General features: G+C 45.2%; 1 protein-coding gene, 1 long non-coding RNA gene and 1 other non-coding gene across 5 annotated transcripts; all 3 read left to right on the top strand.

Moving 5' to 3' along the window:
- The first annotated feature begins 62,224 nt into the window (after positions 1–62,224).
- Positions 62,225–95,924, top strand: HAS2 (hyaluronan synthase 2). Of its 2 annotated transcripts, none has more exons than XM_029062010.1 (4): positions 62,225–62,859; positions 77,728–78,155; positions 91,218–91,319; positions 94,369–95,924. In XM_029062010.1, exons 2-4 carry the CDS (start codon positions 77,739–77,741, stop codon positions 95,296–95,298), a joined length of 1,449 nt encoding a protein of 482 aa, XP_028917843.1. In that variant the 5' UTR covers positions 62,225–62,859; positions 77,728–77,738; the 3' UTR covers positions 95,299–95,924. The 2 variants fall into 2 exon arrangements, with proteins under 2 accessions (XP_028917843.1, XP_028917840.1); XM_029062007.1 differs by having other exon boundaries at positions 77,529–78,155.
- Positions 95,925–110,035: 14,111 nt separating this feature from the next.
- LOC103170244 lies at positions 110,036–271,975 on the top strand. 2 transcript variants are annotated; one of them, XR_486050.3, is made up of 4 exons: positions 110,036–110,425; positions 266,719–266,872; positions 271,549–271,764; positions 271,853–271,975. It is a non-coding gene; the product is annotated as an uncharacterized LOC103170244 (long non-coding RNA). The 2 variants fall into 2 exon arrangements; XR_003758901.2 differs by having other exon boundaries at positions 110,038–110,425; positions 266,719–266,805.
- LOC114811476 lies at positions 267,354–267,481 on the top strand. The gene has a single exon (XR_003759179.1). It is a non-coding gene; the product is annotated as a U6atac minor spliceosomal RNA (small nuclear RNA).
- Positions 271,976–288,358: the final 16,383 nt, after the last annotated feature.

Genomic DNA, 288,358 nt, shown 5'->3' with positions numbered 1-288,358 from the left:
TGCTGTGTGACCTGGGACAAGGCACTTCACTTCCCTGGGCCTCAGTTCCTCATCTGCAAAATGGGGATCCAGTACCTCTTCTCCCTCCTACTTAGACTGTGGGCCCTGATTATCTTGAATCTACCTCAGCGCTTAGAAGAGTCCTTGGAACATAGTAAGCTATGTTATCATGCATTATCATTTTTATTAACTGTGCTATGGAAAAATTAAAGTACTATACAAAGGCCAGAAGTCACGAGTTATAGACACCCTCCCACCTCTCCCCTACTCTTTTTAGTGACGGGGAACGTTTCCACTAATTCTGTTCTATCATACTCTCGCAAACACTACAGCATTCTGAACATAGTGCTCAGTAAATACCACTGATTGAGTGATTGATTATTAATGTCTATCTCCCCCTCTAGACTGTAAGCTCATTATGGGCAGGGAATATGTCTAATTCCATTGTATGGTACTCCCCGAGCACTAAGTACAATGCTTTGTACACGGTAAGCACTCAGTAAGTACCATTGATTGACAGAGGCTTGGATCATCCTCTGGCCTTTGGCTCCCACCTGTTTGACCTTAAAGAGAGTCTATCAACCCAACTTCATTAGCAGGGAAAGTTTGGTTTAAGACTAACAGAAACACTAATCTCCTGTCCAATCTGAGCTGTCAGAGTGTATAGGACCTTGAAAGCATGGTGGACTAGTTTTACTTCAGACTCAGAGTCCTGGTCAGGTTTAATCTTTAGAAGTTTGCAGTGAGAGGTGGGGGGTGAAATAGATTTAATCGAGGTATAGTGAGTAGATTGGTGTTATGGGATCAAAGTGCTCAGGCTGGGTTGTAGTAGGAGAGCAGAGAAATGGACTTGCTTGGGGTAGGAGATTATCCTCAGTTCACGGTGACCAAGGCAAGAACAGATAGTGACCAAGGCAAGAACAGATAGGGCAGCTACAGACACCCAGAAACCATATCTATTCCCTTTCAGCTCAGCTGCACTGAATCTTAACAGAGGCCAAAGTCAGGTGAGTGAGGTCTACACCTGATGAGTCAGTCTCCAGCTGAGCAGGAATCTTGTAGCAAGCCAATTATGCAAGCCACTTAGCCACTTCATTGCTCCATTTTTTGCTTTTATTTTAAAGCTTTTACCCTTGCCCCGCTGCCAAGCTCACATCTTCCCTGATGTCAGTTTGCACGATGGCCTTTGATGAGATGCTGCTGGGAGGTTGGTGAGCAGTCTTTTTGTTTTGTTTTTAATGGCATTTGTTAATTCATTCATTCATTCAATAGTATTTATTGAGCACTTACTATGTGCAGAGCACTGTACTAAGCGCTTGGGATGAACAAGTCGGCAACAGATAGAGACAGTCCCTGCCGTTTGACGGGCTTACAGTCTAATCGGCACTTACTACGTGCCAGCCACTGTACTGAGCACTGGGGTAGATACAAGATAATTGTATCTTGTAAAGAAGCAGCATGGCTCAGTGGAAAGAGCACATGCTTGGGAGTCAGAGGTCATGGTTTAAACCCGGCTCTGCCACTTGCCAGCTTTGTGACTGTGGGCAAGTCACTTAACTTCTCTGAGCCTCAGTTACCTCATCTGTAAAATGGGGATTAACTGTGAGCCTCACGTGGGACAACCTGATTACCCTGTATATCCCAGCGCTTAGAACAGTGCTCTGCACATAGTAAGCGCTTAATAAATACCAACATTATTAACATTATTATTACAATTGGGTTGGACACAGTCCCTCTTCCACATAGGGATCACTGTCTTAATCCCCATTTTACAAATGAAGTGAAGTGACTTCCCCAAGGTCACACAATAGATAAGTGTCAGAGCTGGGTTTAAAAATCAGGTTCTACTGACTCCCAGGTTTTGCCTCTATCCACTAGGCTATGCTGCTTCTCTATTATTCTTTCAAAATGCCATCTGTTGGGATAGAATGCTATCTGTCTGAGAAAATAGAATGCCAACTGCCAGAGAAGGAGTTTTGCCTGGCATGGGCCTGGGAATCAATCAATTAATGAAATTTATTGAGCACTTAATGTGTGGAAGACAATGTCCTGAGCACTTGGGAGAGTACACTACAACAGAGTCGGTGGACATTTTCCTTGCATACAGTGGGTTTACAGTCAATCAAACAATGGTATATATTGACTATTTACCATGTATACAGCACTGTACTGAGTGCTTAGAAGACTACAATAAGATAGAATTGGTAGACACATTCCCTGCTCACAGTGGGCTTACAGCTTAAGAGAGACACTATATAGTCAATCAATCAGTGGTATTTATTCAGTGCTTCCTGTGTGCAGAGCACTGTACTGAACATTTGGGAGAGTAAAATATGACAGAGTTGGTAGATACATTCCCTGCCTAGAGTGGGCTTACAGTCTAGACATAGAACAGGGCCTGTTGATTGGGATATGAGATTTCTATCATATGAGGTAGGTGATGTGACATCAGGCAATCAGAGGGAGTTACCTCAGTGGGTCAGAGACACCCCCAAAGTATCCTAGTCTTCAGTCCCAAGTCTTGCTGCTGGTCTATGCAGGATTAAAGGTTTGCAGGCTCAAGGAAATGCTATCTGAGTAAGCTGAGTGCTGACCACTGGATCAGAGATGCCCCATAAAGTAGAGCCATCAAATCTAACTCACAGGGAGATGCTCTTTTACCACAGTTGCTTTGCCATAAGCATTCTCTTAAATATCACCAAAATCTTAAGAGAAGCAGCATGGCATAGTGGATAGAGCATATGGGTTCTAAATCCTGATCCTCCACTTGCCTGCTGTGTGACCTTGGGCAATTCACTCCACTTCTCTGGGCCTCAGTTATTCATCTGTAAAATGGGGATTGAGATTGTGAGCTCCATGTGGGACATGGACTGTGTCGATTTTGATTAGCTTATATCTACCCCAGCGCTTAGCACGGGGTCTGGCACATAATAAGAATTTAACATACATTTTTTTTTTAAGAAAAAGAAATGCTAAGCCTGATTTACTAAAGGAAAAAAAGTCTCCAAAATGAGTTTGTTCTCTCTGTGATTCTCATGCTGTCTACCACCACTAAGAGGTGCTGTTGATGCAGCTCTGGCCTGTCTTCTGCATACCTAAGAGGAAAAAAATTAGTTCTCTCCTTTGACCCTGACCAGGTAATAATAATATTAATGGTATTTCTTTAATTCAACCATATTGTTAAGTGCTTACAATGTGCCAAGCACTGTACTAATCGCTGTGGTAGATAAAAGAGAATCAGTTTCCACATAGGGCTTAGAGTCTAAGAGGGTGAGGGAGAAGGTGTATTGAATCCCCATTTTGCCAATGAGGGAATTGAGGCACAGAGAAGTGAAGTGACTTGCCCAAGGTCACCCAGCTGGCAAGTGGAGAAAGATTCACCTCCCTGCCTGGGATGACTTGTCTTAGGCCTGAGAGAGGTGAAAAATTAACCAAGAGAAATTTCCACAACCAGTTTCTCCCACCTCCCATTTCAGGGCCTCTTTCTGACCTCTACGCACTTGCTGAACCCTGAGCACTAGAATGACTTTCGTCTTCACAGTTTATGGCACCCAGAGAAATGGACCGTCGTCACTCTAGTAATAATGGAGGTATTTTATGGACCGTCGTCACTCTAGTAATAATGGAGGTATTTGTTAACCACTTGCTAGTATTTTATGGTATTAGTCAAATGCTTGCTATTGGCCGAGAACTGTACTAAATTGTGGGTATATACAAGATAATCAGGTTGGACACAGTTCATGTCCTACAAGGGACTCATTCTATGAATTCCTGTTTTGCAGATGAGGTGACTGAGGCACAGAGAAGTGAAGTGATTTGTCCAAGGTTATAAAGCATGAGAAGCAGCATGGACTAGTGGATGGAGCGGAGCATGGGCCTGGGAGTCAGAAGGCACCTCAGGAGAGTCACTTCACGTCCCTAGGCCTCTGCTCTGCACATAATAAGTGCTCAATAAATCCAGCTGATTGATTCAAGTACAGAACCAGAATTAGAATGCAGGTCCTCTGACTCTAAGGCCCGTTACTCTTTCCAGTAGGCCACACCACTCCTGGTTTGTGCTGGACCCCAGTCTGCCTTCTCACACTGTCATCTGTGCTGGTCTTCAGTCAAGAGGTCTTTGGACCATGTTCTGCCCATCCTTCTTTCTGGGAGGCCCCATAAAGCCACTTCACCAAAGAGCAACATTAGCTCGTTGAGGTCGGGCTGCCTAATTTGTTTTCATTGTTCTTCGTCCTTTGTAAACCAACCTTTCCTGGGAATGCTACGATGACATCAGTGGGTTGGTTTTCCAAATCTCCTTTGGGGTTGATAACCGTTTGTTGTTGTTTTTATTTATCAGTTATTATTTAACTTCTCTCCCTTTGTCAGCCTGGTCGTGCACGCAGTGACTGGCCCACGTTGAACTCCTTGTTGATATAAGTACAGGGCGGCACCCGAATCTCATCTCTGAGACCCTGAAAGTCTCCAGACCCCTTAGCTCTGGTATCCAGAAGCAATGTGGCCTAGTGGAGAGAGCCCAGGTTAAGGAGTCAGAAGGTCATGGATTCTATTCTCTGCTCCTCCTCTTGTCTGCTGTGTAACCTTGGGTGAGTCATTTCACTTCTCTGGGCCTCATTTACCTCATCTGGAAAATGGGGATTGAGATTGTGAGCTCCAAATGGGACAGGGACTGTGTCTAACTCTATTCACTTGTATCCACCCCAGTGCTTAGTATAGTGCCTGGCACATAGTAAGTATTTAACAAATACCATAATTATTACCTCCTCTCCCGTCCAAAATACTGGCAGGTGTCCAGTGTGGTGTTGAATTGAGTCAGGGTTTTTATTTTGCATTTATGGAGATTATTCAAGCCAGTGAAAGTTGGGTTTTCCCTCCAGTCTGACAGTTGGTTCATGCAAAATTATCTGGATCATTTCTTCATCTTACAGTGCTCTGCACATAAAAAAAACCTTAACAGATTCCACTGTTTGATTCAGAGGTCCTCCTGGCCTCTGACTACTTCATCTGTGCCTTGTGACTCTTGTGCCTTGATTGACTGACTGAATAAACATCACTGATTGATTTATCAGTTTACTATAAGCTTTTTGAGGGCAATAATAATAATAGTAATAATAATAGTTTTTTAAGTGCATGCTATGTACCAAGCACTGTAGTAAGCACTTGGGTAGATACAAGATAATCAGGTCCCATATGGGGCTCACAATCTAAGTAGGAGGGAGAACAATTATAGAAGCCCCATTTTACAGATGAAGTAACTGAGGCACAGAGAAGTGAAGTGACTTGCCCAAGGTCACACAGCAGACAGGTGGGGAAGCAGAGATTAGAACCCATGACCTTTTGACTTCCAGGTCCATGGTCTATCCACTACACCATGATCTTCTGGGACTCAGTAAGACACTTTTGACCATCCCCTTCTCCTCCACACCTTATTTCACCTTGACTTCACGTACTCCATCCTTTCCTGGTTCTCATCTTTCTGGCCGTTCATTCTCGGTCTCCATCCTCTAACTGCAGGGGTTCCTCAAGGGTCAGTTCTTGGCCCTCTTCTGTTCTCCATCTACACTCACTCCCTTGGTGAACTCATTGGCTCCCACGGCTTCAACTATTATCTCTACACCAATGACACCCAAATCTACATCTCCTCCCTGTTCTCTCCCCCTCCCTTCAGGTTTGTATCTCCTCCTGCCTCCAGGATGTCTCCATCTGGTTATCTGCCCACCACCTAAAACTCAACATGTCCAAAACTGAGCTCCTTATCTTCCCTCCCAAGCCCTGTCTTCTACCTGACTTCCCTGTAACTGTGGATGGTACGACTATCCTTCCCGTCTCTCAAGCCCACAACCTTGGTGTCATCCTTGACTCAGCTCTCTTATTCACCCCACACATCCAATCCATCACCAATGCCTGCCGGTCTCACCATTACAATATCGCCAAGATCCGCCCTTTCCTCTCCATCCAAATGGCTATCGTACTGGTACAAGCTCACATAATATCCCAGCTGGATTATTGTCAGCCTTCTCTCTAACCTCCCTTCCTCCTGTCTCTCCCCACTCCAGTCTATTCTTCATTCTGCTGCCCGGATCATCTTCCTGCAGAAACGCTCTGGGCATGTCACTCCCCTCCTTAAAAATCTTCAGTGGTTGCCCATAAACCTCCACACGAAACATAAACTTCTCACTCTGGGCTTCAAGGCTCTCCATCACCTCAACCCCTCCTACCTTATCTCCCTTCTCTCTTTCTACTGCCCACTCTGCTTGCTCCACTCCTCTGCTGCTCACCTCCTCACCGTCCCCCATTCATGCCTATCCCACCGTCGACCTCTGGCCCACATCCTCCCGCTGTCCTGGAATTCCCTCCCTCCTCACCTCTGCCAAACTAACTCTCTTCCCCACTTAGAAGCCCTACTGAGGGCTCACCTACTCCAAGAGGCCTTCCCAGACTGAGCTTCCCCTTTTCCTCTGCTCCCTCTCTGCACCCCCTCACCCTCTGCTCCCTCCTCCTTTCCCCCTTCACCTCCCCTCAGCTAAGCCCCGTTTCCCTCTGCACCTCCCCCTCTCACTTCCCCTCCCCTCAGCACTGTGCTCATTTGTTTATATTTTTATTACCCTATTCATTTTATTAATGAGGTGTACATCCCCTTGATTCTTTTTATCGTGTTTCTGTTGTCTTGTTTTTGTCCGTCTGTCTCCTCCGATTAGACTGTAAGCCCGTCATTGGGCAGGGATTGTCTCTATCTGTTGTCGAATTGTATATTCCAAGGGCTTAGTACAGTGCTCTGCATATAGTAAGCCCTCAATAAATACTATTGAATGAATGAATGAATGAACTTGAAATTCCCACTCATTAGTATCCCAAGAAAGGGTGGTATTGCCCCATGATATTAATCACATGACACCTCCCCTCTGTATGTGGGATTTGTAAGGAAAACAGATATCCTTAGAATGTTCAAACAGCTGCTCTCTGATTAATGGAATGGGAAAGTGTTACTGTGGATAGAAATAATCAATCAGTGGTATTTATTGAGTGCATACTGCATGCACAGCACTATACTAAACACTTGGGAAAGGACAGTCAATGCAATGGAGTAGATCAAGAGGCCTTCCTTTCCTCAAGAGACCTTCATTGGCTAGGACCTAATTTCCTATTCTCCAACTGCCTTTCATGACATCCTTACACTTGGATTTGCAGGCTTTATTTACCCCTCCTTCAGCCTTATAGCACTTACTAACATAACTGTAATGTATTGATTTAGATTAATGTCTGTCTCCCTCTCTCTACACTGTAAGCCCTTCTGGGCAGGGAACATGTCTACGAACTTTGTTATACTGTTCTCTCCCAAGAGCTCAGTATAATGCTCTGCACACAGTAAGCACTCGATAAAAATTATGGATTGAAGAGCTCAGTACAGTGAATGATTGAATAAACCTAATTCCTGCCTTAAAGGAGCTTCATGGCTCAGTGGAAAGAGCTCAGGCTTGGGAGTCAGAGGTCATGGGTTCAAATCTTGTAAGCTGTGTGACTGTGGGCAAGTCACTTCACTTCTCTGTGCATCAGTTACCTCATCTGTAAAATGGGGATTAACTGTGAGCCTCACGTGGGACAACCTGATTATCCTGTATCTACCCCAGCGCTTAGAACAGTGCTCTGCACATAGTAAGCGCTTAACAAATACCAGCATTCTTATTATTACAATTGATTGAGAGGAAAAGAAAGAAAAAATTAATCACATCAAAAGCAAAACATCCAAATGAGATGTGGAAATATTTTAAAAATGGTATTTAATGAGCTCTCACTAGGTCCAATGATGAGTTGTGGAATTTTTTTTAGTGTTATTTACTGAGCTCCCACTGGATCCATTGCACAGAATTAGGACTTGGGGAATTCCAAAAGAAGTACAAGACACATTCCCTGGTCAGTTAGTTTATACTCTACAGCTACTGACAGACTTCAGAGTATTTACAAATAGAGAAATAAGTACTTGATAGTGACCCAGCTTCAGCCTCCCAGCCCTTATCTGCATATCCATAATTTATTTTAATGCCTGGCTCTGCTTCTATATTCTAAGCTCCTTTTTTATGGTATTTGTTAAGCACTTACTATGTATCAAACACTGTTCTGAGTGTGGAGTAGATGCACATGAACTAGGTTGGACATGGTTCCTGTCCCTCATGGAGCTCACATTCTAAGTAGGAAGGAGAAATCCGCACACAGTAAGTGCTCAATAAATACGACTGACTGAATGAATGAAAGAATAGGGGAACTGAGACACAGAAAAGTGAAGTGACGACCAACATCACACAGCAAGCATTTGGCAGATCCAGAATCAGAACCCAGGTCTTCTGACAACCTAGGCCCATACTCTTTCCACTAGGCCATATTGCTCCTCGACACTCTGTTGTATTGAACTCTCCCAAGAGCTTTGAGAAGCAGCTTGGCTCAGTGGAAAGAGCACGGACTTGGGAGTCAGAGGTCATGAGTTCGAATCCCGGCTCTGCCACTTGTCAGCTGTGTGACTGCTGACTTACCTCTTGCCTCTTACCTCTCTGGCCGGTCATTCTCAGTCTTCTTCGCTGGAGCCTCCTCCCCCTCCCATCCTTTAACTGTTGGAGTTCCTCAAGGGTCAGTTCTTGGCCCTCTTCTGTTCTCCATTTACACTCACTCCCTCGGTGAACTCATTCGCTCTCACGGCTTTGACTACCATCTCTACGCAGATGAAACGCAGATCTACATCTCCGCCCCTGTCCTCTCCCCCTCCCTTCAGGCTCGCATCTCCTCCTGCCTCCAGGACGTCTCCACCTGGATGTTGGCCCGCCACCTAAAACTCAACATGAGCAAGACTGAGCTCCTCATCTTCCTCATCTTGGAGAAGCAGCATGGCTCAATGGAAAGAGCACGGGCTTTGGAGTCAGGGCTCATGAGTTCGAATCCCAGCTCTGCCACTTGTCAGCTGTGTGACTGTGGGCAAGTCACTTCACTTCTCTGGGCCTCAGTTCCCTCAACTGTAAAATGGGGATGAAGACTGTGAGCCCCACGTGGGACATCCTGATTCCCCTGTGTCTACCCCAGCGCTTAGAACAGTGCTCGGCACATAGTAAACGCTTAACAAATACCAACATTATTATTATTATTATCTTCCCTCCCAAACCCGGTCCTCTCCCAGACTTCTCTATCACCGTGGATGGCACGACCATCCTTCCCGTCTCTAAGGCCCGCAATCTCGGTGTCATCCTTGACTCGTCTCTCTCGTTCACCCCACACATCCTATCCGTTACCAAGACCTGCCGGTTTCACCTCTACAATATCGCCAAGATCCGCCCTTTCCTCTCCACCCAAACAGCTACCTTACTATTGCGGGCTCTCGTTATATCCCAGCTAGACTACTGTGTCAGCCTTCTCTCTGACCTCCCTTCCTCCTCTCTCACCCCGCTCCAGTCTATTCTTCACTCCGCTGCCTGGCTCATCTTCCTGCAGAAACGATCTGGGCATGTCACTCCCCTTCTTAAACAACTCCAGTGGTTGCCTATCATCCTCTGCTCCAAACAAAAACTCCTCACTCTAGCCTTCAAGGCTCTCCATCACCTTGCCCCTTCCTACCTCTCCTCCCTTCTCTCTTTCTACCACCCACCCCGCACGCTCCGCTCCTCTGCCGCCCACCTCCTCACTGTCCCTCGGTCTCGCCTATCCCGCCGTCGACCCCTGGGTCATGTCCTCCCGCGGTCCCAGAACGTCCTCCCTCCTCACCTCCGCCAAACTGATTCTCTTTCCCTCTTCAAAACCCTACTTAAAACTCACCTCCTCCAAGAGGCCTTCCCAGACTGAGCTCCTCTTCTCCCTCTACTCCCTCTGCCATCCCCCCTTTACCTCTCCGCAGCTTAACCCTCTTTTTCCCCTTTTCCCTCTGCTCCTCCACCTCTCCCTTCCCATCCCCACAGCACTGTACTCGTCCGCTCAACTGTATATATTTCCATTACCCTATTTATTTTGTTAATGAATTGTACATCGCCTCGATTCTATTTAGTTGCCATTGTTTTTACGAGATGTTCTTCCCCTTGACTCTACTTATTGCCATTGTTCTTGTCTGTCCATCTCCCCCGATTAGACTGTAAGCCCGTCAAACGGCAGGGACTGTCTCTATCTGTTGCCGACTTGTTCATCCCAAGCGCTTAGTACAGTGCTCTGCACATAGTAAGTGCTCAATAAATACTATTGAATGAAAGTCATTTAACTTCTCTGTGCCTCAGTTACCTCATCTGTAAAATGGGGATTAACTGTGAGCCTCACGTGGGACAACCTGATGACCCTGTATCTACCTCAGCGCTTAGAACAGTGCTCTACACATAGTAAGTGCTTAACAAATACCAACATTATTATTACAGTGTACTGCATTCAGCAAGCACTCAATAAATTCCATTGATTGATAGGGAGTGCTTAATAACTACCTCAAATAAGAGCAGTGGTAATGGGGGAACCACCACAGGAGGCAAACAATTATCAGTATTGGGGTGGCTGCATCATGACCCAGATTTCCAGGGGTCCAGGACCTAGAGTGGTAATAGTGCCACAAGGGAAAATCCTTATGGGCACATAGTGAAGAGAAGAATTGTCAGTCACACACCAGGCAGCCTCCCTCCCACGGATAAAATCTCACCATTAGGGACACCATTTAAAACTCGAAAGACAGCTAGGAACATAGTATGTGAGTTTAAAGTAATGATGATGATGGTAATGATCATAATTCATTCAATAGTATTTATTGAACGCTTACTATGTGCAGAGCACCGTACTAAGCGCTTGGAATATACAATTGGGCAACAGATAGAGACAATCCCTGCCCATTGATCATTGATCATAATGATGATAATCATAACAGTAATAAGTAGTATTTAAGTGCTCACTCTGAGCAAAGCAGTGTACTAAGAGCTGGAGTAGATACCAGATAATCAGGTCCTACATGGGGTTCATAGTCTAGGAGGGAGAACAGGTGTTGAATCCCCATTTTGCAGATGAGGGAACTGAGGGAAAGAGAAATAAAGTGACTTGCCCAAGGTCACATAGTAGATAAGTGGAGGAGCTGGGATTAGAAACCAGGTCCTCTGACTCCCAGGCCCATGCTCTTTACACTAGACCACACTTCTTCTCAAGCATTTGTTAAGGGCTTACTACGTGCCAGGTGCTATCTTTTCAGTGCTGGCATACATACAAGATAAGTAGTTTGGACACAGTCCTTGTCCCACATAGGGCTTACATTCTTAATCCCCATTTTACAGATGAGATAACTGAGGCAGAGAAAAGTCAAGTGACTTGCCCACACTTACCCAGAAGACAAATGGCTGAACCAGGATTAGAACCCAGCTCCTCTGACTTCCCCATTGGATGGTAAGCTCCTTGAAAGCAGGGATGGTATCTTCTAATTGTCTTGGATGCTCCCAAGCACTTAGTATGGTATTCTGCACAAAATGGCACTCATAAAATATCACTGATTGATTACTGTGTCAGCTTGCTCCAAACAAGAAACATGAGAAGCAGCATGTCCTAAAGATTAGACAACAGGCCTGGGAGTCAGAAGACGAGGGTTCTAATCCCTGCTCTGTCACTTGCCTTCTCTGTGACCTTGAGCAAATCATGTAACTTCTCTGTGCCTCAGTTTCCTCAAGTGTAAAATAATGATTCAATGCCTGTGCTCCTTCCTACTTAGCCTGTGAGTCCCATCTAGGACATGGACTGTGTCCAACCTTTCATTCATTCAATAGTATTTATTGAGCGCTTACTATGTGCAGAGCACTGTACTAAGCGCTTGGGATGAACAAGTCGGCAACAGATAGAGACAGTCCCTGCCGTTTGACGGGCTTACAGTCTAATCGGGGGAGACGGACAGACAAGAACAATGGCACTAAACAGCGTCAAGGGGAAGAACATCTCGTAAAAACAATGGCAACTAAATAGAATCAAGGCGATGTACAATTCATTAACAAAATAAATAGGGTAACGAAAATATATACAGTTGAGCGGACGAGTACAGTGCTGTGGGGATGGGAAGGGAGAGGTGGAGGAGCAGAGGGAAAAGGGGAAAATGAGGCTTTAGCTGCGGAGAGGTAAAGGGGGGATGGCAGAGGGAGTAGAGGGGGAAGAGGAGCTCAGTCTGGGAAGGCCTCTTGGAGGAGGTGATTTTTAAGTAAGGTTTTGAAGAGGGAAAGAGAATCAGTTTGGCGGAGGTGAGGAGGGAGGGCGTTCCAGGACCGCGGGAGGACGTGACCCAGGGGTCGACGGCGGGATAGGCGAGACCGAGGGACGGCGAGGAGGTGGGCGGCAGAGGAGCGGAGCGTGCGGGGTGGGCGGTAGAAAGAGAGAAGGGAGGAGAGGTAGGAAGGGGCAAGGTGATGGAGAGCCTTGAAGCCTAGAGTGAGGAGTTTTTGTTTGGAGCGGAGGTCGATAGGCAACCACTGGAGTTGTTTAAGAAGGGGAGTGACATGCCCAGATCGTTTCTGCAGGAAGATGAGCCGGGCAGCGGAGTGAAGAATAGACCGGAGCGGGGCGAGAGAGGAGGAAGGGAGGTCAGAGAGAAGGCTGACACAGTAGTCTAGCTGGGATATAACGAGAGCCCGTAATAGTAAGGTAGCCGTTTGGGTGGAGAGGAAAGGGCGGATCTTGGCGATATTGTAGAGGTGAAACCGGCAGGTCTTGGTAACGGATAGGATGTGTGGGGTGAACGAGAGGGACGAGTCAAGGATGACACCGAGATTGCGGGCCTGCGGGACGGGAAGGATGGTCGTGCCATCCACGGTGATGGAGAAGTCTGGGAGCGGACCGGGCTTGGGAGGGAAGATGAGGAGCTCAGTCTTGCTCATGTTGAGTTTTAGGTGGCGGGCCGACATCCAGGTGGAGACGTCCCGGAGGCAGGAGGAGATGCGAGCCTGAAGGGAGGGGGAGAGGACAGGGGCGGAGATGTAGATCTGCGTGTCATCTGTGTAGAGATGGTAGTCAAAGCCGTGAGAGCGGATGAGTTCACCGAGGGAGTGAGTGTAAATGGAGAACAGAATCCAACCTGATTATCTTGTATCTACCCCAGCACTTAATAAGGTGCTTGGCACACAGTAAGCGCTTAACAAATAGTATTCTTAAAAAATGGAATGGGCAGGAATGTCTTTTGAAAGGAGGAAAGGAAGGTAATAAAACTGACTATGCGACACATACATTTTAAAATAGCCAGATGTGAACGTTATCTTTTTTTAATGTGTTGAAGGAGGGAGATAATGAGCCTTCATTCATTCATTCAATAGTATTTATTGAGCACATACTATGTGCAGAACACTGTACTAAGTGCTTGGAATGTACAATTCGGCAACAGATAGAGACAATCGCTCCCCATTGATGGGCTTACAGTCTAATCAGGGGAGACAGGCGGACATAAGACAACTTAATCACAATAAATAGAGTCAAGGAGATGTACACCTCATTAACAAAATGAATAGGGTAATAAAAATATATACAAATGAGCACAGTGCTGAGGGGAGGGGAAGGGAGAGGGGGAGGAGCAGAGGGAAAGGGAGAAAGGGGTTTAGCTGAGGGGAGGTGAAGGGGGGCAGAGAGGGAGCAGAGGGAAAAGGGGAAGCTAAGTCTGGGAAGGCCTCTTGGAGGAGGTGAGCTCTAAATAGGGCTTTGAAGAGGGGAAGAGAGTTGGTTTGGCAGAGGTGAGGAGGGAGGGCATTCCAGGACAGTGGGAGGACGTGGGCCAAGGGTCGATGGCGGAATAGGCGAGAACGGGGTACGGTGAGGAGGTTAGCGGCAGAGGAGCGGAACGTGCGGAGTGGGCAGTAGAAAGAGAGAAGGGAGGAGAGGTAGGAGGGGGCAAGGTGATAGAGAGCCTTGAAGCCTAGAGTGAGAAGTTTTTGTTTCATGTGGAGGTTGATAGGCAAACACTGGAGTATTTTAAGAAGGGGAGTGACATGCCCAGAGCGTTTCTGCAGGAAGATGATCGGGGCAGCGGAATGAAGAATAGACTGGAGCGGGGAGAGACAGGAGGAAGGGAGATCAGAGAGAAGGCTGACACAATAATCCAGCCTGGATATTATGAGAGCTTGTACCAGTAAGATAGCCGTTTGGATGGAGAGGAAAGGGCAGATCTTGGCGATATTGTAAAGGTGAGACCGGCAGGCCTTGGTAACGTATTGGATGTGTGGGGTGAATGAGAGAGTGTAGTCAAGGATAATAATAATGTTGGTATTTGTTAAGTGCTTACTATGTGCAGAGCACTGTTCTAAGCACTGGGGTAGACACAGTGTAATCAGGTTGTCCCACGTGAGACTCACAGTTAATCCCCATTTTACAGATGAGGGAACTGAGGCACAGAGAAGTTAAGTGACTTGCCCACAGTCACACGCTGACAAGTGGCAGAGTTGGGATTCGAACCCATGAACTCTGACTCCCAAGCCCGGACACCAAGGTTGCAGGCTTGAGAGATGGGAAGGATGGTCATACCATCCACAGTGACAGGGAAGTCAGGAAGAGGATAGGACTTGGGAGGGAAGATAAGGAGCTCAATTTTGGACATGTTGAGTTTTAGTTGGCGGGCAGACAACCAGGTGGAGACATCCTGGAGGCAGGAGGAGATACGAGCCTGAAGGGAAGGGGAGAGAACAGGGGAGGAGATGTAGATTTGGGTGTCATCAGTGTAGAGATAGTTGAAGCCGTGGGAGCGAATGAGTTCACCAAGGGAGTGAGTGTAGATGGAGAACAGAAGAGGGCCAAGAACTGACCCTTGAGGAACCCCTACAGTTAGAGGATGGGAGGGAGAGGAGGAGCCCATGAAGTTGACCAAGAATGAAGGGCCAGAAAGATAAGAGGAGAACCAGGAGAGGACGGAGTCCGTGAAGCCAAGGTGAGATGAAGTGTGGAGGAGAAGAGGATGGTCGACAGTGTCAAAGGCAGCTGAGAGGTCGAGGAGGATTAGGATAGAGTAGGAGCCATTGGATTTGGCAAGGAGGAGGTCATGGGTGACTTTTGAGAGGGCAGTCTCAGTAGAGTGGAGGGGACGGAAGCCAGATTGGAGGGGGTCCAGGAGAGAGTTGGAGTTAAGGAATTATAGGCAGCGATTGTAGACGACTCGTTCTAGGAGTTTGGAAAGGAAGGGTAGTAGGGAGATAGGGTGATAACTGGAAGGGGAAGTGGGGTCGAGAGAGGGTTTTTTTTAACATGGGGGAGACATGGGCATGTTTGAAGGCAGAGGGGAAGAAGCCATTGGAGAGTGAGTGGTTAAAGATAGAAGTTAAGGAGGGGAGGAGGGAAGGGGCAATGTTTTTTATAAGGTGAGCAGGAATGGGGTCCCAAGCACAGGTGGAGGGGGTGGCACTTGCAAGGAGGGAGGAAATCTCCTCTGAGGATACTGCAGGGAAGGTTGGGAAAGTAGGGGAGAGGGTTGGGGTTGGGGGAGGCAGAAGGGAGAGGGGTGACTTTGGGGAGCTCAGACCTGATTGTGTTAATTTTCATGATGGAGTAGGTGGCCAGATCGTTGGGAGTGAGGGATGGGGGAGGGGGAGGAACAGGGGGCCTGAGGAGAGAATTAAAAGTACGGAACAATTGGCGGCGGTGACGGGCATGGGCGTCAATGAGGGAAGAGAAGTAGTTTTGTCTGGCGGAGGAGAGGGCAGAGTTAAGGCAGGAAAGGATACATTTGAAATGGATAAGGTTGGCTTGGTGCTTGGACCTTCGCCAGTACAGTTCAGCAGCTCGAGCATAAGAGCGAAGGAGGCGGACAGGGGCAGAGACAGAGATGAAGTCATGATTCAATTTCCTTTACTCTTTTTTTATGGTATTTGTTAAGCGCTTACTATGTGCTGGGCATTGTATTAAGTGCTGGAGTAGATGCAAACTAATCAGGTTGGACACGGTCCGTGTCCCACCTGAGGCTTGCAGTCTTCATTCCCATTCTACAGATGAGGGAACTGAGGCACAGAGAAAGCTGATGTTACACAGCAGACAAGTGGTGGAGTCCAGATTAGAACATAGGTCCTTCTGACTCCCAGACCCATGCTCTTTCCACTAAGTCACATTACTCTTCATGTCTTCACTCATGCCCAGACCCTGGGATTAATTTAGACCTTTCCTCTCTTCTCCCTTACCCAGCTCCCAACCACATGAGTCCATGATCTCCCAAGCCCTCTCAAACTTAGCCTGGGGGGAACTAATCAGAAAAAGAATTAGAATCCTGGTTTGGGGGGATGGGGGAAGGAGGCGGGGCCAGGCGGGCGGACGCTCCCTCTTCCTTTCTCCTTCCTACCGTTTCTTTACTCTGACCCCACTGTCTTTCTCTTTACATTCAATCAAATTTATCAGGTGCTTACTGTGTGAAGAGCACTGTACTAACTGCTTGGGAGAATGCAACATAACAATAAACAGACACTTTCACTCTCCACAATGAGCTTACAGTCCAGAGGGGAGACAAACATTAATATAAATACATTGCAGATATGTACCTAAATGCTGTGGGGCTGGAAGGGGTGGGGGAATGAAGAAAGGGAGCAAGTCAGGGCAGCGCAGAAGGGCGTGGGAGAAGAGGAAGGGGAGGCTGAGTCTGGAAAGGCCTCTTGGAGGGATGTGCCTTCAATAAGGCTTTGAAGGGCAGGGAGAGTGGTTGTCTGTTGGATATGAAGGAGGACATTCCAGGCCAGAGGTAGGACGTGGGTCAGAGGTGGTACAGTGAGAAGGGTAGCGTTAGAGGAGCAAAATGTGTCCAGGTGTGTCCTGCCTGCAGTCTCTCCCCAGCCAATGATAACTGTGGCATTTGTTAAGCCCCTACTATGTGCCAGGCAGTGTACTAAGCGCTGGGGTAGGTACAAGCTAATCGGGTTGGACCCGGTCCCTGTCCCACATGGGACTCACGGTTTTAATCCCCATTTTACAGATGAAGTAACTGAGACCCGGAAAAGTGAAGTGATTTGCCCTATATCACCCATCAGACAGACAGGTGGAGGAGGCAGGATTAGAACCCAGGTCCTTCTGACTCCCAGGCCCAGGCTCTAGCCACTAGGCCATGTTGCTTCTCCATACTTTGGGCCACTAGTTAAGGCTCAGTTTGCAGGTGAAATAGCAAATCATGCTCTCCCCCCACCCCCTACCCCTGGCCCTGTAGAGTTAGACAACTGGCCCTGTATGTGAAGGTGATTAACAGGCCCCTTGCTGGCTGGTTTTGAAAGGAGGAGATTAACAGAGCAAGAATAACAACATCCTTAATGACTGAGGGGCCAGACCCCCGGGGGTTTCTACCACGGGTAGCCAAAGGGAGGATTTAGGGATGGGGAATGATAATAATAATCCTTCTTTCATTCACGCATTCAGTTGTATTTATTGACCACTTGTGTGTGCAAAGTACTGTACTAAGTGCTTGGGAGAGTAATCCTTCATTCATTCAATTGTATTTATTGAGCACTTGTATGTGCAAAGTACTGTACCAAGTGCTTGGGAGAGTAATCCTTCATTCATTCAATTGTATTTATTGAGCACTTGTATGTGCAAAGTACTGTACCAAGTGCTTGGGAGAGTAATCCTTCATTCATTCAATTGTATTTATTGAGCACTTGTATGTGCAAAGTACTGCACTAAGTGCTTGGGAGAGTATAATATAACAGTAAACAGATATATTCCCTGCCTACAGTGAGCTTGCAGTCTTGAGAGACAAGCATTAATATTCATAAATAATACTAATGATTGTGGAATTTAAGCGCTTATTATGTGCCAGACATTGTACTAAGCGCTGGGGTAGATTCAAGGTAATGGTAACAGTCCTGTCCCACATGAGACCTACAGTCTAAATCCCCATTTTACAGATGCGGGAATTGAGGCACAGAGAAGTTAAGTGACTTGCCTGAGGTCACCCAGCAGATGTGGAGGAGCCAGGAGGAGGACCCAAGTCCTTCTGACTTCCAGGCCCACATTCTGATTACTAGGCCATGCTGCTTCCTGACAAAGGAAGGGGAAATGTAGACAATCTTTCCCTCAGTTGATCAATCAATCATATTTATCGAATGCTTCCTGTGTGCAGAGCACTGTATTAAGCACTTGGGAGAGTACAATACAACAGAAGTAGCAGACATGTCCCCTGCCCATACGAGTTTACAGTCTAGCAGAGGAGATGGACATTAAATAAATTACAGGTATGTACGTAAATACTATGGGTTTGAGGGAGGGGTGAATAAAAGGTGCAAATCCAAGTGCAAGGCAGAAGGGAATGGGAGAAGAGGAAGTAATAATAACAATGATTGTAGTATTTGTTAAGCACTTACTACGTGCCAGCCAATGTACTCAGCACTGGGGTAGATTCAAGGTTATTGGGTTGGACACAGTCCCTGTCTCAGGTCCACAGTCCTCATCCCATTTAACAGATGAGGTAACTGAGGCATAAAGCAGTTAAGTGATTTGCCCGAGGTCACATGGCTGACAAGTAGAGGATCCAGGATTAGAACCCAGGCCTTTCTGACTCCCAACCCCCTACTCTATCCATTAGGCAATGCTGCTTCTGTGGGGGCTTAGTCAGGGAAGGTATCTTGGAGGAGATGTGCCTTGAATAAGGCTTTGTAGGTGGGGAGAGTGATCTGTCAGATATGAAGAGGAAGGGCATTTCAGGCCAGAAGCAGGATGTGAGTGAGGGGTCAGAGGTGAGATAGATAAGATCAGGGTACTGTGAATAGGTTGGCACACTTCTTTGAGAAGTTTCTCCAAAACCAGAATGAAACTCCGTATCAGTTCTCTGTATCCCTCTTCATTTGCTCTGCTGTAGGAGGAAACAAATATCTGAGTGCTCTAATGTGGCAGCTATATCCTCAAAATGCTTGGGCGTTTCCTAAACACAGGACCACCACAAAGATATGTTGAGGTCTTACTAAAGGCAGATACAGAAAGGGAATTCATTACAGAGCTTGTGCTGCAATAATAATAATGGTATTTGTTAAGCATTTCCTCTGTGCCAGGGACTGTACTAATCTCGGGGGTGGTTATAAGCAAATCGGGTTGGACACTGTCCCAGTCCCTCAAGGGGCTCACAGTCTCATTCCCCATTTTACAGATGGATGAGGAAACTGAGGCCCGGAGAGGTGACATGACTTTCCCAAGGTCAAATGGCAGACAAGAGGCAGTGCCAGGATCAGAACCCACTACCTGTATTCCTTCCACTTCAGGACACTGTATTGCACTCAGTTTTGCATTGATCCATAGTCATGTTGGGGAACAACTCTTTCCAGCAAATAGAATTACCTGGGCAAAAGTTTTATAAAATGGCAGGCCACTGTCCTAGTCAATCTCTGAACTATTTGGGAAACATTTCTCAACAGACTCTACTTCCCTACCTCGCGCAATCCTATCAACCCCCCTTAGCCTGCTTGGGCATGCTTGTTTATTGACTCCACTGATTTTTTCTTTTACTTGTTTTCATTTTCCACCACTTTTGTTATTCCTAGCTGGATTTGTTTTTCCTTTTCTTCCCACTGTAGATATGCTGTCTCTATGCCAACTCTTTTTCAGAATTCCCACTGGGCCCTTGTACCATGTGACATGTCTTAGATGGTTCTGCCAAGGTCTAGCCTGGGAATCACAGGACCTGGGTTTTAATCCTGCCTCCACCACTTGTCTGCCATGGGACCTTGGGCAAATCACTTCACTTCTCCATGCCTCAGTTCCCTCATCTGTAAAAGTGGGAATTCAGTATCCATTCTCCCTTCCACTTTGATTGTGAATCCCCTGTGGGACAGTTGATAGGTTGTTCAATCAGTGATATTTATTGAACAGTTACTGCATGCAGAGCATTGTACTCTGCACACAGAGCCTGTAGACATGTTCCTAGCCCTCAGTGAGCTTACAGTCTAGAGCAGTTGTGTCAGCCCTGCTTGTCTTATATCTCCTGCAGAGTGTAGTACATGGTTTGGGGCATTGTCTTGTCTTATCCTGCTGAGTCATTTCCTAACCATAGCTACTCCAAGGACACATCTCTCCCAGAATGCCCCAGAATACCTCCATCTGCAATTGTTCTGGCAGTGTATCCAAAGAGTTTTCTTGGCTAAGAATCCGGAAGTGGTTCACCATTGCTTTCTTCAGTGCAATAAACTTAGGTCTCCACCTTTGACTCTTTCCCATACCTCTGTTGCCCAGCATAGGTGAGTTTTGACTTGTAGCAGATTGCCTTCCACTTATTAGCCACTGGCCAAGCTAGGCATGGAATGGATATGCCTCTGCTTGACTTTGCCTCCCCTAGTCGAGAGTGGTAGAGTACTGGAAACTCTCCAGATCCAATCCTAAGAGCGCTTAGGAGAGGTTTGGTGTATAGTACAGGATTTACAAATACCACAGTTACTATTCAATCAATCAGTACTATTTATTGAGTGCTTCCTGTGTGCAGAGCACTGTACTTGGGAGAGTACAATAGAACACAGTTGGTAGACATGTTCCCTGCCCGAAACAAATTTAGAGTGTAGAGGGGGAAGACAGACATTAGTATAAGTAAATTAAAGATATGGACATGAGTGGTGTGGGGCTAAGGCAATTCAGAAAGGAGTGGAAGAAGAGGAAATGAATCAGAGAAGGCCTCTTGGAAGAGATGTGCCTTCAATAAGTCCTTGAAGGTGTGGAGGGTAATTGTCACATATGAAGAGGGTGGGTGTTACAGGCCAGAGACAGGACTTGGGTGAGATAGACGAGACTGAGGTACACTGAGTAGGTTGGAATTAGAGGATTAAGACTGTGAGCTCTAAATGTGACAGGGACTGTGTTCAATCTGATAAACTTCTGTCAACTCCAGTGCTTAATACAGTGCCTGGCACAAAGAAAACATTTAACAAATACCATACAAAAATCAAAATTGAGAGTATGCTTCAATCTTCCAACCTACTCAGTCTTTGCCCTCCATGACCCAAGGAGAACGTGACTGGCAGGAATGAGGTAGACTCAGAGCTTGGCATAAACTCCTGGCACCACCACCAATCCCACCATGGGCATGATTGCCTGGTAGGATTTACAGATTTAAAACAGTGTGGTCTAGTGTGGTCTAGAGAAGCAGCGTGACTCAGTGGAAAGAGCACGGGCTTTGGAGTCAGAGGTCATGGGTTCGAATCCCGGCTCGGCCACTTGTCAGCTGTGTGACTTTGGGCAAGTCACTTAACTTCTCGGTGCCTCAGTTGCCTCATCTGTAAAATGGGGATTAAGACTGTGAGCCCCACGTGGGACAACCTGAATGCCCTGTGTCTACCCCAGCGCTTAGAACAGTGCTCGGCACATAGTAAGCGCTTAACAAATACCAACATTTTTAGTGGAAAGAGCTCAGGCCTGGGAGACAGAGAACTCAGGTTCTAGTCCTGGATCCTCCACTTGTCTACTATGTGCCCTTGGTCAAATCAGTTGGCTTCTCTGGGCCCCAGTTCCCTCATGTGTAAAGTGGGGATCTAATCCCTGTTCTTCTTCCTAGTTAGACTGTGAGCCCCATGTGGGACCTGATGATCTTGTATCTACCCCAGCATTTAGTACAATGCTTGACACATAGTCAGCGCTTAGCAAATACCCCAGTGACTTAAAGGCAGCTAGTTTCTGTAGACCAGTTGGAAGTGGTGACTCTTAATAGGAACCTGGAGTCATTGGTGGGGGAGGGGGAAACAAGGGATCTGGGGCAGCTGGGGGCGGGGTTCAAACAGACTTCTGTGTCACATCTTCATTATAATAATTTTGGTATTTGTTAAGCTTTTACTATGTGACAGGCACTGTACTAAGTGCTTAGGGTAGGTACAAGCTAATCGGGTTGGACACAGTCCCTGTACCATGGAGGGCTCACAGTCTTCATCCCCAATTTACAGATGAAGGTAACTGAGGCCCAGAGAAGTAAGATGACTTGCCCAAGGTCACAAAGCAGACAAGTGGCAGAGCTGGGATTAGAACCCAGTTTTTTCATTCATTCATTCAATAGTATTTATTGAGCGCTTACTGTGTGCAGAGCACTGTACTAAGTGCTTGGAATGTACAAATCGGCAACAGATAGGGACAGTCCCTGCCCATTGACGGGCTTACCGTCTAATCGGGGGAGACAGACGGACAAAAACAATAGCAATAAATAGAATCAAGGGGATGTACATCTCATTAACAAAATAAATAGGGTAATAAAAAATATATACAATTGAGCAGGCGAGCACAGTGCTGAGGAGGGGGAAGGGAGGGGGGAGGAGCAGAAGGAAAGGGCGGGGAAAGGGGGCTTAGTTGAGGGGAGGTGAAGTGTGGGGGGGAGAGGGACAGCAGAGGGAGCAGAGGGAAAAGGGGAAGCTGAGTCTGGGAAGGCCTCTTGGAGGAGGTGAGTTCTCAGTAGGGCTTTGAAGAAGGGAAGAGAAAGAGTTTGACGGAGGTGAGGAGGGAGGGCATCCAGGACAGCAGGAGGACGTGGCCCAAGGGTGGATGGCGGGATAGGCGAGAACGGGGGATGGTGAGGAGGTGGACGGCAGAGGAGCAGAGCATGCGGGGTGGGCAGTGGAAAGAGAGAAGGGAGGAGAGATAGGAGGGGACAAGGTGATGGAGAGCCTTGAAGCCTAGCGTGAGAAGTTTTTGTTTTGTGAGGAGGTTGATAGGCAACCACTGGAGGTTTTTAAGAAGGGGAGTGACATGCCCAGAGCATTTCTGCAGGAAGATGATTCAGGCAGCGGAATGAAGAATAGACTGGAGTGGGGAGAGACAGGAGGAAGGGAGATCAGAGAGAAGGCTGACACAATAATCTGACTTCCAGGGCTGTGCTCTATCTAGTAGGCAACACTTCTTCTTGATTCTCCATCACATCACACTGCTTGCTCAAAGTCATGCCCACAGCCCAAGGTAATGGCATCATGTGGAACAGGAGGGTGGGGCTGATGTTGAAGGCTGACTCTGGCAAGGGCGGGTATTTTAGGCATGAGCAATAGGTTATGGGAAGTGTTACGAGCAGCGGATTGGAGCTGCAACTGACAAGAATTTGGGATGGCTGAGAGATTTGGAGAAGGAACAGAAAAAGGGCTAGGTCAATCTGATGAAGATCAATCAGTCAGTGATCTTTATTGAGCACTTACTATGTGCAGGGCACTGTACTGTGCATTGAGAGAGTATAATACAATGGAGATGGTAGGCACTTTGCCTGCCCACAGTCAGTTTATGGTCTAGAGTGATAGTCTACAATCAGCCAGCCAATCGAGGCAATTTGTTGAGTATCAACTGTGTGCAGAGCACTGTACTGTTTGGCAGAAGGTGGACTACAAGCTTATTGTGGGTTGGGAATGTATCTACCAACTCTGTTATAGTGTACACTTAGTATAGTGCTCTGCACATAGTAAGAGCTTAATAAATACCATTGATTGATTAGACAGTTGATTGGTCTGAGTTAATCCCAGGGGTCAAGCACAAGTAAAGGCGTGTGAAGCAGAATTACCTAGAGGATAGAGCATGGGCCTGGGAGTCAGAGGACATGGGTTCCAATTCTGGTCAACCAGTTTCATGCTGTGTGACCTCAGACAAGTCCCTTAACTTCCCTGTGCCTCCATTTCCTCATTTGTACAACAGGGCTTCACTACCTGTTTTCTCTCCTACTTAGACTGTGAACCCCATGTCAGGCAGGAACTGTATCCTAACCTGATTATCTTGTGTCTACCCCAGTGCTTAGATCATACTAAGTACTTAACAAGTACCATTAAAAAAGACAGAGGCAACAGGGAGCTATTGGAGGGATGGGTTTGAGGAGAGTCATCAATCGTATTTATTGAGTGCCTTCAGTGTGCAGAGCACTATACTAAGCGCTTGGGAGAGTACAATGCAACAATATAACGACAAAGACCCTACCCGCAAGGAGCTTACAGTCTAGAGGGACAGTCTACAGTCAATCAAGCAATCAGTGGTATTTATTGAGCACTGACTGTGTGCAAAACTCTGTACCAAACTCTTGGGAGAGTACAATAATGCAGAATTAGCAGAGGTGTTCCCTGCCCATAACAAGCTTTTAGTTTAAATTAACAGACCGAATATATGAACCAAGCACAAAGCCGTTTCTCTAGCAAATCCATGATTTAGCTGCATCCATCTTGATCCATCTCCCATCGAGAGGATTGGAACAGGAGGTAAACAGAGATTTTCCATCCAGTTTCTGCTCAACTCCTTCTCATACTCAGACCCCTCTGGGAGACCAGAACTCCACCTTTTCCATCTGGCCCGCCATGGGTGTCTCCCCGAATTTAGTTCTGAAAGATTTCATGGTAGGCGTCACACACTTTGTGGATGTGGGGGAAAGAGCTTTGCTCCTCAGCCCACGTTCACAGCCTCGCTTTCATCCTTCTCCATTTATCTGCTTCCAACTCCCTCAGAAATCTGTCAGTAGCATTTAATTCTGGACAATTGCACAATTGTAGATTCTGGAATGAAGACCATATGTATCACTAGTTTTATGCAAAGCATATAGGGTGAAGTAAAATTAATATCCTGTTGTTGTATTTAGTCTATATTTCACTGGCTGAGTGCCTAGAATGACTAAAGGCAGTGACGACAGAATCACACACACACACACACACACACACACACACAGACTCTGGAACTCTTAGTTCAGCGGGGAATGGGGAAGAAAAAATTGGTGTGTTCTTCAGTGCTGCCTGAAACGAATTGTGTCCTTATTAGCCCAGAATAAAGATTGTAACTTCAGACTTCAGATAGAGCTTTCTAGAACAGGCCCAATCTGATGACACCTCATGGGCTTGCAAACTGAGAAAAGAGAACTGAATTTTGGGGAGTATAGAAAATTCTTTGGGAGCCTGGGAAATCTTCTCCTTAAATCCCAGTACTTCTCCTTAAATCCCAGTACGAAATTCAGTATATAAAGTTTTCTGGGGGGTAGGTCTTTCCTTCTCACTTCTTAATGAGTAGGTCATACTTGTTCATTACTACTGTTGTCATTCACTCTTGTGATCTGCTGAGACCTCAGACCTGGGATGAAACTGGGATCGGGGATTTCATTCTTACACAGACACACTCAGGAAAACAAATAGACATGTTGCTGTGGTTTTTTGTTGTTGTAGTTATTTTTTTTTAATGGTAGTCATCAAGCACTTAATATGTCAAACATTGTGTTTTTTTAATGGTAATTGTTAAGTACTTAATATGTGTCAAACATTGTTCTAAGTGGTTAAAACTACATAGTTTTCCATTTGCTGTTTTACACAATTAGAGAAAATAATGCTTTCATCCTTCTAGTTCTGGGCAGAGCCTCCTACACTTTTTCTCTCTCTCTGGAGCATTGTTTGCATAATTTGGCTTGTGCTACTTCTTTGATGTCTGAGAAAAGACCGCACATGCTCAATAACCATAGTTCCTGTGAGTTTTGACTGCAGAATTGTGATGCTCTTCAATCCCACATCAGTCCAGATGGGATCCTATCTCTCCTGCCTGTCAAATGCCTTTAGGAGCTGAGCCCAGCTGAGCTAGCTGGATCAGGAGAGGAACGTCGATTAGACTGTAAGCCTGTCATTGGGCAGGGATTGTCTCTATCTTTTGCCAAATTGTACATTCCAAGTGCTTAGTACAGTGCTCTGCACATATTAAGTGTTCAGTAAATACTATTGATGAATGAACAGTGCTCCCCATGCACATTCCACAGTAGGTCAGTTAAATCAATCAATTACTGTGTGCAGAGCACTGTACTAAGCACGTGGGAGAGTATAACAATATGTCTGTTATACAAGGTCTTTACAAGGTTATAGTCTAGGGCCTCTCGTCTGTGGATACCTCCCTTGAGATGAAGGTGGTACCCACAACAAGATGAAAATAGTAATTATTAAGCGCTTATTATATGCCAAGCACTGATTAAACAGCTGTGGTAGATACAAGGTAATCAGGGTGGACACAGTTCCTGCCCCTCACACTTGCCATGGGCAGAGTGCTGTGCTGAGCATTTGGGAGAGAGTCCACTGTAGCAGAGTTGGTAGACACATTTGCTGCCTACACTGAGTTTACAGTCTAGAGGCCTTCCGTGATTAACTCCTCTTTTCCCCGATTCCCTTTCCCTTCTGTATCACTCTTGCATTTGGATCTATAAGCTTGGGACTGTAAGCTCATTATGGTCATCTGTGGGGATGGGTTCAAGAATCGGCTAAGCAAAAGGGAGACCAGAGTCAGAAAGATTGAGTCACGCAGGATATATTCTGTGTGGAGAATTGAACGTCCTTTCTGGGAGGAATCCACTTATTTTTAGTTATTCAAATGCAGTGAATTGAACTTCCCAGTGGGGAGGAATAAACTTATACATTAGTCATATATGGCGAAGCACCTAGCTTCCAACCATGAATCCTTCCTGCTAAGGAGGAATCCATTAATGCGTTCTGCATGGTGAAGTGCCCTAGCTTCCAGCCCCACGAGCATTGAGCAGGATAGTCAATTGTCCCACAGCTCCTCACTTGATGCAGACAGAGCAGGCAACCCACTCTCTGGGCAGAGGTGACCCACAGCTGGCTGCTGCAAGTCTCAATCCGCTGCCCAGAATGTTGCAGGTGACAGGTATTTATTACTTGTCCTTCTGAGCTGTTGCGGCTTCCACTGTCTGCTTATCCAATCTCCCTTTTCCCGACCCCCCTCCATACTTTACTTGGTTAGCATGGGGGGAGGGACACCTTCTTATTCATGGCCTGGGATGTCTATCTAATGGTTTCCATTGCCCCCTCTTCTGAGATCCGCTTTACTGGCTCGCGTAGTCACAAGATAGCATTTGACCTTGAGATGGTGGGCGCTCTGGTTCACCTTAGAACAGCAGGGGACACGTCTGCTGACTCTGTTGTATTGTACTTTCCCAAATGCTTTGTACAGTGCTGGGAATGTAGTAGCACTCAATAAATACAATTGATTGACTGATCTGTCCCCTTTGAATACTTGGTATGCACCCCATACTCAGCCCCACAGCACTTATGTCCATATCCATAACTTATTTATTTACATTAATATGTCTGCCCCTCTACATGGTAAGTGCTCGATCAATCAATCATATTTATTGTGGGCTTACTATGTGCATAACACTGTACTAAGCGCTTGGGAGAGTAAAATCCAATGGAATTAGCAGACACATTCACTGCCCATAAAGAGTTTACAGTCTAGAAGGGGAGACAGACATTAATTGATAGTATATAATTTAAAGATATGTATATAAATGCTGTGAGGTGGGGAGAATATCAAGTGTCCAAAAAGGCAACAGATTGAGGTGCATAGGTGACAAAGAAGAGAGAGAGAGCTGGGGAAGAGAGGGCTTAAACAGGGAAGGCCCCTTGGAGGAAGTGTGACCTTAGTAATGCTCTGAAGGTGGAGAGAGTGGTGGCCTGGCGTATATGGAGGAGGATAGGGGGAGGATATGGGAAAGGGATTGGCAGCAAGATAGATCAGATCGGAACACAGTAAGCTCGTGCTAGAGGAATAGAATGAGCGGTCTGTGCTGTAGTAGGACATCAGAAAGGTAAAATAGGAGGGGAGGAGCTGTTTGAGTGGTTCCAAGACAATGGTAAGGGGTTTCTGTTTGAAGCAGAGGTGAATGGGCAGCCATTGGATGTTCTTGAGGAGTGGAGAGATATGAACTGAATGTTTTTGTGGATAAATGATTCGAGCAGCACAGTGAAGTATGGTTTGGACTGGGGAGAGACAGGAGGCTGGGACATGAGAGGAGACAAATGCAGAAGTCAAGGTGGGATAGGATACATGTTTATATCAGCTTATGGGCAGGAAAATTGTCTACCAACTCTGTTGTATTGCCCTCTTCCAAATGATTGATAGGGCTTACAGTCTATGAGGAAAGGGGAACAAGCTCTGATTCGTCATTTTGCAGTGAAGAAACTGAGTCAAAGAGAATTTAGGTGGCTTGTCCAAGGCCATGCAGCAGACAGGTGGCAGAGCCGGGATATGATCCTACAACCTCTGAGTCCCAGGCCAGGCTCTTTCCATTAGATCACACTGCTTCTCTGTAGAGTTATAGGTATAGAGTTGTCCATCATGTCAAAGATGTCACTGCTAATGGCAAGTGTCAGGTGAAGGAAAAAATATTTTTCTTTTTTGCCAACTGTGTGCACAAAAACACAGTAGGGCCCCTCTAAACTGTAAGCTCACTGTGGGTAGGGAATGTATCTGTTATACTCTTCTTCTGTACTCTCCCAAGTGTTTAGTATAGTGCTCTCCCCACAGTAATCACTCAGTCAATACATTTGACTGACTGACAGACTTTTCTGGCCCCTTCCTAACCAGGCTGAGCAGTTTTCAGACACTAATAGTAGGGGAAAGGTATGCCTGGCCTAGTGGCTAGAGCCTGGCTTGGGAGTCAGAAGGACTTGGATTCTAGTCCTGGCTCCACCACTTGTCTGCTGTGTGACCTCGGGCAAGTCACTTCACTTCTCTGGGCCTCAGTTACCTCATCTGTAAAATGGACATTAAGATTCTGAGCCTCATGTGGGACATGAACTATGTCCAACCTGATTAGGTTGTATCCACCCAGTGCTCAGTACAGTGTCTGGCATATAGTAAGTGCTCAACAACTATCATTTAAAAAGTACTGTGGGGCTGGGGAAGGAGTGAACAATCAATTAATCATATTTATTGAGCATTTATTGCGAAAATCATTGTGCTTAAGGGGTACAGGCCCACAAACATAGGTGATGCAGAGGCGAGGGTGAATAGGTGGGGAAATGGATTATTCAGGACAAAGCACTTGGAGGAGATATGATTTGAGTAGGGCTTTGGAGGTGGGAAGAGTGGTGGTCTCTCAGATATAAAGGGGGAGTGGGTTCTTACAGACCAGAGGAAAGATGTGGGCAAGGAACTGGAAGTAAAAGAGATGAGATCAAGGTGCAGCAAGTAGGTTAGCATTAGAGGAGTGAGGTGTGCAGGCTGGATTGTAATAGGAGATTGGTGAAATAATATAGGAGGGGGAGAGTAGATTTGAAGGCCTTAAAGTGAATGGTAAGGTGTTTCTTCTTGATGCAAAGGTGGACAAGCGACCACACCTGAGCTTCTAGAGGAGTGGGGAGACTTGAGAAATTAATGTATTTTTAGAAAAATAATCCCAGCAGAAAAATGGACTGGAGTAGGGAGAAACAGGAGGCAGGGAGGTCAGTGAGGAAGCTGATGCAGTAATCAAGAAGCAGTAGCATTCATGCTTGGATTAGTGTGCTAGCAGTTTGGATGCAGAGGAAAGGGGCAGATTGTAGAGCTGTTGTGAAGGGAGAGCAGACAGGATTTGATGACTGATTATGGGGGTTGAATGAAACAGGTGAATCTATGATAAATCCAAGGTTAAGAGCTTATGAGAGGGAGAATGATGGTGCAGTCTACAGTGATGGGAAAGTCTGGGGGAAGACAGGGTTTGGGTGAGGAGATGAGGAGTTCTGTTTTGGACATGTTAAGTTTGAGGTGTTGGCTGGATGTCCAAGTAGAGATAGTGCTTCCTCCCATAAACCTTTCAAATAAATTCCCAGAACCCCAAGTCATCTCTAGCATTTATATATTTGAGAAACAGTGTGGCCTAGTGGAAAGAGCGTGGGCCTGGGAGTCAGAGGATCTGAGTTCTAATCCTGTATCCACCATTTGTCTGCTGTGTGACCCTGGGCAAATCACTTTACTTGTCTGTGTCTCATTTACCTCACTGGTAAAATGAGGATTAAGACTGTGAACCCCAGGTGGGACATGGACTATGTATAAACTGATTAGCTTGTATCTACCCCAATCTTCCCCTCTGAGGGTCACACCTGGAGAGTTTCCATATTCTACCAATCTCAACTATGGGATGGAGAGTCAAGCAGAGGCATACACATTCCATTCCTAGCTTGGCTCAGGCTAGCGAGTGGAAGGCAATCTGCTACAGGTCAAAACTCACCTATGCTGGGCAGCAGCGGCATGGGAGTCAAGTGTGGAGACTTGAGTTTACTGCGCAGAAGGAGGCAGTGGTAAACCACTTCTTTGTTTTCACCAAGAAACCTCTATTGGTAAACTACCATAGCGATTACAGATGGAGAGCAGGGCATTATGGGAGAGATGCATCCATGATGTCGATATGAGTCGGAAACGACTCAGCAGCATAAAACAAGACAAGATAGATCCCAGTTCTTAGTATAGTGCCTAGCAAATAGTAAGCACTCAACAAATCACATCCAAAAAAAATCACCGACTAAAGCTCTAGGGTGAGTACAAGTTAAGTAGGTTGGACACAGTCCCTGTTCCGCATTGGGCTCACAGTCAAAGTAGAAGGGGAAACAGGTATTTAATCCTCATTTTACTATTGAGGAAACTGAGGCACAGAGATGCTAAGCAATTTGCCTAAGGTCACACGGCAAGCCATTGGTAAAACTGGAAATAGAACCCAGGTCCGCTGTCTCTCAGGCTCCTTCTCTTTCCACTAGGCCATGGTGCTTCTCATTTAGCATCAGTCCTTGAAATCAGATATCTGTATTGTTCACAGTAAGAGACTGAACTCTTAAGACTAAATACTCTCCCTCAGACCAATTTAAAGGAAAATTGCACTTATTTGCTGTCTCCATTGTTGTGGGAGGTGAAGGAGGTAGATAATGAAAGAGTTTGTATTGGTCTCACAGTCAGGCGGCAATTACAGCCAGTTTTAAATCCACAGGTACTCTGTTAACTATTCAACCCAAGAGGAGAGTTTAAAAGTTAACATGTTTGCTGATTTGGACTGATAGAACACACAGAAGGATTGGTTTACATTCTATGACCGGATGCAGTGGGTTTACATCAAAGAGGTCAGATAGAGAAGGTGCTTAGAGTTCACAATGCCCTGCCCTGACCCCATGTCCTGGACAGGGTTGGAGCTGAGGCTCCTCACAGGTCTCTTTAACCTCCAGAAATGGCCTCAGAGGGAATGAGAAATGGCTTTCTCACAGTTTCTCCCTCACTTTGTCAAAGAGGCCATGATTTGGTACATATCTGTAATTTATTTATTTCTTTACATACATGTCTGTCTCCCCTTCTAGACTATGAGCTTGTTGTGGGCTGGGAATGTGTCTGTTTACTGTTATATTGTACTCTCCCAAGCACTTAGTACAGTGCTTTGCACACAGTAAGTGTGCAATAAATATGACTGAATGAGTCATGACCCATGCTGTCTACCAACAATACTGCGTTGTACTTTTCCATGTGTTTAGTCTGGTGCTCTGCACACAGTAAACCCTCAATAAATGCAATTGCTTGTATCCACCCCAGTTCTTAGTACAGTGCCTGGCACATAGTAAGTGCTTAATAAATACCATTATCATCATCATCATTACCACTACTACTACCACGACTATTACTTTTCTTCTGTCAAGTCGTGTCTGACATATAGTGATGCCAAGGACACATCTCTCCCAAAATGCCCCACCTCCATCTGCAATTATTCTGGTAGCGGATCCTTTTATTGAAAAAAACAATCCATAGAGTTTTCTGGGTAAAAATATGGAAGTGGTTTACCGTTGCCTCCTTCTGCGCAGTAATCTTTAGTCTCTGGCTTCGAATCTCTCCCATGCCGCTGCTGCCCAGCACAGGTGAGTTTTGAGTTGTAGCAGATTGCCTTCCACTCGCTAGCCACTGCCCAAGCTAGGAATGGAATGGGTAGGCCTCTGCTTGACTGAGACTGATAGAGTACTAGAAACTCTCCACTTGTGACCCTGAGAGGGGGCATGATTTGGCACATATCTCTTTAATTTATCTATTTCTTTACAGTCATGTCTGTCTCCTTCTCTAGACTGTGAGCTTGTTGTGGGCAGGGAATGTGTCTGTTTATTGTTATATTGTACTCTCCCAAGCACTCAGTACAGTACTTTGCACACACAGTAAGTGCTCAGTAAATATGATTGAATAAGTCACGACCTATCATATCCACTAAACTCTACTAAATTGTACTCTTCCAAACATTTAGTCTGGTGCTCCCCACAGAGTAAGCCATCACTAAATACCATCGCTTGTATCCACCCCAGCTCTTAATTTAAAAAAAATGTTGGTATTTGTTAAGCGCTTACTATGTGCAGAGCACTGTTCTAAGCGCTGGGGTAGATACAGGGTAATCGGGTTGTCCCATATGAGGCTCACAGTTAATCCCCATTTTACAGATGAGATAACTGAGGCACAGAGAAGTTAAGTGACTTGCCCAAGGTCACACAGCTGACACAGTGCCTGGCACAGAGTAAGTGCTTAATGAATACCGTCATCATCATTCCATTACCACTACTCTAGCTGCTATTATTATTACTACCACCACTACTACTATTCATTCATTCAATCGTATTTATTGAGTGCTTACTGTGTGCAGAGCTCTGTACTAACTAAGCATTTGGAAAGTACACTTCAGCAACAAATAGAGACAATCCCTGCCCACAACGGGCTCCTAGTCTAGAAGGGGGAAGTCAGACAACAAAACAGTAAGCAGGCATCAGTAGCATCAATATTCATTCATTCAACAGTATTTAGTAACTCACAGCCCTGGATCACCTCCTCCGTCCGCCTCCTACGCTCCTATGCTCGAGCTGCTGAGCGCTGCTGGCGAAAGTCCAAGCACCAAGCCGACCTCACACACTTCAAATTTATCCTTTCCTGCCTTAACTCTGCCCTCTCCTCCGCCAGGCAAAGCTTCTTCTCCTCCCTCATCGACACCCATGACTGTCACCCTCGCCGATTGTTCCGGACCTTTAACTCTCTCCTTAGGCCCCCTGTTCCTCCCCCTCCCCCATCTCTCACCCCCAATGATCTGGCCACCTATTTCCTCACGAAAATCAACACGATCAGGTCTGAGCTCCCCAAAGTCACCCCTCCGCCTCTCCCCTCCCCCCCAACAACCCCCTCCCCTACTTTCCCATCCTTCCCTGCAGTATCCTCAGAGGAGATCTCCTCCCTCCTCGCAAGTGCCACCCCCTCCACCTGCGCCTCGGACCCCATTCCCTCTCACCTTCTTAAAACCATCGCCCCTGCCCTCCTCCCTTCCTTAACTTCTATTTTAACCACTCAATCTCCAAGGGCTCCTTCCCCTCTGCCTTCAAACATGCCCATGTCTCCCCCATCCTAAAAAAACCCGCTCTTGACCCCACTTCCCCCTCCAGTTATCGTCCTATCTCCCTACTACCCTTCCTTTCCAAAATCCTAGAACGAGTCATCTACAATCGATGCCTAGAATTCCTTAACTCCCATTCTCTCCTAGACCCCCTCCAATCTGGCTTCCGTCCCCTCCACTCTACCGAGACTGCTCTCTCTAAGGTCACCCATGACCTCCTTCTTGCCAAATCCAATGGCTCCTACTCCATTCTGATCCTCCTTGACCTCTCTGCTGCCTTTGACACTGTCGACCATCCCCTCCTCCTCCATACCTTATCTCACCTTGGCTTCACGGACTCTGTCCTCTCCTGGTTCTCCTCTTACCTCTCTGGCCGATCATTCTCGGTCTCCTACGCTGGAGCCTCCTCCCCCTCCCATCCTTTAACTGTTGGAGTTCCTCAAGGGTCAGTTCTTGGCCCTCTTCTGTTCTCCATTTACACTCACTCCCTCGGTGAACTCATCCGCTCTCACGGCTTTGACTACCATCTCTACGCAGATGACACGCAGATCTACATCTCCGCCCCTGTCCTCTCCCCCTCCCTTCAGGCTCGCATCTCCTCCTGCCTCCGGGACGTCTCCACCTGGATGTCGGCCCGCCACCTAAAACTCAACATGAGCAAGACTGAGTTCCTCATCTTCCCTCCCAAGCCCGGTCCGCTCCCAGACTTCTCCATCACCGTGGATGGCACGACCATCCTTCCCGTCCCGCAGGCCCGCAATCTCGGTGTCATCCTTGACTCGTCCCTCTCGTTCACCCCACACATCCTATCCGTTACCAAGACCTGCCGGTTTCACCTCTACAATATCGCCAAGATCCGCCCTTTCCTCTCCACCCAAACGGCTACCTTACTATTACGGGCTCTCGTTATATCCCGGCTAGACTACTGTGTCAGCCTTCTCTCTGACCTCCCTTCCTCCTCTCTCGCCCCGCTCCGGTCTATTCTTCACTCCGCTGCCCGGCTCATCTTCCTGCAGAAACGATCTGGGCATGTCACTCCCCTTCTTAAACAACTCCAGTGGTTGCCTATCGACCTCCGCTCCAAACAAAAACTCCTCACTCTAGGCTTCAAGGCTCTCCATCACCTTGCCCCTTCCTACCTCTCCTCCCTTCTCTCTTTCTACCGCCCACCCCGCACGCTCTGCTCCTCTGCCGCCCACCTCCTCGCCGTCCCTCGGTCTCGCCTATCCCGCCGTCGACCCCTGGGTCACGTCCTCCCGCGGTCCTGGAACGCCCTCCCTCCTCACCTCCGCCAAACTGATTCTCTTTCCCTCTTCAAAACCTTACTTAAAAATCACCTCCTCCAAGAGGCATTCCCAGACTGAGCTTCTCTTCCCCCTCTACTCCCTCTGCCATCCCCCCTTTACCTCTCCGCAGCTAAAGCCTCATTTTCCCCTTTTCCCTCTGCTCCTCCACCTCTCCCTTCCCATCCCCACAGCACTGTACTCGTCCGCTCAACTGTATATATTTTCGTTACCCTATTTATTTTGTTAATGAATTGTACATCGCCTTGATTCTATTTAGTTGCCATTGTTTTTACGAGATGTTCTTCCTCTTGACGCTGTTTAGTGCCATTGTTCTCGTCTGTCCGTCTCCCCCGATTAGACTGTAAGCCTGTCAAACGGCAGGGACTGTCTCTATCTGTTGCCAACTTGTTCATCCCAAGCGCTTAGTACAGTGCTCTGCACATAGTAAGCGCTCAATAAATACCATTGAATGAATGAATGAATAGTAAGCACTTACTATATGCAGAGCACTGTATTAAGTGCTTGAAATGTATAATTCGGCAACAGATAGAGACCAATCCCTGCCCAATGACAATAAAAATAAAATGAATTACTATTACTACTACTTCTACTCTCCCCCCTTCTAAATGCACTAACTGTGCACCAGGCACTGTTCTGAGTGCTGAGGTAGATAGCAAATAACCAGGTTGGCCACAGTCCCTGTCCCATATGGGGCTCATGGTCTTCATATCTATTTTATAGATGAGGGAAATGAGGCCCAGAGAAGTAAAGTCACTTCCCAGAGGTCACCCAGTAGACAAGTGGCAGAGGTGGGATTAGAACCCAGGCACTTCTGGCTCCAGGTCTGTGCTCTATCCATTAGGCCAGGCTATAGGCTGTAAACTCTTTGAGGGCAGGGAATTTGTGTACCTACTCGATAGTACTGTACTTTTCCAAGTGCTTAGTCCTGTGCTCTGCATACAGTAAGCCCTCAGTATATATGATTGATGGGCTGACTAATTAATTGATTCTACAGAGCACTGATGTCTTTTAGGTTTGTTTGGGTTAAATGACCTTGGGCAAGTCACCTAACCTTTCTGTGCCTCAGTTTCCTCATCTATAAAATGGAAAAAATGGTAAATGCCTCCTGCCTCCTTGCCTACCCGTGAGAAGGAGTGTTGGCCAGTGCTTGGGACTTGGGAGTCAAAGGACCTGGGTTCTAATTTCCATTCCACCACCTGCCTGCTCTGTCACCTGGGACAAGTCACTTCAGTTCACTCTGCGTCAGGTCCTTCATCTGCAAAACAGAGATTAAGACTGTGAGCCCTCTGTGGGACAGGGACATTGTCCAATATGATTCACTTGTATGCACCCTAGCACTTAGTACAGTGCCTGGCACCTAGAAATGCTTAAAACAACCCACAATTATTATTACTGTTATTACTATGTGGGACATGGACTGTGTCCAACCTGATTACCTTGTATCTACCCCAGCATTTAGTAAAGTGGCTGGCACATAATAAGTGCATAATGAATACCACTATAAAAAACCCTGATGAAATAAGGAATGTGAAAGTACTTAGGGAAAATGAAGATCCAAGGAGGCAACATTATAATAACTAAGTTAGAGCATATGGCTGTCTCCATCTGATGAGGCCCCTTCTTCTGACCAAATAAATGTCTGACCATTCACTTAGGGTCGTTACCTTGGATCCCTTAACTTTTTTTTTTACTAAATCAACTGAAGGATGCCCCGTCCAGTATTCCCAAACTAAAGCCCACAGTGTTCTCACACAGCTTCATATTTCCTATTTGTTGCTCTGGGTGGTTGTGGTGTGTTTCCATGGTTTCTTCAGCATGATTTCATACACAACCTGGATAATTAAGTTACAGAGTACAGGAATGAGACCCAAAGGGTCAAGAAGAATGGGTCAAGAAGAAACGCCTAGCCTCGGGAAAATCCTAATAATAAATTGCAAGCTCCTGAAGGGCAGGGAATTCCTGGCACCTGCTGGTGAAGTGATTCTCCCTGAGTTTACTCTGTCTGACCCTTCCAAATGCTTATTACAGTACCCTACACAGAGTAAGTGCTCAAAAAATACCATCAATTGATTGACTGTAAACTGTCCCTCTAAACTGTAAGCTCCTGGTGGGCAGGGACCATATCTGCCAACTCTGTTGCACTGTACTCTCCCAAGCACTTAGTACAGTGCTCTGCACACAGTAAGCGCTCAATAAATACCGTTGGTTGATTGACGGTAGATTGTGCCTCTAGACTGTAAGCTTGCTGTGGGCAGGGAATATGTCTACCAACTCTATAGAATTATATTCTCTCTAGTGCTTAGTACAGTGCTCTGCACAGAGTAAGCACACAAAAAATACCACTGGTCAATTGATTCCCTTCTCTCCTGAACAGCGAATAAGGAAAAATATAGATATAGATAATATAATAACATAGATAACATAAGAAATCTCCATCCCACCTAAAGCTTGATTATTGGTGGTAAAATGGAAAAGGACTTCTAGGGTCTTGTTCACTACCACTGCCCTGGAATGCTCTCCCTCCTCACATCTGCCAAACTAACCTTCTTCCCCTCTTCAAAGCTGTACTGAGAGCTCACCTCCTCGAGGAGGCCTTCCTAGACTGAGCCCTCTTTTTCCCTCTGCCCCTCCTCCCCTCCCCATTCCCCCTTCTCTAGCCTTCTGCTCTTTCCCCTTCCCCTCCCCACAGCACTTGTGCATATTTGTATATATTATTTATTACTCTCTTTTATTATTGATGTGTATATATCTATAATTTTATTTATCTTGATGTTATTGATGCCTGACTACTTGTTTTGTTGTCTGTCTCCCCCTTTTAGACTGTGAGCCTGTTGTTGGGCAGGGATTTTCTCTGTTGCTGTAAATTACAAGCGCTTAGGACAGTGCTGTGCACACAGTAAGTGCTCAATAAATATGATTGAATGAATGAATGAATAGGAACAAATGGCACCTGCCTGATCCTCAAGCCCTAACTCATTCCAATCAGTCAAAGGTATTTATTGAGTGCTTACTGTGTGCAGAGTACTGTACTGAGCGCTTGGGAGAATACAATACAGCAGAATTAGCTGACCCATTCCCTGCCCATAATGAGTTTACTATCTAGGAAGCAACGTGGCCTGGTGGGAATATCATGGGGCTGAGAGTCAGAGGACCTGGTTTCTAATTCTGACTTCACCAGTTGTCTCCTATATGACTTTAAGCAACTCAATTCACTTCTCTGGGCCCCAGTTAACTCATCTGTAAAAGGGGATTAAGACTGTGAGTCCCACATGGGTGAGGGACTGTGTGTGGGTGTGGGTAGTATGTATCTACCCTAGTGCTTAGAAAAGTGCTCGGCACATAGTAAGCGATTGACAAATACCACAGTTATTATTCTAGAGGGGGAATTCAGGCAATAATCAATCAATCAATGGTATTCATTGAACGCTCACTATGTGCAAAGCACTGTACACAGTGCTTGGGAGACTACAATACAACAGAATTAGCAGGCACGTTCCTTTCTCCTCTCTAGGTGGCCAGCACTGTTCCAACTCGCTTTGCTCCCTTTCCCGGTTTCCCAGTGGCCAGTTCCTCTAGAGTGAGGTGTATGTGTTGTGGGGAGGGGGGGCGCGGAGGGAGAACAAAAGGGGAAAACCCTCCTTTGGATGGTGTGATGGGAAAGGGTTCAATTCGGAGAATGCAAATGAAAGCCAACATAGACCAGAGGCCTCCTCTTCTTTGTGTTTCTGTCCTTTTCTCGGTGGAGATTGCAGCCTGTAGAATGTAAAACAAGCGTTTGTCTAATCTGCAAGCCAGACAGGCTGAAACAATAGGTGTGAATTTCCCAGCCTCCTGAGAAGGCCATTAATTCTGGCAGTTAACCCATGGACTGCTGGACTCAGAAGTAAAAAAAAACAAACCCACCCAAAACAACCATCTATTCGTTCTTCAGGGGAGGAGAGAGTCCTGGGTGGATTATATGCACAGTATCTTGTCATTTCAATCCTTTAATAAAAGGTCACTGCAACAGTACCCTCTTCCTCTAGACAGTAAACTTGTGTGCAGAAAACGTTTCTGCTAATTCTGTTCTATTATACTCTCCCAAGCGCTTAGTACAGTGTTCTGTAAATAATAAGCACTCAGTTAATACTACTGATTGATTGAATGGGAAGCAGCACGTCCTAGTGGAAAGAACACGAGTCTGAGAGTTCTAATCCCGTTTTCACCAATTGGCTGCTGTGTGACCTTGGACAAGCCAGAAGCAACTTGTAGCAGATAAAGCACTGGCCTGTGAGTCAGAAGGTCATGGGTTCTAATCCTGACTCCACCACTTGCCTGCTGTGTGACCTTGGTCAAATCACTTCACTTCTCTGGGCCTCAGTTACCTCATCTGTAAAATGGGGATTGAGACTACGAGCCCCATGTGGGACAGGGACTGTATCAAGCAGATTTGCTTGTATCCACCCCAGCACTTGGTACAGTGTCTGGCACACAGTAAGTGCTTAACAAATAGCACAATTAATATTATTAACCTCTCTTGGCCTCAGTTGCCTCAACTGTAAAATGGCAATTCTAAACCTGTTCTCACTCCTACTTAGACTGGTATCTCCATGTGGGACCTGATTATCCTGTATCTAAAGATGCCACAAGATAAAAGATACCACAATTATTGTAGGAATAAGACCATGAATGGGCTTAATACAATGCTTGGCATATAGTAAAAGCTTGAGAAATGCCACAAACATTATGGGAATAAGGCCATGGGTGTTTGACATAGGTTAAAGTACCAAAAGGTGTAAGAAATTGGGGATGTTTTTCTAAGGCACTTTTTAAAAGCACAGTTCTGAGAAACTTGCTTGTTCCTTCCACAGATGGCATGATAATAATAATAACAACTGTGGTATTTGTTAAGCACTTATTATGTGCCAGGTACTGTACATACAAGCAAATAAGGTTGGACACAGTCCCTGTCCTGAACAGAGCACACAGTCTTCATTTCCATTTTAGAGATGAGAAAACTGATGCACAGAGAAGTGAAGCAAACTGCCCAAGGTCATGCAACATTCATTCATTCAATCATATTTATTGAGCACTTACTGTGTGCAGAGCACTGTACTAAGCGCTTGGAAAGTACAATTCAGCAACAAATAGAGAAAACCCTGCCAACACCTGACTTACAGTCTAGAAGGGTGGAGACAGACATCAAAACAAGTAAACAGGCATTAATAGCATCATTATAAATAAATAGAATCATAGATATACATTCACATTAATAAAATAAATAGAATAATAAATATATACATATAAGCTTGAGTGCTGTGGGGCAGGGCGGGGGTAGAGCAGAGGGAGCTAGGGTGATGGGGAGGGGAGGAGGAGCAGAGGAAAAGGGGGGCAGACAAGTGGCGAAGCTGGGATGGGAACCCTTGTCCTTCTGACTCCCACATCCATGCTCTATCCACTAGGCAGTGCTTGATTCCAACTACTTAATGATTTCTATGTTCTTTTAAATGAAGCTGGAGATAAACCCCCAGACTATATACTTGTTGTGGGCAGGGAACCTGACTGCCAACTTTGTTGTATGGCAGTCTCCCAAGCATGCAATAAAATGCTCTGCACATAGTAAGGGGTCGCAAAGTATTATTGTCTCTCTAGACTGTAAGCTTGTTGTGAGCAGGGAATGAATCTGCCAGCTTTGTTGCATTGTACTCTCCCAACCATCTGGTACAATGTTCTGCACACAGTAATTGCTCAATAAATACCAGTGATTGATTAATTGATTGCTAAATCTGATGCCAAAGTGGCAGCTTGACTGTCAGTCTCCACACAGTATTATTAATAGCATTTATTGAGTGCCCATTAGGTGCAGTAAACTGGGCTAAGTCAACCATAATCAACCATATATATCGAGTGCTTACTGAATGACGCAAAGCACTGGACTAAGCACCTGGGAGAGTCCAATAAACAGAGTAGGCAGATGTTCTCCATGCCCACAAGGAGCTTTCATTCCACATTCCAGGTGAGCTAGAGGTGAGGTATCAGATGGAGATGAGAGATTCAGGAGATCAGTCAGTGAGTTACTGGGTGCTTACAATAATAATAATAATTAAGGTATTTGTAAAATGCTTATTATGTGCCAGGCACTGTTCTAAGTGCTGGGGTAGATACCAGTTAATCAGGTTGGACACAGTCCCTGTCCCACACTGGAGCTCACACTCCTAATCCCCACTTTACAGATGAGGGAATTTAGGCACAGAGAAGTTAAGTGACTTGCCCAAGGTCACACAGCAGATAATTGCAGAGCATTATACTGAGCACTTGGGAGAGTACAGTATAACAACATAAAAGACACCTTCCCTGCCCATATGGATGGACTGACACTAGCTGTCTCCTCCACTGCCTCCATCTGCTGCAGATGATTGAATGAATGAATGAATGGATGAATGAATGAATGAATGAGTGCTTTAAATTCATTCATTCATTCAATAGTATTTATTGAGTGCTTACTATGTGCAGAGCACTGTACTAAGCGCTTGGAATGAACAAGTCGGCAACAGATAGAGACAGTCCCTGCCGTTTGATAGGCTTACGGTCTAATCGGGGGAGATAGACAGACAAGAACAATGGCAATAAATAGAGTCAAGGGGAAGAACATCTCGTAAAAACAATGGCAACTAAATAGAATCGAGGAGATGTACATTTCATTAACAAAATAAATAGGGTAATGAAAATATATACAGTTGAGCAGACGAGTACAGTGCTGAGGGGATGGGAAGGGAGAGGGGGAGGAGCAGAGGGAAATGGGGGGAAAAGAGGGTTAAGCTGCAGAGAGGTGAAGGGGGGGTGGTAGAGGGAGTATAGGGAGAAGGGGAGCTCAGTCTGGGAAGGCCTCTTGGAGGAGGTGAGTTTTAAGTAGGGTTTTGAAGAGGGGAAGAGAATCAGTTTGGCGGAGGTGAGGAGGGAGGGCGTTCCAGGACCGCGGGAGGACGTGGCCCAGGGGTCGACGGCGGGATAGGTGAGACCGAAGGACGGTGAGGAGGTGGGCGGCAGAGGAGCGGAGCGTGCGGGCTGGGCGGTAGAAAGAGAGAAGGGAGAAGAGGTAGGAAGGGGCAAGGTGACGTAGAGCCTTGAAACCTAGAGTGAGGAGTTTTTGTTTGGAGTGGAGGTTGATAGGCAACCACTGGAGGTGTTTTAAAAGGGGAGTGACATGCCCAGATCGTTTCTGCAGGAAGATGAGCCGGGCAGCGGAGTGAAGAATAGAATGGAGCGGGGCGAGAGAGGAGGAAGGGAGATCAAAGAGAAGGCTGACATAGTAATCTAGCCGGGATATAACGAGAGCCCGAAGCAGTAAGGTAGCCGTTTGGGTGGAGAGGAAAGGGCGGATCTTGGCGATATTGTAAAGGTGAAACCGGCAGGTCTTGGTAACGGATAGGATGTTTGGGGTGAACGAGAGAGACGAGTCAAGGATGACACTGAGATTGCGGGCCCGAGAGATGGGAAGGATGGTCGTGCCATCCACGGTGATAGAGAAGTCTGGGAGAGGACCGGGTTTGGGAGGGAAGATGAGGAGCTCAGTCTTGCGCATGTTGAGTTTTAGGTGGCGGGCCACATCCAGGGGGAGACATCCTGGAGGCAGGAGGAGATGCGAGCCTGAAGGGAGGGGGAGAGGACAGGGGCGGAGATGTAGATCTGCATGTCATCTGCATAGAGATGGTAGTCAAAGCCGTGAGAGCGAATGAGTTCACCAAGGGAGTGAGTGTAAATGGAGAACGGAAGAGTACCAAGAACTGACCCTTGAGGAACTCCAACAGTTAAAGGATGGGAGGGGGAGGAGGTGCCAGCGAAGGAGACCGAGAATGACCGGCCAGAGAGATAAGAGGAGAACCAGGAGAGGACGGAGTCCGTGAAGCCAAGGTGAGATAAGGTGTGGAGGAAGAGGGGATGGGTGAAGCCAAGGTGAGATAAGGTGTGGAGGAAGAGGGGATGGGTGAAGCCAAGGTGAGATAAGGTGTGGAGGAAGAGGGGATGGTCGACAGTGTCAAAGGCAGCTGAGAGGTCAAGGAGGATTAGAATGGAGCAGGTGCCATTGGATTTGGCAAGAAGGAGGTCATGGGTGACCTTAGAGAGAGCAGTCTCGGTAGAGTGGAGGGGACGGAAGCCAGATTGGAGGGGGTCCAGGAGAGAATGGGAGTTAAGGAATTCTAAGCAGCGATTGTAGACGACTCGTTCTAGGATTTTGGAAAGGAAGGGTAGTAGGGAGATAGGGTGATAACTGGAGGGGGAAGTGGGGTCAAGACCGGGTTTTTTAGGATGGGGGAGACGTGGGCATGTTTGAAGGCAGAGGGGAAGGAGCCATTGGAGATTGAGTGGTTAAAAATAGAAGTTAAGGAAGGGAGGAGGGCAGGGGCGATGGTTTTAATAAGGTGAGAGGGAATGGGGTCCGAGGCGCAGGTGGAGGGGGTGGCACTTGCGAGGAGGGAGGAGATCTCCTCTGAGGATACTGCAGGGAAGGATGGGAAAGTAGGGGAGAGGGTTGGTGGGGGGGAGGGGAGAGGCGGAGGGGTGACTTTGGGGAGCTCAGACCTGATTGTGTTGATTTTTGTGATGAAATAGGTGGCCAGATCATTGGGGGTGAGAGGTGGGGGAGGGGGAGGAACAGGGGGCCTAAGGAGAGAGTTAAAGGTCCAGAACAATCGGCGGGGGTGACGGGCATGGGTGTCAATGAGGGAGGAGAAGAAGCTTTGCCTGGCGGAGGAGAGGGCAGAGTTAAGGCAGGAAAGGATAAATTTGAAGTGTGTGAGGTTGGCTTGGTGCTTGGACGTTCGCCAGCAGCGCTCAGCAGCTTGAGCATAGGAGGGGAGGAGGCGGACAGAGGAGGTGATCCAGGGCTGTGGGTTAGTGGAGCGAGAGCGGCGAAGGGAAAGGGGGGCGAGAGAGTTGAGATGAGTACAGAGGGTGGAGTTGAGAGCGGAGACCTGATCATCGAGAGTGGGAAGTGAGGACAGGGCGGCAAGGTGAGGAGAGATGCTTTTGGAAAGATGGATGGGATCGAGACAGCGGAGGTCTCTGTGGGGCAGAAGCGAAGATTTGCAGGGGGAGGGAGTGTGAGAGATGAGGCAGGTGAGAAGGTTATGGTCAGAGAGAGGGATTTCAGAGTCGGTGAGGGAGGAGATAGTGCAGCGGTAGGAGATGATGAGATCGAGGGTGTGACCGAGTCGGTGAGTGGGCGCGGTATGGTGGAGGAGGAGGTCGGCAGAGTCGAGGAGGGATAGCAGGCGGGCGGCAGAGGAGTCATCGGGTACATCCATATGGATGTTGAAGTCTCCGAGGATCAGAGTGGGCAGAGAGAAGGAGAGAAGGAAGGTGAGAAAGGGGTCTAGGTGGTTGAAGAAGTCGTAGGTTGGACCAGGAGGGCGGTAGATGACAGTGACAAGTATCTGGAGGGGGTGGTAGAGGCGAATGATATGGGCTTTGAAGGAGGGGAAGGAGAGGGACGGGGGAGGAGGGATAGTGCGGAAGCAGCAATGGGGTGAGAGGAGGAAGCTGACGCCTCCTCCCTTACCGGTGAGTCTGGGGGAGTGGGAAAAGGAGAGGCCTCCGCTGGAGAGAGCAGCGGCGGAGACCGTGTCTTCGGGAGTGAGCCACCTTTCTGAAAGGGCGAGGAGGAGGAGAGAGCGGGAAAGGAAAAGGTCATGGACGAAAGACCATGTAATAGAGCGGGGGTTCCAGAGGCCACACTTGAAAGTAGCTGTGGGTGCAAGGCGGGGAGAGGGGAAAGGGCGGGGGGAGGGGAGGGTTTGGATGGGAAGGAGGTGGCGGGGCCCTGGATGGGGAGAGGGGGATGAGGGGTAGCGGTGGGACAGGAGGACTGGGATGGGGCGTGGGTAGGGAAGAGAGAAGGGGGGAGGGGGTGAGGAGGGGGTTTGGTGGGGGGGAGAGTAGGGGGAGGGGGAAGAGGGGTAGCGCTGGTAGAATGGGGTTCTAGGGCGGGGGAGTGGAGGTGGGGAGGAGGCAGAGGAGAGTGCGGGAAAGAACTGAGAGAGAGGGGAAGGGGAAGGGGAGGATAGGAAGGGGCGGGAGGGAGGACGGGGGGAGGAGCGACATGGTGAGGCCAGAGAGGTGGGTGGCAGCACTGACAACAATAAACAGTAACAAACGAAATCGGTAATATAGCAACATGATACAGTATGATACAATACAGTAGTGTTAATAAGCGGGCGATGACCAGGGTCGGGGGTAGGCTCAATTAAAGGCCGACCTGATCAAACTCAAAGTCAGGCAGCTGGTGAGGCCAGAGAGGTGGGTGGCAGCACTGATGACAATAAACAGTAACAAGTGAAATCACTAATATAGCAACATGGTACAGTTAGATACAATACAATAGTGTTAATAAGCAGGCGATGACCAGGGTCGGGGGACGACCCGACCCTACCCGATCAGACTCAAAGTCAGATCAGACTCAAAGTCAAGCGGCTAGCGGCCAAGAGAGTCCCAGAGCTCATGACCAAATGTCCCTGAGGCGGGGGGGGGGGGGGGGGGGGGGGGCCTGATAAGTTTCTCTTTGATGCAGAAGTGGATGGGCAGCCCCTGGAGGTTTTTCAGGAGAGGGGAATCATGTCCTGAACATTTTTGTAGAAAAATGATTCAAGTAGCAGAGTGAAGTATGGACTGGAGTCGGGAGAGACAGGAGGCTGATAAAGTAATCAAAATGGGTTAAGAGAGGAAAGGGTGGATTTTAGTGATGTTGTGCAGGTGGGACCGACAAGATTTAATGATCTTGTCACCAAGGCTACAATCTTGTTAGAGAGGATGGTGCTGCCTTCTACAGTAATAGGAAAGTCAGGGGAAGGACAGGGTTTGGGTGGGAAGATAAGGAGTTCTGTTTCCGACATGTTAAGCTTGAGGTGCTGGTGGACAACTAAGTAGAGATGTCTTGAGGGCATGAGCAAATGCAAGACTACAGAGAGGGAGAGAGATTAGGTCTGGAGATGTAGATTTGGATATCTACATAGAGATACCCATCTACATACATGGGTATCCGCATAGAGGTGGTGGTTGAAACCATAGGAGTGAATGAATTCTCCTAGGGAGTGGGTGTAGATAGAGAATAGAAGGAGACCCAGAACTGAACCTTGAGAGACCCCAACAGTTAGGGGCTTGGAGGCAAAGGAGGAGACCACAAAGAAGATCGAGAATGAATGGCCAGAGAGAATAGAGGAGAACCAGGAAAGTGCAGTGTCAATGAAGCCAAAGTTGGATAATTTTTCCAGGAAAAGAGGCTGGTAGACAGTGTCAAAGACAGCTGGGTGGCCGAGGAGGATTAGGATGGAGTAGAAGCCATTGTATTTGGCAAGAAGGAGACCATTGGTGACCTTTAAGAGGGAAGTCTCTGTGGAATGAAGGGAGTGAAAACCAGATGGGAGAAGGTCCGGGAGAGAATTGGAGTAGAGGAATTTGAGACAGCGGGTGTAGACAACTCGCTTAAGGAGTTTGGAGAGGAATGGAAGGACAGAGTTGGAGCAATGACTGGAGGGAGATGTGAGGTCAAGAGAGGGTTTTTTAGGATAGGGAAGACATTGGCATGTTTGAAAGCAGTGGGGAAGAAGCCATGGGACAGTGAACAGTTGAAGATGGCTGTTATGGAGGGAGAAGAGGAGAGGACAAGAGTTTTGATAAAGTATGAAGGAATGGGGTCAGTTGTGCAGGTGAAGGAAGTGGATTTGAGAGGAGTCAGGAGATTTCCCTTAGAGATATTGCTGAGGAGAGAAAGGTTGAAAAGAGGGTCGGAAGAGGGAGGGACTGAGGAGGGGCAGGGACGATTTTAGGGAGCTCTTGCCTAATAGTGTCAGTTTTCTTAATAAAGTAGATGGCCAGGTCATTGGGGGCAAAGAATGGGGAAAGTCCATTGGGCAGGGGGCCTGAGGAGGGATTTAAATGTATGGAACAACTGGCAAGGGCAATGGGCATGCGTGGCAATAAGAGAAGAGAAATAATTTTGTCGGGCAGAGGAGAGGAGTTAAAGCATGTAAGGATAAACTTGATGTGGATGAAGTCGACGTGATATTTAGATTTCTGTCAGCAGTGCTCTGTGGTTTGAGCACAAGAGCAAAGGAGGTAGGCTTTGCAGGTGATCCAGGGCCATGGGTTAACAATAATAGATAAAGGGATAGGGGAGTAAATAGGTTGAGTTCAGTGGAGAGAGTGGTGTTGAGAGTGTCAATGAATACAGGTGACTGACTGACTTCTACTACTACTAATTATTATGGTATTTGTTAATAATAATTATTGTATTTGTTAAGCTAGTGCTGTTGCAGATATACGGAAATCAAGTTGAACACAGTTACTGTCCCAAGTGGGTCTCACAGTCTCAATCCCCATTTCACTGATGAGGTTACTGAGGCCCAGAGAAGTGAAGTGACTTGCTCAAGGTCACACAGCAGACAAATAGCAGAGCAAGCCTTCTATCTCCCAGGCCCATGCTCTATCCACTATACATATGCAGAACACTATTTTATATACTTAGGAGAGTACAATATCAGAGAAATTAGCTGACATGTTCCCTGCCCATAATGAGTTTACAGTCTAAAGGGATGGGAATAAGATATCCGTTCTCCCTCCCTCTTAGTTGGTGAGCCACACATGGGAGGGACTGTCTCTGATATGATTGTGTTGTATCTACCCCAGTACTTACTATAGCACAGTACTGAAACAGAGCGGCTTAGAGGAAAGAGCACTGGCTGGAGAATCAGAGGACTTGGGTTCTAATCCCAGCTCCACCACTTGTCAGCTGTGTGACCATGGACAATCCACTTAACTTATCTTTGCCTCAGTTATCTCATCTGTAAAATGGGGATTGCGCCTGTGAGCCCTACGTGGGACAACCTGATTACCTTGTAACTACCCCAGGGCATAGAACAGTGCTTGGTGCATAGTAAGTACTTAACAAATACCATAATAATTATTATTTTTATTACAGTGCCTGGCAGTTAACTTAAGCACTTAACAAGTAAAATTATTATCCTCATCCTTGAGGGGATTAAGTTAAATTCCCCATTTTTTCTCCTTAGGAATGGGAACCTCGAAATCAATGTGGATATGCACGGTCAACTGCATCAGAGAAATAAAAAAATCAGTACTCAGAATTCACCTGGGCTGTTAACCACCCTGACATTAATCAAACTCCCATAGCTGCTGCTACTTCTCATGCTTCTTGAGCCAAATATGAATGAGCTGCATTCGTTCATTCATTCAACTGTATTTATTGAGAACTTACTGTGCACAGAGCACTGTACTAAACTATTGGGAGAATCCACTATAAGGATAAACAGACATATTCTCTCCCCTCAGTGAGCTTTCTATCTAGAGGGAGAGACAGACATTAATATATAAATAAATTACAGATATGTTCATAAATGCTGTGGGGCTGGAAGGGGGGATGAATAAAGAGAGCAAGTCAGGGCGAGGCAGAAGGTAGTGGGAGACGAGGTAAGTGGGGCCTAGTCAGGGAAGGCCTCTTGGAGGAAATGTGCCTTCAATAAGGCTTTGAAGGGAGGAAGAGAAATCATCTGTTGGATTGGAGGAGGGAGGGCATTCCAGGCCAGAGGGAGGACATGGGTGAGGGGTCGGCAGATGCCTTTCATGCATTTCATGATGCCTTTCATAGACATTCAATTAATCCATCAGTGGTATTTATTGAGTGTTTACTATGTACAAAGCACTATTCTAAGCATTTAGGAGAGTCTTGTCCTGTATTATGCTCTCGAGTTGTCTCTGATCTATAACATTGTCATGGACACATCTCTCCCAGAACACCCCACCTCCATCTGCAATCTTTCTGGTAGTGGATCCATAGAGTTTTCTTTCTAATAATAAGGAAGTGATTTACTGTTGCCTCCTTCAGCACAGTAGCCTTGTGTCCCCACCCTTGGCTCTCTCCCATGATGCTGCTGCCCAGCAGAGGTGAGTTTTGACTTGTAGCAGACTGTTGTCCACTCACTAGCCACTTCCCAAGCTAGGAACGGAATGGGTATGCCTCTGCTTGACTCTCCCTCCTGTAATTGAGACTGGTAGAATACTGGAAACACTCCAGGCAAGACCCTAAGAGGAGTGGGAGAGTACAGTACAAGATAAATTAGCAGACACCTTCCCTGCCCATGAAATGTGGCTCAATGTTTTTTCCCTCGAATGATCCAGGCAGGAGAGTGAAGAGCCAAGGTAGAAACCTTACAGTCAGGTCACTCACAGCCTGTCCCTTGCACTTTCCCTTTATTGAATCTAAGAAAATCATCACCAAGGGCCTTATCTCTTTATGAGGCAACTGATTGCTCAGAGCCTGATGTGAGGATTGGGACGGGGATTGTTACATTCCAAAAGGGATTTTAGCCCCTCCTGACTTTCTGCATAAGTCCAAATAGATGAGTCTCACCTCTTCTGCCTAACTGAAAACAGAAGTCAAAGAAAAAAGACTGGCCCCTGTCTTTTCTCCTGGCTGGACTGAGAAAGTCCTTTTTTCAATGCAGCGTCCATGCTGAGAAGAGCCCGGGCCTGGGAGTAGGAGGAACTGGGTTCTAATCCTGGCTTGGCCACTTGTCTGTGGCGTCACCTTGGGCTTCACTTCACTTCTCGGTACCTCAAATACATGATCTGTAAAAGGAGGATTAAGATAGTGAGCCCCACATGGGACAAGGATTATATCCAACACATTATCTTGTATCTACCCCAGTGCTTAGTACAGTGCCTGACACCTAGTAAGCACTTAACAAATATGATTAACTCGCACCCCCCTTGCCCCCCAACTTGGAGAAGGAAGAAACAAACTTTAATGTTCTGTAAGCTTCTTGTGGGCAGGGAATGTCTATCTACAGTATTATATTGTCCTCTCCCAAGTGCTTGGTACAGTCCTCTGCAGATAATTAAGTGCTCAACAGTTACAATTGATTAATCACTTAGTTACTTTAGCCTGAGTAGTGGTGCAGGTGATGTGGCTGGTAGTGGGGGAGGTAGAGTATCCCAGTAGTAGGTAATGTTAAAATGCTGAGGTGGCAATAGTTTAGGAAACAGAGGGAAGAGAGATGAAAGATTAATCAGGGAAAGCTTCCTGGAGGAGATCAATCAATCAAAGGTATTTATTGAGTGCTTCCTATAAGCAGAACATTCGACTATGTGCATAGGAGAGTACAATACACTTGACTCCTCTAATGCCAACGTACTCACTGCACTTCGATCTCATTTATCTCACTGTACTTCGATCTCATTTATCTCACTGTTGATGTCTCATTCACATCTTGCCTCTGGCCTGGAACCTCCTCCCTCCTCATATCTGATAGGCAATGACTATCCTCACCTTCAAAGCCTTATTGAAGGCACATCTCTTCCAAGAAGCTTTCCCTGATTAAGTCCTCTTTTCTCTTTTCTCCACTCCCTTCTGCATCACTCTGACTTGTTCCTTTTATTCACTATCCCCATTCCTGCCCCACTGAACTTATGTCCATGTCCATAATTTATGTATTTATATTAATATCTGTCTCCCCCTCTAGACTGTAAGCTCGATGTTGTCAGGAAATGTTTCTTATATTGTTATTTTGGACTTTCTCAAGTGCTTAGTCCAGTGTTCTGCATACAATAAGGACTTAATAAATATGATTGAGTTAGCAGACCCGTTCCCTGCACACAGTGAATTTGTAGTCTAGAGGAGACAAACATGGAATGAAGGCTCACTGAGGGCAGGGAATGTGTCCACCAACTCAGTTTTATTCTTATATTGTACTCGCCCAAGCACTTAGTAGAGTGCTCTGCAAAGTAAGTGATTGATAAGTACTTTATAACATGTGGTTTTAAAAGGGTTTTGAAAATGAGAAAAGCAGTGGTGAGTACACAGGAAGGGGGATGGCTATCAGGCAAGAGGGAACATGTGAGCGAGAGATGGGCAGTAATAGAGACAAGAAGAAGGAAGCCCAGTGTACTGTACTTTCCCAAGTGCTTAGTACAGTGCTCTGCATACAGAAATTATTTATTCAGTCATTCTTATTGAGTGCTTACTGTTTGCAGGGCAATGTACTAAGCATTTGGGAGAGTACCAAGTAACAGTAGACACATTCCCTGCTCACAATAAGCTTACAGTCTAGAGGGGAAGAACCCAGGGAAGCAGCATGGCCTAGTGGATAGAGCACTGGGCCTGGTTGTCCGAAGGACCTGGATTCTAATCGCGGTTCTAACATTTGTCTGTTATGTGACCTTGGGCAAATCATTTAGCTTCTCTGTGTTACAGTTACCTCATCTGGAAAATGGGGAGTAAGCCTGTGAGACCCATGTGGGACATAGTGTCCAACCTGATTAGGTTTTTTAACCCCAGCACTTAGTACAGTGTCTGGCACAGAGTGAGTACTTAAGAAATAACAGAAAAAAGGGAATTTTCTAGCTGCACATCTACTTTATTTCTCTAATTATATTGACAGAGATTCCTTTTCAAATCGATTGAGACTGTAAGCCCCATGTGGGACAGGGACTGTGTCCAAATTCATTATCTTGTGTCTACCCCAGTGCTTAGCACAGGGCCTGGCACATAGTAAGTGCTTAACAGATACGACTGTGGGACTTCCGAGTGCCTTTGCCAATAGCCAGGGCTGAGGGCTGGGCCCAGCTGGGGAAACCCTGCATTCTGACTGGCTAAACAGTCCCATTTGACCAGCATTCAGTCACCTGCCCTCTCCCCCCCCACAACCCTGCTCAGCTGGAAACATGGCATGACCCTGTTTTTTTTATTAGTGGTTTCTGCTTTTAATAATAATAATAATAATAATAATAATAATGGTACTTGTTAAGCACTTACTACGTGCCAAGCCCAAGCACTGTCTGGGGTAGATATAGGTTAATCAGTCTGGACATATTCCCTGTCCTACATGGGACTCACATTCATCCCCATTTTCCAGAAAAGGTAACTGAGGCATAGAGAAGTTTAGTGACTTGCCCAGGGTCACAATGCAGACAAATGGTGGAGCCAGAATTAGAACCCAGATCTTTCTGATTCCCAGGCCTATGCTCTTTCCACTAAGCCATGCTGCTTCTGCTTTTATTTCACCTTTCCTTATGCATCTGTTTCCAACCCCCTCCCCAACTACTCTTAGACTGTGAATGCTTGGAGGCCCAGGAATTTTATCTATAGCTGGAAACATGAAGAGTGCAGGAAGGCGTTGAGAACCAGATGCTCCTTCTAAACAGAGGTTTCCTGGGTAAATAAATCGTGGAAGGAGAAGGAAAACCCCAAGTTTAAGCCACTCTTTCAAAGGAATCTTTCAGCTTTGACTTTTTGGGGGTGGGGGGGGTCACAAAAGAAGATGGGGTTTTCTCTATGAAGGTAGATTGGACAGCAAGTTCCCTTGGAATGACACACCTACATCCTGTTCTGTATCCAATTAGGACATTAAAGGAGTTTTCTCGAGGAATCAGAAACAAAATCTGCAGCCTGTGTCCGCCACCACAGTCCTAACTGTGCCAATGTATAGAAAGAGGCCCCCCCGCCATCTCCCCTAGGAATACAATGTGTGCACCAGCAGGATTGAAGGGGCAGAGTGAGGAGGCAGAGGCGGCAATGGGCTTTAATCCGTTTTGTGAGGTATCCTGGTGGAGATTACACAAAACCCTCTCTAGCAATGGGGGGAAATAAAGTTCGTGAAAACAGTAAAGAGCACTGTGATGGCCTTCTCTCTTTTTGGAAATTCATAGTTTTGTTTGTGGTTTGCGTTTTTCAGTAACTGGAATGACTACTCCTGTGACTCTTGGCAGCTCCATAAATCAAATACCTGCCAGGAAATGATTAGAAAGGGTCTCTACCTTAGGGATCTAGTAAAAATCTGGGGAGACTGGGTTGAGCCTAAAGACATTTGGAAAATCTCCAAATTGCAAAATTAGAAACATGATGAATTGGGATGGAAAAGAAAGTTACTTTTTGGTGCTGCTGTGAAGAGTTTAAAGGAGAGACATATCACCACCATCGTTATCAATCAATCGTATTATATTGAGTGCTTACTGTGTGCAGGGCTGTACTAAGTGCCTGCATGAGAACACAACAGTATAATACATTCTCTGCCCACAATGGGCTTTTAGTCTAGAAGAGGTACTTTTGTTGTGGTGGTCGTCTTTATTGTATCTGTGGAGGGCTTACTTTGTGCCTAGTGGTTTTCATTCAAAAGTGTTTATTAAACACCTACTGTGGACAAAGAACTGCTCTAAGTGCTGGGGGGAAAAAATCACAGATGAGAATTAGATGTAATTTCTGGCCCTACAAAGGTACACAATACAAGAGTATGTTGGTAATGGGCACATTAAGGAAAGGTAAAATAATACAAGCAGAAACGACTAATAAAAAGACAGGGACAGTGAGAGAAGGCAGGGACAGAGTGAAGCAGTGTGGACTAGTGGAAAGACCACTGGCCTGGGAGTCAGAGGTTCCGAGTTCCAATTCCAGCTCCACCACTGTTCTGCCCTGTGACTTTGGGTAGGTCACTTCACTTCTCTGTGCTTCAGTTTCCTGATCTGTAAAATGGGAATTAAGACTGTGATCCCCAAGTGGGACAGGGACTGTGTCCAACCTAATTAGCTTGCAATCAACTAATTGTAATTAACTTGTAATTAACTCCAGTGCTTGGTGGAGTAAGCTGCATATAGTAAGCACTTAACTGTTACCACTTTAAAAAAAAAAACATAGACACAGTAAGCACTGTACGAAATGCTGGAGTAGACACAAGGATCCCAGGAGGTTCTCAACACAAAGGACACAAAAAGCAGACTAGAAAATTCAACATAAAATACCTTTTTTTTCAATAGTATTTATTGAGAGCTTACTAGTTACCTGTGGGGTAACATCCTGAAGTACATAAACTTCAGGGGGTACTCAATTTTAAACAGAGTGTTCCTAGCTTTGTAAGGCTGAGATAAAATTCCCATTCAGAATCTGGTCTTTAGAGATTAATCAAACAATCACACCTTGGGTTGATGGGGCTTGTCTGGCCACCTGCTTCTTTAAAATTTATAGCCCCTCGGTGGCATACAATAGCCATTCAGAGAGATCTAGGAGGTGGCTGCTGCATCCAGTCACACTTATTGATGTTTTTTTCTGCTCCTTCTATGAAGCCGGACTAAGATGGCATTGCAATGGTAATTTTGCTAATTGTATCCCCCTCCCTGACTGCAGAGAGGAAGCCTCTCACTGCATTGTTTCTGTTTGGCTCCTGAATACAGGGACCTACCAGTCTTTCTCCTCGGGACAGAATAAGGATCTTTGTAAAAAATAATAATCAAAATAATCAGCATTTCAAAATCTGAGCAAACAGCCAAATCCACAGACACCACCTATCTCCAACCCCTCTAACCTGCCACCTCCCCCCCACCTTAAAATCTTAGAATTTCCAGTTCTTTGAAGAGATTGCATCTATATGAAACTGTGTTTCTTTTTGGTGTTGGCAGGGAGAAAGGGTAGAATTCAGCAGAAGAAACAATTAATGGGATTTCTTCATTACTTGGATACAGATTTCCCTAGTTTGGGGGCGAACAGTGTAATTTTCCATAGACAGAGGAGGCAGGGTCTTGTTTCCCGAGTGGGAGAAAATATTTTAAAATTAGTGAACACAACACAAACAGATGGAAGGGGGCATAGTCGTTCTGGGCATGTCACTCCCCTTCTTAAAAACCTCCAGGGGTTGCCTATCAACCTCCACTCCAAACAAAAACTCCTCACTCTAGGCTTCAAGGCTCTCCATCACCTTGCCCCTTCCTACCTCTCCTCCCTTCTCTCTTTCTACCGCCCACCCCGCACGCTCCGCTCCTCTGCCGCCCACCTCCTCGCCGTCCCTCGGTCTCGCCTATCCCGCCGTCGACCCCTGGGTCACGTCCTCCCGCGGTCCTGGAATGCCCTCCCTTCTCACCTCCGACAATCTAATTCTCTTCCCCTCTTCAAATCCCTACTTAAAGCTCACCTCCTCCAAGAGGCCTTCCCAGACTGTGCCCCCCCTTTTTCCCTCTGCTCCCTCTACACACCCCCCCCCGACCTCTCCGCAGCTAAACCCTCTTCTCCCCCCCTTTCCCTCTCCTCCTCCCCCTCTCCTGTCCCACCCCCTCAGCACTGTACTCATCCGCTCAACTGTATATATCTTCATCACCCTATTTATTTTGTTTAATGAGATGTACATCACCCTGATTCTATTTATTTGCCATTGTTTTATGAGATGTCCTTCCCCTTCACTCTATTTATTGCCATTGTTATTGTCTGCCTGTCTCCCCAGATTAGATTGTAAGCCCGTCAGAGGGCAGGTACTGTCTCTATCTGTTGCCAATTTGTACATTCCAAGCGCTTAGTACAGTGCTCTGCACATAGTAAGTGCTCAATAAATACTATTGAATGAATGAATGAATATTTTCTTACATTAACCTGCTGCCTAATTCTTCTTCTCAGTCAAAACCCCTTGGAATCCTTAATCTTAGAGCAACTTATTAGTTATGTTCACTTAGGCACTGTCCTGTAGAAAATCACAGTATGAAAGGACAATTAAAAGACTCCATTCACCTCCATGAAAACTCATTCATTGATTGTCATCTTTTATTTTTGTTTTTATGACTAACTTGAAAACCAAGAAAGAGCACTCTCAACCAAATCTTAATGCTATAATTTCTTTTTATCATCTTGATCACAGAAGACAAAAATGGTTTCTATTTATCATTAATTAAGATAGCTGTACCATTTACTGAACAATTACTGGAGACTATAGGCTCGGTGTGGGCAGGGACCTTGCCTATCAACACTGTGATAATAATAATAATAATGTTGGTATTTGTTAAGTGCTTACTATGTGCTGAGCACTGTTCTAAGCGCTGGGGTAAACACAGGGGAATCAGGTTGGCCCACGTGGGGCTCACAGTCTTAATCCCCATTTTACAGATGAGGGAACTGAGGCACAGAGAAGTTAAGTGACTTGTCCACAGTCACACAGCTGACAAGTGGCAGAGCTGGGATTCGAACTCATGAGCCCTGACTCCAAAGCCCGTGCTCGTTCCACTGCGCCACGCTGCTTCTCACTCTCCCAAGTGCTTAGTACAGTGCTCTGCACATAATCAAGGATTGATTGAACACTGTGTGCAGAGTACTGTACCAAGTGGCTGAGGAATACAATAAAATTAATAGACAGAATTCCTGCAATCAGGGTTCTTACATAGTAAGTATATAACTAATACCATTAAAAAAAACACCCTTGGAAATTCACAACCCTGCCTTCCAGGATTTATGTACACCTTTCTAAAATGATATTTGTTAAATGCTTACTATGTGCCAGGCACTGTTCTAAGCCTGGGGGAGTTATAAGCTAATCTAGTTGGACACAGTCCCTATCCCACATTGGACTCACAGTCTTAATCCCCATTTTACAGATGAGGTCACTGAGGCACAGAGAAGGGAAGTGACTTGTCCAAGATCACATAACAGACAAGTGGCAGGGCCGGGATTAGAACCCAGGTCCTTCTGAGTCCCAAGTTCTATCCCCTAGGCCACACTGCTTTTCACCTCCTTCACACAGCTTTTTATAAATTCCTTCAAAGTTCTGTCTTCCTTTGATCTAGTGGACAGGCCTGGGTTCTAGTCTCAGCTCTGCAATGACCTGTTATGAGCACTAGGCATCACTTACCCTCCCTGCATCTCATAGTTCTCATCTAAATTGCACACATTAATGTAAAATGTCAAAAGATCTGTAAGCTAGTTGTGGGGGCAGGGAATGTGTCTGCTAATTCTCTTGTATCATGCTCTCTCTCCCAAGAGTTTAGTATAGCGCTATGCACATAGTTAGTGCTCAATAAATACCATTGTTTGATAAAAGAACCATGCAAATCCAGGGCGTTATCATAAGTGGCAAGCTTGTGACAGGATCATACACACTGGTGTAGAAAAGAAGTGGAATTCGAGGAAGAAGAGCGGCTGGAAGAAAGGAACTGGAAAGGAGAAAGAGGAGGTGAAACAGTTCGTGATGCGGGGAGGGGGAGAGAGGAGGAAGAGGAAAAGATGCAATTGAGTGAGTGAACCCCCAAACAACATTCAGAGGGTTGAATCTAAAATTCAAAGTAAAATAAACCAAAGTTTGTAGACTTCAATCTCACGCTTTGTTTTCTTTTCCCACTCCAGTAATTCATAGTCTGATTATCCAGGTTGTGGATTTTCTGTTCTAGCCTGTAAACTCTTTGTGTTGGGGAACGTATAGATTGTTATGTTGTGCTCTCCCAAGCACTTTGTACACTTTGCCCTGCAAACAGTAAGTGCTCAATAAATAATATTGATTGATTAATTGACTGCCCCTCTAGACTGCAAGCTCCTCACAGGGAGAGAACATGGCTGCCAACTCTCTTGTAGTGTACTCTCCCAAGGCACTTAGTCAGAGGTCATGGGTTTGAATCCTGGCTCTGCCGCTTGTCAGCTGTGTGACTATGGGCAAGTCACTTAACTTCTCTGTGCCTCAGTTACCTCACCTGTAAAATGGGGATTAACTGTGAGCCTCACGTGGGACAACCTGATTACCCTGTATCTCCCCCAGCGCTTAGAACAGTGCTCTGCACATAGTAAGCGCTTAACAAATACCAACATTATTATTACAGGGCCCTCCAGACAGTAAGCGTGCAATGTGGCCTAGTGGACACAGCAAAGACGTGGGAGCCAGAAGGACCTGTGTTCTAATCCCCGATCTGCCACTTTCATTCATTCAATAGTATTTACTGAGCACTTACTATGTGCAGAGCACTGTACTAAGCGCTTGGAATGTAAAAATTGGTAACAGATAGAGACACTCCCTGCCCTTTGACGGACTTACAGTCTAATCGGAGTTATGCTTGTCTCCTCTGTGACCTTGGTCATGTCACTTAACTTCTCTGTGCCTCAGTTCCTTCATCTGTAAAATGGGGATTAAGACTGTGCACCCCATATTGGTCAGGAACTGTGTCCAATCTGTTGAGCTTGTATCTACCTTGGTGTTTAGCACAGTGCTTGACACACAGTAAGCACTTAAGAAATACCATTATTATGTGGTATTTCATAATAGATATTTCATACTAGTAATAATAAAAATGATTGATTGATAACCCTTTTGTCTTCTCTCTTCTCCTGCTCTCATCTTCTACTCCTGAGCCCTTCCGTCTGAGGGGGAGTTGGGCAGAAGCATTAGGGACCAGGTAGGTCCTAGAGGGGGCTACCAGGGCCAGGAGGGGCTACCAGCCCCTTGCCTCCCCCCACTCCCGGGCCAGGAAGTACAAATTTTAAAGCGTTCTGGCAGTTCCACTTGGCTATTTTTAACCAAGAAAACTCAATGGATACACTACAAGAACAATTGCAGATGGAAATGGGGCATTTTGGAAGAGATGTGTCCATGGCGTTTCTATGGGTGGGAGGGGACTCGACAGCATAAGACAACAACCACCACCACCCTCCTTGAAGTAATGGGGAGGCTCTTGTTTACTCTTCAATTGTAAATGTAGCCTGTTATCTGGTAATTCTTGTTAGGTTTTCTGGGTCTTTCCTTCCCCATTTACACTGAAGACCCCAAGGGGACTAGACTTCTTGATGATAAACATAAAGTCTCTCCAGTTTATTCTAAGAGCTGAGATGGATTGGTTGACTGATCAGAGGGTGGTCTGGGACAACGATGGGGGAGGGAGAAGCAGTGTCAGCGTGGCTCAGTGGAAAGAGCACGGGCTTTGGAGTCAGAGGTCACGGGTTCAAATCCCCGCTCAGCCATTTGTCAGCTGTGTGACTATGGGCAAGTCACTTAACTTCTCGGTGCCTCAGTTACCTCATCTGTAAAATGGGGATTAAGACTGTGAGCCCCACGTGGGACAACCTGATTGCCCTGTGTCTACCCCAGCGCTTAGAACAGTGCTCGGCACATAGTAAGTGCTTAACAAATACCAACATTATTATTATTAGTGGATAGAGCCCGGGCTTGTGTTCTAATCCCAGCTCTGCCATTTGTTTGCTGTGTGACCTTGGGTAAGTCACTTCACTTCTCTGGGCCTCAGTGACCTCATCTGTAAAGTGGTGATGAAGACTGTGAGCCCGATGTGGGACAGGGACTATGTCCAACCTGATTACTTTGTATCTACCCTAGGGCTTAGAAGAGTGCCTGCAACATAGTAAATGCTTAAGACACACTGAAAAAAAAAAGTGAAACCAGGGAAATACCCATTTTGCACCTTCTTGGAGCCTGTAGTGAGAACTTCACTGGATTGGTGGGGGTCTCCTTGGTAGAAATAAGGTTTCTGTGTTACATATGGTGTTTATAGTGTTTGTGTTTGTTTCACAATTTCCAATCCACAGATAATTGAGTTGGCTTCTACAATCAATCATATTTGTTGAATGCTTACTAAGTGCAAAGCACTAAGCATTTGGGTGGGTTCAGCAGAATTAGTAGACATGTCCCCTGCCCATACTGAGCTTACAGTTTGGAAGGGGAGACAGACATTAATATGAATAAATAATTTACAATATGTAATTTGAAGATATGTATGTAAGTGCTGTGTTGTAGTAGGAGATGGGTGAGGTATGAGGGGGCGAACTGACTGAGTGCTTTAAAGCCATTGGTAAGGCTTTAAATGCATCTCACCTGATCAAACAATGGTATTTATTAAGTATTTTCTGTGTGCAGAGCACTGTATTTACTGCTTTGGAAAGTACAATATAGCAGTTGGTGAACACATTCCCTGTCCATGAGAAGCTTTCTGTCTGGTAGGGTCTCCCAACCCCACATTTCTGCCTCTTGGTTTCTGTATTACTGGGTATCGGACTCTGCACCAGAAAGGAGAGAGCAGTGTGATTTAGCAGAAAGAGCATGGACCTGGGTGTTAGAGAACCTAGTTTCCAATCAGTTTCCCTAGCTGTCAAAGGGGGCTTCGATATACTCCCCGCTCTGCCACTTGTCAGCTGTGTGACTGTGGGCAAGTCACTTAACTTCTCTGTGCCTCAGTTACCTCATCTGTAAAATGGGGATTAACTGTGAGCCTCAAGTGGGACGTGATTACCCTGTATCTACTCCAGTGCTTAGAACAGTGCTCTGCACATAGCGCTTAACAAATACCAACATTATTATTATTATATCTGTTCTCCCTCCTCCCGTAGACTGTGAACCCCATGTGGGACAAGGACTGTGTCCAACTTGATTATCTTGGGCTTGGCACATTGTAAGAATGTTTAACAAACACTGGTATTATTAAGTTAAACATGTTTGGCCATTAGAGGTCCAGGTGGCCTTAATAGGGGCTATTACCTATTTCATTAGTAAAAAAAAATAAAATTCATTATTCCGAGTTCCCATTCCAATGCATTTTAAATTCTTGAGGCATAATGTGTGTGGGATGTGGGGGAGGGTGGAAGGGTGGAAGGGTGGGCGCTGAGAGTAGCCCAGAATGATTCAAGAAGAAGCCTGGCCTAGTGGAAAGAGAATGGGCCTGGGAGTCAGAGGATTTGAGTTGTAATCCCTGCTCTGTTACTTGTCTGCCATGTGAACTTGGACAAGACACTTCGCTTCTCTGTGGTTCAGTTCCTTCATTTGAAAAATGGGGATTCACTACCTGTTGTCTGGTCTATTTAGCGAGCCCCTTGTGGGATTTATCATTTATGTACCCAGTGCTTAGTACAGTGCTTTGGTCAGAGTAAGTGCTGAAATTCCACAATTAATTATTATTATTAATGATTTCAAGACAGGGGTCTTGGGGGCCCCTATTGGATGATCATTTCCTTCCAGGCATCTCCCTTTGGTTATCCTGCCGACCTCTCAAATTGAATAGGTCAGAGTCGGAGAGTCTCATCTGTTCAGCAAACTTTCTCGGCAGATTAGATAACACCACCATCCTTCCTGTGCCCATATCCATCACCTTTACGTCATCCTCAAAATGACAGGAAGGGGGGAGGAGGACGAAGGAGGGCCCGGAGGGCCAAGGTGAGGAAGGGGTATCCAGATTTATTTTTCCACCGGGCGCCGGATCTCCCTGGTCCACAGAGGTCCCCGCTCGACCATGCCCGAGTCATATGCCCGTGGTTTGAGAGGGGCAGGGCGGCGGAGATGGGTAACCTCCCTGCCCCTACATTTATCAAAGCATAGAAGCAGCGTGGCTTAGTGGAAAGAGCCCAGGTTTGGGAGTCAGGGGTCGTGGCTTCTAATCCGGGCTCCGCCACTTCTCAGCTGAGTGAATTAGGGGATGTCATGTCATTTCACTTCTCTGTGCTTCCGTGACCTCATCTGTAAAATGGAGATTAAGCCCGTGAGCCCCACGTGGGACAACCTCATGATGTCGTATCTACCCCAGCGCTTATAACAGTGTTCGGCACATAATAAGCATGTAACCAATACCATTATTAAGGGAAGCAGTGTGGCTCAGTGGAAAAGAGCCCGGGTTTGGGAGACAGAGGTCATGGATTCGAATTCCGCTTCTGCCACTTGTCAGCTGTGGCTGACTGTGGGCAAGTCACTTCACTTCTCTGGGCCTCAGTTACTTCATTTGAAAATGGGGACTAAGACTGTGAGCCTCACTTGGGACAAGTTGATTACCCTGTATTCTTTCATTCAATAGTATTTATTGAGCGCTTACTATGTGCAGAGCACTGTACTAAGCGCTTGGAATGTACAAATTGGCAACAGATAGAGGCAGTCCCTGCCCTCTGACGGGCTTATTTAATCGGGGGAGACAGACATGAACAATAGCAATAAATAGAATCAAGGGGATGAACCCAGCGCTTAGAACAGTGATCTGCACATAGTAAGTGCTTAACGAATACCAACATTATTATTGTTATTATTCGAATCCCGGCTCTGCCACCTGTCAGCTGTGTGACCGTGGGCAAGTCACTTCACTGGGCCTCAGTGACCTCATCTGTAAAATGGGGATTAAGACTGTGAGCCTCAAGTGGGACAACCTGATTACCCTGTATCCACCCCAGCGCTTAGAACAGTGCTCTGCCCATAGTAAGCGCTTAACCAATACCAACATTATTATTATTATTATCATCGGAAGACGCGTGTCGGGGAACCGAATGGGTCAAACGCGCTGCCATCGCCTCCTCCACAGCGCCACCTTCTGGCCGTTCGCCGTCATCCCGGGAACGGCGCTCGGGGCTGAGCCGGGGAAGGGCTGGGGGGAGGTCGCCCCTCCCCCTCCATCCTTCTTGCGTTTGGGGGTCGCCACGTCGGGGCTGGGGGGTCTTCGGCCCTCGTGGTGCTTTGAGATCACCCCCTCTCGGAGGGTGCCGGTCCTGGGTGGGTCCTGGGTCTTTGGGAGCTAATGCGGGGGGTTTCTCATCACCACATCCGCACTGGGGCGGCCTGTCCTTGGAGAAATTTGGGGAATTTCACCATGACACGTCCCAGCCCCCCCTCCCTCCCCAAGAGGGGCTTACCTGGGTGGAGGGTGGGAGGGGGTGAGAGTTACTAAAATGGGGAACAACTTCCCCTCCCCCTCCCGACCCTGCTCCAGGGCCCCTCCCCCCACCCCGACCCCTTAGTGGCCCCCGGAGGCCCAGTTAACCGAACCGCGCGCCGGGCCGCCTTTTCCGTGCTAGTGATAATGATAATTAAAAAATAACGGGATCCCAGCGACCGCTAGCACGGAAGAGCCCGTCGGGTCGGGGGGCAAGGGGGTGGATGGGTGGGAAGCGATTTGGAAAGCGGGATCTTTCTTTTCCTAAACTCGTCGGCGGCGATGGGGAGGAAATCAGGTGGGAAAAACACGTGTGCGACTCCTTGCTCCGCAAATGTTTGCAATTAAAGTCTCCTCAAGCCATCGGGCTTTAGACCGGTCTTCGCGCTGAGAAAGTTACTTTTGAATGGGCAGCCCTCTCTCTCTCTGAGTTCCCTCCTCCTCTCCCCTCCCTCTTCCCCCTTCCACTCCCCCCACCCTCATCCTCTACCCTATTAAAACAACCACCAAGTCTCACTTGTTAAAAGACCCCCTTAAGTTAGAGGAGGCAGAGAGGCAACGGCAGGAAAGAAAAAAAAAATTCAAGACGTCTGGAAAAAATTATCCGGTTCCTGAGAAGCCTCATTGAACCAGCATCCGCCAGAGACGTTATCCCGATGCCGTCCATCTATGGGACGCTTTTCTACCGACTACTTTCGGACTAGTTTTGGAGGACTGAAACCAAAAAAGAAGGAAAAGAAACCAAAAAAGGGGGTGCTTTCTGGTCCGAGAAGAGGGGGTCTTGCAGAGAGAGTTGGGTGGGGGTGGAGCGGTTCTTTTATTGGAAGAGCGCACGCAATCCACCCCGAGAGTTTTGGAGAGCGAAGCTGAATTTTCCAGTAGCACTCACCCCAATCAATACAGCTCCAAGTCTCCAAAATACGCGTGGGGGGAGACCACGTTGTAGCAACCCACCCTCCCCGCCTGCTCCCCACTTTTTCATGTTGTTTTTATTCTTTTTTACCTTTTTGGCTGGCCGCCTCAAATTCATCTAATCTCCCGTGACTTCACTTTTGGAAACTGTTCCTCCGCCAGTCCTGGGAGACCACACAGAGGGCTGAAGATCTTTATGACCGAAAGCTGAACAAGGTACGTTATTTATGGCCGCGTTTTCCCTGGGCGAGGAGGGTGGAGGCAGAAAAGGAGACAGGGAGAAGGAATGATTTCTTTTAAAAAAAAAAATTGCATCCCAATTCTGGACGGGTTGGGCTGGGAGGGTGAGTTTTCCGGGGAGAGGCCAGTGGAGCCACCAAGATGTTGGGGGCAGACAGCCCTCCAAATCCTTCACCAGGCCTAGGTCGCCCCGAACGTGGTCTTGGTGGAGGCCTAGGTAGAGCTGGGAGAGATCCTGGTGGGAAGGCATTCCCTAGAAAATCCCCAAGAGGTGACCAGTGAAGGAACTAAGACGTTCAGTAAATTACTGTCCAAGTAGGCGGATTGGACGTTCCCCGCCCCCCCCCCCCCACCGCTCCAAAACCCACCTTGTGTCCCCTTTATCTATCCTCCCCAGCATTAATGTCCATCTTTCCCCCGGCAGACCGTCAGCTCTTTATGGACAGGGAACGGGTCCGCTAATGCTGCTGAAGGGTACTTCCACAAGTGCTTAACACAGTGTTCTGCACCGAGTAAGCGCTCAGTAAATACCACTGATTCTCCTTTCTTCCGAGCATATGTACAGCTCACGTACAGGCAGCCCCAGCACGCCTTGGAATCTCTGGGGAAATTAAATCGATGATTTATCAATCATATGTATTGAACGGTTTCTGTGTGCAGAGCCCTGGATTAAGCGTTTGGGAGAGTACAGTACGAAAATGGGACCTTGGGCAAGTCATTTAACTTCTCTGTGCTTCTTTAACGGAAAAGTGGGGATTAAGACTGAGCCCCACGAGGGTCGTGGACTGTCTACAAACTGCTTACCTTGTATGTGCCCCAGCGCTTAGAACAATGCCTGGCACATGGTGAGCGCTTAAATACCCCCGCGATTGTAGTACAATATAATAGAGTTGGGAGGCGAGTTTATCGTCTAAAGGGGGAGACAGACATTTTTATAAAGTAATTGGGAATACATAATTTCAAGATGCCTACCCAAGTGATATGGGGTTAGGGCGAATGTCAAATAGCCCAAAGCCACAGACCTAAGTGCCTTAAACGACGCAGAAGGGAGAGGGAGCGGGGGGGGGGGGGGGGGGGGGAGAAAGAGGCTCAACACATACTCAGTCGTATTTATTGAGCGCTTATTGGGTTCCGAGCGCTGTACTAAGCGTTAGCATAAGCACAATGCCACAAATAGACAATCCCTACCCACAAGGAGCTCACAGTCAAGGGTGGGGGGAGTGGCAGAAAGGCATCCCGCCTACATGTGCAGAAGAATGCACACAAACACATGCCTGCATGCACACGGTTCAGCACCCCATGCACACCCCCAGAGGACCCCCCCACACACACACCCAAGGACACAGTTATCAGTTACTCGTTTCTCTCCCCCCGCCTTAATTCGATTCCTAGCTGCGGGGGGCAGTAGGGTTAAGCGGCCTTGGGGCCGGGCGGGGATCCCGCGGCTGGCTTGGGATGCCCCCCACCCCCACAATTGGAGGGGAGGACTGGCGTGGGGGTGAGCCTGGAAGCAAATCCTTGGGGTGGTGGAGGGGAAAGGGGAAGCCAGGACTGTCACGCCTGTCCTCGGGGGAGGGAGGGCTGAGGGTCTCAGGGATGTCCGGGGTAGGTGGGAGGACACTTTAAACTCCCTCCCCCAAGGCTGAGCTCCTCCCACCTAGAACGCCCGGCCCGGGACTCCCGCGAAACCCACGTGGCAAGGAGCAGGGAATGCCTTGACGTCACAGTTGAGGGGGAGGAATGACGTAATAAAGGACAGCGCCCTGACTGTGCCGAAGGCGAGGGCGGGGGTTTCCCTGGAACTCCCAACTATTCTGTTGGCTTTGGGTCACCCGGGATCTGGAAAACCGGCTTTGGAGGGAGTGAGGTTTTTCTAGGGTTGGGGTTAAGGGATGAAGCTGGTCCATCTTGGCAAAATTGTTGTCCGTGGTCATTTTCAAAGCGTCCATCAGTTTTCAGGTGCCTGTAGAAGCAGATCTTGAAGGGATTGCTTTTTCCTGCACACGGAGTTGGGATTACTCAATGCAAAGGACTCTGGCAACTCTTGAACCTCAGTAGGTCATTCCCGAAGGTGGGAATTTATGGTGTTGATAGGACACGTGTGGAAAGCGACAGAATTCTTGCAAGTCACCAATTTGATATTTATACGTTAGAGGATCATACAGGTTTCGAGTTAAAAAAAAAAGTGGCCCAGTGAAGTCCGTGAAGGACATAGAAAAGCAAGCAATTGTGAATAGTCTCTTGTCTACCAATGCCATTAGCCGAAAAGGGATGAATTGTACAGTGGATAATGCTAAGTGGATGCATCTATGCAGAATAATTCAGGCCTCAGTGTAAATTTGAAAAACGCATGGTACTTTTGAAATGCTTATTATAACAATAGATTTTAATAAAGAATTTGGTTTCGATGACTAGACTTCTAAGTCTGTCCATTATCCTTTGACGATAAGAGCCCAGTTTAACTCACATTCCTTTTTTGAATGCCTCTGTGGACTGCGGTCTTTAACTGCATATTTTGCTGTACAAAACTGCTAATATAAGGGGACGCAACTCTAGGTACCATGGTCATTACAGAGGTAAATGCTCATTAAAGCCACTGAGATTTCCAAGACTTTTCTCCTAAACTTTAAAATTTCAAATCACTGTTAAATATTTCCTGGTGATCGATTGTGTTCTACATGTTGGGAAGATATTCCACAGGATATTGAAACAGGATGTCTGTCTTTTCAGAAGATTTTCACCAGTAAGTCCCAGGATATCTAGTGTATTGGTTCTTCAACTACTTACTATTGCTTTGACAAACTGAAGACAGTTAAGCAGGGTTACTAATTCAAATTACAATGCCATTCTTATGAAGATGCTAGTTACCTGGTGTTGAAAATGTACCAGTTTAAGCAAGAAAGCACTCGTGTGTAAACAGAAAAATAGTACCTTATGTAACAGAGATGTGGATAAAATTAAAGTTGGGTCCCCACATCTGAGAAGGTAACATCTACTGAATTTTGCAGAAAAGTGATTTATAAATCTAATAGCCAAGCAAACATCGCTATGTCTCAAAAAAATAGATTTTCCTGAAGATGCCTGTTTTTCTTAGGCCAAATGACCATGTTGGTAGAAGGGGTCTGGGGATTTTAATGTCACCAATCCACCTGTGATATTTACGGAGCACTTGCAGTGAGGAGAGCAGTGTATTCAATACATGGGAAATGTATTGAATACATGGGAAAATACAATGCACTGATAATTACAGCCCTACCTCCAAGGAGTTTATCAACCTCTTTCTACATTTTTTTTCTTTTTTTAGCCTCAAAGGCATCATAGTAGGCTAGCCCTTAAACTTTATTACTCCAAATTCTCTGAGCATTATGACCATGACCCTGGCACTGTTTGTTGTCCAGATATCACCTTGGAGAAATTGTTACATCACGACTGTGCTCTTGGGACATTCTCGCCGCTACTTCCACAGAGTGTGGATCCAGCCAATTCTCTCCTTTCCACAAGACGGTAGTCCTAACAGGAGGAGGAATGACAATGCCCAGTTCTGCTGCCTTTTGTGCCATACATATATGCAGACCTCTAGGGGGTAGAATGTGGGCGAGGGGTGGCAGGGGAATCTGCATAAGTGGGCACTGCAAATATGGGTGCAAATGAGCACCTGGAGGATCTACATCATTCTGATTGTTTGGGGGCCTGAGAGAGAGACAGAGTGTGAGAGCATGAGACAGCAGAGTGAGCAAGTGAGACAGTGGAGTGAGCTCAAGAGGCTGAGAGAGCAAAAGATGGTGGAAAAATTAATAATAATAATAGTCATAATTATACTATTTGTTAAGCATTTACTATGTGCCAAGCACTGATAAATCATGTTGGAAATAGTCCCTGTCCCATGTGGGCTCACAGTCTTAATCCCCATTTTACAGATGAGGTAACTGAGGCATAGAGAAGTGAAGTGACTTGCCCAAGGTCACACATCAGACAAGTGGTAGAGGCAGTATTAGGACCCATAACCTTCTGACTCCCAGGCCTGTATTTTATTCGCTACTCCAAGCTGCTTAGTGAGAGAGCAAGAGTGAGAGACAGTGGAGGGAGAGCACACAGTAAGCACTCAATAAATACAGTTGATTGACTGATAATTAATGTCTGTATTTCCCTCTCAGCTGTAAGCTTTTTATGGGCTGGGAACTTGTCTATCAACTCTGTTATATTGTCCTCTCCCAAGCACTTAGTACAGTAAGTTGGCACACAGTAAGTACTCCATAAATACAATTGATTGCTCAAGAGGGCTATCTGAGCCTCAAGTTCCTTATCTGTAAAATAGGAATAATAACTTCTGCCCTACCTCCCACAAAGTAATGGAAGAGTAAAATGAGAAATGATCCTCTAGACTGTAAGCTCGTGGTGGGCTGGGAATGTGTCTACCAGTTTTGTTGTATTGGACTTTCCCAAGTGTCTAGTGCACTGGTTTGCACACAGTAAGCACTCTCAATACTATTGATTGATTGACCTTTCTTGTTCTTCTTGTAGAGTGGGTTGTGCAGATTTCTGCTAAGGCTAAACCTCTATGGAGACAGCAGGGAGAGTTGCTAGTATAGACATTAGAGTGACATTAAGCTGGGATGGGAAGGCAGTGGTGATGGACAGGCTGCCGTGGAGATGGATACATTTTGAGTTATCACTGCTACCCAAAATCTCTCTCCACTGCAATCACTATTCCGCACTTCAAGCAGCTCTGGGTGTGTTGGGGAAGTGAGAGCACCATCCATCAGTAACATTTATTGAGCATTTTCTGTGCACAACACTGTACTAAGTGCTTCAGAGAGTACAGTATAAGTGTAATAGACAAATTCCCTTCCCACAAGGACCTTACAGTCTAGAGGGGGAAACAGACATTAATAAAAGTAAATTATGGATATGTACATAAGTACTCTGGGACTCAGGGAGGGATGAATAAAAAGAGCAAATCCAAGTACAAGGGGGATCCAGAAGGGAGTCGGGGAAGAGGAAATGAGGGCTGAATTGGGGAATGACTCTCAGGGGAGATGTCTTCAGTAAGGCTTTGAAGGTGAGGAGGGTACACTAATGCCAACCTTTGATTTTGAGGATGAGGCAGAATAGGGTTAGGGGCTTTGCGATGAGAATAAAGAAGATTGGGCTTCTTGTTACATGTTCTCAAGTGTGCTCAGTACATTGCAGAGAAGCAGCATGGCTCAGTGGAAAGATCCTGGGCTTGAGAGTCAGAGGTCATGGGTTCTAATTCCAGCTCTGTTGCTTGCCAGCTGTGTGACTTGGGGCAAGTCACTTAACTTCTCTGTGCCTCAGTTACCTCATCTGTAAAATGGGAATTAAAACTGAGTCCCACGTGGGACAACCTGATCACCTTGTATCCCCCCCAGGCGCTTAGAACAGTGCTGTGCACATAGTAAGTGCTTAACAAATACCACCATTATTGTTATTGCTCTGCACATGCCACTTGTGTCTGTTTAATGTTATGTTGTACTCACCCAAGTACATAGTACAGTGCTTTGCACACAGTAAGCACTCAATAAATACAATTGAATGTAGAATGAACTTTTTCAGTGGCTCAATAGGGGCCACATCCGACTCCTCGAGGGTTTCCGGTTTCTGGTTTCCGACGGCCACCCAGACAACAAAATCCGGAAACCAAATCAATCCCCTGGACTAAAGCTGTGCTGAGTGGGGCATGTGAGGAGACTGAATGGCAGGAAGAGAGATCCAAACAGCTGTTGTACAGTGGGCTGAGATTGTGAAATGGAAAGCAATGAGGACAGGGGAAAATGTGTCAAGGATGAGGAAACCGAAACCTCAAAAATTCTGCCGCTCAGCTGAAAGTTGGAAGGAATAGCTATAGACAGACCCGTGTAGCCCACTGCAATCCAGAAAGGAGCAGCTCTTTTTTAAAAAAATGATATTTGTAAGCATTTACTATCATGAGCTTACTCTTAACTGCTTGTTCATCATGCCTCATTTAGCCTCCGTACTTAAACCACCTTCCCTTATGACCAAATTGAAACTCTCAACAGCACCCTCCCTGCTGGACTCAAGTCACTCGCTCCTCTATCCCTCCGTCGTTCTCGTACAACTAACCCACAGCCCTAGATCACCTCCGCAGTCCGCCTCCTTCGCTCTTGTGCATGAGCGGCAGAGGTCTGCTGGTGGAAATCTAGACATCAGGCTGACCACCCATTTCAAGTTTATCCGTACAAGCTTTAACTCTGCCCGCTCCTCTGCCTGGCAAAATTATTTCTCCATCCTTACACCCATGCCCATCATCCTCGCCAGTTGTTCCAGACTTTTATCTCCCTCCTCAGGTCCCCTGTTCCCTTCCCTTACTCCTAATGACCAGGCCACCTACTTTATTGAGAAAATTGACAGTATAAGGTGTGATCTCCCCTCCTGACCCTTTTCAACTCTCCCATCTTTCCCAATAGTATCTCTAGAGAAGTTCTCCTCCCCTCTCTCAAAATCCACCTCTTCCACCTGTGCAACCCATCCTTCCTTCACACCTTATCAAAACACCCCCTCCTTTATTCCCTCCCTAACTAGTCATCTTCAACTGTATGCTCTCCAGTGTCTTCTCCCCCACTGCTTTCAAAAAAAGGGTCCACATCTCCCCTAACCTAAAAAACCCTCTTACCTTGACCCCATAGCTCCCTCCAGTTATTGCCCCATCTCCTTCATACCATTCCTCTCCTAACTCCTTAAGTGAGTCTTCTGCATTTGCTGTCTTAAGTTCCTCTCCTCCAAGTCTCTCCTTGACCCTCTCCAATCTGGTTTCAGTCCCTTTCACATCATAAAACCTCCCTATCAAAGGCCACAAATAATCTCCTTCTTGCCAAATCTAGTGGCCTCTATTCCATCTTAATCTTTCTCAACCTCTCAGCTGCCTTCGATACTGTCATCTTTCTCCTGGACACATTACCCAACCTCAACTTCACTGACCCTGTCTTCTCCTGGTTCTCCTCTTATCTCTCTGGCTGCTGATTCTTAGTCTCCTCTGGGAACTCCTCCTCTGCCTCCCACCCCTTAACTGTAGGGGTCTCTCAAGGTTCAGTTCTGGGTCCCCTTGTATTCTCCATCTACGCCCACTGCCTTGGAGAACTCATTCCCTCACATGGCTTTAACTATGACCTCTTTGCGGATGATACCACGTCTACTTCTCCAGCCTTGATCTCTCTCCAACTGTACAGTCTCACAATTCCTCCTGCCACCAAGATATCTCTACTTGTTTGTCCTCGAATCACCTCAAACTCAAAATGCCTAAAACAGAACTCCTCTTCCCACCCAAACCCTGACTTCTCCCTGGCTCTCCCATCCCTACAGATGACACCACCACCCTTCCTGTCTCACAAGCCCATAACCTTGACTCCTCTCTCTCGCTCAATCCACATATTCAATCCACCACCAGATCCTGTCTGATCGACCTTCATAACATCACTAAAATCTGCCTATAATTTACCCTTCCCTCTCCATCCAAACTACCTCGTTAATCCAATCATTTATCCTATCCAGCCATGATTAGTACATCAGCCTCCTTGCTGACCTCCCTGCCTCCTGACTCTCCCCAATCCAGTTCATACTTCATTTTGCTACCTGGGTCATTTGTCTACAAAAACATTCAGGCCATGTTTCCCCACTCCTCAAGAAACTCTGGTGGATGCCCAACCACTTTTGCAACAAACAGAAACTCCGCGTCATTGGCTTTAAAGCACTCAATCACCCTTCCCCCTCCTAACTCACCTTGCTACTCTTCTACTTTGATCCAATATGCCCACTTCACTCTTTTAATGCTAACCTTCTCATTGTATCTCGATCTTGTCTATTTTGCTGCTGACCTCTCATCCATGTCCTGCCTCTGGCCTGGATCGCCCTCCCTCCTCATGTTTGACAGATAATGACTTGTCCCCGCTTTAAAGTCTAATTGAAAGCACACCTCCTCTAAGAGGCCTTCCCTGACTAAGCCCTCCTTTCTTCTTCTCATTTCTTCTTGCTCTCCCTTCTGCCTCACCCTGACTTACTCACTTTATTCTTTCCCCCCCCCAGCCCCACAGCACTTATGTATTTCCCTGTAATTTATTTATTTATGTTAATATCTGTCTCCCCCTCTACACTGTGATCTTACTGTGTGCAGGGATTGTATCTGTTGTTGTATTGAACTCTCCCAAGAGCTTAGTGCAGTGCTCTGCACACAGTAAGTGCTCAGTAAATATGATTGAATGAATGAATGAACAGGGACTGGGTCCAACTCTATTTGCTTGTATCCACCCCAGCGCTTAATTCAGAGCCTGGCAGATAGGAAGTGCTTAATATATACCACAGTTTTAATTATATTTATTATTATTCTACAGCCCAGTCTACATACTCTGCACCTCTAGCACCAGTGTGAAATAAATAGAATTAGAGATATGTGCATATGTACACAAGTGCTGTGGGGTGGAGGGGAGGGATAGAGCAAAGGGAGCGAGTCAGGGCAACAGGGAGCAGAGGGGAAGCTGAGGAAAAGGGGGGCTGTTTCCCACCCATAATGAGCTGACAGATTAGATTCATTCAATTGTCCTTTTTTTTTTTATACGTACTGTGCTCTGATCTCTTCTATCTCGCTGCCAACCCTTTCCCACGTCCTTCCCTCCATATACACCAGACCACCAAGCTTGTTAGGGGCAGGGAATGTGTCTGCTAATATTATTGCATTGTACTCTCCCAAGTGCTTAGTCCAGTGTTCTGCACATAGTAAGTGCTCAATAAATCCCACTGATTGACTACAGCCAGACTCCCTAGACTGTAAGCTTATTTTGTGCAGGGTATGTGTCTACCAACTATGTTGTATTGTACTCTCCCAAGTAATTAGCACATTGCTCTGCACATAGTAAGCACTCAGTAAATACCACTGATTGATTCTCTCAGTGGAATTTTCTGGGAGTCTGACAGCCCAGGGACCCTCTGGCTGGGGGTGAGGGGAGGTGGCTCAGAGACACTCATTGGATTTTTCCACTGGGAGAGCTGACCCTTTCCCTGTTGGAGAGCTTCACTTTCCACTTCTTCCCTGGCTGTAACTGGGTCCTGCGAATATCTCAGTGATGCTTGCCACGGCATCTGCTGGCCCAGCCCAAACCAAAAACCACCCTCTTACATCACTCCTGACTGCAAATGATCCTGATTTTTCTTTTTCTTAAAAAATGCTATTACTTTAGCACTTATTATATGCCAGGCACTGTACAATGCACTGGAATAATAATAATAATATTTGCAGTATTTGATAATTTTGGTAATAATAATTATGGTATTTTTAAGTGCTTATTTTGTGCCAACCTCTGTTCAAAATGCTGGGGTAGATACAAGGTAATCAGGTTGTCCCACTTGGGGCTCATAGTCTTAATCCCCATTCGAAACCCCATTTTACAGATGAGGTAAACTGAGGCACAGAGAAGTTAAGTGGCTTGCCCAAGGTCACACAGCAGATACATGGAGGAACTAGGATTAGAATCCACATCCTTTGTCTCCTAAACCCATGCTCTTTCCACTAAGCTACACTGCTTCTGGACACAATTCCTGTCCCATTTGGGGCTCACAGTTTCTATCCCCATTTTCCACATGAGGTAACTGAGGCTCAGAGAAGTGAAATGACTGGCCCAAGGCTGCACAGCAGACAACTGGAGAAGCCACTGTTAGAACCTATGACCTTCTGACTCTGACACTGTGCTCCATCCACTAAACCATACTGCTCCTCATAGACAGAGGGGCTCCCAGTCTCACTCTTCATTTTACAGATGAGGTAACAGACCCAGAGACGAGAAGTGATTTGCCCAAGGTCACACAGTAGACAAGTGGCAGAACTGGGATGAAAACCCAGGTCCTTCTGACTCCCAGGCCTGTGCTCTTTCCACTAGGCCATGCTTCTTCTATTCTTTCATTCATTCAATTGTATTTATTGAGAGCTTACTGTGTGCACTTAGTACAGAACACTGTACTGACCACTTGGGAGAGTATAATACAACAATAAACGTACACATTCCCTGCCCACAATGAGCTTACGGTCTAGAAATGGAGAGACAGACATCAGTACAAATAAATACATGAGAGATGTTTACGTAAGTGCTGTGGGGCTGGTATGGGGGAAGAACAAAGGGAGCAAATCAAGGTGACACAGAAGGGAGTGGTGGAAGAAGAAAGGGGGGGAGGCTTAGTCTGGGAAGACTTCCTGGAGGAGGTGTGCCTTCAATAATGTTTTGAAGGTGTAGAGACTGTCTGTCTGATATGAGGAGGAAGGGCATTCTAGGCCAGAGGCAGGATGTGGACTAGGGGTTGACTGGGAGATAGGCAAGATAGGGGCACAGTGAGAAGGTTGAACAGGGGGCTACCAAGGGTAGGGGCCTAGCTGGAAGGGGTGGAAGAGCTGGGGGGAGAGAGCAGGTGGAATCAACTCCCAGAACAGCCATCGTTTTAAGAGAGCATGCCACGGAGTGGGTTTTGTTTCAGGTTCTTTAGGGCAGTGGGCCTCTGAAAGGAAGGAGGATTGGGAAATATGGATTGCACAGAGACCTTTGGACAGAATGAAGTTGCCATCCAGTGTTCACCCAGGGCCTGATGCTGACCAGCTGCCCGACAGCACCAGGGTCTGCCTGCGTCTGCAGGGTGGCAGGGCTGGATGTGGGCAGAGCTTCCTGTTGATGCTGAGGGCAGGGGATGTCTATTTATTGTTATAACGTACTCTTCCAAGTGTTTAACACAGTGCTCTGCACACAGTAAGTGCTTAATGTACCTGATTGAATGAATGACCTCCACTAGGCCTGCATTCCAGTCTGTTATGATTAGGTGGAACTGTCTCCTAAGGACTCAAATTTGCAAAAGGCTTGATGCTAATGATCAAGCAGTCCACCAGTGGTGTTTATTAAGCACTTATTATGTGCAGGGCACTGTACTAAGCACTTGGGAGAGTACAGTACAACAGAGTTGGTAGACATGTTCCCTGCCAACAATGAGCTTTCAGTCTATAAGGACAGTCTACAGTCAATCACTGAGTGGTATTTGAGTGCTTTCTGTTTGCAGATCACTGGGCTAAACACTTGGGAGAGTGCACTATAGCTGAGTTGGTTATTTTCTGCACAATCAATCAATGGTATTTACTAAGCACTTATATATAGAGCACAGTACTAGGCACTGGGGAGAGTGCAATAGAGCAGAATTAGCAGACACATTCCCAGCCCATCCAGGACCCAAATAGGATGTCACTGTTCATGTCACTGTTCCTTCTCAAGCCTTGGCTCAGGAGCAGGGCAAAGGGTTTGGAGACTGTGTTTTCTGGTTTATTTATTCATTTATTTTTAAGGTATTTGTAAAGAGTTTACTATCAGGCACTGTACTGAGCACTGGGAAGATAGAAGCTAATCAAGTTGGACAGTTCATGTCCAACATGAGGCTCACAATCTTAATCCCCATTTGACAGATGAGGAAACAGGCCCAGAGAAGTGAGGTGCTTGCCCAAGGTCACACAGACATGTAGCAGAGCAGGGATTAGAATCCAGGTCCTCTTACTCCCAGGCGTGGGCTCTATCCACTAAGCCACAGTGCTTCTCTAACATCACTTAGCCTGTATGAGCCCCAGTTTCCTCCTATGTAAAATGCAGGGGGGAATTTTTGCCTCCCCTGAGCTCACTGGGACTTTTGGGAGGAAAAATGAGATCATTAATGTGGAAGTTCTTCAGCCACTTGCCTGCTATGTGACCTTGGACAAGTCACTCAACTTCTCTGGGCCTCAGTTCCCTCATCTGCAAATTGGGAATTCAATCTCTCTTCTCTGTCATGCTTAAGCTGTGAGTCCCATGTGGGACACGGTGATCCAGGATCTATCCCAGCACTCAGTACAGTACTTGGAAGCAGCATGACCTAGTGGATAGAACCCAGTCCTGGGAGTTAGTAGGACCTGAGTTCCAATCCTAGTTCAGCCACATGCTTGCTGTGTGACCTTGGGCAAGTCACTTTATAACTCTGGGCCTCAGTTCCCTCATCTGTCAAATGCGGATGAAGACTGTGATCCCTTTGTGGAACATGGACTGCATCCAACATAATTAGTTTGGATCTTCCTGGCACATAGTAAGGACTTAACAAATACCACAATTATAAGAGTAACAATAACAATAAAATATAATAAATAATACAATACAATAATAATACCATAATAATTTTGGTATTTGTTAAGCACTTACTACGTGCCAAGCACTGTTCAAATTGCTTTTCTAAAAGCTGGTTTTACCAGGCTTGGTCTCCTTCCTGTTGGTCTGCCCATTCAGTGTCAATCACCTTGGTGCACGATATCTACATTTCTAAAATAAGGTGTCGTGATCCAGGACATGGCCCTGGGAATCAGAGTCAGTCAGGTAGTTGTATTTATTGAGGGCTTACTGTGTGCCGAGCACTGTACTAAGCACTTGGGAGAGGACAGTACAACATTGTAACAGACATATTCCCTTAGAAATCCAATTAATTGGCATAGGTCTTCAGTATTCTTGGGGCACAAGAATTCTGGTTGGTCAATACAAATTAACACCCCAAATAGCTGCAACCATTTCCCTGCCCTCCCCCATCATCAGATCCTTTTCCAGAGCCTCTGCAATGCAGTGGTTTGAGAGGAGGAAGAGGAGGAGAAGAAGGAGGAGGAAGAGGAGTAGGTGCTTCTGCCTCCCCAGATGATGGGCCATTGTGACATGCCTGATTTGCACATTAACTCCCAGAGTGGATGCTCAGCTCCAGGCCTGGCCTGCCCCACCAGGCGGCTCCACCTGCCAGGGCCACCGGGAGGACCCCTGGGGTGTGGACAGGACCCCTGGAGGGTGGATGTCCTGGGGCTCAACTGAAAATGGGGAGGAGGAGGGGTTGGGGGGCGAAGGAAGTGGCAGAGAGAGAAGGAGAAGGAAGAGGAGAATGCCTCCTGGCTTCCCCTGAGGAAGAAGGCCTACATCCAGCGTCTTCTGTCAGGGAACAATTCCCGTCGCCAATGGCCACTAGAGGGTTCAGGTGGTTTAGGGCAGTGGTTGGGGCGCCTTACTTCAAGCCAGGCGCTGAACTTCTCTGTGCCTGTTTCCTGATCCCTGTTCTCTGTTCCTGATCTGTAAAATGGAGATTCAATATTTATTCTCCCTCCTACATGAGAAGAGAAGCCGGGTGGCTTATTGGAAAGAGCATGGATGTGGGAGTCAGAGGTCATGGGTTCTAATCCTGGCTCCGCTACTTATCAGCTGTGTGACTTTGGGCAAGTCACTTAACTTCTCCATGCCTCAGTTCCCTTTTCTGTAAAATGGGGATTAAGAGACTGTGAGGCCCACATGGGACAACCTGATTACCTTCTATCTTCCCCAGCATTTAGAACAGTGCTTGGCACATAGGAATCGCTTAACAAATACCATTATTATTATTATGATGATGATGATTGAGACTGTGAGCCCCATATGGGACAGGGACTGTGCCCAACTCAATTTGCTTGTATCCACCCAGTGTTTAATACAGTGCCTGGCACATATAAGCACTTAACAGATGCCATTGTTATCATTATTATTATTATGTGGGACAGGGACCCATTCATTCATTCAATTGTATTTATTGAGCGCTTACTATGTGCAGAGCACTGTACTAATCGCTTGGAATGTACAATTTGGCAACAGATAGAGACAATCCCTGCCCAACAACGGACTCAATGAATCCATCGATAGTCTTTACTTAGTACATACCGTGTGTGCAGAGTACTGACCTACATGCTTGGGAGAGGATAATAAAACAGAGTTAGTAGACCTGATCCCTGCCCACCATTTCTTTTCTGATTATAATCTATCTCCCTTTGCATTTAGTATGGTGCTTGGCTTTTAGTAAGCACTTAACAAATACCATATTATTATTTTCAAAAATGCCTCTTCAGAAGGCATCCCCCTCCACCGAGAGGGTCAATCAATCAATCAAAAACATTTACTGAGCATTTACTATGTGCACAGCACTGTAATAAATGCTGTACAGGGCAACATGGCCTAGTGGATAGAGAACCGGCCTAGGAGTCAGAAGAACTTGGGTTCTAATCTGGCTCTGCCTCTTGTCTGCTGTGTGACTTTGGGCGAGTCGCTTAATTCTCTGGGCCTCAGTGAGAGAAGCAGCGTGGCTCAGTGGAAAGAGCATGGGTTTAGGAGTCAGAAGTCATAGGTTCTAATCCCAGTTTCGCCATTGTCAGCTGTGTGACTTTTAGCAAGTAACTACTCAGTGCCTCTGTGACCTCATCTGTAAAATGGGGATTACGATTGTGAGCCTCACATGGGACAACCCGATTACCCTGTATCTACCTCAGCGCTTAGAACAGTGCTCGGCACATAATAAGCACTTAACAAATACCAAAATTATTATTATCTCATCGAGACAATGGGGATTAAGACCGTGAACCCTATGTGGGACAGGGACTGTGTCCAACCTGATCAGTTTGTATCTACCCCAGAATTTAGACCAGGGCTTGACACATAGTAAGGGTATTAACAAGTGCCATCGTCATTGTAATTATTCTAGTCAAAAGACACATTCCTTGCTTGTAATGAGCTTCCATTCTAGCCGATTTCAATGAGGGAGTGGCTCCACTTAATCCTGACTCTGTTTCTTTGCAGATGCATTGTGAAAGGTTTCTATGCATCCTGAGAATCATCGGAACCACGCTTTTTGGGGTGTCCCTCCTGCTCGGAATCACAGCCGCATATATTGTCGGCTACCAGTTCATCCAGACCGATAATTACTACTTCTCTTTCGGCCTATACGGGGCCTTCTTAGCCTCCCACCTCATCATCCAAAGTCTGTTTGCCTTTTTAGAACACAGAAAGATGAAAAGATCGCTAGAGACACCCATTAAGTTGAACAAAACGGTTGCTCTCTGCATCGCCGCCTACCAGGAGGACCCCGACTATCTGAGGAAATGTTTGCTCTCCGTGAAAAGGCTAACGTACCCCGGGATTAAGGTGATCATGGTCATCGACGGGAACTCGGAAGATGACCTCTACATGCTGGACATCTTCAGCGAAGTCATGGGCAGGGACAAATCGGCCAATTACATCTGGAGGAACAACTTCCATGAGAAAGGTCCCGGAGAGACAGAGGAGTCACACAAAGAGTCCTCGCAACACGTCACTCAGCTGGTCCTGTCCAACAAAAGCGTGTGCATAATGCAGAAGTGGGGGGGAAAGAGAGAAGTCATGTACACAGCATTCAAAGCACTGGGGAGAAGCGTGGACTATGTTCAGGTAGGTTTCCAGACGGGCGCCAACCCAAACATTTCTTAAATAAGACGACTTTTGTATAGCTCGGTCAGTCTGTTACAGCCCGTCTTGATCCCTCCTGAACACAGCGGCGCTTTCAGCCGGTTGGAAAACAGCGTGACCGTTGGAAAACACCCCTCTCTTTTCAGTTTCGTCAAAACGGTTGAGGCTGTCTGTGAAAATGCTTAACCGGGATGATGTTGTCAGTTAGAAATCAGATTTGTTTCAAATATGAGACCCTTCCCTGCTCTCCCCTCCTTCCCTCCTCGCCTTCTTCCCCCTCCTTTAATCCAAAGTCATTTTCCACACTCTCTAAACCTCAACATCCCCCCCCCCCCCCCCGCATGCCACACACACACACACACACAGAGTCTCAGATGTTGGTTGCCTCTATGAGGGTCTTAAAAGGTTGCTGGAACACATTAGCCGAAGGGGAGAGGGAGACGTGTTTGGGCTTTAGAAGGTTATTCACAAAGACAGGGTGGAGTGGAAAGGCCGGAGAGGATTGGAGATTTTTTTTTTAATGCAGATGAGGAAAAAAAGTCTTGGGCAAAAGAAATACAAGTAGCATTGACTTCATCTTTTCATAAGAGCATTACCTCACTCTCAGCGTGACCTTCGACAGCGTTTATGATGTACTGTGTACTCAGACATAAATGAGGCCAGGCTTGTCAGTTTCCCAAGCATACACCCTCTAGGATGGGCTTTCTTTTTCTCTCCCCCTTTTCTCCTCTATCTCTCTTTCTTCCTCCCTCCCTCCTTTTATCCCTACATCTCTCTCTCTCTCTCTCTCTCTCTCTCTCTCTCTCTCCTTCTCTCCCTTCTTTCCTTCCTCTTTTTATCCCTACCTCTCTTTCTCTCTCCCTCTCTTTTCTCCTCCATTATCTCTCTTCCTCCCTTGCTCCCTCCTTTAATTGCTATTTCTCTTTTCTTTCCTCTCTCCCTTTCTCCTTCCCTCCCTCACTCCTTACAGTCCCCTGACACCATACTGTGGTTTTCTATGCTTTGACACTATGGTTTTCTTCTTCATTTTTTAGCAGTCTTTTTAAAGTGCTTACTATGTGTCAACAAATTACAAATACCATTAAAATACCACTAACAATACCATTAAAAGAACCATTAAGATACCTCTAAAATTACATAAAGTTTCAAAAATTCAGTTCATTGGCTCGAGCTTTGTACCAACTTCCCCTTTCCCTCAGGGATTGAAAAGAATAATAATTATGATGTTAAGTGGTTACAATGTGACAAGCACCAAACTAAACGCTGGGGTAGATTCAAGATAACAGGTTGGACACAGGCCCGGTTTCACACAGGGCTCACAGTCTAAGAGAAAACAGGTATTTAATCCTTATTCTACAGATGAGGAAATTAAGGCGCAGAGCAGTTATGGGACTGGTCCAAGGTCACACAGAAGGTCATTGACAGAGTCAGGATTGGAAACCAGGACTTCTGACTCCTAGGCCCATGTTGCTTCTCATGAAATCATTCATCTTGGAGACCTCTGCCTTGAAAGGCTGCTTCTTGGAGTCTCAGGAAACCCTGCCCTGAGAATTTCTTACACTGAATGATTGATTGATTGATTCCAGCAGTCAGAATTCTCTCACTACTGGTAGAAGCTGCCACTGGGCTTCTAAAAACACGTCTACCTCGGAACTTTGAGATAATCTACATGAAGGAGGAGACCTCCGTTTTTCAGGCACCTTACCGACTGAAGGCAGGGGATTGGACTACATGGCCTCAATTCTCTCATTCCATGTTTCTAGATTCCCACCTACAGATTGGTGGGAGTGGCTTAAATTCAAGTCATATGTATTTTATTGAATGAATATACAGTTTCCTTCCTAGCTATGATAAGCATGGTATTTATTGAGCACTTGCTCTGAGCCAGTACTATGCTAAGGCCTCAGGTAGATGCAGGATAATTGAAATAGTCAAGACAGTGTCTTTTATTGTCTTTGTTTCTGAGCCCAAATTGTCTCTGATCACATCAAATATGTGGGACAAGGACCATGTCCAATATGATTGGTTTGTATCTATCCCAACGCTTAATATAGTGGCCGGTACATAGTAAACACTAAAGTCAATCAATCGTATGTATTGAGCGCTTACTGTATGCATAGCACTGTACTAAACACTTGGGAGAGTTATTATTATTATCAAATGGTGTCAAGTCTTTTCCGATTCATAGTGACTATGGATATAGTTTCTCGAGCTTCCTATCTTATTCCATAATCCATAACCTTGCTAATGGTTCTTCCATTATTGTTGTTACAGTGGGGTCCGATATAACAGTATAACACACATTTCATGCCCAGATTGAGCTTACAGTCAAGTGGGGGAGATAGATATTGATATACATAAATTAAATTACAGATATGGACACAAATGGTATGGTACTGTACTGTATATATAGATAGATTTAAATATAAGTAGAGATATAAACTATATATAGAGATATATAGTAGAGTGTATATAGTATAGTATATACACATCAGTTAATACAATGTCTGGCACATAGTAAGCACTTAAGTCAGTCAATCAGTTGTATTTCATTCACTCAATCGTATTTATTCAGTCGTATTTATTGAGTGCTTACTGTGTGCAGAGCACTGTACTAAGCTCTTGGAAAGTACAATTCAGCAACAGATAGAGACAATCCCTACCCAACAAGGGGCTCACAGTCTAGAAGGGAGAGACAGACAACAAAAGAAATCAAGTAGACAGGCAATTATTAAGTGCTTACTGTGTACACTTAGGAGAGACCTAAGAAAGTTGTTAGACACATTCCCTGTCCACAATGACCTTACATTCTAGAGGGATAGTCTATAGTCAGTAGGGATAGTCTATAGTCAATCCATCAATCAATAGTATTTATCAGGACGTACTGTGTGCAGAGCATTGTACTAAGCACTTGGGGAAGTACAATATATTGGAATCAGCAGACATGTTCCCTGTTCATAATGAGCTCATAATGTCATTGCGTCATTATAACCTAGAAAATGCATGTACTGTCACTTAAAGTCTGTGTTTCCAGGTGGTGTCTAAATTATCTTGTGCCATCAGGGGTCACCCTGGCTGTAGGGCTCCGTCAGCTGATCCTCTGGGCCTAAAAAACGGAGCAGTGTGACCTAATGGTTAGAGCATGGGCCTAAGAGTTAGACGATGTGGGTTCTTATCCCAACTCTGCCACCTGTTTGCTGTGTGACCTTGGGCAAATCACTTCACTTCAGTTTCCTCTTCTGGAAAGTAGGGATGAAGACTGTGAGTCCAATGTGGAACAGGGACTGTGTCCAATCCAATTATCTTGTATCTACCTCAGTGCTTAGTACAGTGCAGGTATATAAGTGCTTAACAAACACCACAGTTATTATTATTATTACCAGATTCCTCCGCCCCTTGTAGTCCATGGCACTTTGCTCATTCTCTCTTTTCATGAGTCTTGAAGTAAGGCTCATTGTCTTTAGCTCCGTAGGATCCCCTCTTCCATCCAATTCTCACCAGCCTGACTCTTGTAAAGAAGCGAGTGTAGGGTCTCCCTCCAGGAAGCTGGTATTTGAGTACAGTAGTCTGCACAGAGTAAGCACTCAATAGATACCACTGATTGATGGATTGATTGATTGATTGAGGCACCTAGCCTGGAGATTTTTGCACTTAGGCTGGCCCTTCTCTCTCAGTGCCCTGGCTGCCAGCTACTGAGACCCAACTGTCACAGGCATGATATATAATAATGTTGGTATTTGTTAAGCGCTTACTATGTGCAGAGCACTATTCTAAGTGCTGGGGTAGATACAGGGTTATCAGGTTGTCCCACATGAGGCTCACAGTTAATCCCCATTTTACAGATGAGGTCACTGAGGCACAGAGAAGTTAAGTGACTTGCCCACAGTCACACAGCTGACAAGTGGCAGAGCTGGGATTCGAACCCATGACCTCTTACTCCCAAGCCCGGGCTCTTTCCACTGAGCCACACTGCTTCTCTGTTAAGTGTGTACTATGTGCAAGACACTATACTATGTGCAAGGGTGGATCCAAGCTAATAGGGTTGGACACAATCCTTGTCCCATATGGGGCTCACAGTCTTCACCCCAATTTTAAGGATAAGGGAACAGGGCCAGACAAGTGAAATGATTTGCCCAAGGTCACAGAGCAGGCAAGTGGCGGAGCTGGGATTAGAACCTAGACTTCCCATTGGGGCAGTAGTGGGCTGGGGGCTTTCTTGGTCTTCAGAAGAAAGTTCTGCAAGGAGTTCTGCAAGTTGGGCTTCTCGCACTCAGAAGGCAGCTGAAAGCAGATAAAAGTCCATGTTTGGGAGTCAGATGACCAGTATTCTAATCCAGGCTCTGCCACTTGTCAGATGTGTCATCTTGGGCAAGTTACTTCACTTAACTCCCTTTAGACTGTAAACTTATCTGTTGGATTGTACTCTCCTAAGCACTTAGTACAGTGCTCTGCACACAGTAAGTGCTCAGTAAATATGACTGATTAAAATTTCTCTGGATAAGTTTACTGGATTCAAACGATTAGCCCATGACCTTCCAAGGTCCTTGGAAGGAGGGCTTTTCATGGTTCAGATTTCTTTGGAAAAGGTTATTGGATTCCCACCCTTAGCTCATGACCTTCCTCTGCAAAGGGTTCCTTTACATAGCCCAGGATGGGTTGTAAATGTCTCGTCTAAGAGGGATGGGCCTGAGAATGAAAAATTCAACCTATGCTGAATGGACCATTTCAGGAAAAGCATCATTCCCACCCTTTCCTCAGAAAACTCCCCCACCCCCAGGTTGATTCCCTCATTTGAGTCAGTCTGACATTGGGTCAGGTCACTCTTGTCTGATTCTCATCCATATCTCAAGCCAGATATGAGCACCGCATGCTCCCTTGGAAATGTTAGTGTACACACATACGAGGAGCAGCATGGCCTAGAGGAAAGAGCCTGGGCCCGGGAGTCGGAGGACATGGGTTCTAATCTCAGCTCTGCCATATGTCTACTGTGTGACGTTGGGGAGATCACTTAATTCTTCTGTGACTCAGTTACCTCATCTAATAATAATAATAATGTTGGTATTTGTTAAGCGTTTACTATGTGCAGAGCACTGTTCTAAGTGCTGGGGTAGACACAGGGGAATCAGGTTGTCCCACGTGAGGCTCACAGTCTTCATCCCCATTTTACAGATGAGGGAACTGAGGCACAGAGAAGTTAAGTGACTTGCCCACAGTCACACAGCTGACAGGTGGCAGAGCTGGGATTCGAACTCATGAGCTCTGACTCCAAAGCCCAGGCTCTTTCCACTGCGCCACGCTGCTTCCCCTGGAAAATGGGGATGGACTGGGAGCCCCATGTGGGACAGAGACCATGCCCAACCTGATTACCTTGACTCTATCTCAGTGCTTAGAGCGGTGCTAGGCACGTAGTAAGCGCTTTACACATACCACTATTATTATGATTACATTTCTATGAACAGGATCACAACACATGAAATTTCATCAGAGGGTGCCTTCCTCAAGCCGAAGGCATGTACATACACTTCTTTCTGCTCTCTCTGCCACTTTTTCTCCTTCCAGGCTAGAGAAAGTTCTACTGAGTCCAGCAGACAGGTCAATGGGAGAAGTGACTTAAGAGAAATTCCTCCCTGAGAATTGGGACCCTCAGATCAGGGTTAAGTCTATTTGGTCACACCTACAACACATGAGGGCCACTGGCACCCCAGCAAAGACTAGGGTTATGAAACACGGTGCCCTAGTAGGAAGAACCTGGACCTGAGAGTTAAGAGGGTCTGGGTTCTAATCCTGCCTCTGCCACTTGCCTGCTATGTGATCTTGGGTAAGTCACTTCTCTGAGCCTCAGTTCCCTCATCTACAAAATGGGGATTCAATACCTGTATTCCTTCCTATTTACATGTAAGACCTTATCATCTTGTATCTATCTCAGTTCTTAGTACAGTGCATGGCACATAGTAACTACATAACAAATACCACAAATCATTATTGTTATTATTGTTATTATTAGTTGCAGGAGTAGCCACAGAGAAGTTATTTATTGATTCTATCCATTTTCCTCCCTGAAGGCTGTTGGGTTCATCAACTGGGATTTCCTTTTGGAGGGCTTTGATTGATTCATTGATTCATTCAATCATATTTATTGAGCAATTACTATGTGCAAAGCACTGTACTCAGTTTTTGAGAGGGTACAATATAACAACAAATATATTGTTGTTACAACAATACAACAAATATATTGTTGTTACAACAATACAACAAATATTCCTTCCCACAATGAACTCAGAGTCTATATGGGGAGACAGACATTAATATAAATAAATAAACAGATAAATAAATAGCAGATGTACAGATATCTCCACATGTGCTGTGGGGATGGGAAGGAGGATGAATGAAGAAGCAAATAAGAGTGGCACAGAAGGGAGTGGGAGAGAGGAGAGGAGGGCTTAGGTAAGGTTTTCGTATTATAACAGAGGAGGACCCTTGCTATGCCAATGGAAAAAAACCTCAGGATGGTTTGAGTAGTTGGGTATTAGCTCAGACAGCAGTAAGTTTGGCATGAGCAATAGTGAAAGGCCATTTCACTTTGACGAGCTTTTAAATGCTTTATCACTGAATTTCATGTGTGTAGGTTGGAAGTAGACAAGTTGATTTTTTGTTATTTTTTATGGTGTTTGTTAAGCAATAACTAAGTGCCAGGCACTGTTTCAGGTTGGAAACAGTACCTGTCCCATATGGAGCTCACAGTCCTCATCCCCATTTGACAGTTGAGGTAACTGGGGCATAGTAAAGTGAAGTGACTGGCCCAAGATCACACAGCAAATAAGTGGTGAAGACAGAATTAAAACCCAGGTCCTTCTGACTCTTAGGCCCATGCTCTATCCAGAAAGCCACTGTTTCTCAGTGTGATTAACAATGGGAAAGATTGTTCATTGATTCCTTTGGTCATATTGGTGTAGGTTTTCTCAAAAGCCTGAATTTTGCCCTTTAACATTACCAAGGCCATGCTAAATAATGTATTTAGTGGCTGGGTGATAAAGTCTTTAGATTGAAGAATAAGGACTTCCCCAAACTTTAAGTTCATTAGGTAGGTTTAATAGTACCTCCGAGTCAGAGTGTCCAAAGGTCTTAATGATTCGAAGGTTTGGAGACAGAAGGTAAGGAAGAAGAATAATTTTGAGGATTGTAATTTGGGGCTTAGATCAGGCAGGCTCTCATAGGATCATAAATTAACTTTTGGGTGGGTCTGGGCTATGGGGAAAAGACTTAAGAGATGTGTCATCAACTGGAATGATGAGGAGGACATAGAGAAGCAGCGTGGCTCAGTGGAAAGAGCCTGGGCTTTGGAGTCAGAGGTCATGAGTTTGAATCCTGACTCTGCCACTTGTCAGCTGTGTGACTGGGCAAGTCACTTAACTTCTCTGTGCCTCAGTTCCCTCATCTGTAAATGGGGATGAAGACTGTGAGCCCCACGTGGGACAACCTGATTCCCCTGTGTCTACCCCACCGCTTAGAACAGTGCTCTGCACATAATTAGCGCTTAACAAATACCAACATTATTATTGTTATTAGAAGGGAATAACCAAGTTAGTCCAGTGCCAAGATGAAGAGGGGGAATAGCCGATCATTTCTTTGTTCTTTTTTTTAATGATATTTGCTAAGCGTTTACTTTGTGTCAAACACTGTGTGAAGTGTGAATCCCCATTTTACAGGTGAGGAAACTGAGGCATTGAGAAATGAAGTGACTTGCCTAAGGTCACATAACAGACAAGTGGCAGAGCCGGGTTTGGAACTCAGATCCTGTGGCTATCAAGGTCTATGCTCTTTCCGCTAGGCAATAAACTCCTTGTTGTGGCTTGACTTAGGATTTTCCTCAGCCATCGGTGGGTGACAACTGGGTGGCTAGTCTTTCGTTTCATAAATTTGAGGAGAAAACTGATGTGATCACCAAACTTTCAGGGCAACTAATGTAGATCCCTAAAAACAATATTGGGTCTGGGCCTGGGAGTTAGAAGACCTGGGTTCTAATCCTGGCTTGGCCACTTATCAACTGGTGGATAGTGGTACCCTGGACATGTCACTTCACTGGGCCTCAATTTCCTCATCTGTAATTGGGGTTCATTTCAGGCTGTGGGACAGGGAATCTATCCACCACGATCATGTGGATCTACCTTAGCTTTTGGTACATGCCTGGCACATAGTAAATAATAAATACCATAAAAAATTCAAATTCATGTTTCTATGATTTGTGTCAAATTTGCAAAGAAGCAGCCAGTCTTCATACCTGTTAGCAAATACAAGTCTCTTTTCCTCTACCTACTCCATAAATAGCTACACACAATTTAGACCATCAGCTCACTGTGGGCAGGGAACGTATCACCAAACTTGTTCCATTCTCTTCTCCCAAGCACTCAGTACAGTGTTCCGCACCCAGTAAGCGTTCAATAAATCTGATTGATTGACTGTTGGGATTTTGCATTTCTTTGCTCAGAATCATCCAGACCTTCAGCCGTTTTTCTTTAGCTTAACACAAGTTGAGTCCCTCCAGCAAGGGTTTGGCCTCCAGGGGTGGATGGGGGTTGGGGTGGGGAGTGGGGGGACTTGTCATGCTTTTGCTTTCAGTCTCAGCTAAGAAGCATGAGAACAGTCTTTCTCACAGTATTTTTTGGCACTCTGCTCTTGGAAACGGGGAGGAGGGGCAGGGAAATAGTCAAATATTTTAGAACCTTAGAGGTTTGGCTCTGTTTTGAGAGGCAGGCTTATTTGAATCCTACCGGTTTACCATGCTCAAGGCTGTGCACCGTCATTTAGATATTAATTTTGGATCTCCCTTCTTGTTGCTGTTTTCACTTATTTTGGATACATTTCACCACCCCCGGCATGTCAATAGCAATGGGCGTGCCCCCAGTGCCTCCAGATGCTAATGGTAGATTGGAGATGTTTGCCTTGACCCTTTCCTACCCTTTCTCAGTGCCCTTGTCCAGCTGGAGCAGATGTGGAGACTGCATGGCCTACTGGATAGAGCACGGGCCTGGGAGTTGGAAGGAACTGGGTTCTAATTCTGGCTCCTCCACTTGTCTGCTGTGTGACCTTGGGCAAGTCACTTTACTTCTCTGGGCCTCAGTTCCCTCATCTGTAAAATGGGGATTCATAATAATAATAATGTTGGTATTTGTTAAGCACATACTATGTGCAGAGCACTGTTCTAAGCGTTGGGGTAGATACAGGGTAATCAGGTTGTCCCACGTGAGGCTCACAGTTAAGCCTCATTTTACAGATGAGGTAACTGAGGCACAGAGAAGTAGTGACTTGCCCACAGTCACACAGCTGACAAGTGGCAAAGCTGGGATGTGAGCCCCTTGTGGGACAGGGGCTGTGTTAACCCAATTTTCTTAGACCCACCCCAGGGCTTAGTACAGTGTCTGGCACATAGTGAGCACTTAACAAATACCACAATTATTATTATTATTAGGCCTAAACTTCTGCAGGTCCGTCTTTCTTGCCCGTTTCATGAATCTCTTCAGCTTTTGTGTTCTGAAGGGACAATTCCTTGGCTATTTTTTGGCTCTAATCTGTTCTCTAAGTGGTGTAGTGGATAGAGCATGAGCCTGGGAGTCAGAAGGTCCTGGATTCTAATGCTGGCTCCACCACTTGTCTGCTGTGTGCCATAGGGCAAGGAACTTCACTTCTCTGGGCTTCAGTTACTTCACTGTAAAATGGGGACTGAGATTGTGAGCCCTATATGGGACAGGGACTGTGTTCAACCTGATTTTCTTGTATCCACCCCAATGTTTAGTACACTGCCTGGCACTTAGTAGGCACTTTACAAATGCCATGCTTAAGAAGATAATTCAGTGATGTGCAGAACTGTAGAGTTTCCCAAAAGCCCACTGAATGAACCTATTGCTCATGAAAATGTGGTTCAAGGTGCCAGGCAGGCTAGGAATTTGATTGCCCAGTGGCAGCTACGATGGGTGTGGCCAAAGACAAATTGAAGCCATTATATCCTCTGAGGATGGCCTCAATCACTGAGTAGGTCACATGGCTAAAATTCCATCTTTATTTTCTTTCCCAGTGTTTAGTGCAGTGTTGTTTGGTGCTGTGTAGACAGGCATGATAAAGAATGTACCTCAATCAGTTCTAATGCTCAATGTGGGCGGGGCAAGTGTCTCCCAACTCAGTTGGGTTATACTCTCCCAAGTGCTTAGTACAATGGTAAGCACTCAGTAAATACAATGGATTGATTGATTACTATAACAACTTACTAGTACTGCATATCAGCTTTTTTTTATAATGGTATTTGTTAAGGACTTTCTATGTGCCAAACACTGTTCTAAGTGCTTGGGTAAATATAAGGTAGTAAGGTTAGACACAGTTTTTGTCTCATGTCAGAATCACATTCTTAATCCCCATTTTTCAGATGAGGTAATTGAGGCACAGTGAAGTGACTTTCCCAAGGTCACACAGGAGATTTGTGGCGGAGCAGGGATTAGAATCCAGGTCCTTCTGATTCCCAGATCCTGGTTTCTTATGGATAGACCGGTTGAGGGTGTTTGGGTTTCAGCCCCATGTGAAAGGGAGGGCCTCACATCAGGACCTGATGGAGTTCAATAACCCATTGCAGCTTCATCCCAAAAGGGGATCAAGTGCTGATTTAGTATTGATAATATTTATTAAGTGTTTACTGTGCACAGAGCACTGGACTAAGCCACAGGAAAGAGTAATAATTGTGGTATTTAAGTGATAACTATGAGCCAGGTACTGTTCTAAGAGCTGGGGTGAGTACAGCAAATTGAGTTGGACATAATCCCTGTCCCATAGGTGGCTCACAGTCTTAATCCCCATTTTACAGATGAGGTAACTGAGGCCCAGAGAAGAGAAGTAACTTGCCCTAGGTCACCCAGAAGACAGACAAGAGGTGGAGCCCTCCCCGACCCACAGCACTTGTGTATATATGTACATATTATTCTATTTATTTTATTAATCATGTCTATATATCTATAATTCTATTTATATTAATGCTATTGATGCCTGTTTACTTGTTTTGATGTCTGTCTCCCCCCCTTATAGACGGTGAGCCCGTTGTTGGGCAGGAATCATCTCTAGTTGTTGCTGAATTGTACTTTCCAACTGCTTAGTACAGTGCTCTGCACACAGTAAGCACTCAATAAATAATAATAATGTTGGTATTTGTTAAGCGCTTACTATGTGCAGAGCACTGCTTTAAGCACTGGAGTAGATTCAGGGCAATCAGGTTGTCCAACGTGAGGCTCACAGTTAATCCCCATTTTACAGATGAGGTAACTGAGTCACAGAGAAGTTAAGTGACTTGCCCACAGTCACACAGCTGACAAGTGACAGAGCCAGGATTCAAACTCATGACCTCTGACTCCCAAGCCCAGGCTCTTTCCACTGAGCCATGCTGCTTCCCAAAATACAATTGAATGAATACATTTATTCATATATAAATACAATTGAATAAATGAATGGAGCTGGGATTGGAACCCAGGTCCTTCTGACTCCCAGGCCCAGTCTCTATCTACTAGGCAATACTGCTCCTTGGCCTACAAAAGAGTACAGAGTGGGGATTAGACATGCACCTTGTTGGGTCAACTAGTCATCTCAAGGGTGTCCAGGATGTCGGACTCTCCCAAGGGCTTAGTTCATGGCTTTGCACATAGTAAGAGCTCAATAGATACCATTGATTGATTGACTGATGAATTTGATTCCTTCCCCACTGTGAGGAGATAATACAGAACTGAAAAGGAACTCCACTCTATCAGATCCCACCTCCTAAAGCAAATATGTCTGGCGATCCCACTTGGAATTTTATGGACAGTCAGTCAATCAGTGTTATTTATTGAGTGCTTATTGCATTTAGAGCACTGTACTAAGCACTTGAGAGTAAAGTGCAACAGAATTGGCAAACACATTTCCTTCACATTAACAAGCTAACAGTCTAAAGGGGGAGACAGACATTAATATGAATAAAGGAGTATTTTACAGTATATAATTTAAAGATATGTACATAAGTGCTGTGGGGTTGGACATGGAGTGAATGTCAGATGTCCGTATGTTGCAGATCAAAATGCACAGGTGAAGCAGAAGGGAGAGTGAGTTAAAAAATAAGAGGGCTTAATTGGGGAAGGCCTCTTGGAAGAAAAGTGGACAAGCAGCATATTGTTCCTAAAAGTCATTCTTCACAGCACTGATAAAAGCCTTTCTTGGGGAAGTATAATAATAATAATAATAGTGGTATTCGTTTAGTACTTACTGTGGGCCAAGTGCTGTACTAAGTGCTGGGGTAGATACAAGATTATCCAGCCCCACAAGGGACTTACAGTCTAAGTAGGAGAGGGAGCCGGTATTGAATCCCCATTTTTCAGATGAGGAAATTGAGGCATAGAGGAGTGAAATGACTCAACAAAGGTCACGCAGAAAAGTTGCAGAACCAGGAATAGAACCCAGATCCTCCGATGCCCAGGCCCTTTCAACTAGGCCATGGCAGTGTTTCAGGGATTCAGCTGGCTCCTGGAGGAATGACAAGCCTGAAAACAGAGACAACTTTGGTGACTGACAACAGGCAGACCAAATGACTAAATTATTTATTTTTTACGTGCTTACCATGTGCCAGACACCATACTAACTACTGGGGTAAATATAAGCAAATCAGATTGGACACAGTCCCACATGGGGCTTACTGTCTTAATCTCCATTTTACAGATGAGGTAAAAGGCCCAGAGGCATGATGCGATTTGCCCAAGGTCACATAAGTGGCGGGGCTTGGATTAGAACCCAGATCCTTCTGACAGACATTATTCAGTTGGGGTGACAGGGAGGGGAAAAGGCAACAGGCGGAGGACCCCCAAGTGCGCTTCAGAAACATTTTTATCTTCTTGGAGAAAAGATTAGAGGCAGGAAATGATCATCTCTTTAAAACAGATGAACCAAACGGAGTCCATGAAACAGGGAAGAAAGACAGATTGACAGAACTTTTGGCCTCCTAATTGTTCATCCTCGTTCACCCTCTTTCTATCCTGTCGTTCATAGGTCTGCGACTCAGACACGATGCTTGACCCAGCCTCATCGGTAGAGATGGTCAAGGTCTTAGAGGAAGATCCGATGGTCGGAGGAGTTGGTGGAGATGTGCAGGTGAATGGACCCGTGGTTCTGACCAAGGCCAACCCCCAAAAGTTTGTTCCTCATGCTGGGTCTCCCCAGCACCATGATTGTCTGCTGGCACTCCTCGCTAGATCGCCGACGCTAGCAGAACCATTGCCGTTATTAAATACTTGCTTCTTATTTAATCATAATATTGTGTGTCTCCCCCTCTACACTGTAAGCTTGTTATGGGCAGGGAATGTGTCTGCTAATTTGTTGTATTGGACTCTACCAAGTGCTTAGTACAGTGCTTTGCACAGAGTATGTGCTCAATAAATAGCATCAATTAATCGAATGACTGTAGACTGTCCCTCTAGATGGTAACTGCTTTGGGCAGAGAATGTGCCTGTGAATTTTCTCCAAGCGCTTAGTACAGCCCTCTGCACAGAGTAAGCTCTCAATAAATAGCATTGATTGATCATTTGACTATAGACTGTCCCTCTAGATGGTAAACTTGTTGTGGGCAAGAAACATACCAGTGAATTCTCTCCAAGCACTTAGTACAGTGATTTTCACAGAGTAAGCGCTCAGTAAATACCATTGATTTGATTGACTGGGGTCCTGGGTGAGCCCCCCAACCCCTCACCTTTAAAAAGGCTTATCAGCGAATGCTGATGAATAAAGGAATGATGACAGTGTGCAGGGAGGATTCTGGGAAAGTAATTTTCATGAAACAATAGAGGGAGGGCTGTGGAATTAGCAGCAGGGTGGCCTAGTGGAAAGAGCACAGCCTAGAGGGTTGGGGCACCTGTGTTCTAATCCCAGCTCTGCCGCTTGTCTGCTATGTGATCTTGCTCAAGACACTTTGCTGCTCTGTGTCTGGTTCCTCATCTGAAAAATGGGGATTCAATGAAAAGCAGTATGGCCTAGTGGAGAGAGCATGGGCCTAGGAGTCAAAGGACCTGAGTTCTAATTCGGACTCCCCAAATAAACTATGGTTTAGGTCAGCTGGCCAGAATCTAGATTCTGCCTCTTCAGTTTTACACTGACCCACTACAATTCAACCCTCACTCTCTTTCACTGAGCAGCCCTTCTACTTCTCTGTCACAGACCCCCTCACCCATAGCATCCTACCAACTATTCCAAACCCTTGATTCTCCTAGTCTGTTGACTAGTGGGTAGTGCACAGGCCTGGGAGTCAGAAGAACCTGGGTCCTAATCCCAGCTCCGCCACCCATCTACTGTGTGATCTTAATTCAGTTCACGTCTCTTGTCTGTAAAATAAAGATTAAGACTATGAGCCACAGTTCTCTTGTCTTTAAAATAGGGATTAAGACTATGAGCCTCACATAGAGCATAGACTGTGTCCAACCTGATTGGTTTTTAAGTACTCCAGTGCTTGGTACAGTGCCTGGCACATATTATGCACTTTACAAATGCCGTTAAAAAAAATACCTGTTCTCCCTCCTGCTTAGACTGTGAGCCCTATGTGGGAGAGAGACTGTGGGACCTGAGTATCTTTTATCTACCCCAGTCCTGAGCACATAATTAACACATCAAAATCCCCCTATTATTATAAAGGATAAGGGACCGACTATTGAGAAGTAGGACAGGAGAGGGGTGAGAAAAGAAGAGACTGTTAGAATCTAGGAGAAAGATGATGAAGTTCTGGATTTTGGTTTTCATAACTGAGAAAAAGGAATGGATAGTTTGTGGACATGGAGTTAATTAATTAGTTTGCTGTCCTGATAATAATAATAACTGTGGTATTTGTTAAGTGCCTACTATGTGTCAAGTACTGTACTAAGCACTTGGGTAAATAAAAAAATCATCAGATTCCCCCATGGGGCATATAGTCTAAGTATAGATGAGGGAAGCGAAGCCCAGAGAAGTGAAGTGACTTGCCTAAGATCACAAAGTAGATAAGTGGAAAAACTGATATTAGAACTCGGGCCCATGGTTTTTCCACTGGGTTACACTGCTTCTTTTTCTTATAATCATTATTGGATCCTTCTCGCCTTGGACGATTTAAGCATGGTCCATCCTGAAGGCCTTGGGTTGGATGAGATGGGTCTGGGGTGTAAGAGCACTGTACTAGGTGCCTAGGGGGTGCACAGCATTGATCTGCACCCCTTCTGTTAAAAGAGCACCCAACAGAATGAAGCCCTTGGGAATATAAAAGAACAGACAAGGAGTTGGGAATATAAAGAATGGAACTGAGGCACTTGGGAATATTGTGGGCAGGGAACGTGTCTATCAATTCGCTTATTTTGCACAGTCCTAAGCATTTAATACAGTGCTCTGCACACAGTAAGCGTTCAATGAAAATGATTTATTGATAATAATTGGGGTGTTGGTTAAGTGCTTACTATGTGCCAAGCATTGTATTAAACGCTGAGGAAGGTACAAAATAATCAGGTCAAACACAGTCCCTATCCCACATGGGGCTCCCACTCTGAGTGGGAGAACAAGTATTGAACCCCTAATTTACAGATAAAGGAATAGGCCCAAAGGAGTTGATTGACTTGAACAAACTCTCATGGCGGACAAGAGGCGGGATCAGTATTAGAACCCAGGTCTTCTGACTCCTAGGCCATTGCTCTTTCCCCTAGGCCACGCTGCTTCCCTTTAGTTCAGAAATGAAAGGCATGGTCCTATCTCTCTAAGAGCTTGTAGTCAATCAGTGGTATTTATTAAACGATTTCTATGCTGGGAAATGTATTAAGTGCTCAGGAAAGTCCAATACAAGAGAATTAGTGGACTTGTTCCTTGCCCCTGACAAGCTTCCAGCCTAGAGGGGGAGCTTAGAGTCTAACAATCAATCAATCATTGGTATTTATTGAGACCTTACTATGGGCAGAGCATTGTACCGAGCGCCTAGGAGAGGATGATAAAACAGAATCAGCAGACTTGTTCCCCATCCACGATGAGCTTACAGTCTAGCAATCAATAAATGGTATTTATTGAGCAGTTACTACCAGAGCACTAGACTGAGCTCCCAGGAGAGTCCAATCCAGCAGAATCGGCAGGCCCGTCCCCCATCCATGACAAGCTTCTAGTCACGACTCACCATGCTTCTCCCCCCCTCCCGCCTCCGCAGATCTTAAACAAGTACGATTCCTGGATCTCTTTCCTGAGCAGCGTGCGATACTGGATGGCTTTCAACATCGAGCGAGCTTGCCAGTCCTACTTCGGCTGTGTACAGTGTATCAGTGGACCGCTGGGTATGTACAGGAACTCCCTGCTCCACGAATTCGTGGAAGACTGGTACAATCAGGAATTCATGGGCAACCAGTGCAGCTTCGGGGACGACAGACACCTAACCAACCGCGTGCTCAGCCTGGGCTACGCCACCAAGTACACAGCCCGGTCCAAGTGTCTCACGGAAACCCCCATCGAGTATCTGAGGTGGCTGAACCAACAGACCCGCTGGAGCAAGTCCTACTTCCGGGAGTGGCTGTACAATGCCATGTGGTTCCACAAGCATCATCTGTGGATGACATACGAGGCCGTGATTACCGGATTCTTCCCTTTTTTCCTGATCGCCACGGTGATCCAGCTCTTCTACCGGGGCAAGATCTGGAACATTCTGCTCTTCCTGTTGACGGTGCAGCTGGTGGGCCTCATCAAGTCTTCCTTCGCCAGCTGCCTCAGGGGGAACATCGTAATGGTTTTCATGTCGCTCTACTCAGTGTTGTACATGTCAAGCCTGCTCCCGGCCAAGATGTTCGCCATCGCCACCATCAACAAGGCCGGGTGGGGCACTTCCGGGAGGAAGACCATTGTGGTCAATTTCATAGGACTCATCCCGGTGTCCGTTTGGTTCACGATACTCCTGGGCGGTGTCATTTTCACCATTTACAAGGAGTCCAAAAAGCCATTTTCAGAGTCGAAGCAGACCGTTCTTATCATTGGTACGATACTGTATGCGTGTTATTGGATCATGCTTTTGACTTTGTATGTGGTTCTTATCACCAAGTGTGGCAGGCGGAAGAAAGAGCAACAGTATGACATGGTGCTCGATGTATGATCTTAACTTTTGAAGTGGGAAAACACACACACACACACACACACACACACCCCACCCCTTAAACATTTTCTCGAGGGACTGTAGAATATTTGTGGCATTGGGGAATGTCACCAAGGGAATCACATCACTGCTGCTGGAACTTGAATATTACCATTTCTATGGGTTTCTTTTGAATCTCTGCCAAAGTCAAATGATACACCATTTAAGAACAAACTCAGAGTTAACCTGTTATTTCTATGAAAATAAGATGAATTCTTTGTTTATGCACTTTTTTCTTAGTGTGCATATGCCTGACAGTGTTTTGCCCTATATACCTCACTGATCATGCTTATGTGGGTTATCAAGGAAGAAAAGGATTTTTTGAAAACTCAAGGAAAAGTTATTTTAACCCTCACAATCTAATTTATGGACTGTTTTGATAGCTATTTTTTTTAAAAGTGAGGGTCTTTTGTTTTGGTCTACCAAATGTCATGCCAAAGGAGAATTTTTGCAAATCCATTGGCGATGCTGTATTTTTATATTATTGTATTGTGTTATGTATTTTGTATGCCTACTTTTACGACAAAATTTTTGCATATTCTCTATTTTACTTCTCTGACAAAATACACTTGTTCATCCTTTTTAAATAGGTTTTGAAAGACTTCCTACTTTTTTTAAAAAAACTACCCAAAATGTGAAGCTTTGTTGATTGACGCTTGTTCATGATAGAAAGAATAAACTATTTCTCTATACCTTTTAAAAACTGAATAGTTATTTCTGTGGAAAGTGCTTAAATTTCAGTCTTTACCTTTTAACTTTCATTAGAAAAAACCCATGGTACTGCCAAACTATTTTTAAACAACAATAACATACTTTTGTGTGCACAAAAAATGAGCGTGATTTTGAATGGAGGCCAAAGGGGTAGAAATGTGCAATTTTTGGGGTTTTTCACAAAAGGAAACTCTGATGCTCTGTGGAAGACTCTCTAGGCGTCTAGCACTGGACAGTCTGTCTTCTCACATTAGAAATACCCAGCAGACGAAAAGCAAACACACTTCATACCTTGTAGCTGTGTCCCGTTTTGTCAACTGGCATAGAGAATTGAAGTTTGTATTCAAACAAGACCCTTTTCTTGAGGATGGAAAAGGATTTGGGAGCCTCACCTGTATCACCCTGATTTGCCTGTTTACACTTATGTTCGATCGAGTCGATTTTTCCAACCTCTTTATTTATAAGGACATAGCGTAAGGTACCACTTTGAAGGCATAGCTGGGAGAGTTGGGAAGCGGTTCAGTGGATTAGGTTTAATCATCTGGCTAAATACTGGCTCAGCGGTCCTCATGTGGGTTGCTCTTATCTGGATAATTACCTCAGCTTCCCTAGTCTTGACCCAAGTTGGCTGATTGTAAAAACCAGGTCTGCACAGCATAAAGGAAGTAGAAGGTGGCAAAGATCTAGTGAATTGGGACCTTGCTGATGTCAACCTGGCAGAGAGAGCCTTGTTCCCTCCACCCCTATTCACTGCCTCTCATCCCTTCTTTCTGTGAAGATTAGATGCAAAGCACATCATCAATTATAAGTAAGTACCCCTTTGGATCGAGGCGAACTGGAACTGTGCAAAGCCATTGCGATGGCTTAATGAGGTCAAATGATCCACTGCCTCTTTTTTAGACCGACATCTTTTAGGACGTTCACCTGCTATTGAATGAGCTTTAACTGTCCCTCCCCAACCCTCCTGCCCTAGCTGAGTTCATCAAGCTACTAGAAACCCTCTGCAAACCCACCCCCTGTTTATGATGGGGGAGTTTTCTAGAACACAAACCACCAGTGGAACCCACCAAGACTAAAACTTGAGTTCGTCTTTTAGTTATTTATGTTCTAAGTTAAACTTCGAGAAAATTCAAATGTCAAAATTCTCTCATTCTATAAAAGGTTGAATTAATTGCCTATATTTATTTTAGCAATTATTCAATGTATTTCCATTATAGGGTGTATAGTATCATTGATTCTTTTGTAAATAAAATATTTTTGATAAGAGCATGGCTATTTTTCTTTTAAGGAATTGACTTACAGAAAAAATTCCATACAGGACATTAGAACAACATTCCAAGGGAATTGGCAATATCATTCTTTCTCAGCGCTTTCCTCCCAGCTATATGGAGTACCCCAATCCTGCCTGCCTTTTATCTCAAAAGATGCGCAAATGAGTGAGACAGTATGGACTGACCTTTGGAAAGTGAGAAGCAGAATGGCCTAGTAGGAAGAGCATGGGCCTGGGAGTCAGAGGACCTGGGTTCTAATCCCTGCTCAGCTACTCATTTGCTGTGTGGCCTTGTGTAATTCATTTAACTTCTCTGTGCCTCATTTATCTTACCTGCCAAGCGGGATTAAGACCGTAAGCCCCAAATGGGACAAGGACTGTGTCCAACCTGATTAACATGTATCCACCCCAGTGCTCAGTATGGTGCCTGGCACATAGTAAGCGCTTAACAAATACTGTTTAAAAATTGTTCAGAAGTGCAGAAAGAACCAAGGGGTTGTGTGGAAAAGAGGAAGACGCCTCCAAACTTGGCGTCATTTGCTGTCATTTAAGTAGGCACCTGGACTGCATAAACACATTCCTTTCCAATGCTTCTAAGCTAGCTTGAATATTCATGGAAAAAATGGATGTAATGTATATGCTGCCAAAAATATCTCCTCATTCCCGATTTCAACAACCTATATGGGTTATTCCTAACTTCACTATTCAGGGCAAAGGCAAATGTTTGCCAGATATCCTTGCAGAATTTACTATGTGTGAGTCTAACTTGTTACATTCACTTATTGCTTGTAATAACTTTGATAAAAATGTTTTGCATAAGCAATAGAGTTGAAAAGGGTGGGCAGAGAATGGAAGGAGCTACGGAGAAATGCAATTAAAATGATCCGGGGAAGAAGCCGTTTCAATATGATGTTGGAATAGATTAAGACTCTAGCCTGGAAAGAGGAAGTCTAAAGAATGCCATTGAAGTTTTCAAAGTCAAGAAGGGTGCGGGGAGGGCAGAGCCCAAAATTCTTGTTCATCAAATTTCACACCAAGTTGTGGAAGCACCCACTGAAGCTTGAAGGCTTGAAATGAAAGGAAATATTACATAGGGTGAAAATATTCCAATTATGTCACTTTCCAACAATAACCTAACCTGGCAATCAATCAACCTATAGCATTTATTGAGCACTTACTGCATACATAGCACTGTACTATGCGTTTGGGAGAGTATATTACAAGAGAAATGGTAGAATCATCTCTCTCATTCAATCCACATGTTCACTGCCACTAAATCCTGTCAATTCTACCTTCACAACATTGCTAAAAATCTGCCCTTCCTCTCCATCCAAACAGCCAACACACTAATTCAAGCATCTATCAACCTCCTCACTTACCTCCCTGCCTTTTGTCTCTCCACAATCCAGTCCATATTTCATTCTCCTTCATAGGTCATTTTTCTACAAATTGTTCAGTTCATGTCTCACCACTTCTCAAAAACCTCCAATGGTTGCCCATCCACCTCTTCATCGAACAGAAACTCCTTACCATCGGCTTTAATTGTTGGTATTTATGAAGCACTTATTGTGTACAAAGCACTGTACTAAGTGATTGGAAGAGTGCAATATCACAGCATTGGTAGATATGTTCCTCTTTAGGGCAGTCAATCAGCTCTCTCCCTCCTACCTCACCTTGCTGATTTCCCACTACAACCCACGCCACACATTTCACTCCTCTAATGGCAACCTATTCACTGTACCTCCGTCTCATCTATCTCACTAACAATTCTTTGCCCACATCCTCTCTTTGACCTGGTTAGACCAAAAGCCTCCCCACCTTTTCCTCAGTCTCAATTTCTCCTCTGCCCCACAGAGACCCATTGATCTCCTTCACCAGTTGTAATTGATCATGATCTTCATGAGCTCCTTAACCATCCTCTTCTCCCTCAACACCTCCCTCTCTCTCTCTTGCCCTTCTATCATTCTCTCACCACCTACTCCCAAGTCTGGATCACTCCCAGAATCCTCTGCTCCCACTTCCATGCAGCTGAGCTGTTGGCTGAAATCCGAAAACCAGGCCAGCTTCTGCATCTTGGAATTCACACTGACACACTAAAACTCTGTCTTCTCCCGCTCTACAAGGCTTGTAATCCTCCCACATCCACTCCCACATTATTCCTGGCCTTGAACTCTTTCCTGAAGTCCTTAGTGTGGCACCTCCCTGTCTAGTCTCTGCTGATGTGGCTAATTAATTTGTAGAAACATCCTCTGAACTTGCAATCACCTCCTCATGCTCTCCTGCTCCTATTTCCATAGTCTTTTTTCTTTTTCTTTAAAGCCTTTGTTTGTTCAAAACTCCTCTGTGCTGGACAGTAATGGTATGGGAAAGAGTCGAGGCGGGGAGACTCAAGTTTACTGCGCTGAAGGAGGCAATGGCAAACCACTTCCATATTTTTACCAAGAAAACTCTATGGATACACTACCAGAACGATTGTAATTGGAGGTGGTGCATTCTGGCAGAGATGTATCCATGGCATCACTATGAGCCAAAGATGACTTGACTGCTTAAGATAAAATGTGCCAAGCACTGTTCTAAGGACTGGGGTAGATAGATAATAATCAGGTTGGTCACAGGTTGGACAAAGACCATGTTCCATATAGGGCTCAAGGTATTAGCAGAACATTTTATCTTCTCATTCAAACCCTGTCCTCCCCTTGACTTTCCCATAACTGTAGACAGTACCACCATCCTTCCTGTCTCACCAGACCGAATCCTTGGCGTTATGCTTGACTCCTCTCTCTCTCTCGTTCAACCCACATATTCAATCCATTGCTAAATCTTGTCAGTTCGACTTTCACATCACTAAAATCTGCCCTTTCCTCTCCATCCAAACTGCTACCTCATTAATTCAATCACTTATCCTAACCCACCTTGATTACTGTATCATACTTCTTGCTGACCTCCCAGCCTCCTGTCTCTCCCCACTCCAGTCAATACTTCACTCTGCTGCCAAGATCATTTTCCTATAAAAACATTCAGAACCTGTTTCCCCACTCCTCAAAAACCTCCAGTGATTGCCCATCCACCTCTGCATCAAACAAAAACTCTTCACCATTGGCTTTAAAGCACTCTATCACCCTGGTCCATCCTACCTCCCCTCACTACTCTCCTACTATAACCCAGCCTGCACACTTCACTCCTCTAATGCTAACGTCATCATTGCCTCCTCTATTTCGCCACCCACCTCTTACCCACATCCTGCCTCTGGCCTGGATTGCCTTCCCTCTTCATATCTATTAGACAATGACTCTCACCTCCCTTCAAAGCCTTACTTAAGGCACATCTCCTCCAAGAGGCCTTCCCTGACTAAGCCCTCCTTTCCTCTTCTCCCACTTCCTTCTGCATCGCCCTGACGTAGGCCCATTATTCAACCCCTCTTGCAGCCTGACTCCTAGGCCTGTGCACTATTCGCTAGGCCGCTCTAATTCTCATTATAAACTTTACTAAAATCACACCTCCTCCAATAGGTCATTCCCCCAACTAACCCAACCCTTCCCCAACTTTTTGCCTTGCTTCTGGGTTGTCTATGCCCTTAGGTCTGTAACCCTTAAGATTTTAATTCTGTCCCACTCCAGTCCCACATGACCTTTAAGCCCTTTGATACTCCCAACCCAACCTCACAGCACTTATGTACATATCCTTTATTTATTTTAATATCCGTTTCCCCAGCTTAGTCTGAAAGCTCCTTGAGGGCAGGGAAGGTATCTACTAAGTCGATTTAATTTTATTTTCCCAAGTGCTTAGTATAGTGCTCTGCACACAGTAGATGCTCAAGAAATACCAGCGATTGATTATTGCTGCCGCCTCTTCATCTAGACTGTGAGCTCGTTGTGGGCAAGGAATGTTTCTACCCACTCTGTTACGATTTTCTTTCCCAAGTGCTTAGTATAGTGCTCTGCGCACATTAGGTGCTCAGTCAGTTCCACTGACTGGTTGACTGGTTCTTGAACCCACTGGACTCTCACTGGCCCCACCTCCCTTCTCCATTCCTCTCTAAAGGCTTTGCATCCACCCACTGCCTCCACTTCCTTTTCCCCACAATATTCTATCCTATTGCAGTCTGGTTTTCACCTCCGCCCTTTTGAGTTTGCACTCTTCAGGATCACCACTAAACCATTTTTTTTTTGGTCTGGTCTAAAAGACCTTATTCTGTTGCAATCAGCCAATCATATTTATTGAGCATGTACTGTGTGCAGAGAGCTGTACTCAGCACTTGGATGAGTACAGTGCAGTAGAGTTGGTAGTGATGTTTCCTGTTCTCAAGGAGATTATGACCTCCTGAGGTTTTGAAAAGAAGATTGGGGGTCCTGGGCTGCTCCCAGCCCACCTGAGGGCTGAAATGTTCTCTTCCCACCAATCCCCTCCCTGATGGAATTCCCTCTAATAATAGTTAGAATACTGGGAAGTGCAGGACTGGGAGTCAGAGGACCTGGATTCTAATCCTGCTTTCACCACTTGATTGTCATATGACATGGGGCAAGATACTTCACTTATCTGGGCCTCAGTTACCTCATCTGTAAAATGAGCCCCATGAGGAACAGAGACTGTGTCCAACCTGATCAGGTTGCATCTACCCCAGCAGTTAGTACAGTGCCTGCTGAATGCTTGCTATGTGACTTTAGACAAGTCACTAAACTTTTCTATGCCTCAGTTTCCTCTACTATTAAATGAGGATTAAATTCCACTACCTCTTACATAAAACTGCGAGCCCCAGGAGGAGCAGGGCCTGTGTCTAAACTTATTATCTTGCATCTGTCCCAGATCTTAGAACAGTGCTTAATGCATGGTAAGCACATACTAATGTAATAATAATAATAATTGTAGTAATGCTGAAAAATTATCCCAACCAGGAGGATGAAGGAGAGAAAGGGCTCTTCACCATGTTCCTTTGAGAATTTTTTGGTGTCACTAGCGGAGAGAGTGCATTCTTTGTCTGATCCAATATGACCACAATACTCTGTCATTATTCATCTAAATCTGTTGATGAATTGATAGTCGAGTGACAAAAACTAGTGTGGTTTGTCGCTGTCACTCAGTTTGTGAATATGGATCAGAGAAGCACTCTATTATAAATTTGGAACATTTAAAAGGAAATGAAACCCATTTATGCTCAGCAATGTCTAAAGCAGCATTTTGGCAGCAAATATTTGTATCCCATTACCTCTTGGATTGAAGTGAAGGACTGTGAGACTTGGAAGTGAGATATCCTAGGAAAAAGGGAAGCAAAGAGGCCTCTTGGAAAGAGCATAGGACTTGGAGTCAAGTGAGCTGGATTCTAATTCCAACTTTGCCACTTGCTACTCTACCATTTTGTGTCCTTGGACAAGTCATTTAACTTCTTTGAGTCTCAGTTTCCTTATCTGTAAAATGGAGGGTTAAATACCTGCTCTCCCTTCTACTTGGACTGTGCGCCCTATGTTGGTATTTGTTAAGCGCTTACTATGTGCCGAGCACTGTTCTAAGCGCTGGGGTAGACACAGGGGAATCAGGTTGTCCCACCTGGGGCTCACAGTCTTAATCCCCATTTTACAGATGAGGTAACTGAGGCACCAAGAAGTTCAGTGACTTGCCCAAAGTCACACAGCTGACAAGTGGCAGAGCCAGGAGTCGAACCCATGACCTCTGACTCCAAAGCTCGTGCTCTTTCCAGTGAGCCACGCGGGACAAGGACTATGTCTAACCCAATTGGGTTGTATCTACCACAGCGTGGCTCAGTGGAAAGAGCCCGGGCTTTGGAGTCAGAGGTCATGGGTTCAAATCCTGGCTCCGCCACTTGTCAGCTGTGTGACTTTGGGCAAGTCACTGAACTTCTTGGTGCCTCAGTTACCTCATCTGTAAAATGGGGATTAAGACTGTGAGCCCCACGTGGGACAACCTGAGTCCCCTGTGTCTACCCCAGTGCTTAGAACAGTGCTCGGCACATAGTAAGCGCTTAACAAATACCAACATTATTATTATTATTATTAGTACATTGCCTGGCAATGGGGCTTCCCCTGAACTCACAACTTGAGAAAGTACAATGGAGTGGGTAAAAACGATCTCTGCCCTCAAGGAGTTTACAGTCTAGCTTCCAGTTGCTGTCTGTAAATCTGGAGTTGGCAGTGCCTTTCAAAACCAGCTTCCATGGGCAGAGTTGCATGAATTTATGCACTGTAGCTAACCCTGCTTCCAACTCCCAAGCAGATTTTGGCAGCGGAACAGAGGGATAAGAACCCAGAATCCTCTCAATTCTAGTCTTAGAACAATTGAAAAAGGTTCTAGGCTCAGTGGATCAGTGCTCCAAATGGTCCTAGCTCTCTGAATGATCTACACACTAAGGGAGAAGATAAAGAGGTCAGAGGGAAGATTCACCATTGGAATTCTGTATTCAAGCTCCTATGTCTTTGTAGGAGTATTTTTTTTTCTTATTCCCCAGACATCCCTGAAACCAAGACCCAGCTCCACCCACCCGAGAAGTTTGGTCTCTGACACTGGGCATTCTCTCTATGTTAATGATCACATCTCCCCAAGAGGTCGACCCAGATTAAGCCCTCTTTTCCCTGGCTTTCTCACCCTTCCTGATCATCTCTGCACTTGGATCTGTGACCCTTAGGCATTTGGTATTTGCCCCACTCTAAACCTCACAACATTTGTGTACATACCTTTAGATTATATTTCATAATTTACTTATATATTCACATTAATGTCTGTCTCCCTGTTATATTGTTAAGGGCAGGCAGCATGTCTGCTAATATTGTACTCTCCCAATCACTTAGTACAGTGCTCTGCACATAGGACGCACTCAATAAATACCATTGATTGATGAATGATTGATTGATTAATGCTCCCTCAGTGGCATTGTGCCAATGGGCTAGAGGATACTCTATCTAGTCAGGTGCGGTTAAAACACTGTCAGATGAGATCCTCAGAAACTGCCCCCTCCAGTCAATCAATCAGTCAATCAGTGGTATTTGTTGAGTGCTTCTCTTGTACATAGCCTATAATAAGCACTTGGGAGAGTCCAATACCACAGGATTAGCAGGCACTTTCCCTGCCCATAACAATCTTACAGTCCAACGTAACATGGCTTAGTGGATAAAGCATGAGCTTGGGAGCCAAAAGGACCTGGGTTCTAATCCTAGCTCTGCCACTTGTCAGTGTGTGACTTTGGGCAAGTGATTTCACTTTTCTGTAAAATGGGGATTAAGACTATGAGACCCATGTGGTACAGAGACTGTCCAACCTGATTAGCTTGTATCTACTCCAACACTTAAAACAGTGCCTGCCACATAGGAAACACTTAACAAATACCATCATCATCATCACAGGCCACACCTAATGCAGGGAGAGGGGGATAAGAAGCGGAGCAGTGAAAGGGTAACCGGGATGGGGCATGGGAGAGTGATGGAGATAGTGCAAGGGGTGGGGAGGGAATGGATGGGAGTTGAGTTGACGGGACTGATGTGTGGGAAGAAGCAGAGTGGTTTAGTGGAAGGATCATGGGTTTGGGAGTCAGAGGACATGGTTTATAATCCCGGCTCTGCCACTTCTCTGCTGCGTGACCTTGGGCAAGGCACTTAACTTCTCTGTGCCTCAGTTACCTCATCTATAAAATGGGGATTAAGACTGTGAGCCCCATGTGGGACAACCTGATTACCTTGTATCTAACCCAGTGCTTAGAACAGTGCTGGGCACATAGTAAGCGCTTAACAAATATCATCATCATTTTTATTATAAGGGGTGCTGGGTGTGGTGGGCACCAGAAGGAGGAAACTAGGGGTACATAAACGAGTTGGGGCTTGGGCATAAAAGCAAGAAAGTCCGAGCAAAGGGAGAGATTCTTTCTTGCCAAGAGTCTGGTTCCATGAGGTCACAGGTATTTTCCACTTTCCATTTCCAAGATGGAGTCACTTTCTTCTTCAGCCCAGGGATGGGACAGTCTCTCTCCAGGCACAGCTGGGTGGAACTTGGCATCCAACTTTGGAATGCTCCTCCAACACTGATCCAAACCAGTTGAATTTCCCACATCTGCCAAGGGAGGCTCTGACAAATAAGTTCCAGGACTTTAATGGTAATAAAGATCCCAGATCTGCCCCACATCATGTAGATTTCCCAATCTTTTCCCCTGAAACCCTTGAAGAGGGATTAGATCTCTTCTCAACTTGTTACAGTGCTTACAACGTTCACTTGGTATTTCTATAGGGAACAATTCAGTCTTCTATTTTCTTATTTGATTCTTGGCTAGTTTGTTTCAAGCAAGCAGCCTCCCCCATTAAACTATGAATGTCTTGATGTCAAGGATAATATCTTTTACTGTTAGGTATGTTGCCCTATTGCCCGGTACATTGATCCATGCACAGTTGGCTCTCAGCTCAATGCTCTGTGCCCAGAAGGCACTTTTTTTAATGCTATTTGTTAAGTGCTTACTCTGAGCCAGGCACCACACTAAGCTCTGGGGTGAATACAAGATAATCAGGTTGGACACAGTCTTTGCCCCACACAGGGTTCACAGTCTTGATTACCATTTCCCTATGAGGTGACTGAGGTGCAGAGAAGTTAAGCAACTTGTCCATGGTCACACAGCAGGCAAATGATGGATCTGGGATTAGAACCCAGTTCCTCTGACTCCCAGGCCTGTGCTCTATCCACTAAGCTATGCTGCTTCTCTAGCCATACTGTGTGCTCTACACATACTCAGCATTCAGTACAGTGCTCTGCACTCAGTCAGCTCCCAGAACTGCACAGAGCAGGCTCTCAGTACAGTACCTTGCACAAAGTAGGTGCCCAGTATAGTGCTCTGTCCATAGCACTATAGATGCCTTACTGCAGATTACGATGATTAATAGATCAATCAAACAATCAATCATAATTATTGCGCACTTACATTGTGCAGAACACAGTACTAAGCTCTGGGGATAGTCCAATACAACAGAGTTTGTAGATACGTTCCTTGTCCATCATGAGCTTACAGTCTAGGAGGGGAGACATGTTAATACAAATCACATATTATAGATATGGATATAAGTGCTGTGGGGCTGACAAGACAATCCAGGTGCAAGGGCAAAGCAGAAGGGAGGGGGAGTAGGGGAAGTGAGCGTTTAGTTGGGGAAGGCTTCTTGGAGGAGATGTGTTTTCAATACATCTTCGAAGTTGGGCAGAATGATGGTGTGTTGAATAAGAAGAAGGCAGGTGTTCCAGGCCAGAGGCAGAACATGGGCAAGAAGTTGACAGTGAGATAGACGAAATTGAGGTACAGTCGGTAGGATGGCATTAGAGTAGCAAGGTGTGTGAGTTGGGCTGTAGTAGGAGAGCAGTGAGATGAGGTAGGAGGGGACAAGGGGATTGAGTGCTTTAAAGTTGATGAGGAGGAGTTTCTGTTTGATGCAGAGGTGGATGGGCAACCACTGGAGGTTCTTGAGGAGTGGGGAGACATGGACCAAATGTTTTTACAGAAAAATGATCCAGGCAGCAAAGGGAAGTATAAACTCGAGTGAGGAGAAGCAGGAGGCTGAGAGGTCAGTTAGGAGCTGTTACAGTAATCAAGGCTGGGTAAAGATAAGTAGATCTGAGTCTTTCACACTAGGACAGTTCCAGTCTTCCCACAGGCCTGATATGGGTTAACAAGCAGGGTCCGCCTTCTTTAGGAGAGAACCCCCTAGTGAGGGAACTGGGATACCAGATATCATGGAAGTCTGAGAGCTCCTCCTTCCCTTAGCAAAATCCTTGGTCACCCAGGATCCGCTCCCAGGACACAAGTGCAGAACCAACAAGGACTTGGAAGCTGGCTGTGTAAGGAATTTTTCTATCTTGTTGCCTGATTAATTGTTTTGAAAATGGCCTCCCCTCAACCCTTCCCTTGGTGATCTGGTTGAGAAAGCTGGAGAAGCAGCTTGGCCTAGTGTATAGAGCCTGGGAGTCACAAGGACCTGGTTCTAATCCTGGCTCTGCCACTTGTCTGCTGTGTGACCTTGGGAAAGTCACTTCACTTCTCTGGGCTTCAGTTCTCTCATCTGTAAAATGAGAATTAATGCTGTGAGCCCTATGTGGGACAGGGACTGTGTCCAACTTGATTAGCTCGGATCTACACCAGTGCTTAGTACAATGCCTGGCACATAGTAAGTGCTTCACAAATACCATAAAAAAAAGTATCTAGCCACAGCCAGAAAAGGTGTGTCACTGGGGCCTCCTGGAGACAGACTTTTCCGGTCTCATCTGACCCACAATACTCCAGAAAGCTTCCCAGGGATAATGATGTCCAGTCCCAGTTCTAGGAAGAAGGAGAAATTTGAAACCCGGATTGAAGTCATGGGAAAGCCGGCCCTGAAGACTGAGCCTCGGGAAATTGTTGAGCAGGGCCGGGAACATTATTACTATTTCGGGAAACACCAGCTCATTTCCCCACCCACCTGAAAATCCCCCTAAATCCCGCTCATGGGCCCCCAGTCAGCTTTTGCTTCGGGCTGGTGATGGAAGAGGAAGTGATACCAGAGGGTCTTCTGGGTCAACCCATCCATTGCCACTCGAAACACTTCCAGGGCGCTGATCCTTCTGTCCACCTGGGGGACGGGTCCTAGGGAAGGACTTGAGGCAGTGTGATCGAGTGGGAAGACGATCCACTTGGGAGTCGGGTGACCTGGCTTCTAATCCCAACTCTAATCCTGACTTACTGGGTATGTCCCACTCTGCTCAACACTTCTCAATACTGTTCAACTCTACCCACTTCTTGTTAAAGCCCCACAGACCCATTATATCACTTCCAGACAATACTCTTATCTCCTTCTTCTCCACCTCCCATTTTTAAAAATGGCATTTGTTAAGCACTAATTATGTGCCAGGCACTGTACTAAGCGCTGTGGTAAAGTTACTCAAGTTGGACTTAGTTCATGTCCCACCTGGGGCTCACAGTCTTAATTCCCATTTTATAGAGGAGGTAATGAGGCACAAAGAAATGAAGTGACTTGCCGAAGGTCACACAGCAGTCAAACGGAAGATCTGGAATTAGAACCCAGGTCCTTCTGACTCCAAGGTCTATGCTCTTTCCACAAGACCACACTGCTTCTCAGCAGCAAGAGGGTGGAAAGAGGTCTCCCACCTCCGCTCGGAGCTAACTTCTAAATGCCCTGCACATCCAACCAACACAATTAGAGCTCCCTCCAGCTATCACTCCACCGCACTGTGTTTTTTTTTTCCTGTCCAAACTCCTTGAATGGGATCTTTACACCGATTTTATCCCCATCTGTTCCACCAACTTTTTTCTCGAACCTCTGTAATCAGTTTTTCTCCCTTTTCACTCCACTGAGACAGATTTTTCAAGGTCTCCAATGCTCTCCTTTTTTGACTTCTTGATCATCTCTGACACCGTTTGCCACTCCTTTATCTTCAAAGGACCATTGGATCCAGATTTTTACTTAATACTCTCTTACCTCACTGGCTAGCCACTCTTAGTTCCATTCTTTATTTCCTCTTCCACCTCTGATCTATCTCTCACAATTCAGGGAAACCAGGAAAGTTTTGGTCCTCTACTCTTCTCACCCTCTTTCTTGGGGTTCCCATCCTGTTTTTGTTTTTTTGTTTTAATGGAATTTGTTCATCACTTATTTTGTGCCTGGTACTTTATTAGGCACTGGAGTAGATTGGAGATAATCAGGTTCAACACAGTCCCTATCCCACACAGGGCTCACAGTATTAATTCCCATTTTATGGATGAAGGGACTGAGGTTCAGAGTAGTGAAGTGACATGGGCAAGGTTACACAGCAGACAAGTGGCAGAGCCAGGATTAGATCCCAGTTTCTTCTGACTGACAGGCTCATGCTCTATCCACTAGACCACAATGCTTCTTAGTTGTTGCCTTGGTCTTTTATGTTCTTTTTGTGTTCTTACTCTTGCATATGTCCTATGTGTCCTTCGTCACCCTCCCCTACTTATTCTGTTGTACTGGGCTCTCCCAATCACTTAGTACAGTGCTATGCACATTATAAGCGCTCTAGACTCTCAAGTTGTTGTGGACAGGGAATATGTCTACCAACGCTGTTGAATTGGACTCTCCCAAGTGCTTAGTACAGTGCTCTGCACATAGTAAGTGCTCACGAAATATTGTTGATTGATCGATTGATTGACTCTGAGATTTTGAGCCAAGGACAGTGTCTAATTCTCATCTGTGAATTTTCTTCTCCACATCTAATACAGCTAGCTGTCAATAAACATTATTTATGACTATTTCAGGAGTTTAAAGTGGAGAAATAAGCTATCTTACAACTGCATTAGCCTTCATTTCAAGAAGAAGCCGCGTCACCTAGAGGATAGAACTGAAGCCTGGGAATCAGAAGGCTCTGGATTCTAATTCCGACTCTGCTATGTAGTTCTGCCACTTGGAACAGGGACTGTGTACAACCTGATTATCTTGAACCTACCTCAGTGCTTCATACAGTTCCTGGCACATAGTAGGCATTTAATGAATTCTGTTTTTTAATAAAATGTATTAGCTGGACCCCTCGGACTCTCCAAGACTCCATAGTAGACCTTCCTGGGACTCTGGTAGACTCATCTTTCTCCTGGCTAACTAAGGACCAGAATCTCTCTCATTTACCAAAGGGTCTTCACATGGTCTCAAGCTAATTAACCCAGCTGGTTGCCAAAGAGGTAGGGTTTTTTTTCCGAGCCCCAAGATGAGAGCAGTCTGAGACTGCAGGGACATTCTTTAAATATTCCAATAAAAAAGAACAAAGGGACCTTAAAGAGCCAAAGACTAATAGCCTTTTCCTCTAAGGACCCTTGCCACACCTGGGAAGAAGTTCCACCTGCCTGTGTGAACAGATAAGGCTGTTGGAAAACCAGCCAATCTGAACTCCCTTGGTCAGACATGAGCAGCTTGGGATGGTGGGAAGGGTTTCTCAGAGAGGGCTTTGCTGTCTGCTTCCTCAAGTACCAACTCAGAACCTAGAGGGGAGAGTGAGGAGTGAATGCAATGATGACCAGTATCCTTACTTAGAGGAAGAAATCTTGGCCAAAAACTTGTTTTTAGGTCATCTCTAAGTCTACCTACTCTGGCCAAGCTCTCCGTATAGGTGGCCAAGATCTCCGTATAGGTAAGTGCTTCCTGAAAGCTGTGGAACAAGTAAGCTGCTTGCTTCTCTTTACTTCTAGAGGGAAAGATATTTTAAATATATGTCAGCCACAGGTCTGAGAATGTTGGTTGCGCCATATTCAGATGCAGGGGAAGAATGTGTTCAAGAGACATCTGCTAGAAATGTTAATCCCTGGAGTTTGGAAGTTGCAAGATGGACCATGCCCTTTGGGTCTGGAAAAGAGAAGCTGTTGGTAATTGATATTATTGTTGCATTTTATTCACATTAACATTTGTTTCCCCCTCCAGATTGTAAGCTTGTTACAGGCAGGGAGTGTGTCTGCTAATTTTGTTGTATTATACTCTCACAAGTGCTTAGTACAGTGTTCCACTCATGGAAGCACTCAATAAATACCATTGAGAGTATATTTTAAATTATAATATCTATTTAATATTTATGGGAAGCTGCATAGTCCAGTGGATGGACCCTGAGCCTCATGGAAGCACTCAATAAATACCATTGAGAGTATATTTTAAATTATAATATCTATTTAATATTTATGGGAAGCTGCATAGTCCACTGGATGGACCCTGAGCCTGGGAGCTCCAGGACCTGGAATCTGATCTCAGCTCTGCTACTTGCCTGTTGTGTGACTTTGTGTGAAGTGACTGTGTCACTTCACTTCTCTGGGCCTCCATTTCCTCAACTGCAGAATGGATATTCATTACCTGTTCTCTCTCCTACTTATACTGCAAACCCACTTTGGGACAGGGGTTGTTTCCAGTGTGAATAACTTGTATCTACCCCAGCACTTAGAACAGTTCCTGGTACATAGTAAGTATGTAACAAATGCCATAAATATAATTTAAATATTAAACAATAATGATAATTTCATAATATTGTAATTGATATTTATTAAATGTTTACTATGTGTCAACCCTGTGCTAAGTTGAGAAGCAGCGTGGCCTAGGGCTAGAGCCCGTGACTGGGAGTCAGAGGACCTAGGTTCTAATATTGGCTCTGTCTCTTGTTTGCTGTGTGACCTTGGGCAAGTCACTTTAATACTTTGGGCCTCCTTTCCCTCATTTGTAAAATGGAGATTAAGGATGTGAGCCTTATATGGAACAGGGACTGTGTCCAATCTGAATAGCTATAATCTATCTCAGTGCTTAGCACAGTGCCTGGCCCCTAGTAAGCACTAGAAACCATTAAAAAAAAAATCCAGCCAAGTTGGTGTGATTGAGTAATGCTGTTTTGTCTTAAGCAGTTGTCTTCTGGTTTTCAACTGAACAGCACATTGAAAGTTTTCTCTGTCCCCCTTGTTTTTGGTTGCTCTATTTCAGTTTTCCACACAGCAGCTGTCGGAGTTCCCTGCTGTGATTTTATTCACTTTACACTTCCCATCCACTGTACACAGCTTCAGTTACAGCAGATTAATCTTCTTTAAGGACTCAGTTGTTTGTGATCCCATCTTGCCCCTTGATTTTGAAGTTAGCCACTAATGACACATGAAATCACTCAAGGAACTAGATGTGCTTAGTGCAAAGGATCAATGTAGTGCTATGCACACAGGAAGTGCTCAGTAAGTGCTGATGGGATGATTGTGGTGCCTGTATGTCACCGAAGCATAGAGAAAATTGAAATATTTTGTAAACATTAGGATGAGAGGAATTCAGTTTCTGACAACAGAGACCGTGTTACATCAATGGTATTTATTGAGCACTTGCTGTGTGTTACCGTACTAAGGGCTTGGGAGAGTACAATGTAAATATAAATTCCCACCTTGGTATTTTTTCCCAAAGCTTAGTACGGTGCTTTGCTCATAGAAAGTGCTTTAATACAGTTACTACTGTGCTAAGTGTGTTCTAAATGCTAAGTACATGTTTAGTACATTCCTTGGCAGAAAGTAAATGTTCAATAAATATCACTGATGACTTAAACAATCGGGTCCAGAGCTTCATTCAGTCGTATTTATTGAGCGCTTACTGTGTGCAGAAACTTGGGAAAGTACAATACAACAGGAAGCAGTGCCCACAGTGTGCTCACAGTCTAGAGTGGGGACACAGACATCAATACAAATAAAATTAACGATTTTATACATAAATGCTGTGGGGCTGGAGGGGGCAGAGTAGAGCAAAGGGACCTAGTTAGGGTGACACAGAAGAGAGTGGGAGATGAGGAAAAGTGGAGCTTAGACTGGGAAGGCCTCTTGGAGGAGATGTGATTTAAGTAAGGCTTTGAAGGTGGAGAGAGTAGTTATCTTGAGGATTTGAGGAGGGACGGCGTTCCAGGCCAGAGGCAAGAAGTGCGCTCAAGTTCGTCAGCAAGACAGGCAAGATCGGGGCATATTGAGAAGGTTAGCACTAGAGGAGTGAAGTATGCAGGCTGGTTTGTAGAAGGAGAGAAGGGAGGTGAGGTAGGACAGGGCAAGGGGATGGAGTGCTTTAAAGCCAAAAACTTTAAAATTTTTGTTTGATATGGAGGTGGATGAGCAACTACTGGAGATTTTTGAGGAGGGGGCCGACATGTCCTGAACCTTTCTGTAGAAAGATAATTCAGGCAGCAGAGGTAAGTATGAGCTGGAGTGAAGAGAGACAGAAGATAGGGAGGTCGGTTGGCAGGTCAACAAGGAGGTTGATGCAGTAATCTAGGCTGGATAGGAAGAGTGATTGAATTAATGTGGTAGCAGTTTGGATGAAGAGGAAAAGGCTTATTTTAGCAGTGTTAACATGGTGTTAACATCATACTAATGATGTTAACAACAAGGTGAGTCTGACAGGATTTAGTGATGGATTGAATATGTGGGTTGAAGGAGAGAGAGGAGTCAAAGAAAATACTAAGGTTACAGACTTGTGAGAGGGGAAGGATGATGGTGCAGTCTACAGTGATGGGAAACTCAGGGGATGGGTTTGGGTGGGAAGATAAGGAGCTCTTTTTCGGACATGTTAAGTTTGAGGTGATGGGAGCACATCCAAGTAGAGATGTCTTGAAGGTAGGAGGAGATGCGTGCCTGGAGAGAGACTGGGGGCGAAGATGTAGATTTGGTACAGTCCAGTACTCTTCTTGCTAACAGTAGTCTACTGACTTGATTTGTCTCAATCTTTATGTTTGTCTTAGTGCTTATGAGAAGCAGTGTGGCTTAATGAAAAGAGCACGGGCTTGGGAATCAGTCACACAGCTCCATCACTTGTTAGTTGTGTGACTTTGGTCAAGTGGCTTAACTTCTAGGTGCCTCAGCTACCTTATCTGTAAAATGGGGATTAATGCTGTGAGCTCCATGTGGGACAACCCGATATCTTGTATCTACCCACAGAGCTTAGATCAGTGCTTGGCACACAGTAAGCACTTAAATACCATTATCATTATTATTATTTCACATCTCCCAATATCCTGTCAACACTTCCCTCTCACTTACATTTTTACATTGTGAGCCCCCTAAGGGCCAGAGATTAGGTCTAATTTCCATTTATATATTCTTTTTCAGCCCGTAGTACAATACTTTGCCGGCAGTAACTGTTTAATACTATTTTCATTGTTGCAGTGCTCTGCACATGGTAAGCACTTTTTAAACACATTATTAAAGTGCATTCTATGTATTCCTGTATTGAACTTTTCAAGCACTTAGTACAGTGCTCTGCATACAGTAAGTGCTTAATAAATATGACTGAATGAACTATGTGTTGAACACTGTTCTAGACACTGGTAGAGATACAAGTTAATAAGGTCAGATATAATCCCTTTTCCGCTTTGGGATCACAGTATAAGTAGAATGGAGAACAGAAATTGAATCTCCATGCTTTACACATGAGGAAACAGGCAGAAAGGGAATGACTTGCCCAAGGTCAGACAGTAGGCAACAGTCAGGGTCTTCTGACTCCCAGGCCCATGTTCTTTCCACGAGGCCATGCTGCTCCTATTTCTAGTATCATTGCTGTAATAGCATAATTTTTTTGATATTTGCTGAACAGGTTGCCTAGGAAATATGTTTTAAACTCAAGTCTTCAGTCTTTTTTTTTCCTCGTTTTCTCATACTTCAATGTGTTCTGTACTTAAAACTAACAGGATCTATTTTAATCTGTATTTTCATAGCTCAGAGGAGACAGGACTAGGCCTCAGGCTTCAGATAATGTTATTTGGTCTTGATATTCACCACTCCTTCAGCCTCACGGCACTTATGTCAATATCCATCATTTTATTTGTTTTTATTAATGCTGGTCTCTTCTTGTAGACTGCAAGTTCATTTTAGGCATGGAGTGTCAACCCCCTTTGTTGTAGCAAACTCTCCCAAATGCTTGGTATAGTGTTCTGCATGCAGTAAGTGCTCAATAAATACCACTGATTTTTGGATTAACTATAGACTGTCCTTTTAGACTGCAGCCCCATATGGGCAGTCTTGTCTTAAGCTGTCGAGTCATTTCCAACCCATAGCAACACCACAGACACATCTCACCCAGAACGCCTCTCTCCATCTGCAATCATTCTGGTAGTGTATCCTTAGATTTTTCTTGGTAAAAATACGCAAGTGGTTTACCATTGCCTCCTTCCGGGCAGTAAACTTGAGTCTCCATCCTTGACTCTCTCCTGTGGTGGTGGTGGTGCTGCTGCCTAGCACAGGTGAGTTTTGATTTGTAGCAGATTGCTTTCCACTCACTAGCCACTACCCAAGCTAGGAATAGAATGGGTAGGTCTTTGCTTGACTCTCCCTCTCATAGCCAATATGGGTAGAGTAGTGGAAACTCACCAGGTGTGGCCCTGAGGGGTGTGGGTAGTCAGTCAATCTTATTTACTGAGCACTTAATATGTGAGAGTACAATATAATAATAGACACGTGCCTTGCCCTCGACATGCTTACAGTCTAGAGGGAGAGGGAATAATAATGTTGGTATTTGTTAAGCGCTTACTATGTGCAGAGCACTGTTCTAGCGCTGGGGTAGATACAGGGTAATCAGGTTATCCCATGTGAGGCTCACAGTCTTAATCCCCATTTTACAGATGAGGGAACTGAGGCACAGAGAAGTGACTTGCCCACAGTCACGCAGCTGACAAGTGGCAGACCTGGGATTTGAACCCATGACCTCTAACTCTCAAGCCCAGACTCTTTCCACTGATCCACGCTTCTTCTCCAGCAATATGCTTCTCCAGGGAATGTGTGTACCAACTCTGTTAAACTGGACTCTCTCCAGCACTTAATACAGCACTCTGCACACAGTAAGCACTCAAATACAACTGAGTGATTGACGGATTTGTTCCCTCATTTCTCTCAAGAGGAATAATAGGAAAACCAGTTGTTTCTTTTCACCCTTCTTAGCCTTAAAAGAGCACACCAAAAGCACAAATGACTGTTTAATCATCTTGCCGGGATCTACAATTCTGACATTGGCCTCCCTCAGTTAGAAAAATATTTGGTGTATCCTGGATCAACCTGCTGTACTCATATTTACTCTCAGAAAACACAGGCCTCTTTCTTAAAATGCCCTCGGAATGAGTAATGCAAAAGACTCAGGAATACCCAGGGGGTGAGGTGCGGATACAACTGAACGTTTGTGTCCTCTCCTCCAGCCGAGCTGGGCTGCTCATGGCTCTTTTAACAACCATCCGTCAGTGGCTTTGAAACGGCTACCCTGGAGTAGCGTGTCCCTGCTAGATTTCAGGATTTTCCAGGCAGGTGATGGGGAAATCTGGTGGGAATATGAAATCACAGACCCATTTTTAAATGCATCTGATAAGTGACTAGGCGGTCCCAAGATTATTTACTATCTCTGAGTTATAAAATTGGCAGATCCATCCACTCCTGAATTCAATCATATTTTAGTGCTTACTGTGTGCAGAGCACTGTACTAAGCACTTGGAAAGTACAATTCGGCAACAAATAGAGACAACCCCTACCCAACAGTGTGCTCACAGGCTAGAAGGGGGGAGTCATTTCCCAAATTCTGTACTCAGCTTCCTACAGGAACTGACATGCTCCCCAAAGCCTCATCTGATTCTGAAAAGTTGACAAGTCATTTCCTACTGTCTTAACCTCAAGTGACCCTTAATGCAGTTGTGAGGAAACTATTCCTTCCTAATAATAATAATAAAATAATGATAATCTGAATAATCTTGGTATTTAAGCCTACTATACTCAGAGATGGGGGTAAATGCAAGATGGCCAGTTACCAAATGGGGCTCACAATCTAAGTAGGAGGGAGGATAGGTATTGAATCCTCATTTTGCAGTTGAGGGAACTGAGGAAAATAGTCAAGTGATTTCCCCAAGGTCACATAGCAAATAAGTGGAGTAGCTGGATTTCGAAGCCTTATCTCTGCCCACCAGATCAATTCAATCAACTGAATGTAGCTGTGTTGACGGCGTGAAGAGCACCTTCACAACATTAATAAAATCTGCCCTTTCCTCTAATAATAATATTGGTATTTGTTAAGCGCTTACTACGTGCTGAGCACTGTTCTAAGCGCTGGGGTGGATACAGGGTAATCAGGTTGTCCCATGTGAGGCTCACAGTTAATCCCCATTTTACAGATGAGGTAACTGAGACACAGAGAAGTGAAGGGGCCCGGCCTGTGCCGCGGTCCCTTGTCGGCGCTCGGGGGCCGGCCCCCAACGCGTCTCTGGTTCTTCCCCAGGCTCAGGGGTCACGGCCGCATCCCAGGCGCCGGGGCGGCATTCTGCAGACCCGGCCTCCACCTGTCGTGTGTGCTCGCTGCTGAGGCGGGTGGCTATTTTTTTCACACCAAGGGTCAGAAATGTGTGTGGAGATTTTCAGCGATGCGTTTTTTGGTGGAACTTAGTCTCTGGCGCGACATCTCTGAGAGTGTCTTTCGTGAGCCGGGAGCAGCGAGGAGCGGGTCCTACCCCCGACTGGGAGCCCGTGAAGCCCAGAGCTATACCCTCCTCTGCCTGGACGCTGTCAGCCGACCCGCTTCCTCATGGCCTAGGGTGTCGGAGGTTGTGGCCGGGGGTGTGCAAGTGTGTGTGTGGGCCTGTGACCCGTTCGTCCCAGCGCGAGCCGGCTTCCCCACCACCACCACCCCTGCCCCCGCCGCCCCACCTCTCTCCCCCGTGGGACCTAGTCGCTTGGTGGCCTTGCCCGCTCGAAGGACCCGCTGGGGCGTTTGGACCGGTGCGCGCGGGCCGCCCCCCGACGCGTCTCCGGTCCCTCCCTCGGCTGAGGGGTCCAGGTCGGGTCCCAGGCGCCGGGGTGGCGTTCCGCGGACCCGGCCTCCACCTGTCGTGTGTCCCCGCTGCCGAGGCGGGTGGCAGTTTTTTCACACCAAGGGTCAGAAATGTGTGCGGAGATTTTCGGCGACGCGTTTTTTGGTGGCACTTAGTCTCTGGCGCGACCTCTCTGAGGGTGTCCTCCGTGAGCAGCGAGGAGCGGGTCCTACCCCCGCCTGGCAGCCCGGGCTGCCCAGAGCTCTAGACCCTCCTCTGCCTGGACGCTGTCGGCCGACCCGCTTCCTGATGGCCTAGGGTGTCGGAGGTCCCCGCCGGGGCGGAGAGTGGCCGGGGGGCTGTGTGCGGGGTAGGTGGCTGTGTGTGTGTGTGTGTGTGTGTGGGCCTGTGACCCGTTCGTCCCAGCGCGAGCCGGCTTCCCCACCACCACCACCACCACCCCTGCCCCCGCCGCCCCACCTCTCTCCACCGCGGGACCTAGTCTCCTTGTGGTCGTGGTCTTGCCTGATCGAAGGTCCCACCGAGGCGTTGGGCTGGTGCACGAGGGCCGCCCCCCGACGTGTCTTCGGTCCCTCCCTCGGCCCAGGGGTCAAGGTCGGGTCCCTGCTACCACGCCAATCCAGTCATTGATTCTCTCCCTCCTTGATTACTGTATCAGCTTCCTCTCTTTGGCTTAATATATCCTCCAAATAAAATAGCCTGAGATATAGGGGCTCAGGTCCTGCTTTTTGGTTAGTGAGGAAATGTTTGTTCTATTATTTGTGTTCTCCCAAGCACTTAGTACAGTGCTCTGTACACAGTAAGTGCTCAATAAATATAATTGACTGAGGCTGGCCCCAGTTCCAACGTAGTGATGGTGGGTGGGTGGCCAAGGAAGCTGGGGTTTTGACCCTCGAACAATAAAAGCTCACCTCCTCCAGGAGGTCTTCCCAGACTAAGCCCCCTTTTCAGCTGCCCTTTTTCCCCTTCCCATCTCCCTGACTCACTCCCTCTGTTCTACCCCCTTCCCTGCCTCATAGCACTTATGTGTATATGCACATATTTATTATTCTATTTTATTGATGATTTGTATATATCTAAAATTCTATTTATATTAAGGCTATTGATGCCTGTTGACTTATTTTGATGTCTGTCTCCCCCCTTCTAGACTGTGAGCCTGTTGTTGGTAGGGATTGTTTCTATTTGTTGCTAAATAGTTCTTTCTATGTGCTTAGTACAGTGGTCTGCATACAGTCAGCGCTTAATAATTACAAATGAATGAATGAAGAATGTTGGGCCCTTGGTGCTCCAGACAGGAGCTGTGAGGTGGGAGAGTCAGGGTTAGTTATGATGTCTCCATATACCCTAGTCATTTTTCAGGGAATTTTTAAAAGTTTTTCATGGTATTAAGCACCTAATATGAGCAGGGCCATGTACTAATCGCTGAGGCAGATATAAGTTGATCAGGTTGGACACAGTCTCTGTCCCTCATGGCGCTCACAGTCTTCATCCCCATTCTGTAGATGAGGAGACTGAGGCACAGATTTGCCCAAGGTCACCCAGCAGGCCTTCCCTAATCTTCCCACTAGACTGTTTGCTCCTTGTGGCAGGGACCACTTTTAATTCAAATATTCCTAAACAGGCAGGTCAGTGTTTACTAAACACAAATTAAGGACTTAAAAAATAGTAATAATATTAACTTCTTTTTCTTGGGCTAAGTTAAATGCTTACTGTGTCTGGAGTAGCAATTATTGAATAAGAATGTCATGTTGTGCCTTCATGCACATGGTTACTGTTGCCATTCTTTACTTGGGGTTGCAACTGGACTCTATGTAAGGCCAAGGGTTCAACCAATCAGTTAGCTAATCAGTCGTATTTACTTCTTGGTCATATCTGTTCTGCTTGGGATCTTTCTGGACATGTTCCCTGACTAACCCTTGATTTCTCTACCCTACTGTTCTCCCTTCTCCCTTGCCTACAGCACTTGGGTCTGAACCCCTTAAACACTTATTCACCTCACCTCTATTCTCACAGTACTTAGATCCATGTCATTCCTTCATTTAATTCAATTCTTTTTGAGCATTTAATTTGTGCGGGGCACTGTATTAAGCGCTTGAGAAAGTACCAAGTGAATGTTGACATTCCCTGCCCACAATTAGCTTACAATCTAGAGTAGGGGAGACAGACATCTATACAAATAAAGTTACAGATATGTACATAACAGCTGTGGGTCTGGGAGGGGGGGAAAAGGCAAGAGAGGAAGTCAGGGTGACACAGAAGGGAGTGGGAGATGGGGAAATGTGGGGCTTAGTTTGGGAAAGCCTCTTGGAGGAGATGTGCCTTTGACTTATGTCCTTATACTCTGCTTCCCTTAACTGTAATTTATAGTGATGTCTGTCTCCCCCTCTAGACTGTCAACTTCTGTGTAGTTGATACTTGCTAGGCACTTATGTGCCAGACACAGCACTAGGCTCTGGGTTTGATAGAAGATAAATAGGTCAGATACATTTCCAGTTCCATATGGGGTTCACAGTCTTAATTGTAGGGAGAAGGATTTAATAATCACGACAGTTACATTTAAGTACTTACTGTGTGCCAGCCACTGTACTAAGTGTTGGGGTAGTTATAAGTGAATCAGATTGGACACAGTCCCTGTGCTGCAAGGGGATCATGGTTTTAATCCCCATTTTAGATGAGAGAACTGAGGCACAGAGAATTGAAGGGATCTGCCCAAGGTCACCCAGCAGACAAGTGGCAAAGCTGGAAATGGAACCCAAGTTGTCTGAGATGAGCAGTTTTGTACTCTTTCCACTAGACTACCCTGTTTTCCATCTGGAGCTGGGGTTAGATCTACCAAATCTACTGATTTGGAACTTTCCCAAGTTTTAGTACAGTTCTCTGCAGAAAGTAAGTGCTCAATAAATATCATTGATTAATGGATTCAAAATAATATAGAATGTTGCTCCTGCAGGGGGTAAAAGTTATGCTACCAACAGGCAGTCTGTGGCACACGGAACTGGCAGTGATAATGATGCATGGAGGGTCCAATCATTCAGTCAGTCAATGCATATTCACTTGTTCATTCATTCAATCATATTAAGCTCTTCTTGTGCAGAGCACTGTACTAAGCTCCTGGGAGAGTACAATGCAACAATAAACTGACACATTCCCTGCCCACAGTAAGCTTGCAGTCTAAGGTAGGGAGACAGACATTGAGATAAATACATTATAGATATGTACATAAGTGCTATGGGGCTAGGAGGGAGATGAACAAAGGGAGCAAGTCAGGATGGCGCAGGGAGTGGGAGAAGAGGAAAGAGGGGATTAATCAGGGAAAGGCTTTGGGAGCAGATGTGCCCTCAATAAGGCTTTGAAGCAGGGGAGAGTAATTGTGGGATTTGAAGAGGAAGGGTGTTCCAGGCCAGAGGCGGGACGCAAGGGGTCAGTGGCAAGAGAGGAGAGATAGAGGTATAGTGAGGTTAGCACTAGAGGTGTCAAGTGTGCAGGCTGAGTTATAGTAGGAGAGTTGTGAGGTAGGAGGGGGCCAGGTGATTGAGTGCTTGAAAACCAATGGAGAGGAGTTTCTGTTTGATGCAGAGGTGGATGGGCAGTCACTGGAGTTTTTTGAAGAGTGGGGAAACATATCCTGAATATTTCTGTAGAAAAATGAGCCAGACAGCTGAGTGAAGTATGGACAGGAGGCTGGGTGGTCAGCAAGATGTCTGATGCAGTAATCCAGGTGGGATACAATTGCATTAATGGGCAGTTTGGACAGAGAGGAAAGGGCAGATTTGACCTATGTTGTGAAAGTGGGACTGACAGGATTTAATGATGGATGGAATATGTGGGTTGAATGAGAGAAAGGAGTCAAGGATGATAATAATAATTTTGGTATTTAAGTGCTTACTATATGTCAAACACTGTTTTAAGCACTGGGTAGATACAAGGTAATTAGGTTGTCCCATGTGGGGCTCACAGTCTTAATCCCCATTTTCCAGATGAGGTAACTGAGGCACAGAGAAGTTAAGTGATTTGCCCAAAGTCACACAGCTAAGTGGCAGAGCTGGGACTAGAAGCCATGACCTCTGACTCCCAAGCCCGTGCTCTTTCCTCTGAGCCACGCTGCTTCTCAGTGAGGTTAAGGCCAATATTATGGGCTTGTGAGATAGGAAGGATGGTGGTGCCATCTACAGCAATGGGAAAGTCAGGGGAAGGACAGGGTTTGAGTGGAAAGATGAGGATTTCTCTTTTGGACATATTAAGCTTCAGGTGACAGGAGAATATCCAGAATATTTCCCACATAGGATTCATGGTCTAAGTAGTTGGGAGAACTGATACTGAGTTCACATTTTAAAGTTGTCATTTGAGGCAAAAAGACATGAAGTGACTTGCCTAAGGTCATGAAGTAGCCAAGTGGCAGAGCCAGGATGCTAATTCTGGTGATGATGATGATTCTATTATTGTATTATGTATTATTGTATTATGATTGTGTCTACGGTGTGCTAAGCACTGTTCTAAGAACTGGGGTATGTAGCTACAAGTTAATCAGGCTGAGCACAGCCCCTCTCCCACTTGTGGTTTACAGTCTAAATAGGAGAGAGTACAGCCTCTGAACCATCATTTTACTGATGCGGTAACTGAGGCACAGAAAAGTGAAATGACTTGCCCACAAGCAGATGTGTGGCAGAGGTGGGATTAGAACCCAGATCTCTGATTCCCAGGCCCTGGCTCTTTTCACTAGGCATGCTGCTCCATTACGCCTAAGTGTCTACACAGGCCAAATGATGGAATTGACTGGGCTCACTGTGGTATCTTTTCAGACTTTCTGGGAATTGTGACCCTGGGAAACCTCTAAGAGGAATGAAATCCCCATCTGGTTTCCAGAGATGCAGTGATTCCACCAAGACATTAAGAAATCCCCTGGAACCCTGCCACTGTAGAAATACCCAAGCAGCGAGAAGTTACTAAGTCTCTGGACTGTGCAGGTCTGCAGATTTACTAATATGAAAGGAAATAATATAATTAAGAGCACAGAAGGAGAGAAAGTAGACCTGAATTTACATAGTAATTTTTTAAAAGCCATTTAAGTACTTATGTGCCAGGCACTGTACTAAACTTTGGGATAGATACAAGATAATCAGGTTGGACATTACCCGAATCCCACAGGAGACTCACAGTTTTTATTCCCCACTTTACAGATGAGGTAACTGGAGCACTGAAGAGCTAAGTGACTTGCCCGAGGTCACAGAACAGACAAGTGGCAGAGCTGGGATTAGAACACAGGTCCTCTGACTCCCAGGCCCCATGCTCTTTCTACTCACTAGGTTGCACTGCTTCTCTAATTGGAAACAAATTAAACATGAAATTATGGGGGGAAAGAAACTGGAACAATCAATGGTACTCACTGAATGCCTATTATGTGCAGAGCACTTGACACTGTTTATTGCCATTGTTCTTGTCTGTCCGTCTCCCCCGATTAGACTGTAAGCCCATCAAACGGCAGGGACTGTCTCTATCTGTTGCCGACTTGTTCATCCCAAGCGCTTAGTACAGTGCTCTGCACATAGTAAGCGCTCAATAAATACTATTGAATGAATATAGTACAATAGAATCAGCAGGCATATTCCCTATCCACAACCATCTTAGAGTCTAGAGGGACAGTCTACAGTCCTTCAGTGGTATTGATTAAGTGCTTACTTTGTGCTGAGGACTGTACTACGTACTTGGAGGAATACAATATAAGAATATAGCATGTGGTGGGAATCTGGCAGAGGCTCAGCAGAAAAACGGAGAGCTAAAGAAATGAGCTTGTTCCTTCTTCACCAGGCTGTTGATGTGGTTAGCAAGAATCCTAGTAGGGTGGATGAGACAACATTCTTCTTGATGGCACCTTGTTCCTTTAAAGGGAAGTGATTCATTTGAAAACATCTGGTTGGTTAGCAAAAGTGACTTTGGAAATCAGAATCCATCAGTCACTATATTGAGTGCTTGCTATGGGCAGAGCATTGTTCTAAGAGCTTGGTAGAGGGCAATCCAGCAGGTTTAGCAGGCACATTCCCTGCCTATAACGAGCTTATAGTTGAGAGAGGGAGACAGACACTGAATTTCATTTATAATACATAATTTAAACTGTTAAATTTCCACCGGAATAATTAATGGACCCCACATCTTTGGTAATTAGAGCTACTGATAGCCTCCCATTAATACCATGAATTACAGTGTTTTTAGATGTAGAGCTAAATTGAAAGTACATAAAAGTGGGATCCATTCTTCTTTCACATGTTTTGAATATGCTAATTTTACACTGGGGTCTCAGAGCCTCAGTAATCTCTTCCATGTTCCAGTATCTCGGTTAGAACAGAGGGAGAAAAACTGTTGACCCTCTCTCTCTCGCTCCCATTTCCCCCATCAGTTCCAGAGAATGTGCTGGATTGGAATTCTGACTTCCTTTGAAATATCTGCAGTTGCTTATTTGGCCCTCGTGTGAGTGCAGTGACTTTGTGTGCCTTTGCGGGGGTAGTGCAAAAGTCACTGTCTGTACATGTTTGGGGGTCTGTGCATGTGGAATGGTCTGCGCTGGGACCACGAGCTGGGCACAGGCAGTGGTTTGGACACATGCAGTTGTCTGTGCAAATGCAGTACAATGGTCTAATAATAATGAATGTGGTATTTGAGTACCTATTATGTGCCAAGTCCTGTTCTCAGGTCTGGGGAAAATGCAAGGTCATCAGGTTAGATCCAGTCTCTGGCTTAATGGAGAGAGCACCGGCCTAGTAGTCGGAAGGTCGCGGGCTCTACTCCCTACTGGATCACTTGTCTGCTACGTGACCTTGGGTAAGTCATTTCCCTTCTCTGGGCCTCTGTGGCCTCATATGTAAAATGGGGATTGAGACTGTGAGCCCCATGTGGGACAGGGACTGTGTCCAACCTGGTAATCGTGTGTCTACCCCAGCACTTAATACATTATCTGGCACACACAATAAGCACCTATGAATATCACTATTATTATTATTATTATTATCATCCCACAGGAGGTTCACTGTCTAAGAGGGAAGAAGGACAGGTATTTTATCCCCATTTCACTCATAAGGAAACTGAGGCTTAAATCAAGTGATTTGCCCAAGGTCACACAGCAGACAAGTGGCTCATCTGGGATTAGTACCCAGGTCTCTGACTCTCAAGCCTGGACTACTGTATTCATGGCAGTGGTGTATTCATGTGCAGTGATGTGTGTATATATCCATGGACAATGGTCTGTGCTTGGGTTGCAGTCTGTAACAATAATAATAGTAAAAGTAATTTTAGTACTTAAGTGCTTCCTATGTGCCAGGTACTGTGCTAAGCTCTAGGGTAGATATAAGCAAATCAGGTTGGACACAGTCTCTGTTCCATGTGGGGCACACATTTTCAATCTCCATTTTCCACATGAGGGAACTGAGGCAGAAGGAAGGGAAGTGACTTCCTTAAGATCACACAGCAGACAAATGGCAGAACTGGCATTAGAACCCAAGATCTCTAACTCCCAGGTCTGTGCTCTATCACTAAGCTATGCTGCTTGCCCATGATGTAAACAGGCAAGTGGTCTGTACTCATGCAGTGGTCTATGGAATGGTCTCTACGCTGGCAGTGGTCTGTCCATGCGCACTTGGCTGTGCACAGGCAGTGGTCTCTTGTAAACATAGGGGTCTGTACTTGTGTAGTAGTTTCTGCGTGGACAGCGAGTCAGTTGTACACAGGCAGTGGTGTGTGCTAGGACAGAGAGCTCTGTACCCACCCCACAATCTAGGTGACAAGACCTCTCTTACCTCATGATAACCACAAAACTCTTTAAAAGCTAGTGTTGTCCATGCCATTGATCAGTCAAAGGTAATTACTGAGGGCTTCCTATGTATGGAGCACTGTTTTAAGCCCATGGAGAGGACAATACAACAGAATTAGCAGACACATATCTGGCCCTAGTGAGCTTAAAGTTTAGAGGAGGAGACTGACATTAATATGAATAAAAAAGTAATTTATAATACTTAAATATATCAATCTATATTGAATGCTTACCATGTGCAGAGCACTGTAATAATTGCTTGGAAGAGTACATTACAACAGAATTGACAGGCATGTTCCTTGTCCAGAATGAGCAATGAGTCTAGCACTATGTCCACAAGTGCTGTCGGGGCTAGGGGTGGGGTGAATATCCAATGTACAAAGGTCAAGGATCCGAGTGTGTAGAAGACACAAAAGGACACGATCTAGCCAATAGAGTGTAAATTTAATGTGCAAGTGAGGGTACAAATCATAATTCTAAATGGTCTGGCTTAAAGGAAATACCCTAAGAGCCCCACTGTTAAACTTTTTCTTTCTCTTCAAGACTTGTAAAATTTTAATATGTCATTTTGATGAATACTTTAAGTAATAATTGTGGTATTTAAGAGCTATGTGCCAGGCACTGGACTAAGGGCTGGGGTAAACACAAGCAAATAAGGTTGGACATAGTCCCTATCTTACTTGGGCCTCTCAGTCTCAATCCCTATTTTGCAGAGGAGATAAATGAGGTACAGAGAAGTGAAGTGACTTGCCCCAGGTCACAGCAGACAAATGGCGGAACTGGGATTAGAACCCATGACCTTCTGACTCTCATATCCATGTTCTATCTAATATGGCATCACTGCATGCATATGAAAGAATGAGTGAATGAATTATTCATTATTCAGGCTGTGAGGGTGTATGTGTGTGAGTTAAGGTGGTCATTTCATAATAGACATTCTGGGTTTCAGCAGGCCTTTGCCCTGTCAGGAGTAGGCTCAGAACCAAGCACTGGAGAGAGAGCAGTCAGCCAATCAATCAATCACATATATTTAGTGCTTACTGAGCGCTTGGGAGAGGACAGTAAAACAGAACTGGTAGATATGTTCCCTGCCCACAACGAGCTTAGAGTTGTGGCCTGTCAGATATGGAAGGGGAATGGATTCTAGGGAGGATATGAGCGAGGATTTACCAATGAGAGCTGAGACCGGGGTACAGTGAAGGAGCTAAGAGTGTCTCTGGGCATGCCACCCCCCTTCCTCAAAAGTATAAAGTGGTTGCTTATCAACCTCCATATCAGACAAACTCCTCACTATTGGCTTCAAAGCTCTCCATTACCTAGCCCCTTCCTACCTTACCTCCCTGTTCTCTTTGTCCATCCCAGCCCGCACACTCCACCCTTCTGGTACTAACCTTCTCACTGTGCCGCCATCTCGCCTGTCTTGCCCTTGACCCCTGGCCCACATCCTGCCTCTGTCCTGAAACTCCCTCCCTCCTCAAATCCACTAAACAATCACTCTCCCTGCCCCTGCATTAAAGCCCTTCTGAATGCTCACCTCCAAGAGGCCTTCCCAGACTACGCCACCCTTTTCCTCAGTTCCCCCTCCCTTCTGCGTCACTTCGACTTGCTCCCTTTTCTCTTCCCCTCCTCTCCCTTCCCCATAGCACTTGTGTGTGTGTAGTGTGTGTATATACACACACACACACACACAAACATATATACCACACACACACACACATATATATATATATATATATATATATATAAATTCAGTTTATATTGATGCCTGTTTATTTTGATGTCTGTCTCCCCCCTTCTAAACTGTAAGCCTGGTATGGACAGTAATGTCTCTATTGCTGAATTGTAATTTCCAAGTGCTTAGTAGAGTTCTCTGCAAACAGTAAGACCTCAAATACGATTGAATGAACGCCTATCCTCTCTTCCCACTCCTGATGATCAGATTACTGCTCTCAACTCCATCTGCTCGACTCAACTTGCTCGCTCCCCTTTCCCTCCGCTGCTCTCGCTCCACTAATCTGCTGCCCTGGACCTCTCCCTCTGTCCACCTCCTTTGTGCTTATGCTTGAGCTGCTGAGCGCTACTGGTGAAGGTTCAAGCACCAAGACAATCTTATTCACTTCAAATTTATCCTTTTGTGCCTAAACTCTGCCCTCTCCTCTTCCAGGCAAAACTAATTTTCTTCCCTCATTGACACCCATGCCCATCATCCCCATGAATTGTTCCGGACTTTTAACTCTCTCCTCACGCCCCCGTTCTTCCCTTTCCCCCATCCCTCACCCCCAAAGATCTGGCCACCTACTTCATTACGAAAATTAACACTATCAGGTCTGAGCTCCCCAAAGTCACCCCTCCCCCTTCTCTATCCCCCCCCACTCCCGACCCTTTCCCCTATTTTCCCATCCTTTCCTGCAGTATCCTCAGAGGAGATCTCCTCCCTCCTTGCAAGTGCCACCCCCTCCACCCATGCTTCCGACTCCATTCCCGCTTACCTTATAAAAACTATCACCCCTTCCCTCCTCTCCTCCTTAACTTCTATCTTTAACCACTCACTCTCCAATGGCTTCTTCTGCTTTCAGACGTGCCCATGTCACCCCCATCCTAAAAAAGCCCCTCTCTCAACCCTCTTCCCCTTCCAGTTATTGTCCTATCTCCTTCCTACCCTTCCTTTCCAAACTCCTAGAATGAGTAGTCTACACTCGCTACCTTGAATTCCTCAACTCCAACTCTCTCCTGGACCCCCTGCAATCTGGCTTCCATTCCCTCCACTCCACCAAAACTGCCCTCTCACCCATGGCCTCCTTCTTGGCAAATAAATGGCTCCTACTCTATCCTAATCCTCCTTGACCTCTCAGCTGTCTTTGACACCTTCGACCATTCCCTTCTCCTCCACACTTCATCTCACCTTGGCTTCACCAACTCCATTCTCTCCTGGTTCTCCTCTTTCTGGCTGTTCATTCTAGGTCCCCTTTGTGGGCTCCCCCTCCCCCTCCCATCCACTAACTGTAGGGGTTCCTCAAGGGTCAGTTCTTGGCCCTCTTCTGTTCTCAATCTATACTTGCTCCCTTGGTGAACTTATTTGCTCCCATGGCTTCAACTATCATCTCTACGTCGATGACACCCAAATCTACATCTCCTCCTCGGTTCTCTCCCCCTCTCTCCAGGCTCGAATCACCTCCTGCTTCCAGGACGTCTCCACCTGGATGTCTGCCCATCTAAAACTGAGCTCCTTATCTTCCCTCCCAAGCGCTGTCCTCTCCCTGACTTCCCTGTCACTGTGGAGGGCACGACCATCCTTCCCATCTCACAGGCCAGCAACCTTGGTGTCATCCTTGACTCTGCTCTCTCATTCACCTCACTCATCCAATCCATCACCAACACCTGCAAGTCTCACCGTCATAATATCGCCAAGACTCGCCCTTTCCTCTCCATCCAAACTGCTACAGTGCCAGTACAAGCTCTTAAAATATCCCGACTGGATTATTGTGTTAGCCTCCTCTCTGATCTCCTCCTTTCCTCCTGTCTCTTCCCACTCCAGTCTATTCTTCATTCCACTGCCCGGATCATGTTTCTACAAAAATGCTTCAGGCATATCACTCCCCTCCTCAAAAACCTCCAGTGATTGTCTATCAACCTTCACATGAAACAAAAACTCCTCACTTGACTTCAAAGCTCTCCATCACCTTGCCCCCTCCTACCTTACCTCCCTTCTCTCTTTCTACTGCCCACCCCATACACTCTGCTCCTCTTCAGCTCACCTCCTCATGGTTCCTCATTTGTGCCTGTCCCGCAGTCGACCCCTAGCCCACGTCCTGGAATGCCCTACCTCCTCACATCCGCCAAACTAACACTCTTCCCCTCTTCAAAGCCCTACAGAGAGCTCACCTCCTCTAGGAGGCCTTCCCAGACTAAGCCCCCTTTTCCCTCTGTTCCTCCTCCCCTCCCCTCCCCCCTCTCCTGCCCTCTGCTCTTACTCCTTCCCCTCCCCTCAGCACTGTGCTTATTTGTATATATTGTTTATTACCCTATTTATTTTGTTAATGAGGTGTATATCTCCTTAATTCTATTTATCTTGATGATGTTGGCTTGTTTTGTTCTGCTTTGCTTTAATATCTGTCTCCCCCGTTTAGACTGTGAGCCCGTTCCTGGGCAGAGATTGCCTCTATCTGTTGCCGAATTGTACAATCCAAGTGCTTAGGACGGGGCTCTGCATATAGTAAGTGCTCAATAAATACTATTGAATGAATGAATGAGTGTGGGCTACGCTGCTGTGGGAGAGGAGCTAGGTGAGGTAGGAAGGGGAGAATTGATTGAGTGGCTTCAAGTCTGTGGAGAGGAATTTCTGTTTATTTCGGATGTGGATGGAGTTGATTGAGAAGTGGAGAGAAAAAAACTATCTGAGCAGCAGAGGGAGAAGCGGTGTTTCCTAGTGGATAGAACCTGGACGTTGGAGGCAGAAGGGCCTGGATCTGCATTCCGGATCTGCAGCTTTTGTGCTGTGTTATCTTGGTCAAGTCACTTCACTTGGTTGTGCTTCAGTGACCTCAGCTGTAAAATGGGGATTAAGACTGTAAGCCCCATGTAGGACGGGAACTGTGTCCAACCTGATGAGTTTGTATCTACTCCAGTGCTTACTACAATGCCTGGCACATAGAGCTTCTCAAATGATTATTATTTTTTTTAAGTATGGGCCATGGTGGGGAGAAACTGGAGTCAGGGATTTCAACACTGAGGCAGATTTAGTAGTCAAGGAGGGAAAGCAAAAGTGTTTTGACCAGCTTGAATGGAGAAGGGGCAGATTCTAGAGATGTTGTGAAAGAACCTACTGAATATGTGGGTTGAGCGAAGGACATGAGTCGAGTAGTCCCTCTAGACTGTGACCTCGTGGGCAGGGATTGTCACTGTTTATTGTTGTACTTTCCCAAGCTCGGTGTACAGTGCTCTGCATATAGTAAGTGCTTAATAGATATGATTAGATGAACAGATGATAACGCCCATGTTACAGGCTTGGGAGACAGGCGGTTTGTGGTATTGACTCCAGGGGATGGAAAATTTGATGGGGTGACAGGGTTTGGGCAGGAAACTGAGTTCTATTTTGGACATGTTAAGTTTGAGGCATTGGCAGGGCATCCCAGTAGAGATGTTGTGAAAGCGGGAGAAACTGTGAGACCTCAGAGAAGGAGAGAGGTGGTCGGGGAAGAAGGTGGTTGTTGAAGCTATGGGAGCAAGTGAGTTTTTCCATTCGGGCTGAAGCAGTATTTGACCTTTGGCTCTAGCTCCCATGAAAGTATAGCTCTGTCTAGATTGTAAGCTTGTTATGGGCAGGGAACATGTCTGCACTCTCCCAAGCGCCTAGCATAGTGCTCTGCACATAGTAAATGCTCAATAAATAAATCAAATTGACAATATTGCAAGATACTAGTTCTGATGTCTTCTGACTGTGAATGCAAGGATAGGATCTGAGAAATTATCTTTTAACTAGCATGAGGGTAGGGGATTTGCCTTCTGGTTTTCCTCCATTTGGTCTCGGTCAACTTGGGGGAAAGCTGGGATGAGCAAAACTGATTCTCTTCATCAAACCCTTACTGTAATTTCCAAACAAATGGTTTGGAAATAATAAAACCTGCATCCAACAGAATAGAAGTTGCATGCCCCACTTACAAAATTATTGTCATGCTCACTGACATGGAGTGCAGATGTGGTTTCTAAATTAAGTATGCTGCTTGGACTTTTAGCAAACCCTTTCCCCTTATTTCCAAGGCACTGGCATTTTCTTACACATGGAAAACACAGAACGACGTATAAGTGGATGAGCTTTAACCAATTGGTAGCTTGATGCCTTAAAACCGGAATCAATCAGTACTGGGCCACTGATAACTTGATCACATGGGCCCATATTAAATTATAGTCCCTGTTTTGTCTTGTCTAATTCTGTTGAATCATTGTACCTCTGAATTGGAGTCCTTCCATCCTTACCCTGTCCCTCCATTTATTATTATGGTACTTGCTAAGCTATTAGTATGCACCAAGTGCAGTCCTAAACATTGGGTTAGATAGAAGCTAATCGGGTTGGACAGATTCCCTGTCCCACATGGGGCTTACAGTCTTAATCCCTGTTTTACTGATGATGTAACTAAGGTTCAGAAAAATTTAAGTGACTTGCCCAAGATCACATGGACATGGGATGGAGATGGCATTAGAACCCAGGTCCTTCTGACTCCCAGGCCTGTGCTCTCTCCAAGAAGCCATGCTGGTATTTGTAGGTTAAACTCTGAAATGTGCCACCTTAGCTCACCTCATGCCCTCCACCAACTCTCTTCTTGACCTCTTGCAGTCTATTTCTGAGGTCAAATCATGCACTGTCCTCCATATATATATATATATATATATATTTAATGATGTGTGTTAAGTGCTTACTATGTGCCAGGTCCTGTTCTAAGTGCTGGGGGTAGATACAAGGTGGTAATCTCCATTTTACAAATAAGGGAACTGAGACATGGAGAAGTGAAGCGACTTGCCCGAGGTAACACAACAAGCAAGTGGTGGAGCTGGGATTAGAACGAAGTTCCTTCTGATGCTCAGGGCTGTACTCTATCCATTAGACTATTCAGCCTCTCCCTTTCCTCAATTTTCTGGGCTCTACTGTCCTCTGCATAGTTGATCACACTTTTCTCCCAACTCATTCTAACCTCAGCTTCAAAGACACCATTCTTTTACAGTGCTCTTCACTCTCTTTGGCTTCTCTTTTTGAAATCTCATTGGCTGGCTTCTTATTCTCCAATTGAACTTTTCAGCTCAGACCAGGCCCATTTATTACTATTAATAATAGTAATTGTGGTATTTGCTAAGGACTTAATTTGTTCCAGGCATAATTAATTCCATGGTGTTTCCAGTGACACTGTAAGTATCTGAAAGCTGGAAACTGAATTAAGAGGATAGAAACAGCACTGATTCTTCTGAACTGTGGTGTTGGAGAAGGCTTTTGTGAATACCCTGGACTGCCTGAAAAACAAATGAATGGATTTTGGAGCAGATTAAGCCAGAAATTTTCATTCAGTAGTATTTATTGAGTGCTTACTATGCGTAGAGCAGTATACTAAGAGCTTGGAATGTACAATTCAGCAACAGATAGAGACAGTCCATGCCCACTGATGGGCTTACAGTCTAACTGGAGGAGACAGATGGACAAAAACAAGACAACTTAATAGCAATAAATAGAAGCAAGGGGTTGTACACCTCATTAACAAAATAAATAGGGTAATAAAAATATATACAAATGAGCACAGTGCTGAGGGGAGGGGAAGGGAGAGGGGGAGGAGCAGAGGGAAAGGGGGGAAAAGGGGTTTAGCTGAGGGGAGGTGAAGGGGAGCAGAGAGGCAGCAGAGGGAGCAGAGGGAAAAAGGGAAGCTCAGTCTGGGAAGGCCTCTTGGAGGAGGTGAGCTCTCAGTAGGGCTTTGAAGAAGGGAAGAGAGTTGGTTTGACGGAGGTGAGGAGGGAGGGCATTCCAGGACAGCAGGAGGACGTGGGCCAGGGTCGACGGCGGGATGGGCGAGAACAGGGGACGGTGAGGAGGTAAGCGACAGAGGAGCGGAGCATGCGGGGTGGGCAGTAGAAAGAGAGAAGAGAGGTGAAGTAGGAGAAGGCAAGGTGATGGAGAGCCTTGAAGCCTAGAATGAGAAGTTTTTGTTTTGTGTGGAGGTTGAGAGGCAACCACTGGAGCTTTTAAGGAGAGGAGTGACACACCCAGAGCGTTTCTGTAGAAAGATGATCCGGGCAGCAGAATGAAGAAAAGACTGGAATGGGGAGAGACAGGAGGAAGGGAGATCAGAGAGGAGGCTGACACAATAATCCAGCCAGGATATTATGAGAGCTTGTACCAACATGATAGCCGTTTGGATGGAGAGGAAAGGGCAGATCTCGGCGATATTGTAAAGGTGAGACCGGTAGGCCTTGGTGATGGATGTGTGGGGTGAATGAGAGAGCTGAGTCAAGGATGACACCAAAGTTGTGGGCATGAGAGACAGGAAGGATGGTGGTACTATCCACAGTGACAGGGAAGTCAGGAAGAGGACAGGGTTTGGGAGGGAAGATAAGGAACTCATTTTTTGGACATGTTGAGTTTTAGGTGGCGGGCAGACATCCAGGTAGAGACGTCCTGGAGGCAGGAGGAGATATGAGCCTGAAAGGAGGGGGAGAGGACAGGAGCAGAGATGTAGATATGTGTGTCATCCGCATAGAGATGATAGTTGAAGCCGTGGGAGTGAATGAGTTCACCAAGGGAGTGAGTGTAGATGGAGAACAGAAGAGGGCCAAGAACTGAACCTTGAGGAACCCCTACAGTTAGTGGATTGGAGGGGGAGGAGGAGCCTGTGAAGGAGACTGAGAATAAACGGCCAGAATGATAAGAGGAGAAAGTACTATACAGCAATAAAGAGTGACAACCCTGCCCACGATAAGCTCACAGTCGAGAGGGGGGAGGCAGACATCACTATAAATAAAAGGACATCAATAAAAATAAAAGTACAGATATGTACATAAGTGCGCTCTTATTGTTTGAGTGCTTACTGAGTGCAGAGCACTGTGCTAAGTGCTTGGAAAGTACAGCAATAAAGAGTGACATCCCTGCCCACGATGAGCTCAGAGTCTAGAGGGGTGCAGGCAGATATCACTACAAATAAACAGACATCTTTGGAAGGCCAAATGACTCGATTTAGAATAGCATATTTTGGACACATAATCAGGAGGACTAATTCTCTGGAGAAGACCAATGCCGAGAAAAAGACCAGGGAAAACATGGAAGAGGCAGATCAGCAGCTAGATGGTTAGAAACCATAACAATGTTAATGGAAGAGCCATTACCAAGGTTACAGATTATGGCAAGAGACAGGATGTTCTGGAGAAAAATTATCCATAGAGTCATTAAGAATCAGAAATGACTCGATGGCACGTGATAATTATTATTATGAGCTCCCAGGTCCTTCTGACTCCCAGTCCTGAGCTTTATTCACTAGGCCACCCATTTGTTCTTCCTTTACACTCATTCATTCAATTGTATTTTTTAAGTGCTAACTGTGTGCAAAGCACTCTTCTAAGCACTTAGGAAATGACAATGCAACAATAAACTGTGACATTCCCTGCCCACAACGAGCTCATAGTCTTTCAGAGTCTATTTCAAGGCCCCTACAGGTGTCTGTCAGCCCCCTGGCATATCCCAAACTACCAGACAAGAGGCCTGTAGCCACAGTTTTGGTGGGCCCAGGAATTTGTATTTTGAATAGAAATGGGATGAGACCTCAAATAGTACCATTAGATTTCCCACTGGACAGATTCTCTGGATTGCTTAGCATTTGCTGTATATTGAGCCAGTTTTCCTAAGCCTGTTTTCCAATATAATGGCTATTCTCTAAAGCTACTTGTCCTCTAAGAAACTTTCCCTGATTAAACCCTCCTCTCCTTTTCTCCCACTCCCTTCTGCGCTGCTCTTACTTCTTTATTCTTCCTCCCACCCATCTCCACAACACACATGGATATATCTTTTATTTATTTATATTAACATCTGTCTCCTCTAGAATATGAGCTCATTTTGAGGAGGAATGTGTCTGTTGTTATTCACTGTACTCTCCCAAGCACTTAGTCTAGTGCTTTGCACACAGTAAGTGCTTAATAAATACAATTGAATGGATGAATGAGCTATTACTCACCATGGCCGCTGAGGTTGGAGGAAATAATAGAAATTCTCATTATGTTCTCTATGAACTACAAGTGAAAGGAAACTCATGTTATAATATGCTGTCCTTGACCATCTCTCCACACCGAGAGATTATTACCAGGGGTGTTGTACCAGAGATAATTGCAATTATTACCCATGGTCTAGAGAGCTGTGAAAAATTATCCCACGAGATACCGTCTGCTCACCCACCCACCCACCCACACACACACCCTTCCTCTAAGAATCTGAAAGACTGAGAAAGTTACCTCCATCTCCTGAGCCACTCACCGCCAGTCAAGAACTGGGGAGTCATCTGCCAGGGTCATGAGGAAGTGGAGATGCCCTCTGGAAAACCACTCAGATGGAGGTTGATTTTACTGGTGCTAAATATTTTTTGTTGATGGTATTTGTTGAGTGCTTATGTGCTAGGTGCTGTACTAAGCCCTGGGACTGATAGAAACTAATCAGCCCATGTCCCACATGGGGCTCACAATTTTAATCCACATTTTCCAATGAGATGACTGAAGCCTAGATAAGTGCAGTGACTTGCCCCAGGTCACATGGCAGAGAAAACTGGTGAAATCTCTGATGGCGATTGCTGGTAGCTGAAGGGACCTGCTGTCTTCCCAGCAGCCTCTCAGGACCTTTCGCCCAATGGGGTTCACCTGTCACGTAGCTCACAGCCCTTGAAACTGTCCGCTCCTTGAGGGCAGGGATCGTGCATACCAATTCTGTTGGAATGCACTCTCCTAAGTGCTTAGTACAGTGCTCTGCACACAGTAAGCACTCAAGCAATACCGTTGATTGTCTGTAGACTGTCCTTCTAGACTTAGCTCACTGTGGGCAGAGATCATGTTTGTTTAACTCTATTGCATTGTTCTCTCCCAAGTGCTTAATACAGTGCTCCGCACTCAGTAAGCACTCAAAATTTACAGTCAACTGATTGACGATAGACTGTCCCTCTAGGCTGTAAATTCACTGAGGCCAGGGATCTTGTTTACCAACTCAGTTGTTTTGGACTCTCTCAAGTGTTTAGTACAGTGCTCTGCAAACAGTAAGTGCTCAATAAATACCACTGACTGAGGTTAGGTCTGTGAACACTTGACACCTCAGCCAAAAGACTATGGGAATAGGCTTTAAGCTCACTGTTTTTCATTTTGTTTTTATATTTGTTAAGCACTTACTATGTGCCAAGCACTGTACTAAGCACTGGAGTAGATTAAAAGCTAATCAGGCACAGTCCATGTCCCACATAGGGCTCACATTCTTACTGCCCATTTTACAGATGAGGAGACCTAAGCACAGAGTAGTGAAGCAATTTGCCCAAGCTCACCCAGAAGATAGATGGTGGAGCCAGGATTAGAACCCAGGTCGTTTTGACTCCCAGGCCCTCGTTGCATCCACTTGGCCATGGGTTTTCCATATCAAACAACATGTCTGCACCAGGGAATGGTACAATTCTCTCCCAGCAAAATTTTTCGCTTTTTTCCCAGGCAGGAGAAACTGAGCTAAAGGTCAAAGCATAGTGCCAAGGGGACTTCACTCTTTCTCAGACATGATCTTACTTCCCTTCCCCCTACCAAGAAATCATCATTTTCATCCAACCCAATTCTCTAGGCTCACTCACTGACTCCCTTCCCAAAGCATCTTGATCATCCATCACAGAATCCCCAAAGAACCTCAGGATTTCAGCTGGAACTCTGTACCACCTTTTAAGTGGCTGGAAAACATCGCCTTTGAGAAAAGAACATTTCGGGGAAGGAGTGTACAGTTGCAGGAATCAGCTAGCAGGGAAATTAGTAGGTAAAAGACTTGGATCGTGGGACTATGTTAGCCAAATCCCAGAGGGCCAAGAGATGGAAAATGGATTCATTTTTCTCTAAGCGACATTTGGTAAAGTGCTACTCCATGTACTTTCTAAAGAAACAGCTCAGTGTCTCAAAGGTGATATATAAATATGCAGGCCCTGAATTGCAAACACATATGTTAGGAGACCTTGATCTTGTTCTTCATGGTTTTTAGAGACCCTGCCAACCACCACTGATGACAGTGAGAAAGAAATGAGTTGCCCTAAACACTTATTGAAATCCCCTGAAATCTATCAAGCTTGCCAGTTTTCTTTCAACATGGGCAAAAATGTTTTCCAATATTTTAAAACTTTTGATTCTTACACTTCCTCAAGGCTCTTTTATTCCCAAAATGGTTGGAGGGAAGGAATTGCTCTTTCCCTATTGGTTGGTGGGACCATATTAACCATGTGCATAGGGAAACAGAGAGCTTCCAAGATGACTTTTTGCTGCCAACACATGATCATGCCTGCGGTTTTGTACAATGTGGAGAATATATATTTTTCACACCTGGGTTTTTCTTTATTAGGAAGGATACAGAGAATACTCCACTTTCCTCTTACACAATGTGAAGTGAATACAGGTTTTCAACACAGGATATATGTCACTGAATCCCCGTTAAAGAAATATACGCCATTGGGCCAGAGTGCCTGGATTACATTTCTTCCTGGATGTGAGTTGGGCATCTTTAGAAATTCCATTTTCTCTTCTGGGCCATCTAGACCCCATTCAGAAAGTTATTGTTTTCCGGTATTGCATATTAAGTACTCAAACTGCCCCTTAGCCTACGGAGAAGCTGTATCTGTCAACGATGCCATCTTGGAATCGGAAGGGCCATTTCCTTGTGGAGCACGTACTTCATGTCTGGGGCCTCCGAGGGTGGGCCTAGCTCACCACCAAGGAGCAGCTCAGGCCCTGGGAAAGGGGGACTCAGTCAAAGATGACGAAGTGTTTCACCTCAGCCTGCAGAAGATGCCCTGGACCAAAGCCAGCTCAAAGATGTCAGTTCTGAGCCTTGCTCTGGTCCATCAGCTTTAAGCTCCTTTCTGCAATTTCATAGGCCCAGAGAGGTCAAAGGGGCCTGTAGAGACTATCTGGGCTCCACCCCCTTTCTGGAAAACAAATTCCTTCAGAAAGTGAATAGCTAAAGCTGTCTGGTAGTGAAATATTATTTGTGGGTGGAAGGGAATACTTTTTTTTGAAAATGAATGATCAGATTATTTCATCTAACCTCCAGTGTTATTCTCTATTAGTTACGCCCTAGGCATCCAACAGGGACCACCAAGTACTAACTTGGTGTGTGAGCTCCATGTGGTACAGCAACCATGTTCGATTTGATTAGCCTGTATCTATCCCAGCGCTTATAACGATTCTTGACACATAGGAACTTAAACTTCAGGAATATGATGAAAGTTGGTCAGACAATTCTATTTGAGTGATTTCTGTATACAAAGCACAGCACTATGTGCTTGACAGAGTACAATATAGCAGCACTGCACACGCGTTCCCTGCCCCCAATTAATTTAAAGTCCAGTGACTGAAGACGAGGTGGTTTACTTCTACGCCACTTGGTGAATGGAAGCCCTATCCATTTTTGTTTTTTAACTGGCAGTGGTTAAGTGCTCACTCTGTTCTGGGCACTCTACTAAGTGCTGGAGTAGACATAAGCTTATCAAGATGGACATAGTCCACGTCCCATATGGGGCTCACAGAGTTCATCCCCATTTTATAAATGAGGAAACTGAGACTCAGAAAAGTGAAGTGTCTAGCCCAAGATCACACAGCAGACAAGTAGTGGAGCTAGGACTAGAATCCAGGTATTTCTGACTTCCAGGCCTGTGCTCTAGGCGGTAGGCCACACTGCTTCTCTGCAGGTGTCCTGGAGCCCCCATGAGTCAGAGAACTGGGGGGAAAGGGGTGTCACTCTATGCCCAGGGCAGCACCCCCTCCTCCATGGAATGTGAGGAAGGAACCCGCAGTTTAGAACCAAGCACTGTTTGGAGCAGAGAAAATGACTTCACTGCCTTCAGGCACTATGTCAGTTGCTTCTGTGGATAGTTTATATGCTTTAATCTTTAATTTGCTCTTATTGTTGGTTGTAATGCATTGTTTGGAACTGATTATTCATAATTCATTCTTATTGTTTTCAGTCTTATTGCTCTCCAAGTTTAGGAGTGTGCTTGGCACAGAGAAAGCTCTCAGTAAATATCGCAACTAACTAGCTAAATTCCCTGCTTAGCATTCATTCTATGTTGACTGAGAGCAGCTTTGTTATCAATCAAGCATCCAATATTTGTAATCCAAGCAATTGTTAAAAGCATCCCATGAGCTCTCGTAGAATGGAACACTTTATTTCTTAGAGACATCATACATATCTCTTTTTACAGTACCAAGGGTCAGCCTATTTTTTTAAGGTCCTTAAGCTCTTACTATGTATCAAGCACTATTCTAAGCACTGGCGTAGGTAAATGCTTATCAGGCCAAATTCAATCCCTGTCCCACATGAAACTCACCTTCTAAGAATAGGGAGGTTGGGTAGTGAATGCCCATTTTGCAGTTGAGGAAAATGAGGCATAGAAAAGTTAGGTGACTTGTCCAAGGTCACACAGCAGCTAAGAAGGGAGCTGAGACTAGAACCCAGCTCTTCTGGGTCCAACACCAAGATCCAACACCAGACCACCCTGATTACCTTTTCATTATTCCAAAGCACTCGCACCTCAATTTGCCTCATTTATCCTCACAGCATTGCTGTTAGGAAAGACTCATCATCCCCATTTTGCAGATGAGGAGACTAAGGCCCAGAAAGGCCAGCTGGCTCTCCTGAAGTCACCCAATGAGCCAGGGGCAGCACTGGAGCTAGAACCCAGGTCCCCTGATTCTCAGGTCTGTGCTCTTTCCTCTAGGCAACATTTTTGTCACCTGAAATATTCCACTGGGAAAGTTCCATTAGGAAAGACAGGTGTGCCTGGTGCAGATTAAAATCAATAAAACCTAAGAGTCACGAATCTCAATCAGTGATTTTTATTGAGCATTGACTGTGTGCAAAGAGCACTGTACCAAGTGTTTGGGAGAGCACAGTAGAATTAGTAATCAATCGGTGGTATTCGGCGCTACTGTATGCAGAGAACTGTACTAAGCACTTGGGAGAGGACAACATAAAAGAGTTGGGAGACAGTGTTAGACGAATCCCGACTCTGCCACTTGTCAGCTGTGAGACTGTGGACAAGTCACTTAACTTCTCTGTGCCTCAGTTACCTCATCTGTAAAATGGGGATTAACTGTGAGCCTCAAGTGGGGCAACCTGATTACCCTCTACCTCCCCCAGTGCTTAGAACAGTGCTCTGCACAATGTAAGCACTTAATAAATACCAACATCATCATTATTATTATTATTATTATGACCTCTGCCCTCAGAGAGCTTACAATTTAGGGGGGAGATGAAAATTTAAATTTCAAAGAGGGGAAGAGGAGTAAATGGATTCGTATGTAAGCACTGTGGGGCTGAGGACGGAGTGAGTACCAAAGTGCTTAGGGGTACTGACTCAATTACAGGGTGATGCAGAAGGTGGATACAACAGGGAGGGGAGATGAGAGGGTAGTCAAGGAAGGCTTCCAGGAGGAGATGCAATTTTGGTGCATCAATCAATTTATTGATCAATGGTATTTACCTAGTACTGTACTAAGTGCCTGGGAGAGTACAGTGCAACAGAGTTGGTAGATATCTTCCCTGCCTGCAAGGAGCTTAAGGTCTAGAGGAGGAAACAGAATGAAAATTAGTTACAAGAGAGTACAAAAGTGTTGTGTGTCTGAATATAGGGTGATATCAAGTGCTTAAGGGGTACAGATTGCAAAGCCTATGCAAAATGGAGAGGGAACAGGGAAAAAGCGGGGTAAATCAAGGAATATCTCTTGAAAGAGTTGGGATGTTAACAAGGTTTTAAATTGGGGAGAGAGGTGACCTCTCATATATGCAGGAGGGAGTTCCAAATAGGAGTATAAAGTCCTCCTTCACATTCTCCTCTAGGTTTCTGAATACAGCAGAGTAGAAGTAGGGAAGCAGCATGGCCTAGTGGAAAGAGTACAAGCCTGGCAGTCAGAAGACCTGAGTTCTAATCCTGACTCTGTCACTTGTCTGCTGTGTGACCTCGAGCAAGTCACTTGACTTCTCTGCGCCTCAGTTCCCTCTTCTGTACAATGGGGATTAAATCTTATTTCTTCCTGTGTAGCCTGTGGACCCTCTTGGGTGATGGAGTCTGTGTTCAGTCTATCTTGTCTCTAACCCAGCACTGCACTAAGGTACATTGCTTGGCACATAGTAAGCACTTAAGTAGCAAAATAATATTGAAGTTTTGAACAAGACACTTGATTTGTCAGGAGGAAAAAAAAGCAAACTGAATGAGAAGACATAAGTCTTTGGCAGAGTCTGTGGGAGTCTGCAAGGCAGTTTAAAAGCTAGGGTTCCTCGGAGACTGCAGAAATCAAGGCACAGATCCAAAGAAAGGGATGTAGAGGGGAAAGATATCATCAGCCAGGCGTGTGTCAAGAAGGAGGTAAGTACTTGCCTCTCTGGATAACATCATCCTCGTTTTGACCACATTTCCTCTGGGGGAGAATTTCCATGTCTGTGTGCAACCCCAGGGGCTTATGGTAACTGTTGAGTCAACCCATTTTATTTTGCTAAGACACATCGCTCTCTGGTTGGTTGAAAAGAACGAAGGTGAGGCCTGAGGTCAGAACTCGGTGTCGGGCCCCTCCCTCCTAGCTGGCTGTCTGCCGTGATGATCAGCAAGCTTTGTGTGAGGAACTTCTCCATCTACTTTTCTATATTTGGGGCGTGACACCCATCCCCATCACAGCCTCTCTCCCCAGGCACTTTGCCCCATGTGTCTTTTAGGAGAATGTTATCCATATGTTTTTTATTAATACTAAAGCAAAGGATTGTTTCCGCAAAAACTCTTTGGGACCAAACAGGCACTAGGGCCTTTCTGGTTTCTCTTTTTGGTCTCTTTCCCTTGAGAACAATTAATAATTGTGCTGTTTATTAAAAAGAAACTGTGCCTGCCCAGGGCAGAGGAAGCCAAGTCCCTCTAACAAGCAGGGAATACTGCCCAACCCCTTTGGATAGCTTCAAAATTTGGCAAGACAGTTCCCATTGGATAGTGCCGACACCCATGAGAGAAACCTCATGAAAGCATCATGGGACCCAAAGTCTCTTACAATCATAATAATAACCACAATAATAAATGTTTATATAATGCTATTTTCTTTTATGATATTGACGAATGTGTCAGGCATTCTAAATGCTGGGACACATACAAGCTAATCAGGTTGGACACAGTCCATATCCCACATGGGGCTCATACTCTTCATCACTATTTTACAGATGAGGTCACTGAGGTATAGGGAAGTTAAGTGACTTGCCCAAGGAGCAGATAAGTGGCAGAGATGGGATTAGAACCCAACTCCTTCTAATTTCCAGTCCCAGGCTTTATCCACTAGGCAGTGCTGCTTGGTATATTGTATAATCATTAATAATGGGCCCGTTAATTATTATCAATGGATATTATTATTATTATTATGGCACTTATTGCTTACTAAATGTCAAAGATTGTACTAGGATCTGGGTAGAAACAACTTAGTCAATCAGTTATATTTATTGATTGCTCACTGGGTACAGAGCACCTTACTAAGTGATTGGCAACAATTTGAAGTTTGAGATGGTCCTAGTCCCATATAGGGCTCATAAACTAAGAAGGAGGGAGAGCAGGAATTGAATCCCCATTTTGAAGATGAGGAAACTGAGGCACAGGGAAGTTAAAAAATGACTTGTTCAAGGTCACACAGCAGGCAAGTGTTAGATCTGGGATTAGAATCCAGGTCTTCTGACTCCCAGAACCCCTTCTCTTTCTGCTAGGATGTGCTGCTTCAATCACAGAAAAAAGTCTGACATTTTGAAATCAATCAGTTATATTTGAGGGCTTACTGTGGGTGGAGCACTGTACTAATCGTTTGGGAGAGTATATGAAACAGAGTTGATAGATGCAGTCCCTTCGCCCAGTGATCTTATAGTCAAATGGAAAATAGCCCACCAATCACTTTTGTTTATTGAGCATTTATTGTGAACAGAGAAGTGTATTAAGCACTTGGGTTGTAGTAGGAGAGTAGAGTGTAAACAGAGATGGTACCCTCTACTCTCTAACCCTAATTAGTTCCCTGGCTACAATGAGTTTGCAGTCTAGCAGGGGAGACGGGTGTTAATATAAATGAATAAACTGTTATTATCCTTGACTTCTCTCTCTTTTGAACCAAATATTCAGTCCATCACTAAATCATTCATTCATTCATTCAATAGTATTTATTGAGCGCTTACTATGTGCAGAGCACTGTACTAAGCGCTTGGGATGAACAAGTCGGCAACAGATAGAGACAGTCCCTGCCGTTTGACGGGCTTACAGTCTAATCGGGGGAGACGGACAGACGAGAACAATGGCAATAAACAGAGTCAAGGGGAAGAACATCTCGTAAAAACATTGGCAACTAAATAGAATCAAGGCGATGTACAATTCATTAACAAAATAAATAGGGTAACGAAAATATATACAGTTGAGCGGAGGAGTACAGTGCTGTGGGGATGGGAAGGGAGAGGTGGAGGAGCAGAGGGAAAAGGGGAAAATGAGGGTTTAGCTGCGGAGAGGTAAAGGGGGGATGGCAGAGGGAGTAGAGGGAGAAGAGGAGCTCAGTCTGGGAACGCCTCTTGGAGGAGGTGAGTTTTAAGTAGGGTTTTGAAGAGGGAAAGAGAATCAGTTTGGCGGAGGTGAGGAGGGAGGGCGTTCCAGGACCGCGGGAGGACGTGACCCAGGGGTCGATGGCGGGATAGGCGAGACCGAGGGACGGTGAGGAGGTGGGCGGCAGAGGAGCGGAGCGTGCGGGGTGGGCGGTAGAAAGAGAGAAGGGAGGAGAGGTAGGAAGGGGCAAGGTGATGGAGAGCCTTGAAGCCTAGAGTGACAACATTGTTAAAATCTGCTCTCTCCTCTCTCCAAACTGCTACCATGCATCTTCTTGATTATCTTTTTGATAATCTCCTTGATTATCCAAGCACTTATTCTATCCTTCCTTGATGACCATATCAGCCTCCTCAGTAACTTCCCAGCCTCCTATCTCTCCCCAGTCCAGTCCATACTTAACTCTGCTTCCCAGTACTTTTTTTCTATAAAAATGTTCAATCCATCTTTCTTTCCTCCCTCAAGAACTTCCAATGGTTACCCATCCACCGCTGCATCCAACTTCTCACCATCTGCTTTAAAGCCCTCAATCACCTTGCCCCTTCCTACCTCTCCTCGCTATTCTCATACTACAATGCAGCCCACACATTTTGCTCCTCTAATGCCAAACTTACTCACTGAACTTCAATCTCATCTATCTCGGTGCTAACCACTCGTCCACATCTTGCCTCTGGCCTGGAACACCCTCCCTCTTCGTATCTGACAATCACTCTCTCCTCCTTCAAAGTCTTATAGAAGACACATCTCCAAGAGGCCTTCCCTGACTAAGCCCTCTGTTCCTTTCTTCCACTCTCTTTTGTGTTGCCTTGACTTGTTCCTTATATTCATCCCCCTCCCAGACCCACAACATTTAGGTACATATCTGTAATTTTATCTATACTATTGTCTGTCCCCCCTCTAGACTGTGAGCTAGGGAAGGGAATGTGTTGGTTATATTGTACTCTCCTGAGCACTTAATACAATGTTCTGCACACAGTAAGCACTAAATACCATTGACTGACAAGTACTGTAGAGCTGAAGTAGTAGTATAAAATAATAATGGAAGTGGGGCATGCTTAGACCACACCTCAGCAGAGGAGCTTCGTAGATGTGTTGGAGAGTGGAAAAGGGGTGAGATAGAAATTATGAACGGTGAGTTTGTCTGCTGTGAATATGCCATGGCAGTGTCTGCTGACAGAGGATTGCCTTATTCTGTCTCTGGAGGGCTCTGGATCCAGGATGGGCAGAGCAACTCAAGGCCCAGAACGGCTACCCTCTAATCTGAAAGAACCCCTTTGCTAGAAGCTGCGCTGAGCAGGCAAGCAACATGTTGTGGTGGAAAGCCCATGGTCCTGGGCATCAGAGGACTTGAATTCTAATCCCAGCTCTGCTTCTTCTCTGCTGTGAGACCTGTGTGCGGAGGACTGTTCTAAGTGTTTCGTAGAGTACAGTATAACAGACACAATTCCCTGCCTCCAATGAACTTAGAATCTAGAGGGGGAGATGACAATAGAAATACATTTATGGTTACGGACTTTAGCGCTGTGGGGCTGAGATGGGTATATAAAGGGAGCATTTCAGAGTGGCACAGAAGGGACTGGGTGAAGATGAAATGAGGTCTTAATCCTTTAATAAGGCTTCAGTTGGTAGAGTGATTTGTTGGGAATGAAGAGGGAGGGCGTTCTGTGCTAACCTTCCATATTACATGCTAACAAAACATTTGACAAGTTTTATTTAGTCATTTAAAAAAAAACCAAAAACCACCATCCAGCTAGGAAACATCTCCAACCTTGGGCGAAAGGCACATGTATTACCACAAGCCTCCATAAGGAAGACGATTCAAGAGCCCCATGGCAGAATGAAAAGTGTGAGATTGATTTACACAATTCCATCCACAGACCAGAAAATAGAGGTCACCAGCTCATAAATCTACCGTCTAAGGGAATTTGGAAAGGGATCAATTAACCCCTCACACATTTCAATCAGTTTGCATGAGGAAAATTCCTACAAGTTCATTTCCGGGAACTACAAAGCCCCTGAGAATATGCCCCCTGCTTTACAAGGGAAATGAGACCCAATAAATTATAGCCACCCCAATACTATACCTAGTCACCTACCCTTGCAATGGATAAGGATAGTGCCATTAGGGAATGATCTGGCTGCTGTATTAATGGCTCCTCCTGGAATTTTTTTCCCTCCTCCAGCAGCCTTGGGGGTTAAGCCAGCACTAGACGTGTCTCATGGCAGGGATACTCCCCGTCTCTAAATTGTCAGCTCCTTAATAACAACAATTGTGGTATTTGCTAAGTGCTTACTATGTGCCAAACACTATTCTAAGTGCTGGGGTATATACAAGTAATCAGGTTGTCTCATGTGGGGCTCACACTCTTAATCCCCATTTTATGGATGAGGTAACTGACACACAGAGAAGTGAAGTGCCTTACCCAAAATCACACAGCAGCCAAGTGGTGGAGCTAGAAATAGAACCCACGTCCTCTGACTCCCTGTTGCTTCTATCTGCTGCTTCTACCAACTCTGTACTGTACTCTCCCAAGTGCTTAACACAGTGCTCTTCATATAATAAACATAACACCACTGGTTGACTATAGACACCATGGTAGAATCTCTCCTTAGACCATAAGCTTATTGTGGAAAGGGAATGTACCTACCAACTCTGTTCTGTTGTAATAATGTGGTGTCTAGTAAGTGCTTACTATTATACTCTCCCAAGTGCTTAGTACAATGTTGAGGATACAGTCAGTGCTCGATAAATACCACTGATTGACTATAGACTGTAAGCTTACCATGTGCAGTGAATATGTCTACTAACTCTGTTGTATTGTCTTCTACCTAGCACTTAGTAGAGTGCCCGGCACACAATAAAGACTCAGTCAAGACCACTGATTGCCTTTAGACTGTAAACCTTTTGAGGTGCGGGATCATGCTTACCAACTCTGTTGGATTATACTCTCCTAAGTGCTTAGTTCAGTGTTTGGCAAACAAGTGCTCAATCAATACCATTGATTGATTGACTATACACTGTCCTTCTCAACTGTAAGCTCATTCATTCAATCTTATTTATCGAGCACTTAATGTGTGCAGAGTACTATACTAAGCACTTGGGAAAGTATATTATGACTATAAATTGTGGGTAGGAAACATGTCTACAACTCCGTTGTATTGTACTCTCCCAAGCATTTAGTATAGTGCTCTGCACATAGGAAGCACTCAATAAATATAATTGAATAGTTCATTCATTAATCGTATTTATTGAGCACTTACTGTGTGCAGAGCACTGTACTAAGCACTTGGAAAGTGCAATTTGGCAACAGAGACAATCTCTACCCAACAACAGGCCTACAGTCTAGAAGGGGGAACCATAGATAAATGTGCATCATTAATAAAATAAATACAGCAACAAATATGCACAAATATTCACAAGTGCAGTGGGGAGGGGAAGGGGGTAGAGCAGAGGGATGGAGTAGGGGCAATGGGAAAAAGAGGAGGAGCAGAGGGAGAAGGAGGTTTCAGTCTGGGAAGACCTCCTGGAGAAGGTGAGTTCTCAATAGGGCTTTGAAGAGGGGAAGAGAGTTTGGCAGTTGTGAGGAGGGAGGGCATTTCAGGTCAGAGGTAGGACATGGGTCAGGTGTTGAGGTAGAGACAGGTGGGAACGAGGCACAATGAGCAGGTTAGCGGCAGAGGGTGGGCTGTAGAAGGAGAGAAGGGAGGTGAGGTAGGAAGGGGCAACATGATGGAGAGCTTTGAAGCCAAGAGTGAGGAGTTATTGCTTCATAAGTTGATAGGCAACCACTGGAGATTTTTGAGGAGGGGAGTTACATTCCCAGATTGTTTTTGCGTGAAGATAATCCCTGCAGTGGAGTGAAGTATAGACTGAAGTGGGGAGAGACAGGAGGATGGGAGATCAGAAAGGAGGCTGATGCAGTAGTCCGGTCGGGTTATTTTGAGAGATTGTTCCAGCAAGGTAGCAGTTTGAATGGAAAGGAAAGGGAGGATCCTGGCAATGTTGTGAAGGTGTGACCAGCAGGTTTTGGTGACAGATTGGATGTGTGGGGTGAATGAGAGAGCAGAGTCAAGGACGACACTGAGGTTGCAGGCTTGTGAGATGGGAAGGATGGTAGGGGCTGTCCACAGGGATGGGAAAGTCAGGGAGAGCACAGACTTTGGAAGGGAATAATAATAATAATAATAATGTTGGTGTTTATTAAGCACTTACTAGGTGTAGAGCACTGTTCTGAGCTCTGGGGTAGATACGGAATAATCAGGTTGTCCCATGGGAGACTCACAGTTAATCCCCATTTTACAGATGAGATAACTGAGGCACAGAGAAGTTAAGTGACTTGCCCACAGGCACCCAGCTGACAAGTAAGATAAGGATCTCAGTCTTGGACATGTTGAGTTTTAGGTGGTGAGCAGACATCCAGCTGGAGTTGTCCTGAAGGCAGGAGGAGATACGAGCCTGGAGGAAGGGAGAGAGAATAAGGGAGGAGATGTAGATTTGGGTGCCATCTGTGTAGAGATGATAGTTGAAGCCATGGGAGCTAATGAGTTCACCAAGGGAGTGAGTATAGATGGAGAACAGAAGGGTACCAAGAAATGAACCTTGAGGAACCCCTACAGTTAGGGGGTGAGAGGGGTAGGAGGAGCCTACCAAGGAGACTGAGAATGAATGGCCAGAAAGATAAGAGGAGAACCAGGAGAGGAAAGAATCTGTGAAGCCAAGATTGGATAATGTGCTGAGGAAGGGATGGTTGACATATCAAAGGCAGCTGAGTGTTCAAGGAGGGTTAGGATAGAGTAGGAGCCATTGGATTTGGCAAGAAGGAGATTATTGGTGATCTTTGAAAGGGCAGATTTGGTGGAGTGGAGGTGATGTAAGCCTAGTTGGAGGAGATCCAGGAGAGAGTTGGAGTTGAGGAATTTGAGGCAGCCAGTGTAGAATTTGGAAAGGAAGGGTAGGAGGGAGATCGGGCAATAACTGGAAGGGGCAGTGGGGTAAACAGGTTTTTTTTAGGATGGAGGAGATGTGGGCATATTTTAAGGCAGAGGGGAAGAAACACTGGAGCGTGAGTGGTTGAAGATGGTAGTTGAGAAGGGAAGGGGTGAGTTTTTATAAGATGAGCCAGAATGGGGTCCGAAGCACAGGTGGAGGGTGTGGCACTTGTGAGGAGCGAGGCGATCTCCTCTGAAGATACTGCTGGGAAGGAGGGGAAAGTAGAAGAGGAGGGGATGATGGTGGAGGGGGAAGGGTGACTTTGGGGAGCTCAGACCTGATTGATTAACAATCAATTGATTGTCAATCAACTGATTGACACTGGTTGAGTGTTCGTCTGCTCCCACTGGGATTTTGACAGTAGTGGGTATGGTGTATCATAGGGGCAGACTCTCCTTTCAAATCCATTGCCTGATACCAATATTGGAACTCCTAACTAGTTCTCCTAAATTGGGTGATGATGGCAGATTGCCAACATTTGAGGTATGGTTTGGGGAGGCATGGGGTGGGGAAGAGGGAGGTAGGGTGTGGGGAGGTGTGGAGTGGGGGGGTGGGGAAGAGAGAGAGGAAACAACTCTGAGGATTTGCCTCAAGCCTTGCACTCTCAAGGCCATAGCATAGTGAGCACTTACTATGTGCAGTACACTGAACTAAGCATTTGGGAGAGTCCAATAGAATAGAGTTGGTAGGCATGTTCTCTTCCCACATCGAGCTCACAATCTATAAGGAAAGTGTGTAGTCAATCTGTCCATCAGTGGTGTGTCTGTTATATTGTTGTACTCCCTCAAGCACACAGTCCAGTGCTCTGCACATGTCTGTGTGACTTTGGACAAGTTGTAAGTGCTTAGAACAGTGCTTGGCACATAGTAAGTGCTTAACAAATACCATTATTATTATTATTCTCTAGGCCTCAGTTACCTCATCTGTAAAATGGGAATTATGAGTGTGAGCCTGAAGTAGGACATGAACTGTGTCCAACCTAATTGACTTGTATTTACCCCAGTACTTAGAATGGTGCTTGGCACATAGTAAGTGCCTAACAAGTACCAGAATCATTATCATTATTACATAGCTCTGTACTCTATTACTTCCCCTGCCTGTTATTCTCTTTAGTGTCAGAGTCCCCAGCTAGGCTGTAAGTTCCTAGAGAAAAGGGGTCAGGGTTGTCTACTGGATAGAGCCAAGATCTGGAAGCCACAGAACCTGGGTTCTAATTCCAACTCTACCACTGGCCGGCTATGTGACCTTGAGCAAGTCCTTTAACATCTTTGGGCCTCAGTTTGCTCATCTGTAAAATGGGGATTCAATACCTGTCCTTGCTCCTCCTTAGACAGGGGACCCTATGTAATAATAAATTATTATTATTAGAATAATTGTGGTATTTGTTAAGCAGTTACTATGTGCCAGCCACTGTACTAAGCATTAGGTGGATACAAGCAAATTAGGTTGGACACAGTCCCTGTCCCGCATGGGCTCACATTTTAGAGATGGGGTAACTGAGGCACAGAAAAGTTAAGTGACTTGCTCAAGGTCATACAGCAGAGAAGTGGCAGAAATGGAATTAGAACCCAGGTCCTTCTGACTCCCAAGCCTGTCCTCTATTATGCCAAATTGCTTCACCAATTGTAGAAAGCAACTGTCTGTCCTGATTATTTTGTATCTTCCACAGTGCTTGGCACACTGTAAGTGACAATATCCCAATTATTCATCCTAAGGCTCATTTTCTTCCCTCCTCTTCTCTCCCGACACACAAAAGTCATTCCAGAGGTATATCTTCTACCTCATCAATCCTGATGCAAATCACTCCTCTGAATAGCAGTTAGAGCACCTTGCAAGTCAGTCCTATAGTTTTGTCCAGTGCATTGCCCCTAATGGGTGTTACTGAATACCGTTATTACTATTATTATGTGCATATAAAGTTCATGGAAATTCACTTATAAAGAATTTTCCCAGAATCTGCCAGATCCTGTTGATTTCACTGAACAAAGACTTCCATCTGTGTGCTGGGGCGACTTTCTTATCTGCTTCCCATCAGTAAAAATGTCACATTTATCACTACAGTTGCTGTGACACTGTTAAACTTCTTTAACCACAATCCTTTTTTTAAACTTAGAAAAAAAAATACAGGAAAAAAGTGAATTATTTCTTTACGTCTTCAAATACAAAGTGAACAAATCTGACTTGTAAAGTCATCTTCAATTTCCCACAGTGAAACAGTGGGAAAGTTATATTTCCTTTCTACTTTTGGAATAAAACTTGGCTCAGATGAATCATCTTCTAACTAAGGGCTTGGACCATTTTTGGATGGAGATTGGGGAAATTCTGATAGGACATGATCACTTTACTGGCTAGCAGCATTATTTTACTTTGCTGGCAAAGAGAGCCTCATTTATATTCAGCCCTGCCAAAAACTACTAGTTTATGAGTCTTTTGATAGTTACATCGACAGATCGATTGCTCTATAACACCCTCACAGCTATCTGGGGGCAGTTTTGATTTCAGCAAAGTTCTAACCAGAGACAGAGACAGATCCACTAGGAAAGTAGATCTCTGGGTTTTCTGTGGGACTGTTGGGAATCAGTGTGGCCTAGCGGATAGCTCACGGGCCTTGGCATCAGAAGGATCTGGGATCTAAATCCGGATCTACCACTTGTCTGCTGTGTAACATTGCCCGTCACTTAACTTCTCTGGGAATCAGTTATCTCATCTGTAAAATGGGTATTGAGACTGTGAGCCTCACGTGGGATGGGGACTCTGTCCAACTTTGTATCTACCACAGTGCTTAGTACATCTCCTGGCAGATAATAAGCGTTTAGCAAATACCCCTTTTTTTTTTTTTAAAAAAAAAAAAGTACCACCACAATTTTTGGAGTCTTTTCAGGTCAACTGTAAGTAGCCAAAAGCAGATTCATCCACTGATGAAAAGTCAACACATCCTGAACCAGTTGATTTTGGTCTGAATTAATCTGAAGGAAGATAATCATGGGCTTTCCCACATTTTCCTAACTTCATTCTGCTGTCCCCTGGATCCCCAAAACAGAAACATATGTAGGTTGGGTTGACCTTAGATTGTGGGCCCATTCAGCAAGCCCATGTGGGAAAGTGAATATGTCTGACCTGTCTGCATTTTATCTACCCAGATCTTAGTATGTTGCTTGGTACATAGTGCTCGTTTTTCTCCTTCTATAACCCAGCTCTCATACTTCACTCCTCTGGTGATAACCTTCTCACTGGGCTTTGATCTCACCTGTCTCTATGCCAACCTGTGGTCCACATCCTGCCTCTGGCCTAGAATGTCCTCCCTCCTTAAATCTGCCAGACAATTATTCTCCTTCACTTCAAAGCCTTACTGAAGGCACATCTCCTCCAAGAGGCCCTTACAGACTAAGCCCTACTTTTCCTTGTCTCCCACTACCTTCTGCCTTGCCCTGACTTGTACTCTTTGCTCTTCCCTTCTCTCCCAGCCTCACAGCACTTATGTATATATCTGTCAATTTATTTATACTGATGTCTGTTTAGTTGTATTGATGTCTGTCTCCCTGCCTCTAGACTGTGACGTTGTTGTGGGCAGGGATTGTCACTCTTTACTGTTGTATTGTACTTTCCCAAGTGCTTAGTATAATGCTCTGCATAAGTAAACACTTAAATATGATTGAATGAATTATTATTTTTATTATTATTGGTATTATTATTGGTATTTCAAAGAAGCAGCATGGATTAGTGGATAGAGCATGAGCCTGGGAGTCAGAAGGACCAGGGTCTAATCCCTTCTCCCTCACATGTCTGTTATGTTACCTTAGGCAAATAACTTAACTTCTCTCGGCCTCAGTTATATCATCTGTAAGGTGGGGACTAAAAAGAGTACTTGGCTCATAGAAAGTACTTAAGAAGTACCATTATTATTATTACAGTCTGTAAGCTCACTGTGGGCTGGGAAGATGTCTGATAAACTGTACTCTCTCAAGTGTTTAGTATAGCCCTCTAAGCGCTCAAATACCATCAATTGATATTATCTTTATGGTGAAACCACTGTCACATCTTCAAAGTTAGTAATTCTTCACTTTCTGCTGTTCTTCCTCGCCAAGTACAAAGAGACCTAGGCCCCTTAGAACAAGGAAGAGCAAAAAGTGGCCAACACCACCCGCTAATGCAAGTCGAAGGAAATGTTTGGTTGTGTCACGATGTCCCTCAGAGCACGATCCAGAGGTCCCTATCCCAGTTTCCTCCCTTGGCCAGGTCCATGGCAAAGCCACATCATTTGCTTTCCATTCACCAATCAGGCTTGAAGTTTCCTCCCTGGCTCCTGTGTTTAAATAGTAAACATATGTACATTGATTATGTAGTGAGCTGACAGAGAGCCTGTTGTCATTAATCATGCCGTTACTCAGAGAGGGTTTGGCCAAGATAACTACTGAGATCATTCAACTTGCCTCTGCAGTGTAAAGGACTCCTCCCATTACAGACTTGCTTCACTGTATCCATCTCCCAGGAGCTTGGAGGTCTTGATATCTAATGTTTTAATCACCCCACCGATGTACCCCTAGTACTAATTAGTGATCGTATTTATTAAGGGCTTACTGTGTGTGGAACACTGTACTGATGAGAAAGTATACAAAGGTGGGAATTAATCGTGGTTCCTGGTCTTCGAGGGGCTCGCAATCTAAGAATGTCAGTTTCTGAAATTTCACTCTCCAACCACGACTTCCTCACCTGCATTATCACCCAACTAAAGGGTCTACCCTCACAGAGACCTCTGATATCTCAATCCCCTCCAATTTTCTAAAGTCATCATGCCCTGTTTGGTCTCATTCAATTAGAGAAGCAGCGTGGCTCAGTGGAAAGAGCACGGGCTTTGGAGTCAGGGCTCATGAGTTCGAATCCCTGCTCTGCCACTTGTCGGCTGTGTGACTGTGGGCAAGTCACTTCACTTCTCTGCGCCTCAATTCCCTCATCTGTAAAATGGGGATTAAGACTGTGAGCCCCACATGGGACAACCTGATTCCCCTATGTCTACCCCAGCGCTTAGAACAGTGCTCGGCACATAGTAAGCGCTTAACAAATACCAACATTATTATTATTATTATTAATTGTATTTATTAACACTTACTGCATGCAGAGCACCGTACTAAGCACTTGGAAAGTACAGTTTGGCAACAGATAGAGACAGTCCCTACCCAACAATGGGCTCTTACAGTCTGTGACCATACTCAACTTACCTTCTCTTGTTGCACAAATCCATACCCTCAAATCCACCCTCTACACTGAGTTCAACTCCCTCACTCTCCTGACCCTCTGGTGATCTCATAGCACTAAGCTGCAGTCCCGAATCACCTCCATAATATGCTTCCTATGCTCCTTGTGCATGAGCTGCAGAATGTTGCTGGAAGAAATCCAGACAGCAGGCTGACCTACTTTAACTCTGCTCTCTCTTCCATCAATCAATCAATCATATTTATTGAGTGCTAGCAGTGCGCAGAGCATTGTACTAAGCACTTGGGAGAGTACAGTATAACAATAAGCAGACAAGTTCCCTTCCCATAATGAGTTTATAGTATAGACATTTATATAAGTAATTTACAGATATGTACATAAGTGCTGTGGGGCTGGGAGGGGGGATAAATAAAAGGAAGGACACAGAAGGGAATGGGAGAAGACAAAAGGAGGGCTTAGTCAGGGAAGGCCTCTTGGAAGAGAGGTGCCTTCAGTAAGACTTTGAAGGGGAACAGTGGGGAGAGTCACTGTCTGTCAGATATGAGAGAAGGCATCCTAGGGCAGAAGCAGGATGTGGGCCAAGCATCAGCAGCAAGATTGATGAGCTCGAGGAACAGTGAGATGACTAGCATTTAGCGGAGTGCAGTGTAAGGGCTGGGTTGTAGTAGGGGAGTAGGGAGGTGAGGTAGGAAGGGCCAAGATGATTGAGTGGTTTGAAGCCAGTGGTGAGGAGTTGTTGTTTTTTGATGCCGAGGTGGTTGGGAAACCAGTGTAGTTTGTTGTGGAGTGGGGAAACAAATCCTGAACATTTTTGTAGAGAAATGATCCGGCCCCAGAGCCAAGTGTGGACTGGAGTGAAGAGACAGGAGACTGGGAGGTCAGCAAGAAGGCTGATATAGAATTCAAGGAAGGTTAAGATAAGTGATGGGATTAACGTGGTAGCAGTTTGGATGGAGAGGAAAGGGTGGATTTTAGTGATGTCATAAAGGTGGAACTGACAGGATTTAGTGATGGATTAAATATGTGGGTTAAATGAGAGCGCAGATTCAAGGATAAGGCCAAGATTACAGACCTGTGAGACAGGAAGGATAGTGGTGACTTCTACAGTGATGGGAATGTCACAGGGAGGACAGGCTTTGGGTGGGAAGAAAAGGATCTCTGTTTTGGACTTGTTAAATTTGAGGTGATGGGAGGACATCCAAGTAGAGATGTCTTGAAGGCAAGAGGAAAAGCAAGGCTGCAGAGATGGGGAGAGATCCAGGCTTGACATGTAGATTTGGGAATCATCCGCATAGAAGTGGTAGTTGAAGCCATGGGAGCAAATGAGTTTTCCAAGGGAGTGGATGTAAATGGAGAATAGAAGGGGACCCAGAATTTGAACCTTGTGGGATGCCCACAGTTAGGGGGTGGGAGGCAGAGGAGGAGGCCATGAAGGAGAATGAGAATAAATGTGATTAGACTGTAAGCCCATCGATTAGACTATAAGCCCATCAAAGGGCAGGGACTGTCTCTATCTGTTGCCGATTTGTACATTCCAAGCGCTTAATACAGTGCTCTGCACATAGTAAGTGCTCAATAAATACTATTGAATGGATGACCAGAGAGATAAGAGGAGAACCAGGAAGGACAGCATCAGAGAAGCCAAGATTGGATAACATTTCCAGGAGAAGTGGGTGGTCGATGGTATTTAAGGCAGTTGAAAGGTTGAGGAGGGTTAGGATGGAGTAGAGGCCATTGGATTTGGCAAGAAGGAGATCACTGGTGACCTTTGAGAGAGTGGTTTCTGTGGAGTAAAGTGGATGGAAACCAGATTGGAGGGGGTCAAGGCAAGAATTGGACCTCTCTGACTAAGCCCTCACTGTCCCTAACACCCAGTCTTCTGTATCACTTATGCCCTTGGATCTGTAATCAATTCATTCATTCATTCAATAGTATTTATTGAGCGCTTACTATGTGCAGAGCACTGTACTAAGCGCTTGGGATGAACAAGTCGGCAACAGATAGAGACGGTCCCTGCCGTTTGACGGGCTTACAGTCTAATCGGGGGAGACGGACAGACAAGAACAATGGCACTAAACAGCGTCAAGGGGAAGAACATCTAGTAAAAACAATGGCAACTAAATAGAATCAAGGCGATGTACAATTCATTAACAAAATAAATAGGGTAACGAAAATATATACAGTTGAGCGGACAAGTACAGTGCTGTGGGGAAGGAAAGGGAGAGGTGGAGGAGCAGAGGGAAAAGGGGAAAATGAGGCTTTAGCTGCGGAGAGGTAAAGGGGGGATGGCAGAGGGAGTAGAGAGGGACGAGGAGCTCAGTCTGGGAACGCCTCTTGGAGGAGGAGATTTTTAAGTAGGGTTTTGAAGAGGGAAAGAGAATCAGTTTGGCGGAGGTGAGGAGGGAGGGCGTTCCAGGACCACGGGAGGACCTGACCCAGGGGTCGACGGCGGGATAGGCGAGACCGAGGGACGGTGAGGAGGTGGGCGGCAGAGGAGCGGAGCGTGCGGGGTGGGCGGTAGAAAGAGAGAAGGGAGGAGAGGTAGGAAGGGGCAAGGTGATGGAGAGCCTTGAAGCCTAGAGTGAGGAGTTTTTGTTTGGAGCGGAGGTCGATAGGCAACCACTGGAGTTGTTTAAGAAGGGGAGTGACATGCCCAGATCGTTTCTGCAGGAAGATGAGCCGGGCAGCGGAGTGAAGAATAGACCGGAGCGGGGCGAGAGAGGAGGAAGGGAGGTCAGAGAGAAGGCTGACACAGTAGTCTAGCCGGGATATAACGAGAGCCCGTAATAGTAAGGTAGCCGTTTGGGTGGAGAGGAAAGGGCGGATCTTGGCGATATTGTAGAGGTGAAACCGGCAGGTCTTGGTAACGGATAGGATGTGTGGGGTGAACGAGAGGGACGAGTCAAGGATGACACCGAGATTGAATCAATCAACCAATGATATTTACTGAGTGCTTACTGTGTGGAGATCTTTGTACTAAATATTTGGAAAGTACAATTCGGCAACAGATAGAGACAAACCCTACCCAACAGTGGACTCTTACAGTCTGTGTATTTGTTAAGCTCTTAGTATATGCTAGGCACTCTAAGTGCTGTGCTGGCATAGATATAAGATAATCAGGTTGAACACAGACTGTGTCCCACATGGGGATCGCAATCTTAATCCCCATTTTACAGATGAGGCTACCGAGGCACAGAGAAGTTGAGTGACTTTTCCTTTGGCAAAGTATAGTGCAGTAGAGTTGGTAGATATGATCCCTGTCCACAGGGAGCTTTCAGTCTATGGGGGAGAAAGACATTAAAATAAATTTCAGAGAAGCGGCATAACCTAGTGAATAGAGCTCCAGTCCTGCAAGGCAGGAGGAGCTGGTTTCTAGTCCTGACTCTGCCATCTGTCTCCTGGGTGACTTGGGGCAAGTTGCTTCATTTCTCTGTGCCTCAGTTCTCTCTCTTAACTTCTGTGTGCCTCAATTATCATCTGAAAATGGGGACGAAGACTGTCAGCCACATGTGGGACATAGACTGTGTCCAACCTGATTAGCTTAGCACTTACTACAATGCCTGGCACATAGCAAGCGCTTAACAAATACCTTAAAAAAAAGCGCAAATACTGAATCCTTTCAATTGTCACCTTCACCCCAAGCCTCACAGTGCTTATGTATATATGCTTATACTCAGCCATTTCCTGTATCTAAAGTAGAGTAGCTCTGGCAAACTGAGGTCCCTCTAGAAAACCATCCAGACTTCCCACACCTTCTTTCATGGGCCATGGGTTCGAATTCAGGCTCTGCCACTTGTCAGATGTGTGACTGTGGGCAAGTCACTTAAGTCACTTAACTTCTCTGTGCCTCAGTTACCTCATCTGTAAAATGGGGATTAACTGTGAGCCTCATGTGGGGCAACCTGATTACCCTGTATCTACCCCAGAGCTTAGAACAGTGCTCTGCACATAGTAAGCGCTTAACAAATACCAACATTATTATTATTATTATTTAATGAAAGAGACAGAAAATTCATAATAGCTGCTCAATAAATGTCAACCTTCTACTGTAGGAGAGCATATACTTAGGCTGGGAAGAGATCAGTGGAGAAAGACAATTTTCTGAAGAGTCACCCATCTTTGTCACCATTCCCTGTTGAGAACCTTGTCTCAATTCATCAATCCATTATATTCATTAAGCACTCACCGTACACAGAGCACTGTACTAAGCATCCCTATACTTCTGGTTTTGAGATAGGAATTATGGAGGCTTCCCGACCAGGCTTAAATCTGGAAGTCACTATCATCATAGTGGTCAATCAATAGTATTTTTTGACTGATTACTCAGTGCAGAGCACTGTAGTAAGCATTTAGAACTGTACTGAGTGCTTCCTTATCATCATCTTATTACCTATGACCATCCTCATCATGATTATCATCAACAGTATTTGAGCACCAGCTTGGTATAGAGGATTGCTCTAAGTTGGAAGTTAGAGTACAGAACTCTGTACTGGGAATCTACTGTGTGCAGAGCACTGTGCTGGGCAATTATTGTGCAGCTACTCTGTATAGAATGCAATTCCAAAGTGATTGAGAATGTATTATAAACAAAAACAACACAGGCTTTGCCCATTCATTCAGTTGTATTTACTGAGAGCTTACTCTGTGAAAAGCACCATACTAAATCCTTGGAAGAATACAATCTAACAAGAAATAGAAGTTATGGGACTTTTCATTGAGGAAAAACCATCATTCCTTTATCTAAAATTAAAATTTATGTTTAGTTTGGTCCTCATTCTGCCTTGGCAGTCCATGATTTAGGGGTAAATTTCATCTGAATCAGAGGGACTACATTCCAGTTGTTTTTCTAGGTTAAATTTCTTTCTTTTTTTCTCTTAAGGGTGGGAAATAGGGTGCCTCAGTCAGATGGTTGACCTTACAGCCCTCCGATGATCAAAGTGCCATCTTGAGGTTATTCTGTTTGGGGAAAGGTAAGAAAACCCCCCACCCCCCGCAAAGACTTTCCCACTGGAAGTCCCTTGAAGTTCCCATTAAGTTCCTGTTGTCACGGTGAAATATTGAAACACAGCATTGGTTAATCATGCTGTCCTCCACCATTTCAAGCAAAACTTGATAGTTTATGGTCAGTTTTCAATTCATTAATTTTTATGGGAAAGGAAATGGAAAGATATTTGATCCTCTTCAGAGAGGAAAGAGAAAGATGGGTTCAGATGGAGAAGATTAAACCCCTAAAAAAACCCAATGGAATCTACCTCTTACTGGGATTTTAGCTCCACCTATTCATCAAGATGTACAGTTTCAACAGGAGGGGGGAGTTTTTTTGTCAAATGCTCAATGCAAAAAGAAGAATAGTTATTTTCTGACAATGCTGAGCTCCTCTGCTTAACCCTCCATACTATACTCAATCAATCACTATTTATTGAGTACTTACTGTGTGTAAGCAGTTTTTCAATCATATTTATTGAGTGCTTACTGTGTGCAATCAATCCCTGTCATACTCACTGAGAAACTACTATATACAGACCACCATACTAAGCACTTGGGAAAGTACAACTGAGATGGTAGACATGTTCCCTGCCCACAAGGAATTTACAATCAAGAGGGGAAGGTTAACATCAATATAAATGAATTATGGTTAAGCATAGAAGTGTGGTGGTGGTGAAGGTGGTGTGAATACTAAGTGCCCAAAGAGCACCGATCCAAGTACAACTTGGATCTTTGTAATCAACCAATCAGTCAATCAGCTGTATTCATTGAGCGCTTACTGTGCAAAGCAATGTACTAAGCACGTGGAAGAGTCCAGTAGAAAATATAGCAGACACATTCCCTTCCCACAGCAAGCTTGTAGTCTAGAGGGGGAGACAGACATTAACAAAAATAGGTTTGTACTTAAGTACTGTGGGGCTATGGATTAGGGGATGAATATAGGGAGCAGCAAATCAGGATGATGCAGAAGGGAATGGGAAAAGAGGAAATAAGGGCTTAGGCAGGGAAGGCCTCTTGGAGGAGATCTGCCTTCAGTAAGGCTCTGAAGGTAGGGAGTGTAATAGTCTGCTGGATGTGAAAAGGGAGGATGTTTCAGACCAGAGGTGGGACCTGGTTTGAAAGATCGGTTGTGAGATAGATGAGATTGAGGTACAGTGAGTAGGTTGACATTAGAGGAGCAAAGTTTGGGGGCTGGGTTGGAGTAGGAGAGTAGTGAGGTGAGGTAGAGGTGGGCAAGGTGATTGAATGCTTTAAAGCTAATTGTGAAGAGTTTCTGTTTGTGGTGGTGGTTCATCAATTACTGGAAGTTCTCGAGGAGTGGGGAAACAACTGATTCAGGCAGGGAGAGACAGGGAGTTCAACGAGGAGGCCGATATAGTAATCAAGGCAGGACAGGATAAGTGTTTTGATTAATGTGGCAGCAGTTTGAATGGATAGGAAAGTGATTTTTGTGATTAAACTGTAAGCCCGTCAAAGGGCAGAGACTGTCTTTATCTGTTGCCGATTTGTACATTCCAAACACTTAGTACAGTGCTCTGCACATAGTAAGCGCTCAATAAATACTATTGAATGATTTTAGTGATGTTGTGAAGGTTGAACTGAGCATTTAGAGATAGAGTAGGTTGAAAAGGAGAAAGGAATCAGGAATACCACCAAGATTACAGCTTGTGAGATAGGTAGGATGGTGGGAAAATCACTGGGAGGACAGGGATTGGGGAGGAAGATGAGTTCTGTTTTGGACATGTTAAGTTTGAAATGATAGCAGGATATCTGAATAGAGTTGTCTTTAAAACAGAAAGAAATGAAAGACTACAGAGAGGGACAGAGATCAGGACTGGCAATTTAGATTTGGAAATCATCCTCATAGATGTGGTAGGTGAAGCAGTGGGGACAAATGAGTTCGCCAAGGAAGAAGGTGTAGTTGGAGAATGTAAGAGCATCCAGAACCATATCTAGAGGGACCCCCAGACTTAGGGGGTGAGAGGCAGAGAAGGAACCTATGAAATAGACTGAGAATGAGCAGCCAGAGAGATAAGAGAAGAACCAGGAGAGGACAGTGCAAGTGAAGCCGGAGATGAATAATATTTTCAGGATAAGTGGTTGGTCGACAGTGTCAAAAGCAGCCGAGAGGTTGAGGAGGATTAGGAACGAGTAGAAGCTGTTGGATTTGGCAAAAAGGAGATCTTTGGTGACCCTTGAGAGGGCGGTTTCTGTGGAGTGAAGCAGGTGGAAGCCAAACTGTGGGGGGCAAAGAAGAAGTTGGAGGGGGGAAATTGAAACGGCAGGTGCGGACAACTTGCTCAAGAAGCTTGGAGGGGAATGGTAGGAAGATGGGGTGATAACTGGTTAACTTTGTACTCCTACACAGAAGAGCCCCAATGCCACCATGAGATCTGCACTCAAACAGGTGCCCATCTAGTTTTTTAAATTGTATTTGTTAAGCAGTTACCGTGTGTTAAACACTGCTCTCAGTGTTGGGGTAGGTACAAGTCAACTTAGCTCTCAGGGTGTGGACTCGCTCAGCGTCTGTGGGAAGGGAGATGGGAGGAAAGTCTGTGGGAAGGGAGCCAGGTGCTTGTAGGCCCTTTGAGGTTCTCTGGAGCTAAAGATATTACAGTCTTTTTTACCCTAAGCCATCCTCAGACTTTGCTCCCCCATCACTTGTGTGGCTAAAGCAGAGGAGAAAAGTGGAAGGGTCTTCCTGCTACTTCTTCAAAAGCTGGTAGTTTGTTCAATTTCCCCTCTCACTTGAGCTTCCACAAGCACCCAGAAATGAAGCCAACCACCCTTGGCTCTTGGATGAAAGCCATCAGGTGACCGGATTTTGGAGGGCTCGATCAAAGGTCCCTCCCCAGAGAAGTATGGCCAGCTGAAAATAGCCAAGGATTTTATCAGTCAGTAAGATTTATTGAGCACCTACTGTGGGCAGAACACTGCTCTAAGTGCTAAATGACAATTGTGGAATGTGTTAAGCTCTTAGTATGTGCCAAGCAATGTTCAAAGTGCTGAGGTAGATTCAGAGAAGCAGTTTGTGTTAGCAGAAGCATGGTCCTGGGAGTCAGAAAGATATGGGTTCTGATCCCAGTTCTGCCGCATGTGTGCTGTGTAACCTTGGGCAAGTCACTTCACTTCCTTGACCTTCAGTTACCTCACTTGTAAAATGGGGATTAAGGCTGTGAGCCCCATTTGGAATATGGACTGTGTCCAATCTGATTAAATTTTATCTACCCCAAGGCTTAGTACAGTGCCTTGCATATAGCAAGCTCTTAACAAATGCCATAAAAAAGCACTCTGAGAGGTCTCATAGATTGATTTCTGTTCCTCACTACAGATTGCCCTAATTTGAAGTCTGCCAGCCATTCTCTAAAGTCAAGCCAGGTAGACCAGATCAGAGAGTGTGGATGGTTTAGAACAATCCCTCACTACTACTGCCCCCCAAAATTGCAGCACAAGCTCTTCTAGCATAAGATGCCCCTTTCCCTTAACCTTTACACAAAACTTTTCCCTTTTCCCTAAACCCAGTCTCCAGTCTAGTGTCCCTTGATAAGTTTAGTACAGTGCACTTTAATACAGAAAAATGCAAAAACCAATCAATCATTCAATGTTGCATTTATTGTGTGCTTACTGTATAATAATAATAATGTTGGTATTTGTTAAGCACTTACTGTGTGCAGAGCACTGTTTTAAGCTTTGTGGTAGATACAGGGTAATCAGGTTGTCCCACGTGAGGCTCACAGTCTTAATCCCCACTTTGCAGATGAGGTAACTGAGACACCAAGAAGTTGAGTGACTTGCCCAAAGTCACACAGCTGACAGGAGGTGAAGTGGGGATTAGAACCCATGACCTCTGACTCCTAAACCCGTGCTTATTCCACTGAGCCATGCTGCTTCTCTGGATGTATGTACTGTATGTAGAGCACCGTACTAAGCACTTGGGAGAATACAATATAATAGAGTTTCTAGACAAGTTTCCTGCCAAAGAGAGCTTACAGTCTAGTCCTAGTGTACAAAGTACTTGGGGAAAGTCCAATATAACAGAGTTGGTAGATGCATTTCCTGCCCACAGTGAACAACCAAGTGAAAGAACGTAGTTACATGTCTGCAAATAATCAGCACTAAAAGTAGAATTCAAATTCTTAGGTTCAGAAATACCTAGCATTTAAGATGACACCTTTAATGCATTTGAATTACAAGAAAGAGAGTGTTTAAATTTTTCTTAGGAATATTCTTGATGAAAAGCAAGCTTCTTAACCATTTCAACAACAAAGACTCAGAGATGCATTCAATGGATCTCTTGTACCAGTTCTCAGGGTTACAGACCAGCAATTTATCCAAAAATAATAGTCAACTCTGCTGAGAAATTAATGATTAACATGGTGTCAAATTGAATCTCTTACAGTGATTGCTTACATACAAGAGGCTCTGTATTGCCTCTTCGAAATTTTGCACTTGATAGGTTTTTCTAGATTGGGAAGCTCATTTTGGGCAGGGAACTTATCTAAGCAACTCTGTTATAGGGTACTCTTCCAAGTGCTTAGTGCGGTGCTCTGTTCATAGTAAGCACTCAGTAAATACCATTGATTGACTGATTTTCATAATAATAATATTTGTGAAGCACATACTATGTTGCAGGCACTGTACTAAGCCCTAGGGTAGATACAAGTTAATCAGGTTGGACATAGTCCCTGTCCCATGAGGGGCCTGACAGTTTTCATTCCCATTTTACAGATGAGAAAATTGAGGCACAGAGATGTTAAGTGACTTGCCCAAGGTCACACAACAGACGAGGGACATAAGTGTCTGACCATTTGGGGGATTGATATTAGTTGTAAAAGCAAATGATTTTGGCACTGGGAAGCAGAAAAATGATTCAGAAAAGCCTTAGAAGAGATTAGAAACCTTCACCCATTTCCCTTTTTAGGGGTGTTTAATAACCTTAGTCTCCAGAAGCCACTGATCAGGCATCAGGGAAGCTTGTGGTAAATCACTAGCTGGTGTGTACAGGTAAGTTGTGGAGTTTACTATGGAATTGTAGCTTGTGGTAAATTTATGTCAAATTTCTGAACCGAACAACTGGAGACCTGCCAAAAGCAGCAAACCTTGGCAGAGGCTAAACTGCAGCTGTGGCTCTTACCTCAGCATCCCACGACTTTATTTTAAATGATAATCCACTCTTCACTGACCTATATTTATGTGGACATACACATATCTGCTAGGATCTATCTATGTCTGACCTTCACATTCTGAGTAGATGCTACTGACCATGAGATCCTATTTATTCATGAGAGGCAGAGGGAAATTGATTTTTAACTTGGGTCTGATAACATAGCCTTATTTATGACAAATTGTGGCCCTCACCATTTTTTTCTAATTGGCCTCTTGGTAACCTCAGGTTTACTTTTTTGGGGTTTTGTTATGGTACTTGTTAAGCCCTTACTCTGTGACAGGCACTGTACTAAGCACAGGGGTAGATAGAAGATAATCAGGTTGTATACAGTCCATGTCTCGCGACAGTCTTAATCCCCATTATACAGATGTTCCCATGTTCATGTTCCTAAAGCCTTTGTTTAAGGAGAGCAGCCCTAATCAGTCAATCAATTACTGGTATATGAGTGCTTACTCTGTGCACAGCACTGTACTAAGCACTTGGGAGAGTCCAATATAGCAGAGTTGGTAGACATGTTCCCTGCCCACAATGAGCTTACAGTCCAGAGGGACAGTCTATAGTGAATCAATCCACCAATCTATAGTATTTACTGAATGCTTAGTGCATGGAGAGCTCTGTACTAAGTATTTGGGGGAGCACAGTACAACAGAGTTGGTAGACACGTTCCCTGCCCACAGTGAGCTTAATGATTGTATTCCACCAACCTAGTCTGCCATCCATTGTCTCACTTTTTTTTAGTGATATTTGTTAAGTGCTTCCTATGTGCCAAACACTGTACTAAAAATAGAAAAGACAGAGACGGCAATAAACACGAACGAAGCAGCAGGATTTCAGTCACAGAAGAGGTAGCTTCAGTTACAGCCAGTAACTTTCTCAATGTTTTCAGAGTTGAGCAGCTCATGAGTTGCTGGTAATCGAGTCCTTCTGGGCCTGGAGCAGGGGTTGACCAGACCCCAAGTAGCAAAGGCATGGAACAACCTCTCTCTCCTCTAGAGCCTCCTTGCTGAACCTTCCTGCCTCCTGTCATCCTTCTCCAATCCATATTTCATGTTTCTGTTGCAATCATTTTTCTAAAAAGGATCAGTCCTTGTTTCTCCACACCTCCAGACCCTCCAGTGGTTGCCCATCCAACTCCACATCAAAAAGAAACTCCTCACCATCTGCTTTAGTAATAATTAATAATTATGGTATTTGTTATGTGCTTATTATATGCTAAGCACGGCTTAAAGCACTGTCTTCTTCATTCATTCATTCAGTAGTATTTATTGAGCACTTACTATGTGCAGACCACTGTACTAAGCGCTTGGAATGTACAATTCGGCAACAGAGACAATCCCTGCCCATTAACAGGCTTACAGTCTAATCGGGGGAGACAGACAAAAACAATATTAATAAATAGAATCAAGGAGATGTACATCTCATTAACAAAATAAATAGGGTAATTAAAATGTATACAAATGAGCAGATGAGCACAGTGCTGAGGGGAGGGGAAGGGAGAGGAGGAGGAACAGAGGGAAAGGGGGGGAAAAGGGTCTTAGCTGAGGGGAGGTGAAGGGGCGGGCAGAGAGTCAGCAGAGGGAAAAGTGGAAGCTCAGTCTGGGAAGGCCTCTTGGAGGAGGTGAGCTCTCAATAGGGCTTTGAAGTGGGGAAGAGAGTTAGTTTGACGGAGGTGAGGAGGGAGGGCATTCCAGGGCAGCAGGAGGACGTGGGCTGGGGTCGACGGCGGGATAGGCGAGAAGGGAGGACGGTAAGGAGGTGGGTGGCAGAGGAGCGGAGCCCACAGCGTGGGCAGTAGAAAGAGAGAAGGGAGCAGAGGTAGAAGGGGCAAGGTGATGGAGAGCCTTGAAGTCTAGAGAGAGAAGTTTTTGTTTCATGTGGAGGTTGATAGGCAAACACTGGAGGTTTTTAAGAAGGCGAGTGACATGCCCAGCGCATTTCTGCAGGAAGATGAGCCGGGGAGTGGAATGAAGAATAGACTGGAGCGGGGAGAGACAGGAGGAAGGGAGATCAGAGAGAAGGCTGACACAATAATCCAGCCGGGATATTATGAGAGCTTGTACCAGTAAGATAGCCATTTGGATGGAGGGAAAGAGTGGATCTTGGTGATATTCTAAAGGTGAGACCGGCAGGTGTTGGTAACGGATTGGATGTGTGGGGTGAATGAGAGAGCTGAGTCAAGGATGACACCAAGGTTGCGGGCTTGAGAGAAGGGAAGGATGGTCGTACCATCCACAGTGATAGGGAAGTCAGGAAGAGGACAGGGCTTGGGAGGGAAGAAAAGGAGCTCAGTTTTGGACATGCTGAGTTTTAGGTGGCGGGCAGACATCCAGGTAGAGATGTCCTGCCTACCTCAACTTGCTACATTCCTACTGCATCCCAGCCCACACATTTTGCTTCTCCAACTCTATTTGTATCTTAAATTGATGTATTATATATCATTTATTTATATTAATGTCTCCTCCTTTAGAATGTGAGCTCGTTGTAGATAGGGAACAATTCTGCTGACTCTATGGAATTCTCCTAAGTACTTAGTACAGTGCCCTGCACTTAATAAGCATTCAATACTGATGATGATGATGGTGATAATGATAACTCCAAACTTTTCCCTGTACCTCCATTTCATTTATCTTACTGCCCACGTTCTCCATTTGACCCGGAATTCCCTCCTTCTTTATATACGAAAGATGTCTACTCTCCGAAACTTCAAACCCACCCTAAAATCACAACTCTTCCAAGAGGCCTTCCCCGATTAAATCCTCATTTTCCCTCCCTGCCTTTCTCTCTGCGTCACATAAACACTCAAATCTGTTTCCCTTAAGCACTTGATATTCATCCCACCCCCAGCCCCACAGAACCTATGTTCATAGCCTTATACTCTTCATTTCCCCTATTTGTAATTTGTCTTAATGCCTGTCTTTCCTTTAAGACTATAAACTCCTTGTGTACAGGGATTGTGTCTACCAACTCTACTGAGTTCTATTTTCCCAAGTGTTTAGTAGAGTGCTCTGCACACAATTTGTGCTGAATAAATACAACTGATGGACTGAGTGATTGGAAGGGGTAAGGGGAGCAATGGATGCATCATATACCACTATTTGAGTCTTTTGAGAGGCAGTGATGCTTAGTGGAAAGAGCACAGGCCTGGAATTCAGAAGACCTGGGCTCTAATCCTGACTCAGCCATTTGCCTGTTGTGTGACCTTGAGCAAGTCACTTTATTTTTCTGTGCCTCCATTTCCTCATTTATAAAATGGGGGTTAAATCCCTATTTTGCCTCCCACTTAGACTGTTAGCACTAGGTTGGACAGGGACCGTGTCTGACCTGATTTTAAGTAGTTATTAAGTACTTAGATTAAGTGTTAAACAAAGACCATAATTATTGTTATTGTTACTTGGCTAAGATCTGACCATGAATATTAAATCTTCAAAAATGAAGGATGGTTCTTTTTCTTTTTCTCTCTGTCTCTCTCCCCATCCCCTCAACTGGCTCCCTTTCACCAACTCAGGGTTAGGACTTGGGATGGCTGGAAAGGAAGCATGTAATAGTGTTGGTTCATTTAAGTGGGTTTGAAGTTATGGAAAGTTGAATAGTAGAATAACTACAGCAATTTATGATACTGTGACAACTAAGCCAAAGAGACAAAGGGAGAGAGGGTAAATATTAATTTATTTCAGTCTCATGAGGGTTTCTATATTTCCAAAGCTCCAAACCACAATTTTCTTACTCCCTGAAGTTCTTTGTTTCAGCCAGTCAATCAATCAATCCATTATATTTATTGAGCGCTTATGGTGTGCAGAGCACTGTACTAAGAGCGTGGGAGAGCACAACACAGCAAATATATTCCATTATGTATTTTCTTCGGGTGGCCCTTCAATACAGATCATTCTGTACAAGTAAGAACCTTTAACTGCCATCGAGTGACCTTCAATATTGTTAAAGTCAACCAACTAAATTCTTCCCAGAGACATAGGGCTTCAATTATGAATTTGAAGGTGAACTAAAGGGTAAAATCACTGTGAAACCAAAGTACTTTTAGCATAAACTCACAGCAATTAGCCTGAAAGGCATCAAGAAGACACAAGGCTCATGAAAAGACAGATGGAATTTCACTCTTCATCTTGTATATTTTACCTGTGAATGGGTGACTGAATATGTCAGGTTTTATAAGCTGCTACATCTTGCACACAATTAAATGAGGAAATGGACTTCTGAGGTATGGAGCTATTTAAAGCCATTTCACCCAAATGGTTTCCGAACTCTTTGCAGTGTTTACCCTTGAGAAGGGTGAATGGATGTGTATTTGCTATTGCTACTTAGATTTAGAGATAAAACCCTGATATGGTTTCTGCAACACTTCCGTCCATTTTCCTGAGAAAATCTGAATGGAGGGGCTAGCAGGTGACTTGCACCTAGGTTGTCTCTCAAGGGAAAAAGAATGATTCATCTTGAGACCCCTCACTGGGTTTGAACCCATTTTTATTCCTTTACTCCAATTCCAAACCTTTTGTCTTTATTCAGTAGTCTCCCTGAAGTGGCAGGTTTCAATCAATCAGTCATATTTATTGAGTGTTTACTGTACGCAGAGCACTGGCCTAAGTGCTTAGGAGAATATATTAAAACAGAATTGGTAGACACATTACCGGGTCACCATGAGTTTACAAGCTAGAAGGAGAGATAGACATTAATATGAATAAATTATGGATATGTATATAAGTGCTGTTGGACTGAGGGAGGGGTGAATAAAGGGCGGAAATCTAAGTGCAAAGGTACATCAGAAAGGAGTGGGACAAGAAGAAATGAGGGCTAAGTCAGAGAAAGCCTCTTGTAGGAGATGTGCTTTTAATAAGGTTTTGAAGATGGGGCAAGTGATCATTATAATAATAATATTGGTATTTGTTAAGCGCTTACTATGTGCAGAGCACTGTTCTAAGCGCAGGGGGAGATACTCGGTAATCAGGTCATCCCACGTGAGGCTCACAGTTAATCCCCATTTTACAGATGAGATAACTGAGGCACAGAGAAGGTAAGTGACTTGGCCACAGTCACACAGCTGACAAGTGGCAGAGCCACGAGTTGAACCTATGACCTCTGACTCCAAAGCCCAGGCTCTTTCCACTGTAGGACATGAAGAGGGAGGGCATTCCAGGCCAGAGGCAGGACGTGGGTGAGGGTTCAGCATTGAGATAGAAAAGATTAAGGTATAGTGAACAGGTTGGCATTAGAGGAGTGAAGTCTACAGGTTTGGTGGTAGTAGGGTGGTAAGGTTGGAGGGAATAAGGTGACTGAGTGCTTCAAAGCTGATGGTAAAGAGTTTCTGTTCAATGCAGCGGTGGATGGGCAACCACTGGAGGTTCCTGAGGAGTGAGGAAACATGACCTGAACATTTTTGTAGAAAAATGATCAGGGTAGTAGAGTGAAGTATGGACTGGAGAGGGGAAGAGACAGGAGTTATGAAGGTCAGCAAGGAGGTTGGTGCAGTAATTAAGATGGGATAAGATAAACACCTGGATTACATGGTTTCTAAAGGTTTCTGAGGTCCTAATATGTACCAGGATGACATTGTTTCGACAAGAGAGGAGGACTATTTACAGTTACTGAAGGCGGTGGTGCTTCCTGCAGGGGTTGAAACTTTGGGGTGTGAATAAGAATAATAACTGTAGAATCCTTTCAGCACTTACTTTGTTCCAGGCACTCACAACCTGGAGTACATACAAAATAATCAGTTCTGACTCAAGTCCCTGTCCCCCATGTAGCTCACAAAGTGGGAAGGAGAAATAGTGTTGAATCTCCCATAGACACTCATTGACTAAGGAAGGAAAACAAGTGTTGAATCTTCATCTGTCACTCATAAACAAAGTGAGACGAGCAAGTATTGAATTTTCATTTGACAGATGAGGAAACTGAGGCACAGAGAAGTGAAGCGACTTGGTTCAGGTCACACACAGGCCAAGTGGCAGAGCCTGGATTAGAACCCAGGTCCTCTGGTTCCCAGGGCCCCTGGCCACTCTGCTTCTCCACTGAAAGAATGCATCAGGCTCTGTATTGTCTTCAGGTGGTGTCACCCTGTTCCCATCTGGGGGAGTAGGGAGGAATTAAAGACACTTCCATAGCTGGCATCTAGTGGATAGACCCTGGACCTGGGAGTCAGAGGACCTGGATTCTAATCCTGGGTCTGCCACTTGTCTGTTGTGTGACCTTGGGAAAATCAGCACAGTCTCAGGGATATAGCTCGGGCCTGGGCGTCAGAGGACCTGGGTTCTAATCCCAGCTCTGCCGCTGTCCAGCACTTAGAACAATGCTTGGCATATAGTAAGTGCTTAACAAATACCATCATTATTATTGTCTGCCCTCAGACCTTGGGCATGTCACTTCATTTCAAGAAACAGCATGGTGTAGTGGATAGAGCACAGGCCTCGGAGTCAGAAGGTCATGGGTTCTAATCCCAGCGCTACCACACTGCTGTGTGACCTTGGGATAAGTCACTTCACTTCTCTAGACCTCAATTCCCTTATCTGTAAAATGGGGATGAAAACTCTGAGCCTCACATGGGACAGAGACTGTGTCCAACTCAATTTGCTTGTATCTGCCCCAGTGCTTAGTACAGCACTCAGCACATAGTAAGCACTTAAATATTATCAGCGCTTAGAACAGTGCTTGGCACATAGTAAGTGCTTAACAAACACCATCATCATTATTATTATTCTTTGTGCCTCAGTTACCTCATTTGTAGATTGGGGATTATGACTGGGATATGGACTGTGTCTTTCTTGATGAGCTTTTATTTACCCCAGTGCTTAATGCAATGCCTGGCATTTAGTAAGCACTTAGCAAATACCAAAAAAGGAAAGAAAAATAGCAAAGAAAACACCTCCAGATTCTCATCTCCTTCTTGTTTGCTTTCATCTTAAGCCAAGGTAACATTTTAGCCATCCAAAATACTCCACTGATCCACCTCCATACCACTGCTTACACTAGTCAGCTTACCTGAAATTCCCTCATTTTTGTTCTAATTCCTCCTCCTCCTTCTTATTCCTTATTCTTCTTCTCCTTTCTTCTTTCTTCTTCTCATTTTCCTTCTCCTCCTCCTCCTGCATCATTTCTGGATTGCAAGTGTACTTATATCTTCACCCTCTTCAGAAAGAAAGATGTCAAAACTGACTATGGAAACTCCTTGAGGTTTCTCAGTCAATCAATTGGTATAGTTATTGAATTTTGTAAGCTTATTATGGGAAGGGAGAGCATCTGCCAATTCTGTTGCATTGTACTCTCCCAATCACTTAGTACAGTGTTCTGAATATGGTAAGCACTCAAAAATATCATTGATTCATTGACTAAAGACTGTCCCTCTAGACTATAAGCTCACTATGAGCAAGGAAAGTATCTGCCAGTTCTGCTGTATTGCACTCTCCCAAATGCTTAATACAGGATTCTGCAAATAGTAAGTGCTCAGTAAATACCATTGATGGATTAATTACTGCACTCACAGTACTGTACTAAGTGCCTTGGAAAGGATAATAGAGTTCACAATTCCTGCCCTTAAGGAGGTTACATTCTAGTGGAAGTTCACAATCTCACAGCTCTCTATTGCCAGCAAAATCCTAGACAGACAGGCTCCTGTACCATCATGTGACCTCAGACCAGAAAGCAACCAGCTGACATCATCTAGCTGGCATTGTCCAATACAGGAAAAAGGGCTGGGAGTCACACCAAGATCTTCATACTGAGTTTCTGGACCTTACAAAACCTCATGACATTCTCAACATACCTGGGCTCTGGAAACAGTCAAACAAATTTGCCTGCTCAGAGAAATCAATCAATCAATGGTATTTAATGAGTGCTTATTACTTGCAGAGCACTGGACTAAGCGCTTGGGAGAGTAAACAATAACAGAGTTGGTAGACATATTCCTTGCCAAGAAATTTAGTCTATGCCACCCTGGTGTGATCAGTTGAGACAGAGTTAAGGGCATCTGTGTAAACCTCTTCTTATTGGCACTGGACTGATTAGGATTTTGCTATTGTATGTATTAAGGTAGAAGTAGTAGCGGTAGTAGTATTTACTCATCTCTCAGTGGTACAGGGCACTATACTGAGAGCTCAGGAAGTATGAAACAAAGGAGAGGCATGTTCCCTGACATGGGACAAGGAGCTTACCCTTTAATAAGGCAGATAGACATAAAAATACTTACTAATGGAGTAGTTCCCCTCTCATAGTTGCACCTGGAGAGTTTGCAGTACTCTTCCAGTCTTGGCTATGGGAGGGAGAGTCAAGCACAGGATACCCACTCCATTTCTAGCTTGGCAAGTGAATAGTGAGTGGAAGGCAATCAGCTACAAATCAAAACTCACCCATGCTGGGCAACAGCAGCGTGGGTGAGAGTTGAGGGCAGAGGCTCAAGTTTTCTATGTGGAAGGAAGCAGTGGTAAACCACTTGCATATTTTTACCAAGAAAATTCTATGGATACACTACCAAAATGATCGCAGATGGAGAGCAGGGCATTCTGGGAGAGATGTAGTCGTGGGGTCACTCTGGGTTGGAAATAACTCGATGGCATAAGACAAGAATGGAGTAGTCTAAATGAAGAGCTTAGAAAGTGAAAAGCAAAGAAGAGATTGTAATCATATTGTGGGTAGGGAACATGCCTACCAACTCTTACACTGTACTCTTCCAAGTGCTTGGTATAGTGTTTTGCACACAGTAAGCACTCAGTAAATACCACTGAATGATTGAAATCACATGTCCACAAGGCACTTATCCTCTAGTGGGGAAGCCAGACATAAAAATATTTACAAATGGAGTAGTCTAAATGAAGAACTTGGGAAGTACCAAACAAAGGAGAGGTATTTTTCCTGCCCACAAGGAGCTTATCATCTAATGGAGAAGACAGTCATAAAAATACCTACAAATGGTGTAGTGTAAATTAATACAAAGTATAATGAAATGAGCATATATAAAGGACATGCCATTAAATCTCCATGCATGCAAGGCGGTGGAGGTTATGCTAAAGTATGTTTCTGATCCACCTGGAATCTCTTCCCACCCCACAGGCTTCAAGCCTCATTGGAAGTCTGAGTCAGTGCTTCAGGAACTACTATGTGCCAGTGATGACTCTGGAGGCATATAAGCGAGATGATGTGCAGTTTAATGTGAATCATTTCACAGAGTCACACAACAGTCTGGTTTGACAATGAACCAGAAGAAAACCAAGGCAACTGCCACCCTGGGGAAATCCTATACCCCACCATGGATTTTCATCAGCACCAAAAATATTCTCATGTTCTCAATCAATCAGTCAATCAGATTTATTGAATGCTTACTGTGTACAGAGCACTATACTAAGCTACTGGGAGTGTACACTGTAACAATATAATTCACACATTCCCTCCCCACAATTATCTCGTAGTCTAAAAGGGGAGGCAGACATTAATGTAAATTAATAAATTGCAGATATGAAGCTAAGTGCTGTAAGGCTGGGAGGGGGGAATGAATGAAGGGAGCAAGTCAGGGTGATGCAGAAGAGAGTGAAAGAAAAGGAAAAGAGAGCTTAGGTAAGCCCTCTTGGAGAAGATTTATCTTCAATAAGGCTTTGCTGGAGGTGGGGCAGGGAATGGTGCAGGAAAGGAATTGTCGGTGTGATTTGAAGAGGGAGGATATTTCAGGTCAGAGTCAGGGGGTAGGTGAGAAATCGGTGGCGAGATAGATGAGATCGAGGTACAGTGAATAGGTGGGTGTTAGAGAAGCTAAGTGTGCAGGCCGGGTTATAGTATGACAGCAGGAGGGGCAAAGAGATTAAGTGTTTTAAAGCTAATGGTAAGGAGTCACTGTCACTGACTTTTATGTTATTTTTGACTGCGTACCACACATTGTACTAAGTGCTGGGGTATATAGAAGCTAAACAGATTGGACACAGTCTCCATGCCTCATGGGGCTCACAGTCTTCATACCCATTATACAGATGAGGGAACTCAGGCGAAGCAAAGTGATTTGCTCAAGGTCACCCAGCAGACAAGTGGCAGAGCCTGGATTAGAACCCAGTTCCTTTTGACTCCCAGGCCCATGCTTTACCCACTAGACCACCCTGCTTCTTCTCCATAGGCAGTCTATGCCATTCCACAGTGCATGGACAGAAAAAAAAAGGGAAAAAAAAATCAGAAAAGCCAACATGATATCAACGAGATGGAGAGATGGAATTTGTTGACAATAGGGTATTAAGCTTCCTACAAACTGAAATTCAAACAAGTAGTGGGATGTCCAACATTCTACAGGGCTGTGAAATCTGACGAGACCTTAGTTGGAATATCTGGAGTCCTGTCTGAGTACTTTTATCCATGGAAAATCAAAGCTATTCCCAAGATCAATTGGCAAGGCAGGATTACCCACAAAAAGGTCCTGGAACAGTCATTTCACCACAATCCAGCATCAGCCATGACATCCACGGTACTTATTGAGTACTCATTGTAGATAGAGTACTGAATGAGGTACCTGGGATGCCTAGAAAGATGTAAATTTAGAAAGACACTGCTTAGACTGTGAAACCCATGTCAGACATGGTCTGTGTCCAACCAGATTAGCTTGGATCTACCCCAGTGCTTGGCACATAGTATGTGATTAACAGAGACGGTAGTAAATAAGCTTTCTAGACTGTAAGCCCCTTGAGGGCAGGGATCATGTCTACCTACTTTGTTTTGTACTCTCCCATGCGCTTAGTACAGTACTCTGCACACAAAAGTGTTCAGTAAATACCACTGATTGATGTGTAAATAGCCCATGAGAAACCTGAAGGCCATGCTCATTGTAACATAGCTTCTGGAGACTGTAAACTCATTTTGGACAGACAGTATGTCTGTTTCTTGTTGTATTGTACTCTCCCAATGCTTAGTACAGTGCTCTATACTAAGTGCTCAATAAATACAACGGACTGACTGGGAAGAACATCAGGAGATTGGAATACTAAAAAAAAATATTTGTTAAGCACTTACTATGTGCCAAGCACTGTTCTAAGCGCTGGGGTTGATACAAGGAAATCAGGTTGTCCCACGTAAGCCTCAGAGTCTTAATCTCCATTTTACAGATGAGGTAACTGAGGCACGAAGAATTTAAGTGACTTGCCCACAGTCACACAGCTGGTAAGTGGCGGAACTGGGATTGGAACACACAACCTCTCACTCCCAAGCCCATGCTCCTTCCACTAAGCCACGCTGTTGTTTTGCAGTGAAGTGATTTGAAGAATGAGAAGCCTAGTGGATGGAACTGGGCCTGGGAGTCAGAAGGACCTGAGTTCTAATCCCAGCTCTGCCACTTGTCTGCTGTTGGGCAAATCATTTCACTCTCTGTGCCTCATCAATTACTTCATCTGTAAAGTGGGGATTAAGACTGTGTGAAAGTGACTATGTCCATCTTGATTAGCTTGTATCTACCCCAGGTCTTTTTACAGTCCCTGGCACAGAAGAAGCGCTTAACAAATAGTATTATAAAAAGAGGATTAGGCAGGCAGGAAGGTCAGATGTAGTGAATCACAATTCCAAAGAAGCAAGGTCTAGTGGAAATCTCACAGGCTTGGGAGTCAGAAGGACCTGAGTTCTAATCCCAGCTCAACCGACTGTCTTTTGAGTGATTCTAGGCAAGTCACTTGAACTTCTTTGTGCGTCACTTAGCTCATCTGCAAAATGGGGATGAAGACTTTGAACCCAATATGTGCTGTGTCTAACCCTATTAGCTTATCTACTCCAGCACTCAGTATAGTGCTTGGCACTTAGTAAGTGTTTAACAGATACCACTAAAAAAATTAAGGGCAAACTGAGGAAGCATATAGCAATGGGCAGAGCAACCTGAAGTGGTGTGATCAGAGGTTTTCCTTGAACAGGTTTTAATAATAATAATAATAATAATAATAATAATGTTTGTATTTGTTAAGCGCTTACTATGTGCCAAGCACTGTTCTAATCTCTGGGGGAGATACAAGCTAATCAGGTTGTCCCACTTAGGGCTCACAGTCTTCATCTCCATTTTACAGATGAGGGAACTGAGACACAGAGAAGTTAAGTGACTTGCCCAAGGTCACACAGCTGACAAGTGGCAGAGCAGGGATTAGAACCCATGACCTCTGAGTCCCAAGCCCGGGCTCCTTCCACTAAGCCACGCTGCTTTAGAAGCTCAGTATGTTAAGAGGCAGTTTCCTATACAATAGCATGTGCTGTATATGACAAATACAGCAGGATTTACCTTTGGAAGCTCCAAGTAAGGACTGTTCTGTCTGACATAGGCTTTTACCCACATGGACATGCACTGTTAAGCTTCCAATTTAAGGACATGTTCTCTGCAGACAGCTCTCTTACACGTATAGTGTGGCTAGAATCCTCACAGCTCCCTCCAGTGATTGCCCTAACTCCCTCCTACCATTCCTCTCCAAACTCCTTGAGCAAGTCATCTACACCTGCTCTCTCAAATTCCTCTCCTCCAATTCTTTCCTGGACCCTTCCAATCTGGCTTCCATCTTCTTCATTCCACAGAAACTGGCCTTTACAGGTCACCAGTGATCTTCTTGCCAAGTCCAGTGGCTTCTCTTACATCCTAATCCTCCTCAACCTCTCAGTTGCCTTTGACACCGTGGACCACCCCCTTCTCCTGGAAACATTATCCAACCTTGGATTCACTGCCTCTGTCCTCTCCTGGTTCTCCTCTTACGTCTCTAGCCATTCATTCTCAGTCTCCTTTGTGGGCTCCTCCTCTGCCTCCCACCCCCTAACTGGGGGAATTCCCTCAAGGTTCAGTTCTGGATCACTTTCTATTCTCTTTCTATACTCCTTCCCTTGGAGAACTCATTCTTTCCCATGGCTTCAACTCCCATCTCTGTGCAGATGATAAACAAGTCTACATCTCCCCTGACCTCTCCTCTCCAGGTTCGCATTTCCTCCTGCCTTCAACACATCTCTACTTGGATGTTCTCCCATTACACCAAACTTAAGTCCAAAACAGAGCTTATTATCTTCCCTCCCAAGTCCTGCCCTCCATGACTTTCCCATCACTGTAGATAGCACCACCATCCTGCCTCATAAGCCTGTAACTTTGACACTGTCCGTGACTCCTCTTTCTCATTCAACCCACATATTCAATCCATTACCAAATCCTGTTGGTTCCACCTTCACAACATCGCTAAAATCCACCCTATCCTCTCCATCCAAACTGCTACCATGTTAATACAATCACTCATCCTACCCCGCCTAGCTTATTGCTGACCTCCCAACCTCCTTTCTCTCTCCACTCCAGTCCATATTTCACTACGCTGCCCAGATCATCTCTACAAAAATGTTCAGGACATGTCACCCCCCTCAAAAATCTCCAGTGGTTGCCTATCCATCTCCATAACAAACAAAAACTCCTCACCATTGGCTTTAAAGCACTCCATCACCTTGTCCACTTCTATCTCACCTTGCTTCTCTCCTTCTACAGCCCAGCCTACATAGTTCTCTCCTCTGGTGCTAACCTTCTCACTGTGCCTCCAACTCACTTGTCTCGCCGCAAACCCCTGGCCCACATGTTTCTGGCCTGGAATGCCCTCCCTCCTCAAATCCGACAGATAATTACTCTCTCCCCTTGCAGAACCAGACTGAAGGCACCCTCCTCAAATCCGACAGATAATTACTCTCTCCCCTTGCAGAACCAGACTGAAGGCACATCTCCTCCAAGAAGTCTTCCCAGACTAAGCCCCTCATCTCCCACTCCCAATTGTTATGCTCTGACTTGCTCCCTTGGCTCTCCCCGTTCTTCCCCCAACCGACCAGTTCCACAACATTTATGCATATATCCCTAATTTTATTAATTTGTACTGATTTCTCTTCCCCCATGCCCCTCCCCACCAGACTGTGAGGTTCTTGTGGGCAGGGATTGTCACTGTTTATTATGGTATTGTTCTTTCCCAAGGGCTTAGTCCAGTGCTCTGCACAGTAAGTGCTTAATAAATATGATTGAAAGAATGAATAGAACCCAGGCCTGGGAGTCAGAGGTCAATAGTTCTAAACCAGGAACTGGTGCTCACCTGCTGTGTGATCTTGGCCAAGTCACTTCACTTCTCTCTGACTCTTCTGTAAAATGGGGATTCAATCCCTGTTTTCCCTCCCACTTAGACTCTGAGCCCCATGTGGAATGGGGACAGTGTCTGACCTGATTGTTTACTGACTCTCCCAGCACATAGTATTAAAGCAGTGAGTCCAATGTGGGACAGGGACTGTGTCCAACCATATTTGCTCGCATTCCTCAGCAGCACTCAGTAAATTGCCTGGAACGTATTAAGCGCTTAACAAATAGCACAATTACTATTATTAATGTGCTTGGCACATAATAAGAACTTAACATGCTATCATTATCACTATGACTTTTATCTCACAAAAGACAACAAAGCAGATTGGCCTACTGGAAAGAGCATGGGCTTGTGAATGAAAGTGCTGGGGTAGATTCTAATCCCGGCTCTGCCAACTGCTTGCAGTGTGACGTTGGGGAAGTCCCTTCATTTCTCAATGCCTTTAGTTTCCTCACCTGTGAAATGGGGATTCAGTGCCTGTTCACCCTCCTACTTGGACTGTGAACTGTAGGACAAGAACTGCACCCGACCTGGCTATTTTGTATCTACCCCAAAGTTAGAACTTTTGGAACAATGTTGGGCTTAATGAATACCACAATTATTGATGAGTTGATCTCCAAGTCATAAAAATGGATCCGCTGGGGCAGAGTTGGTACCTTGTAAATTTCCAGGATGAAATCAATCAAGAGTATTTATTGATTGCTTACTAGATGCAGAGTACTGTATTCATTCAATCATACTTATTGAGCACTTACTATGTGCAGAGCACTGTACTAATGCTTGTGAGAGTACAATATAACAATAAACAGACACATAGCCTGCCCACCATGAACTTACAGTCTAGAGGAAAACTGTCTGAAAAAATAAGGGAAGCAGCATGGCTTAGTGGATGGAGCCTGAGCCTGGAAGCCAGAAGGATCTGGGTTTTAATCCCGACTCCACCACATTTATGCTGTGTGACTTTGGGCAAGTCACTTGACTTGTTTCGGCATCAGTTACCTCATCTGCAAAATGGGGATTAAGAGTGTGAGCCTCATATGGGTCTGGGACTGTGCCCAACCTGATTGTCTTGTAACTACCCCCTCACTTAATAAAGTGCCTGGCACTAAATAAGAGCTTAAATACCATTTAAAAGAAAATAAAAAAGAAAAAACTTCACTCATCACCTGCCTGAAGTCCCCAGAATCAATCGATGGTATATAATCATTCAATGTCATTTATTGCACACTTATTTTGTGCAGAGCACTAGACTAAACATTTAGGAAAGTCCAATATAACAGAGTTGGTAAATACATTGCCTGACCACAACAAGCTTAAAGTCGTTTGTTCATTCAATTGTATTTCAGTGCTTACTGTGTGCAAAGCACTGTAGTATTTGGGAGAATACGATACAACATTAAACAGACACATTACCTGCCCACAATGAGCTTACGGTCTACAGGGGAGAGAGAGACATAAATGACAGATATGTACCTAAGAGCTGTGGGGCTGCAAAGGGAGATGAACAAAGGGAGAAAGTCAGGGAGATGCAGAAGGGAATGGGCAAAGAGGAAAGGGGGACTTAATCAGGGAAGGTCATTTGGAGGGTGTGCCTTCAATAAGGCTTTGAAGAAGGGGAGAGTAATTGTCTGTCGGTCTTGAGGAGAGAGGGCATCCAGCTCAGAGACAGGACATGGGGAAGGGGTTGACAGAGATAGAGAAGATTGAGCCACAGTGAAAAGGTTAGCACTGTGAAAGAGCATGGGCTTGGTAGTCAGAGGTCATGGGTTCTAATTCCAGCTCTGCCACTTGTCAGCTATGTGATTTTGGGCAAGTCACTTAACTTCTTTGTGTCTGAGTTACCTCATCTGTAAAATGGGGATTAAGACTGTGAGCCCCTTGTGGGACAGTCTGATTACCTTATATCAACTCCAGCACTTAGAACAGTGCTTGGCACGTGGTAAGCGCTTAACAAACACCTTCATTAATATAAAGTGTGAGGCTTGGGTTGCATTAGCAGGTTGTCGGGCAAGGATTGTCTCTGTTGCCTAACTGTACTTTCCAAGCACTTAATACAGTGTTCTGCACACAGTAAATGATCAATAAACACTACTGAATGGATTAATGAATGAATTAGGAGAGTACCGGGGTGAGGCAGGAGGAAGCAAGGTGATGGAGTGCTTTAAATCCAATGGTGAGGAGTTTTTGTTTGATCCAGAGGTGGATGGGCAACCAGTGGAGATTTTTGAGGAGCAGCGTAACATGTCCTGAATGTTTTTGAAGAAAATACGGGCAGCAGAGTGAAGTATAGATTGGAGTGGGGAGAGACTAGAGGCTGTCAAGGGGCAGTCTACAATCCATCCATCAATGGCATTCACTGAGAGCTTACTATGTGCAGAGCACTGTACTAAGCATTTGGGAGAGGATAAAGTCCATTTAATACAAGTGTACAAATGCTGCTGCATGAGAATCCAGAGAAACTGTAGCTTCAGGCCAGCTGGCAGGACACTCCCACCGAGCTCCCAGGAGGGTTTCCTTTCCAGATTTTAATTTGTTAACGTCATGTGTGTGGCAGCTTGAATGCATTACCCAGGACCCCCGGCTGGAGAGGGGTCCCACAGACACCTCTCAGCTTTAGGTACTGGGGACACCTGAGTTGGGAGGTCAGCTGGACTGTTCTGGAATGTTCTGGGAAGTCAGCCACCTGCAAACTCTGGTTTTCCAGGGACTCTCAGCTTTCGGCTTCCCACGTCCTGGAGGTGTCATCTGGGTTTGGGAGCACATGATTCCGCATTTTTCATCCCTAGCCTTTGTCAGTTTTTTAAATGGTATTTGTTATGCATTTACTATGTACTAGGTATAACAATAAGCACTGGGGTAGATATGAGACAGGTTAATTTGGACTCTGTCCCTGTGGGACTCACAGTCTAAATCTCCATTTTCCAGAGGAGGTAACTGAGGTACAGAGAAATGAAATGATTTGCCTGAGGTCACACAGCAGACAAGTCGTGGAGCTGGGATTAGAACCCAGGCCTTTCTGACTCCTGGGCCGATGCTCTATCCACTGGACCTTGTTCCTTCTGCTGAGTTTGATGCTTCTCTTCAGTGATTTAATGATGCAGCATGGCATAGTGGACAGAGCATGGGCTTCGGCAGTCAGAAGGTCCTGGGTTCTAAGCCCAGCTCCACGACTAGTCAGCTGTGTGACCTTGAGGAAGTCACTTCACTTCTCTGTGCTTGTTACCTCATTTGTAAAATGGAGAGTAAGACTGTGAGCCCCATGAAGGACAGGGACTGAGTCCAACCTGATTTGCTTTTATCTACCTCAGTGCTTAGTACAGAGCCTGGCATATAATAAGCACTTAAAATTATTACAGTTATTATTATTATTATTATGTGCCTGTGAATCAGGAGGTGGGCTGGAACAAGCAAATTATCTGGGAGCTATTGCACCCCACATCTCTGGCTCAACAAAGGTGATCAGGCCTCAATTACCCAGATATTTTTAGGCTTCAGAACCCTCTGGGGTCCTGAGTCATCTGACTGCTGAATGGCTATAGACTAATGACATGGGTTTGCTGGTAGTGGATTGAGAAGCACTGTGGCCTAGTGGATACAGCATGGGCCTGGGAGTCAGAAGGACCTGGTTTTTAATCCAGCTCCTCTACTTGTCTGCTTTGTGACTTTAGGTGACTCACTTCATTTCTTTGTGCCTGAGTTTCCTCATCTGTAAAATAGGGATGAAGAGTGTGAGCCCCATGGGGGTCAGAGAAGCAGCATGGCTCAGTAGAAAGAGCACGGGCTTTGGAGTCAGAGGTCATGGGTTCGAATCCCTGCTCTGCCACTTGTCAGCTGTGTGACTCTGGGCAAGTCACTTCACTTCTCTGTGCCTCAGTTACCTCATCTGTAAAATGGGGATGATGACTGTGAGCCCCACGTGGGACAACCTGATTCTCCTGTGTCTAACCCAGCGCTTAGAACAGTGCTCTGCACATAGTAAGCACTTAACAAATACCAACATTATTATTAGGGACTATTTCCAACCTAGTTTCCTTGCATTTATTCCAGAACTTGGTACAGTGACTGGCATATAGTTCTTAAACAGTTTGAGAGTTTGAGAGGCAACATGGTCTAGTAGTTAGAACATGGGCCTGGGATTCAGAAGGACCTAGGTTCTAATCTCAGCTCTACCCCTTATCTGCAGGGAAACCTTGAGCAAGTCTCTTCACTTCTCCATTTTTCAGTATCCTGTTCTCCCCCCTACATAAATTGTGAATTCCATGCAGGGCAGGAGCTGCGTCTGATGTGATTCATTTGTACCTACCCTAGGGCTTAGAATCGTGTTTGATACATTGTACCATACCAAGTAGAAATACAATTAAAAAAATGGTCACTGGGTATAGCGACCCTGGCCTAATGGGTAATCCCCCACCCCTGTGGTCAGACCAGCAAGGTGGACCAAGCAATACTATTATTATTATTATTGTACTTAATTTATTGATTTAATTTGTATTTATTGAGCACTCACTGTGTGCAGAGCATTGTACTAATCACTTGGGAAAGTACAATTCAGCAATAGAGACATTCTCTGCCCACAGTGCGCTCACAGTCTAGATGGGGGAGACAGATATCAGTACAAATTAGCAGGCATCAATGTAAATAAATAAAAGTGAATGTATATACCTAAGTGTGAGACGGTGGTGGGGCAGAGGGAAGAGCAAAGGGAGCGAGTCAGGGTGATATGGAAAGCAATGGGAGATGAGGAAAAGGGGCCTTAGTCTGGGAAGGCTTCTTGGAGGAGATATGCTTTCCCTAAGGCTTTGAAGAGGAGTAGAGTAATTGTCTGGTGGATATGAGGAGAGAGGACATTCCAGGATAGAGGTAGGACATGGTCCAGCGGTCAGTGGTGAGACAGACAAGAATGAGGCACAGTGAGAAAGTTAGCACCAGAGGAGTAAAGTGTGCAGGAGGTGAAGTAGGAGGAGGCAAGGTGATGGGGGGCATTAAAGTCAAAGGTGAGGAGTTTTAAGAGGTGGGTAGGCAACCACTGGAGATTTTTGATTTTGAGGATGGGGGTGACATGCCCTGAACGTTTCTGTAGGAAGAAAACTTGGGCAGTGGAATAAAGTATGGAATGGAGTGGGGAGAGGCAGGAGGTTGGGAGGTCAGAAAGGAGGCTGATGCAGTAATCTAGGTAGGATAAGATAAGCGATTGTATTAAATTGGTAGCAGTTTGGATAAAGAGGAAAGGGTGGATTTTAGTGATGTTGTTAAAGAGGGATAGACTGATAGTCTGATAGTTTGGATGGAGAGAAAAGGGTGGATGCTAAGCAGTTACAATTTGAACTGGAATAGATACAAGTTAATCAGGTCATATAAGTCCATGTCCCATATTGGGCTCACAGTCTTAGTCCCCATTTTACAAATGAGGTGACTGAGTCCCAGAGAGGAAAAATGACTTGCCCGAGGTCACACAGTAGACATATGAGAGAACCAGGATTAGAGCCTATATCCTTCTGACTCCGAGGCCCCTGCTCTATCCACTAAGCCTCACTGCTTCCAGAGCTAGAGTCAGAGCCTGAGGCAGGGGAGGAATCAATCATCATCATTCATTTAATCATATTTATTGAGCGCTTACTGTGTGTGAGCACTGTACTAAGTGCTCGGGAGAGTACAATTTAACAATAAACAGACACATTCCCTGCCCACACCAAACTTACAGTCTACGGTATTTGTTAAGCACTTAAAATGGGCCATATGTCATACTAAGCACTGGATAAATATGAAGTCATCTGGTCAGACACAGTCCCTGTCTTCCATGGTTCTCCCGGTCTAAGGGGGAGGTAAAACTGGATTCATTGTCATCTGTGACTGAGGAATTGATCACTGGTATTTGAGTACTTACTGTGTGCAGAACACTATACTAAGTACTTGGGGGAGTCCAGTATAACAGAGTTTGTAGACATGTTCACTGCCCACTATGAGCTTACAGTCTAGAAGGACAGTTTGTAATGAATCTATCCATCAATCTATGGTATTTATTGAGTGCTTATTGTGTGCAGAGCACTGTACTAAGCACTTGGGAGAGTACAGTACAGCAGAGTTGGTAGGTAGGTTCCCCGACCACGGTGAGCTTAAAGTCTAAAGGGACAGTCTAGAGTTAATACATCAATCAACAGTATTTATTGAGAGCCTACTGTGTGCAGAGCGCTGTACTAAACACTTGGGAGAGTACAAGATGACAATGTAACAGATGCATTTCCTGTCCACAGTGAGCTTAGAGGGAAGTGGAAGGAGGGGTTCTGCAATGGAGTACTCCTTGGGGTCCCCTGACCTTAGACACCTGGGGAGACTCAGGCTAACTTAATATGGGGAAGAAAAGGATGAGGGATGGTATAGCATTCTAAAGAGGATGTGTCTGTCATCTCGAGAAGCAGCCTGGCCTAGTGGATTGAGCACAGGCCTGGGATTTAGAAGAGCCAGTGCTCTAATCCCAGCTCCACCATTTGTCTGCTGTGAGACCTTGGAGAAGTCATTTACCTTCTCTGTACTTCAGTTACTTCATCTGTAAAAGGGGAATTAAGACTGTGAGCCCCAAGTGGGACAGAGACTTCGCTCACCTAAATTTGCTTGTTACCATCCCAGCACTTATTACACAGTAAGTAGGTGCTTAACAAATACCACAGTTATTATTAGTCCTTAATACATTGCCCTGCCCACAGGATGCACTCAATAAATACCTCTCCTAAGCGTTTAGTCTAGTGCTTTGCACACAATAAGTGCTTAATAAACATGACTGAATGAATAAAGGAATACCTCTGAGGATCAATCAGTAGTATTTATTGAGTGCTTCCTATGTGAGGAGCTAAGTTCTTGGGTGAGTACAATAATACAGGGTTATTAGACACATTCCCTGCCCATAACGAGCTGATTGTCCAGAGGGGGAGGGGGCTGAGGGAGGGGTTAAGAAAAGGAGCAGATTCATTCAATAATATTTATTGCACCCTGACTATGTGCAGAGCACTCTACTAAGTGTTTGGAATGTACAGTTCGGCAAGAGATAGAGACAATCCCTGCCCAGTAACGGGCTCACAGTCTAAACCCAAGTGCGAAATGATTTGCTGGCAAAATAGGAATCTCAGTGGGTTTGCTCACCATTGCACTTGTCTGCCATGTGACCTTGGGTAAGTTACTTAACTTCTCTGGGCCTCAGTGACCTCATCTGTAAAATGATGATTAAGAATGTGAGCCCCACTTGGGACAGGGACTGTATCCTGCTTGGTTAATCTGAATCTATACCAGAGTTTGGAAAAGGTCTTGTCATAGTAAGCACTTAACAAGTACCATAATGATTTATTATTATTAAATAAAAACAGGACTAGATCACTTATCAATAGTGTCACCGAACTCTCTATTACAATGTATGTGGTGTCTCTGTTTCCCCTTCCCTGAAGATGCGTCCTGTCTTGTAGGACTTGGCTACTCAAGGAACTGCCCATCTGGGTCCAGTGACCAAAGGTAGGACACAATCCCTGCCCCACATGGGACTCACAATCTTTATCTCCATTTTACAGATGAGGGAACTGAGGTGCAGATAAATATAATGACTTGGGCAAGGTCACACAGCACACAAGTGGCAGTGCCAGAATTAGAACCCAGGTCCTCCAACACCCCATAGACCACACTGCTTCCCCAGTGGTTCTGATGACTCCCCTGGCATGGAGAGATTCCAGGAAGGAATGCCAGAAGCAAGAAACATGTTGTCTGCCCCCAAGGAGCTCAGTCTAAAGCCAACATTTTATTGTCACTGGGGGCAATTATCACACGACCCCGCTGAAATGTTTCTAGCTACTATCTTTTCCAGGGTGTCTGGACATAAGCGATTTCAGGGATTTTCCTGCAAGGAAAAACAATTAGGTTGAACTGTTGGAAGCTCACACAAGTCCATTGTGAGTAAAGGGTCTCCTGGGAGTTGGGGGGAGAGGATGGAAGTGGTGAAGGAGATGGGATGTTTTAAGACAGATTTCATGACTGGTCATAGACTCCCCTCATTCCCCCCTTACTACTCTACAGCTGGGATTTGACTCCTGTCAGCTGGTATAAGTCCCCCTCCCCGGGGCAGTTAGAAGAAGGGGCTTTACAGGGCTGTATTTCTGGCCAGGGAAGTGCTGACCCAAGAAAGAGTAATTTGCCATCCAGATGTCCAAGGGTAAAACCAAGCCATATCCTTTCAACTTGTCTGTGGCCTCCTGGAGTGTATTAGAAGGGCTTTTGCAGGATCTGTCTCACAGAGGTCTAGGAGTGAAAGTGAAGAGCACATATCCCCCTCGCCAATCATGCTATTTTGTGTGGGAATTGCAACTCTAGGTCCTGAGGGGCAGCAGGATCAGAGAGTAGCAACTGGCTGGGGAACTCTACTAACACCCCAGAAGAAAGCCCATCCTGCCACTAAGAAGCAGTGTGGCCTAGAGGATAGAAGCCAGGCCTGGACGTTAGAGGACCTGAGTTCATTCATTCATTAATTCATTCCGAGGTATTTATTAAGCACTTACCGTGTGCAAAGCACTGTAGTAAACACTTGGAAAAGTACAGTATAACAATAAACAGGTACGTTCCCTGCCAACAGTGAGATTATGGTCTAGAGGGGAAAACAGACATAAATATGTCAATTAATTACAGATATGAACATGAGTGCTGTAGGGCAGGGAGGAGGAATGAATAGAGGGCGTAAGTCAGGGTGATGCAGAGGGAGTGGGAGAAGAGAAAAGGAGGGCTTAGTCAGTGAAGGCCTTTTAGAGGAGATATACCTTCAGTAAGACTTTGTGGGGTGGGGAGAGTCATTGTCTGTCAGATATGAGGAGGGAGGGCATCCCGGGCCAGGAAGCAGGACTTGGACAAGAGGTTGCTGGCGAGACAGATAACATAAAGATACATTATGAAAATGGCATTAGAAAAGCAAATTGTGCAGGCTGGGTTGTAGGAGAAGAGTAGCGAGATGAGAGGAGCGTGCTAAGTGACTGAGTGCTTTAAAGTGTATTACTCCTGGCTCTGCCACTTGTCTGCTGTGTGACCTTGGACAAGTCACTTCGCTTTTCTGGGTCTCAGTTTGCTCATCTGTAAAATGGGGATTCAATACCTGGTCAACCTCCCCATTAGACTGTGAGGCCAAGCATGGGATAGGGACTGTGTCTGAGCTAATTACCTTGAATATACTGCTGAGCTTGGCACTTAGCAAGCTCTCAACAGATGCTAAGATTATTATTACTGAGAAGCAACGTGGCCTACTGGATGCAACGTAGACCTGAGTCAAAAGTACTTGGGTTCCAGTTCCCACCCAGCCTATTGTCTGCTGTGGGACCTTGGGCAAGTCATTTACCTTCTCTGTGCCTCAGTTATCTCATCTTTAAAATGGGGATTAAGACTGTCAGCCCCATGTGGGACAGGGACTATGTCTTAAGCTTGTATCCACCCCAAGTTAGAACAGTACCTGGAAAATAGAATTTAACAAATATCTTTTAAAAAAGTCCCTTCTCTTCTCTGGGCCTCAGTTACCTCAACTGCAAAATGGGGATGAAGACTGTGAGCCGCAGGTCTGGCAGGGACTGTGACCAACCTGATTAGCTTGTAACTACCCCAGCACTTAACACAGTGCCTGGCATACTGTAAGCACTATACAAATACCATTATTATTATTATCCTTATTACAGTAAACAAGCTCTGTAATTACAAACTTCTTATCACTTCTTTGTCCTTCCCTCCTAATAACTTATTATCTTTGGATATTGTGGAAAGAAAAGATAAAGTCCAAACTGTGCCCATCCAGAAAGTCAGGGATAGTGGTTAAGGAATTATTTTGAAGGCATCTAATCTTATCTTACAGTCTGATAAATTAGGTTACCTATTATCTCCCCTCCATTGACACAAAGTCTGACCTAGAACTGCTCCTGGTTTTATCAGTCAGTGACCAAAACCCAGAGGACAGAAGGCTTTGACTCTCTCCTGGCCCCTGAAGATTAACCACATTCATTTAGACTGCTTTTATTACACTGCTATCCTCACCATAGTCTCACCATCACCTCACTTGTGTTGAGAGGGGCAAAAGAGGCAGAAGCAGAGAAGTGCCTGTTCTATGGGCCTATGCCACCAATCTCTATAGGCCAGAAACGCGTCTATCAAGTCTGTTGTACTCTCCCAAGTGCTCAGTACAGAGCATTGCACATAGTAAGAGCTCAGTAAATACCATTGATTGATTGACAGATTGAAGGTCTGTGAGCAAAGAAGCAGCATGGCTCAGTGCAAGGAGTAAAGGCCTACGTTCTAATCCCAGCTCTGCTGATTGTTTGCTGTGTGCCCTTGGATAAGCCACTTGACTTCTCTGTGCCTCGGTTTCCTCAACTGTGAAATGGGGATTCAATACTCCTCCCTCCTACTTAGTGGGTCCCAAGTCTAGCTGGATAAACATGAAACTATCCCAGCGCTTAGAATAGTGTTTAACAAATACCAATTACAAAAAAAGACAAGAAAACACCTTGGGTGACTCAGCAGAAATCCCAGTTAATGTGGTCAGCAAATTCACAAAGCCTACCAGCTATTACCACCCTGCCTATGGCAATAATTTCACAGCATCAGCACTGTGCTGTGGCCCAAGCCATCATAAATGGGTTTTGCGATTAAAGTTCTTGACTGGGCTTCTCAGTGCATTGCTCCCCTACTCCCCTAGATTGTAAACTCTTTGAGGGCAGGGATCATATCTACCTAATCTCCCAAGCATTTTTTTGCCCCTCGAGGGGCATATATGGTCAAGAAGAGTAGGCAGGCAGGCCTTTAGAATCTCTACAGTTTCAAGAGGGAGACCATCTAGGACTTGGGTTCTTTAGGTCACGGGAAGATGTGGAGGCTTAGGGACAATGACACCCAAAGAACATCTCCTCCCTGTTCTGTCCTCCTCCCTCCAGGCTTGTATCCCCTCCTGCCTCCAGGACGTCTCCACCTGGCTGTCTGCCCGCCACTTAAAACTCAACATGTCTAAAACTGAGTTCCTTATCTTCACTCCCAAACCCTGTCCCTAACTTCCCTGTCACTGTGGACGGCACGACCATCTTTCCCATCTCACAGGCCCGCAACCTTGGTGTCTATCCTTGACTCAGCTCTCTCATTCACCCCACATATCCAATCCGTCACCAACACCTGCCGGTCTCACCTTTTACAATATCGCCAAGATCCACCCTTTCCTCTCCATCCAAACGGCTATTGTGCTGGTACAAGCTCTCATAATATCCAGACTGGATTATTGTGTCAGCCTCCTCTCTGATCTCCCTTCCTCCTGTCTCTCCCCACTCCAGTCTATTCTTCATTCTACTGCCCGGATCATCTTCCTACAGAAATGTTCTGGGCATGTTACTCCCCTCCTTAAAAACCTCCAGTGGTTGCCTGTCAACCTTAGCACGAAACAAAAACTCCTCACTCTTGGCTTCAAAACTCTCCATCACCTTGCCCCCTCCTACCTCACCTCCCTTCTCTCTTTCTCCTGCCCACCCCCCTACACTCTGCTCCTCTGCTGCTCACCTCCTCACTGTCCCCCGTTCACGCCCATCCCACCATTGACCCCGGCCCACGTTTTACAGCTATTCTGAAATGTCCTCCCTCCTCAAGTCCACCAAACTCTCTTCCCTTCTTCAAAGTCCTACTGAGAGCTCACCTCCTCCAAGAGACCTTCCCAGACTAAGCCCCCCCTTTCCCTCTGCACCCCCTCTCATCCTCTCCTTTCACCCCCGTTCCTCCCCCTCCCCCTCCCCTCAGCCCTGTACTCATTTGTATATATCATTTATTACCCTATTTATTTTGTTAATGAGGTGTACATCCCCTTGATTCTATTAATCTTGATGATGTTGTCTTGTTTTTGCTTTGTTCTGTTTTGCTTTGCTGTCTGTCTCCCCTGTTCAGACTGTGAGCCCATCATTGGGCAGGGATTGTCTCAGTGTGTTGCCAAATTGTACATTCCAAGCACTTAGTCCAGTGCTCTGCACATAGTAAGCGCTCAATAAATACTATTGAATGAATAAATAACTGGGGGGAAGGGTCTCAGGAGAAGGGTCTTGGAGGGAAGAAGGGAGAGACCTCTGGTGCAGGCTGGAAATGCTGAGAGTCGTGGATTTAAAGTCATACTTCCAAGTCGTGGGCCTGAAAGAGACAGACAAGGTATAATTTCTATTAAAAGATCAGTTAATGATAAGTCAGTGTATTTGAGTGTTTACTGTGTGAGGACCACTGCACTAAACACTTGGGAGCGTATAATACAGCAGAGTTGGTAGACATGCTCCCTGCCCATAATGGGCTTACAGCAGAGGCAGATACAGATGTTAATCTAAATAAATAAATGCATAATATACAGATATATAAATAAATTTTGGATATAAAAGATTTCGGGTTTGTAGATACCCAAGTATAACCCCACACACTGTTTCTACTGGAGTGATAGACTGGAAGCTTTTTCATTCATTCATGTATTCAGTTACATTTATTGAGCACTACTGTGTGCAGAGCACTATACTAAGTGCTTGGGAAAGTACAGTTCAACAGTAAACAGTGACATTCCTTGCCCATAACGAGCTCACCGTCTAGACCGGTGGAGGTAGACATCAGTACAAATAAACAAAATTACAGATATATAAGCAAGTGCTGTGGGGCTGGAGGTGGAGTGGAAGAGCAAAGGGAGCACATTAGGGTAATGCAGAATGGAGTGGGAGATGAGGAAAAATGGGGCTTAGTCTGGGAAGACCTCTTGGAGGAGATGTGCCTTCAATAAGACTTTGGGGGGGGGGCAGAATAATTGTCAGATTTAGGAAGGAAGGTGTTCCAGGCCAGAGGCAGGACGTGGTCCAGGGGTAGGTGGAGACAAGTGAGATGGAGGCACAATGAGAAGGTTAGCACCAGAGGAGAGAAGTATGTGAACTGGGTTGTAGAAGGGGAGAAGTGAGGTGAGGTAGGAGGTGGCAAGGTAACCGAGTGCTTTAAAGCCAATGATAAGGAGTTTTTGTTTGATACAGGGGCAACCACTGGCGATTTGTGAGGAGCAGGGTGACATGTCCCCTTTGTTTTTGTAAAAAGATGATCGAGGCATTGGAGCAAAGTATGGACTGGAGTGGAGAGAGAAAGGAGGTTGGTAGAAATCTAAGAGAGATAGGATGAGTGATTGTATTAACGTGGTAGCAGTTTGGATGGAGAGGAAAGGGCAGATTTTAATGATATGAAGGTGGGACTGACAGGATTTGGTGACGGACTGAATTTGTGGGTTGAATGAGAGAGTAGAGTCAAGGATGATGCCAAGTTTATGGGCTTGTGAGATGGGAAGGATGGTGGTGCCATTTACAGTGATGGAAAGGTCTTGGAGAGGACAGGGTTTGAGTGGGAAAATAAGGAGCTCTGTTTTGGACATGTTAAGTTTAGGGTGACAGGCTGACTTCCAAGTAGAGATGTCTTGAAGTCAGGAGGAGATGCATGCCTGGAGAGAGATCAGGGGAGGAGATGTTGATTTGGGTAACATCTGCATGGAGACGGTAGTTGAAGCTACGCACTAGGGAGAGTAAAATACTAGAATAAACTGACACAGTCCCTGTCCACAATGAGTTTAATGTGTAGAGGCAGGGAGACAGATACCAATGCAAAGAAATGAAATTGCAGATATGGACATAAGTTCTGTGGGACTTGGTCGGGGTGGGTTGCAGTTAGAGCAAAAGCAGTTCAGGAAGATGCAGAAGGGAGAGGAAAAAAGTGGGGCTTAGTTTGGGAAGGCCTCTTGGAGGAGATATGCCTTCAATAAAACTTTGAAGGGGGGGAAGAGTAGTTGTCTGTCGGATTTGAGGAGGGTGGGTGTTCCAGGCCAGAGGCAGAACGTGGGTCAGGAGTCGACCATGAGACAGGTGAGATGGAGGCACAGTGAGAGGTTAGCACTAGAGGAGCAAAGTATGTGCATTGGATTGTAGAAGGGGAGAAGCTAGCGGGCATGGTGATCGAGTGCTTTAAAGCCAATGGTAAGGAGTTTTTGTTTGATGCGGACATGGATTGGCAACCACTGGAGATTTTTGAGGAGCAGGGAAAAATGTCCTGAAAATTTTTGTAGAAAAATGATCTGGGAAGCAGAGTTAAGTATCGACTGGAGTGGGGAGAGACAGGAGGCTGGGGAGGTCAGTAAGGAGACTCAAGCAGTAATCCAGGAGAAATGGAATGAATGATTTTATTAATGTAGTAGCAGTTTGGATGGAGAGGAAAGGGCAGATTTTAGCAGTGTTGTGAAGGTGGGACAGCCAGGATTTAGTGATGGATTGAATATGTGGGTTAAATGAGAGAGAGAAGTCAAGGATAACACCATGTTTACGGGCTTGTGCGAGAGGAAAGGTGGTGGTGTCATCTACAGTGATGGGAAAATCATGGGGAAGACAGGGTTCTTTGTGGACAGTGAATGTGTCTATCAATTCCATTATACTGTACTCTCTGAAGCACTTAGTACAATCATCTGCCCACAGTAAGTGTTCACTCAATACCTTTAATGGATTGGCTATACACAGTTCCTCTAGACTGAAATCTCCGTGTGGGCAGAGAATGTGTCTTACCAACTGTATAATACTGTTTTCTCCCAAGGGCTTTGTACAGTGCTCTGCACATAGTGCTTGATAAATATGACTGATTTTTAAATGGTATTTGTTAAGCACTTAATATATTCCAGGCACTGTACTAAACACTGAGTTAGATACAGGCTTATCAGATTGGGCACAGTCTGTATTCCACATAGAGCTCACAGTTAACCTCCATTTTACAGATGATGGACTGATTGTTTGATAGGTTACAACATCAAGTTCCTAGAGGTAAGGGAGCATGTGTGCTATTTTTACTGCTCTCTACCAAGGCCCCAGTTCAGTACTCTGCATGTAGTCAGCATTCAATAAATGTTGCTGCTGCTGCTGGTCATGACAAAGATGTTGAGGGAAGCCATTGAGATGGTTGCTTAATTCATTTATTATTATGGTATTTGTTAAGTGTTTCACTATGTGGCAAATACTGTTTTAAATGCTATGGTAGATCCAAGCTAATCAGGTCAGGCACTGTGCCTGTCCCCCCTGAGGCTCCTAGCTTAAGTAGAAGGGAAACAGGTATTGAATCCCCCTTTTACTGCTGAGGGAATTAAGGCCCAGAGAAGTTAGGTGACTTGCTCCAAATCACACACAGTGCCACAATTAGAACCCCAGCCCTTTGACTCCAGGTCCATACTTTTTTCCACTATGCCATGCTGTTTACTGGGTTTATGGCAAACAATAGGAAACCCTTCTTTACCAAGAGAAAATAAGGTGACCACCATTAGTTTCCACAAGAAATTGGATTAGTAGAGAACATCAGTAGGTCCAAGAGACATTCAGGTAAATTTGCTGGCACAAGGTCCTGAATGAGATTTTGGAGAGAAAACTTGGAGATTTAAAAAGCTGAACAAACAGTGAGATAATAATTATGGTATTTAGGATCTTATTAAGTGCCAGTTAGATTCCCGGTCCCTGGTGGGCTTTTGAAGGAAACAATTATACACACAGTAAATGCTCAGTAAATATAATTGATTGGCTGACTGATGTATTAGGGATTCTAGAAGGAGCATCTATAGCCCCACTAGACTGAAAGCTCCTTGAGAGCATGGGACGGTATCTGCAAACTCTATTGTACTTTCCAGAGTGCTTTCTACAGGGCTCTGGATACAGTAAATGCTCAATAAAGCCACTGATTGATTGATAATCTTTAGTACTTATCAATTGATATCTTTAGATAATCAATGTCCAGGATACTTACTATTTTGTTCTTGAATCCATTATTGGGGATATCAAATGATTAGAAATGTTGCCTGGATGGAGCATTGGTCTGTCCCAGTATAGTCTCTACATACCACTCAAGAAAATCTTCTTTATGTCTCCTCCACTCTCTCTCTCTCTTTTTAAAAAATGGTATTTGTTAAGTGCTTACTATGTGCCATGTACTCTGCTAGGTGCTGGGGTAGATACAAGCTAATCAGGTTGGACACAGTCCCTGTCCCTCATAGGGTTCACAGTCTAAATCCCCATTTTACAGGTGAGGTAAATGAGACAGAGAAGGAAGGGAAGTGACTTGTCCATCTTCTCACAGCAGACAAGTGTCAGAACCGGGATTAGGACCCCCCCCCCTTTTTTATTATGGATATTCGTTAAGTGCTCACTATGTGTCAGGCACTGTACTAAGTGCTAGGGCAGATACAGGCTAATCAAGTTGGACAGAGTCCATGTTCACATGGAGCTCACAGTCTTATTCCCCATTTTGTAGATGAGGTAAATGAGGCCCAGAGAAGTAAAGTGATTTTCACAAGTTCACACAGCAGACAAGTGACAGAGCTGGGAATAGAACTCAGGTCCTCCTGACTTCCAGGCCTGGGCTCCATCCACTGGACCATGCTGCTTCTCTCTCCTCCCCCCTCCCATATTTAGGAAGAAATCAGGCCAAACCAGATCAGACCTCCCAGAATAGCCTATAGATGTTAAAAAAAAAAAAAAAAAGCAATTGATTAGTCAATCAATTTTATTTATGGAGCACTTACCCAAGTCACACAATTGATTCTAGTTACTAAATGCTTACTGAGTGCATAACCTTCATGCCCATTGACATCTTGCAAATTCCTCCTCAGCATTCTGGGTCAGCAAGACTCCACACCTGTTTTCCCAAATCTCTTTTTCCCCAGTATTCCTCAAACTCAGTAATAATAACAGTAATGATAATTGTGGTATTTGTTAAGCACTTACCATGTGTCAGGCACTGTACTAAGCACTGGGGTGGGTACAAGCAAATCGGGTTGGACACAGTCCCTATCCCACATGGGGTTTACAGTCTTAATCCCCATTATACAGATGAGGCCACTGAGACACGAAGAAGTGAAGGGACTCTCTCAAGGTCATACAGCAGAAAGTGGTGAAGGCAGGATTACAATACAGGTCCTCCTTACTTCCAGGACCTAGTTCTATCCACTAGGCCACTCTGCTTCTCATATGTTTTGGCAGGGAAATCTGGCCTCTATGTGCCTGGTTCACTGTCACTTAAGTCATCAAAATGTTTCGTAAGAGCAGAATGTAAGCTCGTTGTGGGCAGAGAATATGTTTGTTACATTGTTCTCTCCCAAGCACTTAATACATTTAGTGCTCAGTAAATGCAATTGCCGGACTGGCAATGACCAAGTAGCCTCCAGAGCCATTTTTCTCAGAACCAAGATGTTGACTTTGGCCACCTCTGAGTAACCTAGAACCCCAAGGAGCATAAATGGCATTCCACATCAGTGGTTACTTCCCAAGAATCAGTGTTTCCTTTCTCCATCATCATCATAATAATTTCTTCTGTTATTAATTAAGTGCTTACTATGTGTCAAATGCTGTTCTAAGCTCTGGAGAAGGTCATCAGGTCAGACCACAGTCCGTGGGGCTCACTATCTAAGCAGGAGGGAGAGCAGGGGCTGAATCTCCATTTTATAGATGAGGAAACTGGGTCACAAAGAAGTGAAACCCAGTGGACAAGTGGCAGAGCTGGGTTTAGAACCCAGGTCTTCTGGCTCCTAGGCCCATGCTCTATTCACTAGGCCATGCTAGTGAATAGTTCCTCCTAGGCCATGCTACCTCTAGGTGAGTTTGGCTTTGATTCACTGTAAGCTTATAGGCAGGGATGTGCCTACTAACGCTTGCTGTTTTGTATTGTCCCAAGCATTTAGTACAGTTCACTGCACAGAGTAAGCGGTCAATAAATACCGTTGATGGATTGATTCCAAAGGAGAACTGGGCTATGTCTTAGTAACTGTCTAGGAAGCAGTTGTTCCACTAAGCAATTGTCATCCATTTTCTCAGGCTGCGTCATATATTCTTCCAAGTATTCATTCATTCATTCAATAGTATTTATTGAGCGCTTACTATGTGCAGAGCACTGTACTAAGCGCTTGGGATGAACAAGTCGGCAACAGATAGAGACAGTCCCTGCCGTTTGACGGGCTTACAGTAAGTACTAAGTACAGTGCTCTGCACACAGTAAGTTCTCAATAAATAGTATCAATTGCTTGATTGATTGTAGACTATCCCTCTAGACTGTAAACCTGTTGTGGTCAGGGAATGTGTCTGCCAACTCTGCTGTATTGGACTCTCCCAAATTCTTAGTCCTCTTCTCCACACACTGTGCACTAAATAGATAGCAGTGATTGACTGATCAAATGTAGCATTTACCTAATCCCCTGTCCCCTGCTGAAATGTCTTTCTTGATTGGTGTCACCCTCGATCAAAATCAGGAAATGTACTGTCCCCACATTTGGCTAATAAATACATAATAATAATGGATTTTGTTAAGTGGTTATTATGTGCAAGTGCTGTAGTAAGTACTGGGGTAGATAGAAATCCATCAGGTGGACACTGTCCCTGTCCCACAAAGGGCCTACAGTCTAAGAGGGAGTGAGAAAAGAGGTTGAATCTCCATTATACAGATGAGGAAACCAAGGCCCAGAGAAGTTGTGATTTGCCCAAGGTTACACAGCAGGCAAGGCACAGAGCTGGGATTAGAACCCAGATCTTTTGGATCCCTGAGCTGTGTTCTTTACACCAGGGAACACTGCTTCTCAAGAAGGGGAAAGGACAATGGCATTGGATGAGAGGATTTCACTTAGAAGCAGCATGGCTTAATGGATGGCTCATGGGCCTGGGAGGCAGGACATGGGTTTTAATCCTGGCCTCTCCACTTGTCTTTTGTGTGACCTTGGGCAAGTCACTTCACTTCTATGTGCCTCAATTCCCTCATCTGTAAAATGGGAATTTAAAATGTGAGTCCTCTATGGGACAGAGACTGTATCCAACCCAATTATGTTGTATATATCCCAGTGCTTAGAACAGTGCCTGGCATATAATAAGCACTTAAGAAATGTTATCATTATTGTTACTGGGGTCCAATTAAGGACCATCTGCCAGGTACAGCCAAGTCAGGCTAGCATAGACGTGAAAGGGCAGTAGTCTGTACAAGAGTGTATTTGAAGCTCGGACAGAAAATACATTCCATGTGTTTCTGCATTAAATCCCCAGCTCTTACTGTTGCACAGAGAGTAATTTATTCAAATATTCCAAATTACATTTGGAAAGTTCAACAAATAGTTCATTGTAAAGCTGACTTTTGCCCTTAATTAAAAACTGCAGGATGTTAACAGTCCTTTCTTCTATTATCCACTCTGGTAGCTAATTTATCTTCTACGCTGCCAGGCTGGGAATCCAACTCTTCTCTGCCGCTGGGAAAAGGTTAAGTGATGAAAGTCTTGTTTTAGAAAGTATTTCGTGGATACCATCCCCTTTTAGAAGCATGTAAAACCCCAAGTCTGAGAACCACATGGGCCCAACCTGAGACTTTGTGCTGTGGTACTCTTGGCCATAAATACGACTTGTAAAATTCTTGCATGTTTTTTTTTAAGGTGTTTATTAAGCACTTGCTTTGTGCCAAGCACTATAATCAGGTTGGACACAGGCCTTGCCCCACATGGGGCTCACAGTCTTAACCCCCATTTTCTAGATGAATGAACTGAGACACAGACAAGTGACTGGCTCAAGATACCCAGCAGACAAGTGGAGGAGCCGGGGTTAGAATGCAGGTCCTTCTGACTCCCAGGCCTGTGTCCTAATCATTTGCCCTTGCTGCTTCTCATTTTAGAAAGGTGCTTGATCCCATCTTGCCTTTTCCCTTGTCATGCCACCTCTCCAGTGGGAATTGGACTCAAACTCAAGAGAGTGTGAGTGGCACTTTGACGATCACTAGCACTAAAATCAACTCCTTTACTCCTGTTCTTGGTCCCAAAGTTTTCATGACTAGACTGAGGATCATCCATCACTTCAGATGGGAGTGTCCCTCCTCAGCATCATTTAATTACAATTGTTCTGTTGTGAATCATTTTACAGAGAATTGCTGAGTAATTTGCAACATTTTAAAACTTCAGCCACAACAAACCACAGTTGGTTGACTGCCTACCTCTTGGCCCACAGTTTCTCTCTGGTCTGCAACTCCCTCTCCTTTCATATATGACAGACTGTGCCTTATCTGTGCTTCAGTATCCGCAACTGTAAAATGGGAATTCAATAGTGTTCTCCTTCCCATTAAGATGGTTAACCCCATGCGGGACAGTGATTGTATTCAACCTAATTGACCTGTACCTACTCCAGCACTTAGAACAGTGTTTGATACATAGTAAGCGCTTAACAAATACCATAAACAATTGAAAAAGCTTTGCTATTTGCAAAGCTCTCTCCTCACCTTCAAAACCTTATTAAATCGCACCTCCTCCAAGAGGCCTTTCCTGACTAAGCCCTCATTTCCCCTCCTCCCTCTCCCTTCTGCATCCCCTATGCACTTGGATGGCTATTCTTTAACACTTACTCATTATGGGCAGCGAATGTGTCTGATAATGCTGCTGGATTGTTTCTCCCAAGCTCTTAGTACAGTGCTTTGCACATAGTAAGCTTTTTTGTTTGTTTATGGTATTTGTTAAGTACTTACAGTGTACTGAACACTGTTCTAAGTTGGAGAACACATAGGTCAGTTAGGTTGAACACAGTCACTGCCCTGCATGGGACTAACAGTCTTAGTGGGATGGAGAACAGGTAGTGAATCCCCATTTTCAGTTGAGGAAATTGAGTCACAGATAAATTCAGTGACTTGCTCAATAAACTCAGTTGTTTTCATTGAGCACTTACTGTGTGCAGAGCACTGTACCAAGAGCTTGGGAGAGTACAGTATAATAATACTGTATAATAAACAGTATTATTTACAGTATTATAAACAGTATAATAAAACAGACATAGTCCCTTCCCAGAAGGAGCTTACAGTCTAGAGGATGAGTTTACATTCTAGCAATTTGTAGAGTGGGTTTACAGCCCTAGGTCCTCTGACTCTTAGGCCCATGCTCTTTAAACTAGGCCACACTCAATAAATACCACCTGTGAAATAGTCACTCCACCCTCAAGCTCACAGCCTTAATGTACATATGAGTAATTTATTTCAATGTCTGTCTCCCGCTCTATACTGAAAGCTTCTTGGGGGCAGGGAACGCATTTACCAACTCTACTGCTTGGTACTCTACCAAGTGCTTAGTTCAGTGCTTCACACTCAGTAAGAGCTCAATAAAAAGCAGTGATTGATTGATTAATTTCTTTGAAAAGGCCATGATTTATTTAAAAGTCTAAAAAACATGTAGAACAACCTGTACAGTGCTCTGCACACAATAAGCACTTAATAAATATGAATTCATTCATTCATTCAATCTTATTTACTGAGCTCTTACTATGTGCAGAGCACTGTACTACGTGCTTGGAAAGTATAATTCAGCAACAGATAGAGACAATCTCTACCCAACAATGGGCTCAGTCTGGAAGGGGGGAGACAGACCACAAAACAAAACAAGTAGACAGGCATCAATAGCATCAAAATAGATAAATAGAATTATAGATATATATGCATCATTTTAAAAATAAATAGAATAAATATGTACAAATATACACAAGTGTGTGTGGGGTGGGGAAGGCCGTAGAGCAGAGGGAAGGAGAGAGTTGGGGTGATGGGGAGGGGAGGAGGAGCAGAGGGAAGGAGAGAGTTGGGGTGATGGGGAGGGGAGGAGGAGCAGAGGAAAAGGGAGGCTCAGTCTGGAAAGTCCTCCTGAAGGAGGTAAACTCTCAGGGGTTTGAAGCGGGGAAGAGAGCTAGTTTGGCGGAGGTGGGAAATGAATGAAAGATTCCAAAGAAGGAGCACTTGTAGCATAAATCTTGCCCCAGGGTTATATGTCCAGAGGAGGCTGTAGGCCCAGAACCAAAATAGAAACACCACCTACTCACCACCTTTGTAAAGATAACCACCCCAGAGGTATTTGGAAAAGGTAGGCCTTCTCCCTTCTGGGAAATATAAGGCAGTTTTTCTGCTTCCTTTTCCTGTTCCTCCCAACATCCATCAGCTCCACCAATGGAAGAAGTCTGAACAATTAAACAACCAGGCCAGTTATTATTGTTGTTGTTATAGTTAGAAGGTGAATCCCTTTGTCTCACTCCCTCCTTTGTCCCCCTAATTTGTTCCCTTTATCCACACCCCCATCTCAGCCCCATAGCATTATTGTCCATTTCTGCAATTCATTTATATTAATGTCTGTCTTTTCTTCTAGACTGAAAACTCTTGTGGACAGGGAATGCATCAGTTATATTGACCTCTCCCAAGAGCTAGCGATCTGTTTCTGCACCTTGGACAGGAAGAAAAGAGTGAGGCAGTAGTTTAATTTTTTATTACTATGATATTTAAGTGCTTACTATATTTCGGTCACTGTGCTAAGTAGATTAAATTTAATCAGGTTGGACATAGTATATGTCTACATGGAGCTCACAGTCTTAATTCTTATTTTGCGGATTAGGTCACTGAGGCCCAGAGAAGTGAAGTGACTTGCCCAAGGTCACCCAGGAGACAAATGGAAGAGTTGGGATTAGAACCCAGAACCTTGGGACTTCCAGGCCCGTACTCTTTCCACTAGGCTATGCCGCTTCTCATTGGATGGTGCAATGGGATTTAGAGAAGGTTATTTTCTGTGAAGAGGAGATAGGGGAATGTTTGAAAGTAGAAGGAAAGAAGCCATAGACAGGGAACTCCATATGGAACAGGAACAATGTCCAACCTGATGATCTAATATTTATCCCAGTGCTTAGAACAGTGCTAGACACATAGTAAGTGCTTAATAAATACTATTAAAACAAACAGTAAAAAAACCAGGAGTTAGCAGAAGAAAATGATGGACAAGGAAGGAAGAAGAGTGGAATTAAGTGTTTTGAAAATATGTGAAGGGATGGAGTCAGTGATTCATGGGGCGGGGTTAGATTTTGAGAACAGTTTAAGATGTCCTCTTTAGAGATACTGGGGAGGATGATGATGATGGTTTTTCTTAAGAGCTTATTATGTGGCAAACACTATTCTAAGCGCTGGGACACATATAAGCTAATCAGGTTGGATACAGTCCCTGTTCAACATGAGGATCCCAGTCTTAATCCCTGTTTTACACATGACATGACTGAGGCACAGAGAAGTGAAGTGACTTGCCCAAAGTGGCACAGCAGACAAGTGGTGGAGCCAGCCTTAAAATCCAGGTCCTTCTGACTCCCAGGCCTGTTGTCAATCCACTAGGCCATGTTGCTTCCCAGATGACAGAAGGGATCAATTAATCAATCTATCAATGGTATTTTTTTGAGCGCTTCCTGCAGGTAGAATGCTGTGCTCCCAGGTTCATGCTCTATCCACCTAGGCCATGGAGCTTTTAAAGCTTCTCTATATTATGTCACCTTCTCTAATAGATTGTGTGTTAGAGAGAACCTTAAAGTGTTGTTAATATGTTGTTAGGAATCCCTCCTTTTCTGTGAGCTGATGAGAGCATTCTTTGCTTTTCAGAGGTGCTACAGTTGTATACATGCAGTCATATGAGAAGGAAGAATGTTGCCTAGAGCAGAGGCCTGGGAGTCAGAAGAAACTGGATTCTGATCTCGGGTCTGCCACTTGGCTGCCCTGTAACCTTGGGCATATCACCTCACTTCTCTGGGCCTCAGTTACCTCATACGTAAAGTGAAGATTAAGATTGTGAGCTCCATGTGGGACATGGACCATATCCAACCTGGTTAACCTGACAAATACTAAGTGCTTAATGAATGCCATTAATATATATATATATATTAATATGTATATATGTATAGTCTAATAACTGTGAAATTGGAAGTTTGTCAATCACTGTTCTGGAAACTCTGAAACCAACAGTCAGATTATAAAATCATCTTGTGTGCAGGTCTCTATGATTTAATAGCCATAAATCTATTTCCCTTTGTTAAGTTTGATATGAATCAAAATTTACAACTAGCCTTTATGCAGCAAGTATTGATTAATATATTTATTCTCCTCTCATGGCTAACAAATGCACAGACACAGCAACAATACAACACAGTTGTGAGTGGAATCTACACAAAAGTTGTGACACACAAGAGTCACACCCTTGTTGCAGGAGTCCAAGCATGAATTCAGTATTGCATTTGATTCTTTTCTTTGGCTTAGAGACTGGGGATTACTCATCGGCCAAGGCATGATAAAGTCATGGTTATTATTTTGTTTATTTTTTTATTTTCCTTTGTTCCTTGTATTGTTTTCCAAGGGACCACAAGCAGAAAATTATCTCAGCAAGACAATCTCAGTGCTAGGAACTACAGTGCCTAAAGGGTCTTCAAGGCAGCATTTGTGTCTGAGTGTCAGATATAGGAACATGGAGATCCCTTTAAATCACCTTTTTTTAAAAACGGTATTTGTTAAGCACTTTGCATGTGCCAGGCACTGAACTAAGCACTGGATTAGATAGAAGATAATGGTGTTGAACAGAGTCCATGTCCCACTTGGGAGCTCACAGACTAAATCCCCATTTTACAGATGAGGTAACTGATGCACAGAGAAGAGAGTGACTAACCCAAGTTCACCCAGTAGAGAAATGGCAGAGCTGGGGTTAGAACCCAGGTCCTTCTGACTTCCAGGCCCAGGCTCTATCCACTAGGCCATGCTGCTTCTCAGTTTTATTTATTGAGTGCTCACTGCGTGCAGAGCATTGTACCAAGTACTTTGAAGAGTTCAGTAGGGTAGTGTTGATAGGTTCCCTGCCCATGACGAGCTCAAAGTTTAGAGGGACAATCTATAGGCAAACAATCCATGATATTTTTTGTGTGCTTGCTTGTGCAGAGCAACACAGAGCATTGCAGGCTTAGGAGAATGCAATATAATAGAATTGGTAGACAAGTCTCCTACCCACAGTGAGCTTAGTCTGTAAGTGATGTAAGCTAAATCACTGTTCCCCTCGCCCCAACTCCTCTTTGTGTTGACACAACTCCTTACCCAGTACCCACCTTCCCCAATCTCTCCCAACTGAGAGATTACACAGTAATCAGAAATTTGAGTGCTCAGCAACTAGTGAATTTGGGTTGTGCAAACAGCTGATTTGACACTTTAGACCAGGGGTCTGTAATCTATGGCTTGGGAACCATCAGTCAATTCATCAATAGCATTTTTTTATGATATTTAAGCAATTACTATATGCCAGTTACTGTAATAAGCATTAGGGTACATACAAGCTAATCAGGTTGGATACAGTCCATTTCCCACTTAGGGCTCACAATCTTCATCCTCAATTTACAGATGAGGAAACCAAGGCCCAGAGAAGTGAATAGACTTGCCCAAGAAAACAAACAGACAAGTGGCAGATTTCGGGATTGGAATTCAGGTCCTTCTGACTCCCAGTTGTATGCTTTATACACTCTTCATTCATTTACTCATTCATTCATTCATTCATATTTATTGAGAGCTTACTGTGCGCAGAGCAACATACTAAGCATTTGGGAGAGTACAATGCAACAATAAATGGACACATTTCCTGCCCAAAATGAGTTTGTAGTTTAGAGTGGGTGAAACAGAAATCAATATCAATAAATAACTGACAAATGTGTACATAAGCACTATGAGGCTGGAAGGGGGAAAGAACAAAGGGAGGAAGTCAGGGAGATGCAGAAGGGAGTGGGGGAAGAGGAAAAGGACTGCTTAATCTGGGAAGGCCTCTTGGAGGTAATGTGCCTTTGACACTGTCGACCATCCCCTTCTCCTCAACACATTATCCAACCTTGGCTTCATGGACTCCATCCTCTCTTGGTTCTCCTCTTATCTATTTGGCCGTTCATTCTCAGTCTCCTTCACAGGCTCCTCCTCCCCCTCCCATCCACTAACTGTTGGGGTTCCTCAAGGATCAATTCTTGACCCCTCTCTGTTCTCCATCTATACTCACTCCCTTGGTGAACTCATTAGCTCCCATGGCTTCAACAGTCTTCTCTACGCAGATGACACCCAAATCTACATCTCCTCCCCTATTCTCTCTCCCTCCCTCCAGGCTCCTCTCCTCCGGCCTTCAGAACATCTCCACCTGGATGTCCACCCACCACCTAAAACTCAACATGTCCAAGACTGAGCTCCTTTTCTTCTCTCCCCAACTCTGTCCTCTCCCTGACTTTCCCGTCAATGTGGACGGCACTACCATCCTTCCCATCTCGCAAGCCCGCAACCTTGGTGTCATACTTGACTCTGCTCTCTTGTTCACCCCACACATCCAGTCCGTCACCAAAACCTGCCCATCACACCTTTACAACATTGCCAGGATCCTCCCTTTCCCTTCCATCCAAACTGCTACCTTGCTGGTACAATCTCTCATCATATCCCAACTGGATTACTGCATCAGCCTACTTTATGATCTCCCATCCTCCTGTCTCTTCCCTGCTTCAGTCTATACTTCACTCTGCTGCCCAGATTTTCTTTCTACCGAAACGCTCTGGGTATGTCATTCAAAAATCTCCAGTGGTTGCCTATTAAACTTCGCTTAAAGCAAAACCTCCTCACTATTGGCTTCAGAGCTCTCTATCACCTTGTCCCCTCCTACCTATCCTCCCTTCTTTCCTTCTACAGTCCAGCCCACACACTCTGCTCCTCTAGCGCTAACCTCCTCACGGTGCCTCTTTCTCACCTGTCCCGCTGTAGACCCCTGACCCACATCCTACCTCGATCTGGAATGCCCTCCCTCCTCACGTCCGCCAAACTAGCTCTCTTCCCTCCTTGAAAGTCCTACTGGGAGCTCACCTCCTCCAGGGGGCCTTCCCAGGCTAAGCCCCCCTTACCTTTGCTCCTCCTCTCCTCCCCATTGCCCCTACTCCTTCCCTCTATTCTACCCCCTTCCCCACCCTGCAGAACCTATGTATATTTGTACATATTTTAAAATTTATTTTATTAATGATGTGTATATATCTTTAATTCTATTTATCTATTTTGATGGTATTGAAGCATGTCTTCTTGTTTTGTTTTGTTTTCTGTCTCCCCCCATTCTAGACTGTGAACCAGTTGTAGGGTTGGGATTGTCTCTATCTGTTGCTGAATTGTACTTTCCAAGCATTTAATAAAGCGCACATAGTAAGCGCTTAGTAAATACATTTGAATGAAAATGACTTTGAAGGTGGGGAGAGTAATTGTCTGTCAGATTTGAGGAGTGGAAATGTTGCAGGCCAGAGGCAGGACATGGGCTCAGGGTCAGCAGCAAGATAGAGGCTCAATGACAGTGTGGCCCAGTGGAAAGAGCACGGGCTTTGGAGTCAGAGGTCATGGGTTCGAATCCCGGCTCTGCCACTTGTCAGCTGTGTGACTGTGGGCAAGTCACTTCACTTCTCTGTGCCTCAGTTACCTCATCTGTAAAATGGGGATTAAGACTGTGAGCCCCACGTGGGACAACCTGATTCCCCTGTGTCTGCCCCAGCGCTTAGAACAGTGCTCTGCACATAGTAAGCGCTTAACAAATACTACATTTATTTATTTATTAATGAGAAGATTAGCATTAGAGAAGCAAAATGTGCAGGATGGGTTGGAGAAGGAAAAGGGAGGTGAGGTATGAGTGGGCAAGGTGGTAGAGTGCTTTAGAGACAAGGGTTAGGAGTATTTGTTTGGTGCGGAGGTAGATGGGCAACTACTGGAGTTTTTTGAGAAGGATGACATGTACTGAATGCCTTTGTAGAAAAAAGATCCGGACAGCACAGTGAATTATGGACTGGAGTAGGGAGAGACAGGAGCCTGGGAGGTCAGCAAGGAGGCTGGTGCAGTAATCCAAGCAGAATAGGATGAGTGATTGTATTAACATGGAAGTAGTTTGGATGAAGAAGAAAGGGCAGGTTTTAGGGATGTTGTGAAGGTAGGATCGACCGGTTTTGGTGATGGGATTGAATCTGTGGGTTGAATGAGAGAAAGGAGTCAAGGATAACGCCAAGGTTATAGGCTTGTGGGACAGGAAGGATGGTGGTGCCATCTACAGTGATGGGAAAGTCAGGGAGAGGACAAGCTTTAAGTGGGAAGATCAGGAGCTCTGTTTTGGACATGTTAAGTTTGAGGTGATGGGAGGACATCCAAACAGATGTCTTGAAGGCAAGAGGAAATGTGAGACTGCAGAGAGGGAGAGAGATCACGAATACACTTCTTTTCTAATCGAGTGCTTACTAATTGCAGAGTGTTTGAGAGGGTGCTATAGATTTGTTAGACTGGATCCTTGGCCCAAGTGAGTTTCAATCTAGCAAATACCCGGCTCTTCTTGGAACCATATATTCATTATATTCAATCGTATTTGCTGAACATTTATCGTGTGCGGAGTAATCTACTAAATGCTTGGGAGAATACAACAGTAAAAAGACACATTCCCTGCCCAACGAAATCACAGTCTAGAGTGTGTAGAATCTGGCTTTCAAGCCATGGAAGGGAGGGTGGGATTTTTAGACTGCTGTCCAGGTTTTTGGGCAAAGAGGAGACTCAGTAGAACACTCCTTCTGTGCAAAGCCATTTGCCATTCACTGCATTGCCACCATTCATTCATTCAGTCATATTTATCAAACACTTACTGTGTGCAGAGCATTGTACTAAGAGCTTGGGAAGTTCAATTCAGCTACAAATAAAGACAATCCCTGCCTCCAACGGGGTCACAGTCTGGAAGGGGGGAAAGAGACATCAAAACAAGTAAACAGGCATCGGTAGCATTATAATAAATAGAATTATAGATATATACAAATTAATAAAAAATAAATAGAATTATAATTATAAATAGATACATATATACACAAGTGCCATGGGGCAGGAAGGGGGGTAGAGGAAAAGGGGGGCTTCATCTGAGAAGGCTTCCTGGAGGAGGTGAGCTTACAGTAGGGCTTTGAAAGGGGAAAGTGTGCTAGTTTGGTGGATTTGAGGAGGAAGGGCATCCCAGGCCAGAGGTAGGATGTGGGCCAGAGGTTGGCAGGGGGACAGGTGAGAAGGAGGAGTAACACCAGAGGAGTAGAGTGTATGGTACAACCACAGCAGGAATCATGGGACCACTGGGATCCTTCTGGCTCATTAAGTCACTTCTTCCATCTCCTTACCTCACCTTATAACATTGTCCCCTCCTGCCTTCACTCTTCTCCCTTCTCTTCCCTGCTGCTTGTGCTCTCCTCTCTCTCTAGCTGCAACAGCTATTGCTATGAAGCATCTGTGCAATATCATGACATTGTTGCATTGGGCTGTAATGATGTCATGTATCAGGGTGGAGGGCCCATAAAACTAAGTTGCCCTGGTCCCATGAGGGGAAGCCGCCATCTGATCATGTCACAACTGATAGGGGTGAGTTGAGGTATACAGGGAATAACTTGGGCTGCAGTCTGGAACTTTTGCTGATCCGCAGAATCAATCCCCAGAGAAGCAGCCTGGTCTAGTGGATAAAGCCTTGGAAGGGGAGTTAGAAGGATCTGAGTTCTAATCCCAACCTTGTAACACATCTGCTATGTGACTTTGGGCAAATCACTTCACTTCTCTGGGCCTCAGTCCCTTCATTTGGGAAATGGCAATTGAGACGGAGACCGAGTGTAGGCCATGGACTGTGTCTAACCTGATTAGATTGTATCTACCCCAGTGCCTAGTACAATGCCTTGCACTTAGTGAGCACTTGATAAATACCACAAAAAAATTGAGAGCTACAGTTTGAGGTATTAAGAAGCTTGTGTTCCTCTTAGATAATAAACAATAATAATAATAATGATAATAAACAAATAAATAATGATAGTATTTAAGTGTTTACTATGCATCGCGCACTGTACTAAGACCTGGGATCGATACAAGCAAATTTGGTTGGACACAGTCCCTGTCCCACATTAGACGGATGAGGTAACTAAGGCACAGAGAAGTGAAAAAAAACCTCCAGTGGTTTTCTGTCCACCTCCAAATCAAGCAAAATCTCCACATCATTGACTTTAAAACACTACATCACCTTGCCCCCTCCTACCTCACGTCACTTCTCTCCTTCTATAACCCAGCCTGCACACTTTGCACCTGTAGTGCTCACCTTCCCACTGTGCCTCAATCTTGCCTGACTTGTCCCACCTCCTGGCCCATGTCCTACCTCTGGCCTGGAATGCCCTCCCTCCTCAATCTGACAGACAATTACTCTCCCCCTCTTCAAAGCCTTATTGAAGGCACATCTCCTCCAAGAGACCTTCCCAGACTAAGCCTCACTTTTCCTCGTCTCCCACTCCCTTCTGCGTCATCCTGACTTGCTTCCTTTGCTCTTTCCCCTCCCTCTCCCAGCCCCATAGCACTTACATATATATCTGTAATTTTGTTTCATTTGTATTGATGTCTGTCTCCCCCCTCTAGACTGTGAGCTTGTTATGGGCAAGGAATGTCACTCTTCATTGTTGTATGGTACTTTCCCAAGAGCTTAGTACAGTGCTCTACACACAGTAAGCCCTTAATAAATATGACTGAATGAAATGAATGCAGTGAAGTGACTTAGTCCAAGATTACACAGTAGACAAGTGGCAGAGCCAGGATTAGAGCCCAGGTCCTATTGATTTCCAGGCACGGGCTCTATTGTGCTTACTACCAGGCTTTTAAAGGGGATGCTGCTCTTTAAACTGTGGGGAGTGGGCAGTGGGAGAGAGGATCCTGCATGTCCCTTGGGAGCTCTTCTAAATACCTTGCCTCCTCAGCCCCTTCCTACTTCCTCTGTTAACCCACCTGCACCTCATCGTGGATGAGGAATGTGACTGTGATATGGTTATATTTTACTCTCTCAAGCATTTAGTACAGTGCTCTGCACCCAGTAAGTGTTCAATAAATATGAATGACTGGCTGACTCCAGAAGGAATGTTGTTGAATCTCTTGTTTGCAGGAGATAGTTATTCCAGAGTGAAAAGAGAAAAGTGAATTTGGTGTTTGAGGCAGTTTGGAGAGGCACTGAGCAGCAGAGGCAACTAGTGCATGCACATGTGTGTTTGTGTGTGTGTGTGTATGTATATATGTGTGCGTGTGTCCCCTTTAGATGGTAAGTTCGCTGTGGACAGGGAATTTGTTTATTGTTGAATTGAATTCTCCCAAGAGCTTAGTACAGGGCTTGGAACACTAGTGCTCAATAACCACATTGACTAGTGCTCAATAACCACGCTGGGAAGCAGCGTGGCTCAGTGGAAAGAGCACGGGCTTTGGAGTCAGAGGTCATGGGTTCGAATCCCGGCTCGGCCACTTGTCAGCTGTGTGACTTTGGGCAAGTCACTTAACTTCTCGGTGCCTCAGTTACCTCATCTGTAAAATGGGGATTAAGACTGTGAGCCCCATGTGGGACAATCTGATTCCCCTGTGTCTACCCCAGCGCTTAGAACAGTGCTCGGCACCTAGTAAGCGCTTAACAAATACCAACATTATTATTATTATTATTACCACATGATTGACTGGCTGACTGACCCTTTAGGGGTGTGTTTCTGCCTGGGTGATCTCCCTGCTACACTGCAGGATGCCACTGTGACTGGGATTTTGGGGGCCTCCTTGCCACACCTCTTCCTCCTGTCATCCTCCCTACCCACTCTTTGCTTTGTGAAGAAGCAGTGTGCCCGAGCAGATAGAGCCTTGGCATGGGAGTCAGAAGGACCTGGGTTCTCATCCTGGCTCTTCTACTCATCTGCTGGGTGACCTCAGGTGAGCCTCTTCACTTTTCTTTACCTCAGTTATCTCATCTGTAAAATGGGGATTGAGACTGTGAGCCCCTCGTGTGACAGGGACTGTGTCCAACCCGATTCACTTGTATTTTGTAATACAGTGTGTGGCACATAGTAAATGCTTAACAGCTACCACAATTATCATTATTATTACTACTGTTACTTCACTTCCGTGTCTCAGTTCCCCATATGCAAAATGGGGTTGAAGACTGTAAGCACCATCTGGGAAATGGATTGTGTCTAACCTGATCATCTCGTATCTACCCCAGTGCTTAGTAATAATAATAATATTGGTATTTGTTAAGCACTTACTATGTGCAGAGCACTGTTCTAAGCAATGGGGTAGATACAGGGTAATCAGGTTGTCCCACGTGAGGCTCACAGTCTTAATCTCCATTTTACAGATGAGTGAACTGAGGCCCAGAGAAGTTAAGTGACTTGCCCAAGGTCACACAGCTGACAAGTGGTAGAGCTGAGATTTGAACCCATGACCTCTGACTCCCAAGCCCGGGCTCTTTCCATTGAGCCACGTGACACAAAGTAAGCACTTAAATAATACTATTTTTAAAATGTATGATTGGCTCTCTGCAGAGTAAGTGCTGAAAGGTTTCATTTTGTTTGGCTCTTCAGCCCAAAAGCATTGTTGAACCCTGCATCAGACCAACACATTCATCCTAGAGCCAAAATTCCCAGACTGCTTGGATTGCCCTAACCCACCAGCCCCTTTCTAAGTCCTCTGCTCTTCCTCGGGTAGGTCTGGCCTCGTAGAGGCGAGTGAGGGTCAAAGGTCTTGTGCAGCTTGGATGAGGGTGGTCTGCAATAAACTGCTGCCTGAGAAAGAAAACGGCTCTGGGTTTGATTTGCAGAATGGAACAAGTCTTAAACTCTGTGGGAACCTGCCCGGACACACACAAAAGAGGTGAAGAGGAAGGTTCCACTTCAGATGAACCCATTTGAAGGATATTGGGACTGGTGTCAGGGTTAGTATGAGTTGGTGTGATTGACATCAAGGCAATGACCCTCTCCTTTCAGGGCCTGGAAAGCCCTCTGTCCTCGTATCCTACAGATAAGTATTCTCTCCCCCTTCAAAGACTTACTGAAGGCACATCTCCTCCAAGAGGCCTTCCCTGACTCAGCCTTCCTTTCTTCCTCTCCCTCTCCCTTTTGCATCACCTTGATTTGCCCCCAGCCCAACAGCACTTAGGTTCATGTCCTTATACCTTGTAACTTCCCCAATCTTTAATTCATTTTAATGTCCATCTCCCCTCACTAGGCTTTAAACTCCTTGACAACAGGGATCAAGCCTAACAATTCTCTTGTACTGTCTTGTTTTATGCTGTGGAGTTGTCTCTGATCCATAGCGATACCATGGACACATCGCTCTCAGAATGCCCCTCCTCCATCTGCTATCATTTTGCTAGTGTATTCATAGGGTTTTCTTGGTAAAAATATAGAAGACGTTTACCATTGCCTCCTTCAGTGCAGTAATCTTGAGTATCTGCCCTCAACTCTCTCCCTTGTTGCTGCTGCCCAGCACAGGTTAGTTTTGACTTGCAGCAGATTGCCTTCCACTTGCTAGTCACTGCCCAAGCTAGCGATGGAATGGATATGCCTCTGATTGATTCTCCCTCCTGTAGCTGAGACTGGTAGAGTACTGGAAACTCTCCAGGTGTGACCCTGAAAGGGGACTCTTGTATTGTACTTTCTCAGAATACAGGAATCTGCACACAGTAAGCAGTCAATAAATACCACTTAATGATTGAGTGATAAAGTGCTTCAGGGACTGCATCCTTTCCTTCACTTCCCAACTGACAACTATTCTCCCCGTCAAAGCCTTAGTGAAGGCATAACTCCTCCATGAGGCCTTCCCTGACTAAGCCCTGTTTTCCATTTCTTCAACTCCCCTCTGCGTCACCCTGACTTGCTCCCTTTATCAACGCCCACCCCCCCCTCCAGCCCCACAGCACCTGTGTACATATCTGTAATTTATTCATTTATATAAATGTCTGTTTCCCCCTCTAGACACTAAGTTCATTGTGGGCAGGGAATGGGGCTGTTATATTGTTTTATTGTTACTCTCCCAAGCACTTAGTATGGTGTTCTGCAAACAGTAATTGCTCAAAAAATATGATTGGTTGACTATAGCGAACTGATTTCTAGCTTTCTCCTTGGATTTTCTCACTTTACACGTTTGCTCACCTTTTGAGGGTGCCTACCAGTGTAGCCACTTGTTTTCTTCTTCTCTTTACACTTCTGGTCAATCTCCAAGTAAAACCAAAGAAATTGTGTATGGTAGTGAGCTGGAAGCTTGTTAAAAGATCTCCAGAGTATTCCATTGCTAGAAACGTGAGCACTTGGTTAGAGACAGCTGTTTTCTAATCCTTGAATGAAACAATTTCTTAAAGACAGCAGCCGCTAGGGAAAAACTGAGAGCACATTCGCTAAACAGAAGTTAGAAATGTGAGCATGGTTCATTTGGGTCAGGTCCAGGGCTCTTCTGATATTGCAAAAGGTCTTTTTTATAGTATTTGTTAGTCAACCAATCAGACAGTGGTATTTATTGAGTGCTTACTATGTGCAGAGCACTGTATTAAGTGCTTGGGAGAGTACAGTATAACAGAATTAGTGGATACGTAATCTGCCCATAATGACCTTACAGTCTAGAGTGGGAAAAAGACATGAATATAAATAAAGAAATTATAGAATTTAAAGAAATGGAAATATGCTAAGTGCTTACTAAATACTAAACTCTGGGACACATACAAGTTAATCATGTTGGACCCAATCTCTGTCCCAGATGGGGCTCACAGTCTTAAACCCCACATTACAGATTGAGGGAACTGAGTCACAGAGAAATGAAGTGACTTGACCAAAGTCACACAGGCGAGCAGCAGAGCTGGGATTAGAACCCAGGTTCTTCAGACTCCTAATCCGTGCTCTATGCACTAGGCTACACTGCTCATCATTTTCATTTTTCATTTTCTCTAGTGCAGTAGACAAAAAGAGAGCCAAAGATTAGAAGAATGCATTGGGTGATTCAGTGGGAAACATAGAAAAATAAGATTAATAGCTGAATTAGGATAATTTAGCATGGACAATTACAGTATTTGAGTCTCAACACTTGTATGGGGTGGGCTGAAGACACCTCAACCTGTGATTAATTCCTTTCTGCTGCTCATAACTGTGAATGAGAGATGAGTCTAATCTGGGTATTTCATTTCATCCCAGTCCAATATTTTAACTGGGTTTCCTTCTGTGGATTTGGCATTACATTAGTGAAATCCTCATGTGACATTAGGACTGCTCGGATATTCTCTATTTCACAAACTCAAAAAGAAAGAGAAACCAAGACTTCTCAAGATAAATTCTCAGTATCAAAAGAGAAAATCAACTTTTAAGTAACTCAAACACCGGTCAGCTCATCTCTCACTCAAATTCACTGGAATCACAAGTTCAGAAAGACGTTTGAATAAATGGCCATTAATCATGGCCCGGAGATGTAACACTTGCATACCTCTGAGTATTTGTGAGAGAAGGAGCAATTCATTATTTCATAACAGTAGTTCCCGAACAAAAGCATTCTTGCTTTCACCCATAATAAGCAAGACTGGATGAAAGGAATGGGTCTCCTGAAAAAGTCTAGAATATTTACCACATCTTGTGGAATACCAAATGTCTTTCAGCTCCACTCCTTGAATGCATCTACAACAGAAAGCCCACCATCCCCTGTGCATCTAATGCAAAAAGAAATGAAGAATTAAATAAACAACAGATCACGCTCTTCTGAAAAGAGTAAAAAGCTTAGGAAAAGTAGAAATATAAACTGTAAAAAAGTGATAATCACTGTACTTAATACAATATGATCATTATTATGACATCTATTCAGTGCTTATTATGTGCTCAATACTGGGGTAGATATAAGAATAACAGAATTTAACAATATGCGGGATTTAATACAAAAAGATCAGCTATATTAGCTCCACCTCCCTTTTTCTTGGGCTCCCAGAAGAGAGATTCTTTCGGTCATTTCTCCTGATGGAATGTGAGCCTGGGTTAGCAGAACCATGAAAAGGACAAATTAGTGTCTTTCAGACAATAGGGCGAATTCCACGAGAGAAGACTCTATCTAATTGCCCATACCAAAGTACTTAATTTGCATGATCCTGATTTGCATCTTGAGCCTTCTTTGCATATCCTCCATTCTAGCCTTGAGCTTTAAATACTTTCCCGTTTCTTTTCCATTTTTGCATTCAGATTATTAGTGGATACATGTTTTCTGTTGCCAAGCAAAGATATTGTACAAGAACATTCTCTTTCTTTTTAAATTAGGAATAGCCCACTGGATTCTACTTGACAAAGAAGTCTCTAAAGGCAAATTAGAAACATGCAAATAAAATATTTGGCTTTGAGCTCTCTTTTCCTGGAATTCACACCAGTAACTGAAAAAAACAGAATAGATAGCAAGTCATTCTGTTCCTTGTTTCTCTAAGTCTCACTCTCACTCGTGTCAATGTCATGCTAACAGTATGTCAGAGACTTGCTCTTAAAATTGTGGTATCTGTTAAGGACTTACTATGTAACAAGCACTTGGGAAGATACAAGATAATCAGGTCAAACACAGTTTCTGTCCCACATGGAGATCACAGACTATTCAATAGTATTTATTCAATAGTATTTATTGAGTGCTTACTATGTGCAGAGCACTGTACTAAGCGCTTGGAATGAACAAGTCGGCAACAGATAGAGACAGTCCCTGCCGTTTGACGGGCTTACAGTCTAATCGAGGGAGACAGACAGACAAGAACAATGGCAATAAATAGAGTCGAGGGGAAGAACATCTCGTAAAACAATGGCAACTAAATAGAATCGAGTCGATGTACGTTTCATTAACAAAATGAATAGGGTAATGAAAATATATACAGTTGAGCGGACGAGTACAGTGCTGAGGGGATGGGAAGGGAGAGGTGGAGGAGCAGAGGGAAAAGGGGAAAAAGAGGGTTAAGCTGCGGAGAGGTAAAGGGGGGATGGCAGAGGGAGTAGAGGGAAAAGAGGAGCTCAGTCTGGGAAGGCCTCTTGGAGGAGGTGAGTTTTAAGTACGGTTTTGAAGAGGGGAAGAGAATCAGTTTGGCGGAGGTGAGGAGGGAGGGCGTTCCAGGACCGCGGGAGGACGTGATCCAGGGGTCGACGGCGGGATAGGCGAGACCGAGGGACGGTGAGGAGGTGGGCGGCAGAGGAGCGGAGCGTGCGGGGTGGGCGGTAGAAAGAGAGAAGGGAGGAGAGGTAGGAAGGGGCAAGGTGATGGAGAGCCTTGAAGCCTAGAGTGAGGAGTTTTTGTTTGGAGCGGAGGTCGATAGGCAACCACTGGAGTTGTTTAAGAAGGGGAGTGACATGCCCAGATCATTTCTGCAGGAAGATGAGCCGGGCAGCGGAGTGAAGAATAGACTGGAGCGGGGCGAGAGAGGAGGAAGGGAGGTCAGAGAGAAGGCTGATACGGTAGTCTAGCCGGTATATAACGAGAGCCCGTAGCAGTAAGGTAGCCGTTTGGGAGGAGAGGAAAGGGCGGATCTTGGCGATATTGTAAAGGTGAAACTGGCAGGTCTTGGTAACGGATAGGATGTTTGGGGTGAACGAGAGAGACGAGTGAAGGATGACACCGAGATTGCGGGCCTGAGAGACGGGAAGGATGGTTGTGTCATCCACGGTGATAGGGAAGTCCGGGAGAGGACCGGGTTTGGGAGGGAAGATGAGGAGCTCAGTCTTGCTCATGTTGAGTTTTAGGTGGTGGGCCGACATCCAGGTGGAGACGTCCCGGAGGCAGGAGGAGATGCGAGCCTGAAGGGAGGGGGAGAGGACAGGGGCGGAGATGTAGATCTGCGTGTCATCTGCGTAGAGATGGTAGTCAAAGCCGTGAGAGCGAATGAGTTCACCAAGGGAGGGAGTGTAAATGGAGAACAGAAGAGGGCCAAGAACTGACCCTTGAGGAACTCCAACAGTTAAAGGATGGGAGGGGGAGGAGGCTCCAGCGAAGGAGACCGAGAATGACCGGCCAGAGAGGTAAGAGGAGAACCAGGAGAGGACGGAGTCCGTGAAGCCAAGGTGAGATAAGGTATTCATTCAATAGTATTTATTGAGCGCTTACTATGTGCAGAGCACTGTACTAAGTGCTTGGGATGAACAAGTCGGCAACAGATAGAGACAGTCCCTGCCATTTGACGGGCTTACAGTCTAATCGGGGGAGACGGACAGACAAGAACAATGGCAATAAATAGAGTCAAGGGGAAGAACATCTCGAAAAACAATGGCAACTAAATAGAATCAAGGCGATGTACAATTCATTAACAAAATAAATAGGGTAACGAAAATATATACAGTTGAGCGGACGGGTACAGTGCTGTGGGGATGGGAAGGGAGAGGTGGAGGAGCAGAGGGAAAAGGGGAAAAAGAGGGTTAAGCTGCGGAGAGGTAAAGGGGGGATGGCAGAGGGAGTAGAGGGAGAAGGGGAGCTCAGTCTGGGAACGCCTCTTGGAGGAGGTGAGTTTTAAGTAGGGTTTTGAAGAGGGAAAGAGAATCAGTTTGGCGGAGGTGAGGAGGGAGGGCGTTCCAGGACCGTGGGAGGACATGATCCAGGGGTCGACGGTGGGATAGGCGAGACCGAGGGATGGTGAGGAGGTGGGCGGCAGAGGAGCGGAGCGTGCGGGGTGGGCGGTAGAAAGAGAGAAGGGAGGAGAGGTAGGAAGGGGCAAGGTGATGGAGAGCCTTGAAGCCTAGAGTGAGGAGTTTTTGTTTGGAGTGGAGGTTGATAGGCAACCACTGGAGTTGTTTAAGAAGGGGAGTGACATGCCTAGATCGTTTCTGCAGGAAGATGAGCCGGGCAGCGGAGTGAAGAATAGACTGGAGCGGGGCGAGAGAGGAGGAAGGGAGGTCAGAGAGAAGGCTGACACAGTAGTCTAGCCGGGATATATTGAGAGCCCGTAACAGTAAGGTAGCCGTTTGGGTGGAGAGGAAAGGGCAGATCTTGGCGATATTGTAGAGGTGAAACCGGCAGGTCTTGGTAACGGATAGGATGTGTGGGGTGAACGAGAGAGACGAGTGAAGGATGACACCGAGATTGCGGGCCTGAGAGACGGGAAGGATGGTCGTGCCATCCACGGTGATAGAGAAGTCTGGGAGAGGACCGGGTTTGGGAGGGAAGATGAGGAGCTCAGTCTTGCTCATGTTGAGTTTTAGGTGGCGGGCCGACATCCAGGTGGAGACGTCCTGGAGGCAGGAGGAGATGCGAGCCTGAAGGGAGGGGGAGAGGACAGGGGCAGAGATGTAGATCTGCGTGTCATCTGCGTAGAGATGGTAGTCAAAGTCGACAGTGTCAAAGGCAGCAGAGAGGTCAAGGAGGATTAGAATGGAGTAGGAGCCATTGGATTTGGCAAGAAGGAGGTCATGGGTGACTTTAGAGAGAGCAGTCTCAGTAGAGACTAAGGGAAAGGGGGAAGAGGTAGTCAGTCATATTTTTAAAATGCTATTTGTTAAGCACTTACTCTGTACCAGGCATTGAACTCAGAGCTGGTGTAGAGACTATGTCCAACCTTATAATCTTGTATCTACCCCAGCGCTTAGTACCTGGAGTGCAGTACGTGCTTTGCAAATACCACAATTATTATTATTATCATAATTATTTAGAGTGAAGAGGTCAGGGTGGCAGAAGCTGTGCGGCATAGTGGAAAGAGCCCGGGCCTGGGAGTTAGATGACGTTGGTGTGTTTGTTCATTCATTCATTAATTCGTATTTATTGAGCACTTACTGTGTGCAGAGCTCTGTACTAAGCGTTTGGAAAGTACAATTCAGCAAAAGAGAGAGAAAATCCCTGCCCACAACGGGCTTACAGTCTAGAAGGGTTCTATTGCTGGCTCTGCCACTGGCCTACTTGTGACATTGGGCAAGTCACTTCACTTCTCTGGGCCTCGGTTTCCTCATTGGTAACCGAATTGGGAATTAAATACCTGTTCTCCCTCCTACTTAGACTTGAGCCCCATGTGGGACAGGAACTGTGTCTGACCTGACTGTGTCGAATCTACCCAGGGCTTAGTACAGTACTTCCCACATAGTAGTAGCTTAGCAAATACCACAATAATGGTGGTAATAATTATTATTAGATGCTTTTATTTGGTTTTGGTAGGGATTGCCCTTTGATAACCAAAATGCCCATGGGGAGAAGTAGCATGGCCTAGTGGAGAGAGCTCCGGACTAGGAGTCAGAAGGACCTGGGTACTAATCCAGGGTACTAATCTGGGTACTAACCTGGGTACTAATCGAGAAGCAGCCTGGCTCAGTGGAAAGAGCCCGGGCTTTGGAGGCAGAGGTCATGGGTTCGAATCCCAGCTATGCCACTTGTCAGCTGTGTGACTGTGGGCAAGTCACTTCTCTGTGCCTCAGTTTCCTCATCTGTAAAATGGGGATGAAGACTGTGAGCCCCACGTGGGACAACCTGATTCCCCTGTGTCTACCCCAGCGCTTAGAACAGTGCTCGGCACATAGTAAGCGCTTAACAAATACCAACATTATTATTATTATTATATATCATTAACCAGGTTGGACACCATTAGTGTCCTACATGGGGCTCACAGTCTTAATCCCCATTTTATGGATGAGGTAACTGAGGCAGAGGTTTCCTATTCATTCATCGAGAATTGTTTTTCAACTATTCATTCTGTTGAATTTATTCAGCATTTACTGTTTGCAGAGCAATGAACTAAGCATTGGAAAAGTGCAACATAATAGACATATTTCCTACCCACAATGAGCTTACAATCCAGATGGGGAGACAGACAAAAATATAAATGAATAGATTGCAGATATGTACATAGCGCTGTGGGGCTGGGATGGGTGATGAATAAAGGGAGCAAGTCATGGTGAGGCAGAAGGAAGTGGGAGAAGAGGAAAGGAGGGCTTACTCAGTGAAGGCCTTTTGGAGGGGATGGGTCATCAATAAGGCTTTGAAGGTGGAGTATTGAGAGCACAGGTCTGGGAGTCAGAGTACTTGGGTTCTAGACCTTGTTCTGCCACTTGTCTGCTGTGTGACCTTGGTCAAGTCACATCATTGGAGTAGCAGCATGGCAATAGTGGATCTAAGTGTTCTAAGCACTGGGGTATATACAAGATAATCAAGTTGGACACAGTCCATGTCCCACATGGAGCTCACAGTCTTAATCTCTTTTTTCCAGATGAGGAAACTGATCCACAAAAACTGAAGTGACTCATCAAAGGTCAAACAGGAGACAAGTTGCAGAGCCAGAATTAAAACCCAAATCCTTCTGACTCCCAGGTCCATGATCTATTAAGTAAGCCTTGCTACTTTTCACTTAGAGAATTAATGGGACAGGTGCAAGTCCTTGATTGATGGAAGTCTTTCTTTGTTGAGCAGCATCTCATCTTCATTTGGAGAATGAGTGTTGAGAAGAATATTGATTGTCTCTGAGTCAGAAGTCATCTTCACTCTTCAGAAATGCGGAGCCATAAAGCTTCTTTAATGATTTGTTAAGCAGTTACTATGTGTTAAATACTGTTCTAAGCACTGGGGTGGGTACAAGTTAATTAGGTCAGACACAGTCCCTGTCCTGCAAGGCACTCACAGTCTAAATAGGAGGAAGAATACTTATTAAATTCCCATTTTACAGATGAGGTAACTGAGGACCAGAGAAGTGAAGTAGCTGCCCAAGGTCACACAACAGGCAAACTGTGGAGCGAGAATTAGAACCCAGGTCCTACTGATTCCCAGGCCGAGGCTTTTCCAATAGGCCACACTGGGAATTCTTGGTAGAATGGAAAATTCTCCTCTACTTGGGTTCCAGGCCATTTGTTGTACATTTCCTTAACTTGACGTGCATATCACAACACAGGATTCTAGTAAACATTTTTTTGTCCTCTGGACCGAAAGCTCATTGTGGGCAGAAAGCATGTCTACTAATTCTGTTATATTGTACTCTCCTAAGAGTTGAGTTCAGTGTTCTGCACCTGGTAAGCACTTGAATCAGAATTCCTTACCATTGATTGGCTTTAAAGCACTCAATCGCCTTGTCCCCTCCTACCTCACCTCACTGCTCTCCTATTTCATCCCAGCCATACACTTCATCATCTAATCTCAACCTACTCACTGTACCTCGATTTCTTCTATCTCACTGCCAACCTTTCACCCACATCCTGCCTCTGGCCTGGAGCATCCTCCCTCTTCCTATCTGACAGATAATGACTCTCCCCACCTTCAAAGCCTTATTGAAGGCACATCTCTTCCCTGACTAAGCCCTTTTTTACTTTTATGCGACTCTCTTCTGCATCTTCCTGACTTGGTCCACTTAATCATCCCCCCTCCCAGCACTTACATCCATATCCATGATTTATTTATATTAATGTCTGTCTCCCCTCTAGATTGAAAACTCATTGTGGGCAGGGAATGTGTCAGTTATACTGTTATATTGTACTCAGTCTATCGTATTTATTGAGTGCTTACTGTGTGCAGATCACTGAACGCTTGGAGCTGGACTCTCCCAAGCACTTAGTGCAGTACTCTACACACGGTAAGTGCTCAATAAATACGACTGAATGATCATTAAACCCCACTGACTGATGTCAGATGCATGAGGTACTGCAAGGGGCTGGAGCACTGCCCGTTTGTTTCCACTTAATTTTGAAGTTCCTGATTCACTGTCACTTCTCCCATCTGATTTTCCAGGTCCAGGATCGCAAAGGGTGCCTGACAAACAGGGAACTGACCCTTTCCTATTTAAGAAGGTGTTTGTTGTTGGGATTTCCTGTTGCAACAGGGCTACCGTATTTTACTGAGTAGAAAGGCCTGTAGGTGGATGTCTTCTTTCTCTAGGAGACAAATCAGTCAACTAATTGATGATATTTATTGAGTGCTTATTGTGTGCAGAGATCTTGATTAAGCACTTGAGAGTACACTAGAACAGAGTTGGTAGAACATTCCCTGCCCACAGGGAACTTACTGTGTAGTGGGAGAGACAGACATTGATATAAATTGATAAATTATGGATATGTACATAAGTGCTGTGGGTCTGAGATAAGGGTGAATTAACAGTGCAAATACAAGTCCAAGGGCAATGCAGTAGGGAGTGGGAAGAGAGGAAATGAGTGCTTAGTTGGTGAAGGCCTCTTGGAGGAGGTGTGCCTTCAATAAGGCATTGAAGAGCTGAAGAGCAATCGTCTGTCAAATAAGAGGGAGGGTGTTTCAGGCCCAAGGCAGGATGTAGGCGAGACGTGGGCCAAGAGATAGATGGGATTGAGGTACAGTGAGAAGGTTGGCATTAAAGCAGAAAAGTGCTTAGGCTGGGTTGTAGCAGGAGAGCAGTGAGGTGAGTTAGTAGGGGGCAAGGTGATTGAGTGCTTTAAAGCCAATTCATTCAGTGGTATGGAGTTTCTGTATGATGCTGAGGTGGATGGGAAACTACTAGAGGTTCTTGAGGAGTGGAGAGACAAGGCCTGAATGTTTTTGTAGAAAAATGATGTGGACAGTAAGTCAGTCAACCATATTTATTGAGAACTTAATGTCTGCAGAGCATTGTACTAAGTGCTTGGGAGAGGTCATTATAACAGACACATTTCCTGTAGAGTGAAGTATGGTTTAAAGGAGGCAGGGAGGTCAGCAAGGAGACTGATATAATAATTAATGTTGAATAGGATAAGTGCTTGAATTAACATGGTAGCAGTTTGATTAGAGCGGAAAGGATTTTAGCCCTGTTGTGAAGGTTGAATCTACAGGATTCAGTGACCTATTGAATATGTAGGTTAAAAGAGAACAATAAGTCAAGGATAACACCAAGGTTACAGGCTTGTGAGACAGGAAGGATGGAGGTGCTATCTATAGTGACTGGAAAATCAGTGGAACAAAAATCCAGATAAGTTTATTCCCAGTGTCTATGGTACTTTACTCTCAGGAGATCAAAAATCTTTCTGGCTGCTCTGTCATTGAAGATCTCATTACTTGCCTTAGGCAGCTAGAGAGTTTTCCCTTCCAACCATATCCTTGCTCATTCTTCGCCTGGGAATGCCGAGGCACCAAACTCTTCATTGAGCCACCTGGGGTCAGCGAGAAGCTGTGTGAAAACAAAGCTGCTCAGGTCTGGCCTACCAATGATTGGGCTCAGTGCTTTCCCTTGTATGTACCTAGCGTTTTCTTCTGAACTACTTCAGTCACTTGGAAAACTGTCTCTTTCGCACAGGATTCCTGAGAAGTTGAGTTGTTTGCAGTGTGTGTGTGTGTGTGTGTGTTAGAGAGAGAGAGAGAGAGAGAGAGAAGGAAGGGTGTGTGTATGGTGGGGTGAGGCAAGGGGGGGTTGGTGTGATTTTACAGAGGAAGAAGCAGAAGCTCAAAGGGGTTAAGGGATGTGCCAGAATTCACAACCACAACTGCTCAGAACACGAGCGGCAGATGCTGGATAAGTCCCCTGCCTCCCACCAAACCTAGCTGGGCTGCCCTATGAAGGTATTCTTCAGACTGGTAGGTTCACAATTGCCATAAGGCCAGAGAGTCTGTGGCGGTAAGAAACTCTGAATGCCCAACACCCTCTTCACTCTTTCATCCCAGTGAGAACTAACTAAAGTCACAAGGACTTAGGAAATCACACTTCCTAATGAAAATCCAAGGCACAGTCAGTATATTTTGAAACCCGGCATTTTTTATGTTATTTGTTAAGCACTTTATACGTGCCAGGGATTGTTGTAAACATTGGAATGTATAGAAAAGTCAGTCATTCCATCAATCATATTTATTGAGCACTTACTGTGTGTGGAGCACTGTACTAAGTGCTTGGGAGAGTACAATATAGTAGACACATTCCTAGTCCACAATTTGCTTATAGTCTAGATCGGGAGACAGATATTGATAAATTGTAATAAATTATAATTATAAATTGTAAATAAATTACAGATATGTACATTAGTGTTGTGGGCTGGGAGAAGGAATGAATAAAGGGAGTAAGTGAAGGTGAAGCAGAAGGGAGCAGGAAAGGTTAGACACAGACCCTGTTCTATATGGGGCTCACAGTCTTAATCCCCATTTTACAGATGAGGTAACTGAGGCCTAGAGATGTGAAGTGAGTGGCCCAAGGTCATCCCATAGACAAATTGCAGAGCCAGGATTGGAACTCAGGTCCTTCTGATGCCCAGGCTCTATCCTCTAGGCCAACTGGCTTTTGTTGTTTTAAAAGGGTTTTTAGAGTTCTTAAGGAAAATCTACTGCATTCACATAGACTCCATTTTAGCCTAGCATCCATCCATCACATATGCTTCATCCCCACAATGCAGTTACAGACTTGTCCTTCCAGCAAATTTGGATAGATATTTAGCTTCAGGATATAACATTTCCAGATGGTTGCACTCTGACCAATCTTTCCCAGTCTAGATGCAAATCCAAGAGTTATCTTATTTTGCTGCAGATTGCAGAAAAATCCCTTCCTCTTAGAAAAATTGAATGGGTGTATTTCTCCCCAGGCTGGGTATTCCGCTAAATCATCCCCTGGAGCTCATAGTTGTTTGGGTCCCCGACAAAGTCTTTGGTCAGATCATCTGTTTTATTTCCTTTTGTAGTTGGAGAGTACTGGACCTTGTGGAAACTTTGCTCAACTTTTAATGTGCACAAACTGGTAGAAAAGCCCAACAATTTAGATTTCCCTTGGTGACTGAATATTAAGTTTTCATTAATGTAAACAACATGTTGCCACCAAGTTGGGTTTTTTTTTAATTGCATGTACAACAGCAAATCAGCTGCACTGTAGAGTACTGACTCCATCCAGGTTTTTTTCTCCCTGTGGGTCTCACTGTGGGACCTAATAGAACCTCAGAAACTAATAGATTGGGGATTTTACTTGCCTCCCAAATAATGGGTCTATATTTGGTCTCTTCCTACACTTTCCCTATCTCTTATATTAAGAAACATATTTATTTAATTTTCATTATTTGCCTGGCTCTTTTGGATGATTTTATAAGCCATTCTTGGATAGTCACTAGTCTCTTGAGCACACTTCCTCCTGTTTGTTCCAAAGAATCCAGCAAAAACATTTTGGAAATGCATGTCATGGGATTAGGGATATGATGAAAACAAAATAAAATATGCGAACAATGGTGCTTATCCTATGACGATCTCCAGGTCTTTGCATGAATAGTCGCATTTCAAAGATGAGAAAACTGAGTTGAATCAGGATATTGGGTCCAGGAAGTTAAAGGGAACTTTGGCTCTCATCTGCTGCCCCATACCTCTCAAAGACACACACCTATTCATTCAGGTCATTGTATTTATTGAGTGTTTACTGTGTGAAGACCTGCCAGTCTCACCTTTATAATATCGCCAAGATTTGCCCTTTCCTCTCCACCCAAACGACTACCTTACTGCTACAGACTCTCATACTATCCAGGCTAGACTACTGTGTCAGCCTTCTCTCTGATCTCCCTTCCTCCTCTCTCGCCCCGCTCCAGTCTATTCTTCACTCCACTGCCCGGCTCAACTTCCTGCAGAAACGCTCTGGGCATGTCACTCCCCTTCTTAAAAACCTCCAGTGGTTGCCTATCAACCTCCACTCAAAACAAAAACTCCTCACTCTAGGCTTCAAGGCTCTCCATCACCTTGCCCCTTCCTACCTCTCCTCCCTTCTCTCTTTCTACCGCCCACCCCGCACGCTCCGCTCCTCTGCCGCCCACCTCCTCACCGTCCCTCGGTCTCGCCTATCCTGCCGTCGACCCCTGGGCCACGTCCTCCCGCGGTCCTGGAACGCCCTCCCTCCTCACCTCCGCCAAACTGATTCTCTTCCCCTCTTCAAAACCGTACTTAAAACTCACCTCCTCCAAGAGGCCTTCCCAGACTGAGCTCCTCTTCTCCCTCTACTCCCTCTACCACCCCCCTACACCTCTCCGCACCTTAACCCTCTTTTCTCCCCATTTCCCTCTGCTCCTCCCCCTCTCCCTTCCCATCCCCTCAGCACTGTACTCGTCCGCTCAACTGTATATATTTTCATTACCCTATTCATTTTGTTAATGAAATGTACATCACCTCGATTCTATTTAGTTGCCATTGTTTTTACGAGATGTTCTTCCCCTTGACTCTATTTACTGTTACTGTTTTTGTCTGTCTCCCTCGATTAGACTTTTAGCCCATCAAAGGACGGGGACTGTCTCTATCTGTTGCCCATTTGTACATTCCATGCGCTTAGTACAGTGCTCTGCACATAGTAAGAGCTCAATAAATACTATTGAATGAATGAATGAATGAATGCAGAGCACTGTATTAAGTGCTTGGGAGAGTACAATACAACAATAAGCAGAAACATTCCCTGAAATCCAGTGAGCAACCGGGGCTTTGGAGTCAGAGGTCATGGGTTCGAAGCCCCGCTCTGCCACTTGTCAGCTGTGTGACTGTGGGCAAGTCACTTCACTTCTCCATGCCTGTTACCTCATCTGTAAAATGGGGATTAATACTGTGAGCCCCACGTGGGACAACCTGATTCCCCTGTGTCTACCCCAGCGCTTAGAACAGTGCTCTGCACATAGTAAGCGCTTAACAAATACCAACATTATTATTATTTGCTGCATCCAAAAATGACCTGCGGTTCACAGCAACCTCTGTGAATTGACTTTTTTTGGTTATCTTCCAGGATTGGAATTAGGGCAAACCTCAAAGAAGGCAAAATTCCCATCTGTAATTGTTGCATTGAAAAGGCACTTTCCCCTCAATGCCCCTAGGCACTGGACTAAGCGCTGGGTAAATACAAGGTAATCAGGTTGGACCCAGTCCTGTTCCACATTGTGCTCACAATCTTACTCCCCATTTTTACAGATGAGAGAAACTGAGGCACTGAGAAACAAAGTGACTTGCCCAAGATCACACAGCAGACAATTGGTGGAGCTGGAATTGGAACCCAGGTTCTCCTGATTCCTAGGCCTGTGCTCTTTCCTGTAGGCCACGCTGCTTTTAATTCAGCATTTAGCACAGTGCTTGACACATAGTCACTGAGCTGATGGGTAACTGTATTTGTGCTACCCCAGCGCTTAGTACTGTGCCTGGCACAACTGAAGCACTTCAATGCCATAAGAAAAAAATCCTTTTTTTAACCGATTAATAAAACATTTACAGCCCTGTGGGTAGTAAGGAGGATCTTATGACACTGTCAATTGTGTGATTAGAGAATTGAATTTTCTCTTCTTTTTATATTTAATTTTTGTGTTTTAATATTTTTGAGTACACTTCTTTTCATAGTTTGTGAGAGTGAATATTAATAGTGTGGTAGTGTGTCAAGAGCAAACAGTAATTTAGAGATGCTTATCATTTTGGTATCTAGCCCATAAAGGAATTTTCTAGAGCTTCTGGAATGGGTCCCAATTTATAACATGTCAGTCTGTGAGAAACCATACCCCTCGAAACAGTCATTCTTGATACAATGACACACTTTCAAGGACAATAACCTTGTGTATCATGGATTATACCTATACTGATTTTCCTCTAGACCAGAAGCTCCTTATGGGCAGGTAACTCATTTACCAACTCTTTATATTGTACTCTCCCAATTTCTCAGTACAGTGTTCTGTACACAGCCAAGAGAAGCAGTGTGGCTCAATGGAAAGAGCACAGGTTTTGGAGTCAGAGGTCATGGGTTCGAATCCTGGCTCGGCCACTTGTCAGCTGTGTGACTTTGGGCAGGTCACTTAACTTCTCGGTGCCTCAGTTACCTCATCTGTAAAATGGGGATGAAGACTGTGAGCCCCCCGTGGGACAACCTGATTCCCCTGTGTCTGCCCCAGTGCTTGGAACAGTAATCGGCACATAGTAAGAGCTTAACAAATACCAACATTATCATTATTATTATTATTCATTCATTCATTCAATAGTATTTATTGAGCGCTTACTATGTGCAGAGCACTGTACTAAGCGCTTGGGATGAACAAGTCGGCAACAGATAGAGACAGTCCCTGCCGTTTGACGGGCTTACAGTCTAATCGGGGGAGATGGACAGACAAGAACAATGGCAATAAATAGAGTCAAGGGGAAGAACATCTCGTAAAAACAATGACAACTAAATAGAATCGAGGCGATGTACAATTCATTAACAAAATGAATAGGGTAATGAAAATATATACAGTTGAGCGGATGAGTACAGTGCTGAGGGGATGGGAAGGGAGAGGGGGAGGAGCAGAGGGAAATGGGGAAAAAGAGGGTTAAGCTGCGGAGAGGTAAAGGGGGGATGGCAGAGGGAGTAGAGGGAGAAGGGGAGCTCAGTCTGGGAATGCCTCTTGGAGGAGGTGAGTTTTAAGTAGGGTTTTGAAGAGGGAAAGAAAATCAGTTTGGCGGAGGTGAGGAGGGAGGGCGTTCCAGGACCGCGGAAGGACGTGACTCAGGGGTCGACGGCGGGATAGGCGAGACAGAGGGACGGTGAGGAGGTGGGCGGCAGAGGAGCGGAGCGTGCGGGGTGGGCGGTAGAAAGAGAGAAGGGAGGAGAGGTAGGAAGGAGCAAGGTGATGGAGAGCCTTGAAGCCTAGAGTGAGGAGTTTTTGTTTGGAGCGGAGGTCGATAGGCAACCACTGGAGTTGTTTAAGAAGGGGAGTGACATGCCCAGATCATTTCTGCAGGAAGATGAGCCGGGCAGCGGAGTGAAGAATAGACTGGAGCGGGGCGAGAGAGGAGGAAGGGAGGTCAGAGAGAAGGCTGATACGGTAGTCTAGCCGGTATATAACGAGAGCCCGTAGCAGTAAGGTAGCCGTTTGGGAGGAGAGGAAAGGGCGGATCTTGGCGATATTGTAAAGGTGAAACCGGCAGGTCTTGGTAACGGATAGGATGTGTGGGGTGAACGAGAGAGACGAGTGAAGGATGACACCGAGATTGCGGGCCTGAGAGACGGGAAGGATGGTCGTGCCATCCACGGTGATAGAGAAGTCTGGGAGAGGACCGGGTTTGGGAGGGAAGATGAGGAGCTCAGTCTTGCTCATGTTGAGTTTTAGGTGGCGGGCCGACATCCAGGTGGAGACGTCCCGGAGGCAGGAGGAGATGCGAGCCTGAAGGGAGGGGGAGAGGACAGGGGCAGAGATGTAGATCTGCGTGTCATCTGCGTAGAGATGGTAGTCAAAGCCGTGAGAGCGAATGAGTTCACTGAGGGAGTGAGTGTAAATGGAGAACAGAAGAGGGCCAAGAACTGACCCTTGAGGAACTCCAACAGTTAAAGGATGGGAGGGGGAGGAGGCTTCAGCAAAGGAGACCGAGAATGACCGGCCAGAGAGGTAAGAGGAGAACCAGGAGAGGACGGAGTCCGTGAAGCCAAGGTGAGATAAGGTATGGAGGAGGAGGGGATGGTCGACAGTGTCAAAGGCAGCAGAGAGGTCAAGGAGGATTAGAATGGAGTAGGAGCCATTGGATTTGGCAAGAAGGAGGTCCTGGGTGACCTTAGAGAGAGCAGTCTCGGTAGAGTGGAGGGGACGGAAGCCAGATTGGAGGGGGTCTAGGAGAGAATGGGAGTTAAGAAATTTTAAGCATCGATTGTAGACGACTCATTCTAGGATTTTGGAATGGAAGGGTAGTAGGGAGATAGGGCGATAACTGGAGGGGGAAGTGGGGTCAAGAGCGGGTTTTTTTAGGATGGGGGAGACGTGGGCATGTTTGAAGGCAGAGGGAAATACGATTGGTCGATTGATGGACTTTCCAAATTTTTTGTGGTATTTGTTAAGTGCGTACTATGTGCCAAGCACTGTACTAAAATCCTGGGGTAGGTACAACTTAATCAGGTTGGACACAATCCCTGTCCTGCAGAGGGTTTATAGTCTTAATCCCCATTTTTTTCAGAGACGTAACTGAGGCACAGAGAAGTTAAATGACTTGCCCAAAGTTACACAGAAGACAAGTGTTAGAGCCGGGATTAGAATCCAGGTCCTTCTGACTCCCAGACCCATGCTGTATCCACTAGCCCACACTGCTTCTTCATTACCATGGAGAATCAAAAGTTCTCTGGACTCTTTAGAGTTCTTTCTAATTCTCCTTCTTCCCAGTCACCATGAAAATCTGCCTTCTGTCCCCTGGGTTTAAGATCTCAAGGCCTTTGGCTGAAATATCTCAGCTGTAACCAAATGGCAGAATGCCACATTGAAAGAAATGACATCCATCCAAAATCAATGGGAGTTTCAGCTTTCTTGACTTGCGCTGGACAGTGTTAAGTGTTTTGATTGTTTGCTCAGATTTCCTTTCCATTCCTATTGTTTATGAGTCCTCCCTATGCTCTGCCGTGTTTCATTCAGGAGGTGAGGGGACGAGAAGCTGTCTTCTACCTCTGGGAAGATTCAAAAGCACTGAAGAATTTTGCTTCTCAAGTATATTTCGGATGACATATATTACAGCAAGAGAGGCGTGTGGGTGTACTGTAACCATCGATAGATTGTTGTCTTCAGAGCCTAGTATTGCTTTCCCTTCTGCCTCAATTAATCAGTCAATCAGTGGTATTCACTGAGTGCTTTCTGTGCCCAGAGGATTGTACTAAGCAGTCCATTTCAGCCCACGATACAAAGCTCTGGGCTGTTTTTGCACCTGTCCCAAATTCTGACTGTCTGCAAAGAGTATCACACAGGAAATGCCATAAGAAACAGCTCAGGGGTGTCTAATGATCCCTTTAATCTTCACCCCGGAGCCATTTACTTTGAAGCTAAAAGCCAGAGTGATTAAAAGTTCAACTCTTACTGAGCTGCCTTTCAGTTCCATGTCAAATCCACCCCCAGACAGGCCAAAAGTACATAAATCTATTGGTAGGAGCTGATGTGGGTGGGGAAGGGGATAAGGGTGGGAAGGGAGGAAGAGAGGGACCACTCCGAGATTTGAGCCATGTATAGCCACCTCCTCAGTGCTTACAGCTCCTCTTTAACTTCACACAGGACTGTAACTCGTTGTTAATCAATCAACAGGGTTTCATTTTTCTTTAAGGTAATTGTTAAGTGCATACTGTGTGCCAGACACTGTACTAAGCACTGGGTTAGTAATATAAACTAATCAGGTTAGACACAGTCCCTGTCCCACGCAGGGCTCCTAGTCTTAATCCCCATTTGATAGTTGTGGGAACTGAGACCCAGTGAAGTGATTTGTCCAAGGTCACACAGCAGACAAGTGTCAAAGCTGGAATTAGAACCCAGGCCCTTCTGACTTCCAGGCTGGTGTTCTATCAACTGGGCCATGCTGCTTCTCTAACATAATTTCTTCTTGGGGTATTCAGGCACAAATGAGGCAGAGAGTCCCGCCTTGATGTTCTGCTTCGTTAGGTGTGCTCTCTCACCATCAGGTGCCTCAGGACTGGAAAGTAAGGCCAAATACACTGAAATTTGGTTCTGGTCTAAGGAAAAGTATTGTAAGTGTGATTCAGTTCAGTCAGTCTATCATATTGAGTGCTTAGTTTGTGCAGAACACTGTACTAAGCACTTTAGAGAGTACCATATAAAAATAAGAAAATTGGTGGGGGAGCCAACAGCCAACTATCAAATGGAGCCCAGGCCCAGTAGTCAGAAGGATCTGGGTTCTAATGCCCCCTCTGCCACTTCTCTCTGGTTTGACAATGGACAGGTCATTTCACTTCTCTTACAGATCCCTCATCTGTAAAATGGGGATGAAGACTGTGAGCTCCACATGGGACAAGGACTGTGATCAATGTGATGTTTGGGCCTACCCTGGCACTTAGTACATTCCCTGGCACCTAGTAAGTGCTTAATAAATACCATAAAGATAAATAGGAGGGGTGCAGACTTGGCTCTATCCCCATCTACTACAGTCTCCCAGTGTCCAACAGGTGGAGCCAGAAACCGGGATCTGGGGAGGGGAGGGTTTGGGGGGAGCAGCACCAATGTGGTGCTGCTGGAGGGGTGCAGGGCTTCCCCTCAGAGCACATACTTGCAAGACCCAGTCCATCCAGCCCAAGCTCGAAGTGGGCAGGAAATGTCTGTTATATTGTACTCTTCCAAGCGCTTAGTACTGTGCTCTGCACACAGTAAGTGCTCAGTAAATACAAATGAATGAATGAATGCCCTTGAACCACCACTTCCCTTTCCATCTGGACATCCAGTTGCCTCTGTCTTACCCACCCCCTTTCCTGAGGTTGGATGTGTTTGCTCATTCTGTTGTATTGTCCTCTCCCAAACAATCAATGGTATTTATTGAGTTCTTATTGTGTGCAGAGCACTGGACTAAGTGCTTGGGACAGGACAATATAACAGAATTAACATACATGTTCCCTGCCCATAACAAGCTTCCCAGCTAGATGGATAATACAGTGCTCTTCACAGAGTCAGCACTCAATGAATACCATTGATGGAGTCCTAAGAAGTAGTGTGGCAGAGTGGATAGAGTATGGGCCTGGGGGGGCAGAAGGACCTGGGTTCTCATCCCAGATTCACCACTTGTCTGCTGTGTGACCTAGGACAAGTCATGTTCCTTCTCTGTGCCTCAGTTCTCTCATCTGCCAAATGAGGCCTCAAAACTGGTTCTCCCTCCTAACATACACTGAGCGTTCCATGTGGGATCAAAACTGTATCCAAACTGATTAACTTATATCTACCCCAGTGCTTAGTATGGTGCTTGGCACATATGAAGTGCACAATTATTATCATTATCATTATTGTATGCTTGATGTCAAGGTGTTCCTGGAAGAAATTACCTTTAGTTTCAGCAGTGGGGACACAGACAGAAAAGTGTTTTGGGAAAAATGACCCAAGTCCTCAAGACATGGACCCCTGGAGCATCTCACCAGTCTACAGTGGAGAACCTAGTATGGCTTTCATCACACACATCTGTCCTGTGTGTTCAAGTCATGGGGATCAGTAATTGGTTCAATTTAACCTTCCGGTGCCACTTCCAGAGTTGTCAGATGCATTGTTTCACACTGGCTAGCCAAACAACATAGGTTAATTAGGATGCTTCTGAGAGCTCAGCCAGGCAGATTTCACATAGTTTGGATGCCAGCAAAGGCAGAGAATAAGTTTAAAATGCTCCTTACCTCACCAACCTTCTTGTAGTATCTTTCCATTCTGGGTGGGAAAAATATATTCACCCCCATCCCCAGCAACAAAGGACTTTCATCCATATCCTAATACTCTCCTGTTTCCCCTATCTGTAATTTCTTTTAATGTCTGCCTCCTTGTCTAGGCTGTAAGCTCTCATGTACATTTCTAAAACCTGTATTAGAAATTATTGATTTATATTAATGTCTGCCTCCTCTAATCTGTAAGCGTATTGTGGGCAGGGAATATGTCTACCAACTTTCATTCATTCATTCAATCGTGTTTATTGAGCACATAAGCATGTACTAAGCACTTGGGAGAGGACAATACTATACTAAACTGACACATTCCTTGCCTACAACGAGCTTAAGGTGGAGAGATAGGAGACAAACATTAATATAAATAAACTACAGATACATAAGTGCTGCTGTGGGCCTGGGAGTGGAATGAATGGGCCTGGGAGGGGAATGAACCAAGGGAGCACATCACGGTGATGCAGAAGGAAATGTAAGAGGAGGAAAAGAGGGCTTAGGGAAGGTCTCTTGGAGGAAACTTGCCTTAAATAAGGCTTTGAAGTGGGGGAGAGTAATTGTCAGATAAGAGGACAGTAGACATTCCAGGCCAGAGGTAGGATGTGGGCTAGGAGTCCTTGGTGAGATAGATGAGAAAGAGGTACACTGAGTAGGTTAGCATTAGAGTAGAGAAGTGTGCAGGCTGGGATGTAGTAGGAGAGTAGTTAGATGAGGTAGGAAGGGAAGAGGTAATGGAGGACTTTAAAACAATGGTGCAGAGTTTTTGTTCGATGTGGAGGTAGTTGGGCAACCCCTGGATTTTTTGAGGAGTGGGGGAACATGTCCTGAACATTTCTTTAGAAAAATGATCCAGGCAGCAGAGTGAAATATGGGCTGGAGTGGCGAAAGACAGGAGGCAGAGAGGTCAGAAAGGAGACTGATTCAGTAATCAAAGAGGGATAGCAGTGGTAGCAGTTGGATGGAAAAGAAAAAGCAGATTATGGTAATGTTGTGAAGGTGGAACTGGCAGAATTTAGTAATGGATTCAGTATGTGGGTTGCATGACAAAGAAGAGTCAAGGTTAACACCAAGGTCACGGACTTGTGAGACAGGAAGGTTGGTGGTGCCATCTACAAGTGATGAGAAAGTCAAGGGGAGGATACGGTTTGACTGGGAAGATTAGAAGTTTTGTTTTAGACATATAAGTTTGAAGTGACAGAAGGACTTCCAAATAGAGATGTCTTCGAGGCAGAAGGAAATGTGAGACTGCAGAGAGGGAGAAAGATCAGTGCTGGAGATGTAGATTTGGTTATAATCCCTGTGTAGGTGGCAATTGAAGCCATGTGAGCTAATGAGTTCTCCAAGGGAGTGGGTACAGATGGAGAATAGCAGGGGACCCAGAACTGAACTCTGATGGACACCCACAGTTAGGGCCCAGGAGTCAGAGGAGGAGCCCATGAAAGAGACTGAGAATGAGCAGCCAGAGAGATAGGAGGGGAGCTAGGAGAGAACAGTACCCGTGAAGCCGAGGTTGGATAATATTTCCAGAAGAAGGAGGTGGCCAACAATGTTGAAGGTAACTCAGAGGCCTAGAAGGATTAGAATGGAATAGAGGCCATTTGATTTGGCAAGAAGGAGATCATTGGTGACTTTTCAGAGGGTTGTTTCTATGGAGTAAAAAGGAGTATAGTGCTCTGCCCAGAGTAAGTGCTGAAAAAATGCCATTGATTATTATGATACCTTATCATACTCCCTCTGCACACAGTAAGCATTCAATAATTGATTAAAACATTGAGTTGAGTGGTTTCTCTCTCTCTGGCTTGCTCCCCCATCCTTTTGGTGTATGGTATGTTAAAAGAGAAGGACAGAAAGTCAAGTTAGAATTTATGTTGTTTGGATCACAGCACTAACTTGGGTTTAAAGTGAAGAGTTGAGAAGCAGCATGGCCTAGTGGATAGAGCACGGGCCTGACAGTCAGAAGGGGTTCTTATCCCTGCGAACTTGGGAAAGTCATTTCACTTCTCTGAGCCTCAGTTCCCTCATATGTCAAATGGGGATTAAGACTGTGAGTCCTCAGTGGGACAGGAACTGTGTCCAACCTGATTAGCTTAGTACAGTCTCTGTCACACAGTAAGTGAATGGGCCTGGGAGTCAGAAAGATCTGGGTCCTAATCTTGCTCTGCCACTTGTCTGCTGTGTGACCTTGGTCAAGTCACTTCAGTGCTCTGAACCTCAGTTACTTCATCTGTAAAATAGGGATTAAGATTGTGATCCCCATGTGGGACAGGGATTGGGTCCAACCTGATTAGCTTTCATCTATCACAGTACTTAGAACAATGCCTGGCTCATAATGAATACTTAACAAATACCATAAAAAAGTGCTTATAAGTACCGTAAAAACCATTTGGAGGAAATTTTCCAGGGTCTCTGATCTGTGGATTGTTGTTGATTTCAGATTTAGATACTGTATTGATTTCAGATGGGGTATCTTTCCTTGCTGAGGACAAAGATTTGGATTTGAATAATGTACCTTCATGGAATCGGGGTCCCTCCCCTCCCCTAGCCCCTGTGACACTGGACTTCTGTTCACCGGCAGTGTAGGGGGGTCACTATCAGGCAAGAGACTCACCCCCCTCAACTCTTCATGTCCAGAGTGTGGTCCCTGGGGTTCACATCTGACTCTGCCAGATGTTCAGAGTAATCCCTCCCACCCTGAGCATGATATGGCAGGAGAGCAGCCTGACAACTTATTACCCAGATGGGATTTGTTATAAACTTACTATGTGTCAAGCACTGTACTAAGCACTAGGATAGATCCGGGATAACCGGGTCAAACACAGTGCCTGGCCCACATAATGACTCGCAGTCTAAAGTAGGAGGGAATCCCCACAGTTCAGAGGAGGAAACTGAGGCATAGAGAAGTGACTTGCCCAAGATCACACAACAGGCAAACAGGAGAACCAGTAAGAGAACCCAGATTCTCTGAATCCCAGGCCCATGGTCTTGGCAAACCACATCTGAAGCCTGTGACTATTGTTAGAGGGCTGGAAATACTGATAGCACTGGAAACCAATGATCAGAGCCAATCAATCACATTTATTGAGTGCTTACTGTATGGCGAGTACTGTACTAAGTGCTTGGGAGAATACAATAAGAAAAATGTAACAGATATATTCCCTGCCTACAGAGAGATACTGAAGTTGAGATTCTCAAGCTCAGAGATAAAGGCACTGAAGTTTAATTGAGGCTATCAGAGCCAAACTTTGGAATTGAATCAACAGATGTCAGGAACGCCCTGAAAAATTCTACTTCAGAAAAAGCCTGAGAATCAAACAGTCAATCTATTGATTGTATTCACTGAGCACTTACTGTGTGCAGTGCACTGTATTATGGGCTAAACCAGATTTACTCTAAAATAACCCACAAATTAAGATGATCAAGTTTACCCACTAGAGCATCCTTTTATAGTTTAGATTTATCTTAGAGAGAAATCAAGTTATTGCATACAGACAATAACAATAATTCTGGTATTTGTTAAGTGCCTACTGTGTGCAAGCACTCTTCTAAGTTCTGAGTTAGACACAAGGTAATTAGGTTGTCCCACATGGGGCTCACAGTCTTAATCCCCATTTTCCAGATGAGGTCACTGTGGCCCAGAGAAGTGAAGTGACTTGCCCAAATTCACACAACTAAGTGGCAGAGTTGTGTTTAGAACCCAAGACCTCTGACTCCCAAGCCTGGGCTCTTTCCACTAAGCCACAGTGCTTCTCTAATTTGTGTTTCTAGGTGGTGCTTTTACTACCAAGGCACCTTACATTACTTAGTTATTTACTCCTCACAACACCCCTGTGAGGTGAGGTTTAGGTTTGATTACCCCCAATTTATAGCCAGGGAAACTGAGGCAAGGGGAGGTTAAGTAACATGCCCACGGCCATATAGGAAATGTGTGTCATAGCCAAAACTTGAACTCGGGGCCTCCGACTTTCTGGCCCATGTCTCTTTCACTCATTCATTCATTCAATAGTATTTATTGAGCGCTTACTATGTGCAGAGCACTGTACTAAGCGCATGGAATGAACAAGTCGGCAACAGATAGAGACAGTCCCTGCCGTTTGAGGGGCTTACAGTCTAATCAGGGGAGAAAGGCAGACAAGAACAATGGCAATAAATAGAGTCAAGGGGAAGAACATCTCATAAAAACAATGGCAACTAAATAGAATCAGGGTGATGTACATCTCATTAAACAAAATAAATAAAATAAATAGGGTGATAAAGATATATACAGTCGAGCGGATGAGTACAGTGCTGAGGGGGTGGGATGGGAGGAGGGAGGAGGAGAGGGAAAGGGGGGAGAAGAGGCTTTAGCTGTGAAGAGGTGAAGGGGGGGTAGAGGGAGCAGAGGGAGAAGAGGAGCTCAGTCTGGGAAGGCCTCTTGGAGGAGGTGAGCTTTAAGTAGGGATTTGAAGAGGGGAAGAGAATTAGATTGACGGAGGTGAGGAGGGAGGGCATTCCAGGACCGCGGGAGGTTGTGGCCCAGGGGTCGACGGCGGGATAGGCGAGACCGAGGGACAGTGAGGAGGTGGGCCGCAGAGGAGCGGAGCGTGCGGGGTGGACAGTAGAAAGAGAGAAGGGAGGAGAGGTAGGAAGGGGCAAGGTGATGGAGAGCCTTGAAGCCTAGAGTGAGAAGTTTTTGTTTGGAGCGGAGGTTGATAGGCAACCACTGGAGGTGTTTAAGAAGGGGAGTGACATGCCCAGATCGTTTCTGCAGGAAGATGAGCCGGGCAGCGGAGTGAAGAATAGACTGGAGCGGGGCGAGAGAGGAGGAAGGGAGATTAGAGAGAAGGCTGGCACAATAGTCATTCATTCATTCATTCAACAGTATTTATTGAGCGCTTACTATGTGCAGAGCACTGTACTAAGCGCTTGGGATGAACAAGTCGGCAACTATCCAGTCTAGCCTGGATAGTACGAGAGTCTGTAGCAGTAAGGTAGCCGTTTGGGTGGAGAGGAAAGGGTGGATCTTGGCGATATTGTAAAGGTGAAACCGGCAGGTCTTGGTAATGGATAGGATGTGTGGGGTGAATGAGAGAGATGAGTCAAAGATGACACCGAGATTGCGGGCCTGAGAGACGGGAAGGATGGTCGGTCGTGCCATCCACGGTGATAGGGAAGTCTGGGAGAGGACCGGGTTTGGGAGGGAAGATGAGGAGCTCAGTCTTGCTCATGTCGAGTTTTAGGTGGCGGGTCGACAGCCAGGTGGAGACATCCTGGAGGCAGGAGGAGATGCAAGCCTGAAGGGAGGGGGAGAGGACAGGGGCAGAGATGTAGATCTGCATGTCATCTGTGTAGAGATGGTAGTCAAAGCCATGAGAGCGAATGAGTTCACCGAGGGAGTGAGTGTGAATGGAGAACAGAAGAGGGCCAAGAACTGACCCTTGAGGAACTCCAACAGTTAAAGGATGGGAGGGGGAGGAGGCGCCTGAGAAGGAGACTGAGAATGACCGGCCAGAGAGATAAGAGGAGAACCAGGAGAGGAAGGAGTCCGTGAAGCCAAGGTGAGATAAGGTGTGGAGGAAGAGGGGATGGTCGACAGTGTCAAAGGCAGCTGAGAGGTCAAAGAGGATTAGAATGGAGTAGGAGCCATTGGATTTGGCAAGAAGGAGGTCATGGGTGACCTTAAAGAGAGCAGTGTCGGTAGAGTGGAGAGGACGGAAGCCAGATAGGAGGGGGTCCAGGAGAGAATGGGAATTAAGGAATTCTAAGCAGCAAGTGTAGATGACTCATTCTAGGATTTTGGAAAGGAAGGGTAGTAGGGGGATAAGGTGATAACTGGAAGGGGAAGTGGGGTCGAGAGCGGGTTTTTTTAGGATGGGGGAGACATGGGCATGTTTGAAGGCAGAGGGGAAGGAGCCATTGGAGATTGAGTGGTTAAAAATAGAAGTTAAGGAAGGGAGGAGGCCAGGGGCAATGGTTTTTATAAGGTGAGCGGGAATGGGGTCCGAGGCACAGGTGGAGGGGGTGGCACTTGCGAGGAGGGAGGAGATCTCCTCTGAGGATATGGGAAAGAAGGGGAGAGGGTTGGTGGGGTGGAGGGGAGAGGGGGAGGGGTGACTTTGGGGAGCTCATACCTGATTGTGTTGATTTTTGTGATGATGTAGGTGGCCAGATCATTGGGGGTGAGAGATGGGGGAGGGGGAGGAACAGGGGGCCTAATGTGCCACTCTGCCTCCCCGGTGGATACAGACCTCTATCTGGATCTGAGAGAAGCAGCCAGACAGTAGCTTCCGACCAACAGGGAAAGCTCCAACTCCCTGAATTTTCCTCACTTCTGCCCTCGGGAGAACTGACTTCTCAGCTGGACCTTTCCCACTACTGGGGGAGAAGCCCCCTGCTTCAATTCCCTCATCTGCAAAATGGGGATTCAATCCCTATTCTCCCTCCTAACTAATCAATCAATTGTACTTATTTAAGCCCTTACTTTGTGCAGAACACTTTACAAATGCTGGCGAAAATACAAGACAATATAACAGACATATTCCCTGACCCCAAGGAACTTACAGTCTAGAGTGGGAGGCAGATATTAACATGACTGACTAGTGCTCTGTACCCAGTAAGGGTCCAGTACATTCCTCTGAACACTGTAGGCTCCCAGTACACCCAGTGCTTCTTCAAAGGATGGTTTTTTATGGTATTTGCTAGGCACTTACAATGTGGCAACACTGGTCTAAATGATGGAGTAGCTACAAGATAAGTTCCACACAGTCCCTGTCACACATCGGGTTCGCAGTCTAAATAGGGGGGAGAACAGAACTGAGGCACAAAGAAGTAAAGCAACTTGCCCAACATCACTCAACAAGCAATTGACAGAGCAGGGATTAGAACCCAGGGCCTTCTGACTCCCAGATGCTCTTTCTGCTAGGCTCTGCTGCTTCTCATGTGAGATCATGAGAGTGTGAGAAACCTCATATTCAAGAAAACACATGCTGGTACATGAACCTTTTCCAAGGCTATGGGCAAATGGACCAGCAGTTTATTCTACAGTGGTTTCTTCTAACCCACCTCTGCCTCTTGTCTGCTATGTGACCTTGGACAAGCCACTTCACTTCTCTTTGCCTCAGTTTCCTTAACTGCAAAATGAGGATTCAATATCTATCTCCCTCTATTTAGATCGAGAGCCACATGTGGGACAGGGGACTGTATTGGCCTAGTTAACTTGTATCTACCCGGTGCTTAGAACATTACTTGACACATAGCAAGTGTTTAATAAATGCTATTTAAAAAAATGGGATAGTTACCAGATAACCAGTTAGGACCCACTCCATGTTCCACGTGTGGCTCACAGTCCAAGTTGGAGGGAGGAGCATTTAATCCTCATTTTACAGATGAGCTAATATTAATAATAGTATTGTGGTATTTATTAAGTGCTTACTTTATGCCAAGCACTATACTAACCGCTAGGGTAGATATGAGATCATCAGGTTCCACATGGGGCTCAAATTCTAAGTAGAAGAGAAAGCTGGTTTTGAATCCCCCATTTTACAGATGAGGTATTTGAGGCCCAGAGAAATGAAGCTACTGGACCAAGGTCAAACAGCAGGCAAGTGGCAGAGCTGGGATTAGAACCCCTGACCTAACCAAGCCCAAACAGATTTATGTTATTAGACTTGACCCTGGATGGTTGATCTATGCGTGGCCCACACCAAGCCAGCCCTGTTCCTATCAGGCCCTGTTTCTCAGCGTGGCAGTTGCTGCTTTTCCCATAGTACTGTGCGCATGATTTTCATGTTGCAGCTGTGTGGCTGACTGCCCAAGACAGCTGGTCAGGGCTGGGACTGAGGAGTCCACAGGGGTCCGCCCTTCACCCATGGCCTATGTCCATTCCTCTGGCTCCCCCCATCCCTCCCCCCCTCCCCCAGCTGTGCGTATCGGGAGCGGTGGGCCAGGGGAAGGGGCCTCGGACAGAAAGGAAGAGGAGAAGGGGAGGCAGCAGGGGGTTTGAGAAATCCCCATTCAGAAGCCAAGTGGCATGCTCACAGCCTCCAACACTTTTCTGGCGGGACATCGAGCATCTGTTTCTAATCTGAGATCCTGCTGAAGGAATCACTCACATTAGCACCAAGCCGTTCCCTTAGATCTCCCCCCTTAACCCCACATGGAACCGCCAGCCTAATTCCACCAACTCACGGATACACCCTCACTGGGGGAGAGAAAGCCACTTCAGTCAGTCAATTGAATTTATTGAGCACTTACTGTGTGTAGAGCACTGTACTAAACACTTGGGTGAGTAGAATACAACAATAAACAGACACATTTTCCTGTCTACAGTGAGCCTACAGTCTAGGGGGGGGACAGATTCAGCAGGGAAGGCATATGGCTAATTTGTGACCGCCCTCTTGCCCCCCGCCCTGCCATTCCCTCTCAAATCCACACATTCCCCTCACCATCTCTCCTTATTGCTTCTTCTGAAGAATAAGCAGTATGGCCTAGTGCAAAGAGCATGGGCCCGGGAGTCAAAAGATGTGTTCCAATCCTGGGTCTGCCCTTTGCTTGCTGTGTGACCTGGGTTCTTTTATATGGTACTCTCTCAAGCTCTTAGTGCAGTGTTTGGCACATAGTAAATGCTCAGTAAATACCATTGTTTGATTTTAATCCTGGCTTTGCCATTTGCCTGCTATGTGACCTTGAGCAAGTCAGTTCACTTCTCCTTGCCTCAGTTACCTCATTTGTCATTCATTCATTCAATCGTATTTATTGAGCGCTTACTATGAGAAGAGCACTGTACTAAGCACTTGGAATGTCCAATTCGGCAACAAAGACAATCCCTGCTCAACAATGGGTTCACAGTCTAAAGAGGGGAGACAGACAACGAAACAAAAAGAGTCTGGCTTCAAAATCATCAAGATAAATAGAATCATAGATATATATACATCATTAACAAAGTAGAGTATTCATTCAATCATTCAATAGTATTTATTGAGCGCTTACTATGTGCAGAGCACTGTACTAAGCGCTTGGGATGAACAAGTCGGCAACAGATAGAGACAGTCCCTGCTGTTTGATGGGCTTACAGTCTAATCGGGGGAGATGGACAGACAAGAACAATGGCAATAAATAGAGTCAAGGGGAAGAACATCTCGTAAAAACAATGGCAACTAAATAGAATCAAGGTGATGTACAATTCATTAACAAAATAAATAGGGTAATGAAAATATATACAATTGAGCGGACGAGTACAGTGCTGTGGGGATGGGAAGGGAGAGGTGGAGGAGCAGAGGGAAAAGGGGAAAAAGAGGGTTTAGCTGCGGAGAGGTAAGGGGGAGTGGCAGAGGGAGTAGAGGGAGAAGAGGAGCTCAGTCTGGGAGGAGCTCAGTCAAATAATATATACAAATATCCACAAGTGCTGTGGGGAGGGGAAGGGAGAAGAGCAGAGGGAGGGAGTAGGGCGAATAGGGAGCGGAGGAGGAGCAGAGGGAAAGGGAGGGCTCAGTCTGGGAAGGCCTCCTGGAGAAGGTGAGTTCTCAGTAGGGCTTTGAAGAGGGGAAGAGAGTTAGTTTGGGGGATGTGAGGAGGGAGGACGTTTCAGGTCAGTGGTAGGACGTGGGCCTGGGTCGACGGCGGGACCATGAGGAGGCACCATGAGGAGGTTAGCGGCAGGGAACCGGAGTGTACAGGGTGGGCTATAGAAGGAGAGAAGGGAGGTCAGGTAGGTGGGGGCTAGGTGATGGAGTGCTTTGAAGCCAAGAGGGAGGAGTTTTTGTTTCAGGAGAAGATTGATAGGCAACCACTGCAGATTTTTGAGGAAGGGAGTGACATGCCCAGAGCTTTTCTGTAGAAAGATGAACCGGGCAGCGGAATGAAGTATAGACTGGAGTAGGGAGAGACAGGAGGATGGGAGATCAGAGAGGAGGCTGAAGCAATAATCCAGTTGGGATATTATGAGAACTTGTGCCAACAAGGTAGCAGTTTGGATTTGAGAGGAAAGGGAGGATCTTGGCGATGTTGTGAAGGTGAGACTGAGAGGTTTGGGAGATGGATTGGATGTGTGGGGTGCATGAGAGAGCAGACTCAAGGATGACACCAAGTTTGCGGGCCTGTGAGATGGGAAGAATGGTAGTGCCATCCACAGTGACAGGGAAGTCAGGGAGAGGACAGGGTTTGGGAGGGAAGATAAGGAGCTCACTCTTGGACTTGTTGAGTTTTAGGATGTGGCCATGGGGATTCAATTTTTCTCCCTTACTTAGAGAGTGAGAGCTTTGTGGGACAGACACTGTGTCCAATCTCATTATCTCAAATCTATCCCAGTACTTGGAACAGTGTTTGACACATAGTAAGCCCTTAAAAATACCATTAAAAAAAGACTAAATGATGAGTTCCTCTATCACAGAGATGTCTTGGTTTTTCTAGGGAAGGATCAAATTCAATTGACAATTTAACAGAACCTAAGCTTCCACAGGATTAGATTCTCCTTTTCCAATTGATCAGTTAGCAGAACTTCAGCTTCCACAGAATGATTAAATTAGTGTTTTCCAGATGATTGTTTAACATACCTCAGCTTCCATTGAAGGGGCATCCACTTTCATAAAAGCCCAGCAGCCAAATTGAAAGCCATGTCTAAACATTTCATCACAGTTTCCTGAACATTTCATCTCAGGAATCCAGGGAATAACTCTGCTCTAACTGATCATTTGCTTGGTAACTGGGGAGGAAAAGAGAATATGCCTGCTAATTCTGTGGTATTGTACTCTTCCAAAGGTTTAGTTAAATGCTCTGCATATAGTACGTACTCAATAAATACAATTGATGGATTGACTGATAGAGGAACAGCATGGCTTAGTGGATAGAGCACAGACCTGGGAGTCTGAGGAGCTGGGCTCTAATCCCAGGTCCTCCACTTGTCTGCTGGGTGACACCAGGCAAGCTACTTCACTTGTCTGGGCCTCAGTTCCCTCATATGGGGAATAAGACTATGAGACCCACGTAGACAGCGATTCAGTCCAAACCTGATTAGCTTGTGTCTACCCCAACACTTAGTACAGTGCTTAAATACCTTTAAAAAAATACAGAATTTTTCCATCACCATATTTAAAAAGAAGATGCAAGATCCTAAGATAAAATTGAGAGTTCAAGTGAGCTAGACTCATATCCAAAGCAGGAAATGTTCTACACTTTTTTAGATTTCACAATGACACTGTGGCCTGTGATTGGCACAAAGTGCACTTATTTTGGCTCAGGAGAGACTCCAGGCAGAGAACTGAGGCTGAGGCTTAGCTAAGGCTAAGACATCTCCGTTGAGCCTCTTCCAACTTGAACTGTTTCTTCACAGTGTAGTCGTGGAGGTGAGGAAGGTGGTGGTGGGTCGTTGCGGGGGAGCACGAAGGTACCTAGGTGAACTGCGGGGTGGGTGGGGGGAGGAGGTGCAATGTTGTGTAAATCAGAGCGAAGATGACGAACATGGCAACAATTAGCAACCAGGCCCCAACTTTCTTCAGAATGGCAATTTTTAAAATGGATAGCTTCTTCCAAATTCGGCTCCCGATATTGGGCAATATGATGGCTGCATTCAAGTTCAAGCTCAGGATCCAAGTCATCTGAAAAGCATGAGATTTCAAATTACAAGCTTCAGGGCTTTCGGCAAAATGATTTTGCTAGAGGTATTGGAATCTGTAAGAATAGTACTGCCAGAGGGACCTTTTGACATTCCAAGCGTAGCTCTTAGGAGGGGATGAGAGACTGTCCAAAAAAAAAAAAAAGCCCACAAGTTTCTTGAGGGCAGGGAAACATGTCTTCTGTTTCTATTGCATCCTCCTAAGGGCCTAGTACAATCTCCTACTCTTGACAGTAAGCTCGTTCTGGGCAGGGTGCCTTTCTACCAAATCTGTTATATTGTGCTCTCCCAAGTACTTAGTACAGTGCTCTACACACAGTTAGTGCAATTGATTAATTGATAGTAAACACTGATAAGTACTGATTATTACTATGGTAATAATTAAAAGATTATTATGTGTCAAGTATTGTCTGTTCTAAGTGTTACAGTAGATAGAAGTTAATCAAGTTGGGCACAGCCTTTGTCCCATATGGGGATCATAGTCTAGGAAGGACAGAGAACAGGCATTGAATTCCCATTTCACAGATGAAGAAACTCATTTTCCCAGGATCACACAGCAGACAAGTGGTACAGCTGGGATTAGAACCCAGCTCTTTGCACTTGCTATTACCTGACATTGCTTCTCTGATCATGCTGATACTGATAGTGAAAGAGCAGGAAGCACCCAAACCCTGTCCTCTCTCTGACTTTGCATCACTGTAGAAGGCCCCACCATTCTTCCTGTATCACAAACCCATAACCTTGGTGTTATCCTTGACTCCTCTCTCCCATTCAACCCAATCCATCACCAAATCCTATTGTTCCCACCTTCACAACATGACTAAAATCCACCCTTTCCTCTTTATCCAAACTGCTACCAATTTAATACAATTACTTATCCTTTTCTACCTAGATTACAGCATCAGCCTCCTTGCTGACCTCCCAACCTCCTGTCTCTTTCCACCCAGTCCATACTTCACTGCACTGCCCAGATCATAGTTCTACAAAAATGTTCAGGACATGTCATTGGACTCCTCAAAAATCCCCAGTGGTTGTCCATCCACCTCCGTATCAAACAAAAACTCTTCACCATTGGCTTTAAAGTGCTCCATCACCTTCCCCCTTCCTACCTCACCTAACTTCTCTCCTACAATCCAATCCGCATACTTCACTCCTCTCATGCCAGCCTTCTCACTATGCCTCCATTTCACTTCTCTGTCCACTTACCCCTGCCCCATCTCCTGCTTCTGGCCTGGAATGCCCTCCCTCCTCAAATCCGACAATCATTCTTCCCCCACTTCAAAGTCTTATTGAAGGCACATCTCCTTTAAGAGGTCTTCCCAGACTAAGCCCCACTTTTCCTAATCTCCCACCCTCTCTGTGTTGCCCTGATTTGCTCCCTTAGTTCCTTCCCCCCACCCAGTCCCACAGCACTTATGTATATATCTGGAATTTTATTTGAACTGTCTGTCTCCCCTGTACAAGACTGTGAGCTCGTGGTGAGCAGGGAATATCACTGTTTATTGTTGTACTGTACTTTCCCAAGTGCTCAGTACAGTGCTCTGCACACAGTAAGCTCTTAATAAATACGATTTGATAGATGAATGAGATTCATTCATTCATTCATTCAATAGTATTTATTGAGCGCTTACTATGTGCAGAGTACTGTACTAAGTGCTTGGAATGAACAAGTCGGCAACAGATAGAGACAGTCCCTGCCGTTTGACGGGCTTACAGTCTAATCGGGGGAAACAGACAGACAAGAACAGTGGCAATAAATGAGATTGACTGTTGGGAATAAGGGATCAGGGTAAGTGGATCCAGGAGAGACTGATGATGATGAGGGAAGAATTTGGTCTAGTGGGTAGACCCTAGGCCTGGAAGTTAGAAGGCCCTGGGTTCTAATCCCAGCTCTGCCGCTTGTCTGCTGTGTGACTTTCGGCAATTCACTTCACTTCTCTGTGTCTCAGTTACCTCATCTCTAAAATGGGGATTAAGACTGTGAGGCCCATGTGGGTCAGGGGCTATTTCCAACCTGATTAGCTCATATCTACCCCAGTGCTCAGTAGAGTACCTAGAGCATAGTAACAAATAGTAACTTAACAAATACCCTAAAAAATTTGAAAAAAAATTCAAAGGATCAAGGGAAGAAGGAGTCGAGATGAAAGGAGATGTGGAGATGTTTCTAAGCCCCCAGCTTGTCCCTTGGACCGACTGGCAGCTGTATCAGGGCCCATTGGCTGGGATGAAACAAAATCGAGTGGGGTTTTCTTTTTTTCTTTCATTTAATGAGAAGTGAAGTGGTGTGTGAAAAAATGGTTTTGCTAGACCGTCTTAAAGAGAGGCCAGGAGGAATTCTCAAGCATAATATAACCAAATCGAGGAGACAAAAAAGTTCCTTTTTCATCAGCAACAGAAGCCCTGTTGAAGGGGAAATAGCTGCGGGCCGGCAGGAATGGAAAATTGGAAAATGTCAGCACGCACACACACGGCCCAAGCCTGCCTGTTTCTGGCTCCCACCTCATGATGGGCAGGACTGAGCAGTAAAAGAGCCTCTTTGTCTCCTGAGCACTGCTTTTCAAAGACACAGAAAACCTATCAGCATCCTTCGCCTTGACACGTGGGGCGTGACACAGAGAGAGAAAGGGAGAGAAGTTGGTTCCTGCCAGGGGAGAGAGATCAGCTGGGGAAGCAGAGTCAGCTGGCAGGTGGGTGACTGCTTCTGAGGAACATTCCTGTCCTCAAAGCACCTGGCTGAGGGGAACTGTCTAGGAGGAGTGAGGAGTCGGGGAATGATTCGCCCAAAATATGGGGTTTGTGGGCCAATTATGCTGGAGGTAGGGGGTGTAGAGGAGTGGTTGAGCCATTTGGAATCGAGATCAGATGCTTGCCAACACTAACAAGATCTGAGAAGGGGAAATTATTCATCCACATGCCCCCCTCCCTCCCAGAGGCTGGAATGACTATATCTCTTGACATCTGGCTTGGTGGCTCTCGGCCAGGGCAGGGAGACTGCGTGTGGGAGGGGACTAGGACCTTAGGGGGCTTGGGCTGCATCCTGTGATGCAGGGTTGCCTAGTGGATAGAGCCCAGGCCTTGCAGTCAGAAAGACTGGATTCTAGTCCCTGATGCACCATCTGTCTGCTGGGTGACCTCAGGAAAGACACAGCTTCTCTGGGACTTAGTCATCTCATCTGTAGAATGGGCTTTAAGCGTGTGAGCCCCATGTGGGACATGGACTGTGCCCAACCCAATTAACTTGCATTTACTCCAGCGCTTAGTACCAGTATTAGTATTAATAAGCACATAAATACCAAAAAAAAGGTCACTTCATTTCTCTGAGCTTTAGTTCCATTATCTGTAAAATGGGGTTGAAGATTGTAAGCCTCATGAGGGACATGAACTGTGTCCAATCTGATTAGCTTGTATATAACCCAGCACTTAGTACAGTGCCTGGCACATAGTAAGCACTTAACAAATACCATTTCCAAAAAAGGTATAAAAACACCCTGCCCTGTGACTCTGAGCCAGAAGCAGAGCCAGAGGTGCCCTGGGACCCAATGCTCCTCTGGGAATGGGCTGACCTTCTCCCCAGCTCTGAGCCAAGACTCCCCGAGCCAGGATGGAGTGGATGTAGCCGAGCACTGTACTAAGAGCTTGGATAAATCAATTATTTCTTTCCTTATTTTGGTTCTTACCACTTGTATCTATATTTTCTTCTTCTTCCCACTGTCTGCCTATGATTTGGGTCTGGTTTTCTGACCTTAATAGATTGAAGATCCTTGAGGTTTTTAGATGGTGAGCCCATTGTTGGGCAGGGATTGTGTCTATCTGTTGCCGAATTGGACATTCAAAGCGCTTAGTACAGTGCTCTGCACACAGTAAGCACTCAATAAATACAATTGAATGAATGAATGAATGAAAGAGGTCAGAATCTGAGTTGGGGGTTTTTTGACCATTTTATAGTCCTAAGCACTTCGTGCAAGTCCTCTCCATACATTAGGAGTCCAGTAAAGTGATTGCATGCAAGAGGCCCTCAGTACAGTGTTATTTGGCACGTGTCCAGTAAAAAATTAGTATATAGGAGGTGTTCAGTATAATGTTCTTCACACAGGTGCTCAGTAAGGTGTTTGCTGATTGAAAGACCAATTGGAAGAACAAGGAGACTCCCAGAACAGAAACACTGTGATGTGTTTCAAGGATATTTATTGAAAGTTTATTTTGTGCAGAGCACTGTACTAAGCACTTTGGAAAGGACAGTACAGTAGAGTTGGCAGACAAATTCTCTGCCCAACTAGAAGTAGTAAGTCTTGGTGCATAGAGCATGGTTCTGGGTATCAGAAGGACCTGGATTCTAATCCATGTTCTGCCACTTACTTTCTGTGTGACCTTGGACAAGTCACTTCACTTCTCTGTGCCTGTTACTTCCTCTGTGAAATGGGGATGAAGACTGTGAGACCCAGGTGGTAAAGGGTCTGTGTCCAACCTTATTAATAATGTTGGTATTTGTTTTTGATTAGTTTGTATCTACCCCAGTGCTCAGTACAGTGCTTGGCACATAGTAAGCGCTTAACAAATACCATTTAAAAAATGCATTTGGTGGGACAGTCACAAGATGTGAGTTTCATCCCACCATCAGAGAAGCCAGAGAGAAGCAGTCTTCAGACATCATCTGAGAAATTCATTCGAAACCTTTGATTCAGGCACTAAAATGGCATGAAAATCCCATTATGGAAGTGAAACTATTAACCTCTCAGTGGCTAGACACTTTTTTGTTTGTTTCACTGTAATGTTGGCATGATCAACCCCTGAAATCAGTTTCTTTCCTTTGCCATTTTTAGATAAAGTCTTACCGTGTTTGTCTCTAATATATAGCCCACAAGTGAGTGTATTGTTTCACATTTACACCTTCTGAAGTAAGATGAATGTGCAGATTTGGAGGGGAAGATTCTCAAGGTCATGAGAATAACGTTACCTCCAACTCACCACAGATTGACATCCTGGTCCAAGAAGGCCTTGTCCATATGGAGCCTGGGTTTCCACTGAGTGGCAGATCAAGAATGAGCAAACACAAACATTGTTTCAAAATGAGAGTAATGGCCAAGTCTTAGACTTAATGGGAGAAGAATAGCATAAGTTTATTGATGTCAAGTCAGAAACACATTTTTGTCATTAAATGAAATAATCAATCCGGGGAAAACCCCCTGTAAGTGTGTTTTACTAACGTAATGATAATAATAACTGTGGTATTTGTTAAGCATTTACTATGTGCCAGGCACTGTACTAAGCACTGGGTTATATTCAAGATAATAGGGTTGGACTTAGTCCCTGTCTCACAGGGCACTCACAGTCTTACTCCCCATTTTATAGATGAGGGGACTGAGGCACAGTGAAGGGTAATTACTTGCCTAAGGTCAAATGGCAGATAAGTGGCAGAGCTGGGATTAGAACCCAGGTCCTCCGACTCTCCAGGCCGAGCTCTTAAACACTTTGCTTGTGGCTGATTCAGAATCCTGGTACAGTCCTGAAGCCAAACAATAAAAGAAGCCTTCCTGAAGCATGATGTTTACTGGAATGAAATCAGTTCACACATCCAAGAGAGTCGACTTAGGAAATCAAACACTGATTCCACCTTTCACTTGCCAATCAACCAATCAATCGATCCAACACATTTATTGAGTAATAATAATGATGTTGGTATTTGTTAAGCACTTACTATGTGCAGAGCACTGTTTTAAGCACTGGGGTAGATACAGGGTCATCAGGTCGTCCCACGTGAGGCTCACAATCTTTATCCCCATTTTACAGATGAGGTAACTAAGGCACAGAGAAGTTAAGTGTTAAGTTAAGTTAAGCCCACAGTCACATAGCTGACAAGTGGCAGAGCCAGGATGAGTACCTACCATAAGCATCACCCTATACTAAGCACTTGGGCTGGTACGTTGGAAGCCAAACACACAGACTCTATCCTTCAGGACCTTGCAATTTTAATAATAATAATTGTATGTTTAAAGTGCTTACAAAGTAGTAATAGTAGTACAAAGAACCCAGGTCCTTCTGACCCAGTCCTGGGCTCTAACCACTTACCCACACTGCTTCCTCGAGGGCTTCCACATTAGACATTTCTTTTTAGTGAGTATTAGGGCAAATCTCTTGAGAGCAAGTCTGCACCTCCACAAGGATTCTCTAGACTCTAAGCCCATTGTGAATGGGGATCGTGACTACCAGATTTGCTGGATTATATGCTCCCAAGCATTTAGTACAGTGCTCTGAACATAGTAAGTTCTCTATAAAGTACCACTGACTGATTGACTGTAGACTGTCACTACAAACTGTCAGCTCCTTATGGGCAGGGAACATTTCTTCCAGGGTTATGGTATTGTACTCTCCCAAGTGCTTAGCGTAAACACTCAATAAATTTTAATGATCAATTGACTGATCAGGGAAATGCAGGTATTTTGGATATCCGTTTTCATCAGACTGCAATAACTCAATCCTATAGGCAGAAAATTGAAACTGTCTGAATTCTCTCAGTACCGACTGATTTCACTCCTTCCTCCTTGCTCTGTGGATTCAGGAGCTGGAGCGAACCAGAGATCAAGTTCACCTCCACGGGCTCCAGTTCACACATCTGACCAATTTTTTTTATGGTATTTGTTAAGCGCTTACTAGGTATGAAACATAGACCTAAGGATTGGGGGAGATACACGGCAATTAGGTCAGACACAGTCCCTGTCCCGCATGGGAATCCCAGTCTAAGTGGAACGGTGGGCAGGATCTGGTCAACCCAGCCAGTTTTATTCATTAATTCAATTTTATTTATTGAGCAATTACAGGGTGCAAAGCACTGTATTAAGCACCTGGAAGTGTACAGCGTAACGGTAGATTTTATGGTTCTATCTAGCCTTTTGCATTGGTGGGAATGAAGTAGGAGGTGGATGAGATGTGACATTTACCATTCTACATCTATCTGTAATCCTTCCAGCAGTGAAAAAAGCCCTGGAAGCCCAGGACAACAGTCAGCCCATGTCCAAGTGCTGAGAACACATGGTGCCTCTGAGTGAAATTCCCCTATCTCTGTAAAGCAAACAACTGTCAAACAAGAAGCATGACCATAAACATTGCATGCAATCATGTAAATGCCTAAATAGTGGATGATGGTCTCTAATGGGAGATGATAAATATGTTCAGTAAGGATAGCCCACCCACCCTCCCAGACTTGAGCTAGTGTCCAGATTTGGGGGATTTATTGAGAGTGTGGCACTGAGGGATGGGGCAGCTGGGCACTCTACTCCCTGCACATCCTTCATTCATTCATTCAATCATATTTATTGAGCACTTACTGTGTGCAGAGCACAGCACTAACTACTTGGAAAAGTACAATATAATAATACACAGTGGCATTCTCTGCCCGCAGTGAGCTTACAGTCTTTGTGGGGAGACAGACATCAATACAAATAAATTAAATTACAGAAATGTACAAAGTGCTGTGGAGTTAGGAAGGAGGAAGAGCAAAGGGAGCAAGTCACAGTGACACAGAAGGGAGAGACAGATGAGATTAAGTGGGACTTACTCTGGGAAGGCTTCTTGGAGGAGATGTGCCTTCATTAAGGCTTTGAAGGGGGGGTGTAATTGTGTGTTGGATTTGAAAAGGGAGGGTGCTCCAGGCAAAGGGCAGGATGGGGGGTAGAGGTCGGTGGTGAGGCAGGAGAGATTGAGACACAGTGAGAAGGTTAGCATCAGAGGAGCAAAGTATGTAGGCTAGGTTGTAGGAGGAGAGAAGCAAGGTGAGGTAGGAGGGAGCAAAGTAGTGGAAGGCTTTAGACCAATGACAAGAAGCTTTTGTTTGATGCAGAGCTGGATGAGCAACCACTGGAGTTTTTTGAGGAGCAGGATGATGTGTCCTGAATGTAGAAAAATGATCCGGGCAGGAGAGTGAAGTGTGGACTGGAGTAGGGAGAGACAGGAAGCTGGGAAGAGAGCAAGGAGGCTGATGCAGTAGTCCAGGAGGAATAGGATGAGTTACTGTATTAACATGATAGAAGTTCGGGTGGAGAGGAAAGGGTGGATTTTAGCGATATTGTGAAGGTGGAACTGACAGGATTTAGTGACAGATTGAATATGTGGGTTGAATGAGAGAGAGGAGTCGAGGACAGCACCAAGGTTACGGGTTTGTGAGACAGGAAGATGGTGTTGCCATCTACAGGGATGGGAAAGTCGGGAGGAGGATAGGGTTTGGGTGGGAAGATAAGGAGCTCTGTTTAGGACATATTAAGTTTGAGGCAACAGGAAAGCATCCAAGTAGAGATGTCTTGAAGGCAGGAGGAGATGTGAGATTGGAGAGAGGAAGAGAGATCAGGGATGGAAATGTAGATTTGGGTATCATCTGCATAGAGGTGGTAGTTGCAGCCATGGGTGTGAATTAGTTCTCCAAGGGAGCTGGTGGTACATAGAGAGTAGAAGGGGACCCAGAACTGGACCCTGAGGGACACCCACACTTAGGAGGTGGGTAGAGGAAGAACTTGCAAAGGAAACTGAGAATGAATGGTCAGAGAGAGAAGAGGAGAATGAGGAAAGGACAGAGTCAGTGAAGCCAAGGTTGGATGTTTCCAGGAGAACAGGGTGGTCCACAGTGTCAAAGGTAGCTAAGTGGTTAAGGAGAATTAAGATGGAGTAGAGGCCATTGGATTTGGCAAGAAGGAGATAAATGGTGACCTTTGAGAGTGCAGTTTCAATGGGGTGAAGGGGACAGAAGCCAGACTGGAATGGGCCTAGGAGAGAATTGGAGAGGGATTTTGACAGCAGGTGTAGACAACTTGCTCAAGGAACTTGGAGAGAAATTATAGGAAGGAGATGGAGATGGGGATGGGAGATAGGGAGGAGATGGGGTGATTACTGGAGGGAACCGTGGGATTAAGGGAATGATTTTTTAGGATGGGGAGACATGGGCATGTTTGAAAGCAGTGGAGAAGAAGCCACTGAAGAGCAAATGGTTGAAAATGGCTGTTAGGGAGGGAAGAAAAGAGGCGGTGAGAGTTTGGAAAAAGGGTGAAGGAATGGGGTCTGATGAACACGTGGAGGGAGTGGAATTTGAGACATCTACTCTAGAGGTACTGAAGGCAACAGGGGAAAATCACAAATATACGACTGTGGTGACCTCCCTGTTCCATTTTTTTCAATGATATTTGTTGAACGCTCACTATGTGCCAGGCACTGTTCTAATTGCTGGAATAGATACAAGGTAATCAGGTTGAACCTAGTCCGTGTCTCATACAGGGCTCACAGCCTTAATCTCCATTTTACAAGTGAGGGAATTGAGGCCCAGAGAAGTGAAGCAACTTGTCCAAGGTCACACAGCAGATGAGCGGAGGAGCCGATATTAGAACCCAGGTCTTTTTGACTCCCAGACCTGGGCTTTATCCACTAGGCCATGCTGGAGTAGATACAAGATCATCAGATCAGACCCAATCCCTGTTCCACATGGGCCTCAAAGTCTAAATAGGAGGGAGAATGGGTATTGAATCCCCATTTTATGGAGAAGCAGCATGACCTAATATATAGAGCATGGGCCTGGAATTCAGAAGAACCTGGGTTCTAATTCCAGCTCTGCCACTGTCTGCTGTATGACCTTGAGCAAGTCACTTCACTTCTCTCGGCCTCAATTACTTCACCTGTAAAATGGGGATTCAATTCCTGTTCTCCCTCTTACTTAGATTGTTAGCCCCTTGTGGGATCTGATGATCTTGTATTTATTCCAGTGCATAGTACAGTGTTTGGCACATAGTAGGTTCTTAACAAATACCACGACTGTTATTAAGAGAGGTTCATGTGATATTTTGAAATGTTTTTTGTTAAGACCATATTATGTGGTAGTGCAGTACTAAGCACCGGAGTAGATATAAGCTAATCAGGTTGGTCACAGTCCCTGTCCCCCATGGGGCTCACAGTCTTAATCCCCATTTTACAGATGAGGTAACTGAGACCCAGAGAAGTTAAGTGACTTACCCAAGGTCACACAGCAGACAAATGGCAGACCAGGGATTAGAACCCAGGTCCATGCTCTAACAACCAGACAATGCTGCTTCTTAATATGACATGTCAACCGAGTTCTGTTGAGGCCGCTTGATACCCTAAACATTGCCCTGAGCCTAACGGTTGGGAGCAAGAGTTTGTCTCTAAACTTCAGCTTCTCCCAGCTGAGCTTTAGCAAACATTCTTGAGTTGTTCAGTTACTTTAGAAGAGGACTTCTTGTGTGAGACATAGCTGTTTTACGTCTACTGCGGTATGAAAAGTGGAGGCACCGTTATTTGCGCTCTCCTATTATTGGTTAAATATTATAAACTGAAAGGTACATTGTTTAAAGGTGGGATTAGGCCGTGAGTAAGTATATAGCCCACTATATCCAAAAGGCTTCACTTGTACCCAAAAAGGCAAGCCAGGTCTAATAAACATACATGCAGCATTCAATGTAGCTCACTGAGTTTATTCTTAGGTAGTACATAATAAACTCTTCTGAGCTAATTCTGTCTTCTCCAAATTCTAGTGTAAAGCACATGATGCGCTTCAGGATTTTGTCCTAGCTTTATCTCTCACAACTACAATTATTATTTTATTATTATTATTATTCTCCCTTAGACTGTGAGCCCAATGTGGGACAGGCACTGTCTTACCTGATTACCTTCTATTTACCCAAATGTTTAGTAGAGTGCTTGGCACATAGTAAGCAATTCCTGCTCCACCACTTATCTGCTGTGTGGCCTTGGGTAAGTCACTTAATTTCTCTGTGCCTTAGTTACCTCATCTGCAAATTAGGGATTAAGACTGTGAGCCTAATATGGGACAAAGACTGCATCCAACCTGATTTCCTTGTATTCACCCCAGAACTTAGTACTGTGCCTTACCTATAGTAAACACTTAAAAAATACCACAATTTATTTTATTATATGCCATACTTATTATTATCATGAGCAATGGAGGGGACTCAGGGCAGAGATGAAGTTCTAAAACTGAGGCCCTGTAAGGAATTGATTGTAGTGCTAATGGTTTTCAGTAAACTACTCATAGGCTCTTATTCACTATCATCATCATCCTCATTATCATCATGGTATTTATTGAGCACTTACTGTGTGCTTACTGACTGTACTAAGCATTTGGGAGAGTAATAATAATAATGTTGGTATTTGTTAAGCGCTTACTATGTGCAGAGCACTCTTCTAACTGCTGGGGTAGATACAGGGTAATCAGGTTGTCCCACGTGAGGCTCACAATTAATCCCCATTTTACAGATGAGGTAACTGAGGCACAGAGAAGTTAAGTGACTTGCCCACAGTCACACAGCTGACAAGTGGCAGAGCCGGCATTCAAACCTATGACCTCTGACTCCTAAGCCCAGACTCTTTCCACTGAGCCCAATACTACAGAATCAGTTGATAAGTTCCCTGCCCACTTCAAGCTTAGGTTCTAGAGGGACAATCTGTCTTCAGTTAACTGACCAAGTTTATTGAGTGGTTACTGTATACAGAGCACTGTACTAAGTGCTTGGGGCATTCCAAAACAACAGAATTGGAAGACACGTTCCCTGCCCGCAATGAGCTTACAGTCTGGAGGGAGAGACAGACACTAATATGAATGAATAATTTGTAGTATATTATCTCTGAAAGCTGAATGGTGAAAAAACAGAATAGCAAGAACATCGATTCTTTGGAAATGTGGTGTTGGAGAAGGTTTTTGTGAATATCGTGGACTTCCCAAAAAACAAAAAATGGATTTTAGAGCAAATTAAGCCAAAGTGGTCTTTGGAGGGCCAATTAATAGACTTAGATTTGCATATTTTGGACACATCATTAGGAGGGCTAATTCTCTGGAGAAGACAGTAATGCTAGGAAAAGTCCAGGGAAGACATGGAAAAGGCAGACCAGTAGCTAGATTCACTCATTCACTTGTATTTACTGAGCACAGATGAACTGTACTGTACTATACTGTACATAGCACTGTTCTATGCTAGATGGATAGAGACCATAACAACAATAACGGAAGAACCATCAGGTTGCAGATTATGGCAGAGGAGAGGATGTTCTGGAGAAAGTATATCCACGGAGTCACTTTGAATCAGAAATGACTCAACAACATTCAATAATAATAAATATATTATGTATAGATATGTACATATGTACTGTGGGGTGAAGATCAGATGCCCAAAGGATGCAAGTGCTCACCCTGTGTTACTCCTGGAGCATGGAGTATAACACAGTGCAAAGTGCACACAAGCACTATGTGTACAAAGTCAACTCAGGACCAAAATGACTGTAACACAAAGCCAATAATAAGTCATAGCCAAACAAGGTGGGAGCTTCCCAGGAAAACTGCCTTATTAGTCTTTGTGGTCTTTGCCTCCCATTTTAGCTAGCTATTTTCAGGATTCCTTCTCACCCTGCCTACTATGCAGGGTAACCTAAATGGTTCTTCAGAATACAACCTTTATCACAGAAAGTGCCTCTAGAACATAAACTTGTTATGGGCAGAGAACATGCCTGCTAATTCTGTAGGATTGTACTCTCCCAAGAGCTTAGTACAGTGCTCTGCTCATAGTAAGCAGTCAAATGAATAGCATGGATTAATTGATTGAAGGCATAGCCTTAGCGGGTGATAGCTTGTCTGTCTCACTCTACCTCACCATAGTGAGGTGTGAGTCAGACATCAGAGGGTATCATGGTTAAGATTTTTTATGGCATTTAAGTGCTTACTAAGTACCAGGTACTATAATAATCGCTGGGGGAAAATACAAGCTAATTGGGTTGGACATAGTCCATCTCCCCTCCCACAGAACACCTACTCAGTGCAGAGCACCATACTAAGTGCTTGGGAGAGTCCAATAGAACAGAACTGATGAGACACATTCCCTGCCCACAAGGAGCTTAAAGTCCAGAGGGCGTTACAGACATTAATAATCAGTCAATCAATGGTATTTATTGAGTGCTTACTGTGTGCGGAGCACTGTACTAAGTCTTTGGGAGAGTCCAATAGAACAGAACTGATAGATGTGTTCCCTGCCCACAGAGAGCATACAGCCTAGAAAGAGCTGCCCCTCTTCCAGGAGGAGACTGGTTCTCCCCTCCTTGGTGACGAGCAAAGCCCAGAAGGGACTCAGAGTCCTTCCGATTCACTACCAACCTGCAAGAGACCCTCTGACTCAGATCTAAGACTCCAGGGTCCCTGGACCAAGCTTATCTGGCCAACATGCATACCCAAGCCTTCCTCCATCTAGACCGAGGGTAGATCTCCAGAAAAGCCAGGTCTTGAAGCCGGGAATCCAAATGAAGTCATCTCTCCCCTCTTTGCCTTTTGGAACCATTAATTCTGTTCCCCAGGGTGATGCTGGCATGAAAGACCGAAGGACCCTGGAACTCACTGGAGTTTTATCCTCTTTAATTGCAATATAAGGTATGAGGTATGAGTTCAGAGAGTCATATGGCTTCTCTCTTTTTGTATTTTTGAAAGGGACATTCAGATGGTTCATAGCAAGTGTGCAGGCTAAGGCAGGGACAGAAAATTGAGATCCTCTATAAACTGATGATACTTTGCACAATGCAACTGTTGTACTCTTCCAAGCACTTAGTACATTTCTGTGCACACAGTAAGTGCTCAATAAATATTACCAACTGACTGGCAGTGCAACAGAAGCTGTACACTCTGAATCACGTAAAAGAAATAGCGCATGGTTTATCAGTAGTAATAATAATAATAATACTGTTGGTATTTGTTAAGCGCTTACTATGTGCCGAGCACAGTTCTAAGCACTGGGGTAGATAGAGGGTAATCTGGTTGTCCCACGTGAGGCTCAATAATAATAATTGTGGTATTTGTTAAGCACTTACTATGTGCCAGACACTGTACTAAGTGCTGGGGTAGATACAAGGATATTAGGTAATTGCATTGAACACAATCCCTGCCCCCATTGAGCTCAGATTCTTAATCCCCATTTGACAGATGAGGTAACTGAGGTACAGAGAAGTAAAGTGACTAGTCCAAGGTTACACAGCCAACATGTGGCCGACTGGGAATAGAACCCAGGTCCTTTTGGCTCCCAAGCCCATGCTCTATCCGCTGGGCCATTCTGCTCCCAAGCCTATTGGGAAAGTAGATTGATCTTGCCAGATTCTGTCACAGAGTTGGGTGCCCCCAATTCAACCTGTACGGAGCATCTAGCAGGGTGGTGACTGCCATAAAGATGCCACTGGCAGTGAAGTTCACCTATTGGTGCATGTTTGACTTACCACACACAGCTTGTCTCTGGCTTTGCTGTCACCTTAATCATGTCATCTAAATTTCTGTTAATAATAATTATATCTGTGGTATTTATTAAGCACTTACTATGCCAAGCACTGTTCTGAGTGCTGGGGTAGAACAAGGTAATTAGGCTGGACACTGTCCCACCTGCGTCTCATAGTCTTAATCTCCATGTTACCGATGAGGGAATTGAGGCACAGAGAAGTGAAGTGATTACCCCAAGGTTATACATCAGGCAAGTGGTGGAACCCGGATTAGAACCCCCATCCTCTGACTTTCAGGTCTGTTCACTTTCCACTAGGCCATGCTACTTCTCGTAAGTTCGTTGTGCCTTCATGCTTCACAGTCTTTTAGCAGTGTCTCCTGCATTTTCCTCTACTCCTCTGTCTGCCCCAGGTGTGAAGCAGTATTTTAAGGAGCTATAGTTTGTTCCACCTTAAATACATTTTCTCTGCCTCCCTTGGTTTTGGGGGTCTCCCTTTCAGCTCATCCTACCACCCTTGTTCGGCTAATAACAATAATGATTATGTTATTTGTTAAGTGCTTACTAAGTGCAAAGCACTGTTCTGTCTGTTCTGTACCCCAAAGCACTGTACCCCCACAAAATAGTCATATTTATTGAGCCCTTACTGCATGCAAAGCATTGTACTAAGTGTTTGGGAGTGTACATTATAACAACAGGCACATTTCCTGCCTACAATGAGCTCACAGTCTAGAGAAGGAGACAGACATTAATATAAATAAAATAAATAGAAAAGTAAATAAATTACATATATGTATATGTGCTGTGGGGATGGGAGGGAGGATGAGTGAAGGAGCAAGGAAGAGTGGCACAGAAGGGAGTGGGAGAGGAGGAGAGGATGGCATAGTCAGGGAAGGCTTCTTGGAGATGTGCCTTCATTAGGGTTTTGAAGTGGGGGAGAGCAATTATCTGTCTTATATGAGGATGGAGGGTGTTCCAGGTCAGAGGGAGGATGTGGGCAAGAGGTGGGCAGAGAGATAGATGAGATCGAGGTACAGTGAGAAGGTTACCATTAAGAAAACAAAGTGTGGGGGCTGACTTGTAGTAGGAGAGTAGCACAGTGAGGATGGAACAGGCAAGGTGAATAAGTGCTTTAAAGCCAATAGTGAGGAGTTTTTGTTTAATACAAAGCTGGATGGGCAAACACTGGAGTTTCTCTAGGAGTGGGGAAACATGGTCTGAACGTTTGTGAATGAAAATGATTTGCGCGGCAAAATGGAGTATGGACTGGAGTGGGGAGAGATAGGAGGCAGAGAGATCAGCAGGGAGGTTGATAGAATAATTAATGTGGGATAGGATAAGTGCTTGCATTAATGTGGTCGCAGTTTGGACAGAGAGGAAGGGGCAGATTTTGGCGATGTTGTGAAGGTAGAACTGACCAGATTTAGTGATGGCTTGAAGATATGGGTGAAACAAGAGAAAGGAGTCAAGGATAATGCCAAGGTTAGGGGCTTGTGAGACAGGAAGGATAATAATAATAATAATGATGGCATTTCTGCTGCCTTTGACACTGTCGACAATCTCCTTCTCCTCAACACGTTATCCAACCTTGGCTTTAAGGACTCCGTCCTCTTCTGATTCTCCTCATCTCTCTGGCCATTCATTCTTGGTCTCCTTGGTGGGCTCTTCCCCCCTTTCCCATCCCATAACTCTAGGGGTTCCTCAAGGGTCAGTTCTTGGTCCCCTTCTGTTCTCCACCTATACTCACTCCCTTGGTGAACTCATTCACTCTCACGGCTTCACCTATCATCTCTACGCAGATGTCACCCAAATCTACATCTCCTCCCCTGTTCTCTCTCCCTCCCTCCAGGCTTGTATCTCCTCCTGCCTTCAGGACATTGCCACCTGGATGTCCACCTGCCACCTAAAACTCAACAGGTCCAAGACTGAGTTCCTTATCTTCCCTCCCAAATCCTGTCCTCTCCCTGACTTTCCCATCACCGTGGATTGCACTATCATCCTTCCCATCTCACAAGTCCGCAACCTTGGTATCATCCTTGACTCTGCTCTCTTTTTCACCCCACTCATCCAGTCCATCACCAAAACCTGCAGGTGTCACCTTCACAAAATCACCTTCACAAAATCACCAAGATCCACTTTTTCCTCTCCATCCAAACTGCTATCTTGCTGGTACAATCTCTTATAATGTACTGACTGGATTATTGCATCAGCCTCTTCTCTGATCTCCCATCCTTCTGTCTCTCCCTTCAGTCAATACTTCACTCTGCTGCCCAGATTATCTTTCTACAGAAACACTCTGGGCATGTCACTCCCCTCCTCAAAAACCTCCAGTGGTTATGTATCAACCTTCGTATCATGAAACAGAAACTCCTCATTCTTGGCTTCAAAGCTCTCCCTCACCTTGCCCCCTGCTCCCTCACCTCCTTTTTCTCCTTCTTCTACAGCCCACCCCTAACACTCTGCTCCTCTACTACTAACCTTCTCACAGTCCCTTGTTCTTGCCTGCCCCACAGTCGACTCCTGGTCCTCGTCCTACCACTGACCTGGAATGCATGCCCTCCCTCCTCACAGCTGCCAAACTAACTCTCTCTTCCCCTCTTCAAAGCCCTACTCAGAGCTCACCTCCTCCAGGAGGTCTTACCAGACTGAGCCCTCCTTTTCCCTCTGCCCTTCCTCCCCTCCCCATTGCCCCTACTCCCTCCCTCTAATTTTGCCCCTTCCCCTCCCCACAACACTTGTGGATATTTGTATATATTATTTATTGCTCTATTTTATTAATGATGTGTATATATCTATGATTCTATTTATCTATTTTGGTGGTATTGATGCCTGACTACTTGTTTTATTTTGCTGTCTCCCCCTTTTAGACCGCTGTTAGAGCCAGCTGTTGGGCAAGGATTGTCTCTATCTGTTGCTGAATTGTACATTCCAAGTGCTTAGTACAGTGCTCTGCACACAATAAGTGCTCAATAAATAGAATTGAATGAATGAATGAATTACTGTTAAGCACTTATTATGTGCCAAGCACTATTCTAAGCAATGGAGTAGATACAAGGTAATCATGTTGTCCCACATTGGGCTCACAATCTTAATCCCCATTTTACAGATGAGGTAACTGAGACACACAGAAATTAAGTGATTTGCCCAAAGTCAGTCAGCTGACAAGTGGCAGAGCTGGGATTAGAACCCACGACTGGTGCTGTCAACAGTAATGGGAAAGTGATTTGGGGGTACAGGGTTTGGTTGGGAACATAAGAAGTTCAGTTTTAGCCATGTTAAGTTTGAGGTGAAGATCCAATTAGAGATGTCTTGAAGGTAGGAGGAAATGTGAGACTGCAGAGATGGAGAGAGATCAGGGCTGGAGAATTAGATTTGGGTGTCATCAGCATAGAGGTTATAGTCGAAGCCATGTGAGTGAATTAGTTTTCCAAGGGATTGGGTGTAGATGGAAAAAAGAAGGGACCCACACTGAATCTTGAGGGACCCTCACAGTTAGGGGGTGGGAGGCAGAGGAGGAGCCTGTGAAAGAGACTGAGAATGAGTGGCCAGAGTAATAGGAGGAGAATGAGTAGAATGAGTGTCAATGAAGGAGGGATTGTCTCTATCTGTTGACAAAGTGTGCATTCCAATCATTTAGTACAGTGCTGTACACATAGTAAGCGCTCAGTAAATACTATTGAATGAATGAATGAATGAATGAATGAATGAATGAATGAAGCCAAGGCTGGATAACGTTTCCAGGAGAAGGAAGTGGTTGACAGTGTCAAAGGTGGCTGAGAGGTCAAGGAGGATTAGGATGGAGTAGAGGTCATTGTATTTGGCAAGGAGGAGATCATTGGTGACCTTTGAAAAAGCAGTTTCTATGGAGAGGGCAGAAGCCAGATTGGAGGGGATCCAAGGAGAGAATTGGAGGAGAAGAACTTGAGGCAGGGAGTATAGGCAGCTTGCTCAAGGATTTTGGAGAGGAAGGGTAGGACGGAAATGGAACGATAAGTGGTGGGACCTGTGGGGCCAAGGGAGGATTTTCATTCATTCATTCATTCATTCATTCATTCAATAGTATTTATTGAGTGCTTCTATGTGCAGAGCACTGTACTAAGCGCTTGGAATGCACAATTCGGCAACAGGCAGAGACAATCCCTCCTACTGATGGGCTTAGCGTCTAATCGGGGAAGACAGACAGACAAAAACCATAGCAATAAATAGAATCAAGAGAATGTACACCTCATTAACAAAATAAATAGGGTAATAAAAATATGTACAATTGAGCAAATTAGCACAGTGCTGAGAGGAGGGGAAGGGAGAGGGAGAGGAGCAGAAGGAAAGGGGGGAAAGGAGGTTTAGCTGAGTGGAGGTGAAGGTGGGGGCAGTGAGGCAGCAGAGAGAGCAGAGGGACAAGAGGAAGCTCAGTTTCGGAAGGCCTCTTGGAGGAGGTGAGCTCTCAGTAGGACTTTGAAGAGCGGAAGAGAATTAGTTTGGCAGAGGTGAGGAGGGAGGGCATTCCAGGACAGCGGGAGGACGTGGGCCAGGAGTCGACGGCGGGATAGGCGAGAACGGGGGACGGTGAGGAGGTGAGCGGCAGAGGAGTGGAGCGTGCAGGGTGGACAGTAGAAAAGAGAAGGGAGGAGAGGTAGGAGGGGGCAAGGTGATGGAGAACCTTGAAGCCTAGAGTGAGAAGTTTTTGTTTCGTGCGGAGGTTGATAGGCAACCATGGGAGGTTTTTAAGGAGGGGAGTGACATGCCCAGAGAGTTTCTGCAGGAAAATGATCTGGGCATCGGAATGAAGAATAGACTGGAGCAGGGAGAGACAGGAAGAAGGGTGATCAGAGAGAAGGCTGACACAATAATCCAGCCGGGATATTATGAGAGCATATGGGGCTGATTTTCAGGATAGGGGAGACATGGGCATCTTTAAAAACACTGGGGAAGAAGCCACTGGAGAGTGAACTGTTGAAGATGGCAGTTAAGGAGGAAAGAAGGGAGGGGGCAAGTGTTTTGATGAAATATGAAGGAATGAGGTCTGATTCACAGCAGAAGAGGCTGGATTTTGAGAGAAGACAGGAGATTTCCTTGGAGACAATGCTGGGAATGGTGGGAGAGTTGAAGAAGGAGAGGGGAGGACTGGAGAGAGGCAGGGGAGATTTTTGGGAGATCACGCCTTATGAGTGTCAGTTTTATTGATGAAGTAAGTGACCTTGTTATTGGGGGCAAGGGATAGGGTAGGCGGAGAGTCAGGGACCTTTAGGAGGAAGTTAAATGTCTGGAATAGGATGAGGGAACTGAGGGTTGAGGGAAGTGAAGTGATTTGCCCAAGGTCATACAGCTAACATGGTGGAGCTGTGACTAGAACCCAGCTCCTCTGACTCCTAGGCCTGGGCTCTTTCCTCTAGGCCATGCTGCTGACATCCATCTAGTCACAAGTCCCTCTGGGCTCAGCTGTGCTGAGGTGGAGTGTGGCTTCACTGAGGGGTGATTGATCTCATTTTAGGCTCTTGCCATCTGTGACTCTGTTTTCTATTTGATGTTGAGTTTGGCCATTCATGATGCTGATGGAACTGCTGAAGGAGCTGAAAGTGGCAGCTGTGGAGTTGGGGTGGGCCTTGTTGAAGTGGTAAGAAACATTTATCAGAACCCAAGCTCTGCAGACCAGGGTCTGGTGTTCATCCAGAGTGTAATGGCAGTTTTTTTTTTTTTATGGTATTCTGGAAGTGCTTACTATGTGCTGGACACAGTACTAAGTCCTGGGCTAGATTTGAGATAATCAGGTGGGACATGGTCCCCATCCCACATGGGGCTCACAGTCTTAATCCCCATTTTACAGATGAGGGAACTGAGGCACAGAGAAGTGAAATGTCTTGCTCAAGGTCACACAGCAGACAAGTGACAGAGCTAGGATTAGAATGCCAGGTGAGTTTTTCAACATCATTTTGAGAAGGAGCGTGGCCTTAAAGAAAAAAACCTGCCCTGGGATTTAGAGGATCTGGGTTCTAATATTAGCTCTGCCAATTGCCTGCTGGATGACCTTGGGCAAGTCATTTAACTTGTTTGAACCTGAGTTTCCTCATCTGTGAATTGGGAATTCAATACCTGTTCTCCCTCCTACTTAGGCTACGAGTCCCATGTGGGACAGGGACTATCTCCAACGTGCTAAACTTGTATCTACCCCAGTATTCAGGATAGTTCTTGATACATAGTAAGCATTTAACAACTGCTATTAAAAAAAAGAGCAGACACATGTTTTCAGTATGCATTTTGGGTAGCACGCTGTTAGGTATATACCTCTTGCCCAAGGTCACACAGTAGACGAGTGGCAGATCCTAGGTTGCAGATTAGAACCCAGGTCCTTCTGACTTCCAGGACTGTGCTCTGTCCACTAGGCGACACTGCTTCCCTGCTTCTAGGCCCAAGGCCGAGCAAGGATTAGAATCTAGATCCTCTGACATCTAAGTCTGGGCTTTTCCCACTAGGCCATGCTGTGAATTTTCCTGAATATAGAGTTTGTTTCATATTTCAGGCTTTATTTTTTCATTATGGGAGAAATGAATATATTTCAAACTAGATGAGGTTGGAGGGGGAAACTCCCTCAGAAGAAATAAGCATTTTCTGACCTGACTTTCAGAACTTGAAAGCTCTTCAAAGTGTCCAATAATCTTGTTCCCCTGTTTCTCCAACTCTAACAAGCTTCTCTCATCCCACTAACAGGGATGCAAATTCTCATCCCATGTGCTAGTCTCACACGCTTATGCAACAGCTGGGGTAGACTGGAAGCTCCTTGAGGGCAAGGATCATATCTTCCAGTTCTATTGTATTGTATTTTCCAGGCGCTTAGTACACTGCGCTGGACATTTTAGACAGTATAGATTCCCCTCTAGGCTGTACTCTAGTTGTGGGCAGGGAATGTATCTGTTTATTGTTATATTGTACTTTCCCAAGTGCTTACAGTTCTATGAACGCAATTAATGTGTAATTAGTATAATGGAATGAATGAATGAATGAAGTAAGCAACCAGTAAATACCAGTGGAAGGCAACCCCTTTCCCACGACTTCCTGCTAGTCTGGAACTCCCTCCCCCTCCCTATATTTATGCCAGATCGCCATTCTTTCCACCTTCAAAGCATTACTAAGGTCACATCTCCTCCAAGAAACCTTCTTTGATTAAGCCCTCTTTTTCCCAGCTATTTCTCCCTTATGTGTCATCCATGCACTTGGATCTGTGACGTTAGGACTTTTGATATTTGCCCCACTCCCAACCCCACAACATTTATGTAAATATCTTTAAGTTATATATTATAAATTACTTATTTGTTCATATTAAATAAATGTATTCATTATAAATAAATAAAAAATTAATAATATCTATCTCCCAACCCCCCTGACTGAAAGCTAGTTGTGGACAGAAAATGTGTCTGTTTATTCTTATGTTATACTCTCCCAAGAGTTTAGTACAGTGCTCAATAAATATGATTGATTGCTTAATTGATATTAATGTCTTTCTCCCCCTCTAGACTGTATGTTAGTTATGAGCAGGGAACGTACCTGTTAATTGGGTTGAACTCTCCCAAGCTCTTGGGATAATAATGTTGGTATTTATTAAGTGCTTACTATGTGCAGAGCACTGTTCTAAGTGCTGGGGCAGATACAGGGTAATCAGGTTGTCCCACATGGGGCTCACAGTCTTAGTCCCCATTTTACAGGTGAGGTAACTGAGGCACAGAGAAGTTAAGTGACTTGGCCACAGTCACAAAGCTGACAAGTGACAGAGCCCGGAGTCGAACCCATGACCTCTGATTCCGAAGTCCACACTCTTTTCACTGAGCCACACTGGAATAGTGCTCTGCACATTGTAAGTGCTCAATAAATATGATTGATTGATTGACTGATCGATCCCTCCAGGAGACAGAGCAGTGAAATATTAGACAGAGCCAAGAAGATAAAGTTTTCTCCAGCAGAAACTGTACGTTGCCATTTCAACATACCAATTGGAAAAGTTTAAAAGGGCAGAAATAGCTGGTGTCTTCCCTAATTGGTCTGGTAATGCACCCCCTCTAGAGTGTAGGTTCATTATGGGCAGGGAATGCATTTGCTAATTCTGCTGTACTGTTCTCTTCCAAGCACTTAGTAAGTATTCAGTGAAAAGAGCACGGGCTTGGGAGTCAGAGGTCACGGGTTCTAGTCCCGGCTCCGCCGCTAGTCAGTTGTGACCTTGGGCAAGTCCCTTAACTTCTCTGTGCCTCATTTACCTCATCTGTCAAATGGGGATTAAAACTGTGAGCCCCACGTGGGACAAACTGATCACCTTGTATCCCCCAGCACTTAGAACAGTGCTTTGCACATAGTAAATGCTTAACAAATACCACAATTTATTCTGCGCATTGTAAGTGCTCAATACATCCCACTGATTGATTGAATATGATCCCCAAGAATCTTTTGCTTCTGGGACACCAGTTCAAACCTGGATTATGTTGCCAATGGAGAAAAGTCATTTCCATCTGATAGTGATTTAGCTATCTGATTGAACTGATGGTGGGCTTAGTTCAGTTCTTAGTACAAATCTAACCAGTTGGTAATAATTAATAATAATAATGGTATTTGTAAAGCACTTACTACTTATCAAGCACTGTTCTAAGTGCAGGGATAGATACAAGCCAATCAGGTTGAACACAGTCCCTGTCTCACATGGGGCTCTCAGTCTTCATTCCAATTTTACCGCATGAGGTAACTGAGGCACAGAGAAGTGAAGTGACTTTCCCAGGGTCACATAGGAGGTAAGTGGTGGAGCCGGGATTAGAACGCACATCCTTCTGACTCTCAGGCCCATGCTCTATCCAGCAGGCAACACCGCTTCTCTACCTACTAGAGTGAAATTTTGGGCATCCCTCAAAATTCAGTGCTCCTCTCCCGGAGGTGGCCTATCTACAATGACCCTGGGGAGATGGGGAAAGTTTTTCCTTATCACTTTTCCAGCCTTATTTCGAATTAGAGAACTACGATTGTTCCAGAGTCTCACTCTTTTCTCCAGCATCCCCATACCAGGAAAGGTCTTTGATGCTAAGCTTTCTCTCCTTTTTGTCTTTCAACTTGCAGATTTCCTGTACCAGGGCTATGGATTTCAGATTGCCTGTGGCCAAAGACTTCTGGATGGTGTGACACAAGGGCTTGGATCACCCAAAGGTGGAGAGCTAAATGGAAAATAATAGGATGGTCTAATGACATGGAAACTGAGAATTGAAGCTACGAAGTTAAGCCTTGTTCTTGGCGTTGATGTTTTATGGGAAGGCAGGAATGTAGAATGGTCTGGGGGGAGATGGGATTGTGGGTTCAGAGCTACAAAAAAGGCAATGGGTAATGGCAGAGAATCCATCAGAAACATGGTGAAACTGTTTGTGTTTAAAGGTCATTTAATGTAATTGTGTGTTTAATGCACTGTTTTTATTGGATGATTTTTGTCAAAGCATAATGAAGGAAACCTAAATATGACTGCTATAAAAACAAACACCTCAAAGTAAGTTTTCAGGGGAGGGGAAACTAAAGCAAGCAGAATTCTGTTTTTGTTCAGTCAGGAGGAAACAGGACAGATCAGGAACTAGAATCCTATTCAGGGAGTAGGGCTGCTTGAAGGTACGTGGCCTAATGGAAAGAGCTTGGGCCTAAGAGGACCTTCCCGGCTCTGCCACTTCTCTGCTGTGCAACCCTGGATAAATCGCTTCACTTTTCTTTGCTTCAATTCTTAAAGGAGAGAAGGTTAGCACTCCCCTTGAGAAGGATGGAAGAGGTTCTAGTGACCTTTACAACACAGATTTGGTTAAGGCATTGCCACCTACTTCGTGGCATCTAACCAAGCTTTAGAGAAGCAGCATGGCTCAATGGAAAGAGCACGGGCTTGGGAGTCAGAGGTCTTGGGTTTGAATCCCGGCTCTGCCACTTGTCAGCTGTGTGACTTTGGGCAAGTCACTTAACTTCTCTGTGCCTCAGTTACCTTATCTGTAAAATGGGATTAAGACTGTGAGCCTCATGTGATAACCTGATTACCCTGTATCTACCCCAGTGCTTAGAACAGTGCTCTGCACATAGTAAGTGCTTAAATACCAACATTATTATTATTATTATCTACCGCAGTGCTTAGTACAGTGCCTGGCACCTAGAAAGTGTATGACAAATACAATTTTTTAAAAAAGTACAAGCCACAGAGTAGGGTGTGACTGTCAATCACTGGTCTTTTTGGCCACACCAGCACATATGGGCAGGAGCTGTTCACCTTGGAATGGGAAAAGTCTGACTGGTGTTAACGGAGCCAGGGGAATCAATCAACAGTATTTATTGAGCACTTACTGTGTGCAGAGCGCTGTACTGAGTACTTGAGAAAAGTGCAGTCCAATTGAGTTTTTCCACAAGATCCCTGCCTTCAAGGAGCTTACATTTTAAACCATTCTTCCCATGATTCCCCACAAGAGCTGCCTTTTCCCAAGTTCCACAGTCTTTAGAGTTGGGCTTAAGGGTACCAGGCTATTAATTTTTATTCCTTAGTAGGTTATAAGAGACTATGAATGCCCTGAATTCCATATGCACCATTTCAGAATAAAACATGGTGACCTCTAATGTTTATACAATAGAAGTCACTGAAACAGCAACACCTAGATAAAACACTTACAAAATTAACCTAATAGCATCTACTCTTTGATGTGCCTATTTTTCATTCAGCAGTAAAAGCAGTGCTTCAATCTACCAGCATCTAAGATCCTCCTCAGCTATTTTTGAATCTCAGTAAACCTTTATCTGAGTCTGGATTACTTTGCTGAAGAAATATCTACACTTTGCATCCTACATATCATCTTTGAAAACTACAAATTCCTTATACTCCCTCTGAAATAGAAGCATGACTTTAGGCATCTCCCCACAATGCACTCATCTGTAGATAGAGTTTTTTAAAAAAGAAAGATGAACCAATCTACTCTTCTCATCTCACTTTCTGTTTCCTCCTGAGTGAACCACGAAGAGAGCTAGAAGAATCTTAATGCAGTTGGTGAAAATGCAGGGCTTAGTTATCACTCTCACCATGCGCCAAGTAAAATTGCCCATTCACTCCCTTCTGCTTATTTTTGTAGATTTCCCAGTGCTCCTTGTCACCAGATTATTTATATTTCTTAAAAGCCTTGAGGTTATTACTTATGCTGCTCCTAAGTCTATACCCAACCACACTGGCTTTCATTGCTCCTTTGTCTGTTTGGAGGGGAATTTAAACTGAAGCTTGTCAAATTTAGATATTTCCTACTTTGAGACTGTATATTTTCCCTGACATTAAAAACATCCCACTGGAATAGCTAAAGATATCCACAGTTTCCCACAGCCAGCATTCCCAATGTCAAAATGTTTGCATAGCTTTTCAGCTCCAGCCCACACAGACAAGGAAATCTAATAATCAATGGAGTTTATTGAACTCTTACTATATGCAAAGCACTGTATGAGGCACTTGGGAGAGTTACCAAACAACAATATAAAGGACACATTCCTTACCCACTATGAGCTTACAGTCAAATAATGTTGAGATCACTGATTGTTCCTTTATGTCTCATCTCTTCATGCCCTCCCCTTTGAGGACCTCATCCAGAAACTTGCTTCCAAACCCTGCCTGTCCCACTCCACAGTACTTAGGTGAGGGACAGAAAACCATCTCTTTCCTCTCCTTTCTTCATGTATTTGCCATTGGGCTTGTGGTTGAGAGATGAGGAGCAGTGTGGCCTAGTGAAAAGAGCACACCCCTTAGAGTCACAGAGGACCTGGGTTCTACTCCTATCACCGCTATGTGTATGCTGTGAGACTGTGGACAAGTCAATTCACTTTTCTGTACCTCAGGTGACTCTTTGAAAGTGGGTATTCAATACCTGTGCTCCCTCCTACTTAGACTGCGAGCCCTATGTGGACTAGGGACTGTGTCTGACTTGATTATCCTGTATCACCTCCAACACTTAGATCAGTGTTTGACATATTGATGCTTAGAGACGTCAAGAGGTGGGAAAGAACCAAAGAGATGTCAAAGCCAGTCTGTTGGTAAGTTGTATTTATTGAGGGCTAACTGTGTGCAGAGCCATTGTGCTAAGCACTTGGGAGGTACAACATGACAATAAAAATAATAATAATGTTGGTATTTGTTAAGTGCTTACTATGTACAGAGCACTGTTCTGAGTGCTGGGATAGATTCAGGGTAATCAGGTTGTCCCATGTGACAGTCTTAATCCCCATTTTACAGATGTGGGAACTGAGGCACAGAGAAGTTAGGTGATTTGCCCACAGTCACACAGCTGACAAGTGGCAGAGCCTGGATACACATACACATTCCTTGCCTGCAGTGAGCTTGCAGTCTGAGGGACAAAGGATGAGTGAGCGGGTGCAACTCTTCCATCACTTGCACTAGAAAAACACTTCCCTGCTTTCTTTCCTAACCCCTTAACAGTAGGCCAGTGTCCCACAGCCCCTAAGCCACCTTTTCAGTCTTTGGAGCACTTAGTACAGTGCCCTGCACATAGTAAGCACTCTATAAAGAACTCTGATTGAGTGCATCTGGCAAAGATTTTTGCTGAAGTGGTCTCTGGAATACTCAGTTCTTGGAGTGTATACCGACACACAAGAGGGCTGAAGTGAAGACTGTGCTAACATACTTCCGACAACAAGCTTTGCCCTGGTCCCTTGGGTGGGAAAGAGTCGGGAGATGCAAGGGGATGACAGGGCAAGCTTTCCTTAATGCAAATTTCTGCAAGACTAACGCTCTTACGTTAAAAGGAAAGGCTGCTGAATAACATTGTCCAACCTATTATGTGTGTGTTTGTGTTTCTTGGTATTTATTAAGCATTTACCATGTGCCAGGCACTGTACTATGTGCTGGGGTAGATCCATGGTTGGACACAGTACACGGTCCTCATGCGGTTCCCAGACTTAATCCCTATTTTACAGATGAGGGAACTGAGACCCAGAGAAGTGAAATTACTTGCCCCAGGTCACATAGCAGTAACAATAATAATAATAATTATGGTATTTGTTAAGCACTTGTGCTTAAACATTTGTTGTGTTGAGCATTTGTTGTGCCAGACACTGTTCTAAGCACTAGGGTAGATACGAGATAATTGGGTTTGACGCAGTCCCTGTCCCACACAGGTCTCACAGTCTTCATCCCCAGTTTACAGATGAGAGAACTGAGGTCCAGAGAAGTGAAGTGACTTGCCCAAGGTCACACAGCAGACACATGGCAGGGCCAGGATTAGAACCCATGGCCTTCTGACTCCCAAGCCCATTCTCTGTTCACTAGAGTTCAGGTGCTGATGCCCTTTGTCAATCAATCAATCAGTCAATGGTATTTATTGAGCACTTACTGGGTGTAGAGCACTAAGTACTATGTGTAACCTGAGTGCAGAGTACCAAGCACTTGGGAGAGCACAGTAAAAAACAGAGTTGGTAGACACTTTGCCCTCTACGAGCTTACAGTCTAGAGGGGTCAAAACAGCAAAAACATCCTGGGTTCTTCTAGTGGCACTTTGGACCCTCACCCAGGCTCCTGTTACCCAGAATTCAAATAAAAATATTTGTTAAGTGCTAACTCTGTGCTAGGTCAAATACAAGCAGGTTGGACACAATCCCTGACCCACAAAGATCTCACACTCTCAAAGTGGAAGGAAGGAAAATTAAGTCATTTCTATTTTACACATGAGGAAGTTGAGGCCCAGAGAGGTAAAGCGACTTGCCCAAGTTGACACAACAGACGAGGGGTAGGGCCAGGATAGAAACCAGGTCCTCTGACCCCCAGGTCCCTGATTTTTTCCACTAGGCCACCCTGTTCCTCTAGGCTTGGTCTCCTCGGCTTGATTTGGAGCTAGGAGATCTTTAGATTTTCTTTTCTAGCCCTTTGCTTACCTTCTCCCTTTTAAGGATGAAGATGAAAGAAGTGATTCAATTGTGCTAACTACAGAGGGGAACCCAGATGGATGCAAGAGTGCAGAAATACAGGCTAGCAGCAACTGGAGTGAGAAGGATTTATGTTTCCTCTAGAGAACGGATAAATTCCTCTGTGCTGAGTGCTCTCTCAGTGGGATTCTGCTAAGAGAAAAGGGCTTGCAGTTAAAGGAACTGCTTGCCTGCAGAGAGGTAATGGGCATTTATTTATCCAAGTATCTAAATCCCTTTGGGGCCCAGGATTGCCAATAACTGTCTTTCTTTTGTCCTTTTTCCTTAGGCAAGGGGAGGCTTTTTCAGTGACCTATCAACTCAGAGTTTTCCACTTCAACAGCTGGAGTGATTTGTTCAGACTGAGAGATTACCTGGGATTAAAGCAAATAAAAGCAACTATCTAAAACCACCCATCCCTATAGGTGTTTTTTCCTAACCCTGAGGCAAAATCTCCCCTCCGTTCTCCTCTCTGTGGGGTGTACCCTCCCCTCCACCAACCCACACACACCTCCCCTCCACCAACCCACACACACCACCCCTCACCCTTCCCAGGATCACACCCTGCAGTCCCTGTCTTCCAGGCATGGACATTTCAGTCCCCACTTCCTGTAGTTTTTGCAACCCTTCCTTGACAAGGTTTGGTGTGGGTTTTTTTGTTATTGTTGTTTTTTTAATGGTATTTGTTAAGTGCTTAATATGTGCCAGGCACTGTACTAAGCATTCTGGTAGATACAAGATAATCAGGTTGGTCATGATGCAAATCTCACATGGTGCTCCCAGTCTTAACCCCCATTTTACAGATGAGGGAACTGAGGCACAGGGAAGCAAAGCAACTTGCCCAAGATCACACAGCAGAAAAGTAGTGGAGCCAGAATTATATTCCAGGTCCTCTAGCTCCCAGGCACATACTTTATCCACAAGGCCATGCTGCTTGCTTATTTAAGCCTATATTTTAAGGGCTATTTGGAGTTATTTTTAGCCTAGAGGAGGCCTAGATGGGAGTGAGAGCGAGCGAGGGTTGGTGTGCAGGCAGCCTTGGTGGGGGGTCGGGGAAGCCCTAGAAAAATCATGGGATCAGGGTCAGGGGCACAGAGGGGCAAGAGAATTGAAAGCTTTGGAGGGATGGTTTTGGAGCAAACTACCCCTTCTGCCCAACAGTTATAAAGTCCTTGACCTCCAGTGTACCAGGGGTGGATAACAAATGACATTTATTAAGAGCTTATTATGTGCCAAGCACTATGCTAAGTACTGGGATCCATACAAGATAATCAAATTGGTGTGGTGGGGGTCACAGGACCCCCAAGAACTGGAGGTTGTGGCAGAGACAGTGGGCTGATTCCTTCTAAATTTTAGTGATGACCCAGGAATTGGGACCACCTACCTTGTGGAATAATCACTGTGGTTTTCCTTCAGTGCTTACTATGCATCAAGCACTGTACTAACTGCTGAGATAGATACAAGATCATCAGATCTCGCATTCGGCTCACAATCCGATTTCCTACTACAACCCAGCCCTCACACTTTGCTCCTCTATTGTCACCCCACTCTGTATCTCGATCTCGTTTATCTGAACACCAAGCTCTCATCCAAGTCCTCCCTCTGGCCTGCTATGCCCGCCCTCTTCATTTCCAACAGTCAATAGCTCTCCTTCACTTTCAAAGCCTTATTGAAGGTGCATATCCTCTCCAAGTGGACTTCCACAATTAGATCCTCATTTCCTCTTCTCCCACTCCCTTCTGCATCATCCTTGTACTTGGATTTGCTCCCTTTACTCAACCCCTCCCTCAGCCCTATAGCTCTTCTGTTCATATCCTTAATTCATTCATTGACATTCATGTCTGCCTCCCCTTCAAGACTGCAAGCTTGTTGGGGACAGACATTGTGCCTACCATTTCTGTTGCCCTGAACTCTCCTAAGCATTTAGCACAGTGCACAGCACACAGTAAATGTTCAATAAATCTGATTGATTGAAGCAATAATAGTAGCAGTAGTAGTAGAAAGCTCACCTCCTCCAGGAGGCCTTCCCAGATTGAGTCCCCCTTTTCCTCTGCTTCTCCTCCCCTCCCCATTGCCCCTATTCCCTCCTTCTACTCTACCTCCTCCCCACCCCATAGCATTTGTGTATATTTGTACACATTACTCTATTCATTTTATTAATGATGTGTATATATCTATAATGCTATTTATCTATTTTGATGCTATTGATGCCTGTCTACTTGTTTTGTCTTGTTGTCTGTCTCCCCCTTCTAGACTGTGAGCCAGTTGTTGGGTAGGGATTGTCTCTATTGCCGAATTGTACTTTCCAAGCACTTAGTACAGTGCTCCCACACAGTAAGTGCTCTAAAAATACAACTGAATGAATGAATGAAGTATAAATACTACTGGAAGTAGTAGTAGTAGCAGCGGTAATAGTATTTATTCAATAGTATTTATTGAGTGCTTACTATGTGCAGAGCATTGTACTAAGCACTTAGCATGTACAATTCAGCAATAGATAGAGACAATCCCCTCCCAATGATGGGCTCACAATCTAATAATAGTAGAAGCAGTAGATGTAGAGTAGAAAAAGTAGCAGCCATAGTATAAATAGTAGTGGAAATAGTAGTAGTATAAATAGGAGTGGAAACGTAGTAGTAGTAGTAGTAGTAGTAGTAGTAATGATGGTAATAGTAGTAGGACTAGTAGTAATAATATTACCAATTGTAGTTGTGGTAGTAGTATTTATTAGGTGCTTATGGGGTGTACTGCACTTTACTAAGTGCTGGAAAAGAGTACATTAATTGGGAATCAGACATGGATCTCTGCCTATATGTGGAGGGAGAGGACTGGAGACAGAAACATCAGGAGCAATGAAACAATAGCACATTAAAACAGCATAAGGAACAAGGACAAAGGTGCAACACAAAAGAAAAACATGGCTGGACGAGACAGCTGAATATTCTCCAACAGTGCACTCACTGCTGGACAGATGATATGGAACAGATTCTGAGTCCATGAATTCCAGTGGTTCTCAGACTCAGGGACAGCTAGGCACCTGAACCCGGCTTTTTCCTGCTGTCTGACCTAAGGGTCCATCCAGGGTTAACTAGGCTAGGAGGGGGCAGAGAAAGCATCAGGGAGATCAAAGAACAGCCCTAGGCTCCTCGGCTGATTGAAGGCTGAAGAGTCAATGTTGAATCTCTGATCTCTGATTCACCCTCTCCTCTTAGCCACAGATTGTCTTCCCCACAGCTGACACCTGCGTTCCCCCAAACACAAGTCCTGAGCCCCAAATCTCTCTGAGCCCAGCTTTGCATTGAATGAATTCTACTGAACAATGCAAATGCAAGTAAATTCTTTTCTAAGGACTAATGAGAAAATTGGTTGACACTGGAATCTTAAATTGCAGACATACAAATAATAATAATGGTAATAATAGCAATTGTTAGGTGCTAATTATGTGCCAGGCACTGTTCAAAGCACTGGGGTAGATACAAGAGCCCATATAGGGTTCACAGTCTTAATCCCCACTTTACAGATGAGGGAACGGAGGAACAGAGAAGTGAGGTGACATGCCCAAAGTCACACAACAGACAAGTGGTGGAGCCAGGATTAGAACCCAGGTCCTTCTGATTCCCAGAATCATGCTCTATCCATCACCAGAGGCTTTGCTCAAAACAGACAAAGCAGAGATAAGGACTAGAACTGCAAGCTCAGATTCCTCTTGAGGAGAAGCATGGCCTAACTGTCCCAAGTCTGGGACTTGGGTTCTTTCCTGGCTCTGCCAGTCATCAGCTATGCGACTTTGGGCAAGTCACCTCACTTCTCTGCACCTCCGTTCCCTCATCTGTAAAATGGAGATTAAGACTATGAGCCTCATGTGGGACATGGGCTGTGTCCAACCTAATTAGCTTGTATCCACCCCAGGATTTAGTACAGTGCCAGGCACTTAGTAAGTGGCTAACAAATACCATTTAAAAAAAAGCCATTTAGAAGTGGATTTTGACTTTGTGGGAAGCACTTGGTAGTCTTCCTGGGAAACACTTCAGAAGTTCCCTCTCTGAAGCTTATGTATATTTCTGAGCGTGAACAGGTCATTTTTGGAAACCTGAAATTCAGAAAAATAATGATTTAGGTCTGGCATGAACTGATCTACTTTAACAAGGACTTTTCTGCCTGCCTCAGTTCTTTCTTTAAAATCTGCCCAAATTATTATTTCCTCCTCCTCTATAATCATGTTTTTTTGGTTTATATTTTTATGGTATTTGTCAAATGCTTACTAGGTGTCAAACTGTTCTAAGCTCTGGATAAGTACAAGTTATTTAGGTCAGACACAGTTCATATCTCACATGGAGCTCACAGTCAAAGTAGTAGGAAGGACAGATACTTAATCACCATTTTACAGATGAAGGAACTGAGGCAGAGAGAAGTTCAGTGTCTTGCCCAAGATTACAAAGCAAGCATTGAGCAGAGCTGAGATTAAAACCCAGGCCCTCTAACTCCCAGGCTGGTGCTCATGTGTGAAATTCATAATAATTTTTAGAATATGTGGAGGACCTTTGTTACCCAAGCATTTTCTCATCTATTATGAGATTTTAGCCTCCCAATAGCTCTCAGTTTGAAATAGGTATTATTAATCCCTTTTTAACAGATGAGGAAACTGAGGCCCACCACTATTAAGTGACTTGCCTAAGGTTGCACAGCAGGTATGGAACCTTCAGCATCAGTAGTGTCTTCTTCAAATACAAATATTTAGAATTCAAATCTCCTGGCTCCCAAATCCATGCTACTTCCACTAAGCAGTGTGACTTAGTGGAAAGAGCACAGGCTTGGGAGTCAGAGGTCATGGACACTAACCCCAGCTCCACCACCTATCAGCTCTGTGACTTTGGGCAAGTCACTTAACTTCTCTGTGCCTCAGTTACCTCATCTGTAAAATGGGGATTAAGACTGTGAGCTCCATGTTGGACAACCTAACCTGTATCTATCCCAGTGCTTAGAGCACTGCTTGGCATATAGTAAGTGCTTAACAAATACCATCATTATTATTATTATTATTATTAATAAGAGACAAGGTATCAAGCTAAATGACTGGATTTGAGTTTGAGGAAAATGAAGTGGGCAAGAAAGAAACCAGATAAAATAACTGGAAGGAAAGTCAGAAAAATCAATAAATCAATGCAGATAAAATTCTATTGATAGGAAATTAATGAAAATGGTCCTCAGTCAAGGCATCAGGAATTCAGAGCTTATGGCCCAGATATCTTTGATCAATCAATCAGTCAATAATATTTATTGAGATCTTCCTGAGTGCAGAGCACTCTACTAATCGCTTGGGAGGGTACTCTGTAACAGAGTGGGTAGATAAGTTCCCTGCCCACAGTGAGTTTACAGTTTAGATGGGGAGATAGAAATTTATATGAATAATTAAATTATGAGTATGTACATAACTGCTGCGGGTCTGAAGGAGAAGAGAATAAGGAAGCAAATCCAAGTACAAAGGAAATGCAGAAGGAAGTGGGAGAAGAAGAAATGAGGACTTAATCGGGGAAGGCCTCTTGGAGGAGATGTACCTCCAATAAGACCTTGAAGGTGGGGAGAGTGATTGTCTGCCAGATATAAAGAGGGAGGGAGTTCCAGGTCAGAGGCAAGACGTGGGCAAGAGATCAGAGGAGTTTCTGTTTGATAGGAAATGGATGGGCAACCACTGGAGGTTCTTGAGGAGTGAGGAAACCTGGACTGAATGTTTTTTGTTGATCATCTGTGCAGTAGAATGAAGCACCAACAGACCTTCTCCACATCAACACCCATGCCACAGAGTGCTGTTGAGGGGAATCCAGGCACTAGGACCATAGCTGGTGAGAATGAAGTTAACTTTGAGCTTTCTGCTTCTCAGGAACAATAATTCCACTCTCTCATTGACTCCCATGCCTATCGCTTTGACTATCTGTTCTAGACTTTTAACTGCTGTCTTAAAGCCCTAGTGCACCAAACTCCCTCCTTGTCACAGAGGTAACTTTCAGCTTAATACCATTCTCTGCACTTAGGAAGTCTTTAATAAATAGTCTTATTACTACCAAAGACTCTAGTAACACTGAATCCACTGAATTTGCCTGGTCTCCAAATCTTCCTCACCTAGTCCACATTCACCCTAATCATTCCTAGCTATCTCACATTTGCCTGATTTCCAATAAGTCCCCTCAAACTTTGCCTCTGATTTCCCTTCCTTCACACTGCCTAAACATTTGCATCCACTTTTCTCCCCTTCCTAATTATCATCTTCAAACAGTTCCTCTATGTTGAATCAATTCCTTCCCAGCTGTTTTCAAACATGCTCATGCTTCCTGTTCTTAAAAAAAAATCCTGCCCTCTGCCCCATCATCCTCATCCTCCCACCACTATCCCCACCCCCTTTCTACCACTACAGTCCAGTACACTAGAATGGGTCATTTACACCAGCTGCCTCTACTTCCTTTTCAACCACCTCTTCAATCCCTCCACAATCCAGCTCCTCTCCTTTGAAACCACAGATGACCATCGTCTCCTCCTACCCAAATCTGTCAGCATGCTATTTTGTCCTCTTTTTCTCCATCTCTCAGCTGGCTCCAACACCGTGAACCACCCTGTTAAGTTTTGGACACTACCAACTCTCAATTTCTCCGGTACAGTTCCCCTCCTGGTCTTCCTCCTTTGGCCTCTCTTTCTTGCTCATCCTCTGACCCTTCCTCTGCCTCCTTCTTGCTACCTGTGGGTGATCCCCAAGGTCAGTTCCTCTTTTATTCCCATGATGAGAAGCAGCGTGGCTCAGTGGAAAGAGCACGGGCTTTGGAGTCGGAGGTCATGGGTTCAAATGTTGGCTCTGCCACTTGTCAGCTGTGTGACTGTGGGCGAGTCACTTAACTTCTCTGTGCCTCAGTTACCTCATCTGTAAAATGGGATTAAGACTGTGAGCCCCACGTGGGACAACCTGATTCCCCTGTGTCTACCCCACCGCTTAGAACAGTGCTCTGCATATAGTAAGTGCTTAACAAATGCCAACATTATTATTATTATTATTTATTACTCTCATTCCCTTAGTTGTTGGATGGTCCCAAAAAACCCACTATCTAGCCTCACTCTTCTTCAGGATTCTGAAGCCGGTTGTCTGGGGGTCTGGGCAGGGCAGAGAGTGCAGGTTGGAGGGACTGATTACTGGTGGGATGGCAGAGGTCTGATGTGGCTGGGCCTGGGACCCCGAGGCTGGGAAGAGAGCAGGCAGCCGAGGCATCAGAGTACAGAGAAACCACGCAGCGGGCTTGTTCTCTGCCTACATCTGTGGGCCTGGGCTTGGAGGTGTACTTTCTCTCTGGGGGTCCCAATCTCTGATATGCACTGAGCACAGACTGCATGGAGAGCATTCATTCAGTCACATTTATTGAGTGATTACTGTACTCGAAAAGGGAATGGAACTAAAAGGCAGTGAGGATTCGAACCCAAGGTGGTGACGCAAGTAAGGAAAGTAACACTCAGAGACAGTGTTGGATAGATCAGAAAAGGGAGGGAGGTGACCGAGTGCCCGTTCACCTCCAGAGAGGTACGAGTGACACAACGGCACCCCTCTCCTGTTTGGCTGTGCCTTTATTTGCAACATATAGGAGAAGTAGCCAATCACAAAAGAACTCGGACAATGTGTTTTCTTCAATGACAAAAGAGACTCTTCAAGCAGGCCTTATCTGTTTTGGGTAAGAAGCAATCTCCTGTCCAAGCAGGCCTTACCTGTTTTGGGAAAGAAGCAATCTCCTGTCCCCCGGAATTTGGAATTTGCAGATGTGATATACATCCCACCTGAAATGGGGGACTTCCTGAGACAAAAACAGAGTCATTTAGATCAAGAGTTGCTATGCTCAGAATGCTGTTTTTAACAATTACTGTGTGCAACACACTGTACTAAGTACTTGGGAGAGTACAATATTACAATAAACAAACACATTCCCTGCCCACAGCAAGAGCTCTGTGTTAAGGGCTAGGAGAGCACCGTAAAATTCTTAGATGTCAGGGTAGTAGGTCGAGCAGTGCTCAGGTGTTTCCAGTGTTGTAGGCCAGCCCACCCAGGAGGTACTGCCCCTTTAAGTCCCCAGAAGCTGCAGGGGCCCTTCCTTACCCTCTACAAGATGCCTGGAGGGGGGAATCTTCTTCAGTTTGCAAGTGGAAAGGAGACAGAGCATGGCCTGCCAGGGGTTTTGGTGAGTAGGGGGCTCTGGCTGCCTCTGCTACCCCCTTCATTTTTTTAGGGTGGTTCTGGGACTGGCATTACTGGGATTGTTTATGTCTACTGTATAGGTGATATTAATGATGATAGTAGAGGAATCAGGATTATCAGGATTATCATGATTGGGCTAGTGAGGAGGTTGAAGGATATGTTCTTTATAGAATTTCAGAAATGATTTAAATATGCATTTGTTGAATTTGGGAGGGGTTGGTGAAGGTTGAGGGGTCAAGGGAGAAGTGTTGGGGTGGTTGATATTGAGGGGTTATGACACTGATAATGATGTGTATATATTGTGCGCTGCCTGGATATGAGGCACCAGGAAAAGTGGGGAAGGGTTGGGGTGGTTTTGGGGGTTCTGATAAGGTTTCTGATATTGCTGCTTGTCTGAAAGAGGAAGAACTGGAGGCTGAAAGCTGTCCTTGCTTTTTCAGCCCTGGGATGGAGTGCATATGAGGTTGAGAGGGTTTTGGGGGAGGCTTTGGGATCAGATGGCCTAAGGAAGGCTGGGCCTGATTTTGAGGTGACTGCTGGACCTGGGGTTGAGGGTCTTGGGAGGCTGGGACAGATGATACCTTACTGATGACACATGGGGATATGTGGGGCATATGTGATATGATGCATGCTCAGTGTCTGTCCATGTCTGATGGGGGTCCCCTGCTACCCCTAGTTGGAGGGTTGATACACTGTTCTCTCCATCTCCCCCAGAGCCCAATGTGGTGCCCAGTGCCCAGTTTGTACTGGTCATGGTGGGAAAGAGGCCCCCTCTGCTGTTGATGCAGTGTTCAGCCCACAGCTCCTACCTCTGTATGGCTGTGGGCAATGATCCAGTGTGTGTGGACAGAGACAAAAAGTCTCTTCTTCAGGGGGCTGCTTCCTGCTTTCTCTCTCATCTTACTCCTTCCCCTTCCTGTTAGTTGTAAGGAATTCTGCCACTGGTCTCCACCCCAATCAATCAGTGGTATTTATTGTTTGCTGTGTGCTGAGCACTTTCTTACATCACACTATAAACCCTTTAAGAGCAGTGAAGGTGGGTCTTATCTATGCTGAATCCTCCCAGAAGTTTAACAGACAACTGTGCTCATCAAATGCCCTTAATGTGAAATGTGCTCACTACAGTGCTCTGCACAGTAAATGAGAGACAGTAGTTGGGTCCACAGGGCCCATCCAACACAGTGAATCCACTCAGGGCAGGGGCAACACGACTGTAGGACAGTGGGATGCTGTGAGCCTCAAGGGTAGGCCTGCCACAACCTTGTACCTGTCTGATATTGTGACACCACCCCCTCTACCCCAGGGGATTGAGGGGCAGGGCCACTGAAACTTTGTGCCTCTCTGATACTGCAAGCCTCCCCAAGGACAGGGGTAACACATTCTTTGGTATTGACAAAACACCCACTGTGTGCAGAGGACTCTATTGGGTGCTTGGGAGGGTGCAGTGAAAATCAGAGACCTGGTCCTTGCCCTTGAGGTATTTATAGTCTAGCAGAAGAGGTGAGGCAGCCAACTGAAGGGCAATAGTGGGCAGTCTGGGGTCCTGGGGGGTTCTGCTTAGTCTGGAATCTCAAGGGGCAGTTCCTTCCTGGCAGAGAGGCTCCAGAAGCCCAATTTGAAAGGTGAGGGAAATTCAGACAAGAGGGAGGATGTGAGTAAGGGGTAGGCAGTGAGGTAGATGACACTGAGGTATAGCCAGTATGTTGGTTGTTAGAGGAGGGAAGGTTGTGGGGCTGGGTGGTAATAGGAGATAAGGTGGGAGGAGGTGGGCTGACTGAGAGCCTTAAAGCAGTAGGGAATGAGTTTCTGTTTGATGTGGAGATAATAATGTTGGTATTTGTTAAGCGCTTACTATGTGCCGAGCACTGTTCGAGCACTGTTCTAAGCGCTGAGGGAGATAGAGGGGAATCAGGTTGTCCCACGTGAGGCTCACAGTCTTCATCCCCATTTTACAGATGAGGGAACTGAGGCACAGAGAAGTGAAGTGACTTGCCCACAGTCACACAGCTGACAAGCGGCGGAGTGGGGATTCGAACCCATGACCTCGGACTCCCAAGCCCGGGCTCTTTCCACTGAGCCACGCTGCTTCTCCTATGGAGATGGATGGACAACAGCTAGAAATTCTTGAGAAGTGGGGAAACATGGACTGAATGCTCTTCAGAAAAATGATAAAGGCAGCAAAGTGAAGTATGGACTGGAGTGGTGATAGGCAGGAGGCTGGAGATCAGTGAGGAGGCTGATGGAATCATCCGAGAAGTAGTGTGGCCTAGTGGAAAGATAAGGAGTCTAGAAGTCAGAGGACCTGAGTTCTAATCCCAACTCTGCCACATATCCCCAGTGTGACCTTAGGCAAGTCACTTAATTTCTCACAAGTCACTTAATATCTCTGGGTCTAAATTACCTCATCTGGAAAATGGGGATTAAGACTGGGAGCCCCATGTGGGACAAGGATTTTGTCCAACCTGATTTGTTTGTATCCACCCCAGCCTGGCATAGAGTAAGCATAAAATACCACTATCCATTATTATTAAGTGTGGATTGGAGTGGGGAGAAACAGGAGAAAACGAGATCAGTGAGGAGGCTAACGAGATCAGTGAGGAGGCTAACGAAGTAGTCAAAATAGGAGTAGGATAAGTGCTTGGATTGACATGGTAACAGTTTAGAGAGAAAAGGTTTTTTTTAAGGTATTTAAGTGCTTACTATGTATCAGGCACTGTACTAAGCAGTTGGGTAAGTACAAGGTAATCAGGTTGGACACAGTCCCTGTCCCTCATGGGGCTCACAATCTTAATCCCCATTTTACAAATGAAGGAACTGAGGTGCAGAGAAGTGATTTGTCCAAGGTCACAAAGCAGACAAGTGTCAGAGCTGAGATTAGAATCTAGGTTCTTCTGACACCCAGGTCCATGCTCTATCCACTAGACCTCACTGCTTCTCATTTATTACTTTACAAGTAGCTTGTTGGCAACAGGCTCCCCCGACTTGAAATATGTATGACCATATCCCCATACTTTTCAAAGCCTCCTGAAAAGTCAGCCCCACAATCATTGGTATTTATTGAGTGCTTACTGGGTGCAGAGCACTGTAATAAGTGCTTGTAGTAAGGCTTCCTGGAGGAAGCTTTTCCCAAATTATCCAAGGTCATCTCCACAGTCACCCTTAGTACTTAGTACTCATCTCCACCCTTAGTCATCCTTTGTGTGGCCTAGTGGCTAGAGCATGGACTTGGTAGTCAGAAGGATCTGGGTTCTAATTTCGGTTCCTCTACTTATCTGCTATGTGACCTTGAACAAGTCATTTCACTTTTCTGGGCCTCAATTACCTCATCTGTCAAATGGGGATTAAGACTGTGAGTCCCATGTGGGACATGGACTTTATCCAACCTGATTAGCGTTGGGGTAGATAAAAGAGAACCAAATACCTTATAATAATAATAATGACATTTGTTAAGGGATGACTTTATGCCAAGCACTGTTCTAAGTGCTGGGTGGGTACAAGGTAATCAGGTTGTCCCATGTGGGGCTCACATTCTTATCCTCCATTTTACAGATGAGGTAACTGAGACACAGAGAAATGAAGTGACTTGCCCAAGCTCACACAGCTGATATGTGGCAGAGGCGGCATTAGAACCCATGACCTCTGACTTCCAAGCCTGTGCTATTTCCACTGAGCCATGCTACTTCTCTGTCCTTATGGGATCCCTTATGGGATTCACAATCTAAATAGGAGGGAGAAAGAGATTGAATCTCCATTTTGTAGGTGGGGCAACTGAGGCAAGGAGAAGTGAAGTGACATCAGGTACATGGTGGAGCTGGGATTAGAACCAAGGACCTCTGACTGCGAGGCCTGGAGGAAAGAGTAAGCAAGTACTTGACCTTAGAGTACTGAATCACGGCATGGGGTCTTTACGGAGTGAGGAGCTGAGAGACAGAATTCCAAGCTGTGTTGAGGTCCAGATCTTATAAGGGACAATAGTAGCGATTTTAGGCCGTGAAATGCCACTTTGTCGCCCATTCCCGGCTGGCCTGAATGAAGATTCTGAGCGGGTCTGCTTGCCTTGAATATGTCTGATGCAGCCCGGACAGGACTCAAAAGAAACTCTTGTCCTTAATTTGCATGGGCTGGCTCATTAAGCATGCAGTGATCAACCAATGGTATTTCAATTGGTGATAACTATTGAATACTTACTGTGTGTGGATCCCTGAACTAAGCATTTAGTATAGTGCAGAGGTGTTTGTGTTACTGATAGAATTGCTCTGCTCATATTTCTGTTCAGGAGAGGTAGCATTCCTTAGAAGACTGGGGAGTGACACACAATTTCCACTCTGAGTATCTGTTCCAATCTTTGACCTATTGTATATCGCAATTTGTGTCTGTCTGCCTCACTCGTTGCAAGATAAGGTCTTCAGGGACAGGGGCTGTGTCTTTTAGTAGTAATAGTGGCAGTGGTAATAGAAGAGAAACAGCATGGTGTAGTGGATAGAGCACGGGCCTGGGAGGCAGAAGGTCATGGATTCCAAACCTGGCACCGCCACTTGTCTGTGTAACCTTGGAAAGTAACTTAAATTCTCAGTGCATCAGTTGCCTCATAGGTAAAATGGGGAGTGAGACTGTGAGCTCCACGTGGGACAGGGAGTGTGTCCAACCCAATTTGCTTGTATCCCTCCCATCACTTAGTTCAGTACCTGGCACAAAGTAAGCACTGAAGAAATACCATGTCTAGACTGTGAGCCTGTTGTTGGGCAAGGATTGCCTCTGTCTATTGCTAAATTGTACTTTCCAGTTGCTTAGTACAGCACTCCGCATACAGTAAGCGCTCAATAAATATGATTGAATATTAGTAGTAGTCACGGTAGGAGTGGAGGTAGGAGTAGTGGCAGCAATACTGGTAGTAGAAATAATAATAATGGCATTTGTTAATCATTTATTATGTGCCAAGCACTGTTCTAAACACTGGGGCAAATATGAGGTTATCAGGTTGTCCCATGTGGGGCTCACAGTCTTAATCCCCATTTTACAGATGAGTAACTGGGGCACAGAGAAGTTCAGTGATTTGCCCAAAGTCACACAGCTGACAAGTAGTGGAGCAGGGATTAGAACCTACAACCTCTGACTTCCAAGCCCAGACTCCACTAGGTCATGCTGCTTCTCAATAGTAGCAGTATTAGTAGTGGTAGTAGTAGTAGACACGGTATTTACTGAGTGGCTACCTAACAGTGCAGTAAGTGTTTGAGAAAGTTAATCATTCAACCTTATTCAAGCACTTACTCTGTGCAAGTCACTGTACTAAACACCTGGGAGAGTACAATATAACAGGATTGGAGTTTCTATGCCCACACTGAGCTCACAGTCTAGAAGCAGAGATAGACAATATAAATAATTTATAATATGTAATTCATGTAAGCTCCTTTTGGACAGGGAACATGTCTACCAACTCTGGATTGCACTCTTCCAAATGCTTAGTACAGTGCTCTGCACGCAGTAAATAATAAATGCCATTCATGGATTGATCTCCCATCTGAGTATCCGGAGGACTCTCAGTGGTCACTTAATAATAATAATAATGGTATTTGTTAGGTGCTTATTATGTGCCAGTCCCTGTAATAAAATCTAGGGTGGATACAAACAAATCTGGTTGGAAACAATCCCTGTACCAAATGGGGCTCACACTCTCAATCCCCATTTTACAGATGAGGTAATTGAGGTACAGAGAAGTGAAATGACTTGCCCAAGGTCACACCGCAGACAAGTCACAGAGCAGGGATTAGAACCATGACCTTCTGACTCTCAGGCCTGGAGTCTATCCCCTATGCCACGGAGGTATCAGTTCAGCTCCTATGATATCAAGACCTAGGCACTTGACATGGCCTAGTGAAAAGATCACAGGCCTGAGAGTCAGAGAACCTGGGTTTTAATTCCCGGCTCTAACACTTGCCTCTTGATTGCCCTTGGGCAAGTCACTTCTTTTCTCAGTTTCCTCATCTGTAAAATTCATTCATTCATTCAATAGTATTTATTGAGCGCTTACTATGTGCAGAGCACTGTACTAAGTGCTTGGAATGAACAAGTCAGCATGGAGATTTAATACCAGTTCTTGCTCCTATTTAGACTGTGAGCCCCATGTTGGACAGGGAATGGGTCTGACCTGATACCTTGTGTCTACCAAAGCACTTGACACAGTAAGTACTTTAAGTACTTTAAGAAAGCAACATGGCTAAGTGGATAGAGCATGGGCCTGGGAGTCAGAAAGACCAGGGTTCTAATCACTGCTCTGCCATTTTTTATGCTCTGTGTCCTTGGGCAAGTCACTTAACTTCTCTTTGCCTTAGTTGCCTCATCTGTAAAATGGGGGTTAAGACTCTGAGCCCCATGCAGGACAGGGACTGCTTCTACCCTGATTAGCTTGTATCTATGCTAAACAAATACCCCAATTACTGTTTTGTGGTTTTTTAAAAAAGAATTCTGGCACCGTCATGGTGCTTTTTGTCTTAAGTCATCTCCAACCCATAAAGACTCTTTGGATACATCTTCCCAGAATGCCCTCCCTCCAACTGTACTCATGGGGATTAAGACTGTGAGCCCCACGTGGGACAACCTGATTCCCCTGTGCTTACCCCAGCACTTAGAACAGTGCTCTGTACATAGTAAGTGCTTAACAAATACCAACATTATTATTATTATTATTATTATTATTATTGGAAAAAGCAGGGGCTTGGGAGTCAGAGCACGTGGGTTCTAATCCAGCTTCCACCATTTGTCTGATGTGTGACCTTGGGCAAGTCACTTAACTTCTCTGTGCTTCAGTTCTCTCATCTGTAAAAAGGGGATTAAGATTGTAAGCCCCATGTGGGATACTCCCGAGCTTAAAACAGTCCTTGGCACATAGTAAGTGCTTAACAAATACCATTATTGTTATTATTATTATTATTATTATTATTATTATTAATGTACCCATAGAGTTAAAAACCATTGCCCCTTCCCTCCTCCCCTCCTTAACTTCTATCTTTAAACGCTCACTCTCCAACGGCTTCTTCCCCTCTGCCTTCAAACATGCCCATGTCTCCCCCATCCTAAAAAACCCTCTCTTGACCCCACTTCCCCTTCCAGTTATTGCCCTATCTCCCTACTACCCTTCCTTTCCAAGCTTCTAGAACGAGTCATCTATACTCGCTGCCTAGAATTCCTTAACTCCAATTCTCTCCTGGACACCCTCCAATCTGGCTTCTGTCCCTCCACTCTACCAATACTGCTCTCTCAAAGGTCACAAATGACCTCCTTCTTGCCAAATCCAATGACTCCTACTCTATCCTAATCCTCCTTGACCTCTCAGCTGCCTTTGACACTGTAGACCATCCCCTTCTCCTCCACACTTTATCTCACCTTGACTTTCATCCTCTCCTGGTTCTCCTCTTATCTTTCTGGCCGTTCATTCTCCTTCTCCTTCACAAGCTCCTCCTCCCCCTCCCATCCTCTAACTGTAGGAGTTCCTCAAGGGTCAGTTTTTGGCCCTCTTCTGTTCTCCCTCTACACTCACTCCCTTGGTGAACTCATTCGCTCTCATGGCTTCAACTATCATCTCTATGCAGATGACACTCAAATCTACATTTCTGCCCCTGTCTTCTCCCCCTCCCTGCAGGCTCGTCTCTCCTCCTGCCTCCAGGATGTCTCTACCTGGATGTCTGCCCACCACCTAAAACTCAACATGTCCAAAACTGAGCTCCTTATCTTCCCTCCCAAGCCCTGTCCTCTTCCTGACTTCCCTATCACTGTGGATGGTACGACCATCCTTCCCGTCTCTCAAGCCTGCAACCTTGGTGTCATCCTTGACTCGGCTGTCTCATTCACCCCACACATCCAATCTGTCACCAAGACCTGCCAGTCTCACCTTTATAATATTGCCAAGATCCGCCCTTTCCTCTCCACCCAAATGGCTATCTTACTGGTACAGGCTCTCATAATATCCCGGCTGGATTATTGTGTCAGCCTTCTCTTTGATCTCCCTTCCTCCTGTCTCTCCCTGCTCCAGTCTATTCTTCATTCCACTGCCCGGCTCATCTTCCTGCAGAAACGCTTTGGATATGTCACTCCCCTTCTTAAAAACCTCCAGTGGTTGCCTATCAACCTCCGCACAAAACAAAAACTTCTCACTCTAGGCTTCAAGGCTTTCCCACCACCTTGCCCCCTCCTTCCTCTCCTCCCTTCTCTCTTTCTACTGCCCACGTCATAGGCTCCTCTCCTCTGCCGCCCACCTCCTCACCATACCCCGTTCTCCCCTATCCCGCCGTCGACCCCTGACCCACGTCCTACCGCTGTCCTGGAATGCCCTTCCTCCTCACCTCCGCCAAACTAACTCTCTTCCCCTCTTCAAAACCCTACTGAGAGCTCACCTCCTCCAAGATGCCTTCCCAGCCTGAGCTTCCCCTTTTCCCTCTGCTCCCTCTCTGCCTCCCCCTTCACCTCCCCTCAGCTAAGCCCCCTTCCCCCTCCCTTTTCCTCTGTTCCTTCCCCTCTCCCCCTCCCCTCCCCTCAGCACTGTGCTCATCCGCTCATTTGTATATATTTTTATTACCCTAT

The sequence above is a fragment of the Ornithorhynchus anatinus genome, chromosome 4, assembly GCF_004115215.2.
Source record: "Ornithorhynchus anatinus isolate Pmale09 chromosome 4, mOrnAna1.pri.v4, whole genome shotgun sequence".
In the NCBI taxonomy this organism is placed as follows: Eukaryota; Metazoa; Chordata; class Mammalia; order Monotremata; family Ornithorhynchidae; genus Ornithorhynchus; species Ornithorhynchus anatinus.
The sequence above is the reverse complement of the archived record's forward strand: the minus strand, read 5'-3'. Positions and strand labels throughout refer to the sequence as shown.

Coding starts and splice junctions, on each gene's coding strand:
- HAS2 (XM_029062007.1), top strand. CDS start 77,529: ATGCATTGTGAAAGGTTTCTATGCATCCTGAGAATCATCGGAACCACG. Junction 78,156..91,217: donor GAAGCGTGGACTATGTTCAG/GTAGGTTTCCAG, acceptor TGTCGTTCATAG/GTCTGCGACTCAGACACGAT. Junction 91,320..94,368: donor GAGTTGGTGGAGATGTGCAG/GTGAATGGACCC, acceptor CCGCCTCCGCAG/ATCTTAAACAAGTACGATTC.